Below are 226,322 nucleotides of genomic sequence, written 5' to 3' on the forward strand. Positions count from 1 at the left end.
CTTTATGAAAAATAAGAACAACTTCAGTTATTTTCCCTGGTGATGTTAAGACATCTCCATCCAACTGGGCATGGTGATGTACACCTGTAATCCCAGCAACTCTGGAGGTTGAGGTGGGAGGATCACAGGTTCGAGGCCAGCCTCACCAACTTAGTGAAACCCTGTCTCAAAATAAAATATAAAATGGGTGCCGGGCGTGGTGGCGCACGCTTGTAATCCCCGCACTTGGGAGGCGGAGACAGGAGGATCGCGCTGGTTCGAAGCCAGCCGTACTGGCTTAAGAGACCCTGTTTCAAAAAATATATAAAATAGGTCTGGGAGTATAGCCTGGAGGTAGAAGGGCTTCCAGGGACCCCAGTACCACCAAAAATAAAAAATAAAAAAAATAAAAATAAAAAGGGCTGAGGGTGCAGCTTAGTGGCAGAGCACCCTTGGGTTCAATCCCTAGGACCAGGAAGGGGAGGGTGTCCTAACCATGGAAACTGAAAATAATGAGAAAGCTCGGGCTGACTTCTGTCCTTAAAAAAAAAAAAAAAAAATTGCCCTAAAGTAAAAAGGGCTAAACACCTGGGAATTCATCAAAACTCTGGAAACTTCTAAAACAGCCAAGTATAGCCGGGCACTGGACCCAGCTGACCGCTCCCTTGACCCCACGGGCCCAGGCCAGGGGCTGCAGTGCCTCGGCGTGGTAACAAAAACGTCCCGGTCACACGACTCATCCCAATCTCGCAGAGTCCGTTGCTAAGCCGCACCTAGCAGGCCCTCTTGGCTGGAGAAGCAGGAGACCACGCTCAGTACCGCAGGGAGGGAGGCAGGTATTTTCCAATTCCCTTTTTTTTTCCCCCCTATACCAGTAGACTGCTGGAGTACAGAAGGTAGTTTAGAAAGAAAAGCCCACCAGCAGACGGGCTCCATTTCCCAGCAAGGACGAGAATGGTCCTGCATTCTTCAGTGTAGCCGCCGCCCCTGGGGAAGATGCTCCAGGCTAGCCCGGCCCAGATGGCATCAGCTGCCCCCTCATGGGAGACCCGAGCCCTGGGGGAGAGGCGGGAGCCCGGGTGGCCGGCGCTGCCAGTCTAGGCATCTCTGCACCTGCCATCCAGAAACTACCATCAGCCACCTGGGTGGGGAAGAGGCAGGCTTTCGGAGTGATGCAGTGACATCTTTTCTGGTTCTAATGGTTGTGGTGGTGGTGGTGGTGGTGGTGGTGTGTTTGTGTGTGTGTGTGTGTGTGTGTGTGTGTACATGCACGCACGTGCATGCACATTTAACTAATTTATTATTTATTTATTGCGGTACTGGGGATTGAACCCGGGGGTTATTCTACCTCTGAGCTAGACCCTCAGCTCTTTTTACTTTTTGTTGTTTGGAAACAGGGTCTTGCAAGGTTACTTACTGAGAGTCCCACTAAGTTCCCGAGGCTGGCTTCGAACCCGAGATCTTCCTGTCTCAGCCTCCCCAGTACCGGGAAGTACTGAGATTTCAGGTGTACGCCCTGGGTGTTAAATGAAATCTGAAAACGAATCTTGTGAGTCAGCGGCAGGCAAGTAAACAGCGCACCCCGCCTCCTACACGGGAAACAGCAGAGCATAAAGGCAAATTTAAACCCCAACTAGGAGCTGCAATGGAGAACCCCAAATCGCTATTCCAAAGCAAATCCTACGCAGTGACCGACCTTTTCTGTCAATGAACTTCTAAGACCTCGACATAGTTTCAGTAAAAAAGTATCCCCTTTTCCCCAAGGACCGCAGCATACAAATATAAAACCAAAGAATTGGAGGCACTAAAAATACCAAGGACAGGATGCAAATAATTAGGATATCAAGTGATTTATATTGTTGGTAGTTAATTTAGAGACATACGGTAAAACCACACCAAGGGTCTGATGGACACGGGGACTTTTAAAATGAAGATTCCTTGAGTCCCATGCCGTGGGGCCCCTGGCTGGTTCCTGCGACCCAGCACTGATATGGGCACCAACGGGCCGTGGAGGTGCTGGGGAAACCGACTTCAGGGGACACTGCTGGGATTCGGGGGGGGGGCCTTTCTGCTCGGATCTGGCCACTGTCGTCAAGGACCCAGTGCAAAATGTCACTCATCAAAGGCAGATAGAGGACAAAGGACAGGTCCAGGTACAGCTAACCCACCCGCCATAATCAATCCTTAACATTCATTTTTTTCCCCAATAAAATTCACCTTAAATTATACTCAAATGTAAAGTGACAATCCTTCCCCTTATTTGACAAAATCTGTCACTGACTTGTTCCCCAGAGTTGGGCAGAAAAAAAAAACAGAATGCCTGCATCCTGGGGGCGCTCCCCGTGGCCCCCGGGCACACGCCGATGCCTGGCGCACACAGCCAGGCACCGCTTGCTGTGAGCACAGGACCTGAGGGTTTCTGAACGTGCCTCTCGGCCCCGAGCTCTGATCCTCTGCTCTCCTCGGGAGCCTGGTGACCTCTCCAGCTGGGCTGGCAATGCCTGGCGTTATTAGTTAGTTGCACAGGCCTCGGGGGTCCCCACAGCATCCTCACCTGCCTGGCGGTCCCCTGAAGGCACCCACAGAGGTAAGACAGGGCCCGGCCAGGGCACATCTCCAACCTCCAACCCAGGCCCTGGGGGCGATTGTGAGGCGCACAGGACTCAGCCCTTCCCAGGAGCACAGAGCGGGGGCCTGCAACCTCGAAAGGCTGCCGGGACCAGGGCGACCCGCTGCCTGGCCCTGCGGATCCCCAGGCGCCATCCTGGAAGACCCAAGATAGGTTTGATATCAGACATAAAAACCGGAGTGGTAGATAGGAATCATTTCAAGTCTAGGTTCGTGGATACCAAAATAAGTGCGTAGCAAAGAGTGTTTTTGTGTCCTCAGTAGTATCCAACACGGTCAAATACCAGCAGGCGGGGGCACGAGGGCCCAGCGGAGGCCGGGCCCGCCTCGTGCTGAGGCTTCCGGGCGTCCTGAGCGTCCGGGGCCGGGAGAAAGAGAACCCGCGGGCTGGGACCGTGGACGACCGGCCGCCCGTCCCTTCTCTGGGCAGTCCTGTGGGGTGAGGAGCCCTGGCCGCTGCCATGAGTGTGCTAGAAGCCGTTGCTGTTCCTGTGGCACAGCGGGGGCTTGGAGAGCTCTGGGACCCCCGATCGGGGTTTGTTGAGGAACTTGGGGGCGCGGCGCAGCAGCCGCTGGGCCTCCGTGAAGGTCTCCACCAATTCCTTCTTCCACTGGGCCAGCTCCGGGTCGCTCTGCAGGGAGACATGAAGGCAGGGGTGGGACGCGTCACCTACTCGGCCCACAGCCTCTAGGGACAGCATGGGAGGGGGGAGGGAGTCATCTGAGCCCCCCACACTGGCCACGGCACTAGTATCTGGGGAGAGGAAGGCCCACTCCACGTGGTCCCAGCAACCCTACCATGACAGCCTCCATCTTTCTCTGGGTTAAGGATTATTTTTGACTTGTAAAGAAGATGAGGGCGCCGGGCGTGGTGGCGCACGCTTGTAATCCCCACGCTGGGGAGGCAGAGACAGGAGGATCGCATGGGTTCGAAGCCAGCCTCAGCTACTGAGTGAGGCTCTCGGCAACTTAGTGAGACCCTGTTTCCAAATAAAGTATAAAAAAGGTCTGGGAGTGTAGCCCGGAGGTAGAAAAGCCCCTGGGTTCCACCCCCAGTACCACACACACACACACACACACACACACACACACACACAGCAGATGAGGGCTACAGGATAATACACAGAAGAGTTTTGACAGATTTCAAAGTAGTGAAGTTACTAACTACGTGTCTTAGTGGCCACTCGGCTTTATCCCCCCAAATGCAGGCGTTCCTGCAAAACCCGCAGGTGCACGCCAGGCCACCAAGGAGACTGTGTTCAGAAGTAAAATCGGGGCTAGACGATGAAGGAAGGTGACATTTCCCCCCTTGGAATCTTATATTTAGTTTTTGATTTGTTTTGTTTTGTTGTTGGTGGTTGTGTGTGTGTGCGTATGTGTGTGTGCGTGTGCGTGTGCGCGCATGCGGTGTGCTGGGGATCCAACCCCGAGGCATTCTACCTCTGAATTACACCTTCAGCTGTGTTTTATTTTTATTCGGCAACAGGGTCTCACTAAGTGGCTGAGGCTGGCCTCGAACCTGTGATCCTCCTATTTCAGCCTCCCAAGTACTGGGATTACAGGTGTGTACCACCACACCCGGCCTTATGTTTGTTTAAACCTCCAAACTTCACCCTTAAGCATGCTGAAAAAAAAATAAAAGACCTAGAATCAGGTAACAGTAACACAGCACTCCAGGTCCCCTTGAATGTGACATGGCTTCCAGATAAGAAAACCAATTTATTTATTTATTTATTTATTTATTTATTTATTCGTTTATTTATTTATTTTGTGGTACTGGGGATGAAACCTGGGGGCATCCTACCACTGAGCTACATCCCCAGCCTTGTTTTTTATTCTTTATTTTGAAGCAGGGTCTCACTGAGTTGAAAACCAAATTATTTTGCCTAATTCCTCCTTCCATTTTTCTTAACGTTTGCTTTTTTAAAAAAAAAAAATAGCTGTTCATTTTACTGAAAACCTTCTATCTCAGGGCTTTTTTGTTCAATTCCTGAGTGATAAGGTAAAGAGACAGAAAGGGCTGGGTCGCTGGGCCACGGCTGGGGCGAATACCCGCATAACTGTTCTAATTTTCACCCAAGTGAAAATACGCACCTCGCACTGCAAGACAAACTGCTTCCCTCCTTTTATTCTGAACAAGATGCACTTTTTGTCTTTAATCTGAGTTTCTTCCACAGAGAGGATCTGCTCCATGGTCAGTAGATTTTGCTAGCCACAGAAATAAAAGCAAACCATTAATTCAAACTATTTTATGATCTCTGCCGTCGAAATCCTACCAAATGGCTTAGAACGAGCCGAAAAGAAAGGAACAAAAAATTAAAGCGGCATTTTTATCTTTCTTTGATGATATTCTAGAAGCGAGGGGCAAAAGGGGCTCCACGTGGCCGCTGGTAGACATGATCAACTTCATAATATCTCAAAGAAAATCTGCAGAGAAAGCCAATGTTTCTACAAGGCACAGCAGCAAAGCGCTCCCCCACCGCAGGGCGGATTTGTGAACGATTCTGAATCGCCAGTTCACATTTGCGTTGTCAACAGGGGACCAGGCACGACATCACTCGGTCGTTGTACGCAGCAGCTCAGAAAGCGACTCGTGACGTCAGCACGTGGCTGACCAGGTTTCGGTAATATCAAAAAGGCACCTTAAAAACAGGTGACATCCTCGAAAAACTGTTGCACGGACTCCATACAGCATTGCTGCTTAGCCAGGCGAATGCTATGGTGCCGTGAGCTCCTTACCATTTTGTGTTTTTTTGGGTAAATACTCCAGGAATCCTAAATGAGAAACAACACCATCATAAACCCAAGTTCTCTTTTTCTTGGTACTTACAAATACACCCGGGTGCTGTTTGGCTTCTCAAGCAGACTACGTGCTGGGTCTTTTGAAACCCATATACGTTACTCTGTCTGATGTTAAACCGAGGAGAGGTTTCCTTTTCTTTTTAATTTTCAAATATCCTAAAAAGCGGGGCAATTTCCCTTCGGTGTGTGCCACAGTGAGTTATGGTGAACGGCATCGTAAAGAAGTTTCCCGCCCAGGTCACCTCGTTCCCTGGAAACGGACTGAGCTCAGGAGGCCACGTAGAGATCCGTGAACACCTGTGTGGGGACTCAGGACCCCAAAGGAGCCTCAGAAGCTGCACTAAGATCCTAGTTATATTAATTTTTTAAAAATGATTTGTGTAACACAAGTAAGAGTAAGAAGGTGTTTTTTTTTTTGTTTGTTTGTTTGTTTTTTGTTTTGTTTTGGTGGTACTGGGGATGGAACCCTTCTACCTCCGGTCTATACTCCCAGACCTCTTTTATATTTTTTATTTGGAAACAGGGTCTCTTAAGCCAGTGCGGCTGGCTTCGAACCTGCGCGATCCTCCTGTCTCAGCCTCCCAAGTGCGGGGATTACAAGCGTGCGCCACCACGCCCGGGGGTCTTGTTTATTTTTAAGGAAATGTGGTAAGACACCATTATGACCATTCGTAATTAAAAGACAGCTTGCCCAACAAGAATTTTTTTTTTTTTTTTGGCGGTACCCAAGTCTGAAAACCCAGGGGCGTTCCACCACCGAGCTACACCCCCAGCCCTATATTTTTATTCTTTATTTTGAAACAGAGTCTCACTGAGTTGCAAAGAGCCTCACTAAGGAACTGAGGCTGTCTTCAAACCACAATCCTCCTATCTCAGCCTCCCAAATACTGGGATTACAAACATGCACCACCACACCTGGCTCCCCAACAGGGATTTGGGTATTTTTTTGTTTGTTTCTTTGCTTTTTGGTGGTACTGGGGTTCCTGGAGACCCTTCTACCTCCGGGCTATACTCGCAGACCTCTTTTATATTTTTATTTGGAAACAGGGTCTCTTAAGCCAGCACGGCCGGCTCCGAACCTGCGGGATCCTCCTGTCTCCGCCTCCCAAGCACTGGGATTACAAGCGTGCGCCACCACGCCCGGCATCCCAACAGGGATTTGAAAACAGAATCTATAGTCAATCCCACTGGATTGGAGCCTACGATTTTCCATGCTTCTGGCCCGAGGGGAACGGGTCCTCTGTACTCTGATCACCTACTATATAAACCATTTTTCAGACACATGGGACCTCTGTCCCATTCACAGGGACAAACGCCGCATAGCACGCCTCCTGTTTCGTGGTCAGCCCTGGGCTCCTCACACAGTGGACACTTAAAAAATGCTGTTTGACTTGCCAACAGCTACAGCGAGGGTCAGAAAAAATTTTTCCTTATTCACAAACATTAACTCTATAAAGAATTTGAGCCGGGCGTCGTGGGCACGCTTGTAATCCCCACGCTTGGGGGGCGGAGACAGGAGGATCGCGCAGGTTTGAAGCCAGCCGCGCTGGCTTAAGAGACCCTGTTTCCAAATAAAAATATAAATAATAGGTATGGGAGTGTAGCCCGGAGGTAGAAGGGCTTCCAGGAACCCCAGTACCACCAAAAAACAAAACAAAACAAAAAAAGAATTTGGGACGTCAACACTCCCTTTCTGTTCATTGTGTGAAACCTCTCTGCAGATCCCAGCAAGGCACAGATAGAAGCCTGGTTTGGTGACGCCTGGGCCCAGTTTTGCGGGTAACGTTTTATTTGACCCGACGGGGGAACCCGGCCCTGACTCCCTCCCCACCACACCTGTCCCGCTGTGCCCTGGCACCCGGACTCTGCCCTTCTAAGCCCTGGCCTCCTCCTGACAAACCAAAGCCCGGCATTCGGTTTTAAAGCATCAAAGGATGCCAAATGGGTGGCGATTTTTGTTCTGTTTCATAGCACCGGCTCGGGTAAGCGTGGGAGCGATAGAGCAGGTGCCGTGAACTCTCTTCCTCCCATTTCACAGATGAGAAACCAAGGCTCGGAGCGTGCTCACAGGCCACGGTCCCATCTGACTCCACGGCCCGGCTTCCCTCGCCCCTGGTCGGCCCACCGCAGGCTGCGGACGAGGCTTTCTCTCAAGGACGCCTTCTATTTTCAGAATCTGCAGCTCCTGACTTGGAGGGGCACGCGGTCAAGGGCTGAGTTAAAGAGGCCCATGGATGCCAGTGGAGAGAGACAGCGTTCAGGGGGGGCGTTAGGGGAAAGGGCCGGGGGCGCGCGCTCACCATGGGGCGGGGGGCCCTGAGCGTGCCGGGGGGGGGGGGCACTCACCCGAGACTCGCCCTCGCACCTCCACTCGAGTCTGTTGGGGAAGAGGTAAAAATATCTGCGCTGCCACTGCGTGAGGAACGGGTTCCCCAGTTTCAGCATGTACCCGTGCATGATGCAGTCTTTGCCCAGGGCGTAATCTGGGGGAAAGAAAACACCAGTGAGGGGAGGGCTCTGCAGGGTCCCCAGATGCTCGGCGCCCCCTGGAGACATATCCATTGCATCCCAATCAACAGAAAGATGTTGCTTTCTCCTCTGCATCTGCAATTCCCCGCAGTGCCCCCAGGGGGCGGTAGCGCCCACAGTGGGACTCGACCTTTAGTCTAAGCAATATTATCCTCAGAAGGGGAAAAAAGGATCCCCCCCCCCGAAAATCAAGTTTCTATCAATCTAGCATATAACAAGAACCATTGTTTCTATTTCTATTTTATTTATTTTTATTTATTTATTTTTTTTAGGTACTGGGGATGGAACCCAGGGCCATTCTACCTCTGCCTTATTTTTATTCTTTATTTTGAAACAGGGTCTCACTGAGTTGCAAGGGCCTCACTAAGGGGCCGAGGCTGACTGAGAACCCAGATCCTCCTGTCTCAGCCTCCCGAATGCTGGGATCACAAGCGTGCGCCACCACACCCGGCTAATATGTCTATTTTAAAACAGGTAAACTGGGCTCTAAAGATCAGGGTTTCTCAGCACTCTGTCTCTACTAATATGCGAAATGGCTACTTCTTGATATTTCCATTGAATTTGTGAGGCTACATTTATTGATTGGAGAGGACAAATTTTGTTCCCAAAACTTTTCTTATTTTTTAAATATATATAATGAGGAATAAAAACTAAATTCAATCTACCCCCAAAGTACGTTTGCCCTTCTCCGGGACTGGGATTGTCCCTTAATCCACCGTTTACCTTCTAAATAACCCTAAAGTGGGGGCTTTCTTGTGCATGTCAGCTGAGCTGAGACAAGGGTCAAACGTGCTTCATCCCCAGACAGACACTTGGTCAGGTATGGACACCATTCATGCTCCTGTTTAGTCTTGATAGTATATTTAAAACGAGATACTCTTTAAAAAAAAAAAAAAAGTAAATTTAGCTAGGTGTGGTAGTACACACTTGTAATCCTAGTGCTTGGGAGCCTGAAACGGGAGGCTGGAAAGTCAGAGGCCAGCCTCAGCAATTTAGCGAGACGCTGTTTCAAAATAAAATAAGACTGAGGTTGTAGCTCAGAGGTGGAATGCCCCTGGTTCAATTCCCAGTACCATGAAAAAAAAAAGGGTTTGTTTTTCCAAAGTAAAAACACACATATTAAAACATACATTTTGCCAGGCGTGGTGGCGCACGCTTGTAATCCCCGCGCTTGGGAGGCAGAGACAGGAGGATTGCACAGATTTGAAGCCAGCCGTGCTGGCTTAAGAGACCCTGTTTCCAAATAAAAACATAAAATAGGTCTGGGACTGTAGCCCGGAGGTAGAAGGGTTTCCAGGAACCCCAATACCACCAAACAAACAAACAAAAAAAAGAATATACATTTTGTATTTTTTTCATAGCTCTGAACCTAGACTCTATTTTGCTGTGAAAGTAACTTCTGAGACCATCAACCAAGGTCTAATGATACATAGATTATTTATTAACACCTAAAGATACACTCACGAATTTATTGATTCCTGTCCCATTAAAGCTCTCATCCATAATCCATTTCAACAAAGTTATGAAGATATTCATGTTTTCCGGGGTCCTAGGACCCTCATGGCCCTCCCTGGGGCCGACGACCTCTGGTGACATCTCTTGGGTGGAGAAGTGTGTGGTGCGAGAGGTCTCGGGGGTCCGGAGGGCTGCTTCTCTGGAGGACGGTGGATGGAAGGCCACATCCCCGTGGAGCGAGGGAGGCGCCCCGTGACCAGGCTGTACTCTGACAACTGTCACGTGGGTGGGTCACCCAGACGGGGCCACGTCACACGCCCCTGTAAAGGCCCCCCAGGGGCCTCTCCTGATGCCTCTCCCGAGGCACAGAGCAACGGAGTCAAAGTGTCCTCATCCATATTATAGAGGTCAGGTAACCCAGAGGATGGAATGGTACCAACCTCGCCCTCAACTACAATACATTTTTTTTAGTGATACTGGGGGTGGAACCCAGGGGTTTTTCTACCTCCGGGCTATACTCCCAGACCTATTGTTTTACATTTTATTTGGAAACAGGGTTTCACTAAGTTGCTGAGAGCCTCACTCAGGTGTTGAGGCTGGCTTTGAACCTGTGCTATCCTCCTGTCTCAGCCTCCCAAGCACTGGGATTACAAGCGTGCGCCACCACGCCTGGCTTCAACTACAATACATTTTACTTATTTATTTATGCATTTCTGTGTACTGGAGATGGAACTCTGGGGGTGTCTACCTCTGAGCTACCTTCCCCAGCCCTATTTTATTTCTTATTTTGAAACAGAGCTCCGCTAAGTTGCAGAGGCTGCCAAGCTGCGATCCTCCTGTCTCAGCCTCCCAAGTACTGGGATCGCAGGTGTGGGTCACCGCACCCAGGTTACAATGAATTTAATTATCTGAAATAAAAGAAATCTTCTAGAAATCAAGTCACAGTATTTAGTGAGTCAAGAATGTCTGATTCATTTAGTACTTGATGTTATACTGTCTAGTTTAGAAATTCTAATAGGGCACCTGATTATTTTATTTTATTTTTATTATTTTTTTCTTTTTTGGTGGTACTGGGGTTCCTGGAAGCCCTTCTACCTCTGGGGTACACTCCCAGACCTACTTTATATTTTTATTTGGAAACAGGGTCTCTAAAGCCAGCAAGGCTGGCTTCGAACCTGCACGATCCTCCTGTCTCCGCCTCCCAAGCACGGGGATTACAAGCGGGCGCCACCACGCTTGGCAGGGCATCTGATTATTTTAAACGGAAGGAAGGAAGGAAGGAAGGAAGGAAGGAAGGAAGGAAGGAAGGAAGGAAGGAAGAAGAGAAGGAAGGGATGCTCTTGCAATTTTACCTTCTTCGTGGCCCAGCTGCTTATTCTTTGCTTTTTTCCGGGCCTCGATCTTATCCGTGTCCGCGTTCACTGCCTCGTACACCGTCTCCGTCACTTCCTGCTGCCAGCGCTCAGAGCTCACCAGGGGGAAGTTCTTGTAGAGGTCTTGATCGCAATCTAGCAGCTTATTAATTGAAGAAAGGGCGATGTTTATGACTTAGCATGCACATATATACATATCTATGCATATGTAAAGACATATATAAATACTATTCCTGCATATTTTGTGTGTGTGGTACTGGGGGTGGAACCCAGGGGCATTCTATCTCTGTGCTACACCCCCAGACCTAATTTCTTTTATTCTTTCTTCCTTTCTTTCTTTTCTTTTTCTTCTTTTTTTAATTTTTTTTTATTTTTATTTTTTTGCAGTACTGAGGATGGAACCCAGGGGCATTCTACCTCCGAGCTACACCCCCAGCCCTATTTTTTATTCTTTATTTTGAAACAGGGTCTCACTGAGTTGCAAAGGGCCTCACTAAGTGGCTGAGGCTGTCTGTGAACCGCAATCCTCCTGTCTCAGTCTCCCAAGCGCTGGGATTGCAAGCCTGCGCTACCATGCCCGGCGGTGCCATGGTTAACTTTAATTTTCGCTGCATATGGGTGGTACAGTTCACTCCCTGCTCTTTGATCAAATGGCTTATAATCTTTACCTGGCAGCCTTGTGGAAGGGAAGGGCAGCTGGGCAAACGGGCAGGCTTGCAGGAGAAGAGGGTAATACAGTGGCTGTCGGGGCGGAGGCAGGGACGGCTCGACGCGCAGTCACACGCCTCGACCCGGCGTCTTAAAGACTGTGATGTCCCTTTGACTCACCGCCTCTAATTATGTCTTGAGTTGGAAAATAATATGAACAAACGTTTGAAAAAATGCAGAGAAGGATACCCAAAAAAGTAGTGATTATTGTCCCGCTGACCGATAATGCAGATGATCCATGCTGTCTAACCAGACACGGGGAGAGCGCGATGCCCCGCAGCGGTGAAGCCACCGCCCGGGGAATGCTGGGATGCGCCTCCCATCAGGCTTGCTTAATATTCCCAATCGATAAAAATCTGACTTTTTTTTGTAGTTTGCCAAAAGAATACAATGATCAGAACAAAGAAAGCGTATAAGGTTTCTAACTTAGGCCCCTGACTTACATGCATGTAAGTCCTTAACTTATACCTTAAAAGTGTCTCGTAGAAGCCGGGCATGGTGGCGCACGCTTATAATCCCAGCGCTGGGGAGGCGGAGGCAGGAGTATCGCGCAGGTTCGAGGCCAGCCTCACTAGCTTAAGAGACCCTGTTTCCAAATAAAATATAAAATAGGTCTGTGAGTGTAGCCCGGAGGTAGAAGGCTTCCATCCCCAGTAACACCAAAAAAAAAAAAAAAAAGTATCTCGTAAGTATTTAATTGTAGGTAACGTTCTACAAACAATCCAATACTAAAAGAATTGCTAAGTTTGTTTTCAAACAGAAATTCCAGAAAGAAAGAGGGAGGGAAGGAGGGAAGAAGGGAAGGAAGGACAGAGAGACGGATAGAGTCACCTTGTACCTTAATTCCTTTGGTGTCCTCTTCATCAAAAGAGCCGATATCAAAGGCGTCAGCAGCATTGACTTCTCCCCGGGGAGGGACGAGGGGCGGTGGGTACTGAGGGAGACAGGGAGGTGGGCGCAGTTACCAGCTAATCTTTACAGCCTTTTCCATCCCAACAGGCCGCGGGGAGAACTCGGTGGCACAGATTCACCCGGCCAGCCCTGCCTATCACATCGCTTATTCTGCAGAAGAGCCTTTGCATCAAACAGCCCAAAGCCAGGCGTGATGGCGCATCCCAGGGGTTGGGAGGCTGAGATAGGAGGATCACAGGTTCGAGGACAGCCTCAGCAAACAGGGAGACTTTCACCAACCTAGCGAGATCTTGTTTCAAAATAAAAAATAAGAGAGGGCTGGGGATGTAGCTCGGAGGTAGCATGCCCCTGGGTTCAATCCCTAGGAAAGAAACAAAGAAAGGAAGAAAAAAAGGAAGGAAGGAAGGAAGGAAGGAAGGAAGGAAGGAAGGCAGAACGAAAGAAAGAAAGAAAGGAAGGAAGGAAAGGAAAGACAGCCCCTAGAGTCAAGTCCCTCAAAAAAATTCATGTTCAAAGTCTTGAATCATTTTCAAATAAAGTGAGATCTCAAGACTGCAGAGCCCCCAGTCCAGCTTTAGGAAAGCAGGGTTTTGCAGACCACGTGGAGTATCTTTGAATCGCTAGAGCCGCAGCCCGCCGCCGTGCACCTGCACAGCGCCGCGCTCACACTGCGGCCGGCCCTCGCCCTCACTGCGCAGGACTGACTCAGCCTCTCCTGCCTGCAGAAATTCAACACCCCTCTGCAGCTCGAGCAGGCAGAAACAAGTCCAAAGCTGCTGAGAAGCATGCAAAACACATTTCACTTGCGGTATTTCATGGATACACCAGCATTCGATAAAGCTTAAAATAAGGGTGGGGGTCCGGGGTGAGGCTAAGCGGCTGAGCGGGGCTTAGCACATGGGAGTCCTGGGTCCTCCCGGCACCACAAAAATAAAAAACAAAAATAAGGAAAGGGTATTATTATGATAATATGAAATCATGGTAATTCTTAAATTATATGTTACTAGGCTAAAATATATATATATATATGCATATATATACACACACCCATATATACATGCAAAAGTGTATGTGTGTGTGTGTGTGTGTGTACCAGTTTTTTGCCTACTTTTATACAGGTCTATGTAAAAATATGGCTGCATACTCAGAAGAATTCAAGATGAGTAAAAACTAGAAAAATCTCAATTATACAGACATTTGAATTAGCTAGATAAAAGCTCAATTTTACCTTGCAGTAATTTTTTTTTTTTTTTTGGTGGTACTGGGGGTGGAACCCAGGGGCCTTCTACCTCGGGCTACACTCCCAGACCTATTTTATATTTTATTTGGAAACAGGGTCTCACTAAGTTGCTGAGAGCCTCACTCAGTAGCTGAGGCTGGCTTCGAACCTGTGCGATCCTCCTGTCTCAGCCTCCCAAGCGCGGGGATTACAAGCGTGCGCCACCAACGCCCGGCCAGAGCGGGTTTTCTTCCTTCGCATCCCCATCTGTGGTTGGATGATGACGGGGCAGATGTCTGGGGGTGTCCAGGGCTGCCCGGAGGAGGGGCTGCAGCGGGAGGCGACAGCCAGCAGGGGGCAGAGCTGGGTGCACAGGGGAATCCTGGAGGGGAGCGGGGAAGCGGTACCTTCTGCAGGTAGACGTGCTGCCAGTCGATGCCCTTGAAGAAGCCGTGCGCTTTCACCTCCTGTGCGCTGGGAAGAGACAGTCCCAAGGGTTGTAAGTATGCACGCAGGGGTACCAGAGAGAGTTTGCAAAAAGTGTCTCCTATTAAGAACACACAGGAATTATTTCTAGCTCGTGTGTGTGTGTGTGTGTGTGTGTGTGTGTGTGTGTGTACGCAGGCAAGCATGTGTGTGTGGTTTTTTGATTTTGGTGGTACTGGGGGCTTTTCTACCTCCGGGCTACACTCCCAGACCTATTTTACACTTTATTTGGAAACAGGGTCTCACTAAGTTGCCGAGAGCCTCACTAAGTAGCTGAGGCTGGCTTCGAACCAGTGCGATCCTCCTGTCTCAGCCTCCCAAGCGTGGGGATTACAAGCGTGTGCCATCACGCCCAGCTTGGGCACATGTGTTTTTACTGGGACTAGGCTAGACTTTTACTAAAACCCAGGGGCATTCTACCTCTAAAGCTATACCCTGAGCCCTATTTTATTAATTAATTAATTAATTAATGTATTTATTTTGCAGTACTGGGGATGGAACCCAGGGGCATTCTACCTCTGAGCCACACTCCCTGCCCTATTTTTTATTCTTTATTTTGAAACAGGGTCTCGCTAAATTGTGGAGGGCCTCACTCAGTAGCTGAGGCTGTCCTCGAACCACGATCCTCCTGTCTCAGCCTCCCAAGTACTGGGATTACAAGCGTGCGCCACCACGCCCGACTACTTTTAGCTCTCTATAGAAGCGAGTCAATATTTCTTTCAGAGAAATGCAGAAAACAGAGCTGTGCTTAGAGAGAGTGCGAGCTGAGCCTGGGGCTGTTGCCCATTTGCCTTTACATGTGGGACTCGGTCCGGTTTAAGATGGCCTAGGAGATCTCACACGAGTCATACATGTCTGTCTCACGTCACACAGGCACACGTGTGCAGGTGACCCTTCAAGGCAAACAGCAGGGACACATGGTATGCACCTAGAAGTGGTAATCCTGTGGTCGTGAGGACTTCGTGTAAATGAGAATTAAATTAGAGATTCACACACTGAAGAAATTCATAGCAAATATCTACAAGTCAAGATAGATAAACCGACAGGGATGCTGGGATGCGAAGCACGGGGTATTCCTGTGGATGCTGAGTAGAAGTCTCGCTGCATGGGCGTGAGACAAGCCCTCTTTAAAATAAGTCAAAGAAACAAACTTTCTGGGTGTCCTGACCCAGAGGGCACCGCAGCGCAGGGCCGTGCGCCGTGGGTGACGCCTGCCCTCCACCCTGGGTGTGCTGTGGAGCCCAGGGCTGGTCCGTGGTGCCCCGCAGGCTCCCTGGGGCTCCTCCCAGGCCCATGTGACTCCCATGTTCTTATTCCAGGCACCAAAGCTGCAGAGGACCACGAACCCAGGGGCTGCTCAGCGCTTGGTGTTGACGAGGGCCATGGCTGCTCACACAGCGAGGCTCCCTCACTCAGAGTCTGCTCGCTCGGCTGGCTTAGACCCACCCTGATCTCCATCAGCAGCAGCATCTCCTCCTCCGCCTCCGCTTCCTCTTCTTCCTCCTCCACTTCCTCCCCCTTCTCCACTTCCTCCTCCTCCTCTTCCTCCTCCTCCTCTTCCTCCTCCTCCTCTTCATCCTCCTCCTTTCTTCCTCCTCCTCTTCTTCCTCCTCCTCCTCCACTTCCTCCTCCTCTTCTTCCTTCTCCTCCTCTTCCTCCTCCTCCTACTCCTCCTCCACTTCCTCCTCCTCCACTTCCTCTTCCTCCTCCTCCTCCTCCTCCTCCACTTCGTCCTCCTCCTCCTCTTCCTCCCTCCACCTCCTCCTCCTCTTTCTCCTTCTCCTCCTCCTCTTCCTCCTCCTCCTCCTCCACTTCCTCCTTCTCCTCCTCCTCCTCTACTTCCTCCTCCTCCACTTCCTCCTCTTCCTCTTTCTCCTCCTCTTCCTCCTCCTCCACTTCCTCCTCCTCCACTTTCTCCTCCTTCTCTTCCTCCTCCTCCTCGTCCACTTCCTCCTCCTCCTCCACTTCGTCCTCCTCTTCCTCTTCCTCCACTTACTTCTCCTCCTCTTCCTCCACCTCCTCTTCCTCCACCTCCTCCTCCTCTTTCTCCTTCTCCTCCTCCTCTTCCTCCTCCTCTCTTCCTCTACTTCCTCCTCCTCCACTTCCTCCTCCTCCACTTCCTCCTTCTCCTCCTCTTCCTCCTCCTCCTCCACTTCCTCCTCCTCCACTCCCTCCTCCACTTCTTCCTCCTCCACTTCCTCCTCCTCCACTTCCTCCTCTTCCTCTTTCTCCTCCTCTTCCTCCTCCTCCACTTCCTCCTCCTCCACTTTCTCCTCCTCCTCTTCCTCCTCCTCCTTCTCTTCCTCCTCCTCCTCGTCCACTTCCTCCTCCTCCTCCACTTCGTCCTCCTCTTCCTCTTCCTCCACTTACTTCTCCTCCTCTTCCTCCACCTCCTCTTCCTCCACCTCCTCCTCCTCTTCCTCCTCCTCCTCTCTTCCTCTACTTCCTCCTCCTCCACTTCCTCCTCCTCCACTTCCTCCTTCTCCTCCTCTTCCTCCTCCTCCTCCACTTCCTCCTCCTCCACTCCCTCCTCCACTTCTTCCTCCTCCACTTCCTCCTCCTCCACTTTCTCCTCTTCTTCCTCCTCCTCCTCCACTTCCTCCTCTTCCTCTCCTCCTCCTCCTCCTCCTCTCTCCTCCCCCTCCTCTTCCTCCTTCTCTTTCTCCTCTTCCTCCTCCTCCTCTTCATCCTCCTCCTTTCTTCCTCCTCCTCTACTTCCTCCTCCTCCTCCTCTTCTTCCTCCTCCTCTACTTCCTCCTCCTCTTCCTCCTCCTCTTCCTCCTCCACTTCCTCCTCCTCCTCTTCCTCCTTCTCCTCCTCTTCCTCCTCCTCCTCACATTCCCATCTGCCTCCTCCCCTGCCTCTTGGCACTTCCAGCAAGGGTGTGAAGCAGGAGGGCAGGGGCCTAGGCCCCTTGTAGCATATTTATATGCTACTCTGAAAAAATGCATTCCTTCCCAGCATTTGGGAGGCTGAGACCGGAGGATAGTGGTTCGCGGACAGCCTCAGCTACTTAGTGAGGCCCTCTGCAACTCAGTGAGACCCTGTTTCAGAATAATGAACAAAAAAATAGTGCTGGGAGCCAGGCGTGATGGCGCATGCTTGCAATCCCAGCATTCGGGAGGCTGGGACGGGAGGATCGCGATTAGTGGACAGCCTCGGCTACTGCAACTCAGTGTGAGACCCTGTTTCAAAATTAAAAATAAACAATAGAGCTGGGGTGTCCTTCGGAGGTTTCAAAATACAGAATAAAAAAGGGCTGGGGTGTAGCTGGGAGGAAGAATGCCCCTGGATTTTATCCCCAGTACTGCAAAAAATAAAAATAAGGCCGGACGTGGTGGCGCACACTTGTAATCCCCGCGCTTGGGAGGCGGAGACAGGAGGATCGCGCAGGTTCTAAACCCCTGAGTTCCATTCCCAGCACCAAAAAAATGCACTCCTGTACACACACAGCCCACGTACAAGAACACACTGCCGAAGGTTGTCTCCAAGTGATACGGCCAGGCGTGGGGAGGAGCCCGGTTAGGTCTGTCGTAAGCTCTTTTTAGTACAAGATTTTCAGGTATTAAGAGAGTAACAAGTGTGTACAAGATAGAGAAAAAGGTGTGTGGGGATCTGGTGACAATATCAAGCTGCTGTAATCGAGCACTTGGGAGTAAGTTTAGGAGGCCGAGACAGGACGATCAGAGGTTTGGCGGCCAGCCCAAGCACCTTAGCAAGCAACTATTTAAAAAAAATACGTTCCTATATTTAGCAACTATTTCTTAACAACTATTTCAAAATTAAAAATTAAAGATGCTTTTTCAAAAAAAAAAAAAATAAGGGACGAGGGCAAAGCTTAAAGGCAGACTGGCCCTGGGTTCAATTCCCAGTACCAACCAGACATAATTGCAAGTATCATCATTACTACAACTTAGCCAAATGGACCACACAACAGCGGAGCCCAATTCCACCGGCTCTTCTGCGAGGCTGATTTTTTACAGGTCAGATGTTCTTATCTTCTGAGATATCAGACCAACTGGATGATGCATATGTATTTCCCACAAGATTCTCCCCCCCTGTCTCAAGTCAAAACGGGAGGCGTCTGAGGACGAGGCGGGGACCTGACACGTCTCGGACACGGGCACGGGCAGGCAGAGGGCCGGGGCCTACCCGCCTCCTCGGCAGCCCAGCCGCTTGCCCACTTCCCGCTGCAGCAAGGCCTCCAACAGGGACTTCAGCTCGGCGGAGAAGGTGTCCGGGAGCTCCACGTTCTGAGAAGAGAGAGGAAAGATCTCAAAACCCCGCTCCTGGACGCAGCGCCCTCACACCCAACCGGCTGCGCGGGCCGCTCCCCGGGGAACATTAGCATGGACTCTGGCAGATTCATGGTGAACTAAGATTCACTCTACCCAAACAGAAAGAGCCGACTAGTCATTGTAGGAGTTAGGCTCGGGCCAGAGTGGGGACTGAGCGCCGCCCCCCTCCTCTAGGCTCTGGAATGCCCTCTCTGCCTGATTTCCTCTGTCTTGGTCTCCAATTCCCTTATCTTTCTTATGCTGTTAACTTGGAAATTTATTTTTATTTTATTTTTTAATTTTTAAAATTTATTTATTTATTTATTTATTTATTTATTTTTGGTGGTACTGAGGTTCCTGGAAACCCTTCTACTCCAGGCTACACTCCCAGACCTATTTTTATACTTTTTATTTGGAAACAGGGTCTCTTAAGCCAGCGCGGCTGGCTTCGAATCTGCGCCATCCTCCTGTCTCCGCCTCCCAAGCGCGGGGATGACAAGCGTGCGCCACCATGACCGGCTATTTTTTTATTTTATTTATTTTTTATTTTTTATTTTTATTTTTGGTGGTACTGGGGCTGGAACCCTTCTACCTCTGGGCTAGACTCCAAGACCTATTTTTTATATTTTTATTTGGAAACAGGGTCTCTTAAGCCAGCGCGGCTGGCTCAGAACCTGCGCGATCCTCCTGTCTCCGCCTCCCAAGCGCGGGGATTACAAGTGTGCGCCACCACACCCGGCCTTATTTTTATTTTTTTGCAGTACTGGGGATAGAATCCAGGGGCATTCTTCCTCCCAGCTACACCCCCAGCCCTTTTTTATTCTGTATTTTGAAACAGGGTCTCACTGAATTGGGCAGCGCCTCACTGAGTAGCTGAGGCTGTCCCTGAACCCCGAGCCTCCTGTCTCAGCCTCCTGAATGCTGGGATCACAAGCGTGCGCCACCATGCCCGGCTTGCTTGCAAATCTTGCCTTTGGCCCGGGCATCCGTTTCTATTCACTTTTCTTTTAGAAATATTTCTAAGAATAGCGTCTTCATTTATTTGTTTGGGGGAAGCAAAATTTTATGGCTTTTATGTACGATATACAAAGTCCTCACATTGTCTTAGAGCAATTTCTCCACAATGTTCATAGTCATTTTAGTTTAATGGGATAAAAGCGTGAAAACTACAACGTAACAAAAACCCACTTTCCCATCCCTCACCACGGTGAGCGTCATCCGGTCTATCTCCTGCTTATCTTTGGTTTTATGTTGTCTGAAAGGGCTGTGGCTGTGAAGATAAAGAACATTTTGTCAAAACATGGCACGGGGTGACCGCACGTGTACCGACTAACATTTGGGTAAAGTCTTGGGAACCGCTGCTCTTCATTCAAAACTACAGAAATGCGCTGGGAGTGGTGGCACATGCCGGTGTCTGCTACTTGGGAGGCTGAGACAGGAGGATCACAGGTTCGAGGCCAGCCTTAACAACTTAGGCCCTCCACAACTTAGTGAGACCCTGTTTCAGAGTAAATATATAGATATATTTATATATCTATTTATATATATTTATATATTATATATAATACATAATATATATACATTATATATATATATATATATATATTTTTTTTTTTTTTTGGTGGTACCAGGGAATGGAACCCAGGGGCATTGTACCTCTGAGCTACACCCCTAGCCCTATTTTTTAGTCTATTTATTTATTTATTTATTTATTTGGTGGTACTGGGGTTCCTGGAAGCCCTTCTACCTCCAGGCTACACTCCCAGACCTATTTTTACATTTTTATTTGGAAACAGGGTCTCCTAAGCCAGCGCGCGTGGCTGGCTTTGAACCTGTGCGATCCTCCTGTCTCTGCCTCCCACGCGCGGGGATTACAAGCGTGCGCCACCACGCCCGGCGTCTTTTTATTTTTTGAAACAGGGTCTCACTGAGTTGCGAGGGGCCTCGCCAAGTAGCTGAGGCTGTCCGCGAACCGCGATCCTCCAGTCTCTGCCTCCCAAACGCTGGGATCACAAGCATGCGCCACCAAGCCCAGCTTCAGGTAGAATGCTCCTGGGTTCCATCCTTAGAACCAACAAAACAAAACAAAACACCTGGTAACCAAAATAGAGGCAGTCCTGAAAGAGGAAGGCTTCCCTCCTACTTGGCCCTCACCGCAGGGAAGGGACGACACTACAATCTGTTTTTCCAATTAAAATATTCAGAATGAAAAGCCGGGCGTGGTGGCCACGCTTGTAATCCCCGCGCTTGGGAGGCTGAGACGGGACGATCGCGCAAGTTCGAAGCCAGCCTCAGCTACTTAGTGAGGCTCTCAGCAACTTAGTGAGACCCTGTTTCCAAATAAAATAGAAAATAGGTCTGGAGTACTACCCAGAGGTAGAAAGCCCCTGGGTTCCATCCCCACTACCATCAAAAATAAATAAATAAAATAAAATAAATAAAATATTCAGGATGTAAACAAGCCATCAGGTAGCCATGAAAGCCAGGGTTATTCCCAGGGATTTGTCGTGAGAGCCCCCCCGAGGTCGTAATAAACTCAGTGTAAATTTTTTCAGCAACATAGAACCTGGTCCCTAAAACCACCTGAGACTCCGCAGTCAAACCAAAGAGCCACCCAGTGAGGTCGGGCAGCGTGGGGCTGGGTCCCGCCCGCGGAGCCCAGACATCAGGGTATAACTCGGCCACTAACTGGCTGGGGGCCAGACCCAAACCCTGGGTGCCAATTCCTTCACCCACAAAACAGAGACGGCGCCTCCTACCCCACCCAGGTGGCCAGGGGAAAACTGGTCCTCCCTGCCTTGAAGGCCGTGAAGTTGTCCGGCTGCAGAATGATCTCAACACGTAATTTCCCCTTTTGGCCAGAGAGGGCGCTCTAGTTCTTTTGTTCCTTATCAGACAGTGAAACTGATTTCCAGATATATAATTTTTTTTTTTTTTGGTGGTACTGGGGTTCCTGGAAACCCTTCTACCTCCGGGCTACACTCCCAGACACACACACACACACATATATGTGTGTGTGTGTGTATGTATGTATATGTGTATGTGTATATGTATGTATATATGTGTGTGTATATATATGTATATGAATATATATATATATATATTTTTTTTTTTTTGGCGGGTCTGGGGTTGGAACCCAGGGGCATTCGATCTCCGAGCTATATCCCCTGCCCATTTTATTTATTCTTTATTTTGAAACAGGTTCTCACTGAGTTGCAGAGGGCCTCACTAAGTAGTAGCTGAGGCTGTCTTCAAACCTTGATCCTCTGGTCTCAGCCTCCTGAATGCTGGTATTACAAGCATGCGCCACCACGCCCAGCTCCAGACCTCTATTTTTATTTGGAAACAGAGTCTCCTAAGCCAGCGCGACTGGCTTCGAACCTGCGCGATCCTCCTGTCTCCGCCTCCCAAGCTCGGGGATTACAAGTGTGCCCACCACGCCCGGCGTTGATGTCCAGATCTTAATCTTGCTTTCCAGGTGTTCTCGTGGCGTCCACTACGGGCCTGACGTGGTGCTCACCCGAGAATTCAACAGCGATGACTCTCTGTGTAAAAGGGTGGCCACTTGCTGGCCCTGATGAGCGACTTCTCTTTGCGGTGTGTTTAAAACCCTGGAGAAGCTGGGCGTGGGGGCGCACGCTTGTCATCCCCGCGCTTGGGAGGCAGAGACAGGAGGATCGCGCAGGTTCAGAGCCAGCCTCGCTTAAGAGACCCTATTTCCAAATTAAAAAATATAAAATAGGTCTGGGAGTGTAGCCCGGAGGTAGAAGGGCTTCCAGGAACCCCAGTACCACCACCAAAAATAAAATAATAATAATAATAATAATAATAATAATAATAAATAAAATCCTGGAGAAGCCTGGCTTTTAAACGAAAACCTTATCACTAAATACTACTTATAAATACTACTTTATATAAATACTACTTTTTTACATAAATACTACTTTATAAATATGCAAGTTAAAGCAGCAGAGCCTAATTATTTACTGGCAAAAGTGGTGCTTGAGATTTCTCATGGCATGCCTAGCAATTTATTTATAAGTTATACATGGCAAGACATTATGAGGGATGTTTTAATAGTAACTTCACACAAAGGATTAGAATTTAAATATGTAAATTCAGGGGATTCTAAAAAGGAATAAGAATCCCACTTACACCCTACTCGTTTGTACTGCTTGTGAAACAGGACATCCCTCCGCTGAGACTGCAGAACAGTCTTAACACTTAATTCCCCCTTTAGCCAGAGAGGGCACTCTGGTTCTTTTATTCCTTATCTTGTAAGGAACCAGTGATTTCCAGCTCTTAAGAGGATCTGATTCCAGGACAGCCTCAGCTATTTTGTGAGGTCCTCTGCAACTCAGTGCGATACTGTTTCAAAATAAAGAATAAAAAATTGGGCTAGGGGTGTAGCCCGGAGGAAGAATGCCCCTGGGTTCCATCCCCAGGACTGGGGAAAAAAAAAAAAAAAAAAAGGATTCATTTGGGGGAAAAAATCAAAATAAGGGAAGATGTGCTCATCTTTAAAATAGATTTGAGCCAGGGGTGGTGGCAATGCCTGGAATTCCAGTCCTTGGGAGGCTGAAACAGGAGAATTGCAGGTTCCTGGCCTGTCTCGGTAGTTTAGTGAGACCGTTTCAAAATAAAAAGTCAAATAGGGCTGAGGGTGTAGCTCAGAGGTAGAATGTCCCTGGGTTCAATTCCCAGTACCATAAAAAATTTAAAAAAAATATTTTGATTGGAAATATTCTTTTCCCCTTGTTCCACAGAGAAAAGCCTATAAATTACTGAATTAAGAGTATAAAACAAAATATAAACCATTATAAGATATTCCACATTTTATTTTTGCTTGCAGTGCTGAGGATTGAACCTATGGCCTTGTGCATGTCGGACAAGCACACTACCAAGGAGCCATAACCCCAGTCCACATTTTAAAAAGCCTTACTTGCTGAATTTTCTTTTATATGATGCAACAGAAATATTAACACATCGGTGGTTCCAGAGAAAGAAAATCAAAGTTGGCTATATCTTGTTAAATCCTTATTCTCTGCTCAACACTTGCTGTTTATAACCCCAAAAGAACCAAAAAAAAAAAAAAAAAAAAGGATTCAGCGATCTTGCATTTCAGCGAAGTCCCCTGACCTGGGCGCACAGCAAAGGACCCACCACGCAGAGCGCTAGAAGCCAGCCGGCCGTGATGTGCAGGTCACCCCCGGCACACCCGCTCAAGCTTTGAACTCCGTGGTGAGTCAGAGCCAGGACCTGCAGGCAGCAGGTGATTAAATCATGAGATCTTGGTCCTCATGACTGACTTAGGGTCATTATATCAGGGGAGTGGATGGGTGGAAGAGGTATTTGGCTTCTGGGTTCTCTTCTCCCATCCTCCTCTTCCCGCCGGCTCCCCGCTAGCACCACCCTCTGGTACATCTTGGTCTCTGAACTGTGGGGAACCGATTTCATTTGGTCCCCAGTCTGTGGACTTCCATTGTAGCGACCTCGAGTGGCCAAGGACGAGCCTGTGTCCTGGCCGCCCTTGACCCTCCCATCTTTGCCTGCATCCGAAGCCGAATCTGGAAGGAAAGGGCCTTGCCCGACCTTGTGGAGAAGGCCTGCTGTGGTCCGACACACACGCTCCATGCTAAATTTAAAAAGCCTTTCATGAGGCCACAGGGAGCGTGTAAGGGGACTGCAGTCAAAGTCGACCGTGCCCCAAACACTTCGAGCACATGGGCCCCAGCGCCAGCGCCACAGCTCCGGCTATAAATACGGCCGCTCCGTGGCCCGCACGGGGAGGAATTATCCGAGACTGTTGTGCAGCTGTTCCAGGCTGCCGTGCTGAGAAAGTTTGGGCTTTCCGCTTAAAACCCTGAAGCACATCTGTTTCCAATGAAGTCTTGATTATTCTTTTGTGAACAAAGCCAAAGATTGGGTTTCTATTTTGGAAAATGTGAAAGAAGGCCTCCGATAGTAATGATCCCTCTTCTGGGCGGGAGCGTGTGGGGCTCGCAGATCCTCCGTGATGGCAGCTGCTCCCCGTGCGGCCGCTTTAAATAGGAGATGGCCCGTCAGCGGCTCAGGACGCGCGGCCCAGTTCTCCCAGCATCACGCAGGGCATCTGGGCTGCATCCGGGATGCCCAGGGACCAGAACGGAAGTGCGCAGCGGTCAAGCATGGTTTTGCAAGTTGTGGACAGCGGGGTGGCTTGAACCTGTGACCCATCCAAGCTTATCAGACATGCACTAATTAGACATGTTGAATTCACAGGGCAACTGTGGGCTATAAGCATCTAAAAACTCTCACATCAGCACAGAAAGTGTTTTAGATGATTTTTTTGCATGTGGAAAAGATGTGAACTTGCTATTATTCTTAGTATAATCTGCTGAATACTGAAATGACATAGCACAAAAAATAAAGACAAAAAATATTTTTAAAAAGCCTCTCATATCGAATGTTAATTTTAGGATGCCCCAAAGATTGTGTGCCTTCTGAGTCGGAGCCAACAGCTGCCACTTTATTTAAAAACATTCCTTTTTTTTTTTTTTTGCGATACTAGGCATTGAACCCAGAGGCAATCTACCTCCAAGATACACCCCCAGCCCTATTTTTTTTTATTCTTTATTCTGAAACAGGGTCTCACTGAGTTGCAAAGGGCCTGAGTAGCTGAGGCTGTCCATAAACCGCGATCCCCCTCTCTCACCCTCCCAAACGCTGGGATGACAAGCGTGCGCCACCATGCCTGGCTAAAACACTCCTTCTTTTTCCTCCTCCTACACAGAACAAACGTGATAACCTCAGGCAGCATCCGGCTCTCCGCAGCCGCCACCCAGGCCCTCTGCCTGCCTCTGACACCTCCGGGGACAGAGACATCCAGAGGCGACGTGCTTGGGACGAGGCCATCCACGGCCACAGCACCGCTACACTTTATCAGGCATCTTAAATCTAGACGAGGGATCCTGCCTGCAAGTCCACGGCTCAGACACGAGCTCTCAGAAGCCTCACAAAGCCACGTGACACAGGCGTAGTCACCGCCACCCATAAACATGGCGTGCGGACAGGGACGCAGACACCCTCTGGAGCCCGGACCACGCCTCCCGTCCAGACCCTTCTCCAAATGCCTGTGGGTGTCTTCTGGGGTGCCAGGCAAGAGGAGGGGTGCAGAGAAGAGTCTGAGACGGGGCAGTGGTATACCGTGGTCAGAGCGAGGCGTATGAAGTCACAGGAAGGAAAGTTAAAGGACCCAGGGTCACACTGCCTCCCCTTGGGGCACCGCATGGAGAGGGGGCAGGGGCTCCCCACGCTTCTGACCTCGGGGGCCGGATCGGAGGCCCTCCTGTGCGCTGCATGATTCTGAGTGGCATCCGGGCCCAGACCCACGGGATGCCAGCCCCACTCTGAGTCGTGACCACCAGCAGGTCTGCGGTCGATGCCAAGGTCTTGGGCACTGGGCGGCTGCAGGCGCAGAGCCCGGCTCAGGCTGGCCTGTGATGATGCTGGAGGCCGAGGGCCAGTGGCCAGGGCCCCGCCTCACGCCCTCCTGTTCTACTGGTTTCTTCATTTCCTAATGGCTTCCTTTTCCAAGGAAAAGCTGGTGCTCCTGGGCTGTGTTCCCGCTGCGGCTTTGTGAGGGAGGCACCCAGACGGCTCTCCTGCGTTCCCAGCTCAGGGGCCTCTGCCTGCCATCCCTGCCACAGGGTCCTGCTCAAGGTTCCTGGGACCCGCTGAGGTCCACAGCGATGGCCCCCCAGCTCGCCGGCACCAGCTCTAACTCCAGGCCCCCTGGACGCCATGGACACCAACCCTGCAATTAACATGAACTTGCTTCCTCTGCGGCTCCCAGATCCTCACACCTGCCTTGACCCTGCAGCGCCCCTGCTGCCCCCAACCCCTGGCTGAAAGACCACCCAGCCGCGCCCATCCTGTGCTCCAGAGCCTGCGGAGTCTGGGACCTGGATGACGGAGCCCACACCACCAGCATGGCACTGGAGACCTCCTGGTGTCCACCCAGTCTTAACCCCTTGGCAGACCCGCCACCTCGAGGAAGAGCAGCCTACGCCCGATGGTCCCCTCCACACAGGGCACCCGCTCCCACCCCGCTCAGGTCTCTGGACCATCAGCTTGTCTGTCCTCCGAAGCCTGTGTCACGCCATCACCTGTGGTACAGTCGCCCTGCCCTGCAGGGTCTGAATGAGTACTCCCCAGCTGTGCTCCAGCTCACCAAGTGTAATCCCCAGCCCGGGGCCGCCCTGCCTCTCCCCCTCCCGCACTGCACCCACCACGGTCTCTCTTTTTTTTTCCAGGTCTGGGAGTGGAAGCCAGGGGCATTCGACCTCCGAGCGACACCCCCTGCCCTGTTTTTTATTCTTTCTTTTGAAACCGGGTCTCACTAAGTTGCAGATGGCCGCACTAAGTAGCTGAGGCCGTCCGCGAACTGCGATCCTCCGGTCTCAGCTTCCCGAATGCTGGGATGACAAGCGTGCACCGCCACGCCCGGCTGCACCACGGTTCTCCTAAATATTTGCCTAGCTTCATTTAAATCACGCAAGTCAAAACTCATTTCCTTCCCTTCAGTTTTAGTGGCGCATCTTTCCGTGAAGGACTTCTGAATGAGGAACAGAAAGGATGGCAGTCGATCATAAATCTTGCTGGGGAGGACTCACGGAGGCCCAGCCTCCACTGGAAGGTCCTCGCTATTGAGGCCCCATAGTGGTGACCAGGCAGTGGCGGGCGCATGTGGCATGAGGCAGGACGGCCTTCCCAGGGAAGTGCAAATGCCGGCACGGCCATTCTCGGACCAAAACGGCGACCTCTCTCTTCACATGCTGACCTTCCACGTGACGCAAAAGAGTAGAATTTTACTCAGCCATAAAGAAGAACAAAATTAAGCCGGGCGTGGTGGCGCACGATTGTAATCCCAGCATTTGGGAGGCTGAGACCTGAGGATCGCGGTTCGCGGACGGCCTCAGCTACTTAGGCCCTTTGCAACTCAGTGAGACCCTGTTTCAAAACAAAGAATAAAAAATTGGGCAGGGGGTGTAGGTCAGAGGTCAAATGCCCCTGGGTTCCATCCCCAGACCTGCAAAAAAGAGAACAAAATTAGATCATGAAGTAACCACAGAGGATTATGTTAAGTGAGATGCGCCAGTCTCAAAAAGCCAAGGGTTGTATGTTTACTCTCATATATGGAAGCCAGAGAGAAAACAGAAATGTAAGGAACTTAGTTGGGCGTGGCAGCGCACGCTTGTCATCCCAGCATCTGGGAGGCTGAGACAGGAGGATCGGGTTCGAGGCCAGCCTCAGCTACTTAGGTCCTTTGCAACTCAGTGAGACCCTGTTTCAAAGTAAAGAATAAAAAACAGGGCTGGGGTGTCACTCAAAGATAGAATGCCCCTGGGTTCCATCCCCAGACCCGCAAGAAAAAAAAAAGAGAAAGGGAAAGCAAGAAAGCAAGCAAGCAAGCAAGCAAGAAAGAAAGAAAGAAAGAAAGAAAGAAAGAAAACAAAGAAACATAGGAGCTTTGGATAAATGTGAAGGGAGACCAGCGGGATAGCAGAAGGGAGCTGAGGGAGGGAGGCAGGAAGGGGAAAGGAAAAATAGAGGAAGAAAACAGGTCAAATAATCTTATGTCCATATGAGAAGGTGTCACACTGATGTGGACGGAGGGTCCAGGGAGGGCCGTAGAGAGAAACGCAGCAAGACCTGTCACTTTGAACCTCACTGTGATGTATACTTACAATGCGTCATATACACACACACACATACATATACACACATTTATATATACATATACACATATACACATACACATATACACACATTGATATATACATATAAACACAGACACATATACACACATATATACACATTTATATATACATATATACATATACACATATACACACATACATATATACACATTTATGTATACATATATACATATATGCATATATACACACATATATACACATTTATATATACATATACACATATACGCATATACACACATACATATATACACATTTATATATACATATACACATATACACACATACATATATACACATTTATATATACATATACACATATACACATACACATATACACACATATATACACATTTATATATACATATATACATATACACATATACACATACACATATACACACATTGATATATACATATAAACACAGACACATATACACACATATATACACATTTATATATACATATACACATATACGCATATACACACATACATATATACACATTTATATATACATATACACATATACACACATACATATATACACATTTATATATACATATACACATATACACATACACATATACACACATACATATATACACATTTATATATACATATAAACACATACACATATACACATACATATATACACATTTATATATACATATACACATATACACATACACACATACATATATACACATTTATATATACATATACACATATACACATACACATATACACACATACATATATACACATTTATATACACATATAAACATATACACATATACACATACATATATACACATTTATATATACATATACACATATACACACATACATATATACACATTTATGTATACATATACACATACACATATGGACACATACATATATACACATTTATGTATACATATATACATATACGCATATATACACACATATATACACATTTATATATACATATACACATATACACATATACACACATACATATATACACATTTATATATACATATACACATATACACACATACATATATACACATTTATATATACATATATACATATACACATATACACACATACATATATACACATTTATGTATACATATACACATATACACACATACATATATACACATTTATATACATGTATATACATATACACATATACACATATTCACAAACATACATATATACACATTTATATATACATATACACACACACATATATATACATATTTTTATATATATACTTGGTTTTTGGTGGTACCGGGGATGAAACCCAGGGGCATTCTACTTCCAAGCTACACCCCCATACTTTTTTTAATCTTTTTTTTTTTTTTTTGCGGGTCTGGGGATGGAACCCAGGGACATTTGACCTCCGAGCTACACCCCCAGCCCTATTTTTTATTCTTTACTTTGAAATGGGGTCTCACTGAGTTGCAGAGGGCCTCACTAAGTAGCTGAGGCTGGCTGCGAACCGTGATCCTCCTGTCTCAGCCTTTCAAGTCCTGGGATTACAAGCGTGCGCCATCATGCCCAGCAAAAGTAATTTTAAAAAAAAATTTTTGGTGGTACTGGGGTTCCTGGAAACCCTTCTACCTCCGGGTTACACTCCCAGACCTATTTTATATTTTTATTTGGAAACAGGGTCTCTTAAGCCAGCGAGGCTGGCTGCAAACCAATGCGATCCTCCTGTCTCCGCCTCCCAAGAGCGGGGATGACAAGCAGGCGCCACCACGCCCAGCCAGAAATAAATTTTTTAGAAAACAACAAAAACAAAAAAATGTCAACCCTCTGTGGTTACAAAGCATGGAAGGGGCCCTTTGATAAGATGGCTTGTAACAGCTCAGTCCTTCCTGTCCGCCCAGAGCCCGGGGCTCCTGCCCTAGTCACCACGGTTCTCTTGTTAGGCATCCTTGAAGCCACCCTCTTGTCTGCAACACCCCTCACGACAGGAGCCAGGCTGAGCAGAAGGATGGGCATGGGAACTCGTAACTTTGGGTTCCGTGGTATTTTACACTTGAATTGTGGCCAAGGGAGATGGAATTCATTTTACCATCTACAAATCGCACCACTGGGTCATGGAGAGAGGATAACTCAACAAAGCCTCCAATCTGGGGGAAAATAAAAGAGGGTTAGACCAGCTCCTCAGCCTACAAGCAGGGGCAACTTTACAAATCCACAGGATAAGAAAGAAGAATCTGAGCAGCATGGTGGCACACGCTTGTAATCTCTGCACTTGGGAGGCTGAGACAGGAAGATTGCAGGTTAGAGGTCAGTCTCAGCAACCTCACGAGGTCCTCAGAAACTTAGTGAGATCCTGTTTCAAAACTAAGAGCTGGGCATGGTGGCGCACGCTTGTAATCCCAGCACTTGGGAGGCTGAGACTGGAGGACTGCGGTTCACGGACAGCTTCAGCTACTTAATGGGGTCCTCTGCAACTTAGTGAGACCCCGTTTCAAAGTAAAGAATAAAAAATAGGGCAGGGGGTGCAGCTCAGAGGTTGAATGCCCCTAGGTTCCACCCTCAGACCCACCCAAAAAAGATAAATAAAATAAGAGGAGGGCATGGTGGCACACGTTTGTAATCCCTGCATTTGGGAGGCTGAGACAGGAGGATCATGGTTCACGGCCAACCTCAATTACTTACTGAGGCCCTTTGCAACTCAGCGAGACCCTGTTTCAAAATAAAGAATAAAAAATAGGGCTGGGGGGTATAGCTCGGAGGTAGAATGCCCCTGGGTTCCATCCCCAGTACTGCAATAAAATAAAATAAAATAAAATATCAAATCAAATAGGGCTGAGATACAGCTCATCGGTAGAATGCCTTTGGGCTCAATCTCCAGCACCACCAAAAAATAAAAATTTTTAAAAAGAATAGGCAAATGAGCCCTGAATGAAAGCCTTAGTAGATTTTCTTGATAGACCTCACTGTTGATTTTTTAATTCAACAGGTTAGCTGGTGCAAAGTTTTTCCTCAGCCCCAAACTCCATGAGCACAACTTCTGAATCTCCAGCCCCGTCTCTGGTGAGAAGCAAGAGGCTCCTGGCATCTCCATGGCGCCCAGGGAGGGAGGGAAGGAGGGAGGGAGGCTCACAGGGGCAATGGCTTTCTCTGGTTTGCTTTGGATAAACTCTCTAATCAGGTCAGCCAGTCCAACGACAGGAATTAAGCCCATCCAGGCTCCGCAAATCTGGTAATTCAGTTACAGCGCCACAGACCTGACCAAACAATAACACAGTTTCAGCTCTCAGGGGATGCGGTAAGCAGAGACAACTGGTCTACCGTGGTCCAGAGGGCAGAGCGTGGGAGCTGGGGGGTGGACTGGGGGGACTACGAAGTTCAGCCTCTCCTCAGAGTGATGCACTAGGTAACCAGGACAACGCAGGGCGCTCTGCGAGGCTTCCTGGAGGGGCGGCCAGCACGCAGGACCGTGTCCCCGGGAGAAGGAACAACGGGAGACTCTCATGTGCCCTCTGTGTCCTTGTGAGTGACAAATATAAACACATCTTAAGTTCTATTAAAACTGAGCTCCAAGCTGGGCGCGCTGGTGGCGCACGCTTGTCATCCCAGCATTCAGGAGGCTGAGACCGGAGGATCGCGGTTCGCGGACAGCCTCAGCTACTCCGTGAGGCCCTCTGCAGCTCAGTGAGACCCTGTTTCAAAATAAAGAATAAAAAAATAGGGCAGGAGGTGTAGCTCGGAGGTCAAATGCCCTTGGGTTTTGTCCCTAGACCCGCCAAATAAATAAATAAACAAATAAAATAAATAAATAAATAAATAAATAAATAAGATTGAGCTTTACGGCTGGGGGGCTATAGGTCAGTTGGTAGAGCGTCGGCCTACTATATCTGAGGTCCTGGGTTCAATCTTCAGTACAGTAAGTAAGTAAATAAATAAATAAACAAATCTCTCCATTAAAGTTGGCGAAGACATCTTAAGATTCCTGGAGACACCAATGACCCTGTTAAGCGTTCTATTATAAGAATATATCTTGCCATAATCCTTTTTACCCGATTTCCTCGTCCTCTGTAGTTCAGAACGAGGGCCAAGCATAATTTTGGCTCTGGAAGCACAAATCCCTTTCAGCACCTTGACAAGACTGCTGGAGGGGTTGACTTGGGTCCTTCATCCTTTATTCGTGCTTCTCAAAAGCACTTTCAGCTCAAGCCGGGCGTGGTGGCGCACGTCTGTAATCCCAGCACTTGGGAGGCTGAGACAGGAGGACCCGGGTTCTGGCCCAGCCTCAGCTACTTAGTGAGGCTCTCGGCAACTTAATGAGACCCTGTTTCAACATAAAACATAAAAGAATAGAAAATAGGGCTGGGGGTGTAGCGCAGAGGAAGAATGCCCCTGGGTTCCATTCCCGGTACTCCAAAAAAAAAAAATGTGTGTGTGTGTGTGTGTGTGTGTGTGTGTATGGTTTCAGCTCCCAAGGGAACCACCCAGAAGCACGTGCTTGGAAGGAAGTTCAACCCGCCTTCTGCAAGGTCCTACCTGCCAATATGGAACCTACACCCTGGCCACGGCGTGCCAGTGGAGCTATTTCAAAGCAGACCCATTTTAAGCTTAAAAGTGTCCTGATTCCTACAGGATGTGGAGCAGGTATACGAACCTGTGGCTCTGATCTGCAGCTCCGGGCAAAGCGGCTCTCGAGCGTTAGGGCAGGAAGGGCCATTGTGGCTATCTCCCAGAGTAAGATTACGACGCCAGGGGAGACTCATCTCCAGGCAGCCACTCATTCATTCATTCATTCATTCATTCATTCATTCATTCATGTTCAGTGCTGGGGATGAAGCCCAGGACTGGGAGCAGGCAAGGTGAGCACTCGACCACCAAGCTACATTCCCAAACCCAAGTGTTCTCAATCTTGAGCAAAGCACACGGGGCGGCTCCACTCACCCTCGCAGGAGTTTGAAGAGCATACATCCCAGGGAGAACCAGTCGGCGCTGCTGTCGTAGGACGTCCCCTTCTGCAGCACCTCGGGAGCCATGTACCCGTGGGTGCCCCTGGGGGAAGAAGGCAGGCGTGGTTACCGGGGCACGGCACCAGGACCCGCAGCCTCATGGCCACCGGGAGACGGCAGCGGCTGCTGGAAACCCAGGCCAGGGCGCTGCCCAGCACGCAGCCCGCACCCCGGGCGGGCACCCAGCGGGAGTTGATCTTTTCATTTTTTTCTTTTTTAATTTTTTTTATTGGTGCACTCTAGTCATACATCGTAACGGAGTATAAGATGGTGGAGGCGTACACGCACACATCACTCATTTAGCCCTTCCCCGGTTCCCACCCCCATTCCCTCCCTCCTCCCTCCTTCTCATATTTGGCTTAGTGATATTTATTTATTTATTTATTTATTTATTTATTTATTTATTTATTTATTTATTTTGCGGTGCTGGGGATGGAACCCAGGGAAATTCTACCTCCCAGCTACACCCCCAGCCCCATTTTTTATTCTTTGTTTTGAAACAGAGTTGCCGAGGGCCTCCCTAAGTAGCTGAGGCTGGCCACGAACCGCGATCCTCCTGTCTCGGCCTCCCACAGGCTGGGATTACGAGTGTGCGCCACCACGCCCGGCTTAGTAAGTGACTCTGATATATCTGTGAATGTACATCATGGACATTAGAGAGCTGCCCTCTTCTCCCCTCCCACCCCCTCAGTTAGGCCTCCTTACTTGCTCATCTATGGCCTCTCCATCTAGAGTTCCTCCTGTGGCCCCTTTTCTCCCTAGCTTCTGTTTTTTAGGGAACACCAATCAAAGAGACTGGAGCGGCAGTAAAGAGCCTACCACCAAACAGAAGCCCAGGGTCAGATGGTTTCCCAAGTGACGTATATAAAACCTTTGGGGAAGAGGTAATCCCGATACTCCTCAGTCTATTTCGTGAAGTAGAAACAAACGGGATGGTCCCAAATGTGCGAAGCCAACATCACACTAATACCATGACCAAAAAAAGACAGCTCAAGGAAAGCAAACCACAGGCCTATATCGTTGAAGAACTCAGATGTAAATCTGCTAAACAAAATACTAGCAACGAGCCGGGTGTGGTGGCGCACGCTTGTAATCCCCGCGCTTGGGAGGCTGAGACAGGAGGATCGCGCAGGTTCGAAGCCAGCCTCGGCTACTTAGTGAGGCTCTCGGCAACTTAGTGAGACCCTGTTTCCAAATAAAGTATAAAAAAAAGGTCTGGGAGTGTAGCCCGGAGGTAGAAAGCCCCTGGGTTCCAACCCCAGGACCACCAAAAAGTAAAAATGAAATAAAATAAAAATACTAGCAACGCGCACTCAAAACCACATCAAGAAAATCATACACTGTGACCAGGTAGGGCTCATCCCAGGGATGCAAGGTGGGTTCAACATACGAAAATCCATCCATGTAATTCAGCATATAAACAGAATCAAAGACAAAAGTCACACCATCATTTCAATAGCCCCTGAAAAAGCACTTGACAGAATCCAACGCCCATTTATGCTAAAAGCACCGCAGAGAATCGGAACAGAAGGAACGTAGCCCAACCTCATAAAGGCATCTACAATAGGCCCACAGCCAGCATCATATTAAATGGGGAAAACTGTGAGAATTCCCCCTAAAAACAGGAACAAGACGAGGATGTCTGTTATCACCACTTCTTTTCAATATAGTACTAGAGACTCTAGCCAGAGCAATAAGGCAAGAAAAGGAAATCAAAGGAGTGCAAATAGGAAAAGAAGAACTCAAGCTTTCACTATTTGCAGATGACATGAGACTATACCTAGAAGACCGAACAAACTCAACCAAAAAGCTTATAGAGTTGCTTATCTTTCTTCTCTTTCTATCCTTCTTTTTTAGTGTGTGTGTGTGTGTGTGTGTGTGTGTGTGTGTGTGTTACCAGAGATTGAACTCAAGGGCGTCTTACCTCTCAACCCACACCCCCAGCCCTTTTATATTTTTTTGTCTTGACACGGTCTTGCTATGTTGCCGAGAGTAGCCTTGAACCTGCGATCCTCCCGTCTCAGCCTCCCAAGTCCAGGGATGACAGGCCTGTGACACTACGCTAAGTGAGACATCAATCTTACCCACTTTGATCAGTGTGTGGATTTGTATAAACAGGTTAAGCCCATGAACCGTGAGCCCCAGAGTCCAGGGTGTGCAGTGTGAGAGTGTCATGGCTGTTCCCTCCTCCTGCTAAGAAGAACGGACATTTTCCTGCCCCGTCTAGAGCTCCTGTGTGGGCCTGGGAGGGCACAGGTAACCGCACCTCAGAGCAGCGACTCCTGCGGACAAAGGAACGCCAGCACCTCCCGCGCTGAGTACCTGTGCTCGCGTGCACTCAGAGCAGAAGCTGCTCCTTCGGTCACAGCCAGGGACAGGCTCAGGGGAGCAGAGAAGCAGAGCGCCAGCCCCGAGTTGATCGGATGGGGAAAGCACATGAGAATCTTAAAAGCCCAGAAGGTGGACGCACTGGGCACTGGGCGCATGTGAAGTCAGTCTGAAACACTTGGGGTCACCCGTTTTTATATACACCGCACTGTCTGCCACCCCAAAGCCCTCTGTTCTATGATCCTGCTCCATTAGGAATAGCCAGGGAGCATGGGGGCAGGTCCAGCACGCAGCCCAAAACGCCCCTGAAAGCCGTTATCGGTACATCCTGCACAATCAGAGGGGTAAGAAGGAGACACCTCTGTGCTGGGGCCGCCTGGAGAATTAGCTTGGGCCAAGAATGGTGCCAGTCCAGGAGAAATTCACCCATGTTGGGGCTTCCAGTCGCCACTCTTGTCTTAGAAAAATCACTTTTAATTCAACTTCTGCTCAGACTCAGAATCTGCTTGGAAAATCACCCTGGATCATTCAGGATCCTGAGCCATCACCGGGCCCAGGACCCCCTGTCTAAGAGGGACCTTGGAAAAGAGCTTTGGGAGGCTGTGATAATGGCTGAGAGCGACAGAGACCCGGGAGGACTTCCAGCCCTGCACGCCCTGGGTGGCAGGTGACCTCTTCAACTCTAGATCCCGAGATGGAGTCACGAGTTTGCGATGAAAAGATGTCTCCAAGGATAATTAAAATAAGCTGGCTCTCCCAGTGCACGCTGGGCGGGGCTCAAGCAGCCTCCCAGTGCACGCTGGGCGGGGCTCAAGCAGCCTCCCAGTGCACGCTGGGCGGGGCTCAAGCAGCACCCTGGCTGCCTGTCACCTTGGTGTCCTGATTCCGTCTACACGGCCACAGGTTCCCGACGCATTCTGCTAAAGGCTGGACCACTAAGCCTATTCAGAGAACACTGGCACGTCAAGACACGGTGACAGGAGGCTCGGCTAGGCGCTCCTGGTTAAAATAAGCTCGTGCTCAAATTAGTCACTGACAATCTGTTCTGTTCCCCAAAGTTCTCCTTGGATTTTCCGCGGCTACCCAGGGTCCAATTTAAGTTCACAGCAATCTGGGATTCTATCACTAAATGGGCCAAGCCCGCGCTCAGGTCGGGAGCCTTGACAGCACCGCTCTGCTGGCAAAGCTGGGTGGGCAGAAAAGTTCCAGGGCCACATCTGCGGCTGTGAAGAGACTGAAAACACGGTGTGTAGGGAGACGCTGGGCCCCAAACTCTCTTCTTTTGGGGTATGAGAATTGAACCCAGAGGCATTCTACCTCTAAGCTACATCCCTGCCCTATTTTATATTTTTTATTTTTGGTGGTACTGGGGTTTCTGGAAAGCCTTCTACTTCTGGGCTACCCTCCCAGACACCTATTTTTATATTTTTATTTGGAAACAGGGTCTCTTAAGGCAGTGAGGCTCCCTTCAAACCTGCGCGATCCTCCTGTTTCCACCTCCCAAGCATGGGGATTATAAGCGTGCGCCACCACGCTCGGCTTAACTTTTTATTTTATTTATATTTACTTATTTATTTGTTTATTCATTTTGTGGTAATGGGGATGGAACCCAGGGGCATTCTATCTCCGAGCTACACCCCCTGCCCTATTTTTTATTCTATACTTTGAAATAGGGTCTCACTGAGTTGCAAAGGGCCTAAGTAGTAGCTGAGGCTGGCCGTGAATTGCGATCCTCCTGTCTCAGCCTCCCAAACGCTGGGATTACAAGGTGCGCCACCATGCCCAACTTATTTTTTTTAAAAAAAACAGGGCCTCACCAAATTACTGAGGCTGGCCTCAAACCTGAGATCCTCCTGTCTGGGCAACAGGGTGCTGACTGAGGCTGTCCTAGAACCTGCAATCTTTCTGTCTCGGCATCCTGAGTACTGGGATCACAGGCATGTGCCACCACGCCTGGCTGTGTGTTATCTTTTTAGGCTGTCCTTTAGACCAGCCTTCTCCATTCAACCCCTTAGCAGCTGCAGCTCAAACATTGTACTTCCTGGGCAGGCAGAACAGCCCACTGTTTGCTGATGTTAATTTCAGTAAAAAGAAAATACATAACCCTGGGTCTGAAAGTTAATTCTTTGGGAAGATTAACTCTTATGAACTCTCGGATTCCTATTTAGTTATGACTAGAGTAAATTGAAGGAATTAGCATACCGAATGGCTGTGGCATTAAAAATTCAAATGACTCCCTTAAAAAATGTCTGATGAACTCCCAGGGAGAAGCCTATACGAGCCTGGGTTCTGGCCCTAATAACTGAAAAGTGCTTGCAAAATGTTAATGCTTTTTATCACTGTATCCCAGATTCCACAGAAGAAGAGAGGTGTGTTTACAGAAATGATGCTCTTCGGTATTAACATTCGATCAGAGCTCTAAAAGGCAATTTTGACTTAATGCGCACCCTGTAAAGGACCGCGATTCAGACTACTTTGCTTGTACTTATCGGAAGAGAAAAAAGGTCTGCGGTTTATTTTTTGCACAGATGCATGTAATGAGTCTCTGGGAGCGTCTTCAAGACCACTTAACACAGAGGAAAATGCTTTCTCAAAAGGGACAATAAAATGTAATTTTCAAAGATGCGGTGCCAGCCGGGCGCGGGGGCGCACACCTGTGATCCCGGTACTTGGGAGGCCGAGGCAGAAGGATGGCAGGTCGGAAGCCAGACTCAGCAACATAGTGAGGCCCTCCACAACTTGGTGAGCTCCTGTTTCAAAATAAAAAATCAAGCCGGGCGTGGTGGCGCACGCTTGTAATCCCCGCGCTTGGGAGGCGGAGACAGGAGGATCGCGCAGGTTCGAAGCCAGCCGCGCTGGCGTAAGAGACCCTGTTTCAAAAATATAAAATAGGTCTGGGAGCGTAGCCCGGAGGTAGAAGGGCTTCCAGGAACCCCAGTACCACCAAAAAAAATAAAAAATAAAAATAAAAAAATAAAAAATCAAGAAGCCGGGCGTGGTGCCACACGCTTGTAATCCCAGCATTTGGGAGGCTGAGATTGGAGGATCACGGTTCGGTGACAGCCTCAGTTACTTAGTGAGGCCCTCTGCAACTCAGTGAGACCCTGTTTCTTTTTCTTTTTTCTTTTTTTTTTTTTTTTTTTTGCAGGTCTGAGGATGGAACCCAGGGGCATTCAACCTCCGAGCTACACCCCCTGCCCTATTTTTTATTCTTTATTTTGAAACTGGGTCTCACTGAGTTACAGAGGGCCTCACTAAGTAGCTGAGGCTGTCTGTGAACTGCGATCCTCCTTTCTCAGCCTCCAGAACGCTGGGATTACAAGCGTGCGCCGCCATGCCTGGCCCTGTTTCAAAATAAAGAATAAAAAATAGGGCTGGTGGTATAGCTCGGAGGTCGAATGCCCCTGGGTTCCAGCCCCAGACCCGTAAAATAAGTAAATATATAAATAGATAGATAGATAGATAGTGCTGTAGGTATAGCTCAGAGGCATAATGCCCCTGGGTTCAGTCCCCAATACCACAGGGAAAAAAGACAGTGTGCTAAGAACAAGACATTGAAAAAGACAAAATAAAACTTGCAAACTGCAGGCGTGCCCCGCTCCCACCCAGGTAAACTGGCACCAACGAAACAGAACTAAAAGCCAGCTCCCGCCCGCTCTGTCTCTGCAGAGGTCTGGTCGAGCCGTCCCGCAGGCTTGCTGGCATTTGAAGGTCTCCACCAGGCACAGCTCGGTCTCCGCCACTACCCCTGGCCCAAAATCTATTTTAAAGATAAGCACATGTTCTCTGAGTGTCAATACACCTTACTTTGATTCTTTTTCCCCCCAAATGAATGCTTTTAAGAACATTCAGGTGCTGGCCGAGGGCTGCGGTCTCGGGAGTTGGTGGCTGGTAACACGGATAGCCAGGAACACACCCAGACCCAGGAGTGGACCATACTGGGGGCTCACGGCACAAGGAGTCGGACAAGCTTCTTTAAGGGAGGAGTTTCTTGGTTTCTTTTCAAGGAGGGAGAAAAAGAAAGCTTTGTCGGGAAAAAAAACAAGGAACAGCAGAAGAAGAAGGAGCCTCCATCCTTTGGCCCTTCCTTGGAGGGTTCTGGGCAGGGCCAAGCGCCTCTCTCCACACATCTGACATATGGGCCCTTTTATTTTTCCTATAAGAAACCGCTTGAAGGGATTTTCCTCTGTTTCGCAGAAAAGAGACTGAGGGTCAAAGAGGTTGGCTTCCCGGCTCGGGGCACGGAGGCAGCGCACGTCAACTCTCTTGGGGAGGCCCTGCTCCTGCTGATCGGGGGGCGCCGCCTCAGCGCTGCCCCCGCGGCCTGTGATAAGGACCCTCCCTGCTCCCCCCGCCGCGCGCTGTCAAGGACGAGGGGCAAAGGCCGGGCAGGCCGGCAGCGTGTGCCCAGGAGGGCTAGGCGCGCGCCGGGCGATACTTACACGCTCGCGTGCGGCTTCTTTTTGGAGAAATCGCAGGCCAGGCCAAGGTCTGATATCCTCACGTGTCCGTACTCGTCCAGGAGGATATTGGCGGGCTGGAGAGGAACAGAACGTGAGCGTCCACAATCCCCCAGGCCCGGGCTGGGAGCGGTGCTAACGGTACCCATGTTTGCTATATCCTAATTGTTTATCATTATTATTATTAATATGGGATTGAACTCAGGGGCTTTCTTTATTATTAGTAGTATTAGTATTAGTATTAGTATTATGGGATTGAACTCAGGGGCTTTCTTTATTATTATTATTATTATGGGATTGAACTCAGGGGCTTTCTTTATTAGTAGTAGTATTAGTATTAGTATTAGTATCATGGGATTGAACTCAGGGGCATTATTATTATTATTATTATTATTATTATGGGATTGAACTCGGGATTTCTTTATTAGTAGTATTAGTATTAGTATTATGGGATTGAACTCAGGGGCTTTATTATTATGGGAATGAACTCAGGGGATTCCTTTACTATTATTATTATTATTATTATTATTATTATTGGATTGAACTCAGGGGCTTTCTTTATTAGTATTAGTATTAATATTAGTATTAGTATTATGGGATTGAACTCAGGGCCTTTCTGTTTCTGTGGGTCTGGGGATGGAACTCAGGGGCAATGGAACTCCGAGCTACACCCCCAGCCCTATTTTTCATTCTTTAACTTTTTGTTTTTGTTTTTTGGTGGCACTGGGGTTCCTGGAAACCCTTCTACCTCCGGGCTACGCTCCCAGACCTATTTTATACTTTTATTTGGAAACAGGGTCTCTTAAGCCAGCAAGGTTGGCTTCGAACCTGCGCGATCCTCCTGTCTCCGCCTCCCAAGCACGGGGATTACAAGCGTGCGCCACCATGCCCGGCTTCATTCTTTATTTTGAAACAGGGTCTCAGTGAGTTGCAGAGGGCCTCACTAAGTAGCTGAGGCTGGCCACGAACCGCGATCCTCCTGTCTCAGCCTCCCGAATGCTGGGATGACAAGCGCGCGCCACCACGCCCAGCAAACTCAGGGGCTTTCTACCTCTGAGCTACAGTCCCAGCCCGATTTCAGCTTTTAATCTATTTTTAATTTTTATGTGGAACATATTAAAAATGGCATACATTCAGAGTGTGCCTGGTGCCCTCTCCCCCCTCCCAACAATGAGTGTCCAGGTTGACCATGCTATATTCATACTTTTACACATATCTGGATGTAGCTCCTCCATTAATCAACCTCAGCCTTCTTCCTCTCCTATCCTTCCATTTCAGCTATGCTGAGGTTTCCCCTCCATTATCGGAGTCCCTCTGGTATTCCTAATAGTCCCTAGTTTTGCGGAGGGCCTAAGTTGCTGAGGCCAGCCTCGAACCTGCGATTCTCCTGTCCCAGCCTTCCCAGTACTGGGATGACAAGCGTGCACCACGCCCGGCGCAATCCTATCATCTTATCGTGGTGTGTTCCTAATTGTGGGTTTTATAACCTTATAGTATCTCAGCAGAGCAGGGCGGGCACTGAGCAGGAGGCTGTTGAGAAGTCCGGGAGGGTCCCAGCACAGTTCACAGGGGCTAAAAGCATCGCCCTCATGCCACCAGCGACCGCAGGCCACGGACAGGGGAGCAGGGACACGGCTCGCTGGCTTGTATGAACCACGGGGACTTCAGCGAGGGAGGCTCAAAGCCCGGGACAGAATGGAAGCGCACAAGAGCCAAACCCTCCCAGGGGCTGTGCGTGCACCCGGTCTGCCTCGGCTCTGTGTATTTCTACCTCGTTAACCCCGGGCCCCCCGAAGGACCAGATACGATTCCGACCGCAGCTCCGAGGAGCGTGCCCGTTCAGATTCGATTTGGTCAGTGCAGTCATGGAAAAATGAAGGTCCTCTCCCTCATTTACACTGAATTACTGTCATCTTAATAACATTTTTTTTTTTTTTTGCCGGAGATCAACTATTGTTTTGCTTGAAATAAAAATGATGGCCTGCTATTACAATGTAAAGCATGAATAATCATGAGTAACTTGAATTAAGCTTGAATAGAAATCAAATAATGTCACTGCCTACTAAATAGCTTAGAAACCAAAACGACGGCGTAGGGACGATTAGAAGCCGGTTATGGATTTAAATGAAAATGTATGATGAGGGCACTTCGTGGGCCTCCAGCACGTATTTTATTTTTCCATAAAACTCACATAAAGGAAAAAAATGCCAGGAGCCAACCAATGTCTAATGATTTCTAATTCAATCACTATTTTTCCTGCTTTATGCTCACATAAAAAACAAGGGAATAATTCTTTAACTCTGCAGAAAGCTTTGACTTTCACAAAGAACTTTGTGCAAAATATATATATATGCTCAGAAACAATATGCCTCATAGAAGCTAACCTCGAAAAAGTAACTGAGCTGGGTGTGCTGGTGCACACCTCTAATCTAGTGCTTGGGAGGCCGAGACAGGAAGACCACAGGTTCGAGGCCAGCCTCAGCAACTTAGCGAGACTCCTAACAATCTTGGGAGACCCAGCTTCAAAAATAAAAGAAAGTAACACAGAAGAGGCCTGGGGGTGTCGCTTAGAGGTAGAACACGCTGCGGTTCAATACCTCAGAACACACGCACACACGTATGCACACGCTCAGAGCTGGCATCTCCTTAGAGACAGGAAAGCATGCCACACCTTGCAGGGGGACCACTGTGGGCTGGTCCTAAAATGCTCCCGAGGAGAGGCGAGCAGCCCTCTCCCGGCATCTTCTCATCTCCTGGCAAACTGGCCCTTCTCCATCCAGCTCGTTCTCATCCCTATTTCTGTATCCGCACATCTGCATACGTGAGTCTGTAAGCTGTCACGGTCCCTTGAACCTCCTCCCCCGTCTTCTGATACCTGCACGAGGCTCACCAGGCCTGTGATGAGCCACCTCCCTGCTCCCTGGAGAACCCAGGACCCAGCACCCGGTCTGCAGCTGGAGAACTCCAAAACAACCCGTTTTCTTATTTTCTACTGCTGGGCTAAGAACAGAGACCTGAGCCCCGCAGTTGGGGCTTAGGGAAGTCAGCAACCTCCAAAATCTACTGATTTTTTATTATTTCTTTTTTTTGCAATACTGAAGATTGAACCTGGGTTATTTATTTTACCTCTGAGCTATACGCTCGGTCCTATTTTTTATTCTTTATTTTTGAAACAGGGTCTCACTGAGTTGCGGAGGGCCTCACTAAGTAGCTGAGGCTGACCGCAAACCTGCAATCCTGTGTCGGCCTCCCAAGTACTGGAATGACAGCCTGCGCTGCTACCCCCAGCTTTATTTCTTATTTTGAAAAAGGATCTTGTCCAGTTGCTGAGGAACTCACTAAGCTGCTGAGGCCAGCCTCGAAATTCCAATACTCTGATCTCAGCTTACCAAGAACTGGGATTACATGTGTGCACCACTATGCCAGCTGATTTTTTTCCCCCCGGTGGTACTGGAGTTCCTGGAAACCCTTCTACCTCCGGGCTACACTCCCAGACACTTATTTTTTATATTTTTATTTGGAAACAGGGTTTCTCTTAAGCCAGCACGGCTGGCTTTGAACCTGCGCGATCCTCCTGTCTCCGCCTCCCAAGCGCGAGGATTACAAGCTTGCGCCACCACGCCCGGCTTACTGATTATTTTTAAAGCAATCTCAAAATCAGGTGAAACCTCGAGATTGGGCTCTGGGGAAGTCCTGCGGGCAGCCCTCCCTCCAGCCAGCCAGGCCTCGGAGGAGCTGGGCGCCGGCCATTCTATGTCTGCGTTCACTGTCAAAAACCCCGTATATTGTGTCTTCTCTGCCCGTTCACCTTTGCACATCTGAAGCTCGATCGGTTGCTTAGCGAGCAGTAATTTAAATACCACTGATTATAAAAATGACCCCCCCAAAGACACCAACACACACCCTGTTTTTTGTTATCAATCCCTGTAGATTTCTGGCTCAGTGGGTGCGAGGCATCTTACTCTGTAGCAGGTGCACAGTTGCCATGGTGACGGGGGTGGCCATGGGTTCCACAGCCTGGGGAGACTTGGTGGGGGTGAGATGGGGCGGTGAGGAGAGGGACGGGACCCTGTGGGCAACCACGGGACCCCCCAGGGGCCGGCAGCAGCACCCCCAACCCTAACCCCAGCAAAGCCCTCACCTTTAGGTCTCGGTACACGACGAAGCGGTTGTGCATGTGTTCCAACCCCAGGATGATCTCGGCGGCGTAGAACCGCATCTCCTTCTCAGAGAACACCCCGTGCTGGGAGAGGTGGTAGTGCAGGTCACCGCCTGCAGGCAGAGACGCCCGGGTTAGCGCGCGGCGAGTCCATTAGCGGGAGCGAAAACCAGAGCCGGGCATGGGGGCACGCGCTTGTCATCCCAGCACTTGGGAGGCCGAGACAGGAGGATCACAGGTTCGCGGCCAGCCGCAGCCACTTGGTGAGGCCCTCCGCAACTCAGTGAGACCCTGTTTCAAAATAAAGAATGAAGCCGGGCGCGGTGGCGCGCGCTTGTCATCCCCGCGCTTGGGAGGCGGAGACAGGAGGATGGCGCAGGTTCGAAGCCAGCCTCGTTGGCTTTAAGAGACCCTGTTTCCAAAAAAATGTACAAAATAGGTCTGGGAGTGTGGCCCGAACGTAGAAGGGTTTCCAGGAACCCCAGTACCACCAAAATAATAATAATAATAATAATAATAATAATAATAATAATAAATAATAATAATAAATAAAAAGGGTTATGGGTGTAGCTCAGAGGTTGCATGCTCCTGAGTTCAATTCCCAGTAACACACACACACACACACACACACACACACACACACACACACATACAGACACAAAGAAATGAATAATTCAATCCTGTCCGATAACTGAGTTACTCTATATACTAATCCAAAGAGGGCTTATGGGCTGCCTCTACACACAGACCAAAAAATTAAGAAGTCAAAATAGTCACTTGGAGAGATTTTTTTGTGTGTGTGGTACTGGTGATGGAATCCATGGGCAATGCACCTTCAACCTACACCCCCTGCCCTATTTTTTATTCTTTATTTTGAAACAGGGTCTCACTGGGTTGCAAAGGGCCTATGTAGTAAGTAGTAGAGGCTACACTCGAACCACAATCCTCCCGTGTCAGTCTCCCAAATGCTGAGATTACAAGCGCGCGTCACCACGCCCGGCTGGGGCTCATTCTTGTGTCTGTGAAAATTCCTTTGTGTTCTTGGATAGCTCTGGTTTTAAACCAAGAACTCAAAAAATATAATAGAATTTCAAGTGAACTCCCAAAAAAGGACGAGGCACCTGAGTGCTGGAATTGTACATCTTTCCACTGATGCTCCTGTTACTAAAAATGCTTTGAAAATACACCATTTTGCCTTGGGAAGTGATTCTTCCAGCTCAGTGGGTTTGGGTGTCCTCGGAGTCATGGTGCACAGTTTAAAAAATATGTAGAGCCGGGCGTGGTGGCGCACGCTTGTCATCCCCGCGCTTGGGAGGCGGAGACAGGAGGATCGCGCAGGTTCGAAGCCAGCCGCGCTGGCTTAGGAGACCCTGTTTCCAAATAAAAATATAAAATAGGTCTGGGAGTGTAGCCCGGAGGTTGAAGGGCTTCCAGGAACTGGGGTTGAAGGAACCCCAGTACCACAAAAAAAAAAAAGATATATATATAGAGTACCAGGGATTCTGAAAGCACTGTGGATTATTAGGCCAAGATCTGGACCGGCCCAAGTCGGTCCTTTGAAGTTGGTTTTCACGTATCTACAAAGTCTATCTTTGGCCCAGATCCTTGGCAAGGTTTTTTACTCTGAAGAGTTGAAGGCCAGGAACTCAGTTAATTAAAGACCTAGACTAGCTGCATTCCAGAAAATCAAATTTCACTGCCAATACTTCAAGAGAATATGCTTTAGAAATATCCAGCTTCCTGAGAAGAGATTGGCAGACCCAGAGGGAAATCACAGTTGACGTTGTCAAGTGAATTTTAATTGAAAACTGCAGGGGACAGATTTCCTCAAAGTTCAGGGAAAACCTAATTACCAGAAAGACCCACACGGCCAGCCTCCCCGGCTGAGCACGCACCGAGTGTAGGTGGGGGACTACGGTGAAGCCCCAAGGTTTACTTACCATTCATCAGATCCAGAATGAAGCAGAGTTTCTCCGGGGTGTGGAAGGCGTAGGTCATACAGACAATGAAAGGACAGTTCTAGAGTGGAGAAACACATGTTTATAAGACAAGCAAAGGCTGCTGGGAGCCGTGGTGACGCATAATCCCGGGACTTGGGAGAGGCTGACAGGAAGTTCACAGGTTCAAGGACCACCTCAGCAACTCTCAGCAACCTAGTACGACCTTGTTTTTCAAAACAAGAAAAATAAAAAGAGGCAGGGGGTATAGCGGGGAAAAAGAGAAAGTGTTTACCATCAGACACCACACCTTGGATTCCAGCCCAGCCACCACTTGGCTGTATAGAATTGGGTGAGTCTGGTTACGGTGAAGAGCACAGAGGCACACAGTGTTTATCACTAGTACAGGTGATTAATACTGAGGTCCTCACCTCATTCCATTAACATCCTCTTTTTTTAATTTTTGGTGTTACTGGGGTTCCTGAAAACCCTTCTCCCTCCAGGCTACACTCCCAGACCCATTTTTTTATATTTTCTATTTGGAAATAGGGTCTCTTAAGGCAGCACGGCTGGCTTCGAATCTGCACGATCCTCCTGTCTCCGCCTCCCAAGCGCGGGGATTACAAGCGTGCGCCACCACGCCCGGCTTCACATCCTCTTTCAAAGACTAAATTCTACAGAAAAACATTACTGTCTCATTATTCTTACTGGTACCCAACGTTTTGGTTCTGTGTGGTCAAGTATGTGCTCCCATCTCTGCTTCTGAAGTTGGGAGAACCATGATGTGAGGAGGAATGGGCCCTGTGCTACTGTTCTGAGACGCCGAGAAGGAAACAGAATTCAGTGATCATTCGAAAGCAGAAAAAAATATACTGTGGCCAGGGACTGAAGAACTCAATTATAAACAGATTTCGCCGGGCGTGGCGCACGCTTGTAATCCCCGCGCTTAGGAGGCGGAGACAGGAGGATCGCACAGGTTCAAAGCCAGCCGCGCCAGCATAAGAGACCCTGTTTCAAAAATATGAAATAGGTCTGGGAGTGGAGCCCAGAGGTAGAAGGGCTTCCAGGAACCCCAGTACCACCACCACTAATAATAATAATAATAATAATAATAATAATAATAATAATAAATAGATTTCAATTGTCTCCTAATTAGCCTACAGGTTCTACACAAGCTTAATTAAAATGAACATTTACATGTTGATTCCAAAATTGATGGAAATGTGATCAAGGGGAGTCCATAGCCGGGCGTGGGGGTGCACGCTTGCAATCCCGGCACTCGGGAGGCTGAGACCAGAGGATCGTGGTTCACGGCAGCCTCAGATACTTAGCGAGGCCCTTCACAACTCAGTGAGACCCTGTTTCAAAAAATAAAAAAACTAAAAAAATAGGGCTGGGAGATGTAGCTTGGAGGTACAATGCCCCTGGGTATTGTCCCCAGTACCGTAAAAAAAAAAAAAAAAAAAAAAAAAAAAAAAAAAAGGGAAAAGAAAGAAAGAAAAAAGAAAAAGAGGAATTCACATAGGCTTGGGGAAGAGCAAAGCTGGAAAATGTTCCCAGCAGCAGAAAGTGAGACTTATTATAGTTAACAGTAGTTCATACACTTTGGTGTTAGCCCAAGGACGTAAACTAGTAGGAAGGAAGAGAGAGTCCCCAAAATAATATGAACATATGTGGTCATTTGGGCTATAATGGTGACCAAGCAGGATGCAGGAAGGATGGTCTCAGTCAGTGGTGCCAGAGGAGGTGAGGATCTATACAATACAGCATGCACCGATCCCTACCTCACACCAAGTGAGTGTCTATGCTATACAATATGTATCAACCCCTATCTCATACCCAGTAAGTATCTAGACCGTACAGTATGCACCGATCCCTACCTCACACCAAGTATCTATACCATACAGTATGCACCCAAACCCTGCCTCACACCCAGTGAGTGTCTCTACCATTCAGAACGCAGTCAACCCCTACCTCACACCAAGTGCGTATCTAGACCATACAGTATGCACCCACCCCTGACCTCTGCCCCCTTCCAACACCACCTGAGGAAGCTCAGGGCTGCAGGAAGCGTCTCCTATAGAGTCCAGTCAGCCCTAAAGATAGGGTGTTGTTCCCTGCCTCTGTGAAGGACACACGGACTTCAGCAGGCAATCCTAGACGGGGCTCACATGGGCCTGCCTCTGTCCTGCCTTTTGTCATTTTAACTGGCTAAATCGTGCAACCCCTGCACCCCCCTCGCTCTCCCGACGGAGTCCCCAGATGCCTACACCTGTCAGATGGGGCTCAGCGCTGCCCGTGGTCTGAGGTTATAGAATAAACACAATCCCCACTGCTGCAATCACTCCTGTATATTTGTCGTTGACACAGTGTAAGGCAGGTGCCTCTGCAGGGCTCGCTGCCCACAACCAGGCTCTGCAGGGGCTGAGCAGACGTGGTGAGCTCCACATGAACTTCCCAGACAGCCAAACACTGCCCGGCAGGTAAGACAGGTGGCACCCGGGAGACGGAGAAGCTACAGGTGGTGGGAACCGCTGGCTGCAGGTGGGTGCTGCCGGGTCTTCAGAGGAGCCCCTGGGGTCCCGCCCTCCTGGTCCTGCCAGAACGTCCCCCCAGAAAACTCTCCGTCAGTTGATGGTGACCTCCAAGCTGCATGTCACGCTCTCTCTCTACTTAACAAACTTAATTTCCAGCTGTTAGCAGGTTTTGAAAGATCCCTCTGTGCTATAGACACACGCCTGTTATCCCAGAGCTTGGGAGGCTGAGGCAGGAGAATCACAGGTTCAAAGCCAGCCTCAGCAACTTAGTGATGCCCTCGGCAACCTAGCAAGACTCTGTTCCCAAATAAAAAATAAAACTGGGGGTGCAGGTCAGAGGTAGAATGCCCCTGGGTTCAACCACTAGCACAACAGGAAGGAAGGAAGGAAGGGAGGAAGGAAGGAAGGAAGGAAGGGAGGAAGGAAAGAAGGAAGGAAGGAAGGAAGGAAGGAAGGAAGGAAAGAAGAAAGGGAGGGAGGAAGGAAAGAAGGAAGGGAGGAAGGAAGGAAGGAAGGAAGGGAGGAAGGAAGGAAGGAAGGAAGGGAGGAAGGAAAGAAGGAAGGGAGGAAGGAAGGAAGGAAGGAAGGGAGGAAGGAAGGAAGGGAGGGAGGAAGGGAGGGAGGGAGGGAGGGAGGAAGGAAGGGAGGGAGGGAGGAAGGAAGGAAGGAAGGGAGGGAGGGAGGAAGGGAGGGAGGGAGGGAGGAAGGGAGGGAGGGAGGGAGGAAGCCTTCCGTGTTGGCCTAGAAAGCTCACGGTGTGATCTGGCCCTGTCTTTCCAGCTCCATCTGACCCAATTCCAAATAACTTTACTCTAACTCCTAGGAGTATATTATATCTTCATAAGTTTTTTAGAAACCATGCAGTTTAATATTTGAATAAAAATATAAATAATTCTCTTAAATTTAGTTCAAAGTAGTAGCCCAGCATAACCCCACTTTTTAATTCATTCCCTTATGATCAGACCGCAGAAGAATCAAAAACCTTCCTAACCCCCTCATTTGAATAAAATCAATATTAAAATGAGACATGAAAACCGTCCTTACATTCTCCCAACTTCAAAACATTTTCCCATAGGCTTTCTTAAAAATAAATATCCAAGGCCTTGAGACTACTCATTAAAAATTAATATTTTAATAACTACTTAAAAGTCTCCAGTTGAGCAGGGGCATGTTTGAAGTTGAAGGCACAGACACTCCGCAGCGGAGAAGCCGTGTGCACGTGCGACGCGGCGCCAGCACCAAGTCACCCCCCAGGGCCAGGCTGCGGTCAAGAGCTGTCCTGCCTGCCGCGGGATCTGCTGGTGCCGTGGCCCGGCCACTTACCCCCGTGCTGACTAGCGCCAGCATGATCCGCTCGTTTAGGGCCAGCGTCTCCCCTTGTTTCAGCTTCACCCTCTTCTTATCCAGGCATTTCATGGCGTACCTAGGAGGACCAAGGGTCTTGAAAAGTCCACACCGTGCCTAAGGCTGGACTGACTGCACAGTATACAGCACCCAGCAGGAAGTCGCTAGAGAACTCGCCCATGCTTAAAAGAAGGAAACTGGAACCCAGATGCCAAGGAAGAAATATTCATTTGCGTATATTGTGGGGGAAACCAAAAGAGTAAGGCTGAAGATATTCTGTTGGGTGTCATGGCACACACCTGTAATCCTAGTACTTGGGAGGCTGAGAAAGGAGGATGGCGGGTTTGAAGACAACCTCAGCAACATAGCGAGACTCTTGGCAACCTAGTGAGACCCTGTTTTAAAACAAAAAAATAAATAAATAAAAGGGCTGGGGGTGGAGCTCGGAGGTAGAATGCCCCTGGGGTCCATCCCCAGTACCGCAAAAAAGAAAAGATTTAAGATATTTCTATTACTGCATGGATTTAAGTTCCAGTTAAATAAAATATAAAGTAGATGAATAAACAAACTTTGTGTCTTGCTGTTGTTGAATAATAGAGGCAAAAGAGGTGTGTGTATCCTATGACCAGGTGAGAGCTGTGAAATCGTCAGGGGCCAAGTTTTGATAATAGTGTAGAGAATAGAGGCCTCTCACAATGGATTTGTTTCTAACTTTAATATTTATCCTTATAGCTGAATAATAAAAATAAGACTCGCGTATCCTTGGTAAAAGTTAATTGAGGAGACTGCCAGTTGACGACTTCAGATCTTCAGGAGCTTGGACGGAACTGACATCAGGAAAACACAGATAAGTGGTCCAGCATCTTTTATGGCCACAAGTAAGCACCAGGAGGCATTCTCCTTAGGATAAGGGAAAGCTAAAGGGAGCATCTGCAAGGCCTTTGCACACATCTCCAGGCCTGAAAATACTATGTGTGCAATTAAGTTCCCAGCTGATGGGCTCCTCCTATAGCTCCGACAGTCTTGAGGGGCTGGGACTCAAACAGCCCATTAATCAAAACTTACCATGGTTGAGTCCCAGGTAGACAGTTGAATGTGCAAATGTGGCAATTTCCCTTTTCCGGGGGTTCTCATAATGAATCCACAGGCAACAATTTGCTTGATTATGGGAAGAAATGTCGAGACCAGCCAAAGTGATGTGTCCTTTAAATATTCCACTTTTATGATTAGGATTTTTTTTTCTTTTTCAGTACTGGGGATGGAAACCAGGGGAATTCTATCTCCAAGCTACACCCCCAGCCCTACTTTTTTATTCTTTATTTTGAAACAGGGTCTCACTGAGTCGCAGAAGGCCTCACTAAGTAGCTGAGGCTGTCCGCGAACCGCGATCCTCCTGTCTCAGCCTCCCGAATGCTGGGATTACAAGCGTGCGCCACCACGCCCGGCTTATGAGCAAGAATTTTTTAAAATGTGTCACCCACTTATGAAACCTCTCAGTTGCAGGCGGCAGCCCCAGCCTGGGCCACAGGACGGGCCAGTGTCTGTAAGGGACGCACCCCAGAGCCACCAGCTCGGGCTCCGAGGGAGGGGTGTGAGTGGCGCCTGGTGGGCAGACAGCCCCAGCCCCGAGCCCCAGCCCCGAGCCCCAGCCCGAGCCCCAGCCCCGAGAGCGGCCTGCACCTGTTCTACGTAGCAGAGAGGATCCTGACCCCGCGCTAGTGTTTTCTGAGTGTTTGTTAAGATCATAATTGTGTACAAAGAGATAAAGAGGTATTCTTTACTTCTACAACATTATGTGACAGGTTAGCAATTCTAAATGCCCTGACAAGCTTCGATGATGGAACAAAACTGATAAAATGGAAAGAGATGTAGCCAGAGGCTAGACAAATATATCAACTACCATCAAAGCTCCCGAGTTGACGGGATCTGGGACGGGAGGGAACGGGAGAGAACTATATATGGATATTTTTTTTACGTGTGTGTGTGTGGTAGTGGGGATTGAACCCAGGAGTATTGTATCTCTGAGCTACATCCCCAGCCTTATTTCATGTTACTTGGAAAGAGTCTCACTAACTTTCTTTTTTTATTTTGTTGTTGTTGTTGTTTGTTGGTTTTTGGCGGTATTGGGGTTCCTGGAAGCCCTTTTACCTCCGGGCTACATTCCCAGACCTATTTTTTTAAATATATTTTATTTATTTATTTATTTATTTATTTATTTATTTATTTATTTATTTGGTGGTACTGGGGTTCCTGGAAGCCCTTCTACCTCCGGGCTACACTCCCAGACCTATTTTATATTTTTGAAACAGGTCTCTTACGCCAGTGCGGCTGGCTTCGAACCTGCGCGATCCTCCTGTCTCCGCCTCCCAAGCGCGGGGATGACAAGCGTGCGCCACCGCGCCCGGCTAATATATTTTTATTTGGAAACAGGGTCTCTTAAGCCAGCGCAGCTGGCTTCGAACCTGTGCGATCCTCCTGTCTCTGCCTCCCAGATACTGGGATTACAGGCTCTTCCATGAGGTCATAGAAGAGCCCACGTCCGCGCCCCTTTCATGTTGCTGGTATTTATTACGGGTCAGGTGGTTGTCGAAACTCTGCAAGGTCTTATCTCACTCAATTCCCTCAACAGGGTCATTTCAGTTCCCTCCTTTCCAGAGCGGAACGTGGAGGCCCTGGGGGTCACCAGCTGTGCCCAGCACTCAGGGGAAGCCGCCCCTGTCACACCTGGCCAGCGCTGTCACACCTGGGTCCTGATGACCCGGGTCGCCTGGCAGTGCCATCTCCGCATCACCCCAGACTCCCAGCTCGGGTGCACCCGGCCTCTGCTCCAGGCTGCGCAGGGTCCCAACGCAGGCAGTGACCAGAGGTTGAGACCAGTGAAGGAAAAGTCCAGTCCCCAGATAATGAAAGGTGACTGTGAGCCTGCCTGGGGCACAGGGGACACAGCAGAGCTGCCCGGTCCAGTCCCAGGAGGAGCAGGGCAGGGCGGGGGCACCTGGACTGTGCACGGCCTTAGGTGAGGTCAGCCCACCCCTACGCCCCAACTCAGTGACTCTGCTTCCCTCCCACCCCGCCAATGAGCCAGCACCTCCTTGGGCTCCTGTTCAGGCTGCTTCAAAGCATGTTTGCTTTTTTTTTTTTTTCTTTTCTTTTTTTTTTTAGAAATATGTTCGTTCTTTTTTTTTTTTTTTTTTGGTACTGAAGATGAAACCCAGGGACATTGTCTATTTTTAGTCTATTTATTTATTTATTTATTTATTTATTTATTTATTTCAGCACTTATGAAACCCAGGGACAGCCTGCCTCTGAGCTAAACCCCCAGCGCTATTTTTTATTCTTTATTTTGAAACAGGGTCTCACTGAGTTGCAAAGGGCCTCACTAAGTAGCTGAGGCTGTCTGCGAACTGCGATCCTACCGTCTCAGCCTCCCAAATGCCGGGATTATAAGTGGGTGCCACCATGCCCGGCTTGGTCTTTTTATTTTTGAAACAGGGTCTCACTGAGTTGCAAAGGGCCTCGCTAAGTAGCTGAGGCTGTCTGCAAACCGCGATCCTCCTGTCTCAGCCTCCCAAATGCTGGGACTATAAGCGTACACCACCATGCCTGGCTTATGTTAACTCTTAATAACTACAAAAAAAAAAAAAATCAGCAGTTGGTTTTTATTTAGAAGAGCCTTCCTTTTGCAAAGCAAAAAGCCCTTCTGGTATTACAAGGCAGGGAGGCTGAATGTCCAGGCCCTGGGTGTCAGGGAAACCACGCTATCTGCCCGCAGCACTGGCCATGGCGCGGCTGTCCACACAAGCCACCGTTTAACTTCCGTGGAATTTAGGAGCAGGGAAGGGCCCAGCTTACATTCACAGTCACAGTATTTAGAAGGTACATGCAGCCTATGTCTTTGTGCAGTTAATTACGTCAGGAACAGGGTCACCCGTTTCGATATTTCTTTTTTTTTTTTTTTTGCAGGTCTGGGGATGGAACCCAGGGGCATTTGACCTCCGAGCTACACCCCCTGCCCTATTTTTTTATTCTTTATTTTGAAACCGGGTCTCACTGAGTTGCAGAGGGCCTCACCAAGGAGCTGAGGCTGTTCGCGAACCGCGATCCTCCGGTCTCAGCCTCCCGAATACAGGGATGACATGCGTGCGCCACCACGCACGGCTTCGTTTCTATATTTCTACAGAGAGATTTCCTTTTGATGCAAGCATAAGCTTCTCTTAAGAGTTTTTGTTTTTGTTTTTGTTTTGGTGGTACTGGGGTTCCTGGAAGCCCTTCCACCTCTGGGCTATACTCCCAGACCCATTTTTTTAAAATATATTTTTATTTGGAAACAGGGTCTCTTAAGCCAGCGCGCGTGGCTGGCTTCGAACCTGCGCCATCCTCCTGTCTCCGCCTCCCAAGCGCGGGGATGACGAGCGTGCCCACCACGCCCGGCAAGAGTTTTGGTCTACGTGAGTGAGGTGTGTACGCATGCCTCTACCATCTTGGGCTCCATTAAGATGTATGACCGCGCGGCACCCATTAAGAAAAATAAGAAGAAAGAAAGGGAGGGCTCACATTTTTCCCGTGTCTGCCTTCCTGCAGCCGTACACTTCTCCAAATCCTCCTCGTCCGATAATCCGGTGTACACTAAAATCGTTCATGGTCAACTGTGAAATAAAGCGCAGCAGGCATACACAGGTCACGCGTAGGCAGGCCATCCCAAAGATTTTTTTTTTTTCCCATGTGAAACACGCGTAGCGATTCAGATGTAGGGAGCCGCCCTTTTCCCTCCTAGGACTGATTCCTTGGATCAAAGTAGGGATATGCCGGGTGATGAGGAAGTCTCGCCCTCTGCCCTACTTCCAGGCACAGGAGACGCCAAGAGGAGGCTAGAGAGGGAGGCCGGAGTGGGAAGCAGTCATCAACACTGTTTGCTACTCTCAGCCTGAGATGGCCAGCTGTATACCCTGAAGACAGCTGTGTGTGAATCTTCTCATCAACACAATAGGCAAAATGAGCAGCCTAAGCCGGGCACGGTGCCGCACACCCGTAATCCCAGTCCTCGGGAGGCTGAGATAGGAGGGTCGGAATCGCGAGGCTAGCCCCGGCAACTTAGCGAGACCCTCGGCAACTTGACAAGGTCCTTTTCCAAAATAAAAAAATAGAGCCAGGCGTGGTGGTGCAGGCTGGTAATCTCAGTACTGGGGAGGCTGAGACAGGAGGATCATAGGTTCAAGGCCAGACTCAGCTACTTAGTGAGGCTCTCTGCAACTTAGCGAGACCCTGTTTCAAAATAAAGGATAAAAAAAGAATGGGCTGGGGGTGTAGCTAGGAGGTAGAATGCCTCTGGGTTCCATCTCCGACACCAAAAAAGAAAGAAAGAAAGAAAGAAAGAAAGAAAGAAAGAAAGAAAGAAAGAAAGAAAGAAAGGAAAAGAAAAAAAATAAAAGCCAATAGGGCTGGGGGGGTGGCTTGTGGGTAGGATAATCCCAATATATGTGAGAGAGAGAGAGAGAGAGAGAGAGAGAGAGAGAGAGAGGGGAAACGCCAGCCTCCGCTACTTCAGAGCCTAGAGTTCAGGAACAATCTTAACAGTTCCAGGATCTGTCTGCGTCAAGGGCCTCTGCGTGCTGACGACAGCGGGCCACATGATGGGGATGCCCGGCAGACGCAGCCACGTGGACTCCGGGAGGCTCCCCGGGTGAAGGGAGAGGCCGGGCCGGGCCGGGCATGTGAGCGGGTCACACGGAGGCTGCATCAGAAGCCGCGCGGTCCGCGGCAGCTCAGCGAGGCTCAGAGATTCAAGGGCGCAGGTGCAGACAGTGAGTCCCCGGTGCACGGGGAGGGGCCACCAGACACGGGAAGATCGCAGCTAGTTTACCTATCTGGGCAAATTCAGGGGGAGCTTCTTTAGGGCCCCCACGCGACCCTTAAAGCATGGCACCCACGTGGTCAGCTGCGACGGTCACAGTCATTGTGAGGGACTCCGGGGCGGCCACGGGAAGACACAGAAGAAAGACCCAGGAACTGGGATACGTGGTGGGTATCAGAGGTGTTTTTTAAAAAAAAACAAAATAATGTGGGTTGCCGGGCATGGTGGCGCACGCTTGTAATCCCCGCGCTTGGGAGGCGGAGACAGGAGGATCGCGCAGGTTCGAAGCCAGCCTCAGCTACTTAGTGAGGCTCTCAGCAACTTAGTGAGACCCTGTTTCCAAATAAAATATAAAATAGGTCTGGGAGTATAGCCTGGAGGTAGAAAGCCTCTGGGTTCCACCCCCAGTACCACCAAAAAAAAAAAAAAAAGAATAATAATAATAATAATAATAATAGTAGTAGTAGTAGTAGTAATGTGTATTAGTTAACTAACAGGCAGATCATGGAACCAGCCTACGATGAATGCATTAAAAATTATGGGACAGCTGGGCATGATGGCGCAGGCTCGTAATCCCAGCATTTGGGAGGCTGAAACAGGAGGATTGTGGTTTGCAGACAGCCTCACATACAAAATAATATTAATAATAATTTCTCTTCCAACACTACTATTTCAAGTAAAAATCTTAAAAATATTTTTTTTTTTGGCGGTACTAGAGATGGAACCCAGGGGCATTCTACCTCCGAACTACACCCCCAGCCCTATTTTTTTTTATTCTTTATTTTGAAACAGGGTCTCACTGAGTTGTAAAGGGCCTCACTAAGTAGCTGAGGCAGGCTGTGAACTGCGATCCTCCTGTCTCAGCCTCCCTAATGCTGGGATTACAAGTGTGAGCCACCACGCCCGGCTTAAAAGAAACTTTAAAAACAGTGGATTCCTTCAGTCAGTCACAAGCTCATGTAAGGGGAGATGGCGAAGAGGGTCAGAGGGGCCGTGTGAAGGACCATGTGTTCTAGAAGGAAGGTCAAGGTCGCGGCATGGCCGACACTAAACACTCCAAGATGTGTGGCCGAGGAAGCGCGTGCTAGACCGCGCGGCCTGGGTCTGAAGATCGCTGTTGACATTTCACCACAAGAGACCACACGAAGCCTCCCTCCCGAGGGGTGGCCTCGCTTTTACGACTACGCCCAATGTTTTACACGCGTGCATTCACTGATAAGAAACAGAAAAGAAATTTCATGAGAACGGCAAAAGACAGGGCCATACAGAAGCTGAATGAGGTAGATGTGTACTTTCACTGCTATTTTGGTTAAAGGGTCGGTTGCCGCTGAAAATATCTTTTTTTTTTTTTTTACATAAATAAGCACGTTCTTATGTGAAAATAAAATAAGAACGAAAAGTCCGGTTGTTTATCAGGGAGCACGGGAGGAAGGGCCGTTCACACACAGAGCTGGAAGGAGGCCGTGTGCTCGGGCAGCGCACCCCTGGGGAGCAGACCCGGGAGAAAGCATTTTCTCACGAGGGGAAGGGAGCCAGAGGAAGTTTGTATTTAAAAAGGGAAGGGAGAAGAAAAAAAAAAAGAAAATAGATGATACTTACGTGAATATTTAATTCTACGTTTTTCCATTGACAAAATCGAGTGAACTTGTCACTAAAAGAGAAATAATTATTGAAAAGTTAGACCGCAGATGATCTGCATTTTATGGTGCGATGTGATTCTAATATAAACTACAATTGCACCGCCGACATTGCTTCTTGAACAAAAAAAAATTCTCCTAACATTTTTTTTTTCCCACTAGGCATTCGCTGCTGTAATGCAAATGAAAGATTCTGTGTCTCCTCTTTTTTTTTATCTGAACCGGCCCTGTTCAACAGGCAGCGAACACCAGCCACACATGTAATTTAATGAGACATTTTATATATCCCGGTGGATCAGAGAATGGACCGTTTCCACATGGGATCGTGTGAAATGATCCCGGGGATCCTCCACATTCTGGTTTATATATAAAAGACTTTGAAGTCAGGTGTGTCTTTTGAACTTATATTTTAATTTAGACAAGACACATTGCAAGAGCCCAGACTCTGTGTGCGGCTAGTGGCTACCATATTGGACAATGTGCCTCTAGATGACAAAAAAAATTAATATTTACACATAATTTTAAGAGCAGAGAAGACTTCACCACCATGTTGACCAGAGCCCAGAACCCGCACGTCCATCACCTCCAAGGACTTTGCGGGAGGCACCGCCCATAGCTCTCCCTTGACAGCTCAGGAAACCAGACCCCGACATTAAGTAGCCTGGCCAAGGTCACACAGGGAGTGGGGGCCACAGCCGCGCCCACACCGGCAGGCGCGGGGCCCCTGCTCAACCCGAGCTTCCTAGGGCCTCGCACAGGGTACAAAGAGCGTTGGAGACCCTCGAGCCCCAGGGTCAGCTGGGGCACCATACACGCACATCCCCAACAGATGGCGGGGCCAGTGTCTTCTTCATCCGTAAAGTAAGAAAAACATCTGTCCCCTGGCTACGTGGTAAAGCCATCGTTTTGATTGCTTTTTCTATTAATGAGCAATGTATACTTGGGGGGGCTATTATTAAGTTGATATTCAAAAGAAATGTATTCTATGGAGTTGGGGGTTTGCTCCAGGGTAAAACATATGCATGAGGTCAAGGCCCTGCACTGGAAACCAGGAAGGAAATGAGGGAGGGAAGGAGGGAGGGAGGGAGGGAAGAAGGAGGAGCTACTCAATGGCAGAGCACTGTCTAGTATGCGCAAGGCTCTGGGTTCTATCCCCAGTACCACCTAAAATGAGAGACAGGCGCAAGAGTAGGCTAGACCTTTTTTTTTTTTTTTTTTTTTTTTTGCGGGTCTAGGGATGGAACCCAGGGGCATTCGACCTCCGAGCTACACCCCCTGCCCTATTTTTTTCTTTATTTGAAACAGGGTCTCACTGAGTTGCAGAGGGCCTCACTAAGTAGCTGAGGCTGGCCATGAACCGCGATCCTCCTGTCTCAGCCTCCCAAATGCTGGGATGACAAGCGTGCGCCACCACGCCCGGGGGAATGACTTCTTGAAAGCTGAGAATATTCTTAGCGCTGCCTGGGTCTCACCTAGCCCCAGGCATGACTCCTCACCTAGACAAGGGATCAGGGTTCTTAGAATGTAGGAAAGAAAAGGAAAAACAGAACAGACAGAGGGGAGAAGGCTGGAGGGGCTCTTATAAAGTGCAAGTCAGCTCCAGGCTTTAACATCATTAAGAGGACACCTTGCGACACCCACATTTAATAGGTCTTTAAAAGAAAAGGCTCGGCCAGGTGTGGTGGTACACACTTGTAATCCCAGTACTCGGGAGGCAGAGACCGGAGGACCGCAGGTTCGAGGACAGTCTCAGCAAGTAGTGACGCTCTCATCAACCTAGTGAGACCCTGTTCCCAAGGAAAAATAAAATAGAGGTGGGGGTGTAGTTCAGAGGAAGAATGCCCCTGAGTTCAAACCTCAGTACCAAAAAAATAAGTAAATAAAGTTAAACAACAAAAAAAATAGGGTTCCTTTATGAACATGGTAATGGCAACCTGCTAATAATCCAAACTCATACTAGAAGAATTCTTGTAATGGCAGAGAAACTTTCTTTTCTTTTTCTTTTTTCCCCGTGACTCTACAGTGATTTTGAGAGGCCCTGCAAGGCCATCCGAGGACCGAGGACGTGACGCCAGGACACAGCCAGCCTGGGTGTCCTCGCATCGACAGCCACGGCGGGCCCTGGAGGCCCCGCGTCTACTGGGCTCTCCGCTCTCCTCTGCTGGGGGGGTGCCCCCCCTCTCTCTCCTCCCCTCTCTCTCTCTCCCCTCTCTCTCTCCTCTCTCCCCTCTCTCCTCTTTCTCTTCTTTCTCTCTCCTCTCTCTTTTCTTTTCTCTCCCTCCCTCCCTCCTTTCCTTTCTCTCTCTCCCCTCTCTCTCTCTCTCTCTCTCTCTCTCCCCCTCCCTCCCTCTCTCTCTCCCCTCTCCTTTCTCTTTCTCTTCTCTTTCTCTCTCCTCTCTCTCTTTTCTTCTCTCCCTCCCTCCCTCCTTCCCTTTCTCTCTCCCTCCTTCCCTTTCTCTTTCTCCCTCTCTCTCTTCTCTCTCTCTCTTCTCTCTCTCTCTTCTCTCTTTCTCCTCTCTTTCTTCTCTCTTTCTTCTCTCTTTCTTCTCTCTTTTCTCTCTCTCTCTCTCTCTCTCTCTCTCTCTCTCTCTCTCTCTCTCTCTCTCTCTCTCAAGCTGGAGTTCAGAGCTGCTGACCTGGCACATTTCCCGGCTCACCCTGAACGGCTGGCAAACCAGAAACTGGAAGAGCCTCTACATCCTGCCCAGTAGGCATGGGTCTGCTGTGGCCAGTTCCTCCTAGGGGCACAGATGGCCCCCGGGACTCCAGCTCAGTCACTGGCCGGGTGACTGAGAAACTCTCCTCCCTCCCTCCCTTCCTTCCTTCTTTCTTTCCTTTCTTTTTTTGCAGTACTGAGGACTGAACCCCAAGGGCATTCTACCTCCAAGCTACACCCCTAGCCCTATTTTTTATTCTTTATTTAGAAACAGGGTCTCACTGAGTTGCCATGGGTCTCACTAAGTAGCTGAGGCTGGCCATGAACTACGATCCTCCCGTCTCAGCCTCCCGAATGCTGGGATGACAAGTGTGCGCCACACGCCCGGCTCCTCGCTTCTAATCAGTACCTGGACAGAAGGGAAAGTCCTGTGAGGCACAGGGCTGCGGCCACCCGGAGCCTTTGCAGATGCCCTGGAGCACCTCAGGGAGGCCGGTGTCTGGGCCTGGACGTGGGAGGGTAGGGACACCTGTCTCGACTCCAGTGCTGAGGTAGTGGGTCAGGGTGTGGGCTGTGCTCTCAAGACCCAGGTAGAAGAGAGAAACCCTTCCTTCCAGATTCAGCTTCCTGGAACTTAGACCCATGTCCTTGCTTGGGCCACAGGGTGGGCAGAGAGGCATACCCCTGACCTGCTGGGGGCCCCTTTCCTATCAAACTACAGAAGGAGAAATCTCCTGAACCCCTCAGGGCACCCACCTGCCAGGTCCCTAGGAGGAGGCCCGAGGCCAGATAACTGTATTTACAGGTTTTCACTGCTTTCAAAACCCAAACTCCAAACCCAAGACCTTGTTCTAATTTCAGCATGATTAACATAAAAAGGGTTTACACGAGCCGGGCGTGGTGTGGCACACTTGTAATCCCAGTACTTGGGAGGCTGAGACAAGAGGATCACAGGTTTAAGACCGGCCTCGGCAACTTAGCGAGGCCCTCCGCAACTCAGTGAGACTCTGTTTCAAAATAATACATACTATAGAACCGCGGGTGTCGCTCAGAGGAAGAATCTCCCTGGGTCCAATCCTCGGTATCATTAAAGAAAGAAAGAAAGAAAAAAGAACTTACAGGTATAAGAAGAAAATACTTATTTACTTAAAATTGTAAATGTTAGCCAGGTGTGGTGGCGCACGCTTGTCATCCCAGCATTCGGGAGGCTGAGACCGGAGGATCGCGGTTCGCGGACAGCCTCAGCTACTTGGTGAGGCCCTCCGCAACTCAGTGAGACCCTGTTTCTAAATAACGAATAAAAAATAGGGCTGAAATAGGGCTGGGGGTGGAGCTTGGAGGTAGAATGCCCCTGGGTTTCATCCCCAGTAACACACACACACACACACACACACACACACACACACACACACCCAAAAAAATGCAATGTGTATGTCTGTGAACCACGCAAACCAGCTATTTTTGTTTTTGTTTTGTTGTTTGTTTGTTTGTTTTTTGGTGGTACTGGGGTTCCTGGAAGCCCTTCTACCTCCGGGCTATACTCCCAGATCTATTTTATACTTTTTTTTTTTTTTTTTGGAAACAGGGTCTCTTAAGCCAGCGCGGCTGGCTTCGAACCAGCGCGATCCTCCTGTCTCCACCTCCCAAGCGCGGGGATTACAAGCGTGCGCCACCACGCCCGGCCCACACAAACCAGCTGTATTTCAGGGGAGGAGGAAGGCAAACTGGGTTGGAGATGCCTAGCCCGTGTCTGTGAGCCTGGGCGTTGGGATGGACCACCGTGCTGGCTACAGGACACCCAGGCAAAGCCTCCGGCCCCTCTCAGCACCACACCTCTCCCCGGTTCCTTGCACTAAAGCTACGTAGACCCAAAACATACAGGACAGCAGGTTACAGAAGGCACAGCGACGGAGCTGGCCCGGGATGGGGCTGAAGCGCGGACCTGAGCCAGCCACCTGCTCCCTCGGCCTCACCGCGCCGCCCTCTGGCAAAGTTTCTGCTCCGTCTCGGAAGAACGAACCATCCCGATGAATATTCGTTTCCCAAAGTGCTGACTGGACCCTAGGAAAAATGATTTCCTGGACTCCAAGAGGATCGCAATACAGCTTTTTTTTTTTTTTTTTTTTTTTTTTTTTGTGGTACTGGGGTTCCTGGAAGCCCTTCTACCTCTGGGCTACACTCCCAGACCTATTTTTTATATTTTTATTTGGAAACAGGGTCTCTTAAGCCAGCGCGGCTGACTTCGAACCTGCGCGATCCTCCTGTCTCCGCCTCCCAAGCGCGGGGATTACAGGCGTGCGCCACCACGCCCGGCTCGCAATACAGCTTTTTAAAAATTATTATTATTATGTGGGTTTTTTTTAGGTGGTGGTGGTACTGGGGTTCCTGGAAGCCCTTCTACCTCCAGGCTACACTCCCAGACCTATTTTTTTATACTTTTTTATTTGGAAACAGGGTCTCCTAAGCCAGCGCGCGTGGCTGGCTTCGAACCTGCGCGATCCTCCTGTCTCTGCCTCCCAAGCGCGGGGATTACAAGCGTGCGCCACCATGCCCGGCCTTAAAAATTATTTTTTTAAATGGCTTTTGTTCCATGAGCAGGAGGAGAAGAAAAATAAAAAATAAAATAATAAAAAACCAGGAAAGTATTTGTCCTCGCGGTGCAATTACGGACCAGCTGCTGCACTCAGCTCCAGCGACAAGACGCGATCGATCGTCCTGGCGATCGTCCGGAAATGAGCCCGGTTTGCAGAGAAAAGGACACGGGGTGTGAATGCAGATTTGGTTTCAGAAAGCTTGATTCTAACACTGTGTTGACATAGAAAAATACTCAAAACCCTGAAGAAGTGATCGCTTGGTGTTCAGAATGCATACAAAGCGCACATTTTTATAAATGTACCGACCAACTTCAGAATCCTCTCGGACAAACTCTCTCCAGGGCTTGAGGGACCCACAGGGGCACGTGTGTCAGGTACATGGAGGATGTATACAATCCCAAACCCACATCAGCCTGTACCCTGCTGCCACCCAAGAATCAGGTTCAGCGTGGTCCCACTCAAGGAGACAGACCCCCCAAGTCCAAACAAAAGAATCAGAGAAACAACAGCCACGCTTGCGCTAGCAAAGGTGTCCCAACAAGACACTTCTACGGCTGAAATTCCCTACACTCTTTAAATTTTAGACCACACTAAAGTGAAAGAACTGAAGGTTTAAGGGGATACTAAGCTACACAGCCCCCCAAATTACAGCATAAAGTATCGAGGAAGCCCTCCTCCACACTGCCTGGCCCTTGGGTCCTGCCCGGTAAATACCTGTTGAATGGATACATTATCAACAATCTAAGGGTAACACATGCGGGGTAAGGTGGCGTACACCTACACAACCCTGGATTTCATAGCTATGCGTAAAGTTCCATACCTTTCCAGAAACTTCTGAAAAATGTTGCCCCGGAGACTCTCACAAATTTCTTCTATGTATGGCTGGAAGGGACGGAAAAGAAATTCCATGCTGTGTCAGTAGGAATGGGTCACAAATGGAAAACACAGTTGGCGAGACTCGGACAAGCTCCCAGAGACACACTCCAGGCGCGGCATCCTGTCCTGGCTCCACCCTCACTGACCGCAGACCGCGGCGAGGACAGGTGCAGCTGCGCCATGGCCCTCCCTGTCCCCGCTGCTGCCTCCTGGGAATTATGGCAAGTCCCAGGCCTTCCTGAGCGACCAGGGCTGGCTTGGTGGGTGTCCACTCGGAAGGTCATCGACTGTGTTAAACGTTTCTCTGTCGCCATCTTGGAATTCCTAGTAATTTTTGCAAGGGGACCTGTAATTTCAATTTGCACTGGGCCCTGTGGGTTTCGTAGCACATCTTATAAACAAACAAAAGCATCAGTAATCTGCATTTAATGTCGAGTTTTAAGGACTCAAAGGTAGCAGAGCCATAGTGTTACTTTTTTGGGGGGGTACTGGGGACTGAACCCAGGGGGCATTCTACCGCCAAGCTACATCCCGGTCCTATTTTTTTTTTTTTTTTAGTTTGAAACAGGGTCTCACTGAGTTGCAAAGGGCCTCACTAAGTAGCTGAGGCTGGCTGTGAACCCGGATCCTCCCGTCTCAGCCTCCCGAATGCTGGGATGACAAGCATGCGCCACCACACCTGCCTTAGTGTTACTTTTCTAATTAGCTATTTTACCAATTGAGTTTCTACCCCTTAGAATCGCAGAGCTAGAGATTAGCTCGAAAGGAGAGTTAATCCTGGACTTCTTCTTGCATACAAGGGGGCCTCGGGGCCACAGGCCTCTGCGCAAGTCCCTGGCCAGGTCTGATAAAGGCCGGGGCTCCTGTTTCCCAGGTGCCGCGCTCGCCCCTCGCGCAAAACACCACACTCTCCCCGCGCTCCCCACACATGATAAAATAAATGTACACGCTTTCCCCATCCATATGATAATCCTAAATTATAAAGGGCCGCTATTTCATGGTCAGGCTCAAAGTCAATTAGATCTTTTGGGGAAATATATTTTTATTTATTTATTTATTTATTTATTTTGGTGGTACTGGGGTTCCTGGAAGCCCTTCTACATCCGGGCTGCACTCCCAGACCTATTTTATACTTTTTTAAATTTGGAAACAGGGTCTCTTAAGCCAGCGCGGCTGGCTTCGAACCCGCGCGATCCTCCTGTCTCCGCCTCCCAAGCGCGGGGATGACAAGCGTGCGCCACCACGCCCGGCGGGGAAAAGATCTTGAAACTCTAAATGTATTGAAAAATCAAAGTTTAAGATTTCCAGGTCATCTCAAAAGTTTACAAAGAAGGAACCAGACCGTGCGTGGTGCAAACCAAGCATGCAGGGCAGGACTCCTCAGCTGCGGCCGGGGCCTCACAAGCCCATGTGGGAGCCGCCCCTGGAGCAAAGAGGAGCCCGTGCCAGCCAGCGGGGTTCTCTGAAGTTGTTTGGAGCTCGGGAACCCCATGATTGCGCAGTGGCGTCCCAGATTCACCTCAGTCAAGTCCCCTCCAAATCTTGAGAGGGTCCGGAGAATACGGAGCCCAAAGCACTCTGGGTGCCCAAAGACCGACAGGAAGGTGGCGTGCATGTAACGCGGGCTTCATCGCAGGCTCCCGCTTATAACAGCGGAGGTGTCAGCTCATGCATTTCTTCCCTGTTTTATCCAACAGACGTAGCTAATTTGCAAGCCCGTCATAATCAAATCCAACTCGGCCCCGCCCCCTCCGCCCCCACCTCCAGATGCATCGATGCAACGCCTCACCCAGAAAGTAGATTTTGCAAACAAAAGAAAGTTAATAAAATGTCTGCAAGTTGCGTTGACCTTGAAAACATTGCTGCCTGCCGATGAGCTTCCATTGGCATTGCTGGTTAATTTTTGTACCTCTACAAAGGAGGTATCTCAACATGTAACTTTGTGTAGGTGCGTGTGTGTGCGCGCGCACGCGCGCGCGCTCTCGCATGCGTGTGGTGCTGGGGATTAAACCAGGGTCACTCTACCTCTGAGCCACATCCCCAGCCCTACTTTATTTTAGTTTAGTTTAGTTTAACTTATCTTACTGTATTAAGTTCCCCCATGCTGACTACATACTCCCGATCTTCCCGTCTTAGCCTCCCTGATAATGGGATGACAAGTGTCTCAAGCATGTAACTTTATTCTTACTTTATTATTATTATTATTTTTTTTTTTGGTGGTACTAGGGGTGGAACCCAGAGGCTTTCTACCTCCGGGCTATACTCCTATGTTGGAGCCCACTCGGCAGGACCGAGGTGGCACCCAGGCTTGTTGCCAGCGTGGACTCAAGATGGCGCCTGGGCTTGCAGCCAAGTCACGAGGCTCACGAGGCTGGCGGTGCCCTGAGCCTGCGCAGTGAGCCCTATCAGGCGCCTTACGGATAATTAGTGACGCAACGCCTCGTGCTACCACCTGCCCGCCCAGGAGAAGGTTAAAAAGCGCGCATGCCCTAGCGGGGAGGAAGGAGAAGGAGCTAAGAGGGTTGGTGGACAGGAAGAGCGGTTCCTTGGCGGACTGCTCCGGGCTCCGAGCTGGGACGGACATGTTCACAAAGCCACCATTGTGACCGGTGTGTGCTGCAGCAGAGACATAGAGTGCCAGAAGGAGGGTTGGTGGAGTGATGAGGGAGAGGATAGAAGACTGATGTTGTTTTTACCTGAGAGGGCGTTGAGAGAGCGTTAAAGAGGAATGGTAACTGTACAAGAACCTGGGGTAATAAAACTGCTTGAGGAAGATCGTGTAAGAGTCGTCACTGCGCACGACAAGTGGTGGCCCGTACGGGGACCTTCGCTTTGATCAGAACCTCGGCAGTCCCAGGCAGCTGGCTGGTAAGTACTCCTTTGACTCCGAAAAGGGAGGAGGAGGCTCCATTAAGGAGGATATTTTTTAGTGTTTTCCCCGATCAAAGGGGGCTCCATTAAGGAGGATATTTTCCCCGATCAAAGGGGGCTCCATTAAGGAGGATATTTTCCCCGATCAAAGGGGGCTCCATTAAGGAGGATATTTAGTAAATAAGGCTCGCGGATAAGCGAGGCTCGCGGAAAAGCGAGGGACAGCGCTGTATTTTCCCCGATCAAAGGGGGCTCCATTAAGGAGGATATTTAGTAAATAAGGCTCGCGGATAAGCGAGGCTCGCGGAAAAGCGAGGGACAGCGCTGTATTTTCCCCGATCAAAGGGGGCTCCATTAAGGAGGATATTTAGTAAATAAGGCTCGCGGATAAGCGAGGCTCGCGGAAAAGCGAGGGACAGCGCTGTATTTTCCCCGATCAAAGGGGGCTCCATTAAGGAGGATATTTAGTAAATAAGGCTCGCGGATAAGCGAGGCTCGCGGAAAAGCGAGGGACAGCGCTGTATTTTCCCCGATCAAAGGGGGCTCCATTAAGGAGGATATTTAGTAAATAAGGCTCGCGGATAAGCGAGGCTCGCGGAAAAGCGAGGGACAGCGCTGTATTTTCCCCGATCAAAGGGGGCTCCATTAAGGAGGATATTTTTTAGTGTAAGCAAGTTATTTCCCCGATCAAAGGGGGCTCCATTAAGGAGGATATTTTCCCCGATCAAAGGGGGCTCCATTAAGGAGGATATTTTTTAGTGTAAGCAAGTTAGAGAATCGGGCTGGTCCTGATTCGACTCCCTCTCCTAATCCGCCACCATAGATGGAAGACACCTGAGGTTAGTTTGAAAAGGCGCCTAATGTGTAAAGGATAGGTCAGAAGATTAGTTCCTAACGTAAGAGTTGTAAACTGCTGCTCGGTACCGTAGAGATGAGTTGTTTTCTTTAAGATCTTTGGGGAATTATTTCTACTTTCCCTCTTCCTTTACCTTGGTTAATGATGGTTTAGGTTGTTTTATTGATACCTGTTTTCTGACTTTCTGCTATGCTTCTATGCACCCTTGGAGACTTTGGAATTTCTGCTCTTATTGCTGTAATTGTGGCCTCTGTGGCCGTGGCAGTTATTGCAACCACTATAAATGCTCTATCCTCACATGTGGCTGCTGGCATGGCTCAGCAAGCTCAATTATCTGGACTATATGTATAACGTATGTGCAGTATCAGAATTTCTCCCATGCAGGCAATTTGTTTCGTCAATTAAGCAAGACGCTTCTAGGAACTTGGAGCCGTGAATTTGAACACACCATGATTGAGCTATGAGCATCCATCGCTGCAATTAATTCTACCCGCGTGGAAGTCGCCGCAGTACAACAATGAATGGACTTAATACACGGAACATTGGGTTTTTTAAAAGACTGGGGTGGCATGGCGTTCTGGGCATTCTTGCTGGTGGTAGCATGATGTTTCATGGTTGGATATATCAGGCGAACTCGACAACGCACACTGCAACAACAGCGCATATTGGTGCAAGCTATGGCAGCCCTTGAAGCTGGCTTATCTCCCCATGTACGGCTCAGTATGCTGGATCGGTAGTCAGTGACGGGTAAGATCGTCCCCGGGACCTTTCAACCTAAGACAGGGAAACAATCATGCTATTGTTCTCCCAATGACGGGTAAGAATGGTCCTTGAGGGTCGGCAACCTAAGACAGGCACGATCCCGAGCCTTATTTTAATAAAACAAAAAGGGAGATATGTTGGGGCCCACTCGGCAGGACCGAGGTGGCACCCAGGCTTGTTGCCAGCGTGGACTCAAGATGGCGCCTGGGCTTGCAGCCAAGTCACGAGGCTCACGAGGCTGGCGGTGCCCTGAGCCTGCGCAGTGAGCCCTATCAGGCGCCTTACGGATAATTAGTGACGCAACGCCTCGTGCTACCACCTGCCCGCCCAGGAGAAGGTTAAAAAGCGCGCATGCCCTAGCGGGGAGGAAGGAGAAGGAGCTAAGAGGGTTGGTGGACAGGAAGAGCGGTTCCTTGGCGGACTGCTCCGGGCTCCGAGCTGGGACGGACATGTTCACAAAGCCACCATTGTGACCGGTGTGTGCTGCAGCAGAGACATAGAGTGCCAGAAGGAGGGTTGGTGGAGTGATGAGGGAGAGGATAGAAGACTGATGTTGTTTTTACCTGAGAGGGCGTTGAGAGAGCGTTAAAGAGGAATGGTAACTGTACAAGAACCTGGGGTAATAAAACTGCTTGAGGAAGATCGTGTAAGAGTCGTCACTGCGCACGACACTCCTAGACCTTTTTTATATTTTATTTGGAAACAGGGTCTCACTAAGTTGCTGAGAGCCTCACTAAGTAGCTGAGGCTGGCTTCGAACCTGTGCGATCCTCCTGTCTCAGCCTCCCAAGCGCGGGGATTACAAGCGTGCGCCACCACGCCCGGCTTATTCTTACTTTAGTTATGATGCTTTGATGGTGCGCGTTATGTTGAATTGCACTAATCGACTCCTTATTTTAATTCACCTTTAAAAGAATAACAACAAGCCAGGCGTGGTGGCGCACGCTTGCAATCCCCGCGCTTCAGAGGCGGAGACAGGAGGATCGCGCAGTTTCAAAGCCAGCCGCGCTGGCTTAAGAGACCCTGTTTCCAAAATAAAAAGTAGAAAAAATAGGTCTGGGAGTGTAGCCCGGAGGTAGAAGGGCTTCCAGGAACCCCAGTACTACCAATAAATAAATAAATAAATAAATAAATAAATAAATAAATAAATAACCACCCATTTGATATCAACTTCACCAGAATACTATTTTCATTGATTTTTTTTTTAAATGTACTGGAGAGCCAGGCGTGGTGGCGCACGCTTATAATCCCAGCAATTAGGAGGCTGAGACAAGAAGATCACAGTTTGTGGACAGCCTCAGCTACTTAGTGAGCCCTTTGCAACTCAGTGAGACCCTGTTTCAAAATAAAGAATTAAAATTAGGGCTGGGGGTGTAGCTCAGAGGTAGAATGGTAGAATGCCCCTGGGTTCCATCCCAAGTACCAAGGGGGGGGGAAAGCTACATCCCAAGTCATATATATATATATATATATATATATATATATATATATATATATATATATGACTTGGGGTGTAGCTTGGAGGTAGAATGCCCCTGAGTTTAACACCCAGCAGCACAAAATAAAATAAAATAAAATAATAAATAAATAAATAAATACACTGCCCCGCCCTGTACTCCAAGGTGGAGTTTAGCAATGCCAGTGCTCTCTGCATACATGGCTAAGACAGTTGAAACCCCAAAATCCTGACACTGAAAGACCATGGAGATACCAGGAAGCAGGCATTCACAACGCCCTTTTGGACCGTAAACCATCTGATGACAGCTGATATTTGGGGACACTGGGGCAGGAGGCCCAGGGCAAAGCAGCCACCAGGAACCTTTCCCAGTGAAACGGCAGGGTGCCTCTGGAGGGAGCCCTGGGCTCTCCCTGCCCTGGAGGAGAGAGTGGAGCAGAGATGTAGCTTGCCCAAGGCCCAGGGACGACCCGAGACTGAAGCCCAGTCAGACCAGCTGAGCGCAGGGCCCACGCTTAGGATGCACTGGACCACAGATGGGTCTGACAGCTCACAACAAGCCCAACTGATGTTTTTAACAGGAGGCTAACGCCCCTTTGTCAGTAGCCACACATTTTAAGGACCAAATCAGTATTTTCTCCATAGAATAATCACCTTCATTTTGTATTAATGAGGGCTATCACTGGACATCAGATCCCAAACCAAGCTCCCTCGCTCTAATGATCTAATGAGCCAAGAAAATAGTCAATGAATTATTTTCACGTACAAAAAAAAAAAATCATTACACTACCCTGTAGCTTTTTCACTTCTCATAATTCATTAAAACGTGAAAAATATATTATCCACATGGGAATTTCACCATCTTTGCAAACCCCAGTCGCCTCTATAGAAAACACAGGATGTAGCCGGGCTTGGTGGCACGTGCTTGTAATCCCAGCACGTGTGAGGCTGAGACTGGAGGACTGTGGTTTGCAGACAGCCTGAGCTACTTGATGAGGCCCTTTGCAACTTAGACCTTGTTTCAAAATGAAGAATAAAAAATTGGGCTGGGGGTATAGCTCTAGAGGTAGAATGCCCTGGGTCCCATCCTCAGTACGAAAGAAAGAAAGAAAGAAAGAAAGAAAGAAAGAAAGAAAGAAAGAAAGAAAGAAAGAAAGAAAGGAAGGCAGGCAGGAAGGCAGGCAGACAAAGACAGACAAGTCAAGATGTAAAAGGCTTGGGGGAGGGAGAGAGAGGCAGCCATTCAATCTACAAAACAGCAAATACATTAGCCTCTTGGTGGAGAATTTCGTTTTCTAAGTCTTATCAGCTGTTCAAAATACGAGTAGCCGGGGCCCAATACAATTTCTCAGTTGTGACGCAAGGTCATACAAGTGCCCAGTCTTATTCTTGAAGGTAAATCTTATTTAATCCAGAGGATAATCACTGTGTGTACCAACACCCTGGCAGTATATATATAAAAAAAAATCTTGTAAAGTCCCTGCTCATCCTAGGATCAAAATGTCAAATGCGAAACAGCTTTTTCCTCTGATGTCTTATCTTGATGGATTACTATAACATACTGTTACTAGAAAGTGTCAGCGGCCTTGCCCAGGAAGTCTGTACGAGGCTCGGGGGCAGAGACGCACATATCTGTGAAAAGCCAACTACACCCAGGGAGGCCGCTCCAGAGGAGAATGCAACCTCCACATCGGCTCCTCTAAGACACCAGCACTCACTCAAACCACGTCGGCAGGCCCGACTGTTACGGAAACTAGATATACTTATCTTAAAGTAATGTTTATCTTACCTGAAAAAGTGTCGCTGTCACATGTTTCCTGGAGAGATGACTTTGTACATGTTCTACAGCTTCCTTGGAGAAGGGCTTTCAAAAATCAAAGAGAACATTTTAAAAATAATAATAAAGGGTGACAAACCTTCGTGTGTTATGCGATATCACGGCAGATAACAAAACAATTGCTAACTGGCAAGCTATGGTATTTAGATTAGCAGTCTTTCTTTCTCTTTCTTTCTTTCTTTCTTTCTTTCTTTTTTTCTTTCTTTTTCTCTTTATCGTAGTACTGGGAATGGAACCCAGGGCCTTTCTACCTCCAAGCTACACCCCTCCGGCCCTATTTTTATTCTTTACTTTGAAACAGGGTCTCACTAAGTTGCGGAGGGCCTCACTAAGTAGCTGAGGCTGGCCGCGAACCTGTGATCCACCTGTCTCAGCCTCCCAAGTGCTGGGATTACAAGCATGAACCACCACGCCGGGCAGGAAGCATTCTTTAAAATATCTGGGCTATTTGCAGACAACCCTGAAAAGTGCTTGTCCCTCTGGGTATTCACAATTCTCTGACACATGCCTGGAATCATAGCTGAATACAGGACCAGAATGATAACCTCTAACCTCAGAGGAGGTCGAGGTCACTGAGATTATACTAAGGTGTAAAGGGGCCATCACTGGAGCGAGCCTCTGTAGGCTGATCACAGGGTTCTAAAAATGTAAGCTGCCTCCTACATAAGAACCAATGAGTGCGTGGGCATGCGCCTAAGAACAAATGCCAGTTACGCAGCCAGCCCAAGTGCACCGGCTCTGGGCTTTTGGGGGGTTTTGCTGCAGCCACAGCAGAGGGGGCTGGAGCAAGCAGATCAGAGCTTCTACTGGCCTTAGCTGCAAACCGTATCCACCCCCAGACACTGTACTGGGTCTTCTTGAATAATATACAGGAAGATAAGCTTGACCACACACACACATACATGCACACACTCACACCATCCTACTAAAAGCCCTCTACTTGCTAAGCAACGTGAAAACCAAGTTCACAGAGGCTTCCCAGTGGGCACCAGGTGTTCTGCCAGGCTCAAACATTCAAGAGCGAGGCAGCAAGGTACCGAGCTCTCCCGTGCCGGCTCACAAGCTTCTGCAGTTCAGGCAAGGCACGCTCAAAGAACACGCAGTGAGTGGGGGGAGCGGCCAGAGACGCCATCCTTAGCCACGGTCACCTGGAACTACTGTAAGCGACAGACCAAGCCCGGAGCCATCAGCACACCACAAGGGTGACAGGGCGGCCGTGCAGATGTGCGCACCCAGGACGGGAGCAATGGCTACCTGAGGCTGCAGACAACTGGACATGAGGCTCGTGAGGATGTAAACAAGAAATTTATGTGTCTTTGTGTGCGAGCATACGTGCATGCATGCATGCACATGTGTGTGTGTGTGTGTGTGTGTGTGTGTGTATGTGTATACATGTGTATTACTAGGGATTGAACTGAGGGGTGTTTTATCTCCAAGCTACACCCCAGCCTTATCTCATTTTTTTATTTTTAAACATGGTCTCACTAAGTTGCTTGAGGGTCTTGCTAAGTTATAAAGGCTGGCCTCAGCCAGACATGGTGGCACACACTTGTAATCCCAGCATTTGGGGGGCTGAGACGGGAGGACCATGGTTTGCGGCCAGCCTCAGCTACTAATTAGTGAGGTCCTTTGCAACTCAGTGAGACCTTGTTTCAAAATTAAGAATAAAAAAATAAGGCTGGGGGTGGAGCTCGGAGGTAGAATGCCCCTGGGTTCCATCCTCAGTACTACACGTACACACACAAATAAATCGATGAAGCCTATTTTCCTTTAGGGAGTGTAGAATTAAGACACTGTCTTCCATGGATCAAGTTGTATGCAGGGAAAGTGTCAGCCCAGGGAAATGTTCTCGGGTCATGTGGTACAATGGGTTCTACATCAACACCACAGAAGACAGGAGGCCAGACGGAAGAAATGGCTTCTATTCTTTCTGGGATGTATGCTTCCTTGGTTTTTCTTTTATTTCTTTCATTGTATGTGTGTGTGTGGTGTGTGTGTTACTGGGCACTGAATCCAGGGACATTCTACTTCTGAGCTATGTCCCCAGCCCTGTTTTAGTTTTAATTTAATTTAATTAATTAATTTTTTAAATTTATTTTTGTGGTACTGGGGGTGGAACCCAGGAGCTTCCTACCTCCGGGCTATACTCCCAGACCTATTTTTATATTTTATTTGGAAACAGGGTCTCACTGAGTTGCTGAGAGCCTCACTAAGTAGCTGAGGCTGGCTTCGAACCTGCACGATCCTCCTGTCTCAGCCTCCCAAGTGCGGGGATGACAAGCGTGCGCCACCACGCCCGGCTTTAATTTTTGTTTTGAAAAAGGGCCCCGCTAAGTTGTGGAGGGCCTCACTAAGTTGCTGAGGCTGGCCGCGGAACCTGCGATCCTCCTGTCTCAGCCTTCCAAGTCCTGGGATGACAAGCACGGACCCCTCTACTCCCCGCCCTGCTCACTCCCATATTTTTTTTAATTTATTTTTATTGGTGCATTGTAATCATACATCACATTGGAACACAAGACTTGAGAGGATATACAAGCACACATCATCCAATCAGCCCTCATCCAGCCCCTATCCCATTCCCTCCCCCTCCCTCGATCCCATGCTTGTTTGGTGATTAACTCTGATACATATGTTTATGTACCTCTTGCTTTTTAAAGAGGCTCCATCCTCCCCTATTCCATATGCTCTGATTGGTCACCTTAATTGCTTCACTATAGGGCCCTTTCTATAGCTCGACCTCTTCCTGTTGCCCCTTTCCTCCTAGTTATTGCTGATTAGGGGAAGCATCTGGTTTTTCTTTTCTGCGATATTTCTCTGTGCATGCCGCGGTGCAAATACCGATCCCACTCTTGACGGCCCCAGTTGTAGCACCGGGCCAGTGGCGCAATGGATAACGCGTCTGACTACAGATCAGGAGATTCACTCCCATGTTTTCAAGCACCGCCCTTTCTCCCGGAAGCTCCCAGGCTCGGGTCACAGCACAACAGAGGAGCTCACGTGCGAGGAGGAGAGCAGCTCCCTCATGATGTACTTGTCATAAATCTGCCGGCTCCTGCACAGGCGGTCCTGGTCATTGTCCAGCTTCTCGTATTCTTTGATCTGCAGTTTTAAGAGTCACGCCGTCAGGCGATGTCTTCCTAGACGCTTTATTTAGAGACATTACTAACCACGACCACTTGGGAAATAAACAAAAACGAAAACCCACAAACGGCCGAGCTGGCGATTTCACGGGAAACAGCCGCCTCTAAGGTTGTAGTGAGGGGGCTGGGATCATTCAAATTCCACGCGGGACTCACACGCGGGCTTTTCCTCGGCGATGAAGCTCATTGCTTCAGCCCAGAAACACATGATATTGGGAAATAAATGCTGCCATGGTTACAATGCTCCTGCGATACACACGCCGCCAATCCGTCGTCCTGCGCCAGTTCGCTTGCCAAAGCACAGAATCATTTAAGTTTGGCTGTAATTCAGTTCCGAGAGTTACAGTGGGGTTCATCCCCACACAGCCACAGTGTTCCAAAACTAACAAAAGGGAAAACATATATATTGTCCGGATTCCTGCAGGGAGATTTCTGAAAAGTCAACTAAGGCAAATAAATATTTTGGAAAGGAGCTAATCTCTGGATGAGCGGCGTGGGTTTTCAGCACCGTAAAAGTATTAACATCAAGGCTATTTCAGATATTATTAGGAGGAAAGGGAGGCTGCTCGCATGTAATATAAGCTGGTTAATAAAATTCACTCTAGGAATATTTGGCTTCGGTGGAAATGGCTCCAATTACTCTAACCGGATAGCAGAAGGAGCTGGTCAGAAAAGGGTTCCTATTTATTGGCAGAAATACTTGTAATCCAAAATACAAGAATAAAAGCATATTAAAATGAAGCTGGAGGAAGACCGGGGCAAGCATCTTCAACGCCAGGACTGACGGCTACGCGCCCCTTACTTTGGGGAAAAACCGTTAGACAGTGAGTCTTGTACCTGGACACTTTATTCGGGGATCATAAAATTGGGGCTAACTACTCCCGTGGAAAAGAATATAAACTAAAGGGAAAAAAGTTATCTTTTTACTTTTATGGACTGAGGTTGGACAGTTTTAAAATCAAGACCAGCCGGGCGTGGTGGCGCACTCTTGTAATCCCTGCGCTTGGGAGGCGGAGACAGGAGGATCGCGCAGGTTTGACTCCAGCCTCGCTGGCTTAAGAGACCCTGTTTCCAAATAAAAAAGATATAAAATAGGTCTGGGAGTGTAGCCCGGAGGTAGAAGGGTTCCATCCCCAATACCATCAATAATAATAATAATAATAATAATAATAATAATAATAATAATAATATCAAGGCCAGTAAATCCTGTAAGAATTCCAGATGGGGAGGGGGTAAAAAGAACAGAACACAAGATGTCGAAGTCCTACGTATGAGCTGGCTAATCCACACACCACGAGACCCATTGGGTCATCTTAATTGCCTGCAAAGCCTCTGTGCTGTCTGTGACCCACACTCTAGTTACCCCCAGGGCCTGGAACGGGGGTTCTTGGGAACAGATCAGGAAGCTGGCCATGAGGGCAGGTAGCTGGGTGAGCTACCATCCCTCCAAGAGTAAGAGACCGCCTCTGAGCAGAGCCAGCCCAGTAACGCTGCTGTAACCAGAGGCCCTGGGCTCAGCCATCCTGGGCCAGTCCAGATGCAAACATCACACCGAGCACAGCACCGCTGGTAGCAAATGATGCGAGGAAGCAGACACAAGGGCAGCAGAAGACTTGGGGCTCGGCTGGCACCTGTGGCCGTGTTGTGTTTCCAGCAGGTTCCAAGGTTCCTGCCAGAATGCCCAGATGTTAAAAGAGACTGTCGCTGGACCTAAGGCTAAAGTGTCCCCCTGGACGTGTGGATACCCTCCAGCCACCACAAACTCTCCTGGAATGTTCACCCTCGAACAGGAGCGTAATGGAGTGTAAGCCTACGTTCCCAGGCACCTCTCGGGCAAGCTGACCTCTGGCAAAGCCAATGCCCCTTCTCTGGAAGTTTCCACAGCTGTCAGATTCTGAACCCCAAAGATAATTCTAGGGTCAGGCAGACGGTGCTCTGAAGCACCTGCTGTCTAGAGCCTTGGGACTAAAGAATGCCAACCCGACCAGCAGAACGGGTAAATCTCGATGGGCAGAGACAGGGAACCAAGAACCCTGCGGCTGGGGGCAACTTACGTCCACTCTCCACAAGACCACTAACCACTGAGCAGCAACCAGTCACCAACTGGTCTGAAACAGGATGCTCTTTTAGGAGCGAGTGCGTTGCAGGTGCCGCCTCCGACTCTGGCAGGTGGTTTACCCAGGCGCGAGGATGGCCAGGGGTCCACGTTTAAGGTGTAGGGACTTCCCGGTACAGCTGGAAACACCACCATCGGTGATGGATGCTCAAACGCAGCAACCGGGTGGTCCTTCTGCTTGGATGGGGAGCGGCCCACGCAGCCTGAACTATTCAGCCCCCAGAGCAAGCAACTCCGGGCCACAGGGGCCAGGGACTCCACTTTCATGCCATCCATTTCTCCCCCAACCACCGACAAGCACTGAACTCCGCCATCTTGCTTCTGTGTCTTCTGAGCTCTACACTTTCCCCGGGCTTGTCCTGACTCCTTCTCTCGGTCCCTATTGGTGCTTCTGCCCCCTCACAGCAAGACCTGAGGGGGGCCGCTTTCTCACCAGCTACACTGTGATGACTCCAGCTGGACCCCTAAAACTCACTGTGAGCCCTGAGCTCTGAACCCCAAATATCCAGCCACGGATTTGACATTTCCAGTTGAGTGTCTAGGAGGCACCTCACATTTACCGTGTCTGAATGAACCCTTTGATTTCCACATTCTCTGTCGGATAGTCCCCCCCCCGGCCCCCATTCTTTATCACAACTATGAGTCAAACCAGCCTTCCTGTTGCGGAAGCCAGAAAGCAATGATCGCCACCTATTCTGGCCCTGGGCCCCACCTATTCTAGCCCTGGGCCCACCCTCTAGCCAACACCTCCCCCCATATCCAACTCACGGGCAAGCCATGTTTGCCTTATATTCAAACTATATGCCGGGCGTGGTGGCGCAGGCTTGTAATCCCCACACTTGGGAGGTGGAGACAGGAGGATCGCGCTGGTTCGGAGCCAGCCGCGCTGGCTTAAGAGACCCTGTTTCCAAATTTAAAAAATAGGTCTGGGAGTGTAGCCTGGATGTAGAAGGGCTTCCAGGAACCCCAGTACCACCAAAAAACAAACAAAACAAAACAAAACAAAAAACTATATGACAATCCCAGGCTCTGTTTCCGGCAAGGGCCAACCAGCTCCCAACAAGACCATCCTCCTGACATGAGAGCTATAAAGTCTGGACATACTAGAAGGAAAACCAATACAGGCGCTGGAAAGCAACACAAAACCAGCAGACAACAGAGAAAGGGTCTCAACAGATACCTTGTGTCAGAAACTATGGAGGACCCTGAGTGATGTGTGACCTTCTGTGAAAACACAGGGACCTGTGAGTCACACACAAGAAGAGAGACCGTTCATGGAAACCAGGTCAGGAAGTCCTGGGCACCGAAATGACCAAGAGCACAGCTGTAATCCCAGTACCAGGGAGGCTGAGATAAGAGAATGGCAGATTAGAAGTCAGTTTCAGCAATTAGTGAGGCCCTCAGCAAGCAATTTACTGATAACCTATTTCAAAAATAAAATAGGGCCAGGGGTGTAGCTCAAAGGTAGAATGCTCCCTGGGTTCAGTCTCCAGTACCAAAAATTAAGCATAAAAAAAAAATAGAGCAGCCATTATAACTTGGCATAAGAGATAACATTTGGACAATGAAGAAAAGATAGAAGATAGCAGAATAAAAGCAAAATCTCTATAAAAGGAACAAAATATTCATTTCAGAAGAAAAAACACAGTATCTAAAATAAAACAGTTAATGGATAGACACAGTAGTGGACTGGAGATGCCAAAAGAAAGAGTTAATGAATTTGAAGAAAAATCCACAGAAGTGATTCAATCTAAAAACAGAGAGAAAGAATACTGGGGGGGGGGGGTGAGAGGAATTAAACAGGACATCAGGGATGTACAGGATAATATACAAAGATAAAACATACGTATAATGGGAGATCCAGAAGGAAAGGAAAGTAGAAAAACCCTTTAAGAAATAATTATCCGCCGAAGACTCTCATCTATTTAAAAGAAACACACATGGCATGTAACAGTCACAAGTTCAAGGCCAGCCTCAGCAATGTAGCAACACTCTCAGTAACCTAGTGAGACCCTATTTCGAAATAACATATAAAAAGGGTTTGGGGGAGCCAGGCGTGGTGGCGCATGCTTGTAACCCCCACGCTTGGGAGGCAGAGACAGGAGGATCGCGCAGGTTCGAAGCCAGCTGCGCGTGCTGGCTTAGGAGACCCTGTTTCCAAATTTTAAAAATATTTTAAAAAATAGGTCTGGGACTGTAGCCAGGAGGAAAAATGGTTTCCAGGAACCCCAGTATCACCAAAAAAAAAAAAAAAAAAAAAAGGTTTGGGGGTGTAGTTTAGAGGTAGAATGTCCATGAGTTCAGTCCCCAGTAACACACACACACACACACACACACACACACACACACACACACGCCACAAAAAGAAAAAGGAAATGGATGTGGAAAGGCATATCATGAAAACAAGAAATATAAAAGACTAGCATGGCTGTGTCTACATCATCATCAGTGAAGCTAATTTCAAGACAGAGATTATTACCAGCAACAAGTACATTCACAAACATATCAAAGTCAGTTTTGAAGCCAAACATGAAAAGGAGGGAGAGAGAGGGAATGGGTTAGCAACTGGGGAAGGGCTAAATGAACGATGTATGCCTGTATGCCTCTACCATCATGTACTCCACTAAGATGCTTGACTATACTGCACCAATAAAAAAAAAATTTTTTTAAATAAATTAAAAACAACCCTGACAGAAGAAAAAGAAGCAGAACTAGACGGAGCATGACTGAGAATGCGGACAGCCTTGATGTCACTGAAAGCTTCACCCTTCACGTCCTGCTTCCCATTACCCAAGCTTTAGAATAAAACTGGACTCGGTTCCTTGGTCCCCCCGAGCCCTGTTTCTCTCTGCCGTGGTCTGGATCTGAAGTCTCTCCCCCAAAGGCTCTCCTGTTGAAAGCCGGGTCCCCAGCACAGCGAGGTTCCGAGATGGGGTTCTGGGAGGTGCCTGGACCTCGGGGGCTGGCTCTGTCCACATTCTCACTCCTATAATCCAAAAAGGCTGACCACACAACTCAGGGCAAGGAAGGTTTCTTTGCTCATACTTTTCTGGTGCTGTCAAGGTCAGTCCATGTTAGTCCAGGTCTACGGAGCTCAGACCACAGTGGCAGGAAGCGGAGAAAATGAGACAGTGTGCAGAGCTCTGCCCTCTCCTCACGGAGGCCGGAAGGAGAGACAGAGCAGGGTCCCCAAGGCCACGCCCCAGGGACCGCTCCTTAGCAACCAAGCCCCTCTTCCAACATCGGTACCTTGCTTCTATGAGGGCTAGGGGGACCTGCTAAATCTGAACCATTACGGGGGCTCTGTGATCAGTGGACTAATCCATTGACTGGTTCATAATTTAATGGAAGGATTGGAAGTTGATGGAAACTATGGGATGTAGGGCTTAGTAGGACACTGGGTATGTGCCCTGGAAAGGAGTCCAGATCCTTCCTCTCCTCTCCTCTCCTCTCCTCCTCCTCCTCCTCCTCCTCTTGCTCCTCTTTCTCCTCCTCCTGCTCCTGCTCATGCTCATGCTCCTCCTCCTTCTCCTCCTGCTCCTGCTCCTCCTGCTCCTCCTCCTCCTCCTGCTCCTGCTCCTGCTCCTGCTCCTCCTCCTCCTCCTGCTCCTTCTCCTGCTCCTGCTCCTGCTCCTCCTCCTCCTCCTGCTCCTTCTCCTCCTGCTCCTCCTCCTCCTCCTGCTCCTTCTCCTGCTCCTGCTCCTCCTCCTCCTCCTCCTCCTCCTCCTCCTCCTCCTGCTCCTGCTCCTCCTCCTCCTGCTCCTCCTCCTCCTCCTCCTCCTCCTGCTCCTGCTCCTCCTTCTCCTCCTCCTCCTGCTCCTTCTCCTGCTCCTGCTCCTCCTCCTCCTCCTGCTCCTCCTGCTCCTGCTCCTCCTCCTCCTGCTCCTGCTCCTCCTGTTCCTCCTCCTCCTCCTCCTCCTCCTCCTCCTCCTCCTCCTCCTCCTCCTCCTCTTTCTTCTTGGCTGATCCAAGGTGAGCAGCTCCACCCCCCACCACTCTCTCCCCACCATGATGCTGGGCCTCACCACAATGGAGCCCACAGTAATGGAGTCAAGGAACTATGGACTGACCCTCAGAAACCATGAGCCAAGATAAATCTTCCCCCCTTTAAGCTGTTCTTCCCAGGTATTTTATCACAGCACTGTAAAGCTGACTAACATACTCATCAGCCGAATTTCACACAGCACCGCCTTTCCTGCCCCGTCACCCTCTGCAAAGGTCCCCCGCCAGTCTCCTTTCAGGTCCTCCAGCAGCCAAGTTCTTCCCCACCATGACTGTCCCTACATGTTCTCCTCTTCCCACCTTCAAAGACCAGTCATCTAGCCAGGCGTGGTGGTGCACGCTTGTAATCCCCATGCTTGGGAGGCAGAGACAGGAGGATCATGCAGGTTTGAAGCCAACCTCGCTGACTTAAGAGACGCTGTTTCCAAATAAAAATATAAAATAGGTCTGGGAGTGTAGCTAGGAGGTAGAAGGGTTCTAGCCCCAGTACAAGAAAGAAAGAAAGAAAGAAAGAAAGAAAGAAAGAAAGAAAGAAAGAAAGAAAGAAAGAAAGAAAGAACCAGTTATCTTGTCACCCCTGCTCCTGGTTGGTCTCTGAACCCTCAGTCCCAGCGGCCACCAAGCCACATCCTGAGCTTCCTGTCTGTTCTCGGTCACCGCTCAGCGGCTCTTACTTCTCCATATGTTTCCTGCTGACTGATTCATCGTCTGCTTGCACCTGTCTCTTTCAATCACAACACAACTCCGAGAGAGGGAGCGCCCTGTCCTCGTTCATTCCAAGAGCACCTGGCACAATGCTGGCGCCCGGAAAATAGTGGCCGGATGAGGGGAACGTTCTACGGAGGCCACTCATGATCTCTGTGATTTCTCTTCCCTGCAACTGATTTCTAGATCTAGGTAAAACCTCAATATACTTATGAGTGTTTTCAGAATCTATCTAAAACAATAAAGTGTATGTCACCAAGCCGAGCGGTGACTGTCAAGCCTTGCTCTGAGCGTGCTTGCATGGTTCCAAGACAGGACAGGAGATGGACACTGTTAACTATGCTTTCTCTTTCTTCTTCCATCTCTCCTCCCTCAATCTGTGTGTGTGTGTGTGTGTGTGTGTGTGTGTGTGTGTGAGAGAGAGAGAGAGAGAGAGAGAGAGAGAGACAGACAGACAGACAGACAGACAGACAGACAGATACTTAGGACTGAACCCAGAGGCATTCCACCTCTGACTTCTACCCTCAACATTTTTTATTTCGAGACAGGATCCTGTTAAGTTCTGAGGGTCTTGCTAAGTTACTGAGGCTGGCCTTGAGCCTGCGATCCTCCAGTGACCCTTCCAGAAGCCAGAAGAGAGAAGCCAGGCTGTTGGCCAGACTTCACAGCTAACGCAAGGCAGAGTTCAAGTGGAGAGCCAGGCAGTCTTAGAGCTGGAATTCTCAACAGCCCTCACACTCCTCCCGAGGACCTGAGCAGCACATACAGGCATTATGTTTTAGGAATCAAGTGTTCACACCTGGCATCAAATCCGAACCCTACGGTTAGCCTGTGAAGTCGGCAGGAGATGGTAACCAACCCCATTAGACAGGTGAGTTACCTGGAGCTCCGAGAAGAGTCCCCATGCTCTCAGCCACTAAATACAGAGCCCGGGTCTCCACATGCGTGAGCTCAGGGCCTGACACGAGGTGGACGCTTCGGCCCGAACCCACGGGAACGGCGCTGTTACACCTGGATCCCAGTTGGGCCCTCTGTCCACGGGCTCGATCAGGGTTGAAAAGAAATTACCGATTGCACATGCAAGATCAGAAGGCGCTTCACAAATATGATGTGGATACTACAGACCTCAAAAGAATTCGGGGAGGAAGCCCACGATCCTGGGGGATGGGCCGGTGGTCCAGCGAGCCCAGGAACCGGCCTGGGAGGTGGAATGCCAGTTAGCTGCGGCTAGAGGAGAAGTTCTAATGAGAAAAAGTGGTGAAGGGTAAAGAGGAAAGGCGGGCAGTAAGGATGCAGAGATATCTAATCTAACGGCAGGACACAGGGCTAGGACTTCCATCTGGGGGAAGTGGGTAACCGTTCAAAGTCTGTGGTTACACAAAAGTGGAAATATAATGTCCAAAGTGCATGCTTTGAAATAACTGACAACATAGTTTTCTAAAAACTGGGGTCAAGAAAGAACCTAAAGAGGAGTTTATCAGACTCACAAGACGCAAGGGTCGAGGAAGAATTACTGAGAACGTCAATGTTGTACAGCAGCATTGATTTGGAGAATTGTACCTGAGCCCCGAGGGCGGGCGAGAGCTCCTAAAATTACAGAGCAAGCCAAAGGCTTGAGAGCATCCTTCTCCCAGGCATCATCCCATGAGCCAGATCCAGCAAGAGAGAGAAAGGCCAGAGTTCAAAGTTCAGAGTTCAAAGTTCCAATGTCACTGGGCCAACAGTGGTCGCCACCATCTTGACATTCAGTGCTTAAGACCAAGCCACAGGTAGACTGTCCCTCCGTGTCAACCCAGCGGAAGTTATCCACGAAAGGAGACCCCTGCGCGGGCAAGGGTGGCTTAGCAGGCACCGAGACTGGAGAGTCAGAGCTTTTAGGAACACGAGAAAGAAAACCCATTTCCAACAGATCAAGTTGTGACACTTATCCTGGATAAAATTCCTGATTATGATTCAGATGAAAATAAGGTTACTTTATGCTGAGCAAAACCTGTTTGGGATTTAGCTTACTTCTGTACATGATAATAAATAAAAACATCATAATTTAGGCACTCTTCCCAAACATATACTGATACAATTTTTTTTAAAAAAGTGTGGAAAATCATGATGGTTTTACATACATGTCAAAAAGCCATAAAATATATATTTCTCTCAATTTCAACTTTACACAAAGGCTACTAGTATCAAGCCTTATTGTGCTAATTTTTATACCATACTACTAAGAATAGCATGTGTCCTTTTAAAATACATTTTAATAGTCGAGCGTGGTGGCGCACGCTTGTAATCCCCGCGCTTGGGAGGCAGAGACAGGAGGATCTTGCTGGTTCGAAGCCAGCTGCGCTGGCTTAAGAGACCCTGTTTCCAAACAAAAAATATATATAAAATAGGTCTGGGAGTGTAGCCCCAAGGTAAAAGGGTTCCCAGGAACCCCAGTACCACCAAAAAAAAAATACATTTTAATAAATATTTCCTATTTTCTATTTTAATTTTTACCTTGACCTATAATTATCTAGAGGTGTATTCATTCCCAGGCAAGTAAGGATTTCTTAGTTGACTCTGCCCATCATTTGACCTTAATTCTATTATGGTGAGAAAAGATATTCTGGGAACTTTCAGCCTTGAAATTTATAGCTGTCCCTTCCTTTGGAAGCCAGAGCTTCTTTTAGGGACCTATTTGGATAAATGTTCCTTATGCACTTCAAAGAATGTGGATTCTATTTTCGCTGGGTGCTGTATTCTTTATATACGTCAACTAGGTCAAGTGTATGCACCACTTTATTAAGATCTTCCACACCCTTACTAATTATCCTATCAGCCCTTACAGAGAGTACGCTAACATTTGTTTTCTACCTGCCAGATTTTGCTTTAGAGACTCAGAAGTTAGGTTATTTGTAACGTATATATTTAAGATTTTGATACCTATCGGGTTGACTCATTTATCATTAAGAGATAGCTCTCTTGACCTCAAAGCAGCATCAACGTGTTACCTGAAACTGCTGTGACTATACAAGCTCTGGTTTGGTTGAGGTGTGGTATCCTCTTCCTTCTCCCCAGCCATATTTTATTGTTTTATTTTGAAACACGGTCTAACGAGGTTGCTGAGGGGTCTCATCAAGTTGCTGAGGCTGGACTCAAATCTGCGATCCTCCCGTCGCAGCCTCCCAGCTTCTGGGATTACGGGTGCGCGCCATCACACCTGGCTCTGCTTATGAATAGCGTGTGACGGGTTTTTGTCTCCTTATACAGTCTGGATAATTCGGGCCTTTTACTTGGAATTTTCAGTCTATTTACATGAAATGTATTTAGGTTTAGGGCTGTGATCCCGCTCTTCAAATATCATGTCTACTCTATTCTCTTTCTTTCTTTCTTTCTTTCTTTCTTTCTTTCTTTCTTTCTCTCTTTCCTTCTTTCTTTCTTTCTTTCTTTCTGGAACTCTGGTTCTATGTGTATTCTACCTTTTAAACATGTGCCTAAGGATTAAATCCAGGAGCATTCTTACAGCTGAGCCATATCCCTCGTCATATTTATTCTTTTATCTTGAAACAGGGTCTCACTGAGTTACAGAGGGCTCACCAAGTTGCTGAGGCTGGCCTTGAACCTACGATCATCCTGCCTCAGCCTCCAAGTACTGGGAGTATAGGTGTGTGCCACCACATCTGGCTAATATTACTATTTATTTTTCTTGTATTTCCTCTACTAATCTGCTTTCCTAATCATATATATATATTTTTGCAGGTCTGGGGATAGAACCCAAGGGCACTCGACCTCTGAGCTATACCCCCTGCCCAATTTTTTATTCTTTATGTTGAAACAGGGTCTTACTGAGTTGCAGAGGGCCTCACTAACTAGCCGTGCGCCACCACGCCCGGCTTCTTATTTTGTATTTTAACCTAGCGACTACTGAACATACCCATTAAGTTCCAGCTTCAAACGCTACACTTCCTATTCTAGAAAGTCCATTCAATTCTTTATCATCGATTAAAATGATGCTGATATGACCTATCCTCCATCTATTCAGCCCATCTTCTCTAATTTCGCGTACATATTAGTCATAGATGCTCTGAAGTATTATTTATTCATTAACTCCGACCTCAGATTCACCTGGAGCCCGCTTCTACCGCCCCGCACCCAAGTCGTGTCAAGTCACCCAAGCCCCTTGGCGATGACACGTAATCATCCTTGACACTGCAATACCTGTATATATTTGTTATCTTATATCTACTCGAAAAGCATAGGGGCGGCCCTGGTACTCGCTGGCAGGTGAGGGAAGGTATTCCCCAATGAGTCTGGGCGGCTCTTCTGCACCCCACTTCTGGTCCGACCTCAGCACCAAAAGCAGCTTTGCCCTGAATCCCTGGCCCTTGGCTCCCCTCGCCGCCCTCCCAGGCTGCCCGGCTCCAAACCTGCCCTGGGTCTCGGGAAGCCGACTAGGCACACGCTGAGGGTCCCTCGGGTCTCAGACACTTGTTACTTCAGCCCCCAAAATATCCCCTCCTGCCTTTCTGTCCCCAAGAAGTAACCTCCTGCCAAGGTCCAGGCCTGAATCCTCACGTGGGTGCTGCACCCCAAATCCACAGCTGCCCCATGGGAAAGAGCCGGAGACCCTCGGCCCCGACAGGCCACGGGGTCAGGGCTGCTGCCAGACCTCTAGGACTTTCTAAGCTCCGTAAGGCTGAGTGAGACTCCAGAGAGCTTCCAGAAACTTCTACCCTCTCTCTTCTGCCCACTCCAATCTCACACTTCACCAGGGGTGCGTCTGAGGTCCTATCTCCACCAGGTCCCTAGTTCCAGGAAACCTCAGCTGGCTTCTCCTTCATACCCAGTGGCAGCCTCCTCCTGCCTGTTTCCAGAATCTACAGCCACAGCGGCGCCCCGGGGCGCCAGCCCACCGCCCCTCAGTGTCCCCGCAGCACCCCAGCCTGGCTGGCTGTTTCCCAGGGGTGGCTGCATCTCCAATAAGCTACAGGTTCCAACCAGCTCCCTGCTTTGGATAAATTTCTAAACATCCCCCGGGCATTTGGGGTCATCTTGATCTTTCTCCAAAGTACAGCTGAAAACACGCCTTTGAAGGGAAAGCAAGGCTCGCACAGTCGCTCCTTACCTCTTCATAAAACTTCACCTGGGGCACGGCTTCGTTAATTTCATTCAAACAAAAATCTTTAAATAGCAAGAAACCTGAAGGGAGAAAATAAAGAAATTCAGGGTGGGCGGGCGACCGACACCGCGCCCCATGGCGTGCGTCCGAAACCCTGAGCGGACGGGCGCCTCGATCTCCTCCTCCCCTGCCTTCCAAAAAGCAAAGGCTGGGTTTGCAAGAGCTCGGGGCACCCCAGAAAGAATCGCTGCAGCTGGGGGGCTCCTCTGGCTCTCCCCACGCTTGGGCTCCCCACGCTCACAGCCCCTCCTGTTTTTGGAAAACGCTAGAGGATTTTTGCAAGTGCTTCCAGCTAGAGGGCCCCCAACTCAACCCGGACCCGACAGACACCCTGGCTTCAAAATCGGCTCTGACCAGACACACACCACTGCACAACGTAAGCACCGTGTGTGCGTAGACGGCTGTTGAATGAATACTTGGCTCTACGGTTCTTCCAATGTGCCTCTGTCAAAAATATTTAACCACATATTAACTGTCTTGATCGTTAAGACCCCAGCCCTTTGCAAACCTAGCACCTGCCATATTCCTTCGTGGGACAAACTTCAGTGAATCATCAAAGCTGAGCAGGCGAAGGTGTTTAGGTACTTTTTATTCCCCACAAGTACTGGGGATTGAACCCAGGGGCATCGCATTTCTACTCTATACTCCCAGGCCTTCTTTTATTTCTTTTATTATTATTTTTTTGGTGGTGCTGGGATTGAAACCAGGAGCATTCTACTTCCAAGCTACGCCTCCAGACTGATTTCTTGTTATTTATTTTGAAACAGGGTCTCAGTGAGTTGCAAAGGGCCTCTCTAAGTGGCTGAGGCTGGCTGCGAACCTGTGATCCTCCCGTCTCAGCCTCCCGAATGCACATTTATGCCTAGCATATTTATTTTACTTTTGAATGTGTGGTACTGGAGGGTGGACCTAAAGGTGTTCTAACTCTGAGCTACACTCTCAGCCCTATTTTATTTTAATTTTGAAACAGGGCCTCACTAATTTGCAGAGGGCCTCACAGTAACTTGGGCTGCCTGCAAACCTGTGATCCTCCCGTCTCAGCCTCCCAAAAACTCGGATTACAAGCGTGTGCTTATTTATTTCACTTTTGAATGTGTGGTACTGGAGGGTGAACCCAAAGGTGTTCTACCTGTGAACTATACTCTCAGCCATATATATATATATATATATATATATATATATATATATATATATATTTTTTTTTTTTTTTTTTTTTTTTTTTTTTTGGTACTGGGGATGGAACCCTTCTACCTCCGGGCTACACGCCCAGGCCTATTTTTTTTATATTTTATTTGGAAACAAGGTCTCTTAAGCCAGTGAAGCTGGCTTTGAACCTTCATGATCCTCCCGTCTCTGCCTCCCAAGCGCGGGGATTACAAGCGTGCGCCCCCACAACTGGCTTATTTTTATTTTAAAACAGGGTCTCACTAAATTGCAGAAGGCCTCACTATAAATTGCTGAAGCTGGCCGTGAACCTGTGATCCTCCCATCTCAGCCTCCCAAGCGCTGGGATTACGGGCTTGCACCACCGCGCCTGGCTTTTTGTTTTTGGAACAGGGTCTCCCCTAGGCTACTGCGGATGGCCTCGAACCTTCTCCAGGTATCTTTAAGACACCGATGTCAGTCTAACCCCGTTATGCTCTGAGAACACACTCGGTAGGACTCCAATACTTTTAAATAAGCTGGAATTTGAGGTGGGCCCCAAATCTGGTCTCTCTGGGCTCATGTCCCAGGGCACTTAACAACCTGCTCCTGAGGGGCGCAGTGATTCCTCAAAAGAAATAAGGCCACTGAGCCAAGTCCTCCCTCTGTGCTCTGATTGGCTTCTGGCCCCTTGTTTCTCCATCAGCAACAAGCCAAGCACTGACGTCTCCACCCGGAACCGCACACTCGCTGGCCCTTCGCTCCGTGCTGTCAGTGTTTGGGGAGGAGAAAACCCAAAGGAGAATTTAGACTTGGGCGTTCCGATCACTTGGGGATCTTCCTGAACCATCTGAGTGACAGAGAGAACAATCTCACAGGCGGGCCGCTGGCTTCGGCCACCCCTGCACAAACTGGACGCCTGGCGCAGCCCGCCGCGTCCTCTGCGGTCCAGGGCCGGTGTCTGCGCCGGGGTCGCCGTCCTCTCGCCCTCTCCCGGCTCATCACAGCGCCTAGGCCACACGGCAGCGCCTCTAACACCGGCTGAGATCTCCCTGCGCAGCTCCGCTCACGAGGGCCTTTCCTCGCTCACAGAGGCTCCCGTGAGCCTCAACCCTTTCGTATACCCCCTGCCCCTGTCCATCCACCCACAGCTCACCCTGTTACAGTGTTCAGGACCACCGCGAGCATTGCACCCGCTTGCTTGGTTTTTGTTTTGTTTTGTTTTGTGGAGCTGGGGCTGGAACCCAGGGGCTTTTCTACCTCCAGCTACACTCCCAGACCTATTTTATACTTTATTTGGAAACAGGGTCTCACTAAGTTGCTGAGAGCCTCACTCAGTAGCTGAGGCTGGCTTCGAACCTGTGCGATCCTCCCGTCTCAGCCTCCCAAGAGCGGGAATTACAAGCAGGTGCCACCATGCTTAGCCTATGTCACTTTTAATTCTTTTTTTTTGGGGGGGGGGTGGGGATGGAACCCAGGGGCATTTGACCTCCGAGCTACACCCCCTGCCCCATTTTTTATTTTATTTTGAAACAGGGTCTCACTGAGTTGTAGAGGGCCTCACTAAGTAGCTGAGGCTGGCTTCGAACCTGCGCGATCCTCCTGTCTCAACCTCCCATGCGCTGGGATGACAAGCGTGCGCCACCACCTGGCCTCCAGCTCTAGAGTGGAAGCTGTGAGCGGCCAGGCCTGGCGTCTCTTATCCTTTCCTGTGTTTGCAGCAATTAGAACATCAACCGGGATGTAGGGAGAGAGCAAAGGGTTGAGGAAGAGGATGGGACTGAGAAGGAAAGGAGGGACAGACAGAGGGAAGGAAGGAAGAACAGAAAAGGAAGATTGGGGAAGGAGGTGGTTGAGGATATCTAACCTAAGAGTGTTTTTACCTATTCTTTTTTTCTTTTTTTCAGTACTGGGGATTGAATCCAGTACTCTGAGCTACACCCCCAGCCGTATTTTTTATTCTTATTTTGAAACAGGGTCTCACTAAGTCACGAAGGGCCTCGCTAAGCAGCTGAGGCTGGCTTCGAAACTGAGATCCTCCTGTCTCAGCCTCCCGAGCACTGGGATTACAAGCGAGCGCCACCACGCACGGCTTTACCTATTGCTTTAACGTGATTTCCCTTGCCAAGGTGTAGAGCAAGCCAAGGAATTCTTTAACACGCTGTAGGAGAAGCACACAGATGGCGGGTCTGCACGTGCGTGTGCCGAAGCCCGGCCTTCCAGCAAGTGTTTAAGTGGGGCCATTAAACATGGTACAGCAAAAGCCGGGCGTGGTGGCGCACGCTCGTAATCCCCGCGCTTGGGAGGCGGAGACAGGAGGATCGCGCAGGTTCGAAGCCAGCCGCGCTGGCGTAAGAGACCCTGTTTCCAAATAAAATATAAAATAGGTCTGGGAGTATAGCCCGGAGGTAGAAGGGTTTCCAGGAACCCCAGTACCACCAATAAATAAATAAATAAATAAATAAATAAATAAATAAATAAATAATAAAATGTACATAGAAAAGCAAAAAAAAAAAAAATAGAGTACCCAAAAGACAAAGTTCAATAACTAGTACTATCTAATTTCAAGATCTATTATGTAGCCATAGGAATCAATAGAGTATATTATTGGTATAAGACTAAATCAATGGAACAAGACAGAGAGTACAGAGGATACCCCAACATTTATGCAGTCAGCTTACGTCTTTTTGACAAATGATATTGGGAAATCAGAGGTCTAAATTAAAGGGGAGGGTTTGTTATCTCACACCTCATACAGAGTTAAATTAACAAGGGTCACAGCACAAAATAGAAAGGCAACAATGATAATGTTTCTAGATATTCATGCAGAGGATTTCTTAGACTGGGTGCACAGAAAGAAATGCTAAATCACACTTTCTCTCCATTTAGAACTTCTGTTCATCAAAGACACGGTGAGAGCAGACCCGCCATAAACCGGGTACAATGTTACAAAATCTCATCAGAAAAGGGCCTCGTACATCCATGTGCAAGCCAGCCCAAGTTCTCACAATTCCATTTTTAAAGGAGAAAGAAACAACCCGGTTTTTAAAATGGGCCCAAAGCCGGGCGTGGTGGCGCACGCTTGTCATCCCCGCGTTTAGGAGGCAGAGACAGGAGGATCGCGCAGGTTCGAAGCCAGCCGCGCGCGCTGGCTTAGGAGACCCTGTTTCAAAATAAAAATGTAAAAATAGGTCTGGGAGTGTAGCCTGGAGATGGAAGGGCTTCCAGGAACCCCAGTACCACCAAAAAAAAAAAAAAAAAGAAAAGAAAAGGGCCTCGTACATCCATGTGCAAGCCAGCCCAAGTTCTCACAATTCCATTTTTAAAGGAGAAAGAAACAACCCGGTTTTTAAAATGGGCCCAAAATCCCGAACACTGGGCATGAACCTCGAACCCTTTATGGTTAGAGAGAACCCCGGGGTCCGGCAGCAGGGGACCCGGACTCGGCATGTTGGTGTTTATGGAACGTGCATCAGGCCTCGCCGGAATGGGCCTATCCAGCCAGTGGGACGGTGAGGTTGGTCCACGCAGCCGGGCTCCTCCTGCCTCTCGGTCACCAGGCAAGGATGGGCGTGCCGCGCCGCGCAGGCTGAGCGAGGGACCCTGACCACAGGAAGCTCGCTCTGGAATACAGACCCCTGAGCGTCCATCACCACGTCCGGGCCCTGTGATTGAAGCCAGTGGGAAACTGCGACCCAAGCCTGGCCGAGGCGCCCAGGGCCCAGATGTGCGGAGCGAGGGCACGGCCCCGCCAGGATGCAGAGCCCGAGGAGGTGCCGACCTGCAGGGTGGGGCGATGGGAAGGAACCCGGTGGCTAAAGGGCCATCCGCTCTGGCGATGGGGCACGCCTGTCACGCTCCAAAACACAACACCGGTGTTTAAGGATGAAATTAGCATTCCAATTGGTAAACTTGCCGGGCATGGTGGCCCATGCCTGTAATCCCAGTACATGGGAGGCGGAGACAAGAGGATCACAGGTCCCAGGCCAGGCTCCGCAACTTCATGAGATCCTGCTTCTAAATAAAAAATTAAATAGTTGGTGTTGTGGGGGGCGTGTAACTTGAAGGTAGAACACCTCTGGGTTCAACCTCCAGCACAAATAAATAAATAAATAAATAAACAAACAAACAAACAAACAAACTGTAAGCAAGCAGATTGCCCATCATAACGCAGGTGGGCCGCATCCAATCAGCCGAAGGCCCAAGGAGAACAAAATAACCGCCCTCCCCAGCAAGGAGGTTCCCCAGCAGGCCGCCTTTGGGCCTCGTCTACACCGTCGGCTCTTCCGGTCTCCAGCCCGCAAGTCCACACTGCAGATCCTGACCTGTCAAATCCCCATAATCGCCACAGCCAGCTCCTTACACTTTCCATACAACCAATCACACACACACCGCACTGGTTCTTTGTCCCCCGACAACTCTAACACGGGTTTCAAACACGGTACAGGATGTCCAATCTTGGAGGAATGTGGTTGGAAGCTTCTTCTTTTTTTATTTTATTTTTTTTTTTTGTGGTCCTGGGGGTGGAACCCGGGGGCTTTCTAGCTCCGGGCTACACTCCCAGACCTATTTTATACTTTATTTGGAAACAGGGTCTCACTAAGTTGCCAAGAGCCTCTCTCAGTAGCTGAGGCTGGCTTCGAACCCGCGCGATCCTCCTGTCTCCGCCTCCCAAGCGCGGGGATGACAAGCGCGCGCCACCGCCGCCCCGGCAGGTTGGAAGCTTCTTAACAAGCTGAACACGCAATTCTATTACGCATTGATCTGAAAACAGAGCTTGCTAGAAAGACTCTCACCTGAGTCCTCCAAGCATCTCTACCTTGAACTGATTTGGAACAATCCAAAGTCGATAAGCGGTGGTGTGTCCACACAAGGGAATGCCGGTGAAATCACCGATACAGCCAGCGGTACCAGGAGCGTATTCGAGTTCTCCGGAGAGACAGAGGCGATAGGGTTCATAAACATACGGAGGAGGAGATTATTATAGGAATCAGCTCACGCAACTACGGAGGCCGACAAGTCCCAACATACACTCTCTCCCCGTTGGAGAAATAGGGAAGCCGGGGTGTGATTCTGTCTCTGTCTGCAGACCGAGGACTAGCGGATGGTGCAACTTCCAGTCCAAGGCCAGAGGCCTCAGGACAGGAGGGGCCTGCCGGTGTGAGGCCCGGAGGCCCAGGGCCCGAGCCCGAGGGGCGTGATGTCCAGAGACAGGAGAAGGTGGACATCCCTGCTCGGGGAGGCAGAGGAAGAGCCGCCCTTGCTCCAGCTTGGGCTCCGTTCCTGCAGGCCTGGGACGCGTGGCTGAGTGGCTGCTCACACTGGTGCGCGTGATTTCTACTCAGTTCACCGATGGACAGGTGACCCTTTCTAGAAAGCTGGTCACAGACACACCCAGCAATAATGTGCTACCAGCTGTCAGGGTGGCGCTGAATTTTAGGCTGACACCCCAAATTTATCATCACAACAAGTAAATGTCAGCCATTTGGCGGTCAAAAGATGGCAGACAGCGGAGCATGGTGGTGTAATCCCAGGACTCGGGAGGCTGAGACAGGAGGATCACGGGGTTGAGGCCAGACTTGGCAACTTTAGTGAGACCCCCAGCAACTTAGAGAGAACCCGTTTCAAAAATAAAAATAAAGCCGGGCGTGGTGGCGCACGCTTGTCATCCCCGCGCTTGGGAGGCGGAGACAGGAGGATCGCGCAGGTTCGAAGCCAGCCGCGCTGGCGTAAGAGACCCTGTTTCAAAAATATAAAATAGGTCTGGGAGTGTAGCCCGGAGGTAGAAGGGCTTCCAGGAACCCCAGTACCACCAAAATAAATAAATAAAAAATAATAATAATAATAAAAATAAAGGTCTGGGGGTGGAGCTCAGAGGGAGAGTGCTCCGTGGTTCAATCCTCTGCCCCAAAAAAAAAGAAACATAAACTCAGATATACAAGGGGTCTTCAAAGTCCAAGTGATTCAGGAAAAAAGTTTAATGAAAGAGAAATAAGAAGAAAGCTAAATAGAGAAAACGGCCCCACGCGGGGGGTGGGGGGCTGTTCACAGGGCACAGAGTTCCTGACTCTGCTCTGAGGACCTCTCTGGAAGTTTAAAATTACATCAAAATAGGAAGTTACAAAGAAAAAAGAGGAAGAAAACTCACAAAAATAACTGATGGCTCGGGTTCTAGAGAATTCTTGGGGGAAAGGTTGTTTTATTGCACTAGAGAAAATTAAGCCCTCATTTAACAATTATAAACGTTATGTGACTAACAATAGAAACAATTGATGTCAATTTGGCTTCCCAAATATTTATTCCCTTCATAATTAGCAATTTCCTAGACACCAAAAAAAAAAAAAAAAAAAAACCTACAGAGTCTGGCACTGGAAAAAATATTTAGAGCACTTTTAGTCTTTGGACAAACAAAAGGGAAATGCTAATATAATTTAACTAGAGAAATGCCTGTAAGATCTACTATAAATTAATTCTGAGAGTAAGGAAAAAGGCTTTCATGGAATAAATTCAAGTTACATGTTCTAAGAGTCCCCTACATATTTTTTTCCTACCAAATTGAAGATTGCCTTTTTTGTTTGTTTGTTTGTTGATACTGGGGTAGAAACCAGGGGCGTTTTTTACCTCCAGGCTATACTCCCAGACCTATTTTCTATTTTATTTGGAAACAGGTCTCACTAAGTTGCTGAGAGCCTCACTAAGTAGCTGAGGCTGGCTTCGAACCCGTGAGATCCTCCTGTCTCAGCCTCCCAAGCGCGGGGATTACAAGCATGCGCCACCACGCCTGGCTAGGATTTCCATTTTTAAGTACTGAATTTCTCTACAGACTTTAGAATAAACCCCACAGGAGAAGGCCCAACCTCTCTCTCTCTTTTTTTTTTCTTTTTTTTTTTTTGTGTTTGTGGGTCTGGGGATGGAACCCAGTGGCATCTTACCTCTGAGCGATACCCCCAGTCCTATGTTTTATTCTTTATTTTGAAACAGGGTCTCACTAAGTTGCTGAGAGCCTCACTCAGTAGCTGAGGCTGGCTTCGAACCCGCGCGATCCTCCTGTCTCCGCCTCCCAAGCGCGGGGATTACAAGCGTGCGCCACCACCCCCGGCTAGCTCTCATATTTTTGAAGCGGGATCCCACCGTCTCGGGCACCTCAAAACCACATCCTGGCACCTCACCAGCCTGCATCACGATGCGCATCCCGCGGGGCCCACCAGCCACTCTAGAGTTCCCTCCAAACCATTCCGTCTCAGATTTGCACCTCAACCTTCCACAGACAAATTCACAAAATAGATGTTAGCTCTCTCTACTACTAGCACATTTTTCAAGTTAGAAAAAAAAAGAGCTAGGCATGGCGGTGCATGTTTGTAATCCCAGTATATAGGAGGCTGAGACAAGAGGATCACAGGTTCAAGGCCAGCCTCTCAGCAGCAACCTAGAGAGACTCTGTTTCAAAACAAAAACTTGTTTTAAAAAGGACTTGGGGAGGGGGGGAGGCGGTCGTGGTGGCGCACGCTTGTCATCCCCGCGCTTGGGAGGCGGAGACAGGAGGATCGCGCAGGTTCGAAGCCAGCCATGCTGGCTTAAGAGACCCTGTTTCCAAATAAAAAATATATATAAAATAGATCTGGGAGTGTATCCCAGAGGTAGAAGGGCTTCCAGGAACCCCAGACCCCCACACACACAAAAAAAGGGGGCTTGGGGGGAGTGTGGCTTGGAGGTAGAATGCCTCTGGCGTTGTAATCCTCAGAATCACAAAAAGGCAGGGAAAAAGAAAGGGAGGGAGGGGTGATGGGAAAGGAAGAAGAGAAGAGATGAGGCCTGGATTAATCTCCACAATGTCTTCAACTCTAAGATTCTATTTTTTTAAATAGAATCAAAGGTGCCGGGCGTGGTGGCACACACCTGTAATCCCAGCACTTGGGAGGCTGAGACAGGAGTATCGCAGGTTCAAGGCCAGCCTTAGCAACTTAGTGAGGCCCTCCGCAACTTAGTGAGACCCTGTTTCCAAATAAAGAATAAAAATAGGGCTGGGGGTGTAGCTGGGAGGTCGAATGCCCCTACCAATCCTCAGTACTTAAAAAAAAAAGAACCAAATTAATTGACTTATAAAATCATGAAATGAGCCGGGCGTGGTGGCGCACGCTTGTCATCCCCGCGCTTGGGAGGCGGAGACAGGAGGATCGCGCAGGTTCGAAGCCAGCCGCGCACGCTGGCTTAGGAGACCCTGTTTCCAAATAAAAATGCAAAAATAGGTCTGGGAGTGTAGCCCGGAGGTAGAAGGGCTTCCAGGAACCCCAGTACCACCAAAAATAAAATAAAATAAAATCATGAAATGAATGGTAAAGAACAGACACATAACTGATCGACATAATCCTGGGTTAAATAGAAGAGGACAATGAGGAGGACGGGGCGAGCCGGCCAGCGGGAGACCCGAAGGCAGAGAGACGAGAGCGCCGAGACAGGACACGGTGGTCCAAGAACCAAAACTAACTCATCCAAAGCGCAGGCGCGGAGTGCCGCTGTAATTACACCGCACGGAACGGCAAAAAGCCCCAGTGATCAAATTATATTTAATGCGTTTTCTTTTAAAGATTCAAGAGTTGGTCACAAAGGCACTAAAATACCACATAAAAAATGAACTACTTAAAATACTGTCTTGAAACAGCGGAATCGACCATTTTTCACTGAGAGATGCGAGAGTCAAAAGGCCCTTATATTATCATTTGAGAAATCAACTAATTGTTATTATTATTATGTGTGTGTGTGTGTGTGTGTGTGTGTGTGTGTGTGTGTGTACTGGGGGTGAAATCCAGGGGCTTTCTACCTCCGGGCTACACTCCCAGACCTATTTTATACTTTATTTGGAAACAGGGTCTCACTAAGTTGCCGAGAGCCTCACTAAGTAGCCGAGGCTGGCTTCGAACCTGCGCGATCCTCCTGTCTCAGCCTCCCAAGCGCAGGGATTACAAGCGTGCGCCACCACGCCCGGCGAAATCAACTAATTTAATACATTCCTTCACATATCTTCTGCTCATCACTAATGGTAAGTTATTTCTCTCTTCTAGAAATTAAAAAAATGGCAAATTTAAACAATCATAAAAACCAAAAGTGCAACATTTAGGATTAATACTAACAAGCTATGTGCATGCTTTGCATGCTAAAAATTACAAAACAATGCGAAACAGACTCAAGAAGACCCATTTAAATGAAGATCAAGCCTATAAAGGTGGACCGGGGTGGGGTGGGGTGGGGGGACTCAGTGGTGTTAATACGCCAATTCTCCCCCACCCAAATCACTACACTCACTTAACATGGTCCCAGCCAATGATCCAGTAGCAATTTTGGTAAAACTCAAGGAACTGATTCTAAAAATGCATATAAAAAGCAAAGACACTAGAAAAATCACCTTATTTGGAAATCACGACAAAAGTTGATGCTTCAGAAGAACTGGTTTCAAGACATCCTATGAATGTCTACGGTGACTAAGTCTGTGGAGAAGAAGAGTCAACACACAGACGGCAGGAACAGTCCAGGCCAGAAAGAGACGCTCCTGTCCGCGGTCGAGGGATGTTTTACCAAGGTGGCAAAGCAATTCCATCATGGAGGGGGGTCTTTCCAAGCAACGGTGCAGGAACCACGGGACACTTGTCTGTAAACCTGTGCATCTAACTCCAAAAGTTAACTCAAAACGGATCACGCAGAGATACGGAAGCCTTCAAACTACAAATTTTGGAGAATGAAAGTATGCAAGAAAATGTCTTCAGCTTTGGAATAAACAGAAATAAATCCCTAAGATCCCACGTGATATAAAAGGGGAAAATTGCCAATTGGACTTTCTAACACTTTGAAACTTCCGCTCTTTTACAGATGAGTTCTGGAAAAGGCCAAGAGGAAGCCACGTGGTTAGAGAAGGTATTAACGTGCACAATCTATGTCCGAGAAAGGACTTGCATTCAAAATGCCTGAAGAATTCTCCAGCACAAACAATCCAGCCGGGCGTGGTGGCGCACGCTCGTCATCCCAGCATTCGGGAGGCTGAGACCTGGAGGATCGCGGTTCGCGGACAGCCTCAGCTACTTAGTGAGGCCCTTTGCAACTCAGTGAGACCCTGTTTCAAAATAAAGAATAAAAACATAGGGCAGGGGGTGTAGCTTGGAGGTCAAATGCCCCAGGGTTCCATCCCCAGACCCGAAAAAAACAAAAAAAACAAAAAAAAACAATCCAATATAACAAAAATTGACCATACGTCTTGAACACCTTCACCAAAGACAAATAAATGTTAAATAAGCACATGGCAAGGTGTCCGACATCATACGCCATCGGAAAATGCGAGTTAAAGCCATGATAAGATATCACTGTACTTAGCAAAATAGCAAAACAAACAACATAACCATCCCAGTGGTACAGAGGACGTGGAGCAACCGGAACTCTCTTAGACTGTGGCAGAAATGTAACTAGAAAGAGGTGTGTGGCGTCCTCTCCCAGGGCCGGGGCCACACGAGGAGAGGGGTCCCCTCGTTTTGTTTTTCCTCGTTGGCCCCCAGCACAACAGCCAGGATTCGCTGAGCTCAACACCCCTTCGACCGGCTCAGGGGACGCCACCATGGGTTCCAAAGAGTCGCAAGGTGCCCCAGGGGGCAGATGGCTGAGAGTCAGGAGGTAGAAGGATCCAGAGCGCTCAGAGGCAGGACGTCTACACTGAAATAAGGAGGGGGGAGACTCGGGTCTGGGTGACCTGGTCTCCGCAGGGTGGCGGGGCAGGGAGGCTCTGTGGGTTGTGGCTGAGGTTGTTCCCGGACCATACTTGGTGATCGTGGGTCCCGTAATACCTGACTTTTGCTGAAAGCTTTAGTGTCAAAAAGCCTGCAAGGAAATTGTTTTTCACACAAGGGGCAATTGTTTTATAAAAATAAATAAATAAATACAATCCCGGCTGTGGAATCCGGAACTGAAGACTTCTGAGCTGAGGATTTCAGAGCGGGGACACTTTTCCCACATAGCCAGGCCCTTGGGCAGAGCTGAAACCCGGTCAGGCCTCCGCTCCCTCCCCCAGGAACCCTGCAATGCGACCCTCACCTGCTGCCGCCGCCGACACACCTGTCCCCAGATGGCCTGCACCATCGCCCCATCCCTGGCCTATCTACTACCCGTGGCCACCTGCCTCCTCACTCAAGCGTTCTATTAGAAAGTGAAGATGCAGCCGGACATGCTGGTGCACGCTTGTAATCCCAGCATTTGGGAGGTGAGGACCAGAGGATTGTGGTTTGTGGCCAGATTCAGACACTTAAAGAGGCCCCTCACAACTCACTGAGGCCCTGTTTCAAAATAAAGAATAAAAAATGGGGCCGGGGGTATAGCTCAGACGTAGAAACCCCTGGGCTCAACCCACAGAAACAAGAGAGAGAAGGAAGAAGGAGGAAGAAGGAAGGAGGAGGAGGAGGAGGAGGAGGAGGAGGAGGAGGAGGAAGAGGAAGAGAAGGAGGAAGAGGAAGAGAAGGAAGAGGAGGTGGAGGAGGAGGAGGAGGTGGAGGAGGAGAAGGAGGAGGAGGTGGAGGAGGAGGAGGAGGTGGAGGAGGAGGAGGAGGTGGAGGAGGAGGAGGAGGAGGAGGTGGAGGAGGAGGAGGAGGAGGTGGAGGAGGAGGAGGAGGAGGAGGAGGAGGAGGTGGAGGAGGAGGAGGAGGAGGAGGTGGAGGAGGAGGAGGAGGAGGAGGTGGTAGAGGAGGAGGAGGTGGTAGAGGAGGAGGAGGAGGAGGAGGAGGAGGAGGAGGAGGAGGAGGAGGAGGTGGAGGAGGAGGAGGAGGAGGAGGTGGAGGAGGAGGAGGAGGAGGAGGTGGTAGAGGAGGAGGAGGTGGTAGAGGAGGAGGAGGAGGAGGAGGAGGAGGAGGAGGAGGAGGAGGAGAATAGTTTTCTCATAGTACTGGTATAATCCTTTTATTCTCTCTGGCCCCTTCACCGCAAAGCTGTCGGATGCCCCCAGATTATCAGAGGTGCAGAGGCTGCAGGGCAGGGCCAGAAGCACCTCCCAGCCTGGGCGGCCACCAGCCCTGGAGCTAATGTGGGGGCTTGTTCCACTCAACACAGATCAAGAGTCAGAGATAAACACTGCCCAGAGAGAGGTGCTTAAGCACCAGCCTGCTCTCTCCCCTGGAGCCGGTGACCCCCATTTCCCGAGTCTTCCCGCCAGCGGGCTCCGGATGACTGCGCCCAATTGCTTTTTCAATTGAGAAACCAATTAGCTGTGCTTAGTCTAGGGGGCATCGCTGCCATTTGAAAGCTCAAGGGCACCTTCAACTGTTCCCCTTGTTAAAAGTGCCCCCCAGGGCATGGTAAACTGAGGCAGGACCAGGGCACTCCCCGGGTTGCTTTTCTTTTTCTGGTCAGCCGCTCTGCGCTGGAGACAGCTCTGTTGGTCAGATAGGGCGGGAAAACCTTAGCCCTTCGCTGGGGAAGCTGGTCCTCGGGTTACAACGCCCTCACTTGGTACCTCCGAAACCTTGCTGAGATAGCATCTCTCTCCAAAATTCTGTATCCTGCGCCAAAGCGCTCATTGGCTATCACTTAAAGCCAGCCTCCCGATTGCATTTAACATGGCTACATTGCAATCCTCCCCAAATTTCACGCAATTTCAATCGGAAACGGCCCCATTATGAGCCGCACCATCTACCATGCTTTAATGAAAAAGAGACGCCAAGCAATCACTTTATACATTATAAAAATGAACCAGCAGCTTTGTCTACTGAAATTGAAAACTAAAAGTAATGCCGGGCGTGGTGGCGCACGCTTGTCATCCCCGCGCTTGGGAGGCGGAGACAGGAGGATCGCGCAGGTTCAAAGCCAGCCGCGCGCGCTGGCTTAGGAGACCCTGTTTCCAAATAAAAATGTAAAAATAGGTCTGGGAGTGTAGCCCGGAGATAGAAGGGCTTCCAGGAACCCCAGTACCACCAAAAAAAAAAAAAAAAAGAAAGAAAACTAAAAGTAATCCAAAACTGTTCTGCACTTTGGGATATTTTTGTGGCTTTGTGTAATTTTCACATTTAAAAAAGTAATTAGCACCTGTGATATATTTGTTCCATCTTTATTTCTACAGGGACTGCTCAAAAATGTTTTCTCTTTAAAAGAACACCTTGGCCGGGCGTGGTGGGCACGCTTGTAATCCCCACGCTTGGGAGGCGGAGACAGGAGGATCACACAGGTTCAAGGCCAGCCGCACTGGCTTAAGAGACCCTGTTTCCAAATAAAAAAGTATAAAAATAGGTACTGGGAGTGTAGCCCGGAGGTATAAGGGTTTCCAGGAACCCCAGTATCACCAAAAATTTAAAAAAAAATAAATAAAAAATAGGGCTGAGAGTGTCACTCAGAGGTTGAATGCCCGTGGGTTTAATCCCCTAATTCCCTACAAAAATGAATATGATTGTGTCCAACATAAATTTATTTAAGAAGTTAAATAAATTTAAGAAGAAAAGACACAGGTTAGAATAAAAAGTATAATTTTATTCAAACAGGAAGTAGAAAATTCTAAGGAATCCTCTCTCTCTCTCTCTCTCTCTCTCTCTCTCTCACACACACACACACACACACACACACTAATAAGATAGTTCAAGAAGATCACAAGAAACGAGATTGCTATTTAAAAGCTCATTTCATTTCCAGGCACTCACTAGTCATGAATAATCAAAACCGAAACTAAGAAAACAATTGTATTCAAAATAGATTGAAATACTTAGGAATAGATGTAATAAGAAATACAAGACTAAAATTCAGAGCAGTGGTAAGAGAAATGAAAGACCTAAACAAAAGTAGGAAGTAGAGATATTTCACTTTCACGGCCTGGCATCGCTAAAATGACAATTCTCTCCAAATTGCTGTATAGATTGAAGGCAATTTCGAGCAATATCCCAGCAGGATTTGTTTTGCAGAAATTGAAAAACTGATGCTAAAAAAAGTCATATGAAAATGCAAAGGATGCAAAAACATAAAATAAAATAACAGCTTTGGGAGGACAAAAAACATGGTAGGATTTTTATTTCCCAATTTCTTTTTTTTTTTTTTTTGGTACTGGGGGTGGAACCCAGAGTCTTTCTACCTCCGGGCTATACTCCTAGACCCATTTTCTATTTTATTTGGAAACAGGGTCTCACTAAGTTGCCGAGAGCCTCACTAAGTAGCTGAGGCTGGCTTCGAACCCGCGCGATCCTCCAGTCTCAGCCTCCCAAGCGCAGGGATTACAAGTGTGCGCCACCACGCCCGGCTTTATTTCCCAATTTCAAACTTAATCTAAAGTATGGGCATTTGAGACCATATGAAACTCACAGAAATATAGGTAAGTGGAGAAAAGTTGAGAATTCAGAAATAAGTTCTTAAATTCATGGTCAAATTGTTTCCAACAAAAACGTCAAATACAATCCAAGAGGGAAGAGAAAATCTTTCAGCAAATGGTTTTCAGAGTGGATATCCGCAGGCAAAGAAAAAGTTGGGCCTCGAACTCACAAAATAGATACAAATTTACTCAAAATCTATCAGAGACCTAACTGTAAGAGCTAAAACAATAAAACTTCTAGAAAAAAATAGAAGAAAGCCTTTATGAGTTCCAGTTAGGCCGAAACTTAAACATGACACCAAAGTATGATTCGAAAACAAAAATGTGTTAAGTTAGACCTCATCGATATTAAAATCTCTCATGCTTCAGAAGCCACCATTAAGAAGAGAATCTACCAACTACCAATTGGAAAAAAATACTCATAAATAATACATGTGATAAACAACAAAGATAAAAATAAACCAAGTTTTAAAACGGGCAAAAGATTAAAAACATTTAGCCAAAGAAGGAATAAAAATGGCCAATTAGCACATGTTTAATATCATCCACTGGGAGGAAAAAAGAAATCAAAACCCCAATGACTGGGAGGCTGAGACAGGAGGAGCGCAGGTTCGAGGACAGCCTCAGCTACTTAGTGACGCCCTCCAAAACTTAGTGAAACCCTGTTTCAAAATAAAGAATAAAAAATAGGGCTGGGTATAGCTCAGGGGTAGAATGCCCCTAAGTTAAATCCTTAGTACCATAAAAAAAAAGAACCCCCAATTGGCCAGATTTGGTGGTATATGCCTGTAATCCTAGTACTTTGGAGGCTAAGACAGAAGAATCACAGGCTCGAGGCCAGCCTCAGCCATCTGGAACGTGTCTCAGCAATTTAGGGAGACCCTGTTTCAAACTAAAATATAAAAAGGGCCGGGGGAGCAGCTCTGAGGGAGAATGTCCCTGGATTCCAACTCCAATACTACAAATAAAAAGAAAAAAAGAAAAGAAAAAAGAAGACCCACATTGAGAGAGCAGTCCATCCCCACTAGAATAGCAACAGCCATGACGAGCTGGTAACCCTGGACCTGGAAGCCTGGTCAGCCGGTGCTGAGACTGTCCTAAAGTCTCCTTTAGAAAGGCAATTGAAGCCGGGCGTGGGGGCGCACGCTGGTCATCCCAGCATTCGGGAGGCTGAGACCTGGAGGATCGCGGTTCGCGGACGGCCTCGGCTACTTAGCGAGGCCCTCTGCAACTCAGTGAGACCCGGTTTCAAAATAAAGAACAAAAAATAGGGCAGGGGGTGTAGCTCGGAGGTCAAATGCCCCTGGGTTCCATCCTCAGACCCGCAAAAAAAAAAAAAAAGAAAAAAAAAAAAGAAAGCAATTGGTCCTTCCTTACAAAAGCAAGAATGAATATATCATACAACCCAGCAGTATATTCTGTATATTCTGTTCCTAGAATATACCCCAGAGAAAGAAAAACCCTTCCCCCACAAAAAAGGTGTCTGCAAATATGCACATATGCTTTGTTCAAAGAAGAAGAAAAAAAGGAACCCTCCGAGTATCCAGCAGTTGGCGAACTGACCAACCCCACGCACTCCGTCCAAACCAAGATATAGTCAGAAAGGATGCATACTGATACAGAAGCGGGTGGGGGGCCTCAAACCCACGGCCAATAAAAGAAGCCAGGTGGGAGACCTGCAGATCGCCTGTCAGGGCCCCAGATGTATGCCGTGTCCAGGAGACGAAGGTGCAGAGACCAAAGCAGGTTCCTGGTGGCCTGGGCTGGGCGTGGGAACCGGAAGGGGCTGTCGGTGGGCGTGGAGCAGGGCTCTGGGGACCATGGAAATATTTTGAAATTGGATCCAGTGATGGTTGCACAATTCTAAAAATTTACTAAAAAAAAAAAAAAAAATACCCATGAAGCCGGGCATGGTGGCACAGGCTTGTCATCCCAGTACTTGGGAGGCTGAGACAGGAGGATCGCAGGTTCCCAGCCAGCCTCAGCTACTGAGTGAGGCTCTCCAAAACTCAGTGAGACTCTGTTTCAAAGTAAGGAATAAAATAGGGTTGGGGGTATAGCTCGGAGGTAGAATGCCCCTGGGTTCAATCCCCAGTACCACACACACACACACACGGCATTGCATTAACTATTCATAATAAATGCATTTATGGCATATACATTATCTCCTAGTAAAACTGTTTTTTGTTTTTGTTTTTTGGTGGCACTGGGGGTGGAACCCAGAGGCTTTCTACCTCTGGGCTATACTCCCAGACCTATTTTATATTTTATTAGAAACAGGGTCTCACTAAGTAGCTGAGGCTGGCTTCTAACCTGTGCAGTCCTCCTGTCTCAGCCTCCCAAGCGCTGGGATTACAAGCGTGCACCACCATGCCCGGCCCAAAATTTTTTTTTTTTTTGGTGGTACTGGGGTTCCTGGAAGCCCTTCTACCTCCGGGCTACACTCCCAGACCTATTTTTACATTTTTATTTGGAAACAGGGTCTCCTAAGCCAGCGCGCGCAGCTGGCTTCGAACCTGCGCGATCCTCCTGTCTCAGCCTCCCAAGCGCGGGGATTACAAGCGTGCGCCACCACGCCCGGCGTCCAAAATTGTTTTTAAAAATGCAAAAATTGCAAGGCTTTTTCTCCCTACCAAAACCCATGTATCTGATGCCAAGTTATTGCACACAAATTCAGTAAGATTCGCATTCAAGCTCGGGATTCGGCTCTGAGGTCCATGTCATAAATGACAGGCCTTCGATCCCAACAGGTGACGTAATAAAATATTCCATGGACCACAAGGTTGTTTAGCCACAAGAGCAACATTTGCATAATTCATGTGTTAAGTGTCTATTTTGGGGTCTCCTTATAATTAGAAACATCCTCCTTTAATAGGACTGAGTGTGCAGACAAGACAGCTAAGTAGATTGTCCACAGACAGATGGAACTCATCAAAGGCCATATGCCCCTCTCCCTTAGGATGACATTATGGTTTCAACAGAACTTATGGGAGCAAACAGTTACTAAATAAATTACAGTTTCAAGAGATCTTATGGAAGAGCCACTCAGTCACCCTAGCTGTAAGTGACCAGCTGATCTTGCCGTCTGTCCAGTACCCAGCATCCCTTCAGAACCATTCTTCCGAACAGCCAAACCAACAATCCTGGGCCGAACCGGGCGTGGTGACGCACACTTGCAATCCCAGGACTTGGGAGGCTGAGACAGGAGGATCGTGATTCCCAGACAGCCTCAGGTACTACCTAGTAAGGCTCTTTGCAACTCAGTGAGAGCCTCTTTCAAAATAAAGAATAAAAAATAGGGGAGTGTAGCTTGGAGGTAGAATGCCCCTGGGTTCCATCCCCCATACCGCAAAAAGAAAAAAAAAAAAAAAAGAAGCCAAGGGGAGCCTTTCTCTTGGTAAGCTTTAACCAAGCGCCATGACATCTTTGAGAGGTGGCAGGGACTGGGACTGCGCCCTGGGGCCCTGGGAACTGAACCCTGAAAGCTCTCAGTGTGTCTGGTCCCCACGCAGCCCATCGCAGGGACCGGACGCAGTAACCACGCACCACCAAGGGTCTCTCCCATCCACAAGTTCTCCTGGGCCAGAGGCGCGGCCCCTCAGCTGCAAGGCCCGCCCTGCACCCACCCACACCCACCCCTGCACCGCACTGCAAGGCTCTCCCCAGAGGCTGTACCGATGGGAGATACCCTAGCGCATCATGGGACTGGATTTAAAAGTGGTTTACAAACATATAAGCGTGGATAAGAATGAACACCAGGTTTCTTTCTTTAAAAATCTGTAAGAGCTGGGTGTGGTGATGCACGCCTTTAATCCCAGCGCTTGGGAGGCTGAGAAAGGAGCATTGCAGGTTCGTGACCAGCCTCAGCTTCTTAGTGAGGCTCTCCACGAGTTCATGAGATCTTGTCTCAAAATAAAGAATAAAAAATAGGGCTGGGGGCCGGGCGTGGTGGCGCACGCTTGTAATCCCCGCGCTTGCGCTTGGGAGGCAGAGACAGGAAGATCGTGCAGGTTCGAAGCCAGCCGCGCTGGCTTAGGAGACCCTGTTTCCAAAAATAAAATAGGTCTGGGAGTGTAGCCCGGAGATAGACGGGCTTCCAGGAAACCCAGTACCACCAAAAAAAAAAAAAAAAAAATAGGGCTGGGGGTGTAGCTTGGAGGTAGAATGTTCCTGGGTTCCATCCCCTGTACCCCCCTCACACACACACACAGTCTTCAAGAGCCAGGCATGGTGCTGCATACCTGGAATCCCAGTACTTGGGAGGCTGAGACAAGAGGATGACAGGTTTGAGACCTGCTCCAGCAGTTTACTGGGACCTTCCCTGTTTCAAAATTTAAAAAAGGAAAAAAAAAAATAGGGCTGGGACTGTTGCTCAGAGGTAGAATGCTTCTGGATACAATTCCCAATACTAAGGAGAAAAAAAAAAAATCCAGGACAACTAGGAATCAGAAAAAGTCACTTCCCTACATGGGTCTGCAGCTCCTCATCTATAAATGAAAGGGGAGGCCAGAAGGGTCCAGAGTACTTTGCCCCTTCTCAAGGGATCCATAGGTCTCTGTCTGTTACTCCTGGGAACAGAACCCCGATGGGCTTTAGGACCCCACAGACACCCAAATCCAGATGCTCCAGCCCCTCCTGGAAAATGGCACAGTGTTTGCACAGAACCTAAGCACAACCTCCTACGAGTGAGTCCACCTCCCGCTGACCTCTAATACCCAGCACAAGGTCAACGCAAGGACACAGCGGGGGTGGCGCACCACTTGGAGGGATGACCACAAGACCATCTGCACACCTGGAGCACAGACACGGTTATTTTCGTCTTCTCTTCGGTCATATTTTCCATCCACATGTGGCAGCATCCATGGATACAGAGTCCCTGGGCGTGTAAGGCTGATTGTGTACACACAAACAGAGTTCCAGGGAACCTCGATGGCTTGGGAGTTTAATAAAGTAATTTCCTCTGGCGATCAAGTCACTTAGAAATGAAGACACGTAGCTCACCAGCAAGCCATGGGGGTAACTGTGGGAAGCAGGAAAAGCGCAGAGGAAAGGAAAGAAAGGGACCAAGGAAGCCCCAGCTTCCTCCAGCCCAGCGAGGCCGGCTGCACGTCATCTTGTCACTCCAGGCAGACTACCTACCGGGCTACGGGCTTCTATCCTGGCTGGGAGTAAAATACCGTTTAGAAATCTTCTGAATAATAGAAACTATTTGGGAAGGGGCGTAAAAAAGAAACAACAGAGGCAGAGACCGTGGGTCTTAACTCAACCTGCGATAAACCAACTGCCAAACTTTTCAAGAGGCAGATGTGATGTTAACACCTGGTTTCTTCATAGACCTCGATGTTCCCTGAGCATGCAACTCTAATTTCTATGAGCACTAACTACAAGGTGACCACCTCAACAGTGGTCAAGACCAGGACTGACCAGAGTCGGGCACAAGCCAGGGAGAGAGCTCACTCCCTAACCTGTGTGTCCATACAGGGGGGAGTCCATGCAGAGTCAAAGCTCTCTGGAAATGGGAAATACAGTGGTTCTCATAAGCCCTGAAAACCAATGACATCAAGGCGTCTGGCCCCATACATTGAAGGAGAGAGAACCAAGACTAAGAGTAGAGAAATCCTACGAAGACGCACATCCATCCGCCCCTTGGGGCCCACAACACGCAAGGGCAGTCAGAGAAGCTGAGGGTCTCTGCTCTGGTTAGACGGAGAATGTCCCCGTGGGGATGGTAATCTCATCAGTGGACCAATCTGGTCTCATAGATTTACTAGGTGGTAACCCAGGCAGGTGGGCTGTGGCTGGAGATGCCGGGTCCCCGGGCTGTGGCCTTAGGGACTCTGCTTGTGTCTTTGAATTTCCTCGTCTGCTCTCTCGAGCTTCTGGCCTCCATAATGCAAAAACAAATCCGTGCTCTTTCCCTCTCCCTCGGCCATGCCCTGAGCTCCACAGACCTGGCCTGACACGGACTGAACCTCTGAAATCTCCAAAACTGTGAGCAAATCAAATCTTCCTTCCTCTGAATTGTGTGGTCAGTGCTTTTGGATTAGGACAATGAGAATGTTGAGCATGACAGCTCAGGGCAGACTCACAAGTGCTTCTCAGGAGCAACGGCAGCATTTCTGATGACCGGATACTCTGTCCTTTTGTTACCGGCAAGGCAGAAAGGTTCAGGGGTGAGCATCTGTGTTTGGTGGCCCTAAAAATGCAGGCTAACTAGAAGCTACGGCTCTTTTAAGTGCTGGCGAACACCCCTTCTGGTTGTTTTTTAATTTGTTTGTTTGCCTGCTTGCTTGTTTCAGGTAAGCCTTTCTGGAGAAAAGCACAAGAAAGTGTTTTGTGTTGTTGTTGTTTGGGGTTTTGTTTTTTTGTGGGGGACTAGGGATAGAACCCAGAGACCATCTACCTCCAGTCTACGTCCTCAGTCCTATTTTATCTTTTTATTTTGAAACAGGGTCTCACTAAGTTGCAGAGGGCCTCACTAAATTGTTGAGGCTGGCTGCGAACCTGCGATCCTCCTGTCTCAGCCTCCCAAGTACTGGGATTACAAGTGTACGTCACCACGCCTGGCTCACGAGGAAGTGGTTTAAACCACACAAAATCTTCCGGCCAGTCTCCCAAGTTCCCTAGAATAAACTCTGCTACTTATACATAATCTCACTACAACGCTAAACTCCATGGCCAGGCCAGTCCTGCCTACCATCTCTGAACACCAATGGATCGGGGTTGCCTGACCTTGAGTTGGAGGGTGCTCCGGGGCGCCCGCCTCTGCAGGAATGATGGACCATTCCAATACCGACAGGACCAAGGACCCTCGGCGACACATTCCGGGGACACTGCGTTCCGTTTATTACACATTTTTGTTTGCTTTTTGGCGGTGGATATTGAACCCAGGGACAAACTCCCTCCGAGCTACAGCCTCAGCCCTATTTCATTTTATTTATTTATTTATTTATTTATTTATTCATATTTTGAAACAAGGTCTCACTAAGCTGCTGATGTTGGCTGCGAACCTGTCATCCTTCTGTCTCAACCTCCCAGGTACCGGGATTACAGGCGTGCACCACCACGCCCGGCTCAGTTAACACTTTGATGTGAGCAACCCCCAGACCCCCACCCGTTGCCTTAAAACTCAAACTCATCTGTTCCCCAGAAGCTCACTCACAGGGAATAGAAGCGACCAGTGGGTGTCCTCCCGACTACGTGAAACCTCTTTCCTTCCTCCATCAGCGGTGCAGAGTACAGAGCAGGGTCCCCGTGCTTATAAACTACTGTGGCATCCCTCGAGTCCACTCCCCAGCACACAGTGTGGCAGGTAACAAGCAGGACTCACCGATTTTCTGATTGAAAATCTTGTCAAAGGTTATTTCATTTCTTTCCTGGAGATACTTCTGCATCACACTCCGGATACTGAAAAGAGAAGGTGGTAAAGGTTTAACAATACATCCTGCGTCCTGACTAACTCTGTCCCCAGAAGGAAGAATGGAGAGGCGTCCACACTAAAGGTTCCGGCTTCAGGAGACCCCTCCCAGCGAGCTGCAGGGGTCCTCTCTCCAGGCATAGCACACACGCACGATTCTGTTAACTGATTAATGGGCCTCCTTTGGGACTCAAACATATGACTGACATTTTTTTTTTTTTTTTTTGGTGGTACTGGGGTTCCTGGAAGCCCTTCTACCTCCGGGCTACACTCCCAGACCTATTTTTACATTTTCATTTTTGGAAACAGGGTCTCCTAAGCCAGCGCGCGCGGCTGGCTTCGAACCTGCGCGATCCTCCTGTCTCCGCCTCCCAAGCGCGGGGATGACAAGCGTGCGCCATCACGCCCGGCAGGACTGACATTTTTAAAAACCACATTTTTATATGCCAAAAATAAAACAACAACAACACCACCAAAAAAAAAAAACCCACTAATTTAGAAGGAAGATTTTATTTGTAATAAAAAAAAACATCAAAAGCTTTGAAATTAAATTCTTGCAAAATGTGGGCAAGAATTTTATGGAGAAATGACAAATCATATTCAGAGACACTGAAGGAGGTTCAGATAAATGGGAAGACACACCACAGTTATGAACGGAAAGATTTAACAGGGTGAAACTCAAAGTCGGCCCGGGTAGAGCTATAAAATCGGCATAATTCCCAGCAATATTCCAACGGGGTTTTTCAAAGAACACAGAAACAGATGAGATTTTCCTACCATTTATACAAAACAATACAGGTTCAAGACTAACTGAAATGTTGCTGAAAGAGGAGACTAAAGATGCTGGAACTTTTTGTGAAGATAAAATAATTAAAATGTCATCAATGAATCCATCGATGGGATGGATTAGACACACATTAAACTGATGCACACGGACGCTGAACTTTGATATATACAAGTGGCAGGAGAGGAAATAAGAGAGGCGTTTTCAGTAAGCGAGCCCTAAGGTGTGTATTCACATGGAAGACCTAGAAAATTGAATCTCTAAGCCAGGCGTGGTGGCGCACACAGGAAATCCCAGCATCTGGGAGGCTGAGACCGGAGGATCACAGCTTTGCAGCCAGCCTCCGCTACTTAGTGAGGCCCTCTGCAACTCAGTGAGACTCTGTTTCAAAATAAAGAATAAAAAATAGGGCTGGGGTACAGCTCGGAGGTAGAATGCCCCTGGGTTCCATCCCCAGTACTGCAAAAGAGAGAAGAAAGAAGGTGTGGAGGGGCACGCCCGTCATCCCGGTACTCAGGAGGCTGAGACAGGAGGGTCGCAGGTTCAAGATCAGCCTCAGTAACTTAGCGAGAATCTCGGCAACCCAGCAAGACCTCGTTTCAAAACCAGAGCTAAAAACGGGCCGGGAGTGTAACTCAGAGGCAGACAGCTTCTGAGTTCAGGCCCTAGTACCAAAAAAAGGATTATTTTTTACCCACTTTGTTGAGTTTGTACTAGTAGCTTATACTAATTTGTATATTAATTTGCATTTTCCTAGTGAATAATGGCACAGAGCATGCTTGTACATGATTCAAATCTGTATATCTTCTTTTGTGGGATCTGCAGTCAAATATTTGCCTCTTAATTGAGCTGCTTGTCTCGTTAGCTGTAAAACTTCTTTGCACAGCCTGGGAATAAGTGTTATATCAGATTTATATGATGCTAATATTTTCTCCCGGAAATGTGTTCTAGCAGATTTATGTGACACTAAAATTTTCTTCCAGTTAGCACCTTAACTCTTTCTTTTCCTCACAAAGTCCTGCTAAGAGCAGAAATATTTAGCTTCTTCAATATAAATATATATAAATAAATATATATAAATATACATAAATATATATAAATATAAATATATATAAATAAATATATATAAATATATATAAATATATAAATAAATATATAAATATATATAAACATATATAAATATATAAATATATATAAATATATGTAAATAAATATATATATTTTTGCGGTATTAGGGATAGAACCCAGGGGCATTCTACCTCCGAGCTCCACCCCCAGCCCTGTTTTTTTTTTTTTATTATTCTTTATTTTGAAACGGGTCTCACTGAGCTGCAAAGGGCCTTGCTAAGTAGCTGAGGCTGCCCGTAAACCTGCGATCCTCCTGTCTCAGCCTCCCGAATGCTGGGGTTATAAATAAGCGTGCACCACCACGCCCGGCTTCAATAAAAAATTTTGTGTGTGGTGGTAGTGGTACTGGGGATTAAATCTGGGGCATTCTTTCTTTAATTTTATATTATTTTATTAGTGCATTGTAATTATACATCTTGATAAAGTTCATACTGATAGAGGCGTCTGGGACATTCTACCTCTGAGCTACACCCCAGCCCTTTTGATTTTTAATTTTGAAACAGGTGCCTACGGGTTGCTACAAATCTCACTAAATTGCTAAGACTGGCCTCAAACCGGCGATCCTCCTGTCTCAGCCTCCCAAGTACAGGGATTACAGGCGTGCGCCAACACGCCCCGCTTTATTAAGCTGATATTAATGGACACTCTATGTTAAGAAATCTTTCATACCCCAAGGTTATGAAGAGTTTGATCTACATTTATTTTTAGCCTTTTTTTTTTTTTTTTTTTTTTTTTGGTGGTACTGGGGTTCCTGGAAGCCCTTCTACCTCCGGGCTACACTCCCAGACCTATTTTATATTTTTATATGGAAACAGGGTCTCTTAAGCCAGCGCAGCTGGCTCCGAACCCGCGCGATCCTCCTGTCTCCGCCTCCCGAGCGCGGGGATTACACCACGCCCGGCTATTTTTAGCCTTTTACCTTTTATGTCCGGGTCTAACTTCATTGCAGGTTAACTGTTGTGCCTGGTATCAGGTAGAAATGGCCATTCTTGTTTCCCTCGTGATCCCTCACTGCTCCATTACTGTACATTTAAAAGCGACCCTTTCTCCGCAGTTATCTGGCGACCACTGTTGGTTCAACAGGAGCTATGCGTAAGTCCATCTCTGCCTGATCTGCACCGATCAAAATGGCTGTCCTTCCACAAACATCCCATTGTCTTAATTGCACTTCTTTTTTACATTCTTAAGGAATTAGATCAATGCATTTAAATATTTCTACGCCAACCATTTCAAGTCCTGGCGTTCCCTGTAGACACTGACTTAAGTACCTCTCCCAGATAATGGGATATTCTACTTTTGTTTGCTTTCCAGTCAAATTACTCTTTAATTTCCCTTGGTACACGTGCCTTTGACCTGCAAGTTATTTAATTTTGTGCAGATTCGTTTCCAAAGTCTTGGAGACTCACGGGCGCATCCTGCGGTCACCGGCTTCTCACCGGATTCTTAGGTGGCCGCCGGACGCGCCTTGCACAATTCAGATCTTGCAAGAAGCACCGGAGTTTGGTTTTCTGCCCGGACGGGGACTCGTCTAATTGAGTATTTTATGTGTTGATATGAAGATGTCAACTGGGTCACGTCAATTAATAATGTCACTTACTAATTTTCTGTCTACTATTTTCCCCTAAAATACTGAAAGTGTTAAAATCTCAAAAAAGATCATTGTGAATCTTTTTTGGAAGGGGGGGGGTGCCAGGGATTGAACCCGGGGGCAGTCTCCCTCCAAACTACACTCCCAGCCCCATTTTATTTTTTTTTTTTAATTTGGAAACAGGGTCTTACTAAGTCGCTGAGAGTCTAAGTTGCTGAGGCTGGCCTCGAACCCGAGATCCTCCTGTCTCAGCCTCCCAAGTACTGGGATTATAGGTGTGTGCCCGCGCCTGGCTTTTTGTAAAGCTGTGTGCACCTTTCCATTGTGGTTTTATTGCATGTTTTCCAGCCCGGTTAGAGCGTGCACTTTTTCCACCGTGCACCTCCTTGGTGAGACGGTTCCTTCAACTGCAGATAGTGCCCGCCATGCCGGCCCACAGTCTTCCTTCAGTCTCTCCTTTCAGCTATAAACCAAGTTGCTACAGCTTTTCTTTGGCTGGATTTTAGATGGCTTACTTCTATCTCCTTCTTACATCTAAGGATCTAGGCATCTATTTAGAATAAGATCCTACACCACAGCATTATGATTGAATCTTGCCTTCTGGTCCGAGATATCCTGCCTTCCAATTGAGGTGTTTAAGCAATTTACATGTAATGTAATTATGCAGACAGTTGAATTTAAGTTGATTATCCTGATATTGGTTTCCTGTTTTCCCATCTAGTCTTTTTTGATACAGCTTCCTTGAGCTGTAATTTATGTAACTGACATCTCCATCCACTGTGTGTGTGTGTGTGAGTGTGTGTGTGTGTGTGTGTGTGTGTGTGTGTGAGAGAGAGAGAGAGAGAGAGAGAGAGACAGACAGACAGACAGACAGGCAGGCAGGCAGGCAACTGAACCAGAAGCATTCTACCTCTGAGCTCCACCCCGGGCCCTATTTTATTTTTTTCTATTTTGAATTACGATCTCAATAAGTTGTGGAGGGCCTCACTAAACTGAGGCTGGCCGTGAATCTGTGACCCTCTTTTCTCAGCCCCTCAAGTACTGGGATTACAGGTGTGCACCACCACACCTGGCTCCGTCCAACTTCAAAACACGTCAGGCAAAAATGTCCTCGTGCCCACTGGCAGTTGATCCTTGCTGCTAGCCAGAGGGGACCTATTTCTCTGCCATTTGTCCTTCCATTTTGCCTCCTCCAGGAATCTCACGTACATTACACAGAAGGCAGCCTTTTGTGTCCAGCTTCTACCCATGGCATCATCTTTGACAGGTGTACAGATTCCTTTGTGCCGCTGAGTAGGATTTCATAGTGTGAATGCACCGCGTGACCATTCCACACACTATTCAATGCACATTGAGATGGATTCCTCCATGGAACGCTTACAAATAAAGCCTGTATGAAAATCCATCTAAAATCTCGGTATAAACATGCTTCTGTTAGGTGGGTACAGAAAGTGAATTCTCTACATCAAGTGGGATGGAATCAAACTAAGTAGTTTCTGCTCATTAAAGGAAACCATCAGAAGTCTGAAGAGGAAGCCGACGGGACAGGAGAAGATCTTTACCAGCCCTCCCTCGGACAGAGGACTAATATCCAGAATATACAAAGAACTTAAAAGACTTTCCACTAGAAAAACAAACAATCCGATCGAGAAACAGGCAACTGAATTGAACAGACACTTCATAAGAGAAGAGATACAGATGGCCAATAGATACATGAAAAATGTTCAACATCCCTATCAACCAGGGAGATGTGAATCAAAACTACTGAGATTCCATCTCTAACCCCAATCAGAGTGGCAAGCATCAAGAAGTCAAAAAACAACAAACGCTGGCGAGAATGTAGGGAAAGAGGAACTCTTCTACACTGTTGGTGGGATTGCAAAATAGTTCAGGCGCTATGGAGATCAGTGTGGAGATTCCTTAGAAAACTGGGAGTGGATCCATCATATGATCTGGATTTACCACTCCTGGGTATCTTTCCACGGGGGCTGAAACCAGAGAACTACAGTAACATCTGCGGACACATGGTCATAGCAGCTCAATTCACAATAGTCAAAATGTGGAGCCAACCTAGGTCTCCGTCAGCAGATGAATGGATTGCAAATTTATGGAAAATACACACACAATGGAATTCTACTCACCAATAAAGAACAAATTATGTTGTTTGCATAAGCCACGGATAAGAGGGTACCATGAACCAAGTTCCACAGCGATGAGGCCCGGGACAGAAACCAGGCTGAGTATTGAGCAAACCGTGAGTCACAATGAAAACATACATAAAGATGAAGGGTTTGCTTTTCAAACAAGTTGCAGAAAACACCGCAAATTATACTCTGTCAAAGATGGACCTGCGGCTAAGAATAACAGCCCATGAGTCTCAGCAGCTACCTGTCTTGGTATTCAGTAATATTTAGATACAATACGCCACTCAGAATTTTCTCCTATATTTAAGTTCTATGTGGAGGGATAAGGCAAATCATGGTCAAATTTTATTTTTTAATTCTTAATGATTGATAAAATTGTCAAGTAAGAAATGTTTGCCAGGCGTGGTGGCACACACTTGTAATCCCAGTACTTGGGAGGCTGGAACAGAAGGATTACAGGTTCAAGGCCAACCTCAGCAACTTAGTGAGGTCCCTGCGGCGGTGCACACTTGTAATCCCAGCGCTTGGGAGGCTGAGACAGGAGGATCGCGCAGGTTCAAAGCCAGCCTAAAAAAAATTTTTTTTAAAGAGCTGGGGTATAGCTCTGAGGTAGAACATGCCTGGGTTCAATCCCCAACACCACAAAAAAGGTAAAAAAAAAAAAAAAAAAAAAATATATATATATATATATATATATATATATATATATATTAAAAAGTCTAATGTCTTCTCCAGCCATCACAAATTTAATCTATACTCATATTTTTCTTATAATTCTTGACTATTATCTTATGTTCAGCTTATACTGCTTTTCTGTACTATTCAAGTCCAAAAATTTGCATTTTAACATTTTGCGTATTTTAGTTATTACCTCAAATAAATGTAGCTGCTCTTCCAACACTACAGAAAAAAATCAGTAGTGTAAGATGCATCACAGGCTTACATACAAACCCTAAAACTGCAAAGTTTCTCAAAGCAAGCATATAAAAAATATTTCTTGACTGGGTGAGACGAAGGCTTTAAAAAATCAAAAGCCCTAAGCCGGGCATGGTGGTACACACCTGCAATCCCAGTACTTGGGAGGCTGAGAGAGGAGGACCGCAGGTTCGAGGACGGCCTCGGCAAGTAGTGAGACTCTCATCAACCTAGCGAGACCCTGTTTTCAAATAACAAAAAAGATTGGGCTGGGAGTGTAGGTCGGATGTAGGATCCTGGGGGTTGCAATCCCCAGGGCCATAATAAATAAATAAGTAAATGCACGAGCCAAAGAAAAATGATTAACTGGGTTTCATCAAAATTTTAAACTGTTCCTTAAAAGCTCATTTAAAATAATAAAAAGAAGGCCGGGCGTGGCGGCGCACGCTTGTAATCCCCGCGCTTGGGAGGCGGAGACAGGAGGATCGCGCAGGTTCGAAGCCAGCCGCGCTGGCTTAAGAGAGACCCTGTTTCAAAAAAATATAAAAATAGGTCTGGGAGTGTAGCCCAGAGGTAGAAGGGCTTCCAGGAACCCCAGTACCACCAAAAAATATAAATAAATAAATAAAATAAAATAAAATAAAATAATAAAAAGAAAAACTGATAAACTAGTTTTCAAAATTTTAAACGGCTCCTTAACACACATTTAATAAAAAGATAAGAACAATTGATAAACCGGACTTCATCAAAATTTTAAACGGTTCCTTAGCACACATTTAAAATAATGAAAATAGCCGGGCGTGGTGGCGCGCGCTTGTCATCCCCGCGCTCGGGAGGCGGAGACAGGAGGATCGCGCTGGTTCGGAGCCAGCCGCGCTGGCTTAAGAGACTCTGTTTCCACATCAAAATGTTAAAAAACAGGTCTGGGAGTGTAGCCCGTGGGAGTGTATACCGGAGGTAGAAGGGCTTCCAGGAACCCCAGTGCCACCAAAAATAAATAAATAAATAAATAAATAAATAATGAAAAGATAAGCCACGGACTGGGAGAAAATACTGGCAAGTCGTAAATCTAATTAAGAGCATGTGTCCAACACAGGTAACAGTCTTTTAAAACTCAAGAATAAGAAAAAAAAAAAAAAAAAGGAAAAAAAAAAAACAATAAAAACTGGGCAGGCTATTTGAACACACACTTCAGCAAAGAAGATACACGAATCCAGCCAGGTGCAGTGACGCACAACTGTAACCTTAGTACTGGGGAGGCCGAGATGGGAGGATCCGGGTTCGAGGCCGGTCTTAGTAACCCAGAGAGAACCTGTTTCAAAATCAAAAGGGCCGGGGTGTAGTTCGGAGGTAGCACGGCCCTGGGGTCAATCCCTAGTACCAAGAGACACATGAACGGCAAACTCATCCATGAAGGGTTACTCGGCACGATTAGCGATCGGCACAAGGGGACTGAAATCACAGCGAGGTTACGCTCCACACACTGTCACGAGGAGCTAAAATTAGAGAGATCATACCGAGCGCGGGCAAAGATGCCGCGACGGAACTTCTCCTAGGGCGGTGGGAGGAATGCAAAACAGGGCACGCCCTCTGGGAAACGAGCTGGCAGTGCCTTTAAATGCCACACTGCGCCCCGCGTGGCGGCGCACGCTTAGAACCCTTGTACTTGGAAAGCGGAGACAGGAGGATCGGGGCAACCGAGGGCCCCTGTTTCCAAATAAAAATAAAGTAAGCCGGGCGTGGTGGCGCGCGCTTGTCATCCATCCCCGCGCTTGGGAGGCTGAGACAGGAGGATCGCGCGGGTTCGAAGCCAGCCTCGGCTACTTGGCGAGGCTCTCGGCCTCGGCCTCAGCCTCATCCGCTTGGAACTCTGTTCCAAAGTCGTGTCTTTCATAAGAAAACTACCTGGACAGAGAGTGTTTGCCTGAGTTCTGAGGGTCACCGTATGAAAGACCAGGCCTAAACGGATGGCTGAGGGGGCACCCCGGACTCCATCATCACCGGGGCGGAAGCGTGGACGCCTGGAGGCCCATCTGAGGCTGGCACCTGGCGCAGGCAGTCTTGGGGGACCCGGCACTTCATGGCGGGGGAGGGGGGCGAGGTTCGTTCTAACTTAAGGCAACATGGGAAGCCAGGTGATGGGGGGCCGCCAGAAGCGGGGGCTGTAGGTGACGGGATGTAACAGGTTCACCCGGTATCTGCAGCTCGGTGATGGCTTCAGAGGAGTGGGCAAAACTCACCCAATTGTACACTTGGGAGGCGTGCAATTCATTTTAGGTTCATTATACCTTGATAAAGTTTTTTTGTGTGTGTGTGTGGTGCTTGCTAGGGATGGAAGCCAGGGGCATTGTACCTCCGAGCTACACCCCTAGCCCTATTTTTTATTCTTTATTTTGAAACGGGGTTGCAAAAGGTCTAAGTAGCTGAGGCTGGCCGCGAACCGTGATCCTCCCGTCTCAGCCTCCCGAATGCTGGGATTATAAGAGTGCGTCACTACGCCAGTTCCTCGATAAAGTTATTTGATTTATTTTGCTTTTATTTTTTTTTAATTATACCTGGGATATGCAATCCGAAAATTCCTGGGTGTGGAACAAGTCCGGAGGAATGACCCGATTTTTTGTTGTTGTTGTTGTTCATACTTGAGATTAAACCCAGGGGCATTCTACCTCTAAGCTACACCCCCAGCCCTATTTTATTGTTTTCTTTGAAATGGGGTCTCCTTAAGTTTCTGAGGCTGGCCTCCAACCTGCAACCCTCCTGTCTCAGCCTCCCCAGCACTAAGATTGGAGGCACCACCATGCTCAGCTTACAACCTGACTTCTTTAACAAAGATCTTCAAGAGAATCTAATGATGGTGGTGAAACCTAGAGACCCCAAAAAAGAAATAACAACTGGCCAACAGACCTGGATCCTATTCAGAACTCAATTCAAATCAAAAAATAAATTCTTATAAAAAAAAAAAAAAACCTGGAGAACCGTGGATCCGAATTGAATACTTGATAATATTCAGGAAGTAATTTTTGGTGGCTTTTAAAGCAGTTGACTTTGAATTTGGAAAGAGTTCTCGTTTTTCAGGAACCCATACAGAAAGTGACAGATGACAGAGTCTCCCTAGGCAGGCCTCGACACACTCCAAGGCACACAGGAAGCACAGGGGAAAGAAAGAAACCAGGATATGAAACAGGGAGATGGCCTGTGCGCTCGGGCGCGGGAGCTGGGAGGGCCACGCCGAAGCCAGGCTTCAAATCTGTACCACAGAAAGTTGTAGAGAATCTAATTCTGGTCTCCACACTCCGCCACCTCTGCCCCAACACGAGCCTAGCCGGGCACAGTGGCGCCTGCCAGTTATACCAGCTCTTGGGAGGCTGAGACGGAAGGATTGCAGGGTTGAGGCCAGCCTCGGCCATTTAGCGAGACCCTTTTTTCCAAATAAAAAATAAAATAGGGTCAGGGGTGTGGCTCAGAGGTAGAATGGCCCTGGGGTCAATCCCCACTACAAAAATAAAATAAAATAAAATAACTGGTGCTAGCCTCCCCCCCCCCCCCCAGAGGCCCTGATGGAAGCTGCCTACGGCTGTGCCCTACATCTTGGGCCACGGCTCTCTGCTAGGATCGCTGAGGCCACACCCTGAGTAACAGACCAGCCTTTTAGTAAAACCTCAAGGGGCATGAAGTTTCCTTTTATCTAAGTTTCGGAAATCATCCTACTGTTTAAAAAACAATCGATTTTAAACCTGACCTGCTTTGGCTACCCAGAGCTTTCAAGTCACTTTTGGTTATAGTGAGATATAAAATGTCCCCTGATGAGCTCACTTATTAATATTTAGGGTTGCGAGATATCCAGTGTAATGGATTTACTGAGTGGTAACCAGCAGGCTGAGAGGGTGCGGCTGACAATCAGCCAGTCGGCCTCTTTAGAATTTTCTTCTTTTTTTTTACGTGTGTAGCACTGGAGAGCAAATACAGGGGCACTCTACCTCTGAGCTTCACCCCCCAGCCCTATTTTATTTTTTTGTTGTGAAACGGGGTCTCGCAAAGCTGCTGAGGGCCTCATTAAATTGCAGAGGTTGGCCTCGAACCTGCGATTCTCCTGTCCCAGTCTCCCCAGCACTGGGATTACAGGCTTGCAACACCATATCAGCTCATCTGGATTTCAATCTTGTATTTACAGAGTGATTTGAGAAGAGAAATCAGCACGGCGTCGAATCTTCCTATCTAGTAAGGCCTCACAGCTCCCCGGAACTGAGATTTTCCCCCGCTTCTCTTAAAAAAAGTTTTCTCTCTGCTCATACGGGTCTCGGCGGTGATTACGCCTCAGTGCCGGCTGGCTCAGCAGAACACGTTTTAGGGAACGCTCATTTTAATGTAATCATTTTGAAATGTTTTGACAAATTAACAGCCAGGTAATTTAAAAATAGAAAGCTATTAAAGTCATATTAATAAGAAGGATTTACTCTGCAGACTCGGTGGATGTGCTGAAAGGGCGGAACTTCCTAAGTAACAGGGCATGACTTTTCTCTGCTAAGTTGAAACATCAAAACTATGACCTTTGTTGTTGATTTGGGGTTGGTTTTGTTGTTGTTGTTGTTTTTTCTGGTACTAGGGATTGAACCCAGAGCTATTCTACCTCTGACCTACAACCTAGCTCGATCATCACCTCCTCCTCCTCCTCCTCCTCCTCCTTCTTCTTCCTCTTCTTCTTTTTTTTTTTTTTTTTTTTTGCGGTACTAGGGATGGAACCCAGGGGCATTCTACCTCCAAGCTACACCCCCCAACCCTATTTTTTATTCTTTACTTTGAAACAGGGTCTCACTGTTTCAAAGGGCCTAAGTAGCAGCCGAGGCTGTCTGCAAACCACGATCCTCCTGTCTCAGCCTCCCAAATGCTGGGATGACAAGCGTGCGCCACCACGCCCGGCTTATTTTTCATTTTGACACAGGGTCTCAAGAGGTCTTAAGGCTGGCCTTGAACCTGTGACGCTCCAGTCTCTGCCTCCCCAGGGCCAGGATCGCAGGCATGCATCGCCACGCATGGCCAGAGCCAGGCTTTACCAGCCCCTGAATGAAGTTCAGCGAAGCCTCTGTCCTCAGAAGTCCGCCACCCAGCTTTCTGAAGTTTCGTTTCTTCCTCTACTCTCCCCTCCTCCTGGCCCTCTCACTCTTCTTTCTCGATCTTCTCTGGAAAGCCATCCCGTCGGGCTAGGGGTCGTCAATCTGTCCACACCAAGTGCGTTAGTCAGGACTCCGGTTTTGCAGGCATGCTTATTAAAACTCTACCCACATCTTGGCAACCACAGTCACGGCGCCTCTTTGGAGTCATGGAACATGGATTCCCAGCGCGTCTCCCCGTCCCTGCAGCGAGCAGCTGGTGCCCTGCGCGGTGAGCTTTGTGGACCTAAGTCCCCAGCGCTCCCCCTTCCTTCCACAAGTCCTGCAGGAGCCTGCCTGTCGTCATCACCACACCTGACCACGGCCTCTACTTGGACAAAAATGCACAAAGATCCTCAAGCGCGCCAAGGAGCAGAGACCTGCACAGCTAACCCCGGCTACGGCACCCAGCAGCTCCCCGGCAGGTATTAAGATTACGATTCCAGACGGCTCCTCTTAACCACTCCACCTTTTAAGGCAAATCTCAGATCACATGTTATTTTCCGAGTTTTCTTGCCATGCATAACCAATAACGTGCTTTTTTCTGTTTGGTTGAGGAATCTTGTTTTCAGAGACCACGAGTGTATAAGTTTGCTACCGCTGCTATAACAAAAAGAAAAAATTCATAAAGTCGGTGGCTTAACACAACAGGAATTCATCATCGCGCAGATCTGCGGGTCAGAGGTCCGGAGTGGGTCTCGCTGGGTTGAGGTCACGGTGTCCACGTTGATCTGTGGGGGATCCGAGGGAAAGCCCCCTCTGGATGCTAAAGGCCGCCTGCATCCCTGAGCCCACAGGTCGTTCCTGCATGTTCTCAGCCAGCAGCAGCAGGGATGTGTTCCAATTCTGCGACTGCTCTCTGATAACCCAGGATAATTCGTTACTGTAAACCACTGTAAATCTACCGGTAACCGCGGGACATCACAGCAGCCCTGCAATGTCACCTACTTGCAGATGCTGAGAACTACGAGGAGACACATTAAGGGGCCACTCCTCCTTCCAACGGCGGGTGTGTATGCACCCAGAGTGCTTTAATCTAACACAGCCACATTCTTTCCACATTCCCATCACCCCACCTGGGGCCCATGGGCGCCCTTTCTCCTGGGCTCTGGGTTTGTTAAGATTTGTGCCCATCCCAGCTACTGGGTAGCTCCTTAGTTTTCTAAGAGGACAGGTGACAGAGGCCCAGCTTTGCCCAGCCCCGGAGTGAGGGGCAGCTGCCTGGAGTGTGCGGGTTGTGAGGCCCGGCCTGGGGAGAAGGTGCGTCATTTCTCGGACTCCTCAATCCTAGAATCTGGAGCTACAGATAAATACACAGATCCGAAGAGGCAAAAATGTCCTAATTTTGAATGACTTTCCAATTCAAATTTAAGGCTTTTACTTAACTTTTATCTCATCCTCAGGTGTGTCTGTTTACAATTAAATCTTCGCTCTTGCCGGGCGTGGTGGAATCTCAGGACTTGGGAGCCTGGGACAGGAGGATCCCAGGTTCAAGAGCAGCTTCGGCAATATAGCATGGTGTAATCTCAGTACTTGGGAGGCTGAGACAGGAGGATGGCAGGTTCAAGACCAGCCTCAGCAACATAGCAAGGTTTTCAGCAACCTAGTGAGATACTATTTGGTGGTACTGGGGTTCCTGGAAACCCTTCTGGGGTTACACTCCCAGAACTATTTTTTTATATTTTTTATTTGGAAACAGGGTCTCTTAAGCCAGCGTGGCTGGCTTCGAACCAGCACAATCCTCCTGTCTCCGTTTCCCAAGCGCGGGGATTACAAGCGTGCGTCACCACGCCCGGCCATGAGATACTATTTGGAAAAGAAAAAATTAAAAAGGCCGAGAGTGTAGCTCAGAGGTAGAATGCCCTAGGTTCAAATCCCAGTGAGAGAGAGAGAGAGAGGGGGGGGGGGGAGGGAGAGAGAGAGAGAGCGCACATGCGAAAAGAGTCTTGGCTTTTACCAACAATACCATCATTCTTTTCTGTTTTACCCAACTCTATTTATGTAGCCTACGTGAAATAACTTCAAACTAACAACAGCATTATTGCCAATCAGATTTCTGAAGCCCACAAGCGCTCTGCAGCTCTCTTCACCCTCAAAATACAGAGGTCAATTTGACATCATCTCACGAGACTGAACAGGCTCACGCTGGACTTATTTCTTCATAGAGGAAGTCTCACACGTAGGACGGAAGAAACACCTGCGAAAATATTCACTGTAACAGCGCTTCCTATTATGAGCGCAGGGCTAAGTAAAGAACGGCCCAACATGGGCAGCGACTCAGAAGATGGAGGCGCTACTGCCAAGCCAAAGTCCAAGGCGAGCGCTAGGTGAAGAGGCCAGCCATGGGCGGCTCACTGAAGCCACTGAAAACCAGAGTCCTGTTTCAGCATGGTCTCAGTGACCCAGTGACGCAGCCCGTTCCAGGATTATCAGAATTTAGAATGGGCTGCTGACAAGTAGCAAGTTTAAAAAAATTTTTTTTTAAATCTTTTATGTGAGCCAGGAGTAGCGGCGCACGCTTGTCATCCCCGCGCTTGGGAGGCTGAGACAGGAGGATCGCGCCGGTTCGGAGCCAGCCTCAGCTACTTAGTGAGGCTCTCGGCAACTTAGTGAGACCCTGTTTCCAAATAAAGTATAAAATAATAGGTCTGGGAGTGTAGCCCGGAGGTAGAAAAGCCCCTGGGTTCCACCCCTAGTACCACAAAAAAGTAAATAAATAAAAATAAATAAATCTTTTATGTGTTTAAAGTGACTTTATGAGCCGGGCATGGTGGCACACTTGTAATCCCAGCATTCGGGAGGCTGAGATCTGGAGGATCGTGGTTCGCGGACAGCCTCAGCTACTTAGTGAGGCCCTCTGCAACTCAGTGAGACCCGGTTTCAAAATAAAGAATAAAAAATAGGGCAGGGGCTGTAGCTCGGAGGTCAAATGCCCCTGGGTTCCATCCCCAGACCCGCAAAAAAAAATAAAAAATAAAAAATAAAAAAAAATAAAGTGACTTTATGTCTCTAGAACTACAAGTATGACCAAGTCCAGGATACCAGTTACCTACTGACAGAAAGAGGGATGAATTGTAATCTTGCTTTTTATTTTATTTTTTATTTTTATTTATTGATTTAGTGGTGGTACCAGGGATTGAACCCAAGGGCATTCTACCTCCAAGCTATACCTCCAGCCCTATATTATTTTTATTTTAAAGCGGAGTCTCACTAGATTCATGAGTCTCACTACTTGCCGAGGCTGGCGGAAACCTGACCTCCTCCTGTCCCATCCGAGTACTACAACGATAGGCATGCTTCACCACGCTTTGCCTTGATTTTTAAAATAAGAATAAAAGGCTTGATTTTTAAAATAAGAATAAAAGGCCGGGCGTGGTGGCGCACGCTTGTATACCCCGCACTTGGGAGGCAGAGACAGGAGGATCACGCAGGTTCTAAGTCAGCCATGCTGGCTTAAGAGACCCTGTTTCCAAATAAAAGATATAAAATAGGTCTGGGAGTGTAGCCCGGAGGTAGAAAGGCTTCCAGGAATCCCAGTACCACCTAATAATAATAATAATAATAATAGAATAAAAAGCTGGCATAATAATAAACCTCTGAGTGGCTGAGTCAGGAGGATCACAGGCTGAAGACCAGCCTCGGCAATTCAGTGAGCCCCTCAGCAACTTAGTGAGACCCTGTTTCAAAATAAAAAACAAACAAACAAACAAAAAGCTGGGGTGTAGCTCAGAGGTAGAATGGCCCTGTTGAATTGAATTTCCCTGTAGCACAAAAGTTAAAAATCAGAAATAAATAAAATAAAGTAAGGACGGGTTGAGAGTGTAGCTCAGCGGGAGAGTGCTTGCCTCATGTGCGTGAGTGGGCCAGATTCAATCGCCAGCACTGCAAAAAATACAAAGAAAAATAAGGAAGTATCTGAAATTACACAAAGATGTTTGAGATTAAAAAAAAATTAAGAACCCTTGTCATGTGACTTTTGTCACGATTATTATTAACTTTTCGGTGACTTAACACAGAACCTATCGCATCTTATATCCTAGAGAATTTTTCACCCGTTTACTGCCAAGTCCAAGCGCCCAGAAGCGACATTCCCAGGTCTCCTGCTAAAGCCTCGGCGGCTGCAAACCTCTACTGAACAAATACATTTCACACTGTGCCTCGCGTGTCTACAGGCGACGATGTTCGCGTGGCCGCAAACAGCAAGAAGGCTGTTAAGACGAAGCGCCGAATTTGGAACCCGAAGGCGCAGGCAGGTCCGGGCTCAGCTGGTGCCGCCTCTAATCAACGTGACCTCGAACGATAAACTCAGGAACTGGAACTTCCTCCTTCTAAAGCAGGGATGCATGCATTCTTTAGAGCTATTTCCAATAATCTCTAAATAAGGAAAAGTGCTTTCTCTCTTCTGGAGAAAACAGACCGTGCATCAGTACCCAACCAGGGAGGTGCAAGGGACCTGGTTTCAATGACTCTGGTGTTCTGATGGCGTCGTAGCCCGCCAGCCAAGGACTACAGGAAGCCATCGTGGAAGCCACCAGGGCCTTGGAGCCCGAAGCCGCCTCTGAAGACAGGCTCGGGCCCCGCTGTCGGGGCTGAGGAGCCAGAGCTAGAGCCGCCAGCCTCGGCCTCCGCCCCGCCAGGCCGCCCTTAGAGGGTTCCTCCGCGTCCTTCCCACGGGCAACCACAAGAGAGACAGCACACGGACACACGGACACGGGCACCTGGCGCTCGGGAGGCCAGGGTTCAGTAGCAAAACTGCTAAGGTCTTGCCCTTCTGATAAAACAACAGCGTGAGTTAACGCGCCTTCAGGAGTCGGGGCCTCAAATTCCAGGGGCCTCATCCTCAAAAGGGTCTTTAAAATGAGAGCCCTGGGCCCCCAAGGAGAGAAGGGATGGGCGGGCATCCGACTTGGCTGACGTGCGAGGTCTCCACTAAAACACAGATGCTGGGGCCGCTGATAAAATCCATTTACTGAGTCTGAAAGACTGACAGCCCCTAGCGGGAATCCCTAGGGTGGAAGGAGCCAGTGTTTTCCCAAACGAACACAATACGCTTCGCAATATCCCTTATGGACAAGTCTGAGTAACTCTTTTTCTTTTTCTTTTTCTTTTCTTTTTTAATATCTACCTATGACAGAGGATAACTGGTTTTTAAAATAATAAAATAAAGCTGGGCATGGTGGCACACACCTGTAATCCCAGTACTTGAGAGGCTGAGACAAGAAGATCGCAGGTTCGAGGCCAGCCTCAGCAACTTAGGGAGACCTTCAGCGATTTAATGAGACCCTGTTTCAAAATTTAAAAAAAAAAAAGGGCTGGGAATGTAGCTCGGAGGTAGAATGCCGTTGGGCTTGATCCGCAGTTCCAAAAAAAGAGTTATTACAAGTAAAAATGTTTTATAGACTTTATTTACATATATAGTTATGTATAACATATATGTATATATAGCATATTTATATGTAACATATATTTTATATACAGAGAGAGACATAGATACATTATGCACACATATATTAGTCCCCTGCAGGTGTAGGTTCCCATTTGCAGTCCCAGATACTTAAGAGACTGAGCAAGAGAATTACTTGAACCAGAATTTCAAGGCTGGCCTGTGCAACCCAGCAAGACTCCATCACGAAATACACACATACATGCATGCCTAGTTATAATAAGTCTACGACAAAAGTTATTGATGATAATTACCATCACTATTCCCCGGGTTGATAAGCACAGGTGTCTACCCACACATCTAAATGAGAAACCCAGCAAGCCATCTCTTGTGGTACCAGGGATGGAACCAAGGGGCATTGTACCTGTGAGCTACACCCCTAGCCCTATTTTTAGTCTATTTATTTATTTATTTATTTATTTATTACTTTTTATTTTTTATTTATTACTTTTTATTTATTTACTTATTACTTTTTATTTTTTATTTATTTATTTTATTTATTTTATTTATTTTTGGTGGTACTGGGGTTCCTGGAAGCCCTTCTACCTCCGGGCTACACTCCCAGACCTATTTTATTTTTTTGGAAACAGGGTCTCTTAAGCCAGCGCGGCTGGCTTCTAACCTGTGCCATCCTCCTGTCTCCGCCTCCCAAGCGTGGGGATGACAAGCGTGCGCCACCACGCCTGGCTTATTCTTTGTTTTGAAACAGGGTCTCATTAAGTTGCAGAAGGCCTCACTAAGTACCTGAGGCTGGCGGTGAACCTGGGATCCCTGTCTCAGTCTCCCAAGTACTGGGATGACAAGTGTGCCCCACCACGCCCAGCTGATTAGCTTGATTTATTTATTTTATTTATTTATTTTGGTGGTACTAGGGATGGAACCCTTCTCCGGGCTACACTCCCATACCTATTTTTTATATTTTATTTGGAAACATGGTCTCTTAAGCCAGCAAGGCTGGCTTCGAACCTGCGCAATCCTCCTGTCTCCGCCTCCCAAGCGCGGGGATGACAAGCGTGTGCCACCACGCCCGGCTGATTAACTTTATTTTAAATAGCATCCTAGACGTACTACCAACAAATATCCTCTCTCTCTCTCTCTCTCTCTCTCTCTCTCTCTCTCTCTCTTTCTTTCTTTTTTGTAAATTTATTTGCAGGACTAGGGATTGAATCCAGAGGAAGTCTCCCTCTGAGCTATGCCCCTAGCTCTATTTTATTTTTATTTTGAAACAGAGGTTCACTAAGTTGCAGAGGGCCTAAGGCGGGGAGGCTGGCTTTGAACCTGCGATCCTCCTGTCTCAGCCTCCCAAGTACTGGGACCACAGGCGTGTGCTAGCCACGGGCCTGGCTATCGCTGTGAACTGCAATGTCCTTCCTTGGCTGGTATTGCCCACATTGATGAGCCAAGAAGATCACAGGATGGTGCTGCGTCTATCATAACATGGGGGACGGTTCAAGGACCAGACTGGCTTCCTCTGAAGCCGCCGCGGGCCGGGGTGCTGCCTTCCCACCCGGGAGGCGCAGCTATATTCAGGTGGGACCAATCTGGTTTTGCAGGGCCTCAGAGGGCCAGCAAGAGACGGGCGCAGGGGGCGGGGCGCAGATGGCTTCTAGCACCAGCTTCTCCAAAGACACTCATGGAAGAGGTCCCGGCTGGGTATGAGAGAGGGAAGTCACCCGTCGACACGTGACCACGCTGGCTCCCCTCCAAGATTCTCTCAGACTCTGATACTGCAGCCCGAGCTATAAGTACAGGACCCGGGGCTGTAAAGGAAGAAAGGCCTGGACGGGTCGCCTTCGGCCCCAGCCCCTGGGCCGGCTGCTTTCGCTGGAGGATCTGGGGGCCGGTTCACAGAGGCAAAGGGCTACGGGGCACGGCTCAGCGCTCCGGGGTCAACTCTCAGGCGATGGTACCAGAGCCCACAGGATGGAGAAGTGGGGGGAAGGAAGGAGGAAAGGAGAAAAGAAAGGAGCTCCCAGGGAGACAGGATGTGCAGGATAGTCTAGACACACTGCATCCAGTCAGCCGGAGGAAATAAAACAAGAGAAATCTGGAGTCCGCCTGTCCAGGAGTCCAGGGTCTCCAATGCTCCTGGCTGCCCCGCCAACCAAAATGCCAGCCCTGCAGGGCCGGCGCCCCGCCGCTCCCCAGGGTGGTGACCCCGGCCTCCTGGCGCCGCGCCTCCCATCCGCCACGGCTGGGGCAGCCTAAAGGTGCGCTACGCCTCATACCGCTCATGGTCCCCCATGACAAAATCCCAACACCGTGAACGGAAGAAAACTTCTGTCTTTTAATATTTCTTCCAGGCTTTTTCTCTTGAACGATCTGTCATTGAAATTCAGCATGAGATTTTTTTTTTTTTTTAAGTTTTCTACTGCTTAAGAAAAAGTGCTCTTGAAGCCAGGCATGGTGGCGCATGCGTGTTGTAATCCCCGTGTTTGGGAGGCAGAGACAGGAGGATCATGCAGGTTCGAGGCCAGCCGCGCTGGCTTAAGAGACCCTGTTTCCAAATAAAAATATAAAAAATAGGTCTGGGAGTGTAGCCTGGAGGTAGAAGGGCTTCCAGGAACCCGAGTGCCACCAAAATAAATAAATAAATAAATAAACAAACAAACTAAAAAAAATAGGGCTGGGAGTGTAGCTTGGAGGTACAATGCCCCTGGGTTCCAGTTCCATCCACAGTACTGCAAAAAAAAAAAAAAAAGTATAGGAGTTTTGTGGGTTGTATTATTTTGTGTGTGGGGGGGGCAGAGGCATTCTACCTCCAAGCTATATCCCATCCCCGGCCTCTTTTTTAATTCTTTTTTTTTAAATAGGATCTCACTAAGTTGCTGAAGGTTTTGCTAAGTTGCTGAGGCTGGCCTCAAACCTGCAATCCTACCTCAGCCTCCCAAGTACTGGGATTACAGGCATGCACCACCATGCCCAGCAATTAGCGCAGGTGCACCTGTTCCTTGCGGTACCAGAGACATGTGTGCGCTCCTGGCCTCAGTGTGGTGGCTCGGTGAGGTAGAAGGAACCAGGCTGGGGAACCTGGCTCCAACTCTGCCTCCACCACCTCGCGCTGTTACCCTGGCTTCCCTTGCCTGGCTTCTCTGAGCAACACACACACACACACACACACACACACACACACACACACACACTCTCTCTCTCTCTCTCTCTCTCTCTCTCTCTCTCTGTCAAATGAGCCTGGGTCTCTTGCCAGGGAGGTCTGGTTTGGGGGAGCAGATGAACTATGTCTGCCAACTGTCTGGCAGGCGTAAGTTCCCCATAAAGGGTGGCTACTATGTTATCCTCTGGTTGACCTTTGATTTTTCCTTCCCTTCCTGGGGCTCCGGGCCCTGGGGAGTCCTGTTCCCCAAAAGCCTGCTCTGCAGTGACCCCCTGAAGCCTGGACACCTGGGTCTCTGTCCCCTTCCCTGCCCGCACAGACCTGGCATAGCCAGGTTTGGGGTGCTGGGCAGGAGACTGTCTCTACCTACACGCTGCCCTGCAGTCGGGCCGCCTGGACCGCCACGAGATCGCAGGGGCTCAAGCCTTTCGCGATGCTCCGCTGGGGCCGACGCTAGGTCCAAAATTGATTGCGCCAGAACATCCATTTCTAAGAGCCGACAGCTCACGAGGCCCTTGCATCTTGGAGTTGCCAGCACAAATTAACTTTGACCAGGAACGAGGTAATAAGGGAAGGGAAGGTCAGAACAAATTACCTCTTCCCTCTGTCCCTGAGTAAAGAAAGGAGAAGAACACCCCAACTATTTTAGACATGATGCTCATTTTAGAGATAAAGCATGTTCTCCTCCTAAAGATTAGTCTTTATTTGTTTTGCCCCGTGTTGGGGCTTAACCCAGGACGTCATGCATGCCGGTCAAGGGTTCCACCGCTGAGCTACAGCCCCAGCTCTTTTTGTATTTTGAAAACTGGGGGGGTCTCACTAAACACAGGTTTCTTTCTTTCTTTGGTACTGGGAATTAAACCCAGGGCATTCTACCTATAAGCTACTCACACACACACACACACACACACACACACACACACACACACACCACGCCACACTTTTATCTTTTGACTTTTTATTTCAAAACAGGGTCTCACTGAGTTGCCGCGACTGTCTTCAAACCTATGATCCTCCGGACTCAGCCTCCCAAATACTGGGATCGCAGTCCCACACCACCATGCCTGGTCCATCTGTTCTTTTAACATTGACTTTTCAGATCCAAGATGCAGAATACCCTTCAACACACACACACAAGGAGGAATTCTCTCAAATTCTCAGCTCACTCATCGGCGCTAGCAACTAACCCAGAATAAACTCCATTCCCTCGGAACGAAGAAACCCCCACGAGTCTGCAAGATCAATTATACCTAGCAGTTTTACCAACGGGAGGATGCGAACTACCACGTTACTATGTTACCAAGTCTGGATACTTCTTCAAAGGGGAACATTAGCAAGTTATTTTAAAACCCTTAGCAAACATCACGTGTTCTATGAATACAGAGAAATAGAATACAGAGAACTAAAATACAGGAAAATAGAAGAGAGCCCAATGCTACTTGTCTGGGGCTAAACACAATCTTCACTCCACACGCTTGAGAACACACAGCTTTCATGCTCGACTCTTTCCCGGCAGACGATCTGAAGGGAGAGAGAGCCGGGTCGGCCAGAGTCCTCAGGCAGGTTCACAGAAATGGCTCTACCTCAACCCGTGTCCCGAGTCGGGACAACATACAGCACCGGGTCTTCGCGATGTACCTTTCCATGAGGTACTTGGTAAACTCGGCGATAGATCATTCGGAATATTCAGTGTCCAGTGAACACAAGGGAAGCTCCAGGGGGAAAGGACCAAGTTTCCGGCTCCTCAGCTTCTTCCAACTCTGAGATGCCAAGTCAGCCCAAGGCCACTGTATTTGAAAGGGGCCCACGGAGCCCCAAAACCTTAGGTAAAGACGTCTTAACCACGCCAGGGTGTAAAACGCCGGCGGCCCTCCATAGACCTCTGCCTACGAATTAACCCTACTTAAAGAGAGGGCTCTTTCCTGCCACGGCATAGGCCGCCTGGCACCTGTTCCCAGACTCTTGTCTTAGCTGCGCCTGCCCGGTGAGTCCTTTACCACTCCCAATAACCTATCAGCGGCTACATTAGCTCAACAAATTCCTGCAGACTGAAGCAGCTACGTAATTTGAACAAACAGTCAGCTTTTGCAGGATTTACACTCATTGGCTCCTTAACTGAATCGTGTGTCAACATAACAGACCTGGAGCCTCCTGTCGTCTCAGGAAAGCAAAATCTCCCCTGGGCTACAGGTTCCACTTACAGGGAGGTCGCCTCGTACCGCGCCTCCCTTCTCCCTTCTGGACTAGCTAGCCAGCGTGTGATGCCGCCGCCTTTCTGTTGAAACCGGTGGAATAACTAAGATGAGGAAGTACAAACGGAATACTTTAGTGACTTCCAATAAGTAACTGGGAGGGGGGTGTCAATAGTGGTGGGCCTCTGGCAAGTTCTCTTTCGGATGCAAAAACTGCAAATCTTAACTTCTTTTTAAAGAACACCCAAGACTGGTGGTCCAGTCTCACAGGAAAATGTAAAAACTTATCAGTAACATTTGACCAGTACCCTTTAGCAAGGAGTAAAGCCATCCTGGCATTCAGAGTCATTATGGTGTGTGTGTGTATGTGTGTGTGTGTGTTATCGGGGGTGGGACTCAGGGGCATTCTACTTCTGAGCTACACCCCCAGCTCTATTTTTTAAAGTTGGAAACAAGGTCTTGTTAGGTTGCTGAGGCTGGCTGCGAACCTGAGATCCTCCTGTCTCAGCCTCCCAAGGACCGGGCTAACTGCACGTCACCATGCCTGGCTCCTGCTACAGCATCTGAACACGAAATCAACTTTCTTATGGGATCTAGAAGCCCTCCAAGACCCCAATCCCAGATCGAGCGGGTAGCTTCGCTGAGAAAAATTTGCAAGACATTTGATCCCCTAATCCCACAGTAACAGAATACTAAGCCCTGACTGTTAGTAGGTAACTGGTTATATTACAAAATCAAAGCCTGTGCCATTGAGATAAATACTAAACAAATTAGAATCCCTGGAGGAGGCTCCATTGGCCTAATTCAAGAGTCTGTTTGAAAAATAGCAACAGAATAGCAATTACCAAAGGGCTGTTTCCTAAAATTACTCTCCTGTTGACATTTCTCAATTCCAAAATGTCAAGAGAAACAAGCTCACCCTCACCATGTCTCCCTTAAAGAAAGCATTATTAAAAACACCACCAAAATTAATAATAATAATAATAATAATAATAATAATAAATAATAAGTGTTCGCACAAGGAAGTGGATGCCCTAGACCCACAAGTCTGTTCTTAAAAAGCAGAAGTCACAGTCAGTCCAAAACACCAAGGAAGAAAACCCCCCCCCCACACACACACACACACAAGGTCCTAATTTTAGCAACAGTATCTACCCCTGGGGGGGGGAGGGACAGAATGTCCAGTTGATAGTTATTGATTTTATATAGAGAAACTAAGTATTTAAGACTTCCTGGCCCCAGGGAGGGTACAGAAGGCAGGCAGGCGAGAAAGAAATTAAGCCTTTTGATATCTCATTTGTAGAAAACAACATTTGTACAGTTGTTTTTATTGAAATTTAGGTATGGTTGGGCGAGGTGTAGGGGGATCCTTGTTCTCTAAATAACATTACCCATCTGCCCAGAATTTTAAACAGCGCTGATTTTCCCCGAGCTTCTTCGCTTCTGTTAAACCCACACGGCCCCCGAGGTCTGCGCTCTCTCCTGACTGACTTGGTGAGAAGCAACTCGCCCTCCCACCCCAAGAGAAGGGCCGCTAGGGAAAGGCTTGGGCCAAAACACCTGGCAAACACCACAAATCACTCAGAGGGGTCGACGTTTTCTTTGTCACCTGAATGCACTTAAAAAATAATAAACAAACTTGCCAGCGCCTGGGAGGCTGAGACAGGAGGATCTCAGGTTCACGACCAGCCTCAGCAGCTTGATGAAGCCCAGTTTTAAATTTTAAAAAATAAAATAAAATAGGGCTGGGGGTGTAGCTTGGAGGTAGAAGGTCCCTGGGCTCAATCCTTAGTACCAAAAATTAAAAAGAAAGAAAAAACAAAAAATAAAAAACAATCTGATGACCACTTACTCCCAAAAGATTATTATTTTTCCCCCTATGTCAGGAAGCATTGAAGCAACCCTAGGTGTATAATGCTTGAAAGAACTACTGTTTTCAAACAAGAAACCGCTGAGGTTTAGATGCCTGTGTTTTACAGAATCGCAGAGTTTCAGATTCTCCATAAAGAGGACACCCCTTCTTGTCCTCTCTTAACCAGAGGCTCTCCTGCACCAACATTCCCGGTTAATCAGAAAAGAGGTGAGGACCAGAGACCTTGAGTGCACACGCTGAAACTGTTGCCCTGTTAAAAGAGGCTGAAACTGTTACCCTGGTAAAAGAGGCTGAAACTGTTGCCCTGTTAAAAGAGGCTGAAACTGTTGCCCTGGTAAAAGAGGCTGAAACTGTTACCTTGTTAAAAGAGGCTGAAACTGTTGCCCTGGTAAAAGAGGCTGAAACTGTTACCTTGTTAAAAGAGGCTGAAACTGTTGCCCTGGTAAAAGAGGCTGAAACTGTTACCTTGTTAAAAGAGGCTGAAACTCTGTTGCCCTGATGCAATAAAGAGCCTCTCCAAGCCGGTGGGAATAACGTGAGCTAGTGGAATCTTAAAAACCTACCACATCGTACTAAAGAAAAAAAAAACAAAAAACAAAAAACAACCAACGGTGCATCCTTTAAGATAAAACGCCAACTTGGCAAGGGCTTCACCAAACCGTCCCGACTGGGCAGGGGTGGGGGCCCTTTTGGTCCAGGGATGGACAAACGCTCGCCGGGTCCCCGTGCGTCCCTCGGGGAACTTGAGCTCAGCCTTCTTTAGGAGAGAGGTGCGAGTTGCAGAAAGCCACTCAGGGCGACACGCTCGATCCCAGGGAGGGCTCCCGAGTGGGGGTCTGCGCCCGGCACTCCTCCCGGGGCAGGGGGCCCGGGGTCAGGGGGCCCAGGGGCAAACTCAGCCCAAGTACCTGGGTCAAAGCACCGCCCGCAGCACTCAGCAGCTAAGGAGCCCAAAGAAATGGGAGGAGGGCGGGGAGCACGGGGGGCAGCCGGGAGCCCCGCGCCCCCAAGCCAGCGCAGGGCGGGCGGGCGCGGGCCGCCGGCCGGTACCTGGGCTCGGGCAGCGTGATCTTCTTGCTGGCGCGGGCGGCCGGGGTCGCCTTGCTCTTCTCCATGGCCATGAGGTAGCTGACATCGGCCAGCACGGCCTCCAGGTCCGCCATGATGATGGCGGCGGCTCCGGCCGGCGGCCCGGACCACGCGGGACCGGGCACCGGCACGGGACGCGGGACGCGCCCGCCGCCGCCCCGACCTGGGGGGGCCGCCCCGGGGCAGCCCCCCCTGCGCGTGCACGCCGCGCGCGCCCGGCCCGCGAGGAGGGGGCGCACAACCGTCCGCCCCAGCCTCCTGACCCCGGCCCGCACGCTCCCTCGGGGCGGCCACGAGGGACTTCCTCCCGCCTCCGCCCCCGCCCCCGCCTCCCGCTCTCCCTCCTCCTCCCTCCTCCCCTCCTCCTCCCCCTCCTCTCCTCCTCCTCGTCTTGGACCTCCTCCACCTCTCCTCCTCCTCCCCTCCTCCTCCTGCTCCTCTCAGTCCTCCTCCTCCCCCCTCTTCCTCCTCCTCCTCCTCCTCCTCCTCCTCTGGGACCTCCTCCTCCTGGACCTCCTCCTCCTCCCCCTTCCTCTTCTCCTCTTCCTCCTCCTCCTGTTCCTCTTGGTCCTTCTCCCCCCCTCCTCCCATCCTCCTCCTCCTCCCACCCCCGTCCTCCTCCTCCCATCCCCCTCCTCCTTCTCCCATCCTCCTCCTCCTCCTCCCATCCTCCTCCTCCTCCTGCCCTCTACCCCAGGGGAGCCCCGGGACCTATGCCCACCCCCCAAGGGGCATGGGGAGGTCTCTGCTTCGTGCACAGGTCTTACTCAGGTTGAACACTGACCATCACACTGGCCCCGGGACGTCTGGGGGTGACCCAAGAAACACACGCATTCCACTGGTCCCTACAGGTGAACCTGAAACCACCTTTGAACAACCACGCCCTAGCCGTCTCTGACCATCCGCACTGCAAACCCATTAAAGAGAGACCACACGGCCAGAGAAAGTTGCTGGTCTCCGCCACTCCGGTGGGCGGGAGGGCAGTGGGGCAGTCCCCGGAGCCCCCTGCGCTTGGGGAGCTGGTGGAGGGAGGAGAGCCTCTGCTCTCCCGCACTAGGTGAGAGGAATGGTTCCTTTGGCGCTTGGAGGGAGAGCACTCTGGCTCTGAGCTATCACCATCAATTTAAAGGACAAGTAAGGAGTGCCTTCTGAGCACACACCTGCCCCTGGGGCGAATTTAGAGAAGTGGGTAGGCGTCCAGTCCCTGGGTAGGCGTCCAGTCCCGGGGCAGGAGGGAATTTCCAGCTTCCTGCTCTGTAGGCTCCAAATCTTCTCTACCACTTCCCACCCCCGCTGGGGGTTTTGGTTGCCTCTTCTTTTTCTGCAGCCCTGCAATAATCCCCATTCAGCATTCTGTGGCACTCAGAATGTTTAAGGGACACACAGAAAGTCTTAGGAAGCCCCAAGCTGGAAATCCCTTGAACGTCTGTGTCCCTGGGCACGCTGAACTGATACCTGGCTAGAAAGTGGATCGCCTTCTGCCCTGGTTTACAGGGTTGATGCTCCGCCCACCCACCCAGAAGTGTGTAAGACCCAACTTGGGATAGTTGGTAGAAGGTCCGAGCAGAGGCTGCCGGATCCCATCCTGACGTGAACCCTGCCCACTTGTACCAGACATTTCTCAAGACCCAAGACACAGGGTGCATCAGATCCGAAGGGACAGGAGGCTGTAAGAAAATAGAGAGAAAGGGACTGGAGCTGGCCTCAGAGCCCAGAAGAGAGGCAGCCGGGAACACGCTCCTTCAGGCTCAGGTAGGCATGAGCCAGGGGGCAGACTGGCATCTCTGCCCGCTTCCTTGCCGGAAACAGAAACACAAGAATGCCCTGTCAGGTCACCCCAGGAGGAAGGGTAAGTTCCCCCCAAGAAGCATACCATAGCATTTACAATCTAATGCCTACAATCGTTCCTTTTTTTTTTTTTAACATTGGAGAGTACATGTGATCATCAATAAATACATGTACCAGCTTACATTTCCTTGGTCCTTATTAATATTAGTAAATTTTAAAATGTTGTTTGGGTATTTTTGTGTGTTTGACTGCTTTTTTTTCCCCCAATAGCAATGTGCAGAGAGTTTACAAGATACCTGCTATCAAATCTCTGCTGAATTTCTAATCTTTTTTTCTTTTCTTTTCTTTTTTGGTGGTGGTGGTGCTGAGGATCGAACCCAGCTCTATTTTTATTTTTTTATTTGAAACAAGGTCTCGCTAAGTTGTGGAGGGCCTCGCTAAGTTGGTGAGACTGACCTCAAAAGTCTTCAGCCTCCAGCCTCAGCCTCCCTAGTCCTGGGATTACCATGCGCCACCGCGCCCTTCATCCTGCGCTATTCTAACTAGCCCAGTGGTCTCGGAAGCAACATTTCCCCTCTCAGTCCCTTATGGAGTCCGAGGTAAAGTGGTGATGTGGCCATTCTGTTGGGAAGACGGAGGGAGAATGGACACAAGCCCACACCTTGTGCGACGCATACCCCCTCTATTGATTTTGCGTCCTGTTGCCCTCGCCCTGGCTAGAGAAGACACGGAAACTAGTTATTCTTGAAGCTGGACGACCCTTACCAAAAATAACATTCCCCCTTGAGCATTTCTAGGAACCAGCTTGGGAGAAATGATGCGTATTTATAAACCTAAGCAATTACTTTTCTAGTAGAAAGACCAGAGTACTCAAAACTCGCTGCTGTGCCAAGCCGGGCGTGGTGGCGCACACTTGTAATCTCCGCACTTGGGAGGCTGAGACAGGAGGATCGCACAGGCTCAGCTACTTAGGCTCTCAGCAACGTGGTGAGACCCTGTTTCTAAATAAAATATAAAATAGGTTAGGGGTGTAGCCTGGAGGTAGAAAGCCCCTGGGTTCCATCCCCAGTACCCAAAAAAAACAAAAACAAAAACTTGCTCTCGCTGTTGGCGGAGACCCCGCGCCGTCTTAGGTCAGCTGATTCGGTTCCGCGGGGGTATTTCTTTCTGGTCTGACTAGTGTGTGAACTCCTCCTCCCCAGCCCTCTCCTTGAATGTCTAACTTTCTCCGCTCCCTGCCTCTTCTCTTTTTTCCTCTCTGGACTCTTGTAATCCCAAGTACCTTTCCTTGTTCGCTGCGCACAAAAGACCTTAAGGACGAGAGATGAGGTTGTCATAACCCAGCCGCCGAACACCGTTGCCAGCCCGTGATCGTTAACAACGGGCAGAGAAAAACAAATAGCAACCCATTTGCGCTTATCCAGTAGTGCTCCCTGGCAAATAATTATGTCTCCCACGCACCCCTCCGCCCCCAGAGGACTTGAATGGCTTTGGACTCAAGCTGCTCATTATAGATAAGGCTCCAGAGTTCCCCCAAAGGTTCATAATGTTCCCTTTTCTTTCTTTCCTCTGATTTTCCATCATTACAAAAGATATTGCTGAGGCCGTTGCATTCAAGTTTAAGCTTTATTGAAGTTTATTTCATATTTTATTTGGAAACAGGGTCTCACTAAGTAGCTGAGGCTGGCTTCGAACCTGCGCGATCCTCCTGTCTCAGCCTCCCAAGCGCGGGGATGACAAGCGCGCGCCACCACGCCCGGCTTATTAAATTTTATTTCAAAAACAGCAGCTTCATCGGGCAGGATGGTGCATGTCCGTAAATCCCAGTGTTTGGGAGGCTGAGGAGGGAGGATCACAGGTTTGAGGGCTGCCTCTGTAACTTAGCAAGACCTTGTTTCAAAGCACTCAGTAAAATCGGGCTGTGGGTGTAGCTCAGGGGTAGAACGACCTTGGGTTCAATCCCTAACACCAAAAAAGAAAAGAAAAGAAAAGCAGCAGCGTCTAAAGGGGGAGGGGGGAGGCATATCGAGAGAACAGATTGGTCCTATTTGTTTTAGATTCTGAGCTATACTGGGACTTCCTACTCACAGAATCCCCGGACCATTAATCTGAATAACACCAGGCAGGAAGAGTGCTGTCATGGGAAATTAATCACAGATGGGGGTTGAGAGGGGAAAATCAATGCCAAATGGAAGACTTTGAGAACAGCATCATATGCTCCACCTCCATTTGTTAAAAAATCACGCTCCTTGGTTAGGGATGTGGCTGAGCGGTGGAACGCTCCCCTGGCAAGCACAAGGCCCTGCGCGTTCAAGACCCAGCGCTACCCAAAATTAAAAAAAATTAAAATTTAAGCACACTATTTCAATCCCTGTCTGCTAAGAGAGACTTGTTGTTGTATAAACAGTTTATTAACTATAGCTATTTCATCACTGAGCCTTCACTGGTTCTCGTTCCAAACGCCTCCTTCCCTGTCTGCGGACATTTCTAGAACCCTGTCCCGTGTCACCTAGAAATAAGACCCCACCCCCACGCATCACGGACGCTCCTTTTCATATCAAATGCATCCGCAAAGATCCGCAGATCTCGCTGACAGCCATACACACAGCAACACACGCTTTAAGAGATCTGCTGAAATCCTACAAATCCTAAGCTTTGCTTTTACCAGGACTGAAATCCCCGGTAATGCGGAAGGACCTGCCTTTAAATGCCTGAGAAGAAATGTCTCCATACAGGGACCGCCGATCAGGCAGCCACTAGGAAGAGAAGCCGTGAGAAGTGAACGCCCGTGAGCCGGGCGTGGTGGTGCACACCTGTAATCCCTGTCCTTGGGAGGCTGACACAGGAGGATGGAAGGTCCACAGGCTCGAGGCCAGCCTCGGCAACTCGTGAGGCTCTCTGCAACTCAGTGAGAACCTGTTTCAAAATAAGACGATAAAAATAGGGCTGGGGCTATATCTTAGAGGTAGAATGCCTCTGAGTCAATGCCCGATACCACACACACACATTAAAAAAAAAAAAAATAGGGCTCAATCCGCAGGGACACATACACACGCACGCGCGCAGAAAACCCAGTGCTGGCTCTGTGTGCCGGTTCCTGGCTTTACTAACCTGTAAGCCAGTCTCATAAGCCTGGTAAGTCTCACTTGCCATTGGTAACTAAGAAAAGGACTGAATAACGGGTCCTCCGGGTCCCCTTAAATTCTACGATTCCCTGGCTTGAGACCCTGAGAGTTCAGGTTTCAGCATACTGGGCCACACCCAGACACTCTATACTATGCCCTTATATAGACACAGATATCCAGATATATGTACTTCATATAAATATGTACATATATGAATATATAAGTACATATATGAATATATATGAGTTTATATATAGAATATATATAAGTATATATTATATATTTAAATATATATACATTTAAAATATACTTTTATTAGTGTATTGTAATTAAACAGTATAGTGAGGGGTTTTTTTGTGTGCGTGTGTGTGTGGTACTGGGGGTGGCACCTACGGGCATTCTACCTCCGAGCTACACCCCCAGCCCTATGTTTTATTCTTTATTTGGAAACAGGGTCTCACAGAGTTGCAAAGGGCCTCACTAAGTAGCTGAGGCTGGCCGTGAACCGCGATCCTCCTGTCTCAGCCTCCCAAGTGCTGGGATGACAAGCGTGCACCAACAAGCCTGGCTCCTAGCAAGACGGAGAGCGCTACATTCTCACACGCACACAGCCCTCGGCGTGATGCCCTCGCCATCCCGCCCGCTTCCCCTCTTCCCTCCCGGACACGTTAGTGAGATTCATAGTGATTACCTTTATGTACAGACATAACATTATTTGAACCACGATCCTCCTCTTTTCCCTCCCCACCTGCCTCTCCAAAACCTCTTCCCCTGTTCTATGGGTCTGTCTCTTCATTTATTTGAAATTCCTTTTCTTTCTTTCTTTCTTTCTTTTCTTTTCTTTTCTTTTCTTTTCTTTTCTTTTTTTTTTTTTTTTTTGTGGTACTGGGTTTCCTGGAAGCCCTTCTTCCTCCAGCTACACTCCCAGACCTATTTTTATACTTTTTTATTTGGAAACAGGGTCTCTTAAGCCAGCACGGGGATTACAAGCGTGTGCCACCACGCCCGGCATTGTTTCTTGTTTTTTATCTTCCACATCTGAGAGAAAACGCAGGACCCTTGACACTTTGGGCCTGGCTGATCACACTCAGCATAAAAAACACTGAACAAAATCCAATACTCTTTCAGGTTTAAACAAAAGAAAGGAAGACTTTGGGGATAGAAGGAACTCACCTCAGCGTCATAACGGCAAGGTGTGATAAACCCAGCATCACACTGACTGGGGGAGGGAGGCCTGAAAGTATTTCCTCTAAAATCAGCAAGAACACAAAGACGCCCACTATCACCACGCCTAATCCAATACCGGACTTGAAATGTTAGCCAGAGCAATAAGGCAAGAAAAAGAAATGAAAAGGATACCAATAGGAAAGGACAAAGTGACAGTTACTCTACTTGCTGACAACACGAGCTTATACTTACAAGATGACAGAAAAATTCAACCAGAAGACGTCGAGAGCTTATAAGCAAATTCACCAAAGTAGCAGATAGGAAACCAATTTAGCAAGCTGGGTGTGGTGGAGCACGTCTGTAATGCCAGCATTTGGGAGGCTGAGACAGGAGGACCACGGGTTCGCGGCCAGCCTCTGCAGTTTAGGGAGGCTCTCAGCAACCTAGCGAGAACTTGTTTCCAAAGAAGAAATAAAATTGGGCTGAGGGTGAAGAAAGAAAGAAAGAAAGAAAGAAAGAAAGAAAGAAAGAAAGAAAGAAAGAAAGAAAGAAAGAGGAAGAAAGAAGAAAGAAAGGAAGGTAGAAAGAAGTAAGAAAGAAAGAAAGAAAGATAGATAGATAGATAGATAGATAGATAGAAAGAAATAAGGAAGAAAGAAAGGAAGGAAGGAAGGAAGGAAGGAAGATAGAAAGAAAGAATTAAGAAAGAAAGAAAGAAAGAAAGAAAGAAAGAAAGAAAGAAGAAAGGAAGGAAGAAATAACTTCCTTTAGGAAGGTAGAAGGTAGGTAGGTTGGGAGGGAAGGAAGGAAGGAAGGAAGGAGGGAACAAAAGAAAAAGGAAGGAAGAAAGAAGAAAGAAAGGAAGAAAGGTAGAAAGAAAGAAAGAAAGAAGGTAGAAAGAAAGAAAGGAAGGAAGAAAGATAAAGAAAGAAGAAAGAAAGAAAGAAAGAAAGAAAGAAAGAAAGAAAGAAAGAAAGAAAGAAAAGAAAGGTAGGTTGGGAGGGAAGGAAGGAAGGAAGGGGAAAAAAGAAAAAGGAAGAAAGAGAGAAAAGAGAGAAAGAAAGAAGAGAAAGGAAGAGAAAAAGAAATTCTCCAGGCATCCTCTGGCTTCTGACATTGCTCCTATGGTGTAGGACTCAGGACTCCTCTCTGAGGCGTACCTGCCTGTCTTATAATGGACGGGTAATTACCTCTTGCAAAGATTAGCAAAGGAATCCAATAAGATCCCGAGACCCAGGGGAAGGGCACGTCGAGGTGAGTGTGTGACGTCCCCACGCGGCCCCTCAGGCTGGAAGACACCCCCACGCACTCCCAGGGCCCCCCCTGCACATAATTGTTTCCGGAAAGAACAAAGAAGGAATTTGGCAGGAGCCCACAAGAACTCCTGGAATCCTGACGGCTCTCAACCCCGCATGGTCTCCCTGCCAGAGAGTCACCTCCTCCGGGCCAATTTTGAACCATTTAAGACCTAATTGGGGGATGAAACCGTGCCAGGCCCGAAGCCCTTTCTCCCGGCCTGAGAACCAGCAAAGGTTGCCCTCTAACTTACCCCGCTCTGACCTTCCGCAGGGTCTGTGTCCAACCCTGGCCAGTCGCCGGTCCTCTGCAGAGAAGGATAACCCAGCCGTGAGCTCCAAACCTAAGGCGGACATTATCTAAGGACGGGAAGAGTCCCCCTGGGTCCCTCCAGGGGCTACGCCAGGCCTTCGGTGGACGGCTCACACCATCTCCTTTGATCCACCTGCTCATAAGCCCCTTGTTTAGCAAATATTTTGGGGGGCCCGGCGGGGGTGTCTCTAAGAGGTACTGCTTGATCGTGGGAGTCAGGTCCACACCCTAACCTCACAGGGGATGGGGAGACTGGCCGTCAGTTGGCGCCCTCTCTCTCTCTCTCTCTCTCTCTCTCTCTCTCTCTCTCTCTCTCTCTCCCTCCCTCCCTCCCTCCCTCCCTCCCTTTCTTTCTTCCTTTCTTTTCTTTCTTTCTTTCTTCCTTCCTTCCTTCCTTTCTCTATCTCTCTCTTTCTCTCTCCCTCCTTCCCTCCCTTTCTTTCTTTCTTCCTTCCTTTCTTTCTTTCTTCCTTCTTTTCTTTCTTTCTTTCTTTCTTTCTTTCTTTCTTTTTTCCTCTTGTGGTTCTGAGGACAGAACCCAGGGGCATCCTTCATCCAAGCTACACTCCCAGCTCTATTTTTTATTCTTTATTTCGAAACAGGGCAAAGGGCCTCACTAAGTAGCTGAGGCTGTCCTCAAACCACGATCCTCCTGTCTCAGCCTCCCGAATGCTAGGATTACAAGTGTGAGCCACCACGCCCAGCTTGGCTTTTTCCTTATAATTGTGCTTTTGCTCAAAGGCTACAGACAGAGTGTGACGGGACCCCGCAGCACTGGGCATGAATCCGGGAGGGCTTCTCTGAGGAGGTAACATTTCAGCTGAGAACTAAGAATGGGCAGAAAGTGTTCGGAGGTGGCTTCCACTTGGACAGCACACGGCGGGGGCACGGGGGCAGCCGGGGACAGGGTGGGAGATGGGCCAGACCCCCAGGGCCCTGGAGGTTGTGAGGAGGAGCCGGGTCTCTGTCCTGAGAGCCCGGGGCAGGCATGGAGCTGGGATTTGACATGAAAAACCTGTGAAAGAGAATCCCCAGCGGGAGAATGAACTTTCCCTTGCTTTTGCAGTTTAAAAAAAAAAAACAAAAACAAAAAAATTAGGCCTGCTTGGGGTTGGGGGAGGGGAGCTGGCTTTTTCTGGAGCACTTTTCTTATAAACGGCTTTAAATAGAACCACAGAGACCCAAACAAATGGAAGCCCTGTCCACCTCGGCCTGCGTTCTCGTAAACAAACAAGATCACCGAGCAACGCCGGGCGACGGTGTTTCTGCAAACGCTGGAGACCTCGCAAAGAAAACGTGTGTGGATCTTCACGGGAGGTGCCCGCGGCCAGGGTGGGCTGTGCCCGTAGATGCCCCTTGGCTTTCGGGGGTGCCTGGCCAGGGACGCCAGCCGTCCAGGGTCACCGTGGGGCCGCAGGGGTCTCCGGCAGCATCTTGGCCCCTGCCCCAGCTGGCCGCTCTTGGTGACACTCTGGGTCCAGGTACCATCCTGTGGGCACGGAGCACACATGTGACCAGGAACCGTCCCCGGCTTCGCCCTTGCACAAGAAATATCACCGCAGCTAACGGCCCACTTGGGAATCTCTTGATCTCTTGTGACTCCTGATCATGCTCCCAACAAGTGTGCAAGAAAGAAAGTGATTTCCCAAGACTGTGCAGCTACAGGGTGGGCGGCAAGGCGGCTGGGCTCGGAGCCTCCAGCTGCGGCCGGGAGCCGTGGGGCTTCCTCCCTCTCCTCCAAATTTCTCCCCTGTCCATCGCGTCCAGTTGTCCATCACCTGCCCTTAACCCGGGGAGGGGCTCCGCTTGCAGGTTGGATTGGATTTCTCAATGTATTCTGCATATCCACCCAGGGGTGAGGTTATTGCATTTGCTGTAAGAGCAGCCTGACACCCTTCTCGTTAGTTTCAACTCAGACACGGTGGCCGGGCACGGGGCCGCGCACCTGTAATCTCGGTGGTTGGGAGGCTGAGACTGGAGGATCGCAGGTTCAAGGCCAGCCTCAGCCACTTAACGAGACCCTGTTCCAAAATTTAAAAATAATAAAAGAAGTCAGGCGTGGTGGTGCACGCTTGTAATCCCAGTACTTGGGAGGCAGAGAAAAGGAGGATTGCGGGTTCACGGCCAGCCTCAGCTACTTAGTAAGGCCTTCCACAACTTAGTGAGACCCTGTTTCAAATAAAGAATAAAAGCCGGGCATGGTGGCGCAGGCTTGTAATCCCAGCATTCGGGAGGCTGAGACAGGAGGACTGCAGTTCACGGTCACCCTCGGCTACTTAGTGAGGCCCTCCACAACTTAGTGAGAACGTGTTTCAAATAAAGAATAAAAGCCGGGCATGGTGGCGCACGCTTGTAATCCCCGCGCTTGGGAGGCAGAGACAGGAGGATCGCGCTGGTTCGGAGCCAGCCTCACTGGCTTAAGAGACTCTGTTTCCACATAAAAATGTTAAAAAATAGGTCTGGGAGTGTAGCCCGTGGGAGTGTATACCGGAGGTAGAAGGGCTTCCAGGAACCCCAGTACCACCAAAAAATAAAAAATAAAAATAAATAAAATAAAGAATAAAAGCCGAGCATCGTGGTATACACTTGTAATCCCAGCATTCGGGAGGCTGAGACAGGAGGATTGCAGTTCACGGCCAGCCTCAGCAACTTAGTGAGGCCCTTTGCAACCGTGAGAGTCTGCTTTGAAATAAAGACTGAAAAATAGGGCTGGGGGTATAGCTCAGAGGTAGAATGCCCCTGGGTTCTATCCCTAATACTGCCAAAAAAAAAAAAAATAGAAGAAGAAGAAGAAGAAGGAAGGAAGGGAGGGAGAAAGGAAGGAAGGAAGGAAAGAAAGAAGGAAAGAAGGAAGGAAGGACAAATAAAAATTAGGAATGAGGGTGTAGCTCAGAGGTAGAATGCCCCTGGGTTCTATCACTAATACTGCCAAAAAAAAAAAAAATAGAAGAAGAAGAAGAAGGAAGGAAGGAAGCTAGGGAGGGAGAAAGGAAGGAAGGAAGGAACAAACAAAAGAAGGAAAGAAGGAAGGAAGAATAAAAATTAGGAATGAGGGTGTAGCTCAGAGGTGGAAGGAATGCTCCTGGGTTCAATCCTCAGTACTGCAAAAAAATAAAAAATAAAAAAATAAAATAAAATAAAATAAAATAGGACAGGGAGTATACAACACCCTGTGCTCAAGCCTCAGTACCAAATGAGCCAGCCAACCAGGCAACCAAGCAGCCATGCAGTGACGCTCAGAGTTTCCGCGGGCCACAAGTGTGGGTTGGGGGGTTCTGTGTCTCCCGGGGCCACAGCCAAGTGCCAGCGGAGCTGTGGTCTCATTTCAGGCTCGGCTGGAGAGGAGCCCGCTTCCAAATCGTGGGTGCTGGGAAAATTTAGCTCCTCGTGGCCATTTTATCTTCTTGGTTTCTTCCCGCTGTCGGCCAGAGGCGATCTCAGCTAGGGGAAGCCGCTTGGTCCTGTGCCCTCAACAGGGCGCCCGCTTCATCCACTCTCAAGACAGGAGCAGCCGACGACAGAGTGTGGCCACGGGACTGAATATCTGCACCAACCTGATCAGAGGCGGTGGAGATGGCGTCTGGTCCAGAGTCCTTAATGCAAAACAAAACCCCCTCATTCCCGGGCTCCCTCCTGCGGCACCAGGGGCCCGCCCACCACGGCCTTCCTGGGGATGCCACCAGCCGTGTCTTCCCCTGTGCCGTGACTTGGGGGCCCCGGGCTCCCACGTTTAGACCCCAGCAGCACTTCCTAGGAAAACCCGACTGCTGGCTTCCCTCAAGGATGCTGAGGCCATCGCACTGTGACCGCGGAGGTGACCGCAAGCTGTCCCCTTCCGTATCCCTGATGCCTGAAGGTGTCTAGGCCTCTGGGTTTCCATACTGCGTGTCGCCTGGAGAGGCCGTGAGCCCAGGGCTGCCCACTGCTAACCTTCACTGTGCTAGTGATTAGCTCCTTCCTTCTTCCTTTCTTTCTCTCTTCCTTCCTTCCTTCTTTCCTTCCTTTCTCTCTCTCCTCTCTCTCTCTCTTTCTCTCTTTCTTTCTCCTACTCTCCATTGTTGGACACATGGTGAGCTTGGTAAAAGACAGCAATTAGCCTGGCGTGGTGGCGCACGCTTGTAATCCCCGCGCTTGGGAGGCTGAGACAGGAGGACCGCAGGTTCGAAGCCAGCCTCGGCTACTGAGTGAGGCTCTCAGCAACTTAGTGAGACCCTGTTTCCAAATAAAGTGTAAAATAGGTCTGGGAGTACAGCCCGGAGGTAGAAAGCCCCTGGGTTCCACCCCCAGGATTGAAAAAAAATAAAAATAAGAAGGCAGCAATTACCCATCCTTAGCAAACATGGGCACAGTGGTCCTTGTGAGCAGAAACACCCCACCCAGGAGGACCCTGAGGAGGCGGGACTCGCCCTCCACACACGCAGACTCCGCGCCGGGCATTGCAGGCCAGTTTTCTCATGATTAAATTCCACGTAGCGTCCACCCAAGAGCCCTCGATTACAGGGAGAAAAGACCTAGACCAGTACCTACTTTATTTACTTATGGTAGATACTGAGGATTGAGCCCGGGGCGCTCTATCACTGAGCTACAGTCCCAGCCCTTTTTATTTATTTATTTTTTATTTATTTTATTTTATTTTATTGGTGGTACTGGGGTTCCTGGAAGCCCTTCTACCTCCGGGCTACACTCCCAGACCTATTTTTTTAAATATATTTTTATTTATTTATTTATTTATTTATTTATTTATTTATTTGGTGGTACTGGGGTTCCTGGAAGCCCTTCTACCTCCGGGCTACACTCCCGGACCTATTTTATTTTTGGAAACAGGGTCTCTTAAGCCAGCGTGGCTGGCTTCGAAACTGCGCGACCCTCCAAGCACGGGGATTACAAGCGGGCGCCACCACGCCCGGCTTTTATTTTTCTTTTGGAAACAGGGTCTCTTAGGGCTTCTGAGGGTCTCACCAAGTGGCTGAGGCTGGCCTCAAACTTGTGATTCTCCTGCCTCAGCCTCCTGAGTTGCTGGAACAACAGGCATGCACCACCACTTCCAACTAGATTAGTACCTTCTACACTGATGCCGGAGACGTGTGTGTGTGTGTGTGTGTGTGTGTGTGCGTGTGTGTGTGTGTGTGTGTGTGTATGTGTGTGTGTGTGTCCCGGGTTGCTTGGTAGAATGTGTTTCACACTGTGGGACATGATCAGTGATCCCTGAGTCCCTAGGCCAGATGGTTATGTACCCAAAAAACATTCTGGTCATTGCAAAGATACACGACCAGGTTGATTTTCTTTTACCCCTAAGCTGAGAGACCCTGAAACCGAGGTCTGTGCCTGATCAGTGATCCTTCCAACCGAGATGGGATGGCCCCATAAGAAGCCCTGTGTGAGCCGGGCGTGGGGGCGCACGCTTGTCATCCCAGCATCCGGGAGGCTGAGACGGGAGGATCGCGGTTCGCGGACAGCCTCAGCTACTTAGTGAGGCCCTCTGCAACTCAGTGAGACCCTGTTTCAAAATAAAGAATAAAAAATTGGGCTGGGGCATGTAGCTTGGAGGTTGAATGTCCCTGGGCTCAATGTCTAGCACTGCAAAAATAAATAAATAAATAATAATTAAATAATTTTAAAAAGAAGCCCCATATGGAACAGCCTCTGGTATAACAGCCTTGTTCTGCCCACTGTATAGAAAAGAATGATATTGCGGCTTCAAGGCCCAGTGCAAATGGTCTCTGTGGAGACACCCTCGGTCCTCATGGGTAGGTGGTAGACACTTTAAAAAACAGGCTTTGAGAGACAGGTCACCCACAATGGGCCCAGAGGAATACTGCGTGTTGTCTCTAAGGCCCTTAACCTATTTGGACATCGGCTCTTTTTAAGGAAGGCTGGGAGGGAGCCAGGGAGGCAGGATCTTTGCTTTTTTTAATTTTTTTTTATATATCTGTGTTTCTCTATTTGCAATAAAAAGGTGGTAGCCAGTACTCCCCAGTACTTGGGAGGATTGCAGGTTCAAGGCCAGTCTCAGCAACTTAGCGAGAGCCTGTTTTAAAAATAACAAATAGCCAGGTGTGCTGGCACACGCCTGTGATCCCAGGACTCGGGAGGCTGAGACGGGAGGATCGCAGTTCGCGGACAGCCTCAGCTACTTAGCGAGGCCCTCGGCAACTTAGCGAGACCCTGTCTCAAAATAAAGAATAAAAAAGGGGCTGGAGGTGTAGCTCAGAGGTAGAAAGTCTCTGGCTTCCGATTCCCAGTACCCCACCACACACACACACACACATACATACACAGAAAGGAAGAGCTGTGTTTGTGCGTTTATAAGATTTAAAGTGGAGATAAAAAGAGTTGGCCAAATCACGTCTCAGCAGTAAAAATTCACATCTCCCCGGAATAAAGTGGAAACTATGTTCCCGTGTATATTGCTACATATCTGGAGGTGGCCTGACACTGCGGTTGGTCACCACGCCAGGGAGAGTGGGTTCGAAACAGGTCATAGGAGCTTATACAGAGTGGATACGCTGAGCAAATCCGTGATCCACATCCCAGGTGGAGGGCCGCAAGACAGCCCGGACCCCGTCCCGCTACTCAGAACAGTGCGATTTCAAACGCATCAATTGTGTATTTTTAGAATTTCCCCATTTAGTATTTTTGGGCCATGGTTGACCACAGGGGCAAAGGACGCCCCAGGCCACTGAGGCTCGGCATTCCGCTCTCTTTCTTTTTATATTTTCCTTTTCCAAAAAAAAAAAGTACTGTGGCTGGGCGTGGTGGCGCACGCTTGTAATCCCAGTTCTTGGGAGGCCGAAACAGGAGGAGCGCAGGTTTGCGGCCCGCTTCAGCTACTTAGTGAGGCCCTCTGCAGCTTAGTAAGACCCTGTTTCAAAATAAAAAATAAAAAGTAAGACTGGGGATATAATTTGGAGGTAGAATGCCCCTGGGTCCAATCCCCAGTACCACAAAATAAAAATTTTTTTAATTAAAAAAATAAATAACCAACGTGGCCAGCATGGTGGTGGTGGTGCACACCCGTAATCCCAGTACTTGGGAGGCTGAGACATGAGAATCGCAGGTTCAAGGCCAGCTTCAGCAACTTAGCGAGGCCCTCGGCAACTTAGTGAGACTCTGTTTCCAAATAAAGAATAAAAAAATAAGGCTGGGGGTGTCGCTCGGAGGTAGAACGCCCCTGGCTTCCTTCCCCAGTAACGCAAAAAGAAAATAAAACATTCCGTGAAGAACTGAGTGTGGTGGTGCACACCTGTAATCCTAGTACGTGGGAGGCTGAGACAGGCGAATCACAGGTTCATGGCCGGCCTCAGCTACTTAGTGAGGCCCTCCATAACTTGGTGAGACCCTGTTTTTAAATAAAAAATAAATATAGGACTGAGGGTGTCGTTTGGTGGTAGGAGGCCCCTGGGTTCCATCCCCAGCACCACAACACACACACACACACACACACACACACACACACACACACACACACAAAACGAAATAGAGGAAGAAGGCTGGGGGAGGGGGAGAAGGAGGCTTAATGAAAAAACTAGTTCAAATAATGTCCATAGATGAAGGTCTCTCTTAGAATCGAAAACACGTCCAGGGAGGAGCGGGAGGGCGGGATACAGAGGGGACACTGGAAATACCCCGTGCACGGATGTTTGCGTCACTTTGGACCTCATTATGGAGTACCATTATAATGCACCAATAAAAGCCTATTAAAAAAATAACACGGGCCGGGCGCGGTGGCGCGCGCTTGTCATCCCAGCCTTCAGGAGGCTGAGACTGGAGGATCGCGGTTCGAGGCCAGCCTCAGCTCCTTAGTGAGGCCCTTTGCGACTCAGTGAGACGCTGTTTCAAAATCAAGAATAAAAATTGGGCTGGGGGTGTAGCTCGGAGGTAGAGTGTCCTGGGTTCCATTCCCAGTACTGCAAAAAGAAAACGAAAAAAAAAATTAGAAAAGAAAAAGAAAATAACGTGGGAACCAAGAGCACCCATTACGGGTGAAAGAGGAAGTTTCAGCGTGAACCCTAAGATCAGGGAGAGCTACACTGGGCTTCAACTTTGCTTCAATTTATCAGCCGTGCGCCATGGGGGAAGTCATGTAACTCCCCCACGTTTCAAGCCTTCTGCTTTTTTGGTCCTGGGGACGGAACCAGGGGCATTCTACCTCCAAGCTACACCCCCGGCCCGATTTTTTATTCTTTACTTTGAAACAGGGTCTTACTGAGTTGCCGAGGGCCTCACTAAGTAGCTGAGGCTGTCCGCGAACTGCAATCCTCCTGTCTCAGCCTCCCAAGTACCGGGGTTGCAGGCGTGGACCACCACGCTGGGCTTTTGTCCTCTGGGTACTTACCTTTAAAAACGCAGAGGCAGAAGGTCACTTGCGTGTGGTTAAACCAGGAGGCAACCCGCAGTGACAGTCACTTTTTCTGTTTTGCTTTTGGTTTGTAAAGATCGGCTTCTCAGTTCCTTTCGACTTTGTGCGACTGTTCAAATCTAGAAAACAAAATGCCTTCAGGTAGCGGGATTTTTAAACGTGCCCCTCCCCTCTTCTCAGATGGCTCCTTATTGCCTGGAAAATCTCAGGTTCCATCTACTAATGCAGGGACAAACAGAACCTCAGTGTCATTCAGACTGAGAAATGATGGCTGGTTTTCTCTTTTCTCTCCAGAAAAGAGAAAAGAAAAAATAATCAACCCTGGAACGAGGAGCCATCTCTGTTTCCCTGGCAAGGCCAGCCTGCCGTCGCTGCCCGCCTCCCAGCCCACTTCCCGGTACCAACGCACACAGAGCCACTAGGGTTACCTACATCAAGGCCAAATGTCCAGGTTTATTTATGTAATTTTTTTTTTTTGCAGTACTAGGGATAGAACCCTAGGGGCATTCTACCTCCACGCTACACCCCCAGCCCTAATTTTTATTCTTTATTTTGAAACAGGGTCTCACTGGGTTGCAAATGGCCTAAGTAGCTGAGGCTGTCCTATCCTCCTGTCTCAGCCTCCCGAATGCTGGGATTACAAGCATGTGCCACCATGCCCGGCTCTCCTTACCCAGGAATGCTTATCAGAAAATCTGTATTCCCTTCAGGACTCCCTTCAAGCTTTTGTAATTACTGTGATGTAATAAATAAAGTTGTGTTTGTGACCTTGTCTTGCAGACCTGGTGTGACCCGGCTGGAGGCCTCTACCGGGCCATCACATCCTCTTCCGACCCAGTTCCTCATTGCAGGTTGTCTCTGTGTCTTTGAATCCAGCGCTCGGGGTCTCGGGACCCCGGCACCCCTCTCTTTTCTCCACCCAGCCTCCATCCTCTGAGAGCATCTCCGTGGTGGTGACACCCGCAGCCTCTGTACCTGCCACCTTCCTCCCAACAGCTCTCTGTTCAGCCCCCACCCCCAGCCATCTTCCTAGAAAACCCTGAATCTGAGAGTCTTCCAGCCCTGTTTAAAAAAGGTCCTGTCAACTGAAATCAGAAAATCCCAATAAAGCCGGGCGTGGTGGCGCACGCTTGTAATCCCCGCGCTTGGGAGGCGGAGACAGGAGGATCATGCAGGTTCGAAGCCAGCTGCGAGCGCTGGCTTAGGAGACCCTGTTTCTAAATAAAAATATAAAATAGGCCTGGGAGTGTAGCCCGGATGTAGAAGGGCTTCCAGGAACCCCAGTACCACAAAAAAAAAAGAAAGAAAATCCCAATAAGACACGCATATCTGTGTTTATAGTGACACGATACAGTAGCCAATTATGGAACCGACCTAGGTGTCCATCCACAGATTACAAAATGATGGGAAAGACACACGATGGAATTTTACTCAGCAATCAAGAAGAAGAAAACCATGCCCTTTGTAAGAAGATGGAAAGACCTGGAGAACATTAGGTTAAGTGAGATCAGCCAAGCATGGAAAGAAAAGGGACCTATGATTTCTCTAATATGCTCAAGCTAGGGAGTATTTGGGATACAAGAACTTCAGGTGATGGAGGAGACCCTCGGTGGAGCCGGGGAGGAAGGGGAGGGGAGGAGGAAGACTGAGGCCCATCAGTGGAAGTACTGCCACTGACTGTGTGATACATGGGCCATTGTCAATCTGGGTACTGGGTATGGGGAGGGAGGGAACTGTGTGCCTGGGTATCACTGTCATCATGGTTTACACTGTGATACGCGACTATAACACACCAATGAAGAAGAAGACGATTAAGTCATTTGCAGGAAAATGGATAGACCTGGATAGCGTTAAGTGAGACGGGCCTGTCACAAAAATGGCGCACGCTTGCAATCCCAGCATTTGGGAGGCTGAGACTGGAGGATCGCGGTTTGCAAACAGCCTCAGCTGCTTAGCGAGGCCCTCTGCAACTCAGTGAGACCCTGTTCCCAAATAAAGAATAAAACATAGGGCTGGGAGTGTAGCTCGGAGGTAGAATGCCCCAGGGTTCTATCCCCAGTACTGCAAAAAAAAAAAAAAGAAAAAAAAGTGAAGGGTTATATGTTTTCTCTAATATGGGCAAGCTAGTGATTAATGGGATACCAGAGGGTCTTCGGATAATGGAGAAGAAACTTCAGGAGCCAGGGAGGTGGTCTAGGGGAAGAGGAGGGAGAGGGAGGATCATTGAAGGAATTACTGCCGACTCCATTGTGTACATAGGTGGGAATACCAATGCCCATCTCAACACCCTGTATGGGGAAGGCGTTGGATGAGGGAGCTGCGGGGAAGCCCGCCAAGGGCTGTGGGCATGTATGTTACCATCACTATAGTTTACATTTTGATGTGAGACTACAGTTCAGCAATAAAAACACACACACAAAAAGAAAATGTCCCATCAGTCAAGGAACAGAATCTTTCGCCTGTGATACACCTGTCATGATCTCACCCCAAACTTTTTTTTTCCTGCTATCTTTGACTCTCCCCTTTTTCTTCTTTCTACTTCGTGGCCTCAGTCGGACAAGCATTTGTGTTTTTTTTTATTCATCTCTGCCTTTGTTCAAACTTTCTCCCTACCTAGAATGCCCCAACCCCACATCTTTACCTAACCAACTCCTATTCATCTTACGGTGCCCAGCGAGTTTAAGAGCCATCTCCCCTGTGAATTGCGCTCATGTCTCCACCTCTGAATTCAAGCCCTTCCCTCTGCTAAGCTCCTGTTGTCCCGTTACCGGGCTCCATTTTTTGTGCCATAGCAGGAAACCAGCTCTTACTATGAAAAATGAATTGTCCAACAACAAATCAGACCACCTCTATGACGTGGACAAATTCTTAGAAACAAGCAAACCATGAAAACTGACCCAAAAGGAAACAGAAAGTCCAAGTAGCCCTAGAACATGGTCAGAGGTCAAATCAGTCATCAAACATCTCTTAACAAAGAAAAGCCAACACTTTAGCCTTCACCAGGGAACACCAGCAAATAGTTAAAGAGGAATTAACATCAGCCAATCCTTCCTAAATTACGTCTCTCTCTCTCTCTCCCTCCCTCTCTGATACTGGGGATGGAACCCAAGGGAATTTTACCTCTGAGCTACACCCTCAGCCCTATTTTTATTCTTTATTTTGAAACAGGGTCTCACTAAGTTGCAGAGGGTCTCACTAAGTAGCTGAGGCTGTCCGCGAACCGCGATCCTCCTGTCTCCGGCTCCCAAATGCATGTGCCACCACACCCAGCTTAAACTCTTCTTAAAACAGAAGAGGAGGAAAAACTTCCTCACATATTCTTTGGGGTCAGCATTACCCTGACACAGAAGCCAGACAAAGACATCACGAGAAAATCACATGCCCCTCAGAGCAGGATGTGCGTGTTTGTGTCTCATACATCTTTGGTCGTTGGCATCTGGCACACAGACAAAAGAGAAGTATCTTTATTTACTAGTGGTTTAACGGATAAGCATGCACCTGTTTGTACTGGAGAAGGTCGTACAAAAGTTTTACATCCTAAATTAGTATTTTTTTAATCCACCAAGGAAGATCTTTTGTGAGACAGAGAGGAGATATGGGGAGAGAGGGAGAGGTTTCTTAGCTTGTTACTGTGTCTATTACTGGTCATCTACAGTTCCCACTGGGGTCAGCATCACGACTCAAGCATGCAACGCACACCATCCTGTCTAAGCAGGAACAGTCTGGCCAGGTGTGGTGGCACACACTTGTCGTCCCGGTGAGGCTGCGGCAGGGGGATCCCAAGTTGAAGGTCAGCCTGAGCAACTCAGACTCCATCTCAAAATAAAAAGGGTCAAGTATGCAGCTCAGTGGTAGAGTGCTTGAACTGAGTTCAATCCCCAGTGAAGAAAAGGAAGAAGAGGAGGAAGAGGAGGAGGAAGAGATGGAAGAAGGAGAAGGAGAAGGAGGAGGAGGAGGAAGAGATGAAAGAAGGAGAAGGAGAAGGAGGAGGAGGAAGAGGAAGAGGAGGAGATGAAAGAAGAAGGAGGAAAAGGAGGAGGAGGAGAGGAGAAGAAGAGGAGGAGGAGGAAGAGATTAAAGAAGGAGAAGGAGGAGAAGGAGGAGGAGAAGAAAGAAATGGAAGAAGGAGAAGAAGGATAAGGAGGAGGAGAAGAAGAAGAAGAGGAGGAGGAGGAGGAAGAGATGGAAGAAGGAGAAGAAGGAGAAGGAGGAGGAGGAGAAGAAGAGGAGGAGGAGGAGGAAGAGATGAAAGAAGAAGGAGAAGGAGGAGAAGGAGGAGGAGGAGAAAGAGATGGGAGAAGAAGGAAAAGGAGAAGAAGAGAAAGAGGAGGAGGAGGAGGAAGAAGAGGAGGAGGAGGAGGCATTCTTTGTGACTCTTTGCCAAAAAGTTAGAATAGCCTTTGAGTATAAAAAAAAAAAAACTGGCTTCTATATTTCATGCTGCTGGGATACCAGGGATAAATGTGGTAGTTTCTTTGCATTTTGAACCTGTGCAATCCTCCTGTCTCAGCCTCCCAAGCACGGGGATTACAAGCGTGCGCCACCGCTCCCGGCTCCTATGATTAATATTTGATGACTGAGTCTTTCTCTTTTCTTTCTTTTCTTTTTTGGTACTGGAGATTGAACCCAGAGGCGACACCTGCAGCCCTTTTTTTTTTCTATTTGGAACCAGAATCTCCCACTAAGTTACAGAGGCTGGCCTCAATCCTGCAATCCTCTTGTCTCAGCCTCCTGAGTACTGGGATTACAGGCATGTGCCACTGCACCTGGCAGGCCTGAGTCTTTCTCAGTGACAGGGGAGGAAACAGGGGCACAGAGAGGTGAGGCATAGTTATCAGGGCTCCAGCTGGGGCTCATCGTGATGACCCTCAGAGCCACAGTCTGAATAAGATGGAAAAGAGAAGCTGTTCGTGTTTTCTGGAGCCTGAGCAAGGTTCCAGCTCCATCCCAGGATTTATCCCAGAGCTGGTTCACCTGGGCTCCTGGCTCTGGAGATCCCAGGCCATGCCTGGGCAGCCCCCTTGCTTTGAACATCTAGCAAAGTTGATGTTCTACACGGGGCAGAGCAAACTCCTCATACCCTGAGCCAGGAAACAGAGAAAACAGAGGAAGAGACAGAGGTCCCACAATCCCCTTCAAGGGCACGCCCCCAGTGACCTACACACCTCCCACTAGGCCCCACCTCTTAAAGGCTCCAGTACCTCCCAGTAGCACCGCCCTGGAGACCAGTCCTTTAACTTTGCCACAAACCTCAGCAGTGCCCAGGGTCCTCTAGTGACTAGGAGTAAATTGATACTAAAAACCCAAACCGAAGGAACTCAAACTCGATGGTCTTTCAGACTAGGAGTAGATTGGTACTAAAATCCCAAACTGAAGGAACTCAAAGTCGATGGTCTTTTAGACTAGGAGTAGATTGATACTAAAAACCCGAACTGAAGGAACTCAAAATCGATAGTCTTTTACACCGACTTACAGAACTCTGTGATTCTAGGGAGCCAGATGCGGCAAAAAGCCACAAACACAGGAGGGCTGCAGCCCGTGGGCAGGGCTGTTGGGTCGCAGAGGTTTTCCTTTCTAAGTTCCTTGAGGTTCACCAGCTTTTGCCATGAACACAGAATCGACCTGGACTTTCTGCTTCTCCTGCAGAAACTTACAGCCAAGTCCTCGGAGCGGTAGTCCAGTGCCAATTTTAAGAGGCTTACTTTGGGCGTTAGAGGCCAATAGCATCATAACTTTACTGCTGTGCAAAGCTGCCGCACGGATGTTACAAGCCAGATGGGGAACATGTCCCTGCCGTCGACCACCGGGAAGCCTGCTGTTCCCAACACGGACCTGGCTGCTGAGGAACGGTTTCACAGGCGATAATTCAGGGTGAAATATGCAAGTTGGCGCCAGCACACTGCCACCTCTGTTTATTGATGGACTTCCTCCCCCTAAGACCTCCCTTTTTCTTTGGCTGAGAGGAAGTAACTCTCAGGTGGGGCTCCGATAGCCACTCAGAAGACACGCGAGGCAGGGTCGCCCATCAAAGACATTTCAGAGGACAGCAGCGTGCCCCTCCTGGGATGAGTCACATGCTCAGGACTTTCTGAACGGTCCTGTGGTTTACAGGCCATGCGTGCACCTGTCCTTATTCAGGCCAGCATCGAGATGAGCTTATTGGCTTCCCCAGGACCACAGCAAGGCACTTTTCAGCCACTGTCTTTGAATCCGGTGCAGACAATGAATGACTCCAGCAGAAACATTGAATGTTTCAGGAATAAGTCAGACGCACCCTGGAAATGTCTCTCTAGACCCTTACTTGGAATTTAATTGAGCAAGAGAGGTTTGTCTTCTCTCTCCACCCCTTGAATTGTATTCCATTAAGCTCGCTGAGCCAAAGTAAGTGTGTGTGGGTAGAAATTCATCTGCTCTAGATTGCCTCCCACCCAGCTAGGCTGCAGCAGTGCACAGCCCTCAGCCTCTAGGTTGGAGTGATTTTATACAGCAAGGGTTGCTGGGTCTGGTGGAGCGTATCTGTAATCCTACTCCTGGGAAGCTGAGACAGGAGGAGCGTAGGTTCTAGGACAGCCTTGGCCACTTAGTGAAACCCTCAGCAAATTTAGCAAGAGCTTAAAAAAAAAAAAGCCGGGCGTGGTGGTGTACGCTTGTCATCCCAGCATTTGGGAGACTAAAACAGGAGGATCATGGTTTGCGGACAGCCTCAGCTACTTAGTGAGGCCATTTGCAAGTCAGTGAGACCCTGTTTAAAAATAAAGAATAAGCCGGGCGTGGTGGAGCATGCGTGTAATCCTCACACTTGGGAGGCGGAGAGAAGAGGATTGCTCTGGTTTGAAGTCAGCCTCACGGGCTTAAAAGTCCATGTTTCCAAATAAAAATGTTTTTAAAAAAATAGGTTTGGGAGTGTAGCCCAGAGGTAGAAGGGTTTCCAGGAACCCCAGTACCACCAAAATAATAATAACAACAACAACAACAACAATAATAATAACAACAACAAAACAACAACAATAAAATAAAGAATAAAAAATAGGGCTGGGAGTGTAGCCCGGAGGTAGAAGGGTTTCCAGGAACCCTAGTACCACCAAAATAATAATAATAATAATAATAATAATAATAATAATAATAATAGAATAAAGAATAAAAATAGGGCTGGGAGTGTAGCTCAAAGATAGAATGCCCCAGGTCCCATCTCCAGCACCACAAAAATTAATAATAATAATAATAATGATGATGATGATGATGATGATGATGATGACTGGCAATGTTGCTCACAAGTAGAGTGCTCCTGGGATCAAGCAAATAAAGTAAGTAGGAAAGTAAAGTAAAGCAGGCTCCAGCCCCTTGGTGGCCAGCGCGGGAATGCTGGAGGAAGAGGTGAACTTGACAGGCCGTGGCTGGAGGTGAGAGAGCTGTGTGCCGCCTACAGCAAGAGCATCGATATCGAGAATCTAATGGATTTTGTTCGGGGCCTGGTGCAAGGAATCAGCCAAGTCCCTTCTGTCCTGATCTGCCTCTTAGATTTTCTGCCTACAAAATATAGGGATTGATCTGAAATTGTGTTGAAGAAATTCAAGACTCTCAGAGGTTTGGTGGGTAAAACAAATGGGTCCCAAGAGCCGGACCAAGAATGGAGGGGAAACGGAAAATGCTCGTTCCTCCTTCAAGAAAACTGATAGGGAGAGTGATGTGGGTCATCCAAAGAGAACAGCGGTGGCTAAGGGGATTGAGCACATGTCCCGGGTACCGTCTGGGAACTCACGCGTTTCTCTTAATGTCCCAATGAGGCAGGTTCTGTCCCTATTTTTTTTTTTTTTTTTTTTTTTGGTGGTGGTGGTACTGGGGTTCCTGGAAGCCCTTCTACCTCAGGGCTACACTCCCAGACCTATTTTATATTTTTATTTGGAAAAAGGGTCTCTTAAGCCAGCGCGGCTGGCTTCGAACCAGCGCCATCCTCCTGTCTCCGCCTCCCAAGCGCGGGGATTACAAGCGTGCGCCACCATGCCCGGTTTCCGTCCCTATTTTATAAATGTGGGATCTGAGCCACAGGGGTGTTTAATAATCAACTGGCGTGGTTTGGGTAAAGGATATCCCCTGGACAATGTGTGTATTGGTAACGCCAAAATGTTCAGCGGTGAAACCACTGAATCATGAAGGTTCTGTCTTGAGGTGCGAATCGATCCATTGATGGATTGATATTTGCGTAGATTTATTAGGTGGTAACTGTGAGCAGCTGGGTTAGGGCCAGAGGCGGGATTATATATGGGGATGTAATCTTGAGGACCATAATCTGTCTCCGGTCCCTTCCTCTCTCCCTCTGTTCCCCGGCTGTTATTCATACCCTGCTGCCAAGATATTTCTGCCTTGAAGGCAGCCAACCATGGACTGAACCTCTGAAAGCATGAATCAAATAAACCTTTCCTTTATGATTTTCCTCTCAGGTGTTTTGATCTTAGAGTCACACCAAGGATAAAGTTAAAGAACCCCTGTGTGGGTCAGATAAGAAACACACAGCCAATTTTCAAACTCTGGACTAAGCGAGCGGTAAAATCTTTAAAGGCCCAATGGGCTAAATCTCTATGGAGAGCAGAGTCTTTGCATAGTAGGAATTCACTACTATGCAAATGGTCAAATAAATATCTTGGAGGGGGGATTGTAGATAAGGAGTGGCATATATTGAGCAGCTAGGTACCAGACTCCACATTAAGGACCCGTGGACCCTCATCCATGACTCAACCCAAACCCATTTTTGGGGGGGGGGGTGGTACTGGGGTTCCTGGAAGCCCTTCTACCTCCGGGCTACACTCCCAGACCTATTTTTTTTTATATTTTTGTTTAGAAACAGGGTCTCTTAAGCCAGCGCGGCTGGCTTCGAACCTGCGCGATCCTCCTGTCTCCACCTCCCAAGCGCAGGGATTACAAGCGCGCGCCACCACGCCCGACTTACCCAGCCCCATTTTGAAGGTGACGGCCTTGAGGTTCTATATATGACCGATCGGGTGAGGATCACAGAGGCAGGAAGTACTGAGCCTCGCTCTGAGCTCCAGGTCTAAACTAGGCTACGGGCTCGAGGAGGAGTTGGTAACCCAAGACCTGCGAGCCCAGCTGGGCCCGCCTTGTGTTCATATACAAATGAGGTCTTGCTGGAATATAGCCGCGCTCATTTATGTACTTAGAGTGACCCACCGGTATCGAAGGATTGGTATCCCAGAGGATACCAAAATATGGATGCTCAGGTCCCTTATATAAAATGAGGTCATGTTATGTAAATAGATGTGTTTTTTATATTGTTTAGGGAATAATGACAGAGATGAAAGTCCCTGCACAGTCAGTTCAGAGGCAACCACAGGGGGCCTAACTACATAACATATGCCAGCAACGTGTAAAATTATTTTCGAGCCGGGGGTGGTGGCGCACGCTTGTCATCCCAGTACTTGGGAGGCTGAGACGGGAGGATCTCAGGTTCACGGCCAGCCTCGGCTACTTAGTGAGGCCCTCCACAACTTAGTGAGACCCCGTTTCAAAATAAAGATTAGAAACTGGCTGGGGGTGTAGCTTGGAGGTAGAATGCCCCTGGGCATTTTATAAATTGAATATGCCACAGGAGTTCTGAAAAGGAAGCTAAGGTGATGGTCTTTAAGAATCCACTTTCCAAACCTCTAAAATTATCACAAGATACAAGAAGAAAGGAAAGAAATATTTTTTGTTTGTTAATTGGGGATTGGATTAAAACCAAGGGCACACTGCCTCTGAGCTATACCCCTAACTCTGTTTAATCCTTTTTTAGTTTTGAAACAGGGTCTCACTAAGTTTCTGAGGGTCTCACCAAGCTGGTGAGGCTGGCCTTACACCTATGATCCTCCTGTTTCAGCCTCCCATGTACTAGGATTATAGGCATGCTCCACCACACCCAGCTAAAATCAATTATTAAAGTACACAGAGTGATTTTTTTTTAAAGAAGATTTATAACTTGCCCATTTATCTCCGCAGTGGAAAGAAGTTTCTCTCTACCTGTGTGAAATAAAAACCAGCAATTCAGTCAATGTTTTGCAGCCAGGGACATTAAAAAAATAAAAAATATTATGACTCAGGCTGGGTTGGTTCCTAGAGAAGTTAATATATACAGGATCTGTACTGAACACCTCAATCTGAAAATTATGCTAACGTGTCACAGGACATTAATTTTTTCAAGATCATTGGGCAATTTGTGAATACACAATTTACTTTTCTTTGGCCTGCGGGTTGTCAAGTAAAAACTCCAAGGACCCACGCAGAAGCGGTCAGGCCCCACAAGGACACGGATACCTAGTCCAGGCTCCATCAGCCTGAGGTCACACTCCTCTGTTCCCCAGAGGGAGGCCAAGCAAGGCAGCCCATTGGTCAGCCACTCCCCGAGCTGGCCCCGCCCCTGGGCCGTCATTGGCCAAGTATTTCACCATCGAGGTCAGAGAGACAGAGCTTGGATTGAGTCCAGCTGGCAAAGTTTCAGGTCTCCAAAGTGGCCTATGGCTGGCAAGAGGCCCAGGGTTCAAATGGGGATTAAGAAAGTTTGAGGAAGGAAGGCTGGGTGTGGTGGGCACGCTTGTAATCCCAGCATTAGGGAGGCGGAGACCGGAGGAGGATCCTGGTTCAGGGACAACCTCAGCTACTTAGTGAGGCCCTCTGCAACTCAGTGAGACCCGGTTTCAAAACAATAAAGAATAGAAAAATGGGGCAGGGGCTGTAGTTCGGAGGTCTAATGCCCCTGGATTCCATCCCCAGACCCGGAAAAAAAAAAAAAAAAAAAAAAAAGAATAAGCCGGGCGTGGTGGCGCACCCTTGTAATCCCTGCACTTGGGAGGCGGAGACAGGAGGATCACGCAGGTTCGAAGCCAGCCCAGCCTGGTTTAAGAGACCCTGTTTCCAAGTTTAAAAATATTTTTTAAAAAGGTCTGGGAATGTAGCCCGGAAGTAGAAGGGTTTCCAGGAACCCCAGTACCACCAAAATAAATAAATAAATAAATAAATAAATAAATAAATAATAAAAATAGGGCTGGGAGGTGTAGGTTTCTTCAAGAAACCTCTCTCTCTCTCTCTCTCTCTCTCTCTCTCTCTCTCTCTCACACACACACACACACACACACACACACAACCTTGGACAAGTCTTTTGTTACCCCTTCCCCATAGATGCAAGGCCAGGATGATAGTTCTCGCAGAGCGGCGTTGCCACGAGTATCCAAGGAGATAGTGTTTGTGAAGCACAGAACTCTGTTCCCAGCATGGAAAGTATAACTCAGAATGAATGCAGTCAAGACCTTCAGCACATGAAAGATAATAAGCTTAAATCCTCCCCCTGCCTCGAGACACAGAGGGGGAGATGCAATGTTTGCTTTCAGTGAGCTCACAGCCTTGACTTAGCCGGAAGAGAAGAAAGCCCATGGAAAGAGACAGCCATCGAGAGAGGCAGTCTATAATTATGTGAGTCAGGATGCTTCCAGAAAGACATAGCAACTCAATTTAGCTTTTAAGATGCACTTACTGCCCCCATGAAATGGAAGAGTCCGTTTAATTTTAATTTTAAGCTGTCAATCTAAGATGCCCAGGTCGGAGCAAAGGTTAAGATCTTGAGATGGATACATCTTCAGGTCTGGTGTGATCAGGAGGCACCCACATTAAAGGCTTCACATCAGGACAAATGGTTTGTCAGGCTGCCCTCATAAATCGGAAATGTAACTCACAGATAATGTGGTCTACCTACCGCGTGCTTTAATAGGAAGCCAACAGCTGGGCACCGTGGTGCGCACCTGTAATCTTAGGACTTGGGAGGGGGAGACAGGAGGATCAGAGGTGGGAGGCTAGTCTCAGCAGAGACTCAGTTTCAAAATAAAAATGAAACAGGTCTAGGATGTAGTTCAGGAGTAGAATGCCTCTGGGTTCAGTTCCTAGGGGGAAAAACAAGGAAGGAAGGAAGGAAGGAAGGAAGGAAGGAAGGAAGGAAGGAAGGCAGGCAGGCAGGCAGGCAGGCAGGCCGGCCAATATAGTTCCTGTCTATAATATAAAGACAATAAATCTATAATGAAAATACACATTGTAATCTATAAATAGTCACACATGGCTCCACTGGAAGATGTAACCAAGTCACCAAAACTTCTGCTTCTAAGAGATCCAACACAGGAGGTAGCTGACCATCGTCAACAGTTTTACTTTCTACTTAAATAATTAGAATAATGGCATTGTGCACATGCTTATGAGCTCAGTACCTGGGAGGCTGAGACAGGTTCAAGGCCAGCCTCAGCAACTTAATGAGACCCTCAGAAACTTAACGAGACCCTGTTTCTAAAAAAGGGAAGAACCGGGCGTGGTGGCGCACGCTTGTCATCCCCGCGCTTGGGAGGCGGAGACAGGAGGATCGCGCAGGTTCGAAGCCAGCCGCGCTGGCTTAGGAGACCCTGTTTCCAAATAAAAATATAAAATGGGTCTGGGAGTGTAGCCTGGAGGTAGAAGGGTTTCCAGAAACCCCAGTACCACCAAAGGAAAAAGAGGAAAGAAAGAAAGAAAGAAAGAAAAGGAAAGAAAAGGAAAGAAAGGAAGGAAAGAAAGAAAGAAAGAAAGAAAGAAAGAAAGAAAGAAAGAAAGAAAGAAAGAAAGAAAGAAAGAAAGAGAAAGGTAGGGGGTATAACTTGCAGGTAGAATGCCCGAGTTCAATTTCCAGTACAAAGAAAGGGAAGAGGTGCCGATGTTATATTCTGGATCCTAAAGGGAGTTTGTGACTCAAGAGAGCCGTGCCATTGTGGTTTAGAGACCTTTTAGGAAATCGACTCTGGGTTTGGAGTAGAGATGCAGTGCGTTGTCATGTTTTAACTCTGTGGAGTCGAGAACTTCTTTGGGGAAGATAAAGTCAATGTACTTTCTCCAGTTCCTCCCAGACTGAATGACGAGCAATAGACCTCGACACTGTCCAGGCGCAGCTGTGGATTGAAAAGAACTCCCAAGACAGTAGAGCCACGAAGAGGTTTATTTAGAAAAGCAAGAAATACGTGCTCAAGGGAGAGCGCGGGCCATCGCCAGAGTTCATGGCTCCTGTCCTATAAAGAACAGGACATTTTATCCTGTCCTTACACTTTATTGTATCCTATAAAGGATAGGAGGCTTTTGTGAGGAGTGGGTAGGAGGAGGTATAAGAGGAAGACATCGGTTCTGAGTCACAAGAGGATTCAGGTGTCTTGGTCATCTCCTGGGTCCTGATGGGGCTTCAGCTGGGCTTGTGACTGGGACGTATCTTTCAGGTTGCAACAACAAGCTGGGGCCTGTTGGTGTCTGCAGTCGGAACCCTTGTTCTTAGGGCTCCCTGAGGCCTTCCTGGCCTTGTCCCAAAGGTAAGCAAGACAACCACTGAGATGACAAAGGTGCTAGACATCCCTTGCAGTGGTTTTCAAGATACCCTGATTTTCTAAAGTACTTCAACAGGTAACAGCAAACATTCTTGAAACAAAAGAAAAAAGTAAAATTCCTCAGCAAAGAAATAGGGCAGCTGAGAAAATAGATGGAAGGTAAAAGGAGGTAAAATCATAGAACTAATAAGCACTGTAACTGAAACAAAGACCTCAGTGGGTTGGTTCACCACAGAATCGAAGGGAAAGAGGAAGGAATTCCGATATGGCACAGTAGTAATGACCCAGCCTGAACCACAGAGAGAAAATAACCTGAAAAAAAAATTAAACATGGACTCAGGGGATTATGAGACTCTAATAAAATATCTAACATCTGTGTATTTAAAGTTTTGGAAGAGAGAAGGACTAAGAAGTCGGAAAAGTACTCAAATAATACTTAAAAACTTTCCAAATATGTCAAGAGACAGAAATATACTGAATATTCGAGAATCAGAGCAAACCAGTGACCTCATTAAGCTTCTTCAAAGGTAAAAATAAAGGAAAAGAAAAAAAAAGAAAGCAGACACAGAAATTGGACACTGTGGCTACAGGAGGCAAAAATTCAAACGACGGCTGACTTCATATTAGAAACCATGGAAGCCGGAGGGAAATGGTACGATGTTGTCTGAGTACGGAAAGAAAACAAGTGTCAACCCAGAATGCTCTGCTCAGCAAAAGTCCTGGGGAAATCAAGATGCTTTTAGATGCAGGTAAATTTGTTACCAGAGGACCTATCCTAAAAGAAGGGTATGAAAGCCTTTCTAAGCAAGAAAGAAAAAAAATAAGACACTTTGGAACATTGGTGAAATAGAAGAAACACAATAAGCGAAAGTGTGGGTAAGTACAAAGGGTTTCTCTTATCCACTCGGGTTTCTAGATTATGTTTAGCAACTGAAGCTGACGTTTTAACACTTCTACACGTATATAAAATAGATAGCTAGCCGGGCGTGGTGGCGCGCGCTTGTCATCCCAGCATTCGGGAGGCTGAGACAGGAGGATCGCGCTTCAAGGCCAGCCTCAGCTACTTACCGAGGCCCTCCGCAACTCAGTGAGACCCTGTTTCAAAATGAAGAATAAAAAATAGGGCTGGGGGCGTAACTTGGAGGTAGAATGCCCCTGGCTTCCATCCCCAGTACCACAAAACAAAAATTTAAAAATAGAAAAAAAATAAATATCCGAGTTAACTATATTATAAATTGGGGGAGAATGTGTTATGCTCCTTTTAACATAGGAGGTAAGTAAAATTTCTAAACTTCGGCTGGTGAAGTAGGCGCGGGGCTGGCGGGTGACGTTTTTACACGGAACATCTGACTTTTACGAATGATTGCTGAATTTTGATAGATCTCGGCACCAGAAGACTCCGCAGCAGTGCCATAAGAGAAGCTAGCGCTGTGCATAAAATCATGGGGGAAAAAAATGTCACAGATGGGACGTTGAGCGGAGGAAGCCAGCCCCAAAGAATACTTGCTGGAGGCTCCCATTTATTTTGAAAATCTGGAATGAACAAAACTAATCAACAGTGATGAATCTGGGATGAAAATTGCTTTGGAAGATTATTGCCTGGGAAGGGCACAAAAGAACTTGTCCCAGCAGGGGACAGGAGAATTTTCTGCATCTTAGGGTATGAATTGATTTTTGGAACCGAGGACTGAATCCAGGAGATTTCTACCTCCACACAATACCCGCAGCCCTATCTTTGTGTATTTGAAAACAGGGTCCCCTGAGTTGCTGAGAGTGTCCCCAAGTTGCTAAGGCTGGTCTCAAACCTGCGATCCTCCCGCCTCAGCCTCCCAAGAACTGGGATTACCACCACGCCCAGCCATTTTCTACGCCGTGATCCAGGAGGTGGCTCTGCAGGCGGCCGTGCACACGATACTCCACCTGGGGAGGGGTCCTGACAATCCCACTGTAGGCTGAAGATATCATTAGGTCATAAACGCACTGAGCATGCCTGCCAAGTTCTGAAGATTATGACTTAGCCATAAGCACCCTGTGGAACGTCAACTGTTCCCCTGGTGCTGGGAGGGCTGAGCAGGAGCCGTGGTCGCTACCTCCGCCCTGCATTGCGAGAGAGGATGGCACCGCACATCACGAGCCCAGGAAAAGATCTAAATTCCAAATTCCCAGCCTGGCTTCTCCTGAATGTGTATAACTTTAACACCAGCACACAGTCAAGTCATCCTGAGTCAAATCACTGCGAGATGGGACCATCTGTGCGTGTAAAGATGATCGAGCTGTGGGCTTAACATGTGTGTCCTTACTGCCTACAAGTTACGCCTTTATTTTTTATCGTTTTTAATTTTCTTGGTACTGGGGATTGAACCCAGAGGCATTATTCCTTTGAGCTACATCCCCGGTCCTATTTTAATTTTTATTTGGAAACAAGGTCTCGCTAGGTTGCTGAGAATCTCACTACTTGCTGAGGCTGTCCTCAAACCTACGATCCTCCTGTCTCAGCCTCCCAAGTACCGGGATTACAGGTGTGTGCCACCACGCTCGGCTAGAGTTAAGCCTTTAAAAATGCCAGCAAGTGGGGGTTGCCTGTGTCCTCCAGGAGCCTGGTAACCCCCGTGTAGACTCTCCCAGGTTGCCGTGTCCACGGTTCAAATCCCAGCAGCGTGAGCCTGCGGGGAACCTGTTTTCCCAGATGATGCCATTCAGGAGAAAATGAAATATAATTGTCCTCTGATTTATACCACAGTTTTGTTTCCAGAGAACTGCACAATTACAGCACACACCTCCGTGAACACTCACCCCGTAATGAAAGCCAGGCAGGAGAGTCAGATCATGAAACCCCTTCTGCAAAGCCCCGAGCCCTCCCAAGCCACCGTCCTGCCCACCGAAGGGCTCCTCTGTCCTGACTGCTATCGCCGCCGCCGGCGACTTCTGCTTGGTCTTGAGCCTTGAGACGTGGGCCCTTTCAGGATATGCCTCCCGGTGACTGGCTTGTTCCACTCACACAATGCTTGTGAAATTCACCTCTGCTGTTATGTGAAGCAACTGCTTGCTTTTATTTTTCTATGGTATACGATTGAATAAAAACACCACATTCTTATGACTCATTCTACCACTCAAGGACATATGACCTCCCTCTCCTCCTCCTCCTCCTCCTCCTCCTCCTCCTCCTCCTCCTCCTCCTCCTCCTTCTTTCTCTCTCTCTCTCTCTCTCTCTCTCTCTCTCTCTCTCTCTCCCACACACACACCTTTCTTTTAAAAAATTGAGCTGCAGTGACGCACACCTGTAATCCCAGTGCTTAGGAGGCTGAGATAGAAGGATTACAGGTTCGAGGTCAGCCTCAACAACTTAGAGAGCCCTTCAGCAACTTAGCAAGGCCCTGTTTCAAAAAATAAAATTAAATAGGACTAGAGGTGAAACTCAGAAGTAGAACTCCCCTGGGTTGAATCTCCAGTATCAAAAATAAAAGGAAAAAAAATCAAAGAAAAAGAAAAAAGAAGGATACTGGGCTGTTGTGAACAACCTCGTGTGGGTCTTTGGTGAAGACATACAAGTATACACCCGGGAGCGGAACTGTGTCGGATCGGATTGTAGGGTGGGTAATCTGGTTTTATTTTTTAGTTAGTTAGTTTGTTTGTTTGTTTATTGTGGTACTGAAAATGGAACCCAGGGTCATTCCAAGCTACACCCCAGCTCTATTTTTTATTCTCTATTTTGAAACAGGGTCTCACTAAGTTGCAGAGGGACTTGCTAAGTAGCTGAGGCTGGCCAGGAACCTGCGATCCTCCTGTCTCAGCCTCCCAAGTACTAGGATTACAAGTGTGCTCCACCATGCCTGGCCCTGTGGTGGTTTTAATAGAACAGAAAGCACCCTACTATCTTCCAAAGACTTTGGTTTGGTCCCCATCCTCAAGTCAACCAAAAACACGTGGCAACTTTCCAGACTCCACCCGAGGGGCCACACTGCCTCTGCTGAGTGACAAGGGTCAATGTATCATGGGTCCCAGGGTCTGAGGGACGCGAAACACCTGTCTGTCCACAAAACCAGCGATGGAGTGGGAGCCGCATCTGATTGGCCAGATCTTGGTCACGTGGTCATCTTGGAGTGGTTCTTGGAGGTGAAGCCATCTCCATCTACAGTGCTTCTGTGAGGACTGAGATGGGGGGTGTGCAAAAGAGAAATCAGTAGGAGAACTCCCGGGTAGCAGGATTACACCCCCGCTCGCTACAAAGGTCAGATGCTAAACCGTGTGATGTAGGCAGCTCTCTAGAAGAGCTGGAAAATTCGAAGGATTCCAGAATCGGGATGTAAGCAGAAGTTAGAAGGCAAATCTTAGAAGGTGACATTTACCAGGGATAAATATAAAAGCTTTACACTTAGGTCTTAAAAAATGGCATGAATATAAGATGGATTTTTTTTTTACAATATAAGATGGATTTTTTGTACAAAAAGTTGCTTGGAGTAAAATAAACAGAATATATATATATATATATATATATATATATATATATATATATATATATAATTTTTTTTTTTCAATGCGAGCCCTGAGAGCATTATTATGGGCACAAAAGCTAATACCTTTTTAGGCTATATTAGCAGAGACTTAGGGTCCAAATGAGGGGCGTGATGGTGCCACATTTGAAGACTGAATTTGGTCCTTGTCCTCTTCAAATTATAAAGAAGAACTGGGGATGGTGGCACACGCTTGTAATCCCAGGACTTGGGAGGCTGAGACAGGAGGATCACAGGTTCAAGGACAGCCTCAGCTACTTAGTAAGGCCTTCCACAACTTAGTGGTCTTGGTCTCCATACTCCATACATATTTGAAACCCTGTTTCAAAATAAAAAAATAAGAGCCGGGCATGGTGGCACACGCTTGTAATCCCAGCATTCAGGAGGCTGAGAGAGGAGGATCTTGGTTTGTGGACAGCCTCAACTACTTAGTGAGGCCCTCTGCAACTCAGTTTGACTCTGTTTAAAAATAAAGAATAAGCCGGGCGTGGTGGCACACGCTTGTAATTCCCGCACTTGGGAGGCTGAGACAGGAGGATCGCACAGGTTCGAAGCCAGCCTCAGCTACTCAGTGAGGCTCTCAGCAATTTAGTGAGACCCTGTTTCCAAATAAAACATAAAATAGGTCTGGAAGTGTAGCCCAGAGGTAGAAAGCCCCTGGGTTCCACCCTCAGTACCATAAAAAAAAAAACATAACAATAATAAATATTTTTTTTAAATAGAGCTGGGGGTATAGCTTGGAGGTAGATTGCCCCTGGGTTCCATCTCCAGTACTACAAAATAAAAAATAAAATAAAATAAAATAAAATAAAATAAAATAAAATAAAATAAAAATAGGGCTGGGTGTGTAGCTGAGAGTTGGAATATCCCTGGGTCCAGCCCCCAGTGACACACACGCGCGCACACACACACACACACACACACACACACACACACACACAAGGAGAGCATCCAGAAGAAATTAAGAGCTGGTTGGAATGCTTTCCTTAAAGGAGAGAAGGCTAGAATCCATAACGCAGGGAGATAGACTAGTTGTCCTCAAGTCTTGGGAGTGCTAAGGCTTAGGAGAAAGGCTTAGGCGCCGTGAGTAATGTGGGATCTCAGCTCAGGAATCCATCTGTTCCTGCAAGAACGAAGGTCCCACCGGTACCTAAACACACATTCCTCAGCTCTGAGTCTTTTTAAGGACAACACAGTAAGACTCTGCACATCAGGAGGATGTTTATCTAAATAGTTCAGCGTTTCCCACCGTGGAGACCACAGAACTCCATCGAGGAAGAGGCCAGATACACACGAGACGCACAGCACGCCAGAGTCCCCCTTCCCAGACTTACGAGCAGGATGAGGACCGAAAAGCCATCCAGCCAAAGGGTGTGTGGACCTTCCAATAAGCCAGCGTCTTCCAAACTCATTTAACCAACATATCTTCTTTTTCTCTCCTAAAAATATCAACTAACATCTTTTAGAAGGCACACCTTGTGAAACAGAGTCCAAGGACCACTGGTGCTCCTTGTGCCCAGAGCTCAAGGAGCTCAAGGGATGCGCAGTCTCTCTTGTTTTCCCTCTCTCCTTCCCACTGGACCGGCGAGGACATTAAAAGCCCCGGGACTCCTGCTCTATTCCCAACTTGTTTGTAAGCCAGGTTCTCTGTTCTCTAACAAGTAACAGCATGATGTGTCTCTGATAGTGCGGTATAATGTCTCAGTTAGTTACTGCTGCATAACAAACACACACATACACAAAATTTAAAAATTGGCTCAGAAGAACATCCTCTGTAGATCAGCCTGAACAGACAGATGTTCTTCTCTGCCTGGGGTTTTGCTTTGCATGGTCTCCCAAAATGAAACAACATATAAATTTTAAATCAAGCACCATTCTAATGTCCCACGATGAAATCTCATACCACGCTGCTCCGTCCTGCCTGGCACACAAATGATCCCACTGTTCAGCGTATCCATGCTGTATGAGCTACCTACCCGTTAGCCATCTTCATGATTAAATGGACTGCTGAGGGATCGCAGGGATTGTGTTCAAGTACCCCTAAAATGCAAGGGTAGTGGTGCCAGGAATTTGGATTAGCCAAAGAGAAGCCCTTAAGTGCTTTCCTTAAGTGAAAAGGTGAGAATATAACGAGATATTTGAGAGGAGACAGAGAGAGAGAGAGAGAGAGAGAGAGAGAGAGAGAGAGAGAGAGAGACCACATCCACACAACTTTAACTACAGTGTACTGTTGGACTTATTCTATTTCACTAACAGTACGTGTTATTAATCTCTTACTGTGCCCAATTTCTTTTTCTTTCTTTCTTTCTTTCTTTCTTTCTTTCTTTCTGTCTGTCTGTCTGTCTGTCTGTCTTTCTTTCTTTCTCTCCTTCTTTTTTTGCGGGTCTGGGGATGGAACCCAGGGGCATTCTACCTCCAAGCTACACCCCCTGCCCTATTTTTTATTCTTTATTTTGAAACTGGGTCTCACTGAGTTGCAAAGGGCCTCACCATGTTGCTGAGGCTGGCCGCAAACGGGGATCCTCCTGTCTCAGCCTCCCAGATGCTGGGATGACAAGTGCACACACCACACCCAGCTCACTGTGCCCAATTTCTAAATTAAACCTTATCACAGGTATGCAGGTGTCGAGAGAGGCCTGGCATCCATGGGGCTCATTACTGTGACAGTGTAAGACTCCACAGGAGTGTTGAAGGTCCCTGTAGATAATGGGGGTGGGAGTGGGGTCCCTTGGTTGCCCTGGCAGCCGAGCAGAGCTCTGGGAGAGTATGAAAAGGCTTGCCTGGTCTCATTCGGGGCCTGGGCTAAGGACTCCCGTACCATTTCTGGCATGTTCTATTGGTCCAAGTGAGTCAGGAGAAATGCTCAGATTCATGGGTGGGGAAACACATTTCTGGACGGAAGGTGCTTCCGAGTCTCATGGCAAAGCATGAGGAGGGGAGAGGCCGTGTTCTGGGATCACATCCTGCAGTCAGTCCAGAGCAGGCACGGAGGCAGAGCTGTCATGGCGAGCCCTCCAGGGTGGAAGCCCACCTCCTCTATTCTCCCCCAGCATTCATGAATTCCTCGTGCAGGACCCTCCAGGGTGCGACCGCTGCCCCCTCTACATGGAGCTATGCTCTCCAAGAAGGGAGAGCCAGGCCTGCAAGAACCAAGCGCCTGGTGCCACGGGTGAGCCCGGCTCCAATGACCCACCCCGCGATGGACAGCGAGTTGGCTGTGGTACGCCACAGGAGAGGCCCCTGAGCTGGGGTGAGTTCCCCCGGCACACAGAGTTGGGGAGAGGTGTTCCAGGGACCCACGATGCGGAGGCCTGAACAGTGATGTACGGGGCAGAGACCGCAGGTGCCAGGGAAGGTGCAGGAGATGAACCCGGAGGCCACAGGAAGTTCAGCTGAACCCAAGAGCCCGGGGAAGGGGCTGAGGGAGGGCCTGGCGGGTCGGGTGCAGGGTCGGATCTGCATTCTGGAAAGAGGGCCACTGGATGGAGGGGAGCTGAGGGACGGAGGGAAGGGCGCACGCTGCATCTCAGATGCCAGTGGGAAGGGAAGGCCGGGCCTTGGCGGCGGAGGGCAAGCAGATCGCACGCAGGGCAAGCAGATCGCACGCGGGACGGGCTGGGGACCTGCGGTCTCTCCCAGTTTGTTTGTTTGTTTGTTTGTTTGTTTGTTTGTTTGTTTAGCAGTACTGGGGGTGGAACCCAGGGGCATTCTACCTCCGAGCTACACCCCAGCCCTATTTTTTATTAGTTATCTCTTTCCTTATTTCTTTCTTTCTTTCTTTACTTATTGGTGGTACTAGGGTTCCTGGAAACCCTTCTACCTCTGAGCTACACTCCCAGACCTATAGATAGATAGATGATGGATAGATAGATAGATAGATAGATAGACAGACAGACATAGATATATAGATTTTTTTTTTAATTTGGAAACAGGGTCTCCTAAGCCCTGGCTGGCTTCAAACCTGCGTGATCCTCTTATCTCTGCCTCGCAAGCGCGGGGATTACAAGCATGCACCACCACGCCCGGCTTTATTCTTTATTTTTAAACAGGGTCCCACTGAGTTGCAGAGGGCCTCACTAAGTAGCTGAGGCTGTCTACGAACCGTGATCCTCCTGTCTCAGCCTCCCGAATGCTGGGATTACAAGCATGCGCCACCACACCCGGCTCCAGGTGACAATTTCCTTCTCCTACACAAACACCCTGGAAGCCGGGCTGAATCCCACCCTATGCTGTGACTGGGGGGCGCAGGGCAGAAAGTTCCTTAGGGTAGAAAGGACCTGCTTTCAGATGCACGGTCTCAGAAGGGTGGCAGAGCCTGGGGTCCCAGCCAAGCGCCATTCAGTCACCGATATACACACGCACACGTACACACACATGCACACGCACACACACCTCCCTTGGTCTGGGATGCTCTGTTTCCCTTTATCCACACAGACCTGTGTTTTTCTCCCAGGGCCGTCTGTCGCTGACTATAAATCTCCTTGAGTGACATCGTTAATTACCTCCGGGCACAAAGGCCCGGGCTCGGCAGGCTGGGAGGCGGCTGGCTGGCGGAGCAGCGATTCCCAGCGACCGGGCAGGCTTAGCCACTGCGCCCACCAGGCTGCTCCTGCAGTGGGGCCAAGCGGCCGAGCCCAGTCCCTGCGGCAGCATCCGCAGCTGAGCAGAGGAGCGGTCCTGGGCGCCTGGCAACGTTTTCAACGTGGAGACCCCACACCATGGATTGTCATTGGACAAAGCAGGCATCCACTAACTCAAGGGACCCCAGCATCATTTAGCTCTTGGACAGCAGCTGGATGTTTAGGAAATAACAGCGGGAGAATTAAAATTAAAGTGGCTAGCCAGGCACGGTGGCGCACACTTGCTACCTTAGTACTTGGGAGGCTGAGACGGGAGGATCACGGTTCAAAGACAGCCTCAGCTACTCGGCAGCTCAGTAAGACCCTGTTTGAAACTAAAGAATAAAAAACAGGGCTGCGGGTGTAGCTTGAGGGTAGAATGCCTTTGGGTCTCATCCCCAGTACCACAAAATTAATTAATTAAAGTGGTTAAACAGCTGCAGAAAACCAAGACCCTGAACAAGCCCCTCCCCCTCCACAGCTAAAGACAAGAGGGGATATGGGACTTCTTCAATCAACCAATAAATATTCAGTCAACCTCCATCCCATGCGAAGGCCAGGAGACGTGGCTCTCACAGCATGCTCCCGAAGACAAGGACCACGGGTGTGCATAAACACGCACACATGATAGACACATACCTGTACCACCACACCTGCCTTTTGAATTTTAATTTTACTTACATTTTTTTGTTTGTGTGGTACTGGGGGTAAAACACAGGGGCCTTCTACCTCCGGGCTATACTTCCAGAAATATTTTATACTTTATTTGGAAACAGGGTCTCACTAAGTTGCTGAGAGCCTCACTAAGTAGCTGAGGCTGGCTTCGAACCTGGTCTCAGCCTCCCAAGTACTGGGGTGACAGGTGTGTGCCACCATGCCCAGCATTGCATTTATTTTAAGCTTGGTTTCCCCTGGATTAGCCCGACACAAGGGGCCAAAGGCTGGGCCTCAGGTGTTTTGGGAGCGGGCCCCAGGATGATCCTGTCCCAGGGTGACCGAGTGGTGCTCCGGGGAGCACCCTGCAGGGTGTGTTGAGAGAGCAATGGATGGAGGGGGGAGGCCCACCCAGCCAGCAGCGCAGGACGGTGTGGCCAGGAGCAGTTGGGGACACGGGGGGTCCAGCTCCTGCAAGAGAATTCCTGAGCTCTTTGCAGTAACCTCCTGGTCTAGTCAGCAGAGCGCGTCTGCCGTTCACACACTTGGCTAATTCCTCTCACCTCTGCCCCTAAAGCTCGACTTAAGGTCCCACTGTACTGAGTTCAAGGCCTAATTTCCTCATCCTAAAAATTCCATTGTATCAGTTAGGCATTGCATTCAGCAACAACCCAAAAATAACAGTATAAACAAAACAGAATGTCCTCCCTCCCTCCCTCCCTCTCTCTCACCTCTCCTCTTTCTCCTCTCTCCCTCTCTCCTCTCTCTCTCCCTCCCTCTCTCTCTCCTCTCTCCCTCTCCCTCTCCCTTTCTCCTCTCTCTCTCCCTCTCTCTCCCTCTCTCTCCCTCTCCCTCTCCATCTCTCCCTCCCTCCCTCTCCCTCCCTCTCTCCTCTCTCTCTCCCTCCCTCTCCCTCTCCCTCTCCCTCCTTCTCTCCCTCTCCCTCTCTCTCCTCTCTCCTCTCTCCCTCTCCCTCCTCTCCCTCTCTCCCTCTCTCTCTCTCCCTTTCTCCCTCTCTCCCTCTTCCTCTCCTTCTCCCTTTCCCTCTCTCTTACGCACACATGATTATATTCAGCCCAGGACTGATATAACTTCTTTACCCAAGACCAAAGTTCCTTGTCTTTTTTAGCCTCTGACCTCATTGCCCACCATGGCTGCTGAGCGCTTCTTTTAAGGAACTTAAAAGGAACGCCCACCTTGCAGCATTTACTTAGGTCACGTCGGGCATCTCTGTCGAAGGCAGCTGGAAAACCTGCCTATCAGGCCAGGAATATCGATGAATCTAGAAGCTGAAAGCTATTTCCCTGGAGAAAGAGTGTGTGAATAACAGGCACTGAAGGTCTCATTTTAGCTACAGCTTTGGAGAAGGCTCCTCGCCCACCCTAGCCATAATGCACCCCTCACTCTGAACCTCCGCTCCGATACGTATTTTACAAAGTGCACCCCTCACTCTGAAATTATGTGTGTATTAGTTTCTTTATTTATAGATGGATCCCCCCCCTAGAATATAAGATCCACAAGAAAACAGAAACTCTTTGTCATTGTCATTGGCCCGTGGCTGTATTAGTCAGCTTTCCGTCGCTGTAACGAAATGCCGGAGATAATTGACTTATAAAGAGAAAAGGTTCCCTGTGTCTCCAGCCCATGATTGCTTGACCCCGTTGCTTTGCACCTGTGTCAAGCTCCTACATCATTTCAGGAACACTTGGCGGAGCAAAACCATTCACCTTTAAGCCAGGGAGCAGAAAGGGAAGGGACCAGGGTCTCAGTCTCTCTGAAGGCCTACCTCCAGGGGCCTATGCGCTCCCACCTCCTCCAGCTCCTAAAGGTCCCACCACCTCTCAGTGAGGCCCCTCCTGGGAGCCAAGACGTCAACACAAGAGCCTGGGGAGACATTGGAGGTCCACACCACAGCTCAGGCTCAGGGCGGACATCTGTGTGGACTGGTGTTGATAGTCCCTGTCCCTGTTCCATTTCCCAGCCATTACCTCAGCCAGGGGACCAAGTCCCACTAGGGAAATGGAGACAGAGAGAAATGAGCCACTTCCAGGCCTGGGTGCCCTCCACGCCATCCCCATCCCTTTCTGGCCAAGGACTCAGTAGCAATGCTTTAGAATATTATATTGAAGCCGGGCGTGGTGGCGCACGCTTGTCATCCCCGCGCTTGGGAGGCGGAGACGGGAGGATCGCACAGGTTTGAAGTCAGTCTCACTGGCTTAAGAGACCCTGTTTCCAAAAAGAAAGTATAAAATAGGTCTGGGAGTGTAGCCCGGAGGTAGAAGGGCTTCCAGGAACCCCAGTACACACTCTCACACACTCACACACACACACACTCTCTCTCTCTCTCTCTCTCTCTCTCTCTCTCTCTATATATATATATATATATATATATATATATATTTTTTTTTTTTTTGAAGCGACTGAGGTTCTTGGGTGACTGTGGGCAGCAGGAGCACCCACCCACACTGACCTGGGGTGGGGATGAGAACTCAGCTTTTGCCTAACTTGGTCACAGGGTCTGGGAGCTGTTTTATATAGAAGCTGTGCATTCACCTGTGCTGCTGAGCAACCCTCCCCAAATGTGCATCAGAACCACAACTGGGCCTGCCTCCTGACTCTCCATGCTGACCTCTCAGTCCCTCCGCTAGTCTAGCCTCGGGCTCACTCACGTGGCCTCAAAGGTCCCAGACAGCCACACTCGGCACCTGGAAGTAGGTGCTGGACCATCTCCAATTTCCTCCACCGGCCTTTTATCCATGGGCTGGCACAGCCTGGTGAACCCCAAGTTGCAAAAGGGCAGGAGAATCCACAGGGCTTCCCCGTGTGACCCTTATTTCTGCAGAGTCCTCAGAGGTACGTGTTTCTCAGCAGGGCCGGGCTCGTGAGCAAAGGGGACGGCCCCCTGGGCTGGCGCAGCTCCAGAGCCCCAAGGAAAGGTCACTGCTCCTGTGCTGATAAAGCAAACACACCGGCACTCCGGCCACCCACACGCAGGTGGCCCACGCCCTCCTGGAGAGGAAAAGGGCCACTCGTTGTCGCCCAACACTCAGACCTCTGTAACACAGAAACTAAAAGTCACACCTGCGGGGAGTGCACTAAGTTTCTCCTGGTGTTCTTTACACTCCGGCGACCTGTGCCAGGCACCGTGGTGGGGTCGTGTCATGAGCAGGACGGCAGAGCTGGAGGTTCAGGTCTTCAGATCTGAAAACTTCTATTTCTTCCACAAGTCCATCCGTGTGTTCCATCCCACCTACCATCCACCGTCCACCCATCCATCCACTCATCCATCCACTCATCCATCCACCTGTCCATCCATCCATCCACCCACCCATCCATCCATCCATCCTTCCACTCATCCATCCACCTGTCCATCCATCCATCCATCCACCCACTCATCCATCCATCTATCCATCTATCCATCATCCACTCATCCATCCATCCATCCATCCATCCACTCTTCCATCCATCTACCTTCCCATCCATCCATCCATCCATCCATGCCTCCATATATCTATTCATCCAACCATCCGTCTGCTATCCATGCATCCATCCATTTATCTACATATCTGTCCATCTATCCACATATTCAACTCCATCTGTCCATCATCCATCCATGCATCTATCAATCCATCCGTCCTCCCATCATCCATCTGTCCATATATCATCTCTCCACCCACCCATCTGTCCATCATCCATCCATTCTCCCATGCATCCATTCATTCACCTAGCTATCTATCTATCCACTAATCTATCCATCCATCTACCCTCCATCTGTCCATCCATCCACTTATCACCCATACATCCATACATCTGCCCATCTGTTTGTCCACCTACCCATTCATCCATCCATCCATCTACTTCTCATCCATCCATCCACCCATCCATCTGTCCATCTATTCACCCATCCATTCATCAGTCTATCCATCCACTTATTATCCATCCATCCATCCATCTGTCCATCCACCCATACACTCATCATTCACCTAGCTATGTGTCCATCTATCCATCTACCCATCCTCCATCTGTCCATCCATCCACTTATCCATCTACCTAGTCATCTGTCCATCTACTCCTCTAACCACTCGCTCATCCATCCATCTATCCATTCACCATCTGTCTGTCTATCCATGCATCAATGCATCCAAACCCCCAGCCATCCACCCAACCATCCAGCCATCCACCCAGCCATTATCCGTCCGTCCATCCATCCATCTGTCCAGTACTGAGTATCTTATGTGTCCCTGGAATCCTGCCGGGATTCACTGCCAGGTGAGACCCACTAAGGGCCTGCCTCGGTGGAGCTCACAGTCTGCAGGAATATCTGGGCCACAACAGACAGTAAAGATCTTTGACAAGAACTGCTTTCTGGGTTGGGTGCTGAGCCGCTGCCCCCACGCTGCCTGGGAAGTGCCCTTGCTGGGCAAGCACACAACGCCTTCCTACTTATTTCTCCCTTGCTAATATTGTCCTTGCTAATATTCCCGCTGCCCAGAAGAGAAGTGCAGACTCTGTAGCAATGTCGCTTGCCTGAGGTGGCCAGCCAGCCCTAAGGGACGGGGCCCTGGATCTACCCCACTGTGGCGGAGCCTCGGAGCCTCGGCAGGGCAGAGTCCTGCATCGGGGACTGGGCCGGGCCCGCCCGCGCAGTCACCCTCCGTACACCTGCTCTCAGTCGGATGACTCAGCCCCAAGGGATGGGTAAACATTAACCCAGCCGGGCTCTGCCAGGCCAAGACAGCCGCCCGGCCCCAGCCCTCCGCGGCATCAGGAGGGCAGCCTGAGGCTCGGAAAAGGCTCTTGGGGTGTAAGAGGAAGGGACACCCACGTGCAAGCAGAGGCGGTCCCGCCCCGGCTGCTGGTGAGCATCCCACGCAGACCCCACCCCCGCTATTCCTTATCGGCATATCTGGGCCAGGCCTGAGGATTCCCTAGTTCACCCAGATGTTTCTGAGAACTTCCTAGAAACCAGGTTAGGGACGGGCCCCGAGGAGTGAGGTTTCAGGTACCAGAAAGGCTGAACGAGGTGCTGCAGGGATGGAAGACAGGGGAGGGATGTTTCAGCCAAGGCTCAGAGGCTGATTGAGGGGAAACTCCAGGCTGAGGAAGGGCCATGAGGACCGGGATGGGAGCTGCAGGCTGGCTGGAGCCTGGAGCATGGCAGATGTATTGGAGGACCAGTGGACTTGAGGACCTTTTTTGGTACTGAGGATAGAACTCAACATCACTCTACTGCTGAGCTATACCCCTAACCCTTTATTTTTTGCAGTACTGGGGATAGAACCCAGGGGCACTCTCTCTCTCTCAGCAACACCCCCAGTTCTATTTTTTAATTTTATTTTGAAACAGGGCCTCACTGAGTAGCTGAGGCTGTCTGCGAACCCTGATCCTCCTGTCTCAGCCCCATGAAGGCTGGGATTGATCACAAGTGTGTGCTACCACGCCTGATTTCCCTAACCCTTTTTTTTTTTTTTTTTTTTTTTTTGGTGGTACTGGGGTTCCTGGAAGCCCTTCTACCTCTGGGCTACACTCCCAGACCTATTTTATATTTTTGAAACAGGGTCTCTTAAGCCAGCACAGCTGGCTTCGAACCTACGCGATCCTCCTGTCTCTGCCTCCCAAGCGCGGGGATGACAAGCGTGCGTCACCACGCCTGGCTTTTTTTTTTTTTTTTAAACAAGGTCTCACTAAGTTGCTGACTTCAGACCTGCGATCCTCCCATCTCAGCCTCCCAAGGACTAGGATTATCAAGAAAGCACCACCATGCCCAGTAGGAGTCAGGAGCTGGAGCAGAGGGGAAGGCACCGAGTTCCAGAGGGTCCTGATCCTTGGGCCGACGGCCATGCAGACGGAGTTCAGAAAGAACACAGGTGTTTCATAAACAAACGTAACCTAAGGCTTTGGAACGTGTCAGGAATGGATTGTGCAAGAGAGCGTGGGCTCGTGGCTAGGGGGCGTGGGGCAGTGGCTTGCTCTAGAGCCGGGAAGTCAAGGGCCTGGCTCTGAGCTGTTTCCTACAAATTTCCAGCAGCTCCTCTTGTCCATAACTGTTGCTCTGAGCATGCGCTCAGCCCTGGGCCCCAACCCGCAGCCGGAGCTGTGTCGGCTGCAGGAAGCAGAGACCCAGAGCTGAGAAAGGGGAATCTATGGGCTGCTTCATTTGAATCGCTCAGGACCAGACCTTCAGATGTGGTGGGAGAACAGCGATGGTCAAGCCAGGCGTGTCTCGTTTCCACATCCTAGCCCGCTCTGCACTCCCAGCAGGCCTGGGGGTCCTCAGACGGCCAAAACCTGAACCCCAAAGACAGCCACCAAAACATGACCCATTTTCTCTCTACAAAGCAGAGCATTCGGCCTGTAACGTTGCCACACAAGGCTGCGTGGGAGGGGCCTCTGTGTGTGTGTGTGTGTGTGTGTGTGTGTGTGTGTGTGTGTGTGTGTTACTAGGGATGAAACCAACCCAGGGGCATTCTCCCTCCGAGCCACACCCTCAGCCCTAGTTTTTATTCTTATTATTTTTTTGGTGGTACTGGGGGTGGAACCCAGAGGCTTTCAACCTCCAAGCTATACTACCAGACCTTTTTTTTATATTTTATTTGGAAACAGGGTCTCACTAAGTTGCTGAGAGCCTCACTCAGTAGCTGAGGCTGGCTTCAAACCCATGCGATCCTCCTGTCTCGGCCTCCCAAGCGCTGGGATTACAAGCGTGTGCCATCATGCCCGGCCTTATTCTTTATTTTGAAACAGAGTCTCATTGAGTTGCAAAGGACCTCACTAAGTAGCTGAGGCTGTCTGCAGACCTGCGATCCTCCTGTCTCAGCCTCCCGAATGCTGGGATGACAAGTGTGCGCCAAGGACAGGTGAAACGGCTCCTTCCAACAAAGCAAAGAGGTTTCCATATGAAAAGTGCTCTGAAAAAAAAAAAATGAAAAAAAAAAAGTGCTCTGAGCTGGGCGTGGTGGCGCAGGCCTGTCATCCCAGTACTTGAGAGGCTGAGACTGGAGGATCGCAGGTTCGAGGCTAGCCTCAGCAGCACAGCAAGACTCGGCAACCTAGAGAGACCCTGTTTCAAAATAAATAAAATAAAATGAAATAAAATAAAATAAAACAAAACAAAATGGGATGGGAGCGTAGCTCGGAGGTAGAATGCTCCTGGATGCTCAATCCCCAGTACCCGAGAACTAAAGTGTTCTGGTTCTGAGGTTTCCCTGCCTCCGCCCCTCTGCCTCCCCGCCCCCAGCCAGCCCCACAATAAGCTCCCTGTTCGAAGGTAGCTTGTTTAAGTCTCTATTCTCCTTCAACAAAAAGAGGTGTACCTAAAATAGGCCAGGGCCCAGGCCCGTGGCCAAATTTGGATAGAAAAGTGGGTCAGGCAGGGGAGGAAGCGGCGCTGGGATCCTGGAGGATGGGGCTGGACAGCCCACAGCAGGACCAGAGTCCACAACCCTGACCCTGTTTAAGTTCCTTACTGGCCCGGAAGGAAGGTACTCTGAGCCACAGTTTTTAAGGAGGAAACTGAGACCCAGAGAGTCAGGATTTGCAGCTCACGGCCAAGTCTTGTGTACACAAATTCTTCACACTGGGACCTCGTTGCTGACTCCCCCCCCCCCAGCCCGTAAAAGGGTAACTGGAATCCCCGCGCTGACATCTGGAAGCTCAGCTGGGCCCAAGCTGGAGCTCCTTGGCACAAACCAGGTTGCGGTTTTCTTTACCCAGTTTTTAAGCGAATTCAAGAAGTGAGAACCAAGCCGGGCGTGGTGGCGCACACTTGCGACCCCAGCACTCGGGAGGCTGAGACAGGAGGATCGCGGTTCGAGGACAGCCTCAGCTACTTAGTGAGGCCCTCCGCGACTCAGTGAGACCCTGTTTCAAAATAAAGACGAAACAATAGGGCTGGGGGTGTAGGTCAGAGAGAGAATGCCCCTGGGTTCCATCCCCAGCACCACTAAATAAATAAATAAATAAATAAATGCATTAACAGAAAGGGCCTGGGGTATAGTTCGGAGGTAGAAAATCCCTGGGTTCCATCCCCAGTACCATAAACACACCAAGCAAATGGGCCCGTGGGGCCGCGGTTGACTGCTCTTCCTGTCCTTGCAGAGGCCCCGGTGAGAAGCCGAACCCGGGGAGCTGGCCTCGGCCCCGCGCAGCTGTCTCCCCGTCCTCGGATCCGCTTGCGTCCCCTTTGAGGACGGCCCCATGGGGGCTGCTCCAGAACGGCATCTCCTGACAGCTGCAGTTTACCACGGGTATTTTCGGCCCCCTAATCTCAGTAAATTGTTGGAATTTTGCTGGTTCTCAGGGGAGAGACAAAACCAGCAGCTGTTGTGGCTGTAAGTGGGCCTGGAGGCTCAGGGCAGGGACGGCGCTGAGCTCAGGTGCCCCGGGCTGGCGCCGAGCACCGACTCCCGGGCCCGCAGCGCTGCAGTGCCGCCCCCCGCGGGCCCTGGGGTGCCATGCGGCAGCCCGACCCTGAGCTGCTCAGCAGAAGCTTTGGCCCAGCGAGGGGGTCAGCCTGGAAGATCAGCTGTGACCGGAGGCCGCGTCCTCACCACGTGGCTTGCTCTCCCTGGGGTCTCTTGGTGATTTAAAACTGGGTTCCGCTAATTTGCCGGAGAGGTCACTGGGCTGCCGAGGCGGGCCTTGAACCTGCGATCCTCCCGTCTCGGCCTCCCAAGTGCTAGGAATACGGGTGTGCACCCGGCTTAGTTTATGATCTTGAAACAGGGTCCCACTAAGTTGCTGAGTCTCACTAAGTAGCCATGTGGTCCCCCTAGTATCTGGGGGACCGATTCCAGGAACCCCCGCAGACAAAAATAAAATGTCGAGGCTGTCCAAGTTTCTTATATAAAATGCTGTAGTATTTGCATAAAACCTTTACAAATCCTCCCACATACTTTAAATCATCTCTAGAGGACTTCTAACGCCTAGTACAATGCAAATGGTTGTTACACTGCATTGTTCAGAGACTAATGACAAAGTCTTGTCATAACCATTGTGTTATGGTTACACATAGAATGTCCTGAAGAGCTCATGTGTTAACGTTTAGAGTTGATATGATCAGTCATGATGGCTGTAACCTCATCAGTGAATAGATTCCACCGTAATGGACTTAGCGGGTGGTCGCCTAGGCAGGTGGGGTGTGGCCGAGAAGGCTAAGCCTGGGGCTTGGCCTCAGGGACGGTGCGTGTGTCTTCGAGTCTGTTGGCTTGCTGGCTCGTTCTCTCTGCTTCTATCTCCACGATATGAGAGCAGAGCCCTTGCTCTCTCCCTCTCTCCGCCAATCCCTGAGCTCCACAGACCCAGCCTGACATGGACTGAACCTGAAATCTCCAAAAACCGTGAGCATATACATTTCTCCTCCTCTGCATTGCGTGGTCAGTTGTTTTGGATTATAGCAGTGCACATGCTGGCAGAGACGGTATGTGTTCAGGACAAAAGCAACTTTTCCAAATATCTATGGCCCGAGGGCACTTGAATATGAGGACGTGAACCCCAGGGATGCTCGGAGCCACCTTGTGCTAACAACATTCTTTCATCTGTGCACAAGGGCTTCATCCATAGTTCCTTTAACCCGGACATCGGATGTCGGTACTAAATGGGCCCCATGGGTGAGAGATGAGGTGGGGAGCAGATCTGGACCTACTTCCACCCCAGTGCACTCCCATCTGCTTTACGCCAAGGGATACCTTATAGTAGGTTTTTTTTTTTTTTTTTTTTTTTTTTTGGTGGTACTGGGGTTCCTGGAAGCCCTTCTACTTCCGGGCTACACTCCCAGACCTATTTTTATATTTTTATTTGGAAACAGGGTCTCCTAAGCCAGCGCACGCGGCTGGCTTCGAACCTGCGCGATCCTCCTGTCTCTGCCTCCCAAGCGCGGGGATTACAAGCGTGCGCCACCACACCCAGCTTACTTGTATGAATTTGTAAGAATGCTTTTTATCTATGAAGGCTTGTGACCGACACGATGCAGTCCTCTTTTCTTTCGTGTTAACTTAGTTTTTTGTTTTGTTGTGGTTTTTTGGTGGTCCTGGGGGTGGGACCCAGGGGCATTCCACCTTCAAGTGACAGCCCAGCCCTATGTTTATTCTTTATCTTTTTTTTTTTTTTTTGGTGGTACTGGGGTTCCTGGAAGCCCTTCTACTTCCGGGCTACACTCCCAGACCTATTTTTATATTTTTATTTGGAAACAGGGTCTCCTAAGCCAGCGCACGCGGCTGGCTTCGAACCTGCGCGATCCTCCTGTCTCTGCCTCCCAAGCGCGGGGATTACAAGCGTGCGCCACCACGCCAGGCTATAGTAGGTTATTTAGAACACCACTTCTTTGCTTGAAAAAAGCAATAAAAGCCCAGTGTGGTAGTATATACCTGTAATCCCAGTACTCGGGAGGCTGAGACAGGAGGATTGCAGATTTGAGGCCAGCTTCAGCAACTTAGTGAAACCCTGTTTCAAAATAAAATAAGGCTAAGCCGGGCATGGTGGCGCACGCTTGTAATCCCAGCATTTGGGAGGCTGAGACCGGAGGATTTGTGGTTCTTGGCCAGCCTCAGCTACTTAGTGAGGCCCTTTGCAACTCAGTGAGACCCGGTTTCAAAATAAAGAGTAAAAAACAGGGCTGGGGGTGGAGCTTGGAGGTAGAATGCCCCTGGGTTCCATCTCTAGTACCGTAAATAAATAAATAAATAAATAAATAAATAAATAAATAAATAAATAAATAAGGCTAGGGGTGGAGCTCAGAGAATGTCCCTGGATCCCACCTTCAGGACCACAAAACAGGCAAACCAATAAATAAACGTTTGGGAAGAACAGGGCAGAATGGTCGCCAGGAGTTTTTGCAGCTAATCGCTGGAATCTTTGCGAGAAGCCACAGAAAAGTGGGGTGTGGCCTGGAGGTCTGAGGTCCTGTCCTCTCAGGCCCCCACTCATGACTCCCAGAGCCAAGCCCAAGGCGCTCGCTGGCCCCAGGCAAGTCATGGTCCGCTCTGCTCTGGCACCCCTGGAATACCCACTTTCTGACGCACCCCCAGCCCTCACCACTCCCTGCTTCCATATTTTTTTTCAGTACTAGGGATGAAACCCAGGGGCATTCTACTTCCGAGCTACGTCCCTAGCCCTATTTCCCTTTCTTTCTTTCTTTCTTTCTTTCTTTCTTTCTTTCTTTCTTTGTCTGGGGTTAGAACCCGGGGGCATTCTACCTCCAAGCTACACCCCTTGCCCCATTTTTTTTGAAGATTTAAAGAAGTTTATTAGAAAGATAGAAATACAGAAAATAGAAATACAGCCCCATGCCCAAATGAATACACCCTGCCCTATTTTTTATTCTTTATTTTGAAACAGGGTCTCACTGAGTTGCAAAGAGCCTCGCTTAGCTGAGGGTGGCCGCGAACCGCGATCCTCCGGTCTCAGCCTACAGAATACTGAGATTTCAGGCATGCACCACCGTGCCCGGCTCCTTCTGTGTATTTTAAACCCCATATCCCAGCTCTCGGCCACAGTCAGCTGAAGAGAAGCATCCTGGGAGTAGTAAGGCCATGAAGAAACAACTGACCACACAAGTTAAAGGAAGGAAGATGTATTTGCTCACACTTTTCTGGAGATTTCGCGGTTCAGTCCAAGTCAGGCCAGGTCTGTGGCATTCAGCAAATCGGGCCCCGGGGGCCGCTGTCTGCGGGTGGGGTTCCCCCTCCGCCTCGGTTTGGATCTTTTGTTCAGAGCAGTTTGGGACTCTCTGGTGGCAGTGATACAGGAGCTTGTGGCTGCTGCCACAAGGCCAGGTAGAGGACCGTGCGCATCAGCTCCTTCTGGGATGGAGATCGCGGCGGGGGCCGAGCGAGGGTCAGGCCAGAGGGCCGGCCGGGCATTGGGGCTGCAGCAGGAGGTGGGCCGCCCCGGAGAGCTGTGCCAGGGCCCCGCAGGCCCAACCTAGAAAGGACACCAGCAGAATCCCTCGGCCCGTGTACGCTGTGTGGTGTGAAGACAGTGTCTCCACCTCTCTGAGCATTCTGTTATGGTCAGGATGGCGACATGCATGTCCACCCACCTTCCCGAGGGCCAGGAAAATAACAAGGAAGCAAAGGCCCCCTGCCGCGTGTCTCTTCTCCCCACACACCAACTCACACGATCCATCCCCACAACCCTGCTCTACCGAAGAGGAAGCCCAGACCAGAGACGCACCTGTCCAAAGCCACACAGCCTGGAAGAGGAGACCATCATGTGGACCCGTCCCCACTGGCTCCCGCGCTCAGTTTATCGAAGGGTAACAAGCACAGCAAGGCTCGGTGTGGCTCGGGCACCGGGCATTTGCCTGGCATGCACAGAGCCTGATCCATCCCCAGCACCACCCAAGCTGAGGCTGGAGTCCTCGTCAGTAACTTACTAGCACGCAGAGCACGAGACTTCCTGAAACCCAGCTCTGGGGTCTGCTGGGCTGCGGCGGCGGCTGGACTGGCCGTCCTGGGGAGAGGCCGGGTGGGAGGAGGACACGCAGGAGGGCAGGGAAGGAAGCAGAGGCCAGGAGGAGGGCCTGCCAAGGGAAACCTACAGGAGGCTGTAGGTCCAGACCCCAGAAATCAGTCGGCCACCCACCTCCCTGGTCAGCTGCTCTCACAATTCTTTTTTATTTGTTTTTGCGGAACTGGGGATGGAACCCAGGGGCATTCTACCTCCAAGCTCCACCCCCAGCCCTGTTTTTTACTCTTTATTTTGAAACAGGGTCTCACTGAGTTGCAGAGGGCCTCACTAAGTAGCTGAGGCTGTCCGCGAACAGCGATCCTCCTGTCTCAGCCTCCCGAATGCTGGGAATACAAGCGTGCCCGCCACACCCGGCTCTCAAAATTCTTAGATTCCAACCTGTGGAGGCGTTCAGAGCTATAGCCTACCGCCTCTCCGTTGTCTTGGATCCAGAGACCACGAAATCGACAGAAAGAGGGAGAGAGGAAGAGACACCAAGTCCCCAATTCAGCTCTGCTTGACCCGCACGTTAAGCTTTGCTGGGAAAGCGTCTCTGAAAGGACACTGGACTGACTCATGGTTCCCCGGTTATGCTTTCTCCAGCCGTTTTCTGACTCTGCAGCCCCGACTTCCTCTGCTGGGCTCCATGGAACACCCATTCTATTTTATAAAATCACCAATAAAAAGCTAATTAGCATTTTTAAGCTTGTTTTTTCCCTTGATAGGAGTGAATTAGCACCTGGAAAACTCCTACACCTGCTACAAAACCCAAGTCCTCTCCTCCCAGCCTTCCCCCCTGCCCTCCCGCCCCCTCTCCTTACCTAGCCCTGAGATCCTTTATGGAGGCTGCGTGCCTGGCTCTGAGCCCATGCATGGGCTTTAAAATTGCTCCCACTTTTCAGTTGAATTGTTGCTGGCGGGTGTTTTGTTGTTGTTGTTGTTTTTTTTCCTCTCTCCTCTTTATTTTTTGTTTTTGTTTTGTTTTGTTTCGTTATTCACCTCCCAGCAAGCCTTGGGGAGAAGCACTGGAGAAAAGGTCCTCATCCTTAGGTCCTAAGGCCGGAGGAAAGGCGATGAGGCCCCGCCCAGTGCGCCGCTGTGACTGACAGCTCTCAGCTCCAATCGCGGCCCGAGCAGCGCGGCAAGCCCTGAGATAGCGCTTGGCTGCCCCCTGGTGGCTGCAGCGGGGATGGCTGCTCCAGGTCCCTTGGCCCCAGCTCCAGCCCCACCTTGGGGAGCTGGTGCCCAGCGCCTCCTGAACTTTGTGTGCCATTACTGATTGGCTCTTTATCCCGTTCCTGGTCCCCTCTTCCGGAGTAATGAACCCTCCTGTGTAGGTCGTGTAATATCACACAGCGGCCGCCTTGCTCTGGGGACCCTGATCCGAGGAACCGGCCACGGTGCCTTGAGCAGGCTGTGAAGACATGCAGGATGCCCTTGTGGGTGTCCAACCCGAGTCCCGGCGACAGCCATCGTGGGTGCCCTGGCTTGGGCTCCCTGGTTGGCCAGTTTCCAAGACTCCACTTGAAGCCAAGTGGTATGTCCCCACTGGGTCCTGCCCAATAACAGATTAGTAAGCAAAGTCTAACATTTGGGGTAGGTGGTTCCATCTCGGGGCCCCCTGCCACACACACGCGCGCGCACACACACACACACACACACACACACACACACACACACACACATCAGCAGAGACCTTATTGTTTCAGCCGCACCCGGAGCAACACACCTGCAGCACACCGTCTTTGAGGTTCTACCTTGAGGCCCAGGAGTCCGCCCCTCCTGCTCTTGGTTATAACACCTGCCTTCTCACAGCACAAGATTCCTTTCCTGAGGCTGCTATTTAAAAACAGAGGCGATTCAAGTGGCTAATAGGAAAGTATTGGCTCCCGGTGTTGGAGGCTAGGACCAGGGGAAGCCGTGTGGGCCGGCTTTCTGGGGTGGAGGGGGAATCCTCCTGGGCTCTCCCTAGCCCTGGCAGTGCCTGGCTCCCAGAGGCATCTCCCGGCCAACGCCTGTGTGTTGGGAGCCATTAAGGCCTTCCCCTAGATTGGTGTCTCTGACTCAGCTGACTGTCCTTCGCCCAGAGTCAACAAGGTTTGGGGTTATGGAAAGTTCAAAGAGGTCTGAGAGAAGATCAGGTGGTGATGACATGAGGGTACTGATTGGCCTATCTGTAATGTGTGCTTTGTATTGGTCTTTATTGTACTCCGGTGGTGGTAGCACGAGAATGTTGATTGGCCTGTATCTGTGTATAAATACCTCTGGAAAAACAAGGTCGGCGCAATAAAGACGAGATTGACCCAGAAGTTGTGTTGGCCAGGAGCGTCCGCGCAATAGAGAATATTGACCCAGGCATAGTCGTCGACCCGTAGGAAATATTGACCCACGAACAGGGGTCGACCAGTAGAGATAGAAGGCTGGCGGCTCCCCCACGTTAGGGTTAAAAACTCTTCATCCTCACGCCTCACTTCAGAACCCGTGCTCTTGCCGGCTGGCTCCGGCACCTGTGCCTTGTATTTGACCCCTGAGTGCCTGTAGATTTCCTTTTTATCTTTTTTTTTTTATTCATTAATATTTTTGCAGTACTGGGGTTGGAACTCAGGGGCATTCTACCTCCGAGCTACATCCCCAGCCCTATTTTTTAGTCTTTATTTTGAAATAGGGTCTCACTGAGTTGCAGAGGGCCTCACTAAGCAGCTGAGGCTGTCCGCGAACCGCGATCCTCCGGTCTCAGCCTCCCGAATGCTGGGATGACAAGCGTGCGCCACCACGCCCGGCTAGATTTCCTTTCTAAATACACACCCCACAGATTAGGGCCCTCCACACTCCTGGAATGATTTTGTTTAACTAACTAGATCCAGATAAGGACGTGCATTCTGAGGCACTGGCGGAGGTTTGGGTCGTAAGAGGGCTTTGGGGGGGGGGGCATGATTAAACCCAGAATCCTCTCCATGGCTCGACTCTCAAAGTAATTCCATCTTCCCAGCGCAGAAGCTTCCCGGGGGCAGGGGCTCCATCTTATGTCGAATTTCCTACCCCGTCTGTTTCTAGGAATAACAGAGGCTCTCAGTAAGTCTCGGCTGCAGGACAAATAAAGAAATAATGTTTTGGGGGCACGTATTATCTCCCACCTGCCATGGTGTGGATGAGTCCCCCAACCTGCACGTGCTGGAAGCAGTGTGACGGCGTTGAGATGGTGGGACCGCACACACACACACACACACGCACACACGCACACACACACACGCACACACACACACCCAGAACTACAGTGCTAATGGGCTCACGCGAGGCTGGCAGGCAGCGGGTGCGTGTGTAAGGGCTGGGCACGTGTCAGGTGTCCTTAAGAGTGACTGTGCGCTCTCACACAGAGCGCCTGGGGGTCACCCGCGCTGCACACATAGCAGGTCATGGAGTTCTAAGTGAGGTGAAGAAGCACAGACCCAGAGAGGCTGAGAAGTGTGTTCAAGGTCACAGAGCAAAGCTCCAAGATTCCAGGAGGGCTGTGTCGCCTGCACCAGCCCAACATTTGCAGTTCCTCCTCTCTCTCTCTCTCTCTCTCTCTCTCTCTCCTCTCTCTCCTCTCTCTCCTCTCTCTCTCCTCTCTATTTCTCTCCTGTCTCTTTCCTCTCCTTCTCTCCTCTCTCTTTCTCTTCCCCCCCCCCCCGTCTCTGTCTCTCTCACGCACACACGTGGCCCAGTCTCGCTGTGGATAAAAGGCCGGGCACGCCGGTTGCAGGCAGGCACACTTTATTCACGCGCGGGGAGGCCCGGGGGGTCTCGGGCACTAGTTGGAGGGGTGGAAGGCGCCGCGCTGGTGCCACTGCATGTCCCGGATGCGCCGCACAGACTGCACCTGGGGGTGGGGGGCCCCGAAGTCGCTGCTGTCCTTGTAGTCGCCCTTCTCCAGCAGGTACTGCAGCCCGCGGTAGCCGGGGTACTGGTATCCAACCCACCTGTGGGCCAGGGATGGGCGAGGGGGAGGGGAGAGAGAGGAGAGCGCGCTCAGCCCACCGGGGCCGGCGAAGCCCCCGTCCTGGTTGCTAAGCAGCAGCTCCTGCTGTCTCCTTAGCTACACAGGCAGTTCAGTACCTCACAGTGCAAATTTGCATTTTATTTATTTATTTATTTATTTATTTATTTTTGCAGTACTGGGGCTGATGGAACCCAGGGGCAGCCTACCTCCGAGCTACACCCCCAGCCCGATTTTTTATTCTTTATTTTGAAACAGGGTCTCACTAAGTTGCGGAGGGCCTCGCTAAGTAGCTGAGGCTGTCTGCAAACCCCGATCCTCTGGTCTCAGCCTCCCAAATGCTGGGATTACAAGTGTGCGCCACCGCGCCTGGCTTTAAATTTGACTTTTAGTCCAATTTGACTGATACAGGATTAGAGCAGAGAGCGGTCGAGCACTCCGGGAAGCTGAGAATAAGACAGGTTCTTAAGCCCCTCTGTCTGCCCCCATCCCTGAGCCCAGCAGCAAGGCCAAAGGAGGGGGCCGATTCCAGAAGCCGCCCTCAAGACCTTCACCGTGGAGGGCTTGCTAATTTTTTCAAAGCACTAATTTTTTAAAGCTTGCTAATTTTTTCAAAGGATAAAAGTTATAATCTCACGAGGAGGCATCACACAGCCCTGGCCTGCAAGGACCTGCCTGGCCAGTGTCTGGACACTGTGGTTCCACTTTACGGCTGGGCATCCCTACATCTCTTACCTGTGGCCACCAGGGCCTCTGTACAGCAAGAGCATCCCTTGAAGGACTCTCCCCACCACAGAGTCTTTGTACACACTGGGGTACCTTCTCTGTATGTGTGTGTGTGTGTGTGTGTGTGTGTGTGTGTGTGTGTGTGTGTGTGTTTTCCTGGGCTTGAACCCAGAGGCATTCTACCTCAAAGCTATACCTCCAGCCCTATTTATTTTTTATTTTAAAACAGAGTCTCATTAAGTCACAGAAGGCCTCGCTAAATTACTGAGGCTGGCCACAAACCTGCAATCCTCTTGTCTCAGCCTCCCAAGCACTGGGATTGCGAGCACGCGCTGCCACACCTGGCTACCCCAGTCTCTTATCCCTGCAATTCCTACTGTGCTGAGACCTCAGCTCAAGAGTCTCTTCCTGGGGGGCTGGGGGGGTGTATACAGAGAAATACACAAAGAATGTGTGTGCGTATGTTTATATCACTGAATCTCATTATGATGTATAATTATATCGCATCAAAAAAGTATTTTTAAGCTGGGCATGGTGATGCATGCTTGTAATACTAGTACTTAGGCTCAGAGGTAGAATGCTCCTGGGTCCCATCCCCAGTAATAATAATAATAATAATAATAATAATAATAATTAATAAAATTATTAATATTAATAAAACAATAATATTATTATAATAAATCATCCCTAATGCAATGTCAGTGTATAGGCCCTCGTATAGTGCTGTGGAGAGAGCTGTTACACTGTATTGCTTAGGGAATCAATAATAAAAGAAACATCTGCAGACACAGTTTTGTTTTTCTGAATTTTCAATCCTCGGTTGAAACTGTGGGTGCAGAACCCGTGGATACAGTGTCGACCGTATGCATCCATCCACCACTTGAGGCTCATCTGAGAAGCCCCATAAAATCCCAATCGCCCACTTTTTTTCTTTCTTTTTTCCCCTTTGTGTGTGTGTGTGTGTGTGTGTGTGTGTGGTGGTGGTACTAGGGAATGAACCCAAGGGCGTTCTGCTCTGAGCCACACCCCTAGCCCTATTTTATTTTTTTTATTGTGAAACAGGTTCTTGCTGAGTTGCTGAAAGCCTCACTAAGTTGCTGAGGCTGCCCTCAAACCTGCAGTCCTCCTGTCTCGGCCTCCCAGGTACTGGGATTAGAGGCGTGCATCACCACGCCTGGCTGACGTCCCAACTTCTCACAATGAGGAATCCGTCTGTGCTCAGGGCCTCGGTTTGTGTCAAAGAAGTTGAATTCTGCAGAAACTCAGTAACCCTGGTGGGGGGAGGTGGCACACGCTGGACTTCCCGCCTCTCACAGCTGCGTTCAGGCACCATTAGCTCACTCCCACACTCCTGCCTCAACCTACCGGTGCCTCTGCCTCAATCTGCACCCCCATACACACACACAGGGTTCTGAATGGGAACTGGGGATGCTGCGCATGCGCATGGGCCAAATGGCCCGCCGCTTTCTAAAGGGAACACTGCGCATGTGCAAACGCTGAGCGGTCCCACCGCTTTCCCAGAGGAACACAGCGCATGCACATAGGCTGCCAGTTCCCACCACTTTCCAAGCTGCGCCTGCGCGCGTAGGCTAACGGGTTCCACCACTTTTGAGCTGCGCATGCTCAAGGGCTGATGGCTCCCACCGCTTTTCAAGGGTGAAGGCCGAGGTCTGCAGAGCAGGGCGGCAGTGTCACCCGTTGAGCTCAGGGCAGAGCAGGCTGCGGGACTCCAGAGCCAGGGCAGGGGTTGCACTCACGTGCCGCTCTGCACCCGCACAGATGACACCTTCTCTTGGTAGCCATGGGCGTGGAAACTGGGTACATCGTCGTCCACGATTTCCATCTTCTTCCCCGTGAAGTTGGGGTTCTCATAGAGGATGATCTTGTGCTCCTGGCTGTCCTGTTGACAGGGTGGAGGAGAGCGAGTACCGGTGAGCGCCCAGGGCGCCTTCCTACCCCACCCATGGCCCGGACTGGATGGGTGCGCCCCAGCGTGCCCCAGCCCGCGGGTGTGTGTTCAGCCTGCTCCTTTGACTTTGGGGAGATGTCAGCTTCCCTCTCCTGCCTCGACTTCCTCGTTTAGAAATGGCAGCCATCGGCTGGTCATGGTGGCACACACCTGTAATCCCAGTCCCTGGGAGGCTGAGACAGGAGGATGGCGGGTTGGAGAACAGCCTCTGCAACTTAGCCAAGACCTTCAGCAACTTAGCGAGACCTCATTTCAGAAATAAAATAAAATAATAAGATAGAGCCGGGGTATAGCTCAGAGGTCCTTGAGATCAATCCCCAGTACTGAAATTAAAAATAAATGGTAGCCACGTGTGCACACCCACATACATGTGCACACCCCACATACATGTGCACACCTGTGCACATTTCCACTGTGCCTCTAGCAGGCGCCTGGTTTTCCCTCCTCTCCAAAGCTCTTCCCAGCCCTCTCCCTGTTTCTATGACATCTTCCCGGGCTTCTCACTGAATCCTTGAAGCAACTTGGATACCATTTGCAGATGAGAAGACTGAGGCTCAGAAAGGGAGGGTCACCTGCCCAGGGGCACCCAGCTGAGAAGAGCAGAAGCCAGGTGTGTGGGACGCCAAGGCCAAGCTCCTCCCAGTCTTCCCTCCAGCTCTGGGAGGAAACAGTCTGGGCTTGGGAGGTTCAGGGGTTAAACTCTTGAGTAAACTAAGTCCTTGTCCCTCCCCCAAGAGTTGACACTGGTTCTAGGCAGAACCAGTAACCTGGAGCCTCCGACAAGAGCTAAACTACCTTTCCCTTTCCCTCCACCCCTAAGCACAGAATCTCTTCTCATATCCACGATGGCTCTTTTTTGAGGAGTTCTGTGGCAAGAGTTGCACACCCCTAGCCGCCTACACTAGCCTGAGGCCCGTCCTCCTTGGGCAGGTGGTGCCCCTGGAGCTGTCCGACACAAGGTCCCTCAGGCTGAGCTCAGGCCAGCCTTGGGGCAATGGATTCTAATAGCCCAGGTTATAGATGAGGAAACCGAGGGCTAAGGAAGTCAGCTCTCAGGGTCACCCAGCCAGCAGGTTCCTTGCCAGCGAGACGGGACGTGAAGCTAGGGGCGCCCTCACCTCTGGCTTCAGGTGGCGGAGAGGAGGCTGGGGAGCAGGCGGGGGACTCACCACTTTGATGGGCCTCAGAGAGCTTAGGGAGTCCGTCCTCCGGCTGCTGGTCCACGAGTCCCAGCGGGGGTACTCGCCCTTCTCAAACACGAACTGTTCGCCCTTGCAGTTGGCTTGCTCATAGCCCACCCAGCTGCAAGGGAGCCGGGAAAGAGGGGCGGGTCAGCTCTATGCTAGCTGCAAGGGAGCTGGAAAAGAGGGGCGGGTCAGCTCTATGCCAGCTGCAAGGGAGCTGGGAAAGAGATGTGGGTCGGCTCTATGCCAGCTGCAAGGGAGCCGGGAAAGAAGGGCGGGTCAGCTCTATGCTAGCTGCAAGGGAGCCGGGAAAGAGGGGCGGGTCAGCTCTATGCTAGCTGCAAGGGAGCCGGGAAAGAGGGGCGGGTCAGCTCTATGCTAGCTGCAAGGGAGCCGGGACAGAGGGGCGGGTCAGCTCTATGCTAGCTGCAAGGGAGCCGGGAAAGAGGGGCGGGTCAGCTCTATGCTAGCTGCAAGGGAGCTGGAAAAGAGGAGCGGGTCAGCTCTATGCTAGCTGCAAGAGAGCCGGGAAAGAGGGGCGGGTCAGCTCTATGCTAGCTGCAAGGGAGCCGGGAAAGAGGGGCGGGTCAGCTCTATGCTAGCTGCAAGAGAGCCGGGAAAGAGGGGCGGGTCAGCTCTATGCTAGCTGCAAGAGAGCTGGGAAAGAGGGGCGGGTCAGCTCTATGCTAGCTGCGAGGGATCCAGGAAAGAGGGATGGGTCAGCTCTATGCCAGCTGCAAGAGAGCTGGAAAAGAGGGGCGGGTCAGCTCTATTCTAGCTGCAAGGGAGCCGGGAAAGAGGTGTGGGTCAGCTCTAGGCCGGTACCCTGCAGCAGGACCCCCACTGTCCATGTCCCACCCCAGGGCTCGCTCTGACCCAGCCCAGCCAGGAGCAGCAGCCCCATCTAAGCCCAAACAGAGACTTCAGGGGCAGGGTTACCTCTGTTATCTGGAATTCAGGGCTCTGCTGCCCTCTACCCATTGGAACACAGGTAAGAAATGGGAAGGACACGGTGTGCAGACACCGCAGGTGAGGCCTGTGGGGTGCTGGGAAATCAACAGCCAACTCTCAAAGCAAACAGAAGACCCTCAGCCCCGATTTGCCATGTTCACCAGCCCCCCCCCCCCACGAATGCACCAAGCACAGCACATTTCAAGCCCTCGGGGCAGCTTTCCCGCCAAGCTTGAACCTCAAACCACGGCTGCAAAACCCAGGTGCTGTGTTCACATCTTACTTCAGAGCAATTTTCTCTTTGGTTCTTGTTCTTAGTCTCTTAACACACATGTTACGCAAAACCCCCAGAGTCTTTTAGGCTCACGGTAGAAGAGGTAGGTGGTCATCCCGCTGTACCCAGGGGGATGGTCCCGGGATGCCTGCAGATGCCCCGATCTATGACGCTCAGGCCCCTTGTATAAAGCGGCTTTGTGTTTGCAGGACCCGCACGAGTCTCCTGTGCACCTTACATCACCTACTGCAAGGCTCACGCCGTGCAGTGATCACTACTATTTCTTGTCATTGGCGAATAACGACAAGAAATAGAAAGGGTGCACCTGTCCAGTACAGATGTGGCCTTTTCTCTGAATATTTGCCATCCCTGCTTAGTTCAATCTGTAACGCAAAATTCGTGGATACAGAGGAGGCCGGCTGCAGGACATTAAAGAGAGAGCTGTCTTCAGACAGAGCACGGCTAATAGAGGGAACAGGGAAGAGGGGTGCAGCCCAAAGGCCCAGCCGGTGGGAGCAGCCGGGGCTGGGTAGACCTTCCCACAGAGCCAATGATGGCTGCCCTGAACAGCAACCAAAGTCCTTAAGGAATCAGGAGCTCACGCCTGCTGTCCCTTACAGAAGGATGCACCCTCAATCCAGAAATTCTGCTTTACAATGCATCCTTAGGGGTCAGATGCCAAGATCTCATGCACGTTTGAATATGGACCGTGGACACTTGTCATGGTGCTACTTACAACACCTAGTTCCTAGTAACAGAGACGCCGCACCCAACGGGCTCAGCGCGGTGGTGCCTGCCTGTAATCCCAATCCTTGGGAGGCTGAAACAGGAGGATGTCAGTGTCGAGGCCAGCCTCAGTAATTTAGTAAGACTCTTAGCAACTTAGTGAGACTCTCGGCATCTTAGCAAGACCCAGTTTCAAAATAAATGAAACGGAGCTGGGAGGTGTAGCTCAGATGTACAGAATCCCTGGGTTCAACCTGCAGTACCACAAAAACAAAAATAAATAAAAAAAAAAACGAGAAGGGTCTGTTTAAATAAGTTATGGCATATCCAATTATGGAATATTATAAAGTCAAAAAAATAATGACGTAGGGAATCGGTTCTCAAAGTTAATCAGGGATATAAATCACCAGGCAAGCGGGTTCAATGCAGATTCCTAGGCTCCAAGCCAAGGGTTTTAGTGGCACCGAGGCAGGACCCAAGAGTCTGCACTCAAAGCATGTCCCTCTGAGATATGATGCTCATGTGCCTTGAGCCACTCTGAAAAACACCAGCCTGAGCATGGTGGCCCACACCTGTATCCCCAGCACCTGGGAGGCTGAGACAGGAGGATCTCAGGTTCAAGGCCAGCCTCAGAACTTAGGGGGACCTTCAGCAACCTAGTGAGACCCTGTTTCAAAGCAAAAAAATTTTTTTTAAAGCCTGGGAGTGCAGCTTGAAGGTAGAATGCCTCTGGGTTCAATCCATAGTACCCCACACACAAACACACACACACAAACATTCACACACACACACACACACTGGGGATTGAACCTAGGCGCATTGTGCCTCCAAGCTACACCCCCAGCCCTTCTTATTTTTTTATTTCGTAACAGGTTCTTGCTAAATTGCGGAGGACCTCCTTAAGTCGCTGAAGCTGGCCTCGAAGCTGCAATCCTCCAGTCTCAGCCGCTCAAGCACTGGGATTACAGGCGCGGGCTACCACGCCCGGCTCACAATTTCTATTATTAGAAAGAAAGTAGAAAAGTATAAACATGTTTAGGAGGGCTGAGGGTTAGTTCAATGGGAGAGCACTTGTGTGTGCAGGACCCCACAAAAAGAAGAAAGTCAATCAAACCAGCAAGCAAGCGAAACAGTTTAAATATGTTTGGGAAATTCTCCCCTCGGATTATTAAAAGAAGCCGGGCGCGGTGGCGCGCGCTTGTCATCCCAGCATGCGGGAGGCTGAGACAGGAGCATCCTGGTTTGCGGCCAGCCTCAGCTACTTAGTGAGGCCCTCTGCAACTCAGTGAGACCCTGTTTCAAAGTAAAGAATAAAAAATAGGGCTGGGGGTGGAGCTTGGAGGTAGAATGCCCCTGGGTTCCATCCCCAGACCTGCCAAAAGAAAAAAAAGACTAAAAAATAGGGCTGGGGGTGGAGCTCGGAGGTAGAATGCCTCTGGGTTCCATCCCCAGTACTGTTAAAAACAAAACAAGAACTGAAAATCGGACTTGGCGCTCAGGGGTCTAGACTTCAGTGCCAGATACCCAGGCACGGCAGAGCCATTCCTGCGGATGCGTCCTCCCTGGCTTGAGACTGTGACTTGTGTAGGGCCACCACACTTGGCAAAGTTTCCCCAAACCTGATGGTGTGGTGGGGGTCACCCCAGGAGCCCCAGCCCTACAGACCTCTGACCTACTGGTTGGGGGTCACTGGTGACCCCCGGTGGCTGAGGCTTCTAAGGGGAGCGGGCGGGAGCCGCAGGAGAAGGCCTGCCACCCTGCGGTTTGGTGCCCCAGAGGCTCCGTGCAGGTTGACAGAAATGCTCAGCTCCGGATCAGGCAGAGGCTGGACTCCTGCCCCTCCTCTGAGCTCTCGGGTAGAGACCAGGCCCCAGATGTCCAGCCAATCCGCTGACAATCCCCGGGTCGCCAGAAGTTAGGAAGAAAGAGTGGGTAGGGTTGGGGAAGCCAGCCCCAAACCTTCCCCGGGGAGCCGAGGACGGTCCGGGACCGTCTGTCCCTGTTTGGCAGCCCCTGTGTCGGGTTTTACACCCGAACTCGCTCCGTCCACCATCAGGAAGACAGAGTTACCCTCATCCTAAGGGGAGGACGCCGAGGCTTAGGAAGGGGAGCCCCTCTCAGGCGCCATGCGGCCCCCAGAAGGGCCGGGATCGGGACTGGAAGCAGCTCTGTCCGCTTGCAAAGCACCGGGCGAAGAAGCCCCCAGTACGTACGGTCCAGCCTGCACCAGGACGGAGCCCGCCTTCTCCACACCCGTCTCCTTCAGGTTGGGGCACGGCCCGCTGAGCTCGTGGGAGTGGCCCTGGAAGTTCTCCTGCTCAAAGATGATGATCTGCGAGAGGAGAGAGCTCCGTCAGCGCCCCGTTCTGAGCCGAAGGAAAGGCTGGCGCTCGGAGAGGCTGGGAGGAGGCTGGAGGCCCATCCCCTCGGAGCCAGACTGTCCCGGTGTCTGTGTTCCTGGCCCTGGCCCTGGACCCTGCATATCTCCTTTCTGAGCCTCAGTCTCCCCAGCTGTAAAATGGCCAACACAGCTGCCTCCTGGGATGGTTCTAGATTCAGGGGAACAAAACGGTTAGCAAGTGGCATTTGATCTGCGGGGGAAGACACATAATTAAGCCGGGTGCGGTGACGCCGGCTTGTCATCAGCAGGACTTGTGAGGCTGAGGCAGGAGGATCGCAGGTTCGAGGACAGCCTCAACAAGTAGTGAGACTCAGCAACCTAGCGAGACCCTGTTTCAAAAAAAAATTTTTTAAATAAAGCCGGGCGTGGTGGCGCAAGCTTGTAATCCCAGCCTTCAGGAGGCTGAGACCTGGAGGATCGCGGTTCGTGACTACTTAGTGAGGCCCTCTGCAACTCAGTGAGAGACCCTGTTTCAAAATAAAGAATAAAAAATGGGGCTGGGGGTGTAGCTCGGAGGTCAACTGCTTCTGGGTTCCATCCTCAGACCCATAAATAGATAAATTAATTAATTAATTAATTAATTAAGGCTGGGGATGTAGCTCAGTGGTAGAATTCCCATGGGTGCAATCCCCAGCACTAAAAATAAAAAGGAAAGGAAAACGAAAACATAATTTTCTTTTTTTTTCTTTCTCTCTCTCTCTCTCTCTCCCTCTTCAGTACAAGGGATTGAACCCAGGACCTCTCAATGCTAGGCAAGCGCTCTACCGCCAAGCCACGCCCCCAGCTCCTCGTGGCTCTGTTAATTAAGGCACTGCCACGGAGTCCAGCTGGGCAGGTGGCCGAGATGGCGCTGGAGCCCAGCGCAGCTCACAGCAGAACCCGGGGGAGCAGCCCTTTGCTCACAGCGAGCCTGGGATCTTGGTGACACAGTCATTCAGCCCGGCTCTGGGTGCAGCCGCGGACTGTGCAGGCAACCCCGGGAAAGGGTGCCGCTGGTTCACGAACATCTGCCCCGATGGACCAGCCAGCCATGGACGCCCTTCATCCCCAGCTCACCCCTAGAACTACACACCTGTGCTTTTTTAATTTTCCTTTCTTTTTTCTTTTCCTTTTTTTCTTTTTTCTTTTTTCTTCTTTTTTGTACTGGAGTTTAAACCCAGGAGCATTCTACCTCTGAGCTATTTCTTAGCCCTTTTAAAAAATTTTTTTAAACAGGGTCTCACTAATTTGCTGAGGCTGACCTCAAACCATAATCCTCTCATCCCAGCCTCCCAACTGCTGAGATTGCCAGCCTGCGCCTGAACACTGGGCTCCTGGGCTCTTGCTTTAAGCCTCCGCCCTCAGGGGCTTTGAGGTCCCTAAGTCCTCCTCCCTCCCTCACCTGATCCTCCTGTCGGCCCAGGGAAGGGAGCTCTGCAAAACACAGGCGCCCCCAGGGGGGCTCACAGTCCAGTGCTCACCGGAGGAGGCCAGCTGCCTCCTTTCAGAGAGCACTTGGCAGCAGAGCCGTTGAGCCACGCTTCTCCGAGGAGCAGCCTCTGGGTGAGGAGGGCCCTGGCAGCTGGCTCCCAGGAGGGGCAGCGGCTGCAGAATGCACCTGCTAAGCACTGGCTAAGCAAACATACCTCTCACTCCCAGGCCGGGGATTAGCCAGATAAAAGAGAGGAGGGAGGAGGGAGCGGCCAGTTGGGCTCCGAGAGGGATCCCACAGGCTCAGCTTTTACAGTCACTGAGCTGGAGACGGTCAGGTTCTCCGCCATGGCTGTGCAGCCCTAAGAAAGTAACTTGACCACCCTGAGCCCCGGGTCTAATGGGAGACCACACCTGTCCTGCAGGGTTGCTGAGGAGGGTACAGAGTTAGGGCAATTAGGGGTACTTTGTTATCTCCCTGGCCTGGGAGGCCAGGGTCTATAGGGGTGGGCCGATGCGGAGAAACAGATTCCCAATGCACTTGAAAAGTCTTAGCATGGACAGCAGGCCCGTGTCGTTATTATCATCATTATTGGTTTCCATAAATATGATGGAGAATAAAGCCTGGCAGCTCTTAGCTACATACTTTTGTTTTGTTTTGTTTTTGGTACTGGGGATACCTCTGAGTTACATCCCCAGCCCTAATTTTTAGTCTTTTTATTTTTTTGAAAGAGGGTCTCACTGAGTTGCAGAGGGCCTAAGTAGCTGAGGCTGGCCACGAACAGTGATCCTCCGGTCTCGGCCTCCAGAATGCTGGGAGATTTGAGGATCGCGGTTCACGGACAGCCTCGGCAACTTAGTGAGACCTTATTTTAAAAAAAAAAAAATTGAGCAAGGTGTGGTGGCGCACACTTGTCATCCCAGCATTCGGGAGGCTGAGACAGGAGGATTGAGGTTTGTGGACAGCCTCAGCTACTTAGCGAGGTCCTTTGCAACTCAGTGAGATTCTGTTTCAAAATAAAGAATAAAAAATAGGGCTGGGAGTGTAGCTCAGAGGAGGAATGCTTCAGGGTTCTATCGTCAGTACAAAAAAGAAAGGAAGGAAGGAAGGAGAAAGAAAGAAGGAGAGAGAGAGAGAGAGAGAGAGAGAGAGAGATAAGGTCTGACAACTTGGCAACTCAGTGAAATTCTTTTTCAAAATAAAAAATAGGGTTGGGAGTGTAGCTCGGAGGTGGCATGCCTCTGGGTTCCATCTTCAGTATAAGAAAGAAAGGAAGGAAGGAAGGAAGGAAGGAAGGAAGGAAGAAAGAAAGGGAGGAGAAAGGGAGGGAGGGAGGGAGAGAAGAAGGAAGGAAGGAAGGAAGGAAGGAAGGAAGGAAGGAAGGAAAGAAGGAAAAAAAGAAATTAGGTCCGCTCACACAGGCGTGAAGGAGCAGGTGAGGGCCAGGCGGGGCCCAGGGCAGACAAGGGCAGATACGGGTGGAATCCGTGCCCAGGACTCAGAACAGCAGCACAGCCAGGTGTGCGGGCGGCTGACAGATGTGAAGGGCCAGGTCGGGTCTGAGAAGCCCCTAACGTTGGAATGGAAAACCACTGGCCCAGGCCCAGGCGGGACGAGCGAGCAAGGCCCTCCCAGCTGGGCCCACGGCCCGGCCGTGCCACCTCTGCACTCGGTCTCCCGCTCCGTCTTTTGCAGGGGAGGGACCGAGGCTCAGAGAAGCCCAGTGAGCGTCCTGAGCCACACAGCGGGCGTGGAGTTGGGAACCACGGGGAACCTCGCATTCATGGGCACCCTCTGAGCCTGGGGCGGTGGTCACCCCAGCCTGGGGGGGCCCATGGGTGATAGGACCCGCCCCTGGCCAGAAGGAGACCTTTGGAATCGGCCCCCTGTGTGTGTGTGTTGGGGGAGAATGAGTCCCAGAGATGGGAAGGGGCGGCTTGGGTATCGGGAAGGGGGATGCTGGGCCCGTGCGACAGAGGCGAGCTGGTATGAGATGAGGCCTCGCGCCCACACTCCCGCAGGCCGGCTCACCTTGGGGTTTTGGGGCTGTGGCTTGCCCGCCTGGGTCTGCAGATCTGAGGCCATGGTGGACTGTCCCGAGCAGGAAGGACCTGGAAGAAATGGGGAGGCCGCCGTGAGGACCCTCGGGAGCGCCGGTCAGCCCCCTCCTCTCCACCCTCGCCAGAGCCCGGGCTGGGGCCGTCCTGGGCAACCCTGCTCTGCGTCCAGGCCGGCTCCAGGAAGAGGGGAGAGCAGAGACTCTGAAGATCTCATGACCAACTGGAGTTGGAAGTGGCCCCTGGGCCCCTGGGCCGCCGGGTCCCAGGAAACCTGTCAAGGTTACTGAGGCCTCCACCCAACCATTTGCTTTTCTTTCTTTCTTTCTTTCTTTCTTTCTTTCTTTCTTTCTTTTTTTGTGCTGGGGATTGAACTCAGTAGCATTCTACCTCTGAGCTATACTCCCAGCCCTTTTTATTTATTTATTTTTATTTTTATTTTATTTTATTTTTGCGGTAGTAGGGATGGAACCCAGGGCATTCTACCTCCAAACTACACCTCCAGCCCTATTTTTTATGCTTTACTTTGAAACAGGGTCTCACTGAGTTGCAGAGGGCCTCACTAAGTAGCTGAGGCTGGCTGCGAAGCGGTGACTGTGACTGGCTTGCAAGGACTTGATTCTACCAAGCACACATCTGCAAGCACCGGGCGGCGGAGCCGGATCACAGGGTGCCAGAAACCAGCAGCGGCAGGGCAGTGACAGGGTCAGAATTGCCCTTCTCTGGGGCCGCCATGGTCCACCCGCCACTGCTGGCCGAGGCCGGGCAGAGAGGGCGGCAGTAGCGGCTGGACGCTTGGGCGGCGCTCTCACCAGCCAACACCCATCGGCGCAGGACCGTCCAGGTTTGCAAACCTGTTACATTTTTCTCTCCTGTTGCGGGCCCGGGGAGGCTGCTGATAGACTGTTATTTCTAACAAGCATTGCCCATGCCAGGAAGCCGCGACGTGCCAAGCACCATTACCCCGACAGAACCACGAAGTGCCAGAGACCCGTTACCCCACAAAGCCATGAGGTGCCAGGCACCCGTTACCCCCCAACAAAGGCAGTTTGATGGCCCCTCTTCCCATTTCACAGAAAAGAAAACCAAGGCTGGGCGCTGAGCGTGAAGTCCCTGCCCAAAGGGCTGTGGATTCACTCCCAGGACCCCCAGGTTCCCCAGCAAAGACGAGGGTGCGGGAAGAGACACACAGGAGAGCCCATCTTACCGGTGATGCCAGCCCCCGCGAGCGCCCGTGGAGCCCTGCCGGGGTCGGTGGCCTTTATACCTTCCCCAGGAGCATCGGTGCCAAGACGGGTGACCTCCGCGTCCCCGCGCAAAGCGGGGCGAGAATGCCGGATTAAGCCCACACCAAAGCCTGGTCAGCAAATGCCCGCAGACATTGTGTCTCTGCACAATAATGTCATTAGCTTTCAGATCCGGCCGCGCCAGGGTAGTCAGGCGGCTGGGCAAGGAGGTGCCCGCTTTGCAGACATCAGCCCTCTGGCTGCCAGCGCCGCCGGGCCGTGCCAGGTTCATGGGCACGGTCATTTGCCGTGGGGCATGGCGGAAAAATAGCAGAGGACGGTTGCTGGCCCCTGCCCAGCCGCCCACCCATCCGTCCATGTGTCGGCCATCGGTTGGGCACCGAGCTGGTTCCAAGGTCTGTTTTAGGGGTCAGTGTTAGGGGAGAGGCCTGCCGCAGCCTGGACCACTCGAGAGAGCTCCCCGGAGAGGCAGAGCCCTTGGTAGCGGGGAGACGGGCCGGGGAGAGGGGCCGCGCAGGAGCACCCAGGTGCTAGGAGCCAGCAGGGTGCATTCAATGAAGCCCCAGGATCAGGTGGCCCCAGCAGGAAGACGGACCTCACCCCCTGGCTGCCACACACGGCGGCCTTTGGGGGGTCTCCTGGGATCCTCCCTCCCATCTCGGCCGCCTAGGTCACCGGCCCTGGATGCCTGTCTATCCTCACGTCTGTCCTGCGGCCCGGGCGGTGTCAGGCTTGTGTCAGGCAGAGCGGAGGGTGCTGGGGGTGGAGGACGCCTGCTCGCCCCCGTCTCACACCCCCATATACACAAACACACACAACACACGCACGCCCGGCCCCCAGCCACACTGGCTCTGTCTGCCCCCTCTGCCATTCCGTGTTTTGCACGGGTTTTCTGTCTTTCCAATCAGAAGGTAGACAGCACGGGGGGCAAACATGTCCCCGGCCTGGGTTTCTCCAGTATGAAAAGCAGCGCTATGGTTCCTCAAAACATTTAACGTGGACTACCATGCAATCCGGCTGCTCCAGCTCCAGGCACGGCCTGAGAGAATCAGAAGCAGCCCGCAAACAGATCTCTGCTCACCCTCGAAGCACCGGTCACACTAGGCAAAGGGCGGGGCGAGCCACGGGGCCGCCGATAGGTGGATGGTATGTGAAAAAAATGGAATATTAGTAGGCCTTGGAAAAGGAAGGGATTTTTCATACACGTTATCACATAGATGAACCTTGAAACCATAAGGCTTAGAGGGGGGAAAAAAAAAAACAAGAAGATAAATACTGTGTGATTCTGCTGACGGGAGAGGGTTAGAGCAGAAACCTTCCCAGAGATGGACATAGAGATGGAGCCAGTGTCCGGTGGGGACAGGATTTTAGTTTTTGGTAAGAGGAAGAAGTTTTGGAAGTAGACAGTGCTGGTTGCATAGAGACATGATTGTATTCAAAACCACTCAACTGTCCACTTAAAATGGGTGCAGTTATGGAGTTTATGTTATGGATTTTTTCTTGTACTGGGGATTGCACCCAGGAGCATTCTCCCTCTGAGCTACACTACCAACCCTTTTTATTTTATATTTATTTATTTATTTATTTATTTAGGTGGTACCGGGGGTGGAATCCAGGGGCTTTCTACCTCCAGTCTATACTCCCAGACCTATTTTATATTTTATTTGGAAACAGGGTCTCACTAAGTTGCCGGGAGCCTCACTAAGTAGCTGAGGCTGGCTTCGAACCTGCGCGATCCTCCTGTCTCAGCCTCCCAAGCGCGGGGATTACAAGCGTGCGCCACCATACCTGGCCTATTTTATTTTATTTTGAAATAGGATCTCACTAAGTTGCTGAGGCTGGCCTCTAACCTTTGATCCTCCTATCTCAGCCTCCAAGTACTTGGATGGTAGGTGTTCATCACCCAACCCAGCTGCTAAATAAATTGTTATCACACATCAAAAACAAACAAATTCACCTTCAGCCAACATCCTTGAAACCTTGTGTCTCACAGTTTTTATTGTTTTGTTTTTTTTTAATTGCTGTTGTTTTGCGGTACTGGAGATTGAACCCAGGGACATTCTGCCTCTGAACTACACCCCCCAGCCTTGTTTTATTTTTTATTTTGAAACGAGGTCTCACTAAGCTGGTAAAGGCCTGGCATGGTTGCTGAGGCTGGCCTCCACCGGCGATCCTCCTGTCTCAGCCTCCCAAGTACGGGGATATCAGTGTGTGCCACCACACCCGGTGTGTCTCCTGCTTTTTCGGGGTGGGGGTCTGAGGTCCCATTGTCCTTAGCGTGGTATTCTGACAATGGCTCCAGGGGTGACGGTGTCTCTGGCGCCCGCTGTGGGCCCAGGGACACGGCATGCAGCCTCCGGCCGTCTCCCCTGCGGTCCGTCTTCGAGTTTAACCTTTGATGCGTGCTGCGATCCCACTGGATCTGGGATCTGTCCTCGATCCCCGCCGTCTGACCTCGATCCCCGCCGGCTTCGTGGAGGGAGCCTCTGCTGAGCTTTCTGGAGGGTTTTTACCTGCTGTCTCCTTAAAGTAAAGCCTCGCGCTCATGTTAGGGGTAGGTGTAATTAGCATCCCCTCTATACCATAAAGAAGCTGAGGCCCAGGGAGGCTAAGTAACTTATCTGAGATCACACAGGCAGAAAGTGTCACTTGAACTTGGGTCAGTGTGATTTCCAGGAAAATGTTACTGTTTACAGAGCGGGGCTTCCCACTAAACCCCAGGATTGTGATGATGGCCGCTCCTTCGGGCCTCAGCTTCCCCATCAGAATCAAGTGTTTCTCCCCAAACCTTCCATATTCTCAGTTAGGATGCAGTCAGGGTTCTCACTGGTGTACACAGCACAGAGCACTGGTTTCAGGATTATCCCTATTTTTATGTATAAGTAAACTGAGGCTCAGAGAGGAGGAAGCATCCCTGCCCCCAGGTCACCAGCCAGGACGCGGCAGGGCTGAGATCTGAGCCCAGCCCGCGCCCGGGACTCGCCGATTCCCAGGGCTGCAGACGGCGGGATCGCCCTCCTCCTACCTAGGGTTTCTCATCTGAAATGAGCGTCCACGCTTATAAACACCTGAGTGTTCTGGTCCACGGGTAGGACGGTATCTGCAACCTTACCTTGTCAAAGGGGCCCGCCCGCCCCAGAAAGGGCGCGCCCAGGTTCCTCAGCACTGCTTTTGTCTTCCCAGGGCCTCTTTTTATTTAACTTATTTTATTTTATTTTGTAGTACTGGGGGTGGAACTCAAGGGCTTTTCTACCTCCGAGTTCCACAAGAACCCGTTTTGCTGCAAAAACCACACTTTGCAGGGCTGTAACCTTGAGAGATGGCAGAGCCGGCTCACCCTCAGGGACCGTGCAGGAGGGCCCCCTGCTGGCCGGCGTCAGGAAGGTGGCGTGAACTGAGCCTGTGTTGTAAACCTGGGGGCTGCTTGTTACGGCAGCGTGGCTTGGCTGATACACAGGAACCGCTTGGGCCTTCCTCCCTGCCCCATCTTCCTATGCCCCAGTGTCCTCCTTGGACAAACCCAATCTAGTCCTTAGATGCGAAGGCATCGGAGGCTGAAGGCGCCTCTGAGACAGTCGTCCTGGGAGCAGTTTTCAAATCTGCCGGCAGCTACACATCCCTCTTCTGACATATTTGTGACAGCCCCTTCACGCTTGTGAAATAAAATGGATAATATAATCCACCCACAGGCAAGCTTTCAAAATAAATTAGAAATCAACTGTCTCAACTCTAACAGTATAAAGAATAATAGGATCCGTTGTGTAGTGATATGTATTTCCGTATTAAAAAAAAAAAAAAAGGCTTTGACACAGTTCTGCCAGAGGATGTAAGACAGGAGCCGGGCGTGTGTTCCTACCTATAATGGGTAAGTCTGGCGAGGAAGTTAATATCGAGCTCCGCGTATGCTTGACATTTTTACACACCTACGTGGAAGCACCTTGGACAACATACAGCCAGTCGCACATGCGGCGGGCCGGGGTGATTTGGGGGGATACAGAGAGAAGCCACAAGCAGCGGTGCCGGGGTGCTGTCATTTTTCAGAGCAGGTCGCACCTGCTGGGTAGGGTTGGGGTGTTTACGTGGGAGCCCCAGTAGGTGCCGCGGAAGGCTGATTACCCAGAATTGTAGCCAGGCGTGCAGATGCCTGGATGTTAACTGCTAGAAAGAGCCCGTTGAGGCCACATTCAAGGTCTCAGTTGGGGGAAAAGCACAGCCAGAATCTTCCATCATAGAGAAGACAGAGACAAGATGCCCGGGACCAGATGACAGCTGCCAGCAAGGGTTGGCACAAAGCCCTCGAGGGCACGAGTCAGGGGTGTACTGGCCCAGCTCACTGCCTGGACCTCCTTGGGGAATGGCCCGAGGCCTGGCTGCGGGGAGTCCTGGGCTCCGGCTCGGGCTCCTGGGCCCCACACAGCTCCGTGACAGGCCGCATTCAGATCCTGGTGTTATGTGGTCAGATCTAGAACGTCCCCTGCAGAGCTCAGAGTCTATATAGTTTTAAACCGAGTGTTGCCATCTCATCAGTAGATAAAGCTATCATGATGGGTGAACCACAGCCTGGGCCAGGACCTCGGTCGGTGGCCTCGGTAGGTCAGAGATGGAGAAGGTGGATCCCTGGTGGTGTGGCCTTGGGGACTGCGCCTGTCTTTGAATCTCCTTGCTTGCTTGCCCTTCTCCATGATGTGAGAGCAGAGCCCTTACTCCCCCCCTCTCTCTGCTTCCGCCTCCAAGCACCGAACTCCACAAACCCGGCCTCCCACGGACTGAACCCGGAATCTCAAAAAAAAGCGTGAGCAAATAAATCTCTTCCTCCCTCTAGGCTGCGTGGTCAGGCTCCCCGGGACATAGCAGGGACCGTGTTGATGGAGCCACCCGGTACCCTGGTTTCCTAGTTCCGCAGGTGTTTTTAGGACAAGCCCTCGTTATCAAGCAACCGGAACGTCTCTGCTCCTTCCAAGAGCAGAGGCTGCCTGCAGGGGTTTGCTTCTGGAACTCTGCAAGCCCGTCTCTCTCTTCCTCATAATCATAAAAAAAAAAAAAAGGCCAGGAAGAAGAAGCCGACAAAGTTTTGCTCAGCCCCTACCTGGTTCTAAGCACTTTCTACAAAGCAAGCTCATGCCAGCACTCCCAGCAGGCGGTGCGACGGGCCTTCATATTGTTTATTTCCAAGTTATCAGTGAGGATAGCGAGGCCCAGAGAGGTTGTGCCATTCACCCAGAGGCACACAGTAAGTGGTCAGCCCTGGGCAGGAGCCCAGCTCGGTCCTGTCCCCACCGAGTCCCTGACCTTCTCACCACACAGCTGCCCGGATGCAGCTGAACACGCTTCTACCCCATTTCCCAGCAGCTCCCGGTGCAGGGCTCAGGAAGGAATGTTCTGGAGTCAATACCGAGGCTCTGAGCATTGGCCCTGCCACTTCTTATCTGCGCTCTGGGCAGGGGCTCCTGCCTGGCTGAGCCTTGGCGTGTCCATCTGTGAAACAGGACCACTGGCTACGCCCGCCTCCTGTTGGTTTCTAAAACCCTGCGGCCCTCAGAGAACTCTGGTTCAGGGGACGCGGGGAAGTCAGGAGACAGAGGGGACGGAGCTGGGCTGCCATCCCGAGGGTCAGCGCCTGTCTCGCCCGCCTCACTGCCCGGCACCCCTGCCTGCCCGGGCCCAAGTTCGTGGCCCAGCTCACCAAAGAAATAGTCCAGATGGCTTCTCTGCTATGAATTTTAAAAAAGCCTAGACTGAGCTGGGCATGGCAGCACACGCTTGTCATCCCAGCATTTGGGAGGCTGAGACAGGAGTATCGTGGTTCGAGGACAGCCTCGGCTACTTAGTGAGGCCCTTTGCAACTTAGTAAGACCCTGTTTCAAAATAAAGAATAAAAAATAGGGCTGGGGGTGTAGCTCGGAGGTAGAATGCCCCTGGGTTCCATCCCTAGTACTGCAAAGAAACAAACAAAACAAAAAACAAATAATAATAATAATAATAATAATAATAATAATAATAAACACTGACTCTAAGAGGAGACTCACTCTGCTTCCAGCTCAGAGAGAGGAGGTCTGGTTATGGCAGGTCCCCACACAACTCTCCTCTTGACTCCTGAGAGCGTGCTCTGCGCCCTAGCCAGAACCGTCCTATTAAATAACCCCTGAGGCTATACAGGACCAGCCGGTTGGAACACACCATGGCCCCCACTCCTTGGAGAAAAGGTGGGGCCCACCGTGTGTGCAAAGGCCTGGCTGAGCTGCCCCGCCGCCTGCGCTCCCCGACTCCCTGCACACCACTCCACAGCAGCCACGCACATCCCTGCCCTGGGCCTCACCGCCTGCTGCTCCCTCTGCCTGGAATATTCTCGTGTTTTATTTATGATTTGACTCACAGGTCACGTGTCCAGGGCAGTGTCTGCTGCCCACAGGACTTCCATCCTCCTGCCCCAATCGATCATTCTTCTTGGCACTTATGATATCCCAAAGTTACATTCGAAACATCTGTGTTTCTTTATTTCCTTTTTTTTTTTTTTTTTTTGGTGGTACTGGGGTTCCTGGAAACCCTTCTCCGGGTTACACTCCCAGACCTATTTTGTATTTTTATTTTGGAAACAGGGTCTCTTAAGCCAGCAAAACTGGCTTCGAACCTGCGTGATCTTCCTGTCTCCGCCTCCCAAGCGCGGGGATTACAAGCGTGCGCCACCATGCCCGGCTCCTTTTTTTTTTTTTTTCACCTCCCAGGACAGGTGAGACCTCAGCTTTGTGCTGTGTCCTCGGGCCTTGAGCAGAGCACAGCACGGATTAGTGTTGAGTGTGAAGAGATGCCCGGGGGGTGATGGATGGTGGATGGATGGATGGATGGTGGATGGGTGGATGGGTGGGTGGATGGACAGGTGGGCGGATGGGTGGGTGGGTGGGTGGATGGATGGGTGGATGGATGTATGGACAGGTGGACAGGTGGGCGGATGGGTGGGTGGATGGGTGGGTGAATGGGTGGGTGGACAGGTGGACAGGTGGGTGGATGGATGGGTGGGTGGGTGGATGGATGGGTGGGTGGGTGGGTGGACGGGTGGGTGGATGGGTGGATGGATGGGTGGATGGATGTATGGACAGGTGGACAGATGGGCGGATGGGTGGGTGGGTGGGTGGGTGGACGGGTGGGTGGATGGGTGGATGGATGGGTGGATGGATGTATGGACAGGTGGACAGGTGGGTGGATGGGTGGGTGGGTGGGTGGATGGATGGATGGGTGGATGGATGGGTGGATGGGTGGATGGATGGGTGGGTGGATGGATGGGTGGGTGGATGGGTGGGTGGGTGGATGGGTGGGTGAATGGGTGAGTGGACGGGTGGGTGGATGGTTGGATGGGTGGGTGGGTGGATGGATGGGTGGATGGATGGATGGATGGGTGGATGGGTGGATGAATTGGTGGATAGATGAATGGAAGGATGGATGGGTGGATAAAAATGGGTTGAATTGACATAAAGAAAAATAGAAGTTGGTAGGTGGGAGTGAGGATTGATGAGTCAATTTTAAAATGTACTATAGAAAGATAGAAGGTATGAAGAATGGATGGATGGATAAATAAGTGAACGGTGGATGGAGAGATGATGAATGGGTGGTGGATGGACAGAAGTGAGGGAGTCAGGACGGAGGGTGGATAGATGGGCGGGTGGATGGATGGATCAACATTCGAGTAGAGAGACACAGGCTGGCAGCTAAATGCCAGATGGTGGCAGGAGATGCATCCACCATATGAAGAGAGTAGAGTTTCCCTCTCTGGGGGCCTCCCCGGCCCCAGCCCCAGCCCCACCCTCACCCCCAGCCCCAGGCCTTAGCCAGGAAGTGACGCAGAGGACCGTGGCAGGTGCGGACCACCCCAGGCTTTATTGGCAGACTCGGGGAGGGTGGACGGGCTCCCCCACCCGGCCTGGTGCATCCCCCCCAAGGCCTCGCCGCCCTCAGCTGCTGAGGAAGCAGCCCCTCTTGTGCCACTTCTGGTCGCGGATGCGGCGCACGGACTGCAGCTGCGGCTGGCTGGCGCCCCACTCGTTCCAGTGGCCATACTCGCCGCGCTCGAACACGTACTGGCGCCCGCGGTAGCCCGGGAACTCGTAGCCGACCCACCTGCGGGCAACGGGTGCGGGAGGTCTGCGGGTCAGACCCGCCTCGGAAAGCCCAGTGGGCAGCTCTCCACCTGCCCCAGACCCTACGTGGCTCCCCAGTCCATCCCTGTCTCCCCCTAGCTGCCCCCTCGAGGATGCTCAGAAAGCTTAGCAAATGAGCCTTCCCCAGCCAGACCCCAGCGCAGGGAGGAGCTGTGCCCCGGGTTGCACAGAGGAAGGAGGAGATTCGCCTGCGGCCTGCAGCCGCCTTCGCCCTGGTCAGATCAGGAGGTGGGAAAAGCATTCTGAGAAGTCGCTTCAGGGCCCGGATGTGTTCAGAAAAGCAGCAAAGAGTGGAATAGAGACAGTTGGGGGACCGATTTCACTTGATTTTTTTTTTTTTTTCAGTCATAGGGATGGAACCCAGGGCATTCTAGCTCCAAGCTATATACCCCCAGCCCTATTTATTTATTTATTTATTTATTTATTTATTTATTTGGTGGTACTGGGGTTCCTGGAAGCCCTTCTACCTCCGGGCTACACTCCCAGACCTATTTTATATTTTTATTTGGAAACAGGGTCTCCTAAGCCAGCGTGCGTGGCTGGCTTTGAACCTGCGCGATCCTCCTGTCTCCGCCTCCCAAGCGCGGGGATTACAAGCGTGCGCCACCACGCCTGGCGTCCCAGCCCTATTTTTATTCTATTTATTTATTTATTTATTTATTTATTATTTGCAGTACTGGGGATGGAACCCAGGGTCATTCTACCTCTGAGCTACACTCCCAGCCTTATGTTTTTAGTCTTTTCTTTTTACTTTTTTTTCTTTTTCTTTTTTTTTTTTTTTTTGGCAGTACTGGGGATGGAGCCCAGGGGCATTGTACCTCCTAGCAACACCCCCAACCTTATTCTTTTAGTCTTTTCTATTATGGAAACAGGGTCTCACTGAGTTGCAAAAGGCCTCCCTAAGTAGCTGAGGCTGTCTGTGAACCGCAATCCTCTGGCCTCTGCCTCCCAAATACTGGGATTACAAGCATGTGCCACCACGCCCAGCTCCTCATTTTGAAACAGGGTCTCACTAAGCTGCCGAGGCTGGCTTCAAACCTGCAATCCTCCCATCTTGGCCTCCCAAGTACCGGGATTACAAGCATGTGTTACCATGCCCAGCTTTCGCTTGATTTTTAAAAAGGAAAAAAAAAAAAAAAGATAAAATCTTCTTTGAGTTGAGGCCGCCTGGACCTCCTGACGGTGCAGGAGGCGGGAATGGGCCATTGGCCTCGCGGATGGTGCTGCCTGGGACACGGGCACCCGGGCAGCTGACCGCGGGCCCCACAGCCCTGGAGGTGGGGGAGGACCATCGCTCAGGTTTGACCCCTGAGCAGAGAGTGTCTGGAGACAGAGGGGAGGCCAGGGGAGGCCGGCGGGGGTGGGGGTCCCTTACGTCCCATTGATGGTGCGGATGCTGGCCACACGGTCCTGGAAGCCATGAGCCCACAGGCTGGGCACGTCGTCATCCACGATCTCCATCTTGCGACCACTAAAGGTGGGGTTCTCAAACAGATGCAACTTGTGGTCGGGGCCGTCCTGGGGGCGAGGCCGTGGGGTGAGCCGCTGTCCCACACCAGGCCAGGCTTCCGGAGGCCCAAGACGCAGGGGGAGAATGTGGGTCACCCCGGACCTGCTCTGGGAGGGATGGGGGGCTCGGGAGACGTCCCAGAGCTGGTCTTCTTGGGAATCTTAGAGCCGTGGGGCAAGAAACTGAAAAGGGGGCTAACAGGTGGAGAAACAGGCCCAGAAGGGGCGGCGAGAATGCAAAGTATAATTTCCAAGCAGAACTTCTTGCTGGAGGCAGATCTGGACTCAATCTCAGTGGTTTCCCCCACTTGCCACCCTAGGGATCAGAAGGGGATGGAGCCCCTGGGTCGAGGGAGGTAGGCGGGGACACTTTGGGTTTTTTTTTTTTTGTTTGTTTGTTTGTTTTTGGTGGTACTGGGGTTCCTGGAAGCCCTTCTACCTCCGGGGTACACTCCCAGACCTATTTTTACATTTTTTAAAATTTGGAAACAGGGTCTCCTAAGCCAGCTTCGAACCTGCGCAATCCTCCTGTCTCCGCCTCCCAAGCGCGGGGATTACAAGCGTGCGCCACCACGCCCGGCCCAAGGCAGGGACACTTTGAAGGGTCTTGGTGGACCGTGTCCCTGGTTGGTGTTAGAGAAGCACAAGGGAAAAACTTGAACCCAGCGGAAGCTAATTTCTGAAATGATCGTCCAGGTGTATCTCTGGCCCCAATGTTGAGCTGAAACTGGACTCACATTTTTTTTCTTTTTTCTTCTATTTTTTTTTGTACTGGGGATTGACCCAGAGGTGTCCTGTCTCTGAGCTACTCCCCACCCCAGCCACTTTTATTTTTTAGTTTGAGACTGGGTCTCATTGCACTAAGTAGCTGAGGCTGGCCTCTAGCCTGCAATCCTCCTGTCTCAGCCTCCCGAGTACTGGGATTACAGGCGTGCACCACCATACCTCCTAAGTTTAATAGTATCACAGAAGGGCAATTCCAGTGCCACGTTAGCTAATTCAAAATGAATGGGTGTCCCAGCACTGACTCCCTGTCTCACACAGTCATGCGGGGCAGGAACACGGGATCTTCCATGGGCCACACAGATGAAACGGGGTGCCTGGCCAGTCCCCCCACCCCAGCCTCTTGGCCCGCACCCCGGGGGCAGGAGTCGAACTCACGATGTGCAGAGGCCGGAGGGACAGGAGGCTGTCGCTGTGGCGACTGCTGGACCAGGCGTCCCAGCGAGGGTAGTCTCCCTTCTCCAGGACAAACTGCTCCCCGCAGAAGGCCCTGCGCTCGAAGGCCAGCCACCTGGGGGGTGGGGGGGGGACCTGGTCACTGCCCGCCGCCCAGGGCCTGGCCAAGAGGGAAGAGGCCAATGGCTGCAGATGGTGTGGCCTCCCCCTCCCTGCCCCCAGCCCTGCTCCTGCCTCCTCCACCTGCCCTGGAAGGTGCTCCCGTGGCATTCCGGGTGGGCCTGAGACCCGGGGAAGGGCTGCGCAGCATCCACTGGGGACTGGACGCTGCTCAGAAGAGCCGTTTGTGTGTGTGTGTGCGTGTGTGTGTGTGTGTGTGTGTGTGTGGTACTGGTGTGGAACCCAGAGGCTTTCTACCTCCGGGCTATACTCCCAGACCTATTTTATATTTTATTTAGAAACAGGGTCTCACTAAGTAGCCGAGGCTGGCTTTGAACCTGTGTGATCCTCCTGTCTCAGCCTCCCAAGCGCTGGGAGAGTCTAGACATGCCTGACACAGATCTGTGTTCCCTAGGCGGCTCCCACTCCTCTTCCCCTCCTTCTCCTCCTCCTCCCTCTTCTCCTTCTTCTCTCCCTCCTCCTCCTCCCTCTTCTTCCTTCTCCCCCTTCTCCTTTTCTCCTCCTCCTCCTCCTCCTCCTCCTCCTCCTCCTCCTCCTTCTTCTTCTTCTTCTTCTTCTTCTTCTTCTTCTTCTTCTTCTTCAGTAAGTGTAACATTCTGTCCATATTCAAGTGCTCTTTCTGCCCTGTGTAACCATCACCCACGAGAAAGCACAGGCCGAGAACACAGCTCAAGCCGAGGTCCCTCCAACATCATCGCCCAGAGCCGGGAGACCTCAGGGTGCCCCCTGCCTGCGGGGCCTGGACGCCTGAACACTCTGGCTCTGGTGTCCCTGTCTGGAAAATGAGAGAATGGCCCCCTCATACCATGAGGGTGCAAGACGGAAAGCCTGTTAGAGGTTATAACCTCTGATGATTTCAAATAATCATTCTTTTGGTACTGAGGATTGAACCTAGGGGCATTCTGCCTTTGAGTTATTACATGCCTGTGCCACCCCGCCTCTTCCCTGCCCTCCTCCTCGGCCACCTGCCTCTCACCATGGGAACCGAGGCTAGAAGGTTTCTCAAGGAATCACAGATGGCTCGCTCACGTTACAGATGGGGAAACTGAGGCCGGGGCAGAAGGGCACAGTCTGAGGCTGCTAAACCCAAGCCGACCTCCCGACCACAGGGAGGGCCTGGTACTCACGGGCCCGACTCCACCTGGACGGAGCCGACCTTCTCCAGCAGGCTCTCTGTCAGGTTGGGGCACTCGGCCGAGAGCTCGCAGCGTTTGCCCTGGAAGTTCTCCAGTTCATACAGGATCACCTGCAAGAGCCAGGACCTGAACCTCTGGCCCTGGGGCTCCCAGCTCCTGCACCCGCCTGCCCTGGGTACCACCCGCTCCCGCTCCCGGTGCATCCTGGGAATCAAGCATCCCGGTGTCGCCTGCCCTGGGTACCACCCGCTCCCGCTCCCGGTGCATCCTGGGAATCAAGCATCCCAGTGCCGCCTGCCCTGGGAACCACCTGCTCCCGCTCGCGGTGCATCCTGGGAATCAAGCATCCCGGTGTCGCCGGCCCTGGGAACCACCTGCTCCCGCGCACCCTGGTACCACCCCTCCACGCTCAGGCGCATCATCTGCTGGCGCCGCGGTGGGCCTGCACTGCCCCCTGGTGGCCGCAGAGGAGAGCGCCCCAGCTGCCCTGATGAGACCAGTTACCATGGAGGGGCAGCTCCAGTTATCCGCAGCCCCCCACCCTTGGAGAGGAAGGACCTTCCTAGGAAGGGCTGCAAGGAAATGAAGCCGCCTCTGGCTGTGAGGGCACGAGGGGCCATTTTCAAACTCAAGAAGGGCCAGAAATCTACATTTTCCTCAATGTGAATTTCTCACCTTAGTCCGCCCTGCCCCTGCATGTGCTGGGTGTGGACACCACTATCACTACGATTTCTATTATGTGAGGCTAAACTGCACCAATAACAATATATTCAAAATAAATAAATCCTCCCCCATGCAGGACCCTGCACAGGAAACACCATTTGCCACCTCTGGGTTGGGCTTCAGGAAGCAAGGGGCTGCAGGGGCCCCCGCCCGCCTTGAAGTCTCTGCAGACTTTCCCCCGGAACATCTGTGCTGCTCAGAGTGGGTAAGCCACTCTGCTCGGGCTGCACAGCAAGGCAGAGGCTCTGGGATTCAGTGGTGTCCCAGGGTCAGGCTCATGGGTGACCACGGAGGCAGGGAGGAGCGGCGGCCTCTGCAAGGCCCTTAGAGGCCACTAGATCATCCTGCACGGTCCCCGAAAGAAGCCGGGACCCAGGAGCCAGGTGGCCTGGCGGTTCTCTCTCTCTCTCTCTCTCTCTCTCTCTCTCTCTCTCTCTCTCTCTCTCTCTCACACACACACACACACACACACACACACACACACACACACACACAGAGCATCCTCCAATCCTGCTAAATCCCCGGGACGCCCGCAGAGTGCCCCGCCACCACGGAAGGCTGCCTGGCCAGGGTGGAGCAGCCCTGGGCCCGCCGGGTACCTTGTAGCTGCTGCCCAGGCCTCCTCCGTGGCTCTTGCCCGCTGCGGCCTGCTCCGGCGCTCCGTGCTGTTCCGCCATCTCCTCTGGAACGTGTCTGGCTTCTAACCGAGGGAAAGCGGAGCTCTGGGTCCACCTGGCAGGACCAGGTGTGGGTGGGATGGGAACTGAGGAGCTAAGGGCCCACCGCCTGTCGGCTATGGCCGCGACTCATCAACACTCGGGCAATTTAGTCAGTCAACAAACACCTGCTGAGTACCTACCATAGGCTGTACAGACTGGGACAGTGGGACCGCCATTTTACAGAGGGGAAACAGGCCCAGCCACGCGAGGCCACTTCCCGGAGGCACACCGTGAGGAAGAGGCTACAGAGCCTGTGTCTTCTTCCCAGCACCCACTGTCCCCCTAAACAGAGTCCTTAGAGCTGCCTGCGCACCCACCACCTCCAGACCCGGCCAGAGGCGTTTTCTGGGAGCCTCGCTCAGGAGTGTCCGCCCACGCCGCGGCAGGGCAGCCTCTGGCTCCTTCTCTTCCTTCTGTGAGCACCGTGCTCTGGGCCAGGTGACCAGGACCAAGGCGACCCCAGGTGGTGGACAGACAGACAGACCGGGCACTCGGATGGCTCTAGGCCAGTTTCCACACCATCAGTTACTCACTCCACGAACACTTACTGTGGACCAGTGACTTCAGGATACACTGTCCTTGGTCCCTACAGGGACCCTGGCAGAGGTCACGCGGGAGACCCTCCTGTGTCACACGGACACACACGGGACAGTTCTTGTGCTCAGACGCACATGCACGGATGCAGTTGTGCACATACGCACACACGCATACAACTTATAAGATATAGCTCATAGGACACCTCTCTCTCTCTCTCTCTCTCTCTCACACACACACACACACACACATACACACACACACACACACACACACACACACACACACACACACACACCAGCTTGGACCAGCTCACAGCTCACGGGATTCCCAGGGACTTGGAAGGTCCTGAGTTTCCCTATTTCTTGAAAGCTCTTAAGTCTTACCCAACACCCGCCGGGCCCCTCCATGTAACGCAAGCCCCCCCAACTCTAATCCCTGCTGGTGGCTGTGGCCCGTTTGCCTGGGCCTCCCGCCGTCCCCACCCTCCCGCCCCAGCTGCACCTGCTGCGGCGGCCTCAGGAAGTTCAGAGGAGCCAGGAGGGCTGCAACCCGGCCGGCTGCCAGAAGCCGGGGCCTATTTATGGGCGCGTTCTGACAGCCCAGCACATCGCGGCCTGCTGAGCCAGCGGCCTGTCCGCCCGATCCCGTCCGGCCCGCTGCACTCCTATAGCGGCCTGGAGGCCCCGCGCCGCCTCCTGGCTCTGGCCTCTGATGGCTTCCCCAGGGGGCAGGTGGCCCTGTTGTCTTGAAACTGCTTTTGGCTCTGGGGAAAGTGCCCCAGTGCACCCCCAGCTCCCCTTCCTTGGTCTCCGGGTACCAGTGTTTATTGGGGTGAATGATGCCCATAGGAAAGCTTTGGATCTTCAAGTGAGGGACCCTGGGATCTTTCTGTTTTCCAAGTAAGTGCAGTGTAGCCTAAATCTTAAGGCAGATTACATGGAATATACTCCTCGAGTTGGGTGTTATCCCATCTAACTGTTTGTACAGGGTATCAGTAATAAAAACCAGTAATAAAACCAGTGAAGATCTATCGTCTTCATAAAGACAGCACACAGGAATAATAATAGCCGCCATTTATTGAAGATTTAGTCTGTGTGACCAGCCTTAAAAACCTAGCATTACGCCGGGCGTGGTGGCGCACGCTTGTAATCCCCGCGCTTGGGAGGCGGAGACAGGAGGATCGCGCAGGTTCGAAGCCAGCCACGCTGGCATAAGAGACTCTGTTTCAAAAATATAAAATAGGTCTGGGAGTGTAGCCCGGAGGTAGAAGGGTAGGAGAGGAGTTAGGATTCCCATTTTATAGATGGAAACTAAGTTCAGAGAAGCTTCACACAGCAGAGAGGAGGAGAGGACCAGTGTTCCAGGGCCTGCGCGTTTAACCGCAGTAGAAATAAAGGTGATCAAAATATTCAGCTTAGTTGATATTTTTCAGAAGTAGATCTAGCCAGGCATAACGATGCATGCCTGTAATCCCAGTATTTGGGAGGCTGAGACAGGAGGATCTTGGGTTTGAGGACAGTCTCAGCAAGTTGTGACACTTTTATCAACCTAGTGAGACCCTGTTTAAAAATAAAAATTAAAAAAATAGAGCTGAGGGTATAACCTGGAGGTAGAATGCTCCTTACTTCAACCCCCAGGACCACAATAAATAAATAAATAAATAAACAAATAGAATAAAAAGGTCTTAGAGCGTAGCTTGGAGGTAGAATGTCTCTGAGTTCAATCCCCAGTACAAAAACCAAAAAACAAACAAACAAAAAACAGATCTAGGCCTTTTCAAGGTTCTAGAAAAGTATGATTTTGTGTGTGCTATATGTTTAATAAGTAATTATTGAAAAAGTAAAATGTGAGAACAAAGAAGTATATTATTAAACAACATGGCTTTGCTGTTATTTGCTTTGGGCTGAAATCCTCAAGTCAGTATAAGGCCCGGTTTCGCTGCATCCCGAGGACGGTGGTGGGCGACCTCGAGTCCGGCAGATCCCGAGACTGGCTGAGTGGGCGAGGGTCTCAGCCACGTCCTCCTTGTCTGTGAGTGGAGGACTCCTCTCTCCTCCAGCTATCGAGAGATCACACGAGCAGAGCACTGATTACCACGCTGTCGCTCAGCACACTCTGAGGACCCCGCCTAGGACCGAGAGGCTGCTGACTGCTGAAGATGGTGTAAACCCAGCTGGTTTCCCCGCGACTCGGCTGGGGTGCGAGGACCCCCATTTTATAGCTACAGAGAACCAGTGCTCGGGGATCCCCCAGCCAGGCGGGGCAGGGTGGAGATTCAGTCTGAGTGCCAATCCCACCTGTTCCCCTGGTCTTCCAGGATGGGGGACACCCAGCCCCAGGACCCCAGCTCCCTCCCACTCCACAGCAGAGGACCTGGTGAAGTTGCCGGAGCCTGTGCCCGGGAGACGCACGCAGGGACACACACGTGCACACACACACACACACACACACACTTCTCCAGCGCCACCTGCATCGAAGCTTTATTTACTGTTTTCATAGTTAGAATGCAACATCTCTGTACATGCAAAGGTCATCGGGTTTTATTGCGGTCAACCAGATTTCCAACATAGAAAGCCTCTTTCCAGTTACAAAATATAAAAGCGCTTGTAAGACATCCAATCCTCTGGGGGATCGGGGAACCCCGTCTTGTCTTTTTGCATTAAAAAATATAGGTTTTCTGTAGATGAGTTCTCCGTCGTGGGGCTATAGATTTTTTTTTTTTTTCTGGGCTTGGATAAAGTGCCTCTCGTCTGTCCTCCGCACAGAAGTCCCAGGGCTTGTAAGGCAATCTCAAGAACACTGTGGCGAGCTGGGAGCGCCGTGTCCCCACCCTCGGAGCTCCGTTTCTCCTAATCAGGCTCAGATATCCGAGGAGGGACCCAGAAGAATGATTAGGAAAATATATACTATTTATGCTATCTATGTGTGGATATATTTCCACCGGCCCACCCCGACTGCAAAGCATTTTTAGTATCCACAACAACCGGGATGTGCTGGGGTACTGTTACCACTGGGTACTAAACAATCTCGCACAGTAGAATCTAATCCTTTCACGAGCCCCGTATGTAGATCTGTAAGGCTATGCGGGATGAGATCACTCAAGGGCTCCAATTCGTCTTTAAACACCCACGAAATGTTTAGCTGGTGTGATGCCGCCAGAGATGGTCACGGAGGCAGACGTTCAGGAGCGGGTGCGAGGGCGGCTACCTAAGGGGATCCTGGGAAGGAGAATGTGGGTTCACTGGCCGATAGCCTCGGGCTGGCTCTGTCCCCCTTCCTGCAGACCAGAGAAAACCAGCTCTGGAGAGCGGTAAAGCCAGTGAGGACACTCCTGGCACCCCTCAGCATGGAGCAAAGACCCACCACTCTCCACGGGGATGGCGCTCACAGGGCATCTCCCTTTAGAGATGTGCAGCAGGTCCTGCCTGCTTTCAGTGGTCCCTACAATCTCACAGAAGCATGTGGGGTTTCACTTTCATAGGACGGGGACGGGGAGGTTTGGGGGGCAAAGCCAGAGGCTACATGTCCTCTGCCCGCCAAGGTATGGACTTGCCCCGGCTTAAACATCTCCAGCGGGGCGGAGGGATTCTTGGCTGTTCGAGCGTGCCTAGTTCTGGGGGGACTCGGGATGAAAACTTTTAAAGCACAGACGGGCCAGGCAGCCCGCAACCTCGGCGGGAGTGGGGAAAACCAGGCTGAATGCTTTTCCAAGTCTCCTCCTCAGCCGCCGAGGTTTTAAGATCTAAGTCAGCCTCTGGCTTAGGACCTCTGGCTTATGCCTTTCTGGAGATCGCTCTCTCTGATTGTCTCCCCGGGATCCCGGACGATCTGAGGCCGCGGGGCCAGCTTCGTTCCAAGCTTCCCAGGGCCACGGGTTCCTCTTCCACCACCATCTCTCTGGTGGTGCCGAGAAAAACAGTGACACGTTATTATTGAAGCCTCAGCACAGAATTCTACAACTGAAGGCCTCCTTTTCATTAGGCAAAGGACCTTGTGGGAGGGTGGCTGCCGGAGGGAAACACACACACACTTATCAAAAGACCAGCTGTGAAAATGCTGACGTGCAAGGGCAGAGGAGATTGTCCGCACACGGGAATTTGCACTCTGTGTAAGAGCCCCCTTTGAGAAGAGCCGGAGCCTCTGGGGGGCACGAGTGGATGGGGGCAGCGCTGTGCGATTAAGGCATATTAAGTTAGTTTAAAAGGAGACAGATCCCAAAAGGGGAATCCAGGAAACCTCCAGAAATTAGCGCACAGCTGGAACTTAGCCTCAAAAAGCTCACCAGCTGGAGGAGGAGGAGGAGGGGGAGGAGGAGCGGGAGGAGGAGGAGGAGGGGGAGGAGGAGCGGGAGGAGGAGGAGGAGGAGGAGGAGCCGCCCATTGGTCCAGCTGTCCCTAAGGCTCCTGAGCACTGGCCACTTCTCCCTCCATCACACTGACCCGAAGCAAGACTCAGGGGTCACGGGGAACCTGTGGGAATAGGGCCGCCCCTTATCCGCTGTGGTTGTCGGCTCTGGGGTGCTGGGGGATGAGGATCGGGGTGGGGGGGGCATACCCTGCCCAGGATCCAGATCAATGTGGAATTAAATAGACTTATTGCCAATCGAGATGTGGGGTCTGGGCAAAGGACGCCCAGGCAGGCCGGTCTCGTTTGTAAGCACTCTCCTTTGCTGATGGGGCTACCTGGGCTCAGGGAGATTGAGATTTCTCCGTGGCAAGCGTCAATACCGTGGAGACCAGCTCAGTGCCCATTGCCCAAGAGGCTCCGGGGAGCCCTCCCACTCAGAAGGAAGAAAGCCAGAGGAGGGGGCAGGCTCCAAACACCAGGGGAGCTTTGTAAAGGGGGGGGCTCTTGGACTCCGAAACTACTACACCGAAGTTGTTGTAAAATATGAAAGGGGACCGAGGACCAACCAAAGTAGTTCTAGGAAGATTTAATTCCCAGATGGCTTTAGAAAATGCACTGACGACTGGCTGAGGGGACAGACAGGACAAATGGTCATCAAGCAGGACAAACTCCAAACGTGAATGAGGCGAGGCTTCAGGTGCAAAGGCCGGGCAGCCACAGCCCGGGGGTCCCCGCAGAGGCACAGCCCAGCCGGGACCCCTGGGGCTCTGCTGTCGCTGTCCGCGGTGCTGAACCGGACGCAGGTGTCGGTCTTAACCTGGAGGAATGGAGGACCGCTAGCCACGCAAGACAGAAGAGGCGGGGGTGCCGAAGGCGGCGGGGATCGAGATGGAGGCGGCCAGGGAGAGGAGCGGCAGTTCTGACGCCATCTGCAAATGATGGATTTACCGAGAAAGGCTCTGCGCTCGGGGGAAGCCCAGGAGGGGCCACTCGCGCCCCTTGCTCTGATGTGTAGCCAGCGCTATGCAAGGGCTCCTGGGGACGCTTGGGCCCTGCTGCCATCTTGGGCTTCCCTGTGAACTCTCCCAGCACCTCCCCTGAGCACGTCTCCCGGGTAAAGTTGGCACAGGTGTGTCTGCTGGAGCCTGGGGGATTCCCAAAGAGAAGGGCGGAGGGGAAGACATCTGGAGCCTCCAGAAGCCTCGGATATTCCTGGGAAGGAGCTCAGAGCTCGCAAGAAGAGGTAAGGAGACTCTCCTGCTGTGCCAGCTCCCATCCAGTCCCTGGCCCGGGGATGCCCCCAAGAAAGGCGTCGAGTCAGACCAGCAATCGGACCCAAAGAAAGCGCCGGCTCAGGTTCCGCTGTGCACGGGGATGGGGATAGGGCGAGAGCAGACGCCAGGCGCCCCACGCTTGTGCACTTGCCCGGGGCGCTGCGGGATGGCTCCTCCGTCCCAGCAGGCTGCGCTCAACAGAGCTGGAGAGAGGGATGCCCGGAGCGAGGTCTGACGAGCAACTGGCCAGGTACCCCCACCCATTCCAGCTGTGGCTACGACCTCTAGAGACCAAGGGACAAAGGTCACCCCCTCCCAGAATCAGAGCTCAGGTGAAAAGAGGCAGAGAAAATATACACATGGCTGGCGATTACAATTTTAGAAAAGCTTAGGCAGGGTTAAGTTAACCTGAGGTGACTGGACACTTCGAAGCCCGCTCGTCACACACCTGTCCCCCCGTCCTTCACCATCAAAACATAATATACACGTCAAGTTTCAAAGAAAAAAAAATATCGTCTGAGTTATTGCTTTATCGTCTGTCTTCTAAAGCAAACAAAGAGGGCGCACACGGACCCGGGTGGATTACGCACGTGGTCAGGAACAAGCACACTTAAAAGAGCCAGGGAGGGTGTGTCTTAAAAATCTTAAAATCGGAAGTGCTCTTTCCTTCATTTCCCAATCCGGGTATTTTTCAGAGGCAAGGGGGCTGGTCCCACCTCACGTCGATGCTCCTGGAGAGGCGGGAGCTGCTTAGAGAGAGTACAGACGCAAACTTCTGCGCCCCAAGCAGACCCCCCGCCAGGGGCGTTCCTGGGCCACGTGGCTTTCTGCTTCCTTGGGGCTGCGCGTGCTGTCCCTGGAGCTGAGTCCCTGGTGCGGTGTCGGGTGGGCCTGCCTGCCCTGGTCTGCTCAGGGGCTTGGACAGCGTCTCCAGCCACAGGGAAGGTCCAGGCACGGGAGCGAGGTGCGGGGAGGAGCGGCGTGGTCTGCAGGCTCGGACAGTCTGGCACTTACGGCTTCTGTTAATTAGATGTGGCGTTGTCCCCTGTCTGGAGAGGAAGGGATAGTCCCGGTGTCAGTAGGGGGACCGGCGGCCCTGTTTTCTCTTCATCACCGGGCCCGAGGGCTTTTTCTGGGGGCTGGGGGTGCAGCTCAGTGGCGGAACACCTGATGAGCAGATGCAGGGCCCTGGGCTCCGTCCCCAGCACCATCGCTAGATAAACAAGTCAATAAACAAGTCCCCCCCCCTTTTTTTTGGTGGTACTGGAGATGGAACCCAGGGGTCTTATATTTCTGGGCTACACTCCCAAACCTATTTTTTTTTTATACTTTATTTGGAAACAGGGTCTCAGTTGCTGGGAGCCTCACTAAGTAGCTGAGGCTGGCTTCGAACCTGTGCGATCCTCCTGTCTCCCAAGCGCTGATGCTAAGCGTGCACCACCACGCCCGGCACAAATTGCCTTTTCTGACAATTCACAAGACCCCTCCCCAACAAGCTTCAGGCAAAAAGAGAGATTTCTACTGGGTGGGGAAGAGGTAAGACAGGAGGGGGCAGGCATGCTGACCAATTTCCACTTGAAATTTAGGGGCTGTTCTGAACACCAGTTACCACAAATGGTAATTGCATATTTAAAACCAGCCAGGAGAGAAGCTCTGGCAGGCTCTCGCCACAAAGAAATGACCAATGTTTAAGGTGATGGTTTTGCCAATTACTCTGATGTGGATACCGGAGCTGAGGCACCGTGATGTACCCCACAAATACATGCGATTATCGGGTGGGTCCATTTTAAAACAAAATGAAACCTTAAAAAAAGAACGGATTGCTGGCCGGGCAGCAGTGGTTTATGCCTGTTCTCTCAATTACTCAGGAGGCTGAGGCAGGAGGACCACGAGTTCAAGGTCACCCTGGGTAACATAGTGAGACCGGGTCTCAAAATAAAATAAAAAAGAGCCGGGCGTGGTGGCGCTTGTCATCCCTGCGCTTGGGAGGCGGAGACAGGAGGACCGCAGCTCGGCTGGCTTCAGAGACCCTGTTTCCAAATTTAAAAAAGTATAAAATAGGTCTGGGAGCATGGCCCAGAGGTAAAAGGGCTTCCAGGAACCCCAGTACCACCAAAAAAAAATAATAAATAAAAAATAAATAAATAAATAAAATAAAAAGAGTTGGAGACAAACCCCAGTGGTACAGCACCCCTGGGTTCAATCCCCAGTATCAAACAAAATTAAACAATGATTGCCAGGGGCTTCCAAGAGACAGTACATGTCCTGAACTAAATATAAAATACACATTGGTTCTGCTCTCTTAGCCAAATCCCTTGAAAGTAAACTTATTTGGAAATCTGAATATGCTTTTAAATTTATTATAAACATATACATACGCACCCGTCCACGTATGTAGATATTATATAGCTGTATGTCACATAACGTATATCTTTAGAGACCCATGTCAGGGCATATCCAACCATTTTATTTTTTAATCAAGTCAGAGCTCCCTGTTTTAGCTTTTCCGTCTGTGGATTCAACCAATTCCAGATTGAAAATCTTTATAAAGAAAACACTGCATCTATACTGAACATGCCCAGATTTTTCTTGTCATTATTCCCTAAATAATACAGTATAATGACTATGTACGTAGCGTTTACATTGAATTAGCTATTGTAAGTACCCAGCAGTGACTTAAAGTAGGTGAGAGAATGTATATAGGTTCTTTCAAAGCATTTGCCCACTTTTGGGAAGGGTACTGGGAACTGAATCCAGAGAGAGGTGCTGTACCTCCAAGCTGCACCCCCGGCCCCTTTTAAAAAAAATTCTTTGTTTTGGCCGGCGTGGTGGCGCACGCTTGTCATCCCAGCATTCGAGAGGCTGAAACCAGAGGATCGCGGTTCGCGGACAGCTTCAGCTACTTAGTGAGGCCCTCGGCAACTCAGTGAGACCTGGTTTCAAAATAAAGAATAAAAGATAGGCCAGGAGGTGTAGCTCAGAGGTCAAATGCCCCTGGGTTCCATCCCCAAACCTGCCCAAAAAAATAAAAATAAAAATAAAAAAGTAAAAAAATTTAAAAATTTTTTAAAAATAAAAAATTGTTTCTTTTGAAAACAGAGTCTTGCTAAGTTGTTTACACTGGCCTCAAACCTGCAATCCTCCTGTCTCAGCCTCCCAAGTGCTGGGATTACAGGTGTGCACCCCCATGCCTGGCCCCCCCAACCCTATTTTATATTTTATTTTGAAACAAGACCTCGATAAGTTACCCAGGCTGGCCTTGAACCTGTGGCCCTCCTGTCTCGGCCTCCTAGGATTATAGCTGTGTGCCAGCATGCCCGGCTCTTTT

The 226,322-nt window shown here is 49.8% G+C and overlaps 3 protein-coding genes across 3 annotated transcripts; all 3 read right to left on the reverse strand.

The window, feature by feature from the left end:
- Window positions 1-3,077: 3,077 nt before the first annotated feature.
- GRK3 (G protein-coupled receptor kinase 3) lies at window positions 3,078-134,747 on the reverse strand (the record flags this gene model as incomplete). Its single annotated transcript, XM_080717506.1, has 21 exons — window positions 3,078-3,239; window positions 4,702-4,815; window positions 7,756-7,892; window positions 10,746-10,908; window positions 12,313-12,408; window positions 14,013-14,079; window positions 18,244-18,344; window positions 19,572-19,638; window positions 33,045-33,152; window positions 39,880-39,974; window positions 44,039-44,169; window positions 45,997-46,075; window positions 49,854-49,953; window positions 54,429-54,520; window positions 57,325-57,376; window positions 63,433-63,494; window positions 71,222-71,296; window positions 74,267-74,368; window positions 86,334-86,407; window positions 109,172-109,248; window positions 134,635-134,747. The coding sequence occupies 21 exons, from the start codon at window positions 134,745-134,747 to the stop codon at window positions 3,078-3,080; spliced, it is 2,067 nt and encodes a 688-aa protein (XP_080573632.1).
- Window positions 134,748-190,108: 55,361 nt separating this feature from the next.
- Window positions 190,109-202,036, reverse strand: CRYBB2 (crystallin beta B2; the record flags this gene model as incomplete). Its single annotated transcript, XM_080717944.1, has 5 exons — window positions 201,968-202,036; window positions 198,338-198,456; window positions 194,159-194,291; window positions 192,778-192,920; window positions 190,109-190,277 (listed from the first exon to the last, which is right to left on the reverse strand). Exons 1-5 carry the CDS (start codon window positions 202,019-202,021, stop codon window positions 190,109-190,111), a joined length of 618 nt encoding a protein of 205 aa, XP_080574070.1. The 5' UTR covers window positions 202,022-202,036.
- Window positions 202,037-211,183: 9,147 nt separating this feature from the next.
- Window positions 211,184-216,794, reverse strand: CRYBB3 (crystallin beta B3; the record flags this gene model as incomplete). The annotated part of the gene is made up of 5 exons (XM_080718002.1): window positions 211,184-211,349; window positions 212,766-212,908; window positions 214,061-214,193; window positions 215,386-215,504; window positions 216,717-216,794. The coding sequence occupies 5 exons, from the start codon at window positions 216,792-216,794 to the stop codon at window positions 211,184-211,186; spliced, it is 639 nt and encodes a 212-aa protein (XP_080574128.1).
- Window positions 216,795-226,322: the final 9,528 nt, after the last annotated feature.

The sequence above is a fragment of the Muscardinus avellanarius genome, assembly GCF_963383645.1.
Source record: "Muscardinus avellanarius genome assembly, chromosome: 21".
NCBI lineage: Eukaryota > Metazoa > Chordata > Mammalia > Rodentia > Gliridae > Muscardinus > Muscardinus avellanarius.